The sequence below is a fragment of the Cryptomeria japonica genome, chromosome 4 (assembly GCF_030272615.1).
Source record: "Cryptomeria japonica chromosome 4, Sugi_1.0, whole genome shotgun sequence".
Lineage (NCBI taxonomy): Eukaryota > Viridiplantae > Streptophyta > Pinopsida > Cupressales > Cupressaceae > Cryptomeria > Cryptomeria japonica.
In genome coordinates this window covers 10,825,396-11,113,753 of record NC_081408.1, presented here as the reverse complement: position 1 = coordinate 11,113,753, position 288,358 = coordinate 10,825,396, and the positions used below count along the sequence as shown (strand labels likewise).

At 36.4% G+C, this 288,358-nt stretch overlaps 9 protein-coding genes and 1 long non-coding RNA gene across 16 annotated transcripts in view; 7 read left to right on the top strand and 3 right to left on the bottom strand.

Annotated features, from left to right (window-relative positions):
• The first annotated feature begins 74,810 nt into the window (after positions 1–74,810).
• Positions 74,811–94,673, top strand: LOC131875393 (uncharacterized). Its single transcript, XR_009372175.1, has 3 exons — positions 74,811–74,914; positions 76,252–76,469; positions 94,190–94,673. It is a non-coding gene; the product is annotated as an uncharacterized LOC131875393 (long non-coding RNA).
• A 7,515-nt stretch (positions 94,674–102,188) lies between these two features.
• LOC131040761 (disease resistance-like protein DSC1) lies at positions 102,189–125,207 on the bottom strand. Of its 4 annotated transcripts, XM_057973715.2 has the most exons (8): positions 124,869–125,207; positions 107,670–107,780; positions 104,982–105,295; positions 104,429–104,589; positions 104,063–104,335; positions 103,340–103,978; positions 102,969–103,247; positions 102,189–102,863 (listed from the first exon to the last, which is right to left on the bottom strand). In XM_057973715.2, the coding sequence occupies exons 3-6, from the start codon at positions 105,194–105,196 to the stop codon at positions 103,371–103,373; spliced, it is 1,257 nt and encodes a 418-aa protein (XP_057829698.1). In that variant the 5' UTR covers positions 105,197–105,295; positions 107,670–107,780; positions 124,869–125,207; the 3' UTR covers positions 102,189–102,863; positions 102,969–103,247; positions 103,340–103,370. The 4 variants fall into 4 exon arrangements, with proteins under 4 accessions (XP_057829698.1, XP_057829697.1, XP_059075503.1 ...); XM_057973714.2 differs by having other exon boundaries at positions 103,340–104,335; positions 124,869–125,205; XM_059219520.1 differs by lacking the exon at positions 124,869–125,207 and adding an exon at positions 108,512–108,603 and having other exon boundaries at positions 103,340–104,335.
• LOC131040775 (disease resistance protein TAO1-like) lies at positions 102,531–103,040 on the bottom strand. The gene is made up of 2 exons (XM_057973734.1): positions 102,969–103,040; positions 102,531–102,863 (listed from the first exon to the last, which is right to left on the bottom strand). The coding sequence occupies exons 1-2, from the start codon at positions 103,038–103,040 to the stop codon at positions 102,531–102,533; spliced, it is 405 nt and encodes a 134-aa protein (XP_057829717.1).
• An 8,001-nt stretch (positions 125,208–133,208) lies between the features above and the next one.
• On the bottom strand, positions 133,209–173,447 carry LOC131040776 (disease resistance protein RPV1-like). Of its 4 annotated transcripts, none has more exons than XM_059219518.1 (12): positions 173,219–173,447; positions 172,953–173,107; positions 164,118–164,228; positions 161,665–161,993; positions 161,112–161,272; positions 150,194–150,360; positions 139,024–139,134; positions 136,219–136,532; positions 135,666–135,826; positions 134,575–135,572; positions 134,204–134,482; positions 133,209–134,098 (listed from the first exon to the last, which is right to left on the bottom strand). In XM_059219518.1, the coding sequence occupies exons 2-12, from the start codon at positions 173,040–173,042 to the stop codon at positions 133,460–133,462; spliced, it is 3,360 nt and encodes a 1,119-aa protein (XP_059075501.1). In that variant the 5' UTR covers positions 173,043–173,107; positions 173,219–173,447; the 3' UTR covers positions 133,209–133,459. The 4 variants fall into 4 exon arrangements, with proteins under 4 accessions (XP_059075501.1, XP_059075502.1, XP_059075499.1 ...); XM_059219519.1 differs by lacking the exon at positions 173,219–173,447 and adding an exon at positions 164,892–164,975 and having other exon boundaries at positions 172,953–173,091; XM_059219516.1 differs by lacking the exon at positions 173,219–173,447 and having other exon boundaries at positions 172,953–173,208.
• A 4,951-nt stretch (positions 173,448–178,398) lies between these two features.
• LOC131040777 (disease resistance protein RPV1-like) lies at positions 178,399–180,616 on the top strand. The gene is made up of 4 exons (XM_059218772.1): positions 178,399–178,423; positions 178,510–179,501; positions 179,594–179,872; positions 179,978–180,616. Exons 1-4 carry the CDS (start codon positions 178,399–178,401, stop codon positions 180,614–180,616), a joined length of 1,935 nt encoding a protein of 644 aa, XP_059074755.1.
• A 46,273-nt stretch (positions 180,617–226,889) lies between these two features.
• On the top strand, positions 226,890–228,620 carry LOC131040763 (dehydrin COR47). Its single transcript, XM_057973717.2, has 2 exons — positions 226,890–227,254; positions 227,986–228,620. Exons 1-2 carry the CDS (start codon positions 226,994–226,996, stop codon positions 228,187–228,189), a joined length of 465 nt encoding a protein of 154 aa, XP_057829700.2. The 5' UTR covers positions 226,890–226,993; the 3' UTR covers positions 228,190–228,620.
• Positions 228,621–238,817: 10,197 nt separating this feature from the next.
• Positions 238,818–240,555, top strand: LOC131040779 (dehydrin COR47-like). The gene is made up of 2 exons (XM_059219515.1): positions 238,818–239,182; positions 239,962–240,555. Exons 1-2 carry the CDS (start codon positions 238,922–238,924, stop codon positions 240,160–240,162), a joined length of 462 nt encoding a protein of 153 aa, XP_059075498.1. The 5' UTR covers positions 238,818–238,921; the 3' UTR covers positions 240,163–240,555.
• Positions 240,556–250,417: 9,862 nt separating this feature from the next.
• LOC131855825 (dehydrin COR47-like) lies at positions 250,418–252,172 on the top strand. The gene is made up of 2 exons (XM_059219514.1): positions 250,418–250,780; positions 251,638–252,172. Exons 1-2 carry the CDS (start codon positions 250,520–250,522, stop codon positions 251,839–251,841), a joined length of 465 nt encoding a protein of 154 aa, XP_059075497.1. The 5' UTR covers positions 250,418–250,519; the 3' UTR covers positions 251,842–252,172.
• A 12,260-nt stretch (positions 252,173–264,432) lies between these two features.
• Positions 264,433–265,918, top strand: LOC131040759 (cold shock protein CS66). The gene is made up of 2 exons (XM_057973712.2): positions 264,433–265,067; positions 265,516–265,918. The coding sequence occupies exons 1-2, from the start codon at positions 264,546–264,548 to the stop codon at positions 265,756–265,758; spliced, it is 765 nt and encodes a 254-aa protein (XP_057829695.2). The 5' UTR covers positions 264,433–264,545; the 3' UTR covers positions 265,759–265,918.
• Positions 265,919–285,298: 19,380 nt separating this feature from the next.
• The window catches only part of LOC131054938 (cold shock protein CS66-like), a 19,219-nt gene continuing 16,159 nt past the window's right edge, over positions 285,299–288,358 (top strand). Inside the window, exons 1-2 of the mRNA XM_059218771.1 lie at positions 285,299–285,962; positions 287,051–287,257. Coding sequence (XP_059074754.1) covers positions 285,480–285,962; positions 287,051–287,257 — 690 coding nt within the window. The 5' untranslated portion in view covers positions 285,299–285,479. The remainder of the gene's footprint in view (positions 285,963–287,050; positions 287,258–288,358) is intronic.

Sequence of the window (288,358 nt, the reverse complement as noted above, 5' to 3'; positions counted from 1 at the left end):
GACACATAAGACAATGTAGAATCCACTTCCATCAATAGGTTAAGGGTATTGCCCCCAGTTTTTAGACCTGACTATGAAAAGGTGGCATGCTAGACGCATGGAGTACTTTCTTAATGACAGATGAATAGCAAGCCATGGCTTTGGATGGATGGATGTATGTATGAAGTAAATGTGATCACAACAAGTCTGAAAAGATAATGGAGCCATAGCCCTTTACGAGTGGCGCCTGTTTGCCAGGTTTTCACCATCGTACTTACCCAAGGTGCCACCGGAGTGGTTGTTCACCGTTTGGATGCATGATTTTTCTTTACTTTTTTTTGAATGTTTTTGTATTTTCTTTAGGACATTTTCTGAATGTTTTTTATATTTTCTAATATGTAGGGGAGCCTGATGCTCTATATACCTTAGGTATAAAACCGTTTGAGGTGCATGCTATTGATTGGATTTGCGAGCGGTTCTCCATTTGATGTAGCCAACTGATATGCCCCAGACCCGAATACAGCAATGACAACATATGGGCCTAGCCAGTTTGATTCAAACTTGCCTTGATGTTCTCTGTTTGGTTGGTTGCAAGGATTTTCTTGAAGAACAAGATCACCTACCTCAAATGTATGAGATCTAACTCGGTGATTGTAGCTTCTACTCATGTGTTGTTGATAGGCTTTGAGGTGATTGTATGCAGCTTGTCGCTTCTCATCTAGTAACTCTAAGTCCTGAAGACGGGATACTCTGTATGCTTCATCATCGATGAGATTGTGCAATGAAACTCGTAAGGATGGTATCTTGACCTCAATAGGTAAGATAGCTTTAGCACCATAGACCAATGAATAAGGAGTTGCACCTGTAGGGGTCTGAATGCTAGTTCAATATGCCCATAGCACTGGATTCAATTGAACATGCCAATCACAGTCGGCATCATTGACTGTCTTCTTTAGGATCCTCAATATGTTTTTATTGGATGCTTCAGCCTGACCATTCCCTTGTGGGTAATAGGGAGTGGAAAAGCGGTGTTGGATATGAAATTTCTCACAAAGTTGGCGGACATCCTGATTTTTGAAAGGAAGACCGTTATCTATGATGATGGACATGGGTACACCATACCGACAGATGATGTAGTTGAGGATGAATGAGGCGATCTGCTTGCCGGTGACTTGGGTAAGTGGAACAGCTTCGATCCACTTGGTGAAATATTCGGTGGCGGTAATAATAAATTTATGGTCGTTGGATGAAGATGGATGAATCTTACCCACAAGGTCAAGGCCCCATTGACAAAAAGGCCATGGTGTTGTGATTGGTTGTAGTTCCTGGGCTGGTGCATGTATCAAGTCACCATGAATTTGACATTTCTTGCACTTCTTGACAAAGTAGTAGGAATCCTTTTCCATAGATGGCCAATAGTATCCAGCTCGCATGATCTTCTTGGCTAGTGATGGACCACTTGAGTGAGTCCCGCAAATTCCTTCATATACCTCTTCCAAAACCTTTGTTATCTCACCTTGTTCCAGACATCGAAGGAGAGTACCATCAAGACTGCGTCAGTATAGGGTTTCGGCAATAATGGTATATCGAGTAGTTTGGCGAATGAAGGTTTTATGTTGGTTATCTGATTGCTTGGGAGGAAGGGTGTGATCGCGGAGATAGGTGTAGAACTCACCATACCATGGGGATTTGGAACCGACAAGGTGACATATCATCTCGGATTCAGGGATATCATAAGCGGGAATCCAAAGCTATTCTACCAAGAACTCGTAGCGTGTTGAATTTTGTGGAAGATCTAGGAGAGATGTGATGGTAGCCATAGCGTCAGCAGCTCGATTCTGATCTCTTGGTATCTGCTCAAAAGTGATAGTAGTAAATGATGTCTTTAGAGTGTCCACCATTTGCTTATATGGCATGAGTTTATCATCCTTGGTCTGATACTCATCTGTTGCTTGTCGAATGACCAGTTGTGAGTCGCCATATACTTGTAGTTCTTGTAATTTCCATTGCATGGCTAATCTGAGTCCCGTGATCAAGGCCTCACACTCTGCTATGTTGTTTGTGCATGGAAATGTGAGCCTGTAAGACTTCAGGATGCTGTCACCTTGAGGTGTAATAAATAGAATGCCTGCCCCCAAGCCGTGCCTAGTGTATGAACCATCAAAATATAATTTCCATGGTTGTGCTGCTGTGATCATGAATATCTCTTCATCTGGAAAATTGGAAATGAGAGGATGATCACCTATGAGTGGTACATCGGCCAACTGATCTGCAATAACTTGACCTTTGATAGCTTTACGGTCCACATAGTCAATGTCAAATTCACTTAGAATCATCACCCATTTGGCCAAGCGACCTGTCAATGCTGCTTTGCTAAGTAAGTACTTGAGTGGATCAATCTTTGCGATGAGTTGTACCTTGTGTGTTAATAGATAGTGCCTCAGTTTAGTGGTTGCTAAGATTACTGCTAGGCAAGCTCGCTCAATAGGTGTGCGAGAGATGTAGTATACAGCAACTCTTTGCCTTCTGCATTATCTTGTGCCAGTAGTACACCCAATGTTGTACTTGTTGCTGAGATATAAAGTAACAACATTCTACTTGAATCTGGTGGCATCAGCAATGGTGGATTCATGAGATAGTCTTTAAGCACCTGAAATGCTTGTTGGCATTTGTCATCCCACTGAAAGCGGATGTTCTTGTGTAGCAGGTGTGTGAATGGGTGACACTTATCAGCCAATTGTGCAATGAATCTGCGGATGGATTGAAGCCGTCCTTGTAGTGTTCTTAGCTGACTGATATTCCTTGGAGGTGGCATGTCCATGATTGCTTTAACCTTTGCTAGATCGACCTCAATGCCTTTGCTTGAGACAATGTATCCTAGAAGCTTCCCGGAGGTCACTCCGAAGACACATTTCTTTGGGTTGATTCGAACATGGTATTGTTCCAGTCTATCAAAGATTTGATCTAAGATGTGGAGATGCCCATCTCTAGTGAGTGATTTTTCTAGTAAGTCATCCACATAATCTTCCATCATAGTATGCATCATGTCATGGAAGATGGTGGTCATTGCTCTTTGATAGGTCGCTCCTGCATTCTTTAGACCAAAAGACATTACATTCCAGCAGTATGTGCCCCATGGACATGTGAAGGCTATCTTATGTTGGTCCTCTGGTGCGATCTTTATTTGATTGTATCTTGAAAAGCCATCCATGAGTGAAAGCATGGCATGTCCTGCTGTCAAATCCACTATGATGTCGATATTTGGTAGGGGGAAGTCATCCTTAGGACATGCCTTATTCAGATCTCTGAAGTCAGTACAAATGCGGATGCCCCCTTTTGGTTTGCCAACTGGCACAATGTTGGAGATCCATTCTGCATAATCAATTGGTCTAATGAAACCAACATCCAGGAGTTTCTTGAGTTCTGTTTTGACTAGCACTGTAATCTGAGGATGCATCTTACGAAGCTTCTGCTTGACAGGTTTGGCTCCTTCTGCTACTGTGAGATGATGCATAACTAAATCAGGATCAAGCCCAGGCATGTCTGCATATGACCATGCAAAGTTGATCTGACGCTGCTGGAAGAACTCTATAAATTTAGGTTGTTCCTCTGGAGTGAGAAGAGATGCCAGATGTATGAGATGAGGATTTTCAAGAGTCCCCACGTTGTATTCTTTGGTTTCCTCGATGAGAATCATTGATCGTTCCTGTTGTGTACTAGCAGGGAGGATGTCAAACCCTTCATCCTCAAGTGCCTCAGAGAGGTTTTCACCGTTGGATACGCTCTTTCTTTTTACTTTTGTCGGATCAAATAGTGCCACAGTGTGGTTTTCACTGGAAGATCCATGTTTTATTGTTATATTTTTGCAGCTGAAGGGTTTGGCATCCACCCCGAAGTATGATGCGCTATTAAGTTCAATGGCGAATCCAGCTTTGTGATCCCCGCTTGGTAGATTATCCCTTAATTCCAAAAAGTCAATGATAGCCTCATCATTTTGGAAGAGGTCAAGACATGGGGGATTTGATTGGGTCCATTCGATGAGTTCAGGGTGGATAATGGGCATTACTTCATCGATTAGGTTAAGTGCATTAGATGTATCAGTGAGGGTTAAGGTAGTGTGGTGAAGGTCATTGATGGTACTCTCCCTGTCAGAATCAGGCGTAGGATGAGATGTAGGGTCTGTGGAAGATGTTTCCAGCTCAGGAACCCAAGTGGTCTTTATCTGTGCTTCTCCGTAAATAGGGATGTCTTTGCGTGGTGGAGGTGGTGATGTGTCTTCCTCATCTAAAGTGTTAAGCTATATAGAATCAAATTCCCACTCATGTGAGTCGGTCTTTGAATCACTTTCCAGCATCCGATTGCTATACCATACTAGGATGTCTTTGGAGTTAAACACGACAGGTGTGATTGGTTTATGTATCTTTGTAGTAATTGGTGCTACAGGAACTGTGATGGGGTTTAAAGGATTTGTTACTGGAAGTATCGACAGTGTTGACTTAGTGGCTTCTGTTGGAACGGCTGGTGCCATAGATGCTGCTGCTGGTTTTGATACAGTTGTTGCTACAAATGGTGTTGCTAATGGGATTACTGGTTCATTTGATGGAATGAATGACATTGGTGATGGTTGTGGTGGGGTTGTGAGCCTTGATGGGGCAGTGGGGATAGTGCTTGATGGTGCTTTGATTATGAAAGGTGTCCTCTTTGCAGTAGGTGGGCAAAATGGTTTGCTGGGTTTTCCTTTGAATCTGAGTTTAGGAAGGATCTCTTTTTCAAAGCCTAGGCCTGTATTACCTTTGGGCTTGAATTCTGGTAGTAGAGGTTCATGTCGTCCTTGTTTGCAGTATCCCAAAGCACTCTGACCATCATATCCCATTCTTTGCATAATGAGGAGGCCTTTGCCATACTGTTCCGTAGGAAGTGTAACTTGCGGTTTATCAATGGTGATGGGATCTTTATAGATCCATTCTGCTAGGTCCTCATCTTGTGTCTCTTCCTCTTGACTCTTTCCAAGGATGAAAGGCGTCAAGGCACATGCTGGCATGATTAGTGGTTGCTGGAGTAACTGCTGTGGTTTACCATGTGTTCTAGGAGAAGAAGGCATTTCTCCCACACAAAAGAGTTTACTCAAGTTGTATTCTCCAGAACCTTCCTCTGCTACTTTCATCTTAAGCTTTTCTTGCTTGGGTATAAGGGTGTTCGAACTAGCAAGAGAGGCGGGACTTACATATGATGTGGAGGAAATGGCTTCCCTATTATTAGGAACAGTAATTTCTGGTTGATGGCTGATATTATGGCAAAATGCAAAGGGATTTGCATCACCTAGGATTGTGATCTCTGTACCGTTATGTGGGAACTTGATACATTGATGGTAGGTAGATGGAACAGCTTGCATGGCATGTATCCAAGGTCTCCCTAATAATAGATTATATGGCAGAGGAAGGTCTAGAACCTGACAGATGATGTGCTTTACCACAGGGCCCACTCGGATTGGTAGTACCACAGCTCCTTTGGATGAACGCTCTGCATCATCATAGGCCTTGATGGTGATCTTCTTGTGAGGATCCACTGATTCTATTGGATATCCCAATGTTGTGACCAACTATAGTGTACAAATGTTTAGGCCTGCTCCATTATCTATCAAGACTCGCTTGATCCTGTGTTGGTTGATAAAGCCTTCAATGTGTAGCGAAGCATTATGAGGTTGTTGGAAAGAAGAGTTGTCACTTTCAGAAAAAGTGAGACAAGGTGATGACTTTAGATTTCCAACCATGGCTTGAAATTGGTCTGTATTCAGATTTGCAGGGACTGACACTTCTTGGAGGGCTTGTTCCAAGATAGTTTTATGAGATGGTGATAGGCGCAAAAGCTCTAAAATGGATATAAGCGCAGGCATTTTGTCTAATTGTTCCACAAGGTTGTACTGCTTTGGGATGGAGGTGGTGCCTTGTGGAGCTACCTTTATGGTAACTTTGCCACGACGCGTAACAACATTGCAATTTGAGTTGGGATTTTTGAAGGTTATAGTTGCAACTTGTTCACTGGCATCATACAAATGATTTACAGTGTAATTATACACAACCTGTGTATAATCAGTGGTATCAGTGCCTCACCTGGAAGTGGAAGGACCCCTTTGATCTTGTGATGGAAGTGGATTCTTGAACATCAGATGATCATTATTGGTCGTTTTTGGGTCATGTCCTTCAATTTCAATTTCTCCTCGATCAATAAGATCCTGAATGAGATCTTTCAATCAGTGACAATTACTTGTCTTGTGTCCTCTTCCTTGATGGAACTCATAGTGTTCAGTATCTCTCCACCATGCCGGTTTGACCTGAGGCTCATAGTTTGATAGCTTAGGTAGAGTGACCAAATTCTGAGAAATGAGTTGTCGCAAGACAGTTTCAATGGGTTCCCCTAAGGGAGTGTATGTGCGTTTCTATTTTTGCTGACGAGGTCTTGGTTCATCATGAGATGTGATGCGACCTTGATTGGAAGGAAGATTTGTGTTGTTCTGAGGTGGAGGATTTTGTCCTGCAAACTGAACCACAGGTTGTGCATTTTGGATAGTTCGAGCATCCACAACCCCATCGTTGACGATATTCTTATTCTTGTTCCAGAAGTTTGGTTTATCACTATTGAAGCTCGGGTGAGGACCATCTTTTGGTTCATTAAAGATTTTGATGAGTCCTTTCTTGATGAGTGCCCTTTCACATTTTAAACCCTTGGTGATCATATCGTTAAAAGAGTCTGTGTCTTTGACATCCAGGTGAAATTCCATTTCTTCGTTTAAGTTGGAAATGAAAATTTCCACTAGTTCTCGTTCAAGTAACTGAAGAGAACGTCTGCTAGACATTTGGCGCCATCGTAGCAGGAATATTGAGAATAATTCACCTGGTTTTTGTTTGGTATTGCATAGATCAGCCATGGTGATGTCGCGTTCAATGTTATAAGAGTAATGAGATAGGAACTTCTGGATGAGTTCCTCAAATGTTCTAATGCCACCTGGTAGTTGGGAAAACCATGATGTGGTTGTTCCTCCCAAGCTTTGGGGAAAAAGGCACATTAGGTATGTGTCTTCATATGCCACTTCAAGACAAGTGGAATGAAATTCTCGGACATGATCATGGGGATCCCCCTTTCCTCTATATTTTTCAAATTTGGGTGTTTCAAATCCTCGTGGAAAGGGTGGCATATAAAGATTCCTATCAAACGGATAGGGACAGATGTCGTTAAGTGAGAATTGATTGGTCTTAACACCACTATGAAGTTGTTGGGCGAGATTCTCAACTTGTTGCCACAAGATCTCCATTTCATTTGGAGGAGGAGGTGGTGGGTTACCTCGAGGAATGTTATATCTGATGTGATTTCTACCTCTTTCCTCCTCATGGAGACTTTGTCTTTCTGATGCTTGTCTTAATTGGGCAAGATCAAAGTCAGAGGGGAGTTTGGCTCCTTCTTGAGCGAGTTTTAAGAAGTGAGCATCCGCATTGCTCCTGAGTATTTCATCAAACAATCTGTTAAAGTGAGGGTTATGCTGAGCCCTTTCGATTGTTGCAGGAGTGGGAGTACTTGGGTTTTCATCATTTATATTTCCTCCAAGTGCTTCTTGAAATTCATTGAGATTTTCATCTTCTTCTTCCTCAATTTCTATTTCTCGTTGCCTTGACCGTGATCGGGTTTGAGCCATTTTGCTTGCAAGTTTTTTGTTGAAGTTGATTGAAGATGATGATGAGTTGTTGATGAAATGAGAGATTGATGATTGGTGAATTGTGTGGTATGTAGATCTCTAGCACTTATAAGGTAGATGTAACTGAAATTCCTTCTTTGAATTGCTTGCTTGTTTGATAAGTTTTGATGTGATAAGGTGTAGAGAAATCTGAGATGTGTTACAGATTTAACTACCTAGTAATGAGAGGATTCACTCATGAACTAGTTTTAACCTGCGTAGATGTGTCTCTTAGGATGAGCTTATCCTAGATGTAGAAACAATCTAAAAAGTGATGTGATGTGTTTGATTTCAAGCAATATCTAAAAGAGAACTTGGGACAAGAACCTCTTAATGTTTTGAGAGTTGGGACGGATTGATGATGAAGTGATGATGTATGAGTGAGATGATGGATGAAAATGTTTTCAACTTCAATAAAAACTTTGTGTTACAAATGGAACAAACTCTATCTCTTCCCTTTCGGGTGTTGGTGGTATTTCTCGAGCTGTGTTGTATGTGATGCAAACGTTTGGGAAAAAGTTGGGATTAATCCTACCTCCTTGGTTTTTGTGATAACTCAGAGCTCTATATTGCATAAAAGCTCTATGGTTCAATGATTCTGAATCAAATTCGTTTGTTTTGCCTTGAAGGTAGAGACGCATGTGATGCAGAAAGACTCTATGTGAGACAAAGATTTGTCTATTTAGATAAAAGAATTTCTTCTTTTTGATCAAAGCCTTTGAGCTCAATGGTCTTCTTTTCAAATTGATATTCTGATGACGCTTCTTCTTTCGCAAGATGTGAAGAGTGGTTATAAAATTTGAATCTTTGTTGTTTGCACTTTGTTTTTGATGTGTTTGGTTGTTTTGAGAAATGTTTGGTTGGATGAATACTTTTCTTTTGGGAAGGGATTTTCTGATTTTTCTTTGACAAGAAAACAAAGCAAGCACACAAACACAAGAATGTTGCCTCAAAGGCACAAATGAGTATGGGTCTAGATCAACCCAATCCTTGGACTTGTTTTTGACCCTTCCTTTAGATGTATTTTAAGGTGTATTTCCAAAGCCTGAAGTCGGCTCAATTTGCACTTGGTCTTTAAAACGAACACACTTCAAACACTTTTTATCCCTAAGGTCAAATGGCCAGTTGTGATAAATTTATCCCACATCTTGATATTTCTTCGACTTTGGTACTACATACCTTATGAATCCCGCCGTGGCAGGTAAGGATGTGATATACTAAGTCTTGCATGAGCATAACAAATAGATGATCCCTATGATGGGGGAGTCACCACTTTTATCAAGCCACAAGTGACTTTTCAAAAAGCTATGTTTCTACTCAAGGAAATATGTATGGTGAGTATCTTGGGAGCAAAACCATCTATGCTCTTGCACTAAATTATATCTCAAATATCCTCAATCAATAGAACGGGTGGGCTACTACTTAAAGGTGTTTAGTCATGTTCGATGTTTTTGGACATAAGTTCATTCTGCAGTGACTCACTTAAGAGCCTTGTAACTGGTGGTGGGGCCCATTTGTCCTTTCGACCAGTTACACTGTAAGAAATGTCAAATTCATGGTGACCTGATACATGTACCATCCCAGGAACTGCAACCAATCACAACACCATGGCCTTTTTATCAATGGGGCCTTGACCTTGTGGGTAAGATTCATCCATCTTCATCCAACGGCCATAAATTTATTATTACCGCCACCGAATATTTCACCAAGTGGATCAAAGTTGTTCCACTTACCCAAGTCACCGGCAAGCAGATCACCTCATTCATCCTCAATTACATCATCTGCTGGTATGGTGTACCCATGTCCATCATCACAGATAACGGTCTTCCTTTCAAAAATCAGGATGTCCGTGCACTTTGTGAGAAATTTCATATCCAACACCGCTTTTCCACTCCCTATTACCCACAAGGCAATGGTCAGGCTGAAGCATCCAATAAAAACATATTGAGGATCCTAAAGAAGACAATCAATGATGCCGACCATGATTGGCATGTTCAATTGAATCCAGCGCTATGGGCATATTGAACTAGCATTCAGACCCCTACAGGTGCAACTCCTTATTCATTGGTCTATGGTGCTGAAGCTATCTTACCTATTGAGGTCAAAATACCATCCTTATGAGTTTCATTGCACAATCTCATCGATGATGAAGCATACAGAGTATCCCGTCTTCAGGACTTAGAGTTACTAGATGAGAAGCGACAAGTTGCATACAATCACCTCAAAGCCTATCAACAACGCATGAGTAGAAGCTACAATCACCGAGTTAGATCTCGTACATTTGATGTAGGTGATCTTGTTCTTCAAGAAAATCCTCGCAACCAACCAAACAGAGAACATCAAGGCAAGTTTGAATCAAACTGGCTAGGCCCATATGTTGTCACTGCTGTATTCGGGTCTGGGGCATATCAGTTGGCTACATCAAATGGAGAACCACTCGCAAATCCAATCAATAGCATGCACCTCAAACGGTTTTATACCTAAGGTATACAGAGCATCAGGCTCCCCTACATATCAGAAAATATCAAAAACATTCAGAAAATGTCCTAAAGAAAATACAAAAACATTCAAAAAAAAGTAAAGAAAAATCATGCATCCAAACGGTGAACAACCACTCCGGTGGCACCTTGGGTAAGTACAATGGTGAAAACCTGGCAAATAGGCGCCACTCGTAAAGGCTATGGCTCCATTGTCTTTCAAACTTGTTGCGATCGCATCTACTTCATACATACATCCATCCATCCAAAACCATGGCTTGTTATTCCTCTGCAATTATGATAGTACTCCATACATCTTGCATCCCGCTTTTTCATAGTCATGTCTAAAATTGGGGGCAATGCCTTTAACCTATTGATGGAAGTGGATTCTACATTGTCTTATGATTCATTAAGTTCTTCATTCAAAGCAATCGTCAAAAATCCAAAAACATTCAAAAAAAAAAAATATATCTCGCAAAAATCCAAAAACATTCAAAAATGTCTCAACAAAAATACCAAAAACATTCAAAACAATTCAAAATCCAAAAACATCGACACACCATTGAAAAATCCAACAAAAACATGGCAACACATTGTACATACTCGTCTATGCAGATACCAAACAAACATTGCGACATACTTAACAAAATGACCATTTATCAATCAAACCAAACAACATCAACACTCAAAACTGTCTTCAACAAGGATGCATCCTTCCTTACCAAAATAAAGACAAAAGTGACGTTTTCTTTGACAAGAAAATTATGATAAGCTATCAAATACTTGGTTGATTCATGAGTAATTCATTTGTTTATCTGTATCGAGATCTTTCAGCATTGTTTTGTATCATTTGCGCATTATTTCCGATGAAGTTCCGGGGCATGTACTAAAGGTGTCTACGTGGGAAGTTCACCAAGCTACATGATCTTATGCAAAATGCAGTCATAGATCATTACGGCTTGCTGACTACATCGTATACCTCGACCATATGGGCATGAACCATTACCAAGGATCCATATTCTTTATTCTTTATGTATATATTGTTTGTTTGCACGTACAATTCTCTTTCTTTGGTTCCTCCTACCTCCTCCAAACTGGATAAAGGTTTTATCTCTTATTACGGTATGCACTTGTCTCAGGATATGATCAGCCTAAGATCAAGGAGGACGATCCAAGTCATGCATGAAAGGAGATAATCCTTGTCTGTTCCGCAAGCAATACTCTGGTCAACTTGATCCATTATATCAAGTTGCTTGTATTAACTTGCTATATAAAATCCATGTAAGAAATACTCTGGTCATCTTGAATCTTTATATTTTCTTACAACATTTTAAAGCTCAATGATGAAAAATAAAGCACCATGGATCATCATCTCATCTCATCTGTATATATTACATTTCGTTGCATTCCACCCATCCATACATTCATAATAGCTGCATATTGTAGACACCTAAAATTGTCCAGTCTAATTAAATAAATATTTTATTTATTCAATTATCTAAACCTAATTCTTCTATTAATTAAATAAATATTTATTTATTTAATTAATTCATTTATCCTCTTCTAGCCTTATTTCTCATTTAAATAAATACATTTATTTATTTAAATTATCCTTTTCCTAAATTAAATAAATATCTTATTTATTTAATTATCCTACTTCTCCTATTAATTAAATAAATCTTTATTTATTTAATTAATTCATTAGCTTTTTCTACACGTGACACATGTCATTCATCTCTTAATTCCTACACTACCTACCTCTTTCATTATTTTACTATTTCTTTTACCTACCCTCTAATCCTAGCCGACCTCTCTTTTTACACCTCTCAATCTTATCCCTCCATTTCATATTGTGTCTTCTATTTAAGGAGATGCTTTCTTCATTATCTAACCCTAATGCCTAATCACTCATGCTAATGACTAATCTTGAAGACTTGGCTACACTACGATCCTACTTACAACCACATTCCGTTCTTTGTTGAGCTCTTGTGCATATAAAATCTGAGAGCAACTATATCAAGCAAGATCAATGGAGATATGAAGAATGGAGATCAAAACCCTATTGGACATGTGATGGTATAATCTTTGTGATTTCATGTGATTTGCATTGTCTTAGGTAATCTTCATATGTTATGGTGGATCTTTGTTGATTGTTAGGCTAGGGTTTTGTGGTTGAATTCATTTAGCCTTTCAATATTGTTATTATTGTATCCATTTTCACCATATACATTTTGGCACGCTCGGTGGGACTCTTGTCCTTTTGCATTTAACCTTTGTTGTAGATTTTGCATTTTTGAAGTTGCAGATTGGACATTTTTTGATGACATTTTAGGTTTTTCCGCGTCTGCGAACATTCGGATCGCCTCTCTGAGTTACAGGAGCATCTACGGAAACTGGAATCGCGTCTGCGTTTTTGACAAATTTTATTTTGCAGATCTCAGACAGGGGCGTCTATGTTTCATAATCGCGTCTGCATTACTTCTGATCGCGTCTGTGTCCGAGAGAGGCGTCTGTGTGTTTTTGTCGCATCTGTGCATCACAGAACCACGTCTGTGTCATAAAGACGCGTCTGTGTAGAAGGTAACAGCGTCTGTGTTTTACTGTTTCAAAAATTTCAAACTTTCATTGATTCGATTTTTGGATTTCACGCTTAGGGTTTCAGATCTGGTTTGTTTTTGACTAACCCTTTCAGATCTAGCTAACTAAGTTTGTGCATCTTGTCTTGGAAGCAAAACGTTTTTGTTGAAGGCCCCTATTTCACAAAGTCTTTTGGGTTTCTAAAATTTACCTAACTTGTGTGCTTGCAGGAAGGGGTGATCATTTGAAACAACCCAAACTACTAACAAATTTTGTTGCAGGTCCTTGGCTAGGGTTTTGAAAATTTGTTGTGTGCCTTGTTTTCATATATTAGCAAACACTTCCATTGGTGCACTAAAATTGAATCATTGTCTTTTGTGTCTTGAGCAATACGCTCTTTTTGTTTAATCTTTAGAGGGCCTATCTTCCCGTGTGGTCATTAGGACTACTAGTGAGAAGAGAACGACCCAAGTGGTAGCGAGGAAAACCCACCTCATCCGAACCACTATAATCAAATGTATTCATGGTGAAAACTATGAATAACGTGTGCTGATTAGTTCATACCGACACTATGTCTCCCCATAAACCCGTTTGATCAAATTTATTTGATCATTTGTAGGGCATAACCCCTACCGGCTGGGAGCCTTCTGTATTTACAAAGCTAAAAGTGCCGCATGTATGGCCACACGAGCGGATGCCCTTACTAGCACCTTTTTGTTTTAGAAGCCCAAATCCTTCTAGTTGTTGGGGCAGGAGGTCGGACCTCTGGTAGCGGCCCACACACATACGGTTCTTAGTAGAGATAAAAAGTTCGCCATGGGGAGTTTTCATGGGGAATGATGCTTGGCTGACCTGAGAAGTGAGTGCCGAAGGTGGAGCCAGTGAGGTCAAGCATCTAAGTATCTGCTCTGAATAGCGTAGCCTCGGGGGTAAAACCCTATGTGGGATCAACAACTATTGTCTTGGCCAGCCATAAGAATTGTGCTTGTCTTATGTTAAACATTCAAACATTCAAGACCAAACAGCAAAACATTGTGTCTTTTGTGTCTTCAAGTGTATGCAAAAAATTTTACATCAAATAACACACTTTTGGAGTCTAAACACTTGCAAACATTGAGTCCTCATCAACATTATGTCCTCTCGTCACGAAAAACAGTCAAACAGTCGGACTTGGTCACAACAAAACAACTTCACAGATAGGAAAAATTGCACGAAGTTTACAGAAACGCGTCTGTGTCTGTTTTAACCGCGTCTGAGTCATATAAGTGCGTTTGTGAAGGGCATAATAGCGTCTGTGTCTGTAACAGTGTCTGTGTCAAACAGAGACACGTCTGTGTCTTGGAATCGCGTCTGTGAAGTATACAGAGGCGTCTGTGTCCAGAATTGAAAATTTTTATAGTCCAGCAAACAAAAGAAATCAGTTTCGGAATACTTGAGCTTCCTAGGTTGTCTCTTCAGGTTTCATCTAGCATTCAACCTGTCCTTGGGTTTCATACAGTCCATCATTGCTTCACATCTCATTTTACATTCATACTTGTCTAAACTTCAGTCAAAAAGGTCACTTGCTTGTCCTCATCATACTTTTTCAACATACTACATACAACTACACTTTGCTAAGTGGTCCCTCATCAAGGTTTCTTACCTTTGGGTCTCATTTGGTCTTACTTAGAGTCAAGGTCAGCTTACCTCATCAAGAGAAACTATCATCTCTTTGGAAGTCACACCTACTCTACTACATACATACTTGGTCTTACACTTTGGACATTGCAAGTACACCTCAAGATTCATTTACACTCCATACAACTCTTGGTCTTCCATACTCTTTTCATTTTTCATCTAGTCTCTCACATCTTGGTCAAAACACCTAGTTCATGGTTGAAACCCGCCTTCAAAAATCTAGGAGAAAAGCTAAAGAAGCTCAAGAATCCGCAAACATGAGTTCTTATGAGTATGACAATGATTTATTTTTCAATCCTAAGCACACTACATTACCTGACATGGATGTTTATAGACACAATCCAAATGTGGAAAACACAGACACTACAAACAACAATGCTGCACACAATGACAATGTGGACAACTTTTCAATACTATCAGCAGATATAGAAGAATCCATAATGAATCCTCATTTCAATAGATTGGTTGAAGAGATAATGAAGAGGGATAGACAATACTTTTTACACATGATGGCACAAAGTGGAGCTAAAATACCTCATGACTTTGACATGTCTCAACTTATGGAAAACCGACCCTCGCAACAAACTCACTCCAATATGAAGCAAAGGAGACCCAATAGTGGAGGAAATAAAGGACCGCATATGGTACCAGAATCACCATCAGCTTTGCTTCAAAAACCAGAAATCCCACATACACAAGCTCAAACATATGATACTTACCTTCGAAGACCATTATGGAAGCCCTATGCAGATAGATATGCTCAATCACATGCTCAAGCTACGGATCAATCAAAACAAGTGGATAATCAAAGACATGCTCAAAATTTGGACATAAGGAAACCTCATGTCAAATTTGGGGGCAACACAATAGAACATGATGTGCCTATAGAATATGGTATATATGCACAAAATAGATATGGGGTACCTCAACATGAAGCTATACCAAGTGCTCCCTATGTGCCGCATCAATATAGACCTCCTCCATATGAACATGTCTATGATCAGTATCATCCATACATGCAACAAGCTCCTCCTCAAGTTGGTGTCTCAAACATGGGGTATGCTACAAGAAATCGATTGCCACCTAAGAATAATTTGGAGCAACAAATCAGAGATTTACAAAAGAAAATGGAGGACATGAGTACACCAAAACCAACATACACTATGAGAGACATATGTCCTTATCCATTTGATAAGAGCATCCCAATGCCTCCATTTCCTGCACACTTTGTGATGCCAAAATTTGACAAGTATAGAGGAAAAGGAGACCCCAAGGCACACATATGAAAAATTTTCACAGCCTGCATTGAGGTAGCGGCAGAAGAAACATATTTGATGAGGTTGTTCCCGCAAAGCTTAGGCGATCAAGATATGGAATGGATTTCTCAATTACCTCCTGGTATTAAGTCATGGGGTGACTTAGCAGAGGCATTTATCCAACATTTCTCCTACAATATAGAAACCGATATCTCAATTACTACTTTATGCAATACTAAGCAAAAGGAAGGAGAATCTTTTGCGTCATTTTTACAAAGATGGAGAAATCTAGCTAGCAGATGCTCTTGCGAAATCCCACAGAAACAAATGGTAGAAATGTTCACTCAAAACATTAACAAGGACATTGGCTTTGATCTAAGGAAAGCTTGTTTGTCCACCTTCAAGGATGTTATTGAAAAGGGCTTAGCAACAGAAAAGGTCTTAATTGAGCAAGGAGTCATTAAGATATTCAAGGAAAACAAAGATGACTTTAAAGGAAAAGACAAGCCAAGATTTTGGAATAAGAACAAGAACACAGTCAATGATGGTGTTGTTGATGCCAATACAGTGAGACCCAATTTCATCTTTTCGGGATCAAGTTCTACAAACAATCAAGTGAATACTCAAACAACTTCTAAACCACGAAGGAAGTACACCCCATTGGGAGAACCACTTGAATCAGTCTTCAAAAAGCTTGTGGCAAACAAAGTGATCACAGTTCCAGATTTTCCTCCATATGAACCAAAGGTCAAACCAAATTGGTGGAATGATGATGAGTATTGTGAATTTCATAAGAGCAAGGGTCACAAGACAGGTAATTGTCATCGACTGAAGAATATTGTGCAAGATCTCATTGATAGAGGTGACATTGAGATTGAGGGACACTCATCTAACCAAGAACATGAGATGTTTAAGGAACCATTCCCAAAGCATGACAAAGGAAAAGCCAAAGTCACAGATGATCAAGCCAACTATACTAGAGCACCTTACAACTATGACTCAACTATCAATCACATCTCAATGGACAATCATATCTCTACTATTACTATCAAGAACAAAAATCTGAAGAATCCTCCTCAGCGACCCAAGATTGTCCTAAAAGGTGTTGGATCTTCTTCCGAATCTACCTCTGAATGTCATGTTACAACTTGTCAAGGTAAGATCACATTGCCAGGTGCTTCTACTAAAAATACCACTTCTTCATCAACTAAACCTGAGTATGACCTTGTAGAACAGTTAGGGAAGACACCCGCGCTCATCTCCATCCTTGAACTTCTATGTATATCCCCCGCTCATAAAGCTATTCTTGACAAAATCTTGAGAGATACCGCCGTTCCTACTGATCTGAACGTGGACCAGTTTCAAGCCATGGTGGGATACCTTTCCATTCCACATTCCCTCACATTCACAGAAACTGATGACGCCTCCGTGAGTCAGCCTCATAATGCACCTTTACATGTTGAAGCCTTCATACACAAACACCGAATAAAGCAATTCCTGATAGATGGAGGAGCAGGTCTAAACATTTGTACATTGAGCACCATTAAACAATTGGGATATTCTGATAAAGCTATGAATTCAACAAATCAAATCACCATCAAGGCATATGACGATGAAGAGCTCTCATCCAAGGGCACAGTCACCTTACCTCTAAGAATTGGGCCAGTCACAAAGGATGTGGTTTGTCAGGTCCTAGATCTAGATCTCACATACAACATATTGCTAGGACGTTCTTGGATTCATGAAATGAGGGCAGTCCCATCGACATATCATCAATGCATTAAGTTTCCTCATAATGGAGTTGAGGTAACAGTTAATGGTGATCCCAATCCGTTCATATATTGCAATAACCTAAGATCACATACTGAGACCATCATTCCCAGTAATCGTGAGGTTGTTCCTTCTTCAGCATACATTGACCTTGAGTCATTGAAACCTTCGACATCAAAACAAGGTGAACTTAAAGGCAAATTTCAAGACAAAGGCATGGGAGAATACACTTTCAATCAGACAATGTATTTACGACAAGTCATGAGCTCTCCAAAAGAATATGGAAGGCCACATCCTAACAAGCAAATATCCATCATGATACTCAAATGGGATCCTACTACCTTTCAAAGATGGGGCGAACTAGAAGAGGAAGATTTATACAAAATGCTTTACAGAGACATTGAAGAGGACACACAAGATCAGATCAATATACCCTGTGAGAAATATGGCAAAGGCTTCAAGATTCTACAAAGATTTGGGTATGATGGAAAAAGCCCTCTTGGGTTACGCAAAGAAGGCGTTATGGAGCCCTTACAACCTGAATTGACTGTAAAAAGGGAACGCTCAAAGGGACTTGGTTTTTTGACTTCTAAGATCCACAGTAAAAGGACAGAAGGGGCATCACAACTCAAAGTTGCCACAATTCAACAAGAGGATTACTATTCCACAGATTCCAACGAATGGGAATGGGGTTCAGACAAATCCTCCAGCGACTATGAGCTCACCAAGACATTCAGAGAGCTAGATGAACCCACAGAAGAAGAGGAATTTTATAAAAAGTTTAGAGTTGGTCAAGAAACAACCGATAATGATTCTGCACGGTCTTCATCTCAAGGTCCTAGGTCGAAATCACATAGGATGAGGACACCTGTCCCAGAAAGCGCTACTAGTGACGACAATTTGGATTCTCTTGCGATCGAAACTGATGAGGAGAGTGCCATCAATGACCTTGACGATTGCCTTGATATACCTGAATATAACCACATCTTCACTCTTAGCCCTGCAAACTCCGAAAACAATAAAGGCCTTCCCCTTGTTCACCCCCAACTCATTGACTGGGATTATGAAGGACCAGCACAATTTGACACATTTTAGAATGACGAAGCTATTATTGACTATCTTGGCATACGAGATGGTCTTCCCCTTGGAGACCATAAAGCAGGATACACCATAGAACTCAACAACATGGCATATTTTGGTGAGGGTGTCGGACCTTCCAGTCGCAAAAATGTGAAAATAAGAACAAAACAAGGATCTTATGGCGAAAAACACACTGTGGCGCTATCTGATCCCAAAAAAGTAAAAAGAAAGGACGTATCTGAGGGCAAAAACCTCTCTGAGGCACCCGAAGATGGAAGGCTCGACATTCTCCCAGCATCATATGAGGAAAAATCATCCATGTTGGTAGAGGAGACTATCAAAACGAACATTGGTACAGAAGAGGTTCCACACAACATATTCCTGGCTCAATCATTGACAGAGTCCGAAAGGGGAAAATTCATAAGCTTCTTCAAAGAACGACAAATCAATTTTGCATGGTCATACGCTGATATGCCTGGACTAGATCTAGATTTGGTAATGCATCATTTGACAGTCAAACCGGGGGCAAAGCCAGTGAAACAGAAATTAAGGAAAATGCATCCACAAGTGGCATTACTAGTCAAAGCAGAGCTGGAGAAATTATTGGATGTTGGATTCATACGCCCAATTGATTATCCTGAATGGATCTCCAATTTAGTACCGGTCAGTAAACCAGATCGCAGCATCAGAATATGTATAGATTTCAGAGACATCAACAAAGCTTGTCCGAAAGATGACTTCCCATTACCAAATATCGACTTGATCGTTAATCTCATAGTAGGTCATGAAATGTTATCTTTAATGGACGGATTTTCTGGTTATAATCAAATCGGGATTGCACCCGAGGATCAACACAAAACATCATTCACTTGTCCGTGGGGAACTTTCTGTTGGAATGTCATGCCCTTTGGGCTGAAAAATGTAGGTGCTACATATCAAAGAGCAATGACCACTATCTTTCATGATCTCATGCACATAACCGTGGAAGATTATGTTGATGATCTCTTGGGTAAATCAATAGACAGAGATACACATTTGGACATACTTTCAGTCATCTTTGATCGGTTGGAAAAATACAAAGTAAGATTAAACCTCAAGAAATGTGTCTTTGGAGTAACCTCTGGGAAGCTCCTAGGATTCATTGTGTCTAAAAGAGGAATCGAAGCCGATCCAGCAAAAGTCAAGGCTATCTTGGACATGCCGCCACCCAAAAATATTAGTCAACTTCGATCCTTACATGGGAGACTCCAGTCTATACGAAGATTCATAGCACAACTTGCAGATAAGTGTAATCCTTTTCAGCACCTGCTACATAAAAATATCAAGTTCAAAGGGGATGATAACTATCAACAAGCTTTCTAGATGCTCAAAGATTATCTTTTGAATCCGCCAGTTCTGATGCCACCAATTCCAGATCAACCTTTGCTACTATACATATTAGCTACTCCGACAGCACTGGAGGCACTCCTAGCACAACAAATTGCTGACGGCAAGGAAAAAGCAGTATATTATATCGGTCGCACATTGGTGGGATATGAGCTAAACTACACACCAATCGAGCATGCATGCCTCGCTGTGGTCTTTGCTTCACAGAAGTTACAACATTATATGCTCACTCACAAGACTAAGTTGATTGCAAGAATTGATCCATTAAAATACCTTCTCAACAAAGCTACACTTACTTGGCGACTGGCCAAGTGGGTAATGATCCTGAGTGAATTCGACATCGAGTATGTGGACATAAAAGCAATAAAAGGACAAGCAATTGCAGATCAATTAGCAGATGCTCCCATGATAGATGATGTTCCTCTAAATTCAGAATTTCCAGATGAATCCATTTTAACAATATCACATGCAAAGCCATGGCAACTGTACTTTGACGGCTCATACACACAGCATGGGGCAGGAGCTGGTATTCTCTTTATAACTCCTCAAGGCGATTCTATACCAAAATCATACCACTTATCATTTCCTTGCACTAACAATATAGCGGAATATGAGGCATTAACAACTGGATTATGAATTGCAGTTCAATGGAAGATCCAGGAACTTCGTGTTTTTGGGGATTCTCAACTTGTTATCCGTCAAGCAACTAATGATTACCAAACAAAAGATGAAAAATTACTACCCTACAAGCAAATGGTGGATAACTTGAAACAGTACTTTACAAAGATAGATTTTGAGCAGATACCAAGAGAGCAGAATCGTGCTGCGGATGTTATGGCTACAATTGCTTCACTAATTGATCTGCCTCAAAATGAAACCTACTATGAGTTCCTGGTAGACAACCTGTTGGTTCCTTCATATGAGATCACTCCTACTGAAATGATATGCGTTGTTGGTCCCGAATCCCAGTTATATGGTTCCATATTCACATATCTTCGTGATAATATCTTACCTCCTGATCTATCAAACAACCAACGCCGCACTTTTATTCACCAATCCTCTCGATATGTCATTCTAGCTGATATCCTATACCGACGAGGTCTAGATGGCACTCTTCTTAGATGTTTAGAAAGCAATGAAGCTCAGATTGCATTACGTGAAGTGCATGAAGGGATATGTGGTCCGCATACTAGTGGTCCTACCTTGGCCAAGAAACTCATCAGGACTGGATATTACTGGCCCAATATGGAAAAGGACTCATATCAGTTTGTTAAGAAATGTAAGCAATGTCAAATTCATGGAGACCTCATACATGCACCAGCACAAGAACTACAACCACTTGCGTCTCCTTGGCCCTTTTGTCAGTGGGGACTCGATCTCATAGGCAAGATTCACCCTCCTTCTTCCAATGGTCATAAATTCATTATCACAGCCACAGAGTATTTCACAAAATGGATTGAAGCCATGCCTCTCACACAAGTCACTGGAAAATAAATTGCTACCTTCATCCTTAACTATATCATTTGCCGATATGGTATTTCTAATTCCATTATTACTGATAACGGGCGTCCCTTCAAAAATCAGGATGTTCGTGAACTCTATGACCGCTTCCATATTTCCCATCGCTTCTCCACACCATATTAGCCCCAAGGTAATGGCCAAGCTGAGGCGTCTAATAAAAAAATTCTTAAAATCCTCAAAAAGACAGTCGACGACGCTAGCCGTAACTGGCATATCCAACTCAACCCTGCACTTTGGGCCTACCGCACAAGTGTCTGCACACCTACCGGAGCTACACCCTACTCACTTGTCTACGGTGCTGAAGCCATCTTGCCTATTGAGGTCGAGTTACCTTCTTTACGGGTCTCTTTGCAAAACATCATCAACGATGAAGATTACAGGGTCTCTCGCTTACAAGAACTAGAACTGCTAGATGAACGAAGACACACTGCTTTTAATCATCTCAAGGCTTACCAACAACGAATGAGTCACAGCTACAATCACAAAGTCAAGCCTCGCACATTTGAAGTAGGTGACTTGATTCTCAGAGAAAACCCCAAGAATCAGCAAGACAAAGAGAAGAAGGGCAAGTTCGAACCAAACTGGCTTGGTCCTTACATCGTTACAGCGGCCTATGGATCCGGGGCATATCAGCTCTCAACTACAGAAGGTGAACCTTTGGAGGATCCTATCAACAGCATGCACCTTCGCAGGATCTACACATAGCTCTTCGGAATATCCTAATTCAAAAATACAAAAAATCAAAAAAATCAAAAATACAAAACAATTATAAAAACAAAAAAAATCGTTACTTGGTGAAAACCTGGCAAACAGGCACCTTGTGACAACAAAAAAAAATTGAAAAATCAAAAAAGTAAAGAGAAATAATTTCGTCCAACGGTGAAAACCACTTCGGTGGCACCCTGGGCAAGTACCATGGTGAAAACTGGGTCACTAGTGCCATGCGTAGAGACTTCGCTCCTCCCTCCTTCAGGATTCACTTTCATCACTTCACTTTGCACACACTCACAACCTATTCACTCATAATAAACTTACCCATTCCCATCATGGCTTGTTATTGATCTACCTAAGATTGGTTAGCCATTCATAATAAAACCTCCCTTTCCATCCATAATAAATCAGATCCTATCTGTGGCTAAGGCAATTCCTACGTCTAGTAATGGGTGTGGAACTAAGAACATCACATGTTTTGAGGAGTACAGTTTCTTCCAGCTTCCTTCAGTCTATCCACGCACAATCCACAATAAAGCAACATTTGCATCACAAATCTGTAATGAAGTTTCGTCTTCTCCACAATAAAGTATTAGTTTCATGGATTCAGTCAGTTTCAGATGAGACACAGCAGCAAAATGGGCTTCAACAAAATCAAAATCTTTCAACAGACTCAGACAACATATAGTTCAGTGCTATCTATCCTTTTTGTGAAAGTAAATATTGTGACCACAATCAAAATAAGACTTATACAAGTGACAAGAGACATTAAACTTGAGGACTACAGGGGATGTTGGTGTCGAGTCTTGGTTTTCTTTTGATTTCATCTTTTTGGTGACATGTCTTTTAGCTTTTCCACGATGTCTCTGACTAGAGATTCTATCTCCAGGATGTCTTTGACTAGAAAGGTGTAATGCCCATACCCTAGTCGGACTTTTAAAACCCATTTAACCTTGATTGACTTCCTATGTGGCATTCTTGAATGGTAGATTTACCGATATGCAATGTGTAGTTTAGATAATATAAATAAATTGTGCATACTTATTATTGTGCTTTTGCATCGATTCTCGTGTAAATGTAATTGTTTCCTAACCCTTGAGATAAATCTTGAGCTAACGCCTTCATTGAATATGTATATGTATACACATGCTTGTATGAATTCATGGGTGCAGGAGATTGCAGGTACAACACCGCTTAGGGCAAGGTTCATCTCCTTTGGAATTTGCAAGGTTGAGTATGCTCCTTCATCTTTTGAATTCGGATTTAGTGGTCATATAACTCTCGTCTTGCCTTAGCCATGGTTAGGTGAGCATCGTGTGTGGATTCGTGGGGCTTGCGTTTCATTGGGATGCATGTCGAGAGACTTGGAGGACTTCCTCGATTTGCGTGCCTTGCGCGAGGTAAGTGAGGTTTGTTGTCCTAAGTATTAAATTCAAAATTTATGAGTAGACGAGCACATTAGCAATTTAGAAATTTAAATGGGTAGCTTCCTTTGTATGATAAATCATTAATTTAAGAGATTGCTTTAAATTATTATTGTAGCAAGTTTAAAGTATTTAACTAGGGTTAGTGTGCTCATTTACGCATTTGTAACATTTACGCATATGTAGTTGAGAAATTTGAATAAGCAAGACTCTTGCATTAGATTAGTCATTTATTTAAAATGTCGCTTTATTGTGTTATAGCGAGTTAATTTAATAGCTAATTTTAAAATAACAAATTTATTGAGTTATGCATTTTAGAAAGGAAAAAATTTTAAAGTCATTGGAAAGATAGAATTAAATTACTCATTTTTGCATTTTGGAAGAAAAAGGGGTAAATTATTATTATTTAAATGAAATTATTTTCTCTTTACTTGTAAAGTCAATATAGTATAAAAGTTTGATTTTTAGAAAATTAAATTAATCAAAACGCCTTATCCGGTCAATAGTTCCAAAATATAATTGTAGAACTAAATCGATATTGAGAAATTAAAAATTTAAAAAGAAATAGAAGCATTATAATTTTAATAAGGAAAACAAATGAGATGTATTAAATAAGGTAAATGAATGACTTCTATTTCATTTTCATTCATTTTATTTCAAAAATAAATGCCTAATTTTGAAATTGAAAATTAGGGCAAAATTAGGGTTTCACTTTTTAACCTAGTTTTGGAGACATTTTTGGGGGTTCTTTGGCTTGGGAGCTTTTTGGGAAAAAAATGGGAGATTTGCATGGGAGTTGCAGGTGGAGTTCTTTGTCAAAGAAATCTCTTCCTGGAATGCATTTGGAGGTAGGATTCTAACTACCCGTTTGTTTTTTTTTCGTTTTGATCTCCATGAAATGTTGAAGAAAAGAAAAGAAAGAAATGTTTTTTTTACCATGAATGTTCTTGTAGATTAGTTTCAGTTTCATTTAAAAATTTGGTTGTTCTTGAAAAGAATTTTCTGGTTCTTAAAGAAATTAGTGGCTTCAAACCGGATGTGAGGATATTTGGCCAATAATAGAGTGTTTGGGCAAATCTGGAAATTTATTTCATGACTATAAAAATGGGGTATGGGAGATTTTGCACTGTTGTAGTCATTCCATTTGGATTTGTTCAAAATTTCTTTTAAAAAAACAAAGGGAGAAAAAAAAAAAGATAAGAAAACGAAACTGGACTGTTTGAAAGAGATTTATACAAAAAAATCGAATCATAAACAAAAAAAAATGGTTTTTTTGGAGGGATTGGGGTTTGGCGGGCGGAGGAGCCGAAGCTCGTCTCCCGCCGCCGCCGCCCCTCTCCCCCGTTTTCCCTTCCCCTTCCCCGCGCTACGTGGCTCGCAGGGTTTTCCCCTATGACCACGGTGGGCCGCAGGGAATCCCTGCGTCCACCGTGGGCCGTAGGGTAAAACCTGCATCCCCACGGTGTCCGCAGGGAGCCCTGCGACCACCGTGGGCTCGCAGGAAACCCTGCGCCTACGGAAGGCAGCAATTTTATGTTATTTTTTTTTTCGTTTTTTTTTTTAAAAAACGAGATGCTTCTTTTGAATCGAGTTTATTATTATGGGTAAAACTCGGCTCTAGGGTTTTCATGGGATTTAAAAAAAAAAAGAGTTGGGAATTATACTTTAGTGAATAATATTCATATACATACTTATGTATATATATATATATGTATATATATATATATGTATATATATATATATATATGTATATATATATATATATGTATATATATATATATGTATATATATATATATATATATGTATATATATATATGTGTGTGTGTGTGTGTGTGTGTATACATATATATGTATGTGTGTGTGTGTTAAGCACGAAGCTTGCAAATAATATGCAAAACTAAGAAAGAATTCAGGTTGCTAAGTGAATTTAAGATTTATATAGGAGAATTAAACTTATTTTCTTAATATTATTTATATCTAAATTCAATCTCTTTTATGTTAGTTAACCTTTGTTTGCTAAATAATATATTTGGTTTTTTTTTGGAATTTGACTTTTAGGTAAATCCATACTAAAATACAAGTTATGAATTTGATGTTGTTTACATCATACTCAGGTTAATACTATTGATTGACATGGGATAAATAGTGAAGGGGGGGTTTAATATGAGTTTTAAGTATAAGTTAATTTAGCTAGTATACCGAAGTATCGACATTATTAGTCAGAGCGATATGATGAGACGAATACCCCTACCGGTTAATGCCTATGTTGAATTAAACTTCTATTATTGAATTTGGTTATGTAATGGTAAGACTCGACATGATAGTGTTGGTTGCAAGTTGGTCAAGCCCCTAATTAGGAATCCGTCAAACAAGAGTATCCAGGATTGTTTGTTTCTTTTTTGTTTGTTATGACTCAATTTGACCCGCTTCTAAAAGGGATCTTTATGTAATTAACGTCCGAGGTATCTGTTGTATATTGATTTTATTCGCCTAAGTGGCAAGATGTAAAAGACTGATAAATCATGTATTTCTAACAACATAATACCAAAGGGGTCTTGCAGTTGAGCAGACCCGGAGATGTAGCCCATCCGGGGTGAACTCCGAGATCATATCTGTGTTATGCGATGTTTATAGCGTACTTTGTTTTATGTTTTAAATTATCTTGAATGGTTGTATTCTTGCAAAGTGTAAAGTGTAAATTAAATGAATTCAAATTTAAATGTATAACATTTTTCATATGGATAAACGTAGTTATTCAAGCTCATAAAACGTTGAGAATTATGAATATGGCATGGTATTTAAATATTGAAATTAAAGTGTGGAAAAAAGTAAATTGGTAATGTTAATTTAAAATGTGATAGTGGAAGAAATTTAATTAGAATTACTTTATTGGATTAACTTGATATTAAGTATATAAATGGAATGAATGTGAAAAGGAAACAAAGTTAAAATTTATGTCATAATTCCTAGATTTAAAACTAAAGAATGAACATCATATAAATATCTATCTGTTTACCTTAGTAAATGAATCACGCCATGTCAATTATGTTTCATTACATTGAATGAATTTGATAAGTTATTTCACGTTTAAATCTTAACAATAATCCTCATCAGATTAATTTGATAATTCGTGAGGACTCAACTAGGCATCCATGTTGTATATTGGATGGATATACTTAATAATCCATGTTGTAATTATAAATCAATAATCCTCACCAGATTACATTTATAATTGGGTGAACTCAATTGGATATCCATATTTTTAATCCCTTATAAAAGGAATCCCTCATGAAAGCTAAAATTAAACTAAAATGGAAAAGTAATTGATTTGTTGTTTATACATTAAATCCTAGTAAAAGTATCTCTCTCATTTTAAGATCATTTAACAAGAAGAGAACAAAACAAGAGATATGCAAAAAGATAATTGTATTTTAATCCGAATAGAAGAACGTCATTATGATCTTATTACTTTAATCTTGAAATGTTAAATATTATCTTCCTAACTATATCTTAAAGTTAAAGGATGAACTCTTGTGGCTCAAATACATTTTTCATGTAATGATTCTAGCCATCTAGTAGTATTATTTTTAAACTTCAAGTGAATTCCCATGGCTACTCACACTATACCTATCATAAGAATTTTCAACCCATCAGTTGGCTACGCATGGAACGAAATGAAGGGATCTCACTCTGATTGTTGTAGTTAATCCCTAAGGAACGAATTCTTCCTATGAACCATACTTTTTAATATTTAAGAAAGATATCAAATGTGGGTGAATATCTTAAAATCAAATGAAGGAAACCATGCTTTACTAATCGTAGTTTAACCTTAAATGTATGAATCTCATTAAGCCTATTATTAAACATTAAAGGATGAAATCATTTGTGAATGGATACCTCAAACCCAAAGAATGAACCTCGCTATATTAAAAGCATGAACCCTTTTGGGAGACCTCTTAATGAAATTATGAAAATTAAGTGCATTAATTAAATAACCTATCAAGGGCCTCCTATCCACCCGAAGTAAATGATCGATTCCTAAAATTAGAAGATGCCAAACCATTAATCCAGATCTATGCGTTATCTCGTAATTAAGATATCTAGTTTAATGGATCTAATGACGCAAGTTGAGTTAGGTGTAAGGTTATGTAATCGCGTTAGGAAACTCCTTAGGATTGGTTGAGCCTTCCGCTGTGATATCTAAGTTGACAGATAATCTCCAATGTATTTTAATGTCGTGCCTAATTATGAATTTGAGTTAACTTCAACTATCTTAATGTTGTAACTTTGTATCAACGCTCTTTATTATTATTATTATTAAAAAAAAAAATTTGCACTCTAATTGAGTGTTTTTAACTTAAGCCCTTTTAGGGGTTTCCTAGCGGGGCATTACACTTGGTATCAGAGCCCATGTTGCAACACTGGGATATCTGGTTTCACTTGTGCTCTTAGTTGGTGTGTGTGTGTCTATCTTATGTTGTATGCTTGTCCACCTTGATGTGAGAGTGTGATTTAACAAACCCTATTTGTGTGTAACATGTGTGATTCACACTTTGTTTTCACCTTATTGATGTGGGTGTTTTGGAAATAATTATGGGTGTTTTGTCTACCTATTGAGGTCTTGGTCTATGACTTCTCTTCTTTGAAAAGGATTCGTATGTACCTTCGTTCTTGCTTTGTTTTACTCTTTTGACTGATCCATCTGGGTGAGTTGTTAATATCTTGAACTTAAAAGTACGAAACGTGCTTGCTTATGGTTTTGATCTACCTTAATGATTGTCCACTTGAAAGACTAGTATGGCAAATGTTAATGCTTATCATGTAGTACACTGAGTGATTATGACTCATCTTCTTTTCTCTCTCTAATTAAATTAAAATGAATTGATATGTGTAGTTACCTCTTAGTTAAGTTTTCTAATTGCAAGAGAAAGGATGATATTTCTTGAGCCTTGTGTGAGCTTCATAATGTTTTTGTGCTTTAGATTGTAAAAAGGATTGATTTAGGAGTTAATTTTTGGTTAATGATAGAAAATTGTGTGGTTGCATTAAAGGGTGTTCCATGTGCTTGGTAGGAGTAATATAATTAAATTCCATCTTAAGTAAGGTGCAATAAAATGCGTATAGTTGATTTTGTGAAAATTGCTTGATGTGAAAGGAAAACCAAAAGAGGACATGTCGTAGTAGCTTCAAGAGTAAAATGATGTGCTCCTCAAAAGATTGCTTTATGTGCTTATTCAACTAGTGTGATTTAGGACCTATTAAGTGACGCACTTTTAACTTGTTTTGGATATAGATAACTGCCTGATTATGTTTCAAAAAGAGTAAATAAAGAGACTTGCTGATTTGTATGCATTAAATGTGTAAGATTTAGTAGATAGCTCTTTATTTACCTCCTTATCATATTATGAAGCTTCAATGTTAAATTTGAGGTATTATTGTATTGTAACGTATTACGAATAGTGATTGTGCTTTAGAAGACTTGTATTGCAAAAGAAAAAAAAAAAATTGGTTGTTTTGAATTCTTGTTCGGAAAACTAGAACATTATAGTGCAACAATAATGATTAGAAATGACATGTTAGGATGTTTTGGCACCTTCCTAAAAGATAGCAAAATGAAAACCGTGCAACTCAAATGATAAACTTATATCCGAGCATATGGTGTGATTTTGAAATCCTTGTGTATTCGTAGGAAATAGTTGATTTTTCAACTCTCTTCCTCCTCTTGTCTAAAATATATGAATTGTTGTCTTTGAAATACTATTTAGAATGCAGTGATTTAAAGAAATTCTTATAATGCATATGAAATTTTATGATGCTTTGGGCTTCTAATTGAAAGGGGAAAGTTTTTCATCTTGAAAAGGGAAATTGCATAGTTAATAATGTGAATGAAAATGCTTAGGGAAGATTGAGAAAGATATCAGAATGATGTTATTTCTTTGTGTAAATTTGAATTGTTGAGAAATTTCAGAATGTGGATCTAGAGTAAACTTCGTTTGGTGATTCATGTGTAAAGCATAATTGAAACTTCCCTTAAGTATATGTTAGCAGAATGTAAAGTACTCCCCGTAAATGTGACTAAACCAGTAATAGTGCTATTCTGTGTGTGTTGTGAGAAAACCCGTACATGTTTTGTGTGCCCATGGGGTGGTGAAGTAATCAACCATGGGGAATATGTTTGCTTATGAGTATGGGAAACCATACCTATCTATGTGGTGTTGCTTATTTGTTTCCTTACTGAGTGCCAACCCACGGGTTGTTGATAAGTCAGTATGTGAAGGGGTAGTAGTAGAAGTCACCATTCCTTGAATAGAATGAACAGCGTACGAGTAATGTCGACGTGAAGCGACTTCAGCTTCCCTATTTCGAGGAAAAGCATGGTTTTGTAACAAAACTATAACATAGGTGTACTCAATACTTCCCCTTGTGATGAACCGACTTATGAGGTTCATATGTGCCAGCCTATTCCTATCCTTTATCTTGAGCATATGGATGACAGTTTTTGAGCATATTGTTGGATTCCATTGGAGCATTTGTTGCCTTGTCTTCATGAGAGGCGTGGTACTTTCTTACATATTGGAGCATTTGTTGCCTTGTCTTCATGAGAGGCGTGGTACTTTCTTACATAAGTTGCCAACTAACTAGTGTTGGTAGACTTGTGGGTAGACCTTAGCCATGTATACCTCTGGCTTACGGCGAGTATCCTGAGAGGAACATCGCTATGCGGAGTGTGACTAGCGCGTGCCTTATCCGCGGGGTACACTGCCATGCGGGATACGTCCATTGCGTACTTTGTCCGCTTGGAGTATTGCCATGCCGTGCTGAGACACGATGCGGGATGTAGTAGACATTTCCATGCGGCCTACCAATAGGTATAGGGTAGAGCCATGCCACGTGACGACGTGATGCGGGGTGATGCCGAGGTACACACTGCCATGCCATGTGGATGTGTGACTTGGCCACACCACATGATGAGCTACTAGGATAGCTAGACGATTGTTCCTTCCTTCCTCGTTGGTGGCTAGTTATTAGTCACATAGTGATGTAATGTGCACTTATGAATTTATTTTATTTATTTATTTATTTATTTTCTTGTGGGCCAGCAATTTATTTTACTTTGACCTTAACAGTTTAGCCATGATCTTGCGATCTTGATTTTACTTGATTTGATGTTGCAAATCCAGAAATTATTTTCTTGTTTTATTGTTGGAATTGACAATTATTATCTTTAATCTTTTGTACTTTGGTGGCTAAACCGGTTTATCCTGGTTGTTTTCGTATGCTGGTCTTGTGTTGTAATGTGAATTCCTCTCCAAGAACGTAGGAGACGGGCTTGGATGAGTGTATACGAGGAAGTAGACACAAGGAACCTTGAGGATGGAGGTATGTGAGGCTGTGAAAACAGCTGGGATCCACTACCTACCTATGAGTGGTGACTATCTCTTGGAGGCTAAACACCTTACACAACAAGGGATATTCATGAGGGACTTGTATGGAAGGTGGCACCGCTATGGTGTACCCTAGCACCATCAAGCCCTTGAGTGAGATGTTGGATAATTGTTGATCATGTATTTATTCTGAGAGCAGACATAGAGATGTGGATCATATATGTTACCTTTGACCGAGCATTTGACATGCTCACATGTAGCCTATTGTGTTGTGCGAACCAGTCTTGTGGATGGATATTATGTGTGATCATGGATTAAATGGTATTAACTTGTCACTATGTTATGGGGCATAGTCATTGGAAAGGTTCTTGTATGTCTGAAAAGTGTAAACAATTGAGTTCTTATGTTGTTCTTATATGTTGAAAAGTTAACTTGGTTGTAAAACTGATATGTGAAGCTAGTTCTATGCGATAAAGTTTTGTGAAAGAGATGAATTGGTGAGAGAAATTGACCTTGAGAGCATATTTTCTTGTCTTGTTTGATAAATGAGTATGATAACTGTGCTTATATATTTTAATTGCTTTGAGTTTGGTGAAATAAAAAGGGAAAAGTCTCGTATCCTTGCTATGATTGAGTGTAAATTATAGAATGTTTGAAGGTGTGCGTGATGTTAGATGCATTTTTATTGGTGAGTAATGCTTTAAATTATTGACAAAATAGTTGTTTGTGCAAATCGATAATTGTTAATTGAGTTTAAGGACTAATAAGTGTTGCAGGACTTCCGTTTAACTTTGTGACTTCCAGGAGTAAGTCGGAACCTAGGGGGGGAGAATGTAATGCCCATACCCTAGTCGGACTTTTAAAACCCATTTAACCTTGATTGACTTCCTATGTGGCATTCTTGAATGGTAGATTTACCGATATGCAATGTGTAGTTTAGATAATATAAATAAATTGTGCATACTTATTATTGTGCTTTTGCATCGATTCTCGTGTAAATGTAATTGTTTCCTAACCCTTGAGATAAATCTTGAGCTAACACCTTCATTGAATATGTATATGTATACGCATGCTTGTATGAATTCATGGGTGCAGGAGATTGCAGGTACAACACCGCTTAGGGCAAGGTTCATCTCCTTTGGAATTTGCAAGGTTGAGTATGCTCCTTCATCTTTTGAATTCGGATTTAGTGGTCATATAACTCTCGTCTTGCCTTAGCCATGGTTAGGTGAGCATCGTGTGTGGATTCGTGGGGCTTGCGTTTCATTGGGATGCATGTCGAGAGACTTGGAGGACTTCCTCGATTTGCGTGCCTTGCGCGAGGTAAGTGAGGTTTGTTGTCCTAAGTATTAAATTCAAAATTTATGAGTAGACGAGCACATTAGCAATTTAGAAATTTAAATGGGTAGCTTCCTTTGTATGATAAATCATTAATTTAAGAGATTGCTTTAAATTATTATTGTAGCAAGTTTAAGGTATTTAACTAGGGTTAGTGTGCTCATTTACGCATTTGTAACATTTACGCATATGTAGTTGAGAAATTTGAATAAGCAAGACTCTTGCATTAGATTAGTCATTTATTTAAAATGTCGCTTTATTGTGTTATAGCGAGTTAATTTAATAGCTAATTTTAAAATAACAAATTTATTGAGTTATGCATTTTAGAAAGGAAAAAATTTTAAAGTCATTGGAAAGATAGAATTAAATTACTCATTTTCGCATTTTGGAAGAAAAAGGGGTAAATTATTATTATTTAAATGAAATTATTTTCTCTTTACTTGTAAAGTCGATATAGTATAAAAGTTTGATTTTTAGAAAATTAAATTAATCAAAACGCCTTATCCGGTCAATAGTTCCAAAATATAATTGTAGAACTAAAGCGATATTGAGAAATTAAAAATTTAAAAAGAAATAGAAGCATTATAATTTTAATAAGGAAAACAAATGAGATGTATTAAATAAGGTAAATGAATGACTTCTATTTCATTTTCATTCATTTTATTTCAAAAATAAATGCCTAATTTCAAAATTGAAAATTAGGGCAAAATTAGGGTTTCACTTTTTAACCTAGTTTTGGAGACATTTTTGGGGGTTCTTTGGCTTGGGAGCTTTTTGGGAAAAAAATGGGAGATTTGCATGGGAGTTGCAGGTGGAGTTCTTTGTCAAAGAAATCTCTTCCCGGAATGCATTTGGAGGTAGGATTCTAACTACCCGTTTGTTTTTTTTTTGTTTTGATCTCCATGAAATGTTGAAGAAAAGAAAAGAAAGAAATGTTTTTTTTTACCATGAATGTTCTTGTAGATTAGTTTCAGTTTCATTTAAAAATTTGGTTGTTCTTGAAAAGAATTTTCTGGTTCTTAAAGAAATTAGTGGCTTCAAACCGGATGTGAGGATATTTGGCCCATAATAGAGTGTTTGGGCAAATCTGGAAATTTATTTCATGACTGTAAAAATGGGGTATGGGAGATTTTGCACTGTTGTAGTCATTCCATTTGGTTTTGTTCAAAATTTATTTTAAAAAAAAAGGGAGAAAAAAAAAAGGATAAGAAAACGAAACTGGACTGTTTGAAAGAGATTTATACAAAAAAATCGAATCATAAACAAAAAAAAATGTTTTTTTTGGAGGGATTGGGGTTTGGCGGGCGGAGGAGCCGAAGCTCGGCTCCCGCCGCCGCCGCCCCTCTCCCCCGTTTTCCCTTCCCCTTCCCCGTGCTACGTGGCTCGCAGGGTTTTCCCCTACGACCACGGTGGGCCGCAGGGAATCCCTGCGTCCACCGTGGGCCGCAGGGTAAAACCTACATCCCCACGGTGTCCGCAAGGAGCCCTGCGACCACCGTGGGCTCGCAGGAAACCCTGCGCCTACGGAAGGCAGCGATTTTATGTTTTTTTTTTTTTCGTTTTTTTTTTAAAAAAACGAGATGCTTCTTTTGAATCGAGTTTATTATTATGGGTAAAACTCGGCTCTAGGGTTTTCATGGGATTTAAAAAAAAAAAGAGTTGGGAATTATACTTTAGTGAATAATATTCATATACATACTTATGTAGATATATATATATATATATATATATATATATATATATATATATATATATATATATATATATATATATGTATATATATATATATATATGTATATATATATATATATATATATGTATATATATATGTGTGTGTGTGTGTGTGTTAAGCACGAAGCTTGCAAATAATATGCAAAAGTAAGAAAGAATTCAGGTTGCTAAGTGAATTTAAGATTTATATAAGAGAATTAAACTTATTTTCTTAATATTATTTATATCTAAATTTAATCTCTTTTATGTTAGTTAACCTCTGTTTGCTAAATAATATATTTGGTTTTTTTTTGGAATTTGACTTTTAGGTAAATCCATACTAAAATACAAGTTATGAATTTCATGTTGTTTACATCATACTCAGGTTAATACTATTGATTGACATGGGATAAATAGTGAAGGGGGGGTTTAATATGAGTTTTAAGTATAAGTTAATTTAGCTAGTATACCGAAGTATCGACATTATTAGTCAGAGCGATATGATGAGACGAATACCCCTACCGGTTAATGCCTATGTTGAATTAAACTTCTATTATTGAATTTGGTTATGTAATGGTAAGACTCGACATGATAGTGTTGGTTGCAAGTTGGTCAAGCCCCTAATTAGGAATCCGTCAAACAAGAGTATCCAGGATTGTTTGTTTCTTTTTTGTTTGTTATGACTCAATTTGACCCGCTTCTAAAAGGGATCTTTATGTAATTAACGTCCGAGGTATCTGTTGTATATTGATTTTATTCGCCTAAGTGGCAAGATGTAAAAGACTGATAAATCATGTATTTCTAACAACATAATACCAAAGGGGTCTTGCAGTTGAGCAGACCCGGAGATGTAGCCCATCCGGGGTGAACTCCGAGATCATATCTGTGTTATGCGATGTTTATAGCGTACTTTGTTTTATGTTTTAAATTATCTTGAATGGTTGTATTCTTGCAAAGTGTAAAGTGTAAATTAAATGAATTCAAATTTAAATGTATAACATTTTTCATATGGATAAACGTAGTTATTCAAGTTCATAAAACGTTGTGAATTATGAATATGGCATGGTATTTAAATATTGAAATTAAAGTGTGGAAAAAAGTAAATTGGTAATGTTAATTTAAAATGTGATAGTGGAAGAAATTTAATTAGAATTACTTTATTGGATTAACTTGATATTAAGTATATAAATGGAATGAATGTGAAAAGGAAACAAAGTTAAAATTTATGTCATAATTCCTAGATTTAAAACTAAAGAATGAACATCATATAAAAATCTATCTGTTTACCTTAGTAAATGAATCACGCCATGTCAATTATGTTTCATTACATTGAATGAATTTGATAAGTTATTTCACGTTTAAATCTTAACAATAATCCTCATCAGATTAATTTGATAATTCGTGAGGACTCAACTAGGCATCCATGTTGTATATTGGATGGATATACTTAATAATCCATGTTGTAATTATAAATCAATAATCCTCACCAGATTACATTTATAATTGGGTGAACTCAATTGGATATCCATATTTTTAATCCCTTATAAAAGGAATCCCTCATGAAAGCTAAAATTAAACTAAAATGGAAAAGTAATTGATTTGTTGTTTATACATTAAATCCTAGTAAAAGTATCTCTCGCATTTTAAGATCATTTAACAAGAAGAGAACAAAACAAGAGATATGCAAAAAGATAATTGTATTTTAATCCGAATAGAAGAACGTCATTATGATCTTATTACTTTAATCTTGAAATGTTAAATATTATCTTCCTAACTATATCTTAAAGTTAAAGGATGAACTCTTGTGGCTCAAATACATTTTTCATGTAATGATTCTAGCCATCTAGTAGTATTATTTTTAAACTTCAAGTGAATTCCCATGGCTACTCACACTATACCTATCATAAGAATTTTCAGCCCATCAGTTGGCTATGCATGGAACCAAATGAAGGGATCTCACTCTGATTGTTGTAGTTAATCCCTAAGGAACGAATTCTTCCTATGAACCATACTTTTTAATATTTAAGAAAGATATCAAATGTGGGTGAATATCTTAAAATCAAATGAAGGAAACCATGCTTTACTAATCGTAGTTTAACCTTAAATGTATGAATCTCATTAAGTCTATTATTAAACATTAAAGGATGAAATCATTTGTGAATGGATACCTCAAACCCAAAGAATGAACCTCACTATATTAAAAGCATGAACCCTTTTGGGAGACCTCTTAATGAAATTATGAAAATTAAGTGCATTAATTAAATAACCTATCAAGGGCCTCCTATCCACCCGAAGTAAATGATCGATTCCTAAAATTAGAAGATGCCAAACCATTAATCCAGATCTATGCGTTATCTCGTAATTAAGATATCTAGTTTAATGGATCTAATGACGCAAGTTGAGTTAGGTGTAAGGTTATGTAATCGCGTTAGGAAACTCCTTAGGATTGGTTGAGCCTTCCATTGTGATATCTAAGTTGACAGATAATCTCCAATGTATTTTAATGTCGTGCCTAATTATGAATTTGAGTTAACTTCAACTATCTTAATGTTGTAACTTTGTATCAACGCTCTTTATTATTATTATTATTAAAAAAAAAAAATTGCACTCTAATTGAGTGTTTTTAACTTAAACCCTTTTAGGGGTTTCCTAGCGGGGCATTACAAAAGGCGAGGATGGGGTATCGTCACCTATTTGCATTTGCTGTCTGTGGATTGTCTTTTAGTAATGCTATGACTTGTCCAAGGATATGAGGACACTGTGAGTCTAGTATGAACTGGGGCATTCCTTGTTTGTGACTGTCTTATCTCCATGCAAACGGGTACAATGACTTTCTGGGTCGAACATATGCCTCGATTGTCATAACCTACTTGCCATAATAAGCTCAATGATGATAACGTACAAGAAGCTCTTTCACATTCATATCTTCTATCTTCCATCCCCATTTCTTGATTGACTTCCATCGTCCTTCTTGAGTCCGCGTAGCCCGCTATCACATGACTAAGTATAATGACACACCAAAAACATTTGCATTTCATGTAGTTTGCACCTGCATTACCACATATAAGCATTTCATACATACATATAGATATCACAATTGCATCACATCCTGCACACAACACATGTTAGCACATTTTACATTTTCATCATGTAAATAATTATTTGCATTATCATATTCATTTGCATTACATACATTCACATTTGCATCATGCATACACATATAAAACATAAAAGAACAAAAATATATGGCATCATATACATATTTGCATCCATATCATAAGCATCACACAAGAACATCTCATCACATAGGTACACATGCATATAGTTGCCGCAAAAATGAATCATCTCATATATATAATCAAATGTGTCATGATACAATGATGTCAAAAATCATATGGCTACAAAATCACCCGCAGGTGTCTACAATACAAAAATGGTACAAATACTGATACAAGGGAGCCCTCTATGGCTATGATGAACTGCCCGCCTCGGAGTTGCCTGGCCTCGACGGAGTCTGAGCTCTAGAAGGACCCACTCCAGGATCACCCTGCCTATCTGGTGGTGGTGGCGGACCCATGACCCCACCACTCGATGCCTGTCTCCTCCGGCTCCCTCCCGTAGCCATCGCTGTCCACGATGGTCTATGGAAGCTCCTCGCCCATTGATCTGCTGGCACGGCACCATAATACAGGTCCCTCCAATAGGCAATCTCCTCTCCGGCTCGCAGAACATATGCATAGCCTGCTCCTGCGTCCTCCGCCACCTGCCTCCCTGCTCTCACGCTGAATCGCCTGATCCCTCTCCCGCTCAGTATCCCTGAGCCTGGTCCTGAGTCGGTCCCTCTCCCTCTCCAACTCCTGGATCTCGTCTACCTGTCCCTGGCAGATCTCCCTCAGCTCTAGCAGCTCATCCTCCTCTGGATCCCCACCCTCTACCTCTGCCTGTGGCTCTCCCTCTGCGGGTGCCTGCCCCTGTGCCTGCCCCTGTACCTGCCCCTGTACTTGTACCAGTGCCTGAACAGGTACCTATCTCTGTGTAGGCCTAGGTACCTGTACCTGTCTCTGTCCCTGTGCCTGTACTGGCACCTGTCCCTGCACCTGTCCCTGTCTCTGTCCCTGTGCTCTAGGACCCTATGCTGCCGGTACCTACAGGGGCAATCCACCGCGACCCCTCACCACCTGGGCCTGTCCCTCCTGTCCACCCTCCCTCCGAGGTGCCACTCTCCTCTCCCCAACTACTCCTCTCCGCCTCTGTCAGCCTCGGCCCCCATCACCCCCACCATCATCATCATCATCTCCTCCCGCATCTCCCTCCAGTAGCTCTCCTGGATCTGTCAACCGTGGGAACGGATGCTCTGCCCAATATGCAGAGTACTCTGTATCCATGCCTGCATCCTCAATCTCTAGCCACATATCCCAGGGTAGGGGCACCATCTCTGCCAGCTGTGTAACTGCCTGATCATATGACAATAGAGGCCCAAACTACGCCTGATCCCTCACTGTACGAGCATACATACCCGAGCCTCGTGGCATCCTCTGGATCCTACCATACTGTCTACATACTCTATCCACCAGATGTCTCTCCAGTATATAGGGCGTCCGCCCAATCAAATATCTTCTCCGGAAGGTAAAAGGCAGCTCCACTGCGTCATCCTCCCACTCCTCACACCCCAGATACGGCCTCCAGATGACTACGTCAATGTCATCTATCACTCGCCTCCAATGCTCTAACCTGCCAATCTGAGGCTGCGAAGTGATAAATGAACAAAGCTCCATCCATGACCCCTACCTCTAAAATGTATCGGCCGTGTGATAGGCAGATGCTCATATGCCCAAACCTGCAGAAGTGTCACTCCATAGCCCAGTCCCACTGATCCATGGTAGACGAACTGGTGAAGCTCATAATATAGGTGGGCCAACACACTTGGACCCCACGCATATCTGGTGTGATGCATCACTAATGTCTCCAGTGCTCCTCCCCAGCCCACTGCCAACCCCCGTGTCGTCCTGTCCAGACATAGGAACCCACTGATGGCTCCTCCAATCACAGCTGGCAAAGCTAACCCTGTCGCGGTCATGGTGTCCCATGCCACATGTCCTGCTCTCATCTCTAGGCCGGATCCTGGAACACCCTTCTCAAAGCCTCCCTGTCTCTGTCGTGATCATATGGAATCAGCTCTCCATCGATCGGTATATGTAGAATCCTATAAACATCCTCAAGGGTGACTGTCATCTCACCCATCGGCAAATGAAATGTGCATGTCTCTGAATGCCATCTCTCAGCCAGCGCAGTCAGCAAACCCATGTTTGCCCAAAACTCAAGCACATATAATACGTGTCTCAATCCCATCTCCTCAATAGCATCTCTATCCTGAAAAGACAACTCCGGTCGCAATCTCTGTGTGGACGGGAATCTCTCCCGTGACTCCAACATAGGCAAATACTCCTGCAGTCAAGCAAATCAATCATGTCAGTCATTGTGGTATTCACTGTTCATCACAAAATGCTACTTGCTATCTAAATGCATATGGTTATTTACCCTAGTGGCACTCACTGTTCATCACAAAGTGTTGCTATCTATCCTAGTAGTGCTCCCTGTTCATCACAAAGTACTACGTGTGTGACATTCCCTGTTCATCACAAAGTGTTACTCACATCTCACACTCCCTGTTCATCACAAAGTGCTGCTCATACTTTAGGTACTCCCTGTTCATCACAAAGTACTCTATCTTGGTGCTCACTGTTCATCACAAAGTGCCTTGATCTATTCTAGTCTTCCTAGAGGACCTGCTTGAGTGTATCTTCTGAGCAGCTTATCCAATCGACAGCGTATGTTCATCACAGAACTGTCGATTTGACCTAGAAGATAAAACCTTGCATTTTTCAGACACAAACGCATTTCTACCTCACAAACGCGCCTCTTGACTGCACAAGCACGCTTAAACAACGTAAATGCGCCTGTTTGACATAAACGTGCCTAAACTATTCACAAACGCGACTTTGGCACACAAACGCCCCTACAGGATGTAGACGCGCCCGCATATAGCACAAACGCGGTTCTAGATGTATACGCGCCTGGCACCGACACAGACGCGCCTGGCAGACACAGACGTGCCTGGCATCGATGCAGACGCAGTTGCACATTTTTGCACTTTTTTTGTGCCCTATTCCTAAGTGCATTTATTGCTAACTAGCATGCATTAATGACAAAATTGAATGCGTCAAAGTACGAGGAGGTTTGGTGGTACTTACCGGCTCTCCTGCCTCTGCTGGCCTCTAGAATCGGTGAACACGGTCGAATCTGTGAACAAAAGTCATTGCTGCTAACTGTTGCTACTCTTTTCTCGCTCTGCACTGTGATCTCGTGAAGGTGTAGATGACAATGAGGATGTCTTTTGCCCTTGGTCTATCTTATAGCCTACCCTAGCCTTGACCTTCATTTTTCGAGTCAGTCTTCTTCATCCCGTGACTTTGTCACTTTATCCAGTCAGTCCATTCTATCCCGTCCTTCTTATCAAAAGATTGTCTGCAATCTTTTCAGACATTTCCATCCAATCTCTCGAGGGGGCATATCATTCCCATTCTGGGGCAACTCTGTATCAGTTCATCTTATCTTCTTTGAAACAACGCGACAAGCCGCATTGTCTCAAAGAGGGGCAAAATGTAAACACCTAAAATTGTCCAGTCTAATTAAATAAATATTTTATTTATTTAATTATCTAAGCCTAATTCTTCTATTAATTAAATAAATCTTTATTTATTTAATTAATTCATTTATCCTCTTCTAGCCTTATTTCTCATTTAAATAAATACATTTATTTATTTAAATTATCCTTTTCCTAAATTAAATAAATATCTTATTTATTTAATTATCCTACTTCTCCTATTAATTAAATAAATCTTTATTTATTTAATTAATTCATTAGCTTTTTCTACACATGACACATGTCATTCATCTCTTAATTCCTACACTACCTACCTCTTTCATTATTTTACTATTTCTTTTACCTACCCTCTAATCCTAGCCGACCTCTCTTTTTATACCTCTCAATCTTATCCCTCCATTTCATATTGTGTCTTCTATTTAAGGAGATGCTTTCTTCATTATCTAACCCTAATGCCTAATCACTCATGCTAATGACTAATCTTGAAGACTTGGCTACACTACGATCCTACTTACAACCACATTCCATTCTTTGTTGAGCTCTTATGCATATAAAATCTGAGAGCAACTATATCAAACAAGATCAATGGAGATAGGAAGAATGGAGATCAAAACCCTATTGGATATGTGATGGTATAATCTTTGTGATTTCATGTGATTTGCATTGTCTTAGGTAATCTTCATATGTTATGGTGGATCTTTGTTGATTGTTAGGCTAGGGTTTTGTGGTTGAATTCATTTAGCCTTTCAATATTGTTATTATTGTATCCATTTTCACCATATACACATATCATGCATACGTAGTCCTAATAATGCATACTCTATTTTACTCATCTTCTTCCATAGGACTCGGTCCTAGTCCTCCATATCTTCTATCTAACATCGAATCCCCCCTCACCCTCCCTATCTTGATCATCAACATCATCCTAATCCCTTCATCGCTTTCCATCCTCACTCATCCACAAAATTAAGCCAGTTACTCTGTCTACATAGATACATCGACTCCCACACACCTAGACTATCAACAGATACTCTGATCAAGTATCTTCGGTCTCAACAGGTAATCGATTATGGCAAACCTAGACTATATCAGGCATTTATCATAATGACCTAGTCTCAACGGGGCTGCCATGATTCCCCACAACCATCCATCACAGGCACACACTATCAATTGATCAACCAATCAAACACAATCACATCGGACAATTACATCAATTGTCTACGTCTCAACGAGTATTTTGCTTCATATACCTTGACTTCATCGGGCAATTACATCAATTGTCTAAGTCACCATCAGGTCACTTTGATTCACTTACTCAGACTTTATCATGTCCAAGCGACCAACTGACATCAACTGTCACGCTTTGACTTGATTAGGGTAATCAAACCGATTGCACCAGATTGTCCAACCAATTTTGATCAATTGTATAGCATCAATCCAAACCCCACACTACATCTGCTATGTATCTCTTGCATGACCTCAAGGTACTTGCTGGCTTGTTGTTTCTTCATATTCACTCCATTTTCTCCCATTCTTTCATCATTAGTTCTAATTTCTTCTATTCTACCTCCCCTCCACTTTTCATTCTTTTTCGAGAGATCGCCCGATTTTTCAAAAAAATTCGGCCCATCTCTCGAGGGGGCATACCACCCATTAAATTTATATTTTATGGGGCATTTCTTCACACATATTTTTCTTTCTTTGAAACGACGCGATAAACCGCACTGTCTCAAAGAGGGGCAAATGTAGTCACATAAATCTATCCACTTAATTAAATGAATATTTAGTATTTATTTGATTATTTAACCATCAATTAATAATTAATTAAATTAATATTTAATTAATTCATCTTAACCCTCTTCTCCTATTAATTAAATAAATTATTCAATTTATTTGATTTAATTCACTTAACCAAATTCAGACCATTAATTAAATAAATAAATCATATTTATTTAATTAAATATTCTCTCACATTTAAATAAATTAATATTTATTTAAATCCTCCAAAATCCCACCTCTCACATTTAAATAAATTAACATTTATTTAAATCACCTTTATCCTCTACCCACTTGCATTTTCCTACAAATGCAAGTTGCACAATTATTTTAAATAAATAATTTATTTAAAACACCTTTATCCTCCACCCACTTATATTTTCCTACAAAAGCAAGTTGCAAAACTATTTTAAATAAATTATTTATTTAAAATCCTATTTATCCTCACCCACTTGAAACCTTTAATGGTTTCCCTTAAAGTATTCAAACTTGATGGCTTTAAAGTCTTCAAACTTGATGGCTTCCTTCTATAGTCTTCTTAAGACTTTAATGGTTTTCCTTAAAGTCTTCAAGCCTTTAATGGTAAGTTGACCTTGACTTTAAGTAAGACCAAATGAGACCCAAAGGTGATAGACCTTGATGAGGGACCACTTAGCAAAATGTTGTTGTATGTAGTGTGTTGACAAAGTATGATGAGGACAAGCAAATGACCTTTTGACTCAAGTTTAGACAAATGTGGATGTAATGGAAGATGTAAAGCAATGATAGACTTTGTGAGACCCCAAAGATTGGTTGAATGCTAGATGAAAACCCAGAGAGATAACCTAGGAAGCTCAATAAGTTTGAAACTGATTGTTCTCGTTTGTTGAATTATGAAAGTTTTCAATCCTAAACACAGACGTTCTTGTATACTTCACAGACGCATTTGTATGACATAGACACCTTTCTGCCAGACACAGATGCGATTATGAGATGTTGAAAGTGCAAAGTTGCTCAAAAGACACAAACACGTTTCTGCCCTTCACAAACGTGTTTCGACAACATAGACACGGTTCTGTCAGACACAGACGCGTTTCTGTAAACTTTGTGCAATTTTTCCAATCTGTCAGGTTGTTGTTGTGACCAAATCTAAATGTTTGACTATTTTTTTGTGACAAGAGGACACAGTGTTGATGAAGACTCAATGTTTGCAAGTGTTTAGACTCAAAATGACTCCAAGAAAAGTGTGTTGTTTGATGTAAAATTGTTTTGCATACACTTGAAGACACAAAAGACACAATGTTTTAATGTTTGAGTCTTGAATGTTTGATTGTTCAAAATAAGTCAAGCACAATTCTTATGGCCAGCCATGACAATAGTTGTTGATCCCACATGGAGTTTCCCCCAAGGCTACGCTATTCAGAGTGGATACTTAGATGCTTGACCCCACTGGCTCCACCCTCAGCACTCACTTCTCGGGGTAGCCAAGCATCAGTTCCCACGAAAACTCCCTGTGGAAAACTTTGTATCTCTACTAAGAACCATATGTGTGTGGGCCGTTACCAGAGGTTCGACCTCCTACCCCAACAACTAGAAGAATTTTGGCTTCTAAAACAAAAAGGTACTAGTAAGGGCATCCGCTCATGTGGCCATACATGCAGTACTTTCAGCTCTGTAAATACAGAAGGCTCTCATCCGGTAGGGGTTACGCCCTACAAATGATCAAATAAATTTGATCAAACGGGTTTATGGGGAGACATAGTGTCGATATGAACTACTCAACACATGTTATTCATAGTTTTCACCATGAATATAGTTATTTATAGTGGTTTGGAAGAAGATGGCCTTTCTTTTGGTACCACTTGGGTCGTTCTCTCCTCACTAGTAGTCTTAATGACCACACGGGGAGACAGACCCTCTAAAGATGAAACAAAAGAGCCTATTGCTCAAGACACAAAAGACAATGATTCAATTTTAGTGCACCAATTGAAGTGTTTGCTAGTCTATGAAAATAAAGCACACAATAAATATTGAAAACCCTTGCCAAGGTCCTGCAACAAATATCTATTAGCCTTCTTGCAAGTACACAAGTTAGGTAAATTTTGAATCCCAAAAGACTTTGTGAAAATAGGGGCCTTCGACAAAATGATTTTTCTTTCAAGACAAGCTACACCAATTTTGTTAGCTAGATCTGAAGATGTTAGCTCAAAATAAACTAGATCTGAAACTTAAATGACCAAAAATCAAATCAAAGAGACCAAAACTGTCACAATCGAACACAGACACGGTTACCTAAGACACAAACGTTACAAGAACACACAGACGTTGCAAGAACACTCAGACGCACCTAGATTCTACACGAACGTGGCTCCATAACGCAGACGTGGTTCCCGAACACAGACGCGACTGAAGACCTCACAGACGCGCCTAGGGAACACATACTCATTTTCCAAAATCTAAAAAATAAAATATTGTTGTGGACGTAGACGCGGTTCTAGATGTCACAAACACGACAGAAAACCAAAAACGCGATTCAAAAGTGCACAGATGCGAAAATATCAAAATGTTGTCAAAAATGTCAGATCTACAACTTCAAAACAAAGTCTGCAACCAAAGATGTTAAATGCAAAAGGGACAAGAGTCACACTGGGTGTGCCAAAATGTATACGGTGAAAATGGATGACAATAATATTGAAAAACTAAATAGATTCAACCACAAAACCCTAGCCTAACAACAACAAAGATCCACCATAACATATGAAGATTACCTAAGACAATGCAAATCAAATGAAATCACAAAGATTATACCATCACATGTCCAATAGGGTTTGGATCTCCATTCTTCCTATCTCTATTGATCTTGCTTGATATATTTGCTCTCAAATTTTATATGTGCACAAGAGCTCAACAAAGAACAGAAATGTGGTTGCAAGTAGGATCGCATATGCAAGTGCAAAAGGCGTAGTGTAGTCGAATGCATGAATGAGTTAGTTATTCGGGGGTTTGATAATGAAGGAAGCATCTCCTTATATAGAAGACACTATAAGAAATGGAGGCATAAGATTGAGAGGTGTAAAAGAGGTCGACTATGATTAGAGGGTAGGTAAAAGAAATAAGAAAATAATGAAAGGGGTAGGTAGTGTAGGAATTAAGAGATGAATGACATGTGTCATAGGTAGAAAAGGATAATGAATTAATTAAATAAATAAAGATTTATTTAATTAATAGGAGAAGTGGGATCAATTAAATAAATAAGATATTTATTTAATTTAGGAAAAGGATAATTTAAATAAATAAATGTATTTATTTAAATGAGAAATAAGGCTAGAAGAGGATTAATGAATTAATTAAATAAATAAATATTTATTCAATTAATAGAAGAATTAGGCTAAAGATATATTTATTTAATTAGACATGACAATTTTAGGTGTCTACACTATGAAATGCATTATCCTAAGTAAACTTAAGTAAGGTGTAATAATATCCAACATGAATAATTAATTACACCAACAAGATCCACTACATTCTCTGAATATCCCAAAGTCTTTATTAAACATAATGCACAAATGTTCAAGCCAGCTCCACCATCTATGAGTACGCATTTTACACGGGTTGTATGAATGGTGACTTCGATATGTAGGGGAGCATTGTGAGGGTGTTGTAAGGATGCATCATCATTTTCAAAAAAGGATAAGAAATGAAGGGCTATGAGGTGTCCCACCATGTTTTGGAATTGATCTACATCCAGGTCTTTTGAGAGCATTGCTTCAGCTAGAGCTCTTTCCAAAATTTCCTTATGCATAGGTGAAACTTTTAGTAGCTTCAAAATTGATATTTGGGTAGGTATATTTTGTAATTGTTCCACTAAGTTGTATTGTCTTGAAGTGGATGTTGATCCATTTGTTGTACCCAGAAATGTAACCTTTGCTTTGCTTCTAGTAATGACGTTGATTGGTTCTAAAGGTGTTTTGTCTTTGACAGTGATAATATTTACCACATCATCATATTTGTAAGTGTAGTTTACCTTGGCTTTTCCCTTGTCATCCTTTGGTTTAGATTGTTCAGCTTTTTCATAGTTTGGGAGTGGAGTTTTGAATGCTAGATGTGATTCATTCATTTTATGACCATTCACTGTGATAGTTCCATTATCAATTAAGTCTTGAATGAGGTGCTTTAATCTTTGACAATCATTGGTTTGGTGTCCTTTTTTTCGATGATAGTTACAAAAATGATTGTCATTCCACCAATTCAGTTTGATTTAAGGCTCATAGTTTCTTGCTTCTAGTAGGGTAATCAATTTATTCGCAAGAAGAGTCTTCAAAGTTGATTCCAATGGTTCCCCAATGTTTGTGAATTTCCTGCGGGGATTGGAGAAGAAAGACTTGGATTTACTGTTCTCTTAATTGTTGTTGTTTGGCAGCATTGTTGTCATCATTTCCTCCATTGGTAACGTTCCTATTCTTTGACCAAAATTTAGGTTTGTCATTGTTATTGTTAACATTGTTGTTGTTGTTGTGATTGTTGTTATTGTTTTGATTGTTGTTATAGGAATTGTTGTAGAGTTTTAACTCTCCTTTTTTTACTGTTGCATCCTCTATCTTTAGTCCATTTTCAATCATTTTTGCAAAAGCAGGAGGACATTGCAATTTGAGACAATAACTCATTTCACTAGTAAGGTTATCAATGAATATGTCCATTTTCTCTTGATCTGGTACATCTCTTAGATATCTATTAAAAAATCGTCTCCATCACTCTAAAAAGACCATGAAAGGTTCACCATTCTTTTGTTTGATATTGCATAGGTATAGCACTGTTATCTCATTTCTTATGTTAAAGGATTATTATGAGATGAATCTGTTCACAAGTTCTTTGAAAGATTTAATCCTAGATGGCAATCTTGAGAACCATTCCATTGATTGTCCATTTAAACTTCTAGGAAATAGACGCATCAGGTAAGTTTCATTGTGTGCAAACTCCATACTCATAGTGTAAAATTCCCTAATATGATCTTGAGGATTAGATTCCCCATCATATTTATTGTATTTAGGGATTTTACAATGTTGTGGGAATGATGTCATGTTTAGATTCTTGTCAAAAGGATATGGACAGATGTCCTCCAATGAATATTTCTTGGAAATCATTCCATTCTGCATATCCTATATTTGTTGTTGCAAAGTTTGCATTTGTTGAGTGAGAGTCAATAGAGGATTATCAACATGGGTTCTCCTTGCATCCTCATAACTTCTCCTATCACTTCACTCTCGTCTTGTTTCATCTTGGTTCCTTGCATCATCATGGTCTCTTCTTGTTCTATCTCCTCTTGTTTCCTCATGATTTACTCGGTTTACGTCATCATCATTGGGATCATCAGTGTTTTGATTATGACTTGTTTCTGCATCTTGTTTCAAACTTTCCATGTGAAATCCTTGTGGCAATTTTGCTCCTAGATTTGCCAACATTAGCATATACTTTTGTTTTTGTTTTTCCAAGAGTTTTTCCATTAGTTTGTCAAACCTTGAATCTTGCTCAAGGTCTCTAATGGTGTTATTGACCACTTCTTCATCATCATCGGTGTATCCAAATGGTTGAAATATTGAATTTTCTTCTTCCATTTTTTTCTGTTGTCTTCTCAATTGCTCATGTTGAGCTCTAGTCCAAATTGGCATATGATTGATTTGAAAACTTCCCAAGATTTTATTTTCAAAATGCAACTTAGTAGGTAATCACTGGTTTAGGAAGATAAGCTAAGTTGATTTTACCACCCCTATTAGTGCATTGTGGTAAGGCGTCTCTTTGTTGAAAAGCACGTGCTTGCAAAGTTTCTTCGCCAAACTCTATTATGTAACCACGTAAATAGTTAAGAAAACTATGTAGGAATGTTCTATGTTTCAACAAAATTTTGTGATTGATGTATAAGAATATCCTCTTCTTCAAGATAGCCTTCCAACTTGGTTTTCTTTTCTTGAGGTGATATCTAAAAGTTATATAAGCATCTAATGATTTACAAGTTGTTTGATTCCAAATTGAGTGCAATCTTGTTTTTGATATAACCTAGGTCCAAATAGGAACAATATATCCAAGATAATGAACAAAGGTTGATATGATCTAGTTTCGTGATAAAGGATTTAATGTATCCTGATAAGAAACTGATGATGATAATGATTTTGCACTTGAGATGGTTGAATCACTAACTTGTTGAATGTTTATGCTTATGAAAACCTTTGAAAATAACCTATTTGATTGATAAACCTGATTATTTGACTAGTTTGAAGATCTATGACAAATGAAGATGAACCTCCTCAAAAAAGGGTATTTGTAACTGATGTTGAAATTTTGGTTTGATATGGGGAAGTGCTCACTATTGCAGATGTAGGAAAACAAATGTGCTAACCTGTTGAACAAATGTGTTGTTCTATTGGATGAAAGCACTGCACTGTAGCTATAAAAGTGTGATCATAATGTTTGAATGCGTTGTTTGGTTGCAAAAGTGTTGTCTTGTTAAGCAAATGTGTGATCCTAGGGTTAAAATGTGCTATATTGTTGAGCAAAAGCGTTGTCTTAAGGTGTAAAAGTGATGTTCTGAATTATAAAAGCATTGTTCTACATTGTAAAAGCATGATTCTTACTATGTGGATATAATTTCTCTATTTACTAGCAAGTTGTTGGATTTTTTACTCATTTTAGGATGATGATTTTTCAATTTTTTGACCATTTGGAGAACATTTTGCAGACACAAAAGACACAATGTTTGGAAAATCAAAGTGCACAAGCAAACACAAGTCCTATGGTAGGTTGAGATAATAATTGTTGAATCTCGCATGGGGTTTCCCTTGAGGCTACGCTATTCAAAACAGATATCTAGGTGCTTGACCCCACTAGCTCCACCCTCGGCACTCACTTCTCTGAGGTAGTCAAGCACCAGTTTCCATGAAAACTCCCCATGGAAAACTGCATATCTCTACTCAAAACCGTATGTGTATGAGCCTCTTCAGAGGTCCAACCTCCTGTGCCAACAATTAGAATGATTTCGGCAACTCGACAAAATGTTTTATAGTAAGGTGATGTAGAGTGAATTGTCTCTCACCAATTTGTGCTACCTTGTCGAGGTATCTCCTCCAAGATACACAAGAACCATCCAATGATTCTACACCTCATACCCTCCAAGGGTCTACAAGACTTACCCTCTCTAACCTTTCCAAGGTCCTTAGACAAGAATAAGCACTTGTTGTTTTGTGAGTTCCATTTTATTGGTTAGGAGACCTTGTTTTTCCCACTCCCTTTCACAGTCAACCTGAGAATTCAACCCCTCTACCATAGGATCTTCATTCCCCACACTACACACATAAGGATGTATCATTTTGGATGGATTCCCAACCATATCCCTTTCTCAAGAGCTTTGACCTTTACTAGTTCCAAGTTTCTTAAACAAACTACACTTTTAGGCCTAACCAGAGACCTAATTTCTAGTAGCCCTGACAGTGGGGTAATCTGCATTTATCTGCTAAACTTCATTAACAACCCTATGAAATCTTTTATATTCCAGATACTCTTTTAGGGTTTACATACAGTATCTCAAAACTAGAGGTGGGTTTTTTCATGAACATATCTAACCCTTACCGGTTAATTAGGCCTAATTGCCCCTTCCTAGGCCTAGAAAGTAGGGATTGGTCAAAACTCCTTCATCGATTCATTTTCCTAAGTGAATTGATGATATTTTAGGGTATTTTCTTCCATATGGAATTCCATTCCAATCATACTTCACCTCCATCCACCGGATTCACCCAATTAGGGCCTATTATCCATTATTCCTAATGCTTGCCAACTCAACGTGCCAAGCCTAGGGTATGGTGGCAAATATTTGATTTGATTTCCCCTGACTCAAAACTAAAAAGAAAACATAGAATACATAACAACCTAACATTCCACAATGTTTCAAAGAGGATATCCACCATGGAACATTAGGTTGGAGCCATTTTTCTCTCAAAACCCTTGTTTTTAGGACCTTTGAACCCGCCTATAACAAAATGAAAATTATTCACAAACTAAAACACTTCAAGACCGCAAATCAAAAATAAAATTAAAATTATTCACAAACTACAACACTTCAAGACCGCAAATCAAAAACAAAATAAAGGTAAGACACCAGTCCAACAATCCATGATCCTGTTTTGGGATTCCCAATCCGTACAAGTCGTACAAGCTTGCAAAGAACAAAAAAAAATCGGTAGAACACACCAAATGGGAAACCAAAACTTGTCTATTTTCTTAAGTTCTTCAACCACCTTCAACAACTGATAATCATCGGTCTTTCCGAGCCTTATACTGGCCTTGGAGTAGTTACATATGCTCACAACCGAATGTGTCAAGCAACTAGTCGTTGTTGTCTGAAAATGTTGCAAAGTTGCTATGAGCAACTTTTGCAACTTTTACAATGTTGCATAAGTGAGAAACTTTGCTCAAACCCAAACTTGGTCACCTCCAAGTGACTCATATGACCTTAACAACTTCAAAACAACATCAACCAACCTACATTAACCCAAAAACAACTTATCCTATTAAGTTCTCTACTTGGCACCCTTAAGAGCTCCCATGCCAACATTGGCAAAACATAGACTCTTAGGGCCCTTACAATAATTTGAGAACACACTCAATGGCCTCTTCGCCTTATTACAAAACTAAAAACATGATTCCAACATCCTAGAAACAAAGTCAACAAAAATTGCTAAGTGCCCTTTCACCATACTCCCGGGATAGGAAAGACTCAAGTCCCCTGAGTGGATAGGGCTTGAACAATGGTTCCATGCTTAAGTATATCTCCTTCTGATGTCCATGTAGATTCAAATTTAGTGAGACCTATCCATTTAACCAAGTATTCTTTATAGACTCCTTTCCTAGTCCTTTTGACAATCTTGGAATCTAGGATGCAATCCAATGTCACCAGTTGGTTTGGAGGGAGGTCTTGTAGCCAATCTAAATCTTCAGTAGTAGTAGACTCTTCTTGGTTTGCAGTTGACTGAGTTCCTTTATACTGGAAAAAATCACATACATTAAAGATTGGTGTTATGCCCAAGTTTGGTGTTAGTTCCACCTCATAGGCATTATTTCCATACTTATGCACAACCTTAAGAGGTCCAATCTTCTTCATACATAGTTTGCTAGGATACCCCTTAGGGAGTCTCTCCTTCCTCAAATAGGCCATAACCAGATCACTGAATTTGTAGTGTACTTCTCTTATTGTTTTGTTTGCTTGTGTCTTGTATTTCCCATTGTTCTTCTGCAATGTTTTCTTGACTTGTTCATGGATCTCCTTCATATTCTTTGCAAGTTTTCCCCTTGAGCACTCCTATTGTCCATGGAATTGAGATCTCTGAGTTCTAAAATACCCCTTGGATGATATCCATATACAATCTCAAATGGACTTCGGCCTGTGTTCCTATTGACAGAGTCATTGTAGGCATACTCTATGTGTCCCAATACTAGATCTCAAGCTTGACCATGTTGTTTGGTGAGACATCTCAGCAAATTACCCAAGGACCTATTAACTACTTCAGTTTGACCATCAAATTGTGGATGGTATGCAGATGAAAAAGAAAGGTTGGTACCAAGTTTCTTCCACAAGGTTTGCCAAAAGTGGCTCACAAATTTTGTATCTCTATCATTCACAATGTTAAGAGGTAAACCATGGATCCTTGCAATCTCTTTGAAGAACAACCCTATGATGTAGGAGGCATCATTAGTTCATTTGCAAGGCACAAAGTGTTCCATATTGCTGAATCTATCCACTATGACATAGACACTGTCATATCTTCTTGGAGTTTTAGGTAAACCAAGGACAAAGTCCATACTCACACACTCCCATGGCCTTGTTGGTATGGCTAGAGGCTGATATAAACCTACATTGTTGGAGGTACCCTTAGCCCTTTGAAAAATAGCACATTTCTCCACAAACTTCCTAACATCTGACTGTAGTTTAGGCCAATGGTAGAACCTACCAACCTACTCCAAGGTCTTGTCAAGACCAAAATGTCCACTTAGACTGCCTTGATGCTTCTCCTTGATGATATTGTCTCCCATAGAGCACTGTGGTATGCAAAGTAGGTATCCCTTAAACAATAAGCCTTCTCGCAACATAAAATCAAAATAGGCAACATGACAAGCATTAGAAAACTTTGAGAAAACATCATATGCTTCACCAAAATATTTGTCACCTTGGTATAGGTCTTTGAGATCATTTAACCCCACACTTTGTAGTTGCACTTCTTGGATGGTTAGAACCCTTCTAATTAAGGCATTTGCTACCTTAACGGTGACTCCTTTCTTGTGCTTGATGGAAAAGGTGTAGGCCTGTAAATACTCAACTCACTTGAGGTGTCTTTGATTCAATTTCTCCTAGCCATTCAAAAAACTAAGTGCATGATTATTAGTGTAGACTATGAACTCTTTAGGTAACAAATAATGCTGCCACTTCTTGAGTTCTTGCACCATGGCATATAAATCTAGATCATAGGTAGAATACTTTTGTTTTGCTTCATTGAGCTTCTTAGAGAAGAATGCAACCGAGTGACCTTCTTGGCTCAAAATGGCCCGTATAGATGACTTGCTAGCATCACACTCCACAATGAAGATATGATTGAAATCAGGGAGCCTAAGGTAAGGGAGTTATTCTACCTTTTGTTTTAACAACTCAACCCCCTTGTTTGTTGCATTGGTCCACTTAAATTGACACTTTATCCCACCTTTGATGGTGTTCAAGATAGGTGCACACACATGGCTGAAACCTCTAATGAATTTCCTATAAAAGGAAGATAAACCATGGAAAATTATTACATCTCCTATTGACTTAGGAGTAGGCCAATTCACTATTGCTTCCACTTTTGATGGATCTATTTTTAAACAGCCTTGAGAAACTACACAACCAAGATACACCAATTCATTTTTTAAAAACTCACATTTATCCAAGTTGATCATCAACTTTTCTTGATGTAGCTTTCTCAAAACTTGATTCAAATGTTTGATATGCTTCTCCTTTGACCTGCTAAAGATCAAAATGCCATCAAGATAAATAATGACAAACTTACCAATGAACTCTGCAAGAACCTCATTCATGATTCACATGAAGGTGCTAGGTCCATTTTTGAGCCCAAAGGGCATCACCAACCATTCATAGAGCCCTTCATTTGTTTTAAAGGTTGTCTTCCATTCATCACCAAGTCTGATCCTAATTTGATGATAACTTGATTTCAAATCCACCTTTCAAAAGTAGCAAGCTCCACCTAGGTATTCCATTAGATCTTCAATCCTTGGAATTGGGAATCGATACCTAATTATGATTTTTTTATGGCCCTTGAATCAGTGCACATCCTCCACTTGTCATCTTTCTTAGGGGCCAAAATAGTAAACACTACACATAGACTTAAACTCTTCTTTATCAACCCCTTATCTAGCAATTCCTGCACTTACTTTGTTATTTTCTCATTTTGAGTAGTTGTCATTTTGTAAGAAGATTTGTTTAGAAAAGTTGAACTAGGTATGAGGTCTATCTGATGGTTAACATCTCTCATAGGGGATAAGGCATCTGGTATCTCATTGACAACTATGGCTTTGTAGCGGTCTAGCAAGGTTTGCACTTCTTGAGATATCATCGGTTTAGTTTCAGTCTTTGTCTCTTCTTTGGGGCTCAATATGAGAGCACATCCTTGGTTCCCTTCATGCTTCAACAATTTAAGGAACTATTTCCCACTGAGAAACATAACACTTGATCCAACATGTCTTTCTTCACCCTATTCAATTAAGGGGTCCATTTGAAACTTTCTACCCTCCTTGGTGATAACATACGAATTCTTCACCCCATCATGTATGGCTTTGACATCATACTTCCAAGGGCGTCCCAACAGCAAGTGACATGCATCCATGGGTAATATGTTACATAGAAAACTATCCTTGTAATCTCCTATTTCAAAATCTACCCAAGTTTGTTCATCTACAAGCACATGTTGACCTTTACTTAACCAAGATACCTTATAGGGGGTGGTATGTGGCAACCTTTTCAATTTTAGTTTGTCTACCATCTCAACTACTATAATGTTCTCAGTAGACCCTAAATCCATTATAACTTTACAAATCTTACCATGAGATCTGCAAGTGGTTTTAAAAGGTGTCTTCCTTTGTATAGGTTCTTTAGACGGTTGTATCTTCAACAAGGTCCTTCTTAGCATTAGATTCTCTCCATCTAGGACTGATCCTGCCTTGTTGATTGGTGAGGTAACACTTTTACAGTCTTCTTCTTGCACCAAATGAGTTCTCATGTCTCCCATGTGAGAACTTGAAGTCTTTTTAGGACACTGGCTCATGGTATGCCCCACTTGATGACAATGGTAGCATTTTCTAGTGAAGACTGTGGTTCCTCTTCCCGAATTGCCAAATTTACCTCTATAGCTATTTCTCCCTCTAGAGTTTCCTCTAAAATTTCCTCCTTTGTTAGAGTTATCACCACTGCTCTCTGATTGATTTCCTTCTTCATTCTTGTTGGGATTATAGCCCCTTCCAAAGTTGCCTCTTCCTCTATAACCTCTGCCACCTCTACCCCTTTGATTATGTTCACCTTTCCTTTTGATCTTATGTTCTGCTCTCAAGGCTAACTGAAAGCATTTATGGATTGTGTTAGGTGCTATCATGTTGATCTAATCTTGAATGTTTTTCCTAAGGCTATTTAAGTACCTTGAAACCTTCTCCACTTCTTCCTCTTGCTTCCTATCTCTTAGGGTAAGTTTGTTGAACTCCTATGTATAGGTACTCACGTCCATTTCTCTTTGTTTCAAATTTTGTAACTTCTTGTGCATCTGCACCTCATAATCTATAGGTAGGAATTAAGTTTTAATCCTGATCTTCATTCTCTCCCAAGAGCTGATCTTCTTCCTCCCGGTTTTTTCTCTTTCTACTTGCACCATGTTCCACCACATTAGGGTCGATCCCTTCAATCTTGACTTGGCCAAATTGAACCTCTTTTCTTCTACAACTTCCTTATATTCAAAATGATTGTTCAAGGCTTCTATCCAATCCAATAACTCTTCTCCATTTAGGCTTCCATTGTAGATAGGTAAACCTTCTATGTTGTCTTTATTGAGTGACTTTAGGGCATCCAAGAAGATATGTTGATCTTTGTCCAAGTCCTCCTTTTCTATTATTACTCCTATCACATTTGCATCTTCATCATTAGTTTCATCACCCCATTCAGTGATTTTGCCCTTGCCTTTCTTGGTTTCTTGCTCTCAGGCTTCACTAAGCATGTCTTGGACCAACTTCCTGATGGCCTCTTGGCTCATTGCCTTTGGTAGCATGTTGTTGGCTTCTGACTCTAACTACATGTCTAACATACACTGCTTTTTTCAATCAATTGGCTCTGATACCAATCTGATGTAGAGTGAATTATCTTTCACCGGTTTATGCTACCTTGTCGAGGTATCTCCTCCAAGCTACACAAGAACCATACAATGATTATACACCTCATACCCTTTAAGGGTCTACAAGATTTACCCTCTCTGATCTTCCCAAGGTCCTTAGACTAGAATAAGCACTTGTTGCTTTGTGAGTTTCATTTTCTTGGTTAGGAGACCTTGTTTTTCCCACTCCCTTTCACACTCAACCTGAGAATTCAAACCCTCTATCACAGGATCTTCATTCCCCACACTACACACATAAGGATGGATTATTTTGGATGGATTCCCAACCCTATCCCTTTTTGAAGAGCTTTGACCTTTACCGGTTCCATTTTTTTCAAACAAACTACACTTTTAGGCCTAACCGGAGACCTAATTTCTAGTAGCCCTGTCAACGGGGTAATCTGCATTTATCTGCTAAACTTCATTAACAACCCTATGAACTCTTTTACATTCCAGACACCCTTTTGGGTTTTACATACAATATCTCAAAACCAGTGGTGGCTTTTTTCATGCACATATCTAACCCTTACTACTTAATTAGGCCTAATTGCCCCTTCCTAGGCCTAGAAAGTAGGGATTGGTCAAAAATCCTTCACTGGTCCATTTTATTGAGTGAATTGATGATATTTTAGGGTCTTTTCTTCCATTTTTAATTACATTCCAATCATACTTCACATCCATCCACCGGATTCATCCAATTAGGGCTCGTTATCCATGATTCCTCATGCTTGCCAACTCAACGTGCCAAGCCTAGGGTATGGTGGCAAATCTTTGATTTGATTTCCCCTAACTCAAAACCAAAAAAAAAGAATAGTATACATGATAACATAACATTCCACAAGGTTTCAGAGAGGATATCCACCATGGAATGTTAGGTTGGAGCCATTTTGCTCTCAAAACCTTGGTTTTTAGGACCTTTGAACCCGTCTGCAACAAAATGAAATTTATTCACAAACTACAACACTTCAAGACTCCAAATCAAAAAAAAATGAAGGTAAGACACCAATCTAACAATCCATGATCCTGTTTTGGGATTCCCAAACCATACAGGTCGTACAAGATTGCAAAGAACAAAAAAAACTCGGTAGAACACACCAAATGGGAAACCAAAACTTGTCTATTTGCTTCAGTTATTCAACCACCTTCAACAACTTATTATCATCAGTATTTACAATCCTTATACTGGCCTTGGAGTAGTTACATATTCTCACAACTGAATGTGTCAACCAACTAGTCGTTATTGTCTGAAAATGTTGCAAAGTTGCTATGAGCAACTTTTACAATTTGTTGCATAGGTGAGCAACTTTTCTCAAACCCACACTTGGTCACCTCCAAGTGACTCATATGACCTTAACAACTTCAAAACAACATCAACCAACCTACATTAACCCAAAAACAACTTATCCTATTAAGTGCTCTATTTGGCACCCTTAAGAGCTCCCATGCCAACATTAGCCAAACAAAGACTCTTAGGGCCCTTACAATCATTTGAGCACACACTCAATGGCCTCTTGGCCTTATTACAAAACTAAAAACATGATTCCAACATCCTGGAAATAAAGTCAACAAAAATTACTAAGTGCCCCTGCACCATAAGGGCTTCTGGTCATGTGGCCATACATGTGGCACTTTACACTCTGTAAATATAGAAGGTTCCCAGCCTATAGAGGTTACACTTTATAGGGTTTATAGGGAAACATAGTGTCGGTATGAACTAATCAACACATGTTGTCCATGACTTTCATCATAGAGACAATATATTTAGAGTGGATCAAAAGGAATTGGTATTAGCCTATTTCCAGTTGGATCATTCCTCTCTCACTGGCCCCCTCAAGGAAGCTCGGGAAGGTAGACCCTCTAAAGGTAAGACATAAAATAAAAGTAGGTCTAGTTTTCTGATCATCATATTAGGGTGAGGACATACTCACCTACTACTTTTAAGAAAACATGATAGACAATGATTATTTTAACCTTTAGATTACCTATGTGCAACTACCTTATTGAAAACACATGATGCACGTTGCATGTTGTTCATTAACCCCTTAGTTAAGCTAGGTGAAAGATATATGATTTTTTACTTTCCAAAAGAACTCCTAGTTAAACTAAGTGAGAAAATGCATCAAAATTGCTCAAAATAAAACCTACATGCACACAAGTCAGTAGTTTGCAAAAATTAGTCTTGGGCAGTTGAACCTACAAAGATCTATTAGCTGACAAATTGTAAAATTTCAAATTTTGTAGACAAATCGAATGAAAAAACTAAAATAACAAAAGCGCTATCCTGCCAAGCAAAAGTGCTACCTTGCAGAAAGAAAGCATTAACCTGTGTTACAAAAGCGCTAACTTGTGTTTTAAAAGCGTGATTTCACATGCATAAGTACTATCCTGAAAAATGAAAACGCTAACTAGTGAAACAAAAGCGCTAACTTGATTGATGAAAACGCTAACCTATGCAACAAAAGCAATAAAATGTGCAGTAAAAGCGCTAAACTATACAGAAAAAATGCTACCACATTTCACACAAGTGTGAAACAGGTTTACAAATGCATTAAATCATTATGTTATTACAAGAATTTAGACAAGATATTAGAAAAATGATGTGCAAGGCTTGAGCCCCACGGTGGGCGCCAAAAATATATCAACTTAGGTTTTCACCTCAAAAGTAACCTGCAACTTGTTAGCCCATCATGAAAATATAGGAAACTCAAGCTTCAACCAATGAAACAACATGAAATAAATGCAAATAAAATTATTATACCTTCATGGATTATGTCTCATTGTGTCCTAACCCCATTGTTCTTGGTGGCATATGATTTTCTCTCAAACAAGCACTGGTAGCTTCCAAGGCGACAAGTGTGGAATGGACTGATAGATGATATGATATGGAAAACTATGCTATGAAAATGATTTATGCTAATTTTCTCAAAAACTCTAAAAATGCTTAGACAAATGAACTCACAGATGCAAATATTAAGACTCCTAATTGACTATAAGATTAGATATAAGTTTCAAAAATGGCTTAGGAGACCTCTGTTTATAGATTTTTGAGTGCATAAGGTTAGGTGGCAGAGATAAGCGGTCATGATTAAATCTTGCAATTTGGATGGCTATGAGCAAGAGGTTGAGATGTGAGAGATAAAGGTGGAAGATGTTCCTCCTACACCTACAGGATGGAGGAAAAGGCGGAAGGAGAAGCCAAGTGTCAGAAGGCTCACCTTGACTAAGGATGAAGAATGATAGAATCTAGGATAGTTGGAGAATATTTAGGGATAAGAGGACAAGTGGACTGAACTCCCTCCAAAGATGTAGGAAGGTTGGAGAAAATATAGGAAGTTGAGAAATGCGTGTACGCACACATTATTTGAAGAATGATATGGAAGTTGAAGATAATGATGTATTAATATTTAAAAATATTAATGTCTTTAGCCACATGATGGATGATTTGGCAAAGGAGAAGATGATGTGGAGATGAGATGAGTTGTTAAAGGGAGATTAAATAATTAAGAAATTATTTAATTGATGAGACTATAGGATAGTAGATAGGAGATAACTAAATATTAGATATTTAATTAATTGGTTTAGAAGAAAGGGAGATAATGAATGAATTAATTAAATCTTTCAATTCAATTAATTAATAGAAGAATAAGAGTAATGAATTAAATAAATTAACCTTTTCAAATTAACTATTTAATAGAAGAATAATCATTAAATAAATATAAAATATTTATTTAATTGCTCATAGCCAATTTTATGTGTATACAAATAGATCATCTGATTGATAGGATAGATTGACTTAGACACACTTGTGTTAAAAAAACAGGAGGTTCCTGATGTGCTCCAGTGTAGAGAGCTATTTCCATCCATGAGACATTTGGTTCTAGAGTTAGATGTTGTAGCCATTAGTCATATTGATGCATGTGGGTTGAGACATCTCTTGTATATACTTGATATCAGGATAAATAGGGGATTGTTGACAACTCTTGCAGAGAGTGGCATAGTGACCACAACTCCTTTCACCTAGCCACTAGCGAGATCAATGTGACACTATCAAGATGGGAGGATATGATGATGTACTATGACACTCTTCCTTCCATTATGGTCAGACTAGTAGTAGGTTTCATCTTCCCAGACAGGAGATCTTGTGGGTTGTTAGTTGGATGGGGCAGGATTTTGTTGAGTATGATGCGACACAGGACCAAATACACATGGGGTGTCTATGTATTAGCTCATTTATATCATGATCTTCATCAGGTTGTATATGACGGTGCAACCAATCTATCCACGGGGGTGAATCTATTACAGGTTTGGTGTTGGAAGCATATAGTTGTCACAAGGCCTGTTCATGATAGGGTATGAGCATATGAGCAGCCATATATATATATATATAGTGGCACACTTACCCAGCACAAGGTGGGTAAGCTTGAGTATTGGTGATGGGTTCTCGGTACCATGGACTCAGTGATTTGGAGACCCTATGTAGACTGTGAGCCTTGGTATGATGATGCAAGATCTTTACCTTTCATTATGCAGACTAGATACTTGATTGGTGGGACTTCTTTTATTATAGAGAGAAGTTGATTTTTTGAGTCCTGAGATAGTTTGGTAGACCACAAGGGATGCCACGGGGTGCTTCCTTGTATGCTCAGACATACAAGGATAGGAGAGATCGAGGCCCTTCTCTTTCCTTTGATGTAGCTTACGCAGAGTTTATTCTATTACCCATGGTTCTGTTTGAGTTGCTGTCACATGTTTTGGATGCAAGTACCACATAGGAGTATGCCCAATTTTTAGTAGCACATCCTTTCCTGAGGATCATAGATCCAACAGATCCTCTACCTAGCTCTGGAGATGAGGATGATGATGAGGATGGTCCCTAACAGAGGAGGAGATGTCAACGACAGGGTGGCAAAGGAGGGGATGGAGAGGAGGGGAATGATGACAGAGGAGGTAGGAGGGGTGGGAGGAGAGTTGGTTATCCATGGGTATGAGGAGGACCATATGGTATTGAGGCAGAGGTGGACCACTACCATTGTTAGGAAGGGATGGTGGCAGGGATGGTGGCAAGGATGGAGGCCAGAGAGAAGGGGATAGAGGCCAATTGGGAGGCAGAGATGGAGGTAAGTTAACTGGGAGAGTTAGAGTTCACGATGGAGGGAGAGAGAGTAGGGGAAGAGGAGGTATTGATTTTGAGCACGTTCATCCTGATCTAGGTGTATTGGCTGCTCATGGGGGAGGTGATGGGGAGAGCTTAGAGGATGATGTGCCACTGATTCGGTAGAGAGTTACTCGGATCCCCCAAGTGGATGCCCCAACAAAGGGATAGGTAGTAGTCATGGCATAGGGTTTGACAAGAGGAGATGATATGACAGAGGTACATGCAGGAGGAGAGGATATAAAGATGCATGATGATGCTCCTAGGATCCCAAATGACACTGGTAGCTTGAGAGCATAGATTACACAAGTGCGGGCATAAGTACAGACTCTAACTCTAGAGAGAGACACAGTGCGACATGAGAGAGATATTTCTATTGAGAAATATGGATAGGTGGAGAGAACTCCAGAGCACTTACAGGAGCTTGGGACTAGAGGCCTTACTGCGGATACAGTGAGAGAGATCATTGAGGCTAGGAAGGAGATCACACATTGGCGTTGGTTATATAAGAGTGTGGTTCCTCCCAATCAGAGAGTAGGTAGTTATGTGTCCACTACTCAATGATTGGGGAGGCAGGGTCAGACAAAGAGTGGTGGTGTTATGGAACCACCTCGTAGGGATCTAGAACCAGGCATAGGACCATCTAGTAGTGCACATCCCTCTCGATAGAGACATAAAGATTATGGTGGTAGTGCTACATGATGCACTTTGAGACTTCATTTGTATTTTTTATTTATCATATGGGACTTGTACACTATTTTTTTTTTTTACATCATTGTATACTTGGAAATTTTATGCTTTATGATGATATGCAGACATTGATGGACTCTATATGATGCTATTTTGACAATTCATGCATATTATACGATGATGACTTCCTGATTATGATTTTTACATGATGATCTATATGATGATGAATTTATTGCTTTATCTTGATGATGATGATTATGTGATGATTATGATTATGATCTACATGTTGATGATTATGCAGTAATGATGATGACATGATCTATATATTACTTGTATGAAAGATGCTATGATGATGTATGCATTGATAATTATGATTTACATATCATGATGTTATGATGATTCTATGATGCACTTATGAAATGCCTATGATAATGATAATACTCATGTAATACCTATTTTTATGTACATGTGATGATATTTAAATGAAATAATAAATATGATTCTATTTGATGGATGAATAGATCTTTATGCTTATGATGAGACACTATATACAAATGGATGTAAATGCAACTAATGAACATGATAATGAACAAATGCTCTTAAATCTAAATGGTTAATAAATTTAATGAATGAATGCAACTTGTATATGGTGAAAATGGATAACAACAATAACAATATTGAAAGGCTAAATGAATTCAACCACAAAACCCAAGCCTAACAACAACAAAGATCCACCATAACATATGAAGATTACCTAAGACAATGCAAATCAAATGAAATCACAAAGATTATACCATCACATGTCCAATAGGGTTTGGATCTCCATTCTTCCTATCTCCATTGATCTTGCTTGATATATTTGCTCTCAGATTTTATATGCACAAGAGCTCAACAAAGAACGGAATGTGGTTGCAAGTAGGATCGTAGTGTAGTCAATTGCATAAAATTGATTCATTAGGGTTTGATAATGAAGGAAGCATCTCCTTATATAGAAGACACAATAAGAAATGGAGGGATAAGATTGAGAGGTGTAAAAGGAGGTCGGCTATGATTAGAGGGTAGGTAAAAGAAATAATAAAATAATGAAAGGGGTAGATAGTGTATGAATTAAGAGATGAATGACATGTGTCATGGGTAGAAAAGGTTAATGAATTAATTAAATAAATAAAGATTTATTTAATTAATAGAAGAAGTGGGATAATTAAATAAATAAGATATTTATTTAATTTAGGAAAAGGATAATTTAAATAAATAAATGTATTTATTTAAATGAGAAATAAGGCTAGAAGAGGATAAATGAATTAATTAAATAAATAAGGATTTATTTAATTAATAGAAGAATTAAGCTTAGATAATTAAATAAATAAAATATTTATTTAATTAGACATGACAATTTTGGGTGTCTACACAACTAATACAAAATGTGATAATGAAGTATGTAGTTAATGAAATCTAAATGATTAATGAAAATGAACCTAAGAAATCAATGCAAATATTTTTGTTTGTCCAAGTATACTCAATCGTTATTTTAAACCATTGATCATGATGAATGTTTTAAAATGAATGACCTAATGAATGAATAATAAATTATTATAAACGATGATGGATAATGAATGCTTATAATGCAACTACAAATGCAAAGACTAACCTAAATGATAGTTGTCATCTTTTCAACTTTTAGTACAATGCTTTAATTCATCATTGAGCTTTTAAAATGTTGTAAGAAAATACAAGCACCTGGGGTATATTACACCAAGATGACCTAAGTATCTCTTACATGGATTTTGATTTAGCAAGTTAATACAAGCATCTAGGTATAAGGAACCATGATGACCTGAGTATTTCTTGCATGAACAAACAAGGATTATTCCTCTTCAAATATGACTCAGTACGTCCTCCATGATCTTTTGCCGATCATATCCTTAGACGAGTACATACGTTACTAAGGAATAAACCACAAACAAAAGACAAAGAAAAATAACCATGCTCCATCATAGCTCCTCTAGTCTTAGACATCATTGAGTTACTTAAGAACACGATTAACAAAATCAAGATACAAACATTGGATTATACACATCATATTGATGTTCTCTTGGTTAAGACAGATAAAATCATCCCTATTAATGATTGTTGATGTTTTTTTGGTACTTATTGGTTTAATCTTCCAAGTTTAGGTTTATTTCGATCATGTGTTTTGTCTATATCCTGATCTTGTTTAACATTTGTTGTCTTGTTGCTTGTTGTCTGCTTTCAAAATCCAAATTGTTTTTGGTTTTTCTAAGTTTTCCGAATGTTTATTTTCAAGTTTTCAAATGTTGCCCCCAGCTAAGCTCAAGATTTTGCCCCCAGCTAGAAACAAACTTTATTATGGATTATAATGATGATGAAACCATGGTGAGATGACTATGCTTGATTATATACAAAAAGCCTATTATGGATATGCACAAATGCGATGGATGGATGCAGAAAGAAAAATCAAACTCATAGATAGAAGAGTTGACTTTCATATAGCACCTGTTTTCCAGGTTTTCACCATCTAATGTTATTGTATTTTTTCATATATTTGATTTTTTTTACTGGTTTCACTATTTTTTGTATTTTCTCTTTTCTGCTTTTTATGGATTTCTCTGCTTTTCACTTTTTTCCTTTTCTTTTCTACTTTTCTGATTTTTTTATAGATTTTATTTGATATTCACACTACTTTAGGCATAGAAATTTTTTAGGTGCATATAATTGATGGGTTTATCAAACCATTCTCCCTCCGGTGTAGATAACTTATAAGCTCTAGATCCATATCCATATATAGCTGCTATGGACCTAACTAGTTAAGTTCAAACTTCCCCTTTTTCTCTCTGTCTTGTTGGTTGCATGGATTCTCCTGAAGAACAAGATCTCTTAATTGAAATTGTCTAGGCTTAACTTTGTGATTATAATCCTCACCATTCTTTGTTGATATGCTTTTAAGTGATCTGAAGCATTGTGGCGATGCTCTTCTAACAATTCCAACTCTTGTAGCCTTGATACTCTTTGTTCCTCATCTAAAATGTGTCCCTTTAGTGAAATGCGTAGAGAAGGTACCTCTACTTCAATTGGTAAGATTGCTTCTGAACTATACACTAGACAATAGGGATTTTCTCCAGTTAGTGTATGAATGCTAGTGCGATAAGCCCATAGAGTAAGATTCAAATGAACATGTCAGTCCCTACCAGCTTCATTAACAGTCTTCTTCAAGATTTTGAGAATTGTTTTGTTAGATGCCTCTGCTTGTCCATTCCCTTGTGGATAGTATGGTGTTGAGAATCTATGTTGGATTTTGAATCGCTCCCATAGTTTTTTCACATCTTGATTTTTAAATGGTCTTTCATTATCAGTGATAATGGAGATGGGAATGTCATAGCGACAGATAATGTAGTTCGGGTTAAAAGATGCAATTTCCTTCCTTGTCACTTTTGTTAAAGGCACTGCTTCAACCCATTTAGTAAAATGTTCAGTTATAGTTAAACTGAACTTGTGTCCATTTGAAGATGAAGGGTTGATCTTCCCCACTAGGTCCACTCCCCATTGATCCTACCAAAGGATGCAATTCCTATGCTGGTGCATGAATAAGACTGTTGTGAATACGACATTGTTTTCACTTTTTCACATATGCAAAGGAATATTTCTCCATAGTGGGCCAGTAATACCCCAATCGAATGATTTTCTTGGCCAATGTAAGACCACTTGAGTGTGTGCTACAAATACCTTCATGGACTTCGTTTAGAGCTTTTTTGGATTCCTCATGTTTGAGACACCTTAGGAGAGTGTTATCCATACCTCATCTATAAAGGATATTGGCAACAATGGTATAGCGGGCTGATTAACAAATAAAGTTATGCCTCTGATTTCAGGATAGGTTTGGAGGAAGCATATTGTCTTTTAAGTATAGGTAGGTTTGGCCATATAAGGAGGCATTTGTTCCAGATATATTGCAGACGATTTGGACACTATGGGAATCAGGGGTATGATAAAAGACTTCTTCCACCAGGAAGTCATAATGCTCTTGATTCTCTTGAGTTTTTATAAGAGATGCTATTGTATCCATGGCATCTGCTACTTTATTTTCAGTCCTTGGAATCTTGAGTTTGTATAAGTATTTCTTTAAATCTTCAACCAGTTCTTGTAGGGCATCAGTTTATCATCCTTGGTTTGGTACTCATCATTTATCGAGTTGATAATCAGCTATGACTCTCCATATACATACATAATTCTTTGATGTTCCATTCAATATCCATCTTGATCCCAATGACTAGTGCCTCATACTCTGCAGTATTGTTTGTACATGGGAAGCACAACCTATATGACTTAGGAATAGTGTGACCCCAAGGTGTTATGAACAAAATTCCTGCACCTAATCCATGTTGTGTATAGGAGCCATCAAAATACAACTCCCAAGCCTTTGTACTGATAGTAAGAACATTTGCATGAGGAAACTCAATATATAATGGAGCATCATTGCGCAAGGGCGCTTCAGCTACTTGATCTGCAATTACTTGTCCTTTTATAGCTTTGCAATCAACATACTTGATGTCAAACTCACTTAGCACCATGGTCCATTTATCTAGTCGACCTGTCAATGTTGCCTTGTTGAGCAAATACTTTAGAGGGTCGATCTTTGCAATCAACTTAACAGAATGTGTGTGCATATAGTGTCACAACTTTTGGGTTGCAAATACCACTACTAAGCATGTTTTCTCCATTGTTGTATAATTTAACTCATATCCAACCAAGTTTATGCTGATATAATATATTTCTCTTTCTTTTCCTTCATCATCATGTTGTGCCAAAAGAGCTCCTAATGATACATTTGTAGCTAAGATGTAGAGAAATAATGGTCTTCCTTTAATTGGTGATGCTAACACTGGTGGATTTACCGGATATTCCTTGATCTATTGAAAAGCTTCCTCACATTTGTCATCCCATCTAAATGGAACATTTTTGTGTAACAAGTGAGTGAAAGGATGACATTGATCCGCTAACTAGGATATGAACCTTATTATTGATTGCAATCTCCCTTGTAGAGAATGCAATTAACTAATATTCTTTGGAGATTCCATTTCCATTATAGCTTGAACTTTTGCTAGATCAACTTCTATACCACGAGAAAATATTATGTATCCTAGGAGTTTATCTAGTGTAACTCCAAAAGCACACTTCTTTGGATTTAGTCTCAACTTATATTGCTCCAGACTATCAAAAATATTATCTAGGATTGCCAAATTCTCTTTTCCCATGTGTGACTTTGCTAGTATATCATCTACATAATCTTCCATGAAAGTATGCATCGTAGCATGAAAGATGGTTGTCATAGCTCTTTGATACGTGGCGCTAGCATTCTTGAGTCCAAATGGCGTGACATTCCAATAGAAAGTACCCCAAGGGCACGCAGAGGTTGTTTTCTCTTGATCCTCAAGGGCTATCTTAATTGGGTTATACCCTGAGAAACTATCCATAAAAGAGAACATTACATAACTTGTTGTGAGATCTACAATAATATCAATGCTTGGTAATGGAAAGTCATCCTTTGGGCATGCTTTATTTAAGTCCCTGAAATTTGTGCACATTGTGATACTTTTATCTAGTTTTGATACGAGCACAATAGTTAACACCCATTTTGGATATGCAACTGGTCTTATGAACCCTACATCCAATAATTTCTTCAACTCTTCTTTGACAAGAAGATAAATATGAGGGTGTATCTTTCTGATTTTCTGCTTAACTGGTTTTGCTCCTGGGGCAACATTGAGATGATGCATAATAAGATCTGGATCGAGTCCTGGCATATTAGCATATGACCAGGAAAAGTTAATTTGCCTCCTCTTGAACAACTCGCTATAGTCTTGTCTTTCTTGTTTTGATAAGGATGTTGTGGGATGAAGAATCTTGGGATTCTTCAAAGTGTCAATGTTTATTGCCTCTGTAGGTTCTATCAAAATAGTTGTTCTCTCTTTAAAATACTTCGCGAGAGTGTCAAATCTTCCTTCTTTTGGCACCTCAAGGAGGTTTTCACCATCAAATACACCCTTTATTTTATCTTTTGATTGATCTAATATTGTCATAAAATGGTTTTCAGCGTTAGATCTTTTTCCTTGTTTTATTATTTCACATTTGCAACTGGAAGATTTGGCACCCTCTTGTCTATGAGAAACATCATGTGATTCACTGGTGGAAGTTCTTTTTGGTGACACGGGTTCAATAGTGTTAAGGTATACAGATATAGAATGGTCATTTGGGAAGACGAGGATATCGAAATTGTTCCAATCAATAAGCTCTGGGTGAACTAAGGGTAAATCGTCTGCTTGATCAGTCTCAAAGGTTTCAATAGTCATGACACAATTGTCAAAGTTTCTGGGCATATTAGTCGAGTTATGGATAATATTCTCTTCAGGATATACTCTCTCAATCATTCTCCAATTAGCTCTTGTAAAGTTATGATGGATAGTTTGTGATTCACCTTCAAGTGGTTTATTTGTTGATGTTTGTCCCACAAACAAATCGACAGTATCAATATATACATCTTTTGTGTCACAAGTTTCTTCAGAATATATCTCAAAATTTGTATCAAACTCTCACTCACATGAGTTAGTTTCACTACTTGTTGGCATTGCATTGTCATTGATGTCAACTAGTATGGGATGACCACCGGTAGAAGAGATGTATGTGCAACACTATTAGGAAGGAGTACAGGATGTGATATCTTGGATATCACTTTGTGTTGCAGAACACCGGTAAAGGTAAGAAAGATCACAAGTTAGTGCCTGACTTCTGTAATGAGATGAAGAAGTGTTGTGAGCAGTTGTTTGTGATGAAGAGGCATAATGTTATCTGAATCACTTCAACACTGGAAGAGAATAATGAACCGGTATGTTGTGAGGTTGCAGAACAACAAGACTCTCATCGGATGAAGTTGCAATATTCTTGAGAAGAGTCAGAGGAAGTTTGAAGTGTTTGTCACCCTGACAAACCGATAGAAGAAGGAACATCCTTGATCAAGAAGAAAGGTTGAGTAGATGTAAATATAGGAATCTAAAACTCTCTGAAAGAAAATAGGAGCCTTGTGAAGATTGATGACATGATGTCATCAAGAGTGGTAATCGATATATGAGTCCATTGGTTATATAAGCAAGGTGTCATTGCAGAAAATTTCCCATTTGTGGGAGTGAGTATACTTTGGACTTACCAGTCTGGAGACTGGTTTGTGTGTTCCATCAACATGTCAAGATGAGAACAAATATGATAAGGTAACCGGTAGAATGGTTGAAACCGGAAGGGTTAGCAAACCAGAAAAAGTAAGGAACCGGTAGGATGGTTGGTCAATGATCCTACTTGGACCGACTTGAAGTGCCAAGATGGAAGATAGTCGACATGGATTCAACATGGAAAACCCGCGTTTGGATAAAGATAGAATGTACATAGACAAGGCTGTTGCAGGGTTGGTCAACCTTAATGAAAGGTCACCCAAATTAGGGGACATGTCGCAGAGTTATTGTAGGGGTTTGAGGCTCGAGGTCAAGAAGACAACCACAAGCCAGCTAAGAGAAATTGAGAAGATCGAGGCGATGAAGGAAACAACCTGATAGATCTTTAGTGATTGACCAAAGGATTATCTATGAGGGTAAAAAGAAAATCGCTAGAAAAGAAAGGCATGATCGAGGAGATGCAACTATGGCGGAGATATGCATTCAGATGTCAGAAAGATTAGATCATGCAAGATCTGATTGGATTTGATTTGCCTCAAAGATGGTGAGAAAACCCTAACCGCCTCGCTTTTGAATTGGCTTTTGGCAGGAAATCTAGGCTATAAGTAAAGAGGCCAAAGAGATTGTTTGATGTTGTTGAATAGAGAGAATATTGTGTTGTTGCAAAGTGGTAGACTTCCGCAAGTAAAGACAAGATCAGTCGAATTCTCAACGAGCATCGAAAAGAGAAGGAGAGTGAACTGGGTTGAAGCTTTCAACCGGTCGGAGAGAAGAACCGGTAGTTCTTATACCAGTAGAGTGTGAAACTGGTGATGTGCAGAGAGTGAGGTGCAGATTCAGCAGAGAAGAAGCAGGTGCAGAGCAGGAAGAAGAGTGAGTCGGTAAAGGAGAGAAGGTACTTCACCGATAGAGTAAGATATTTGATAAGGTTGCAAGATTCACTTGTAACATGATAACAAATTTTGTATTTGAAGTTTACATTGTGAACACTGAGTTGTAGCTCGGTGCCGGGGTTCGTGCTCCTTTGGGTTGTAGCCCATAAATCTGATAGGGGTTGTCGCTCCTTGGGTTGGTTCCCTAAAGTCAAGGGTTGGTGCTCCTTAGGTTGGTGCCCTAAACTTTGTAACTGTGTTTTACTGTGAGGTTGGATTGGAGCAGTAGACTCCAACAACATTGCTCACCGAGGTTTTTCCCATATTGGGTTTTTCTCGTATATGTTGGTGTTATGTGATATCTCCTTGTGTGTGTATGTGTATTTGAGTTAGTTTCATTACTAACCGGTAAATCTGCATTGAGTTAGATCTGTCAAGCGGTGTTGCTCTCAAAGGAGAGCTAAAAGGAAAAGTTTTGAGAACCACTGATTCACCCCCTCCCCCTCTCAGTGGTGCATTGTGTCTAACACTACTGACTTGCAATATACATATTTTTTCATATAGGTTTATGGTAGCTTCTATTGTTTTCTTTGTCATTTCTTTTCTTCTTTCATACTCTACTTCTTTTGGGCTGATTATTTCTTCTGTTTGGCTGGCTTCCAATTCTTCTTGACTTCTACCCTTTTTTGGCCCTTGTTTGTTGGGAATTGATTTGGATGTTATACCATTTGGTTTTGTTGTTGGTTGATTAGTGACTTCTTCTGTTACTTCTTGTTTTCTCTTGTTTTCTTCACTTGGCAAATGTTTGCTAACAACTTTATCAAGTTTTGTACTTGCTTGCACTCTTTGAATCTGTTTATAAGAAGCCTCTTCCCTTTGAATGGTGAGTTCTTCCCATTGTTGTTCATATTCTTCTTCCCTTTGTTTTCTGACTTCCTCTATAGTTGCTTGTCTTTGTACCCATTTTTGTGATGATTGTTCCCTTTTGGCTACTTTCATGTTGCATTGGTGATGTTGATCTTGACTCTGTGTAGGTTGAGCATGTTGGCCATACCCTAGTCTAGATTTATCATAGACATATTGAAAGTGAGGTCGGATGGGTTCTATAATGCCTTCTTGCCCCACGGTGGGCGCCAAAATGTGTAAACTGGAGAGTATACTTCAAAAGTAGACCTACAAGATTGATTAGTTTTCAATAAAATAACAAAAGAGATCCTATAGAATACTTCAAAGTTACCAATGAAACAAATAAAGGATTAAAACTCAGAAAGTTATACCTTCACTTACTGTCCCATTGTGTCATAACACCATTTCATCCTGATTGCAGATATTTGCTCTCAGACTGCATTGTGTTTGCTTCCAAGATGACAACTTGATGAATGAATTGATAACTGGTAGTTTGATTATGCAAGCTAAAATGATTTATGCAGAACCATATGAAAAATCATTAAGATAAAGCCAAAGGCACACTCCTAAATTGCTTAGAATGCTCAATTGCTAAAAATCACGGATGTAAAATGACTACTGCAAGATAACTATTAGTCTCAAAATGCTGGAGAATTGCTCTTTTTATAGATTTTTGGTGTGCAAAATCCCATGTGATAGAGATCAATGACTGAGATTGAATCATGCAAGATGAATGGCTATGAAGAGGAGGTTGAAAGGTGAGAGAGAAAGATGGAAGGAGAAGACAAATGTCAGAAGACTCACCTTGACCAAATTGAAGACTTGAGAGGATATAGGATGGTTGGAAGAAATCTAGGGATATGAGGACAAGTGAACTCAACTCCCTCCCAAGATTTAGGGATGGTGGAGGAAATATAGGATTAGTTGAGAAATGTGTGTACCTACACATTCTTTTATTTATGAATTGGAAGTTGAAGATAAGTGATCAATTAATATTTAAAAATATAAATATTTTTAGCCACATAATTGATGAGTTGGCAAAAGAGGAAGTGATGTGGAGATAAGATGGGTTGGATTTGGAGATTAAATAATTAAGAAATTATTTAATCGATGAGACTATAGAAGAATTAGATAGGGGACGATTAAATATTAGATATTTAATTGAATCGGTTTAGAAGAAAGGAGTAATGAATTAATTAATAAAATGTTTCAATTTAATTAATTAATAGAAGAATAAACATCAAAGTGAATTAAATAAATTGATCTTTTTAAATTAATTATTTAATAGAAGAATATACATCAAATAAATAATAAATATTTATTTAATTATTCATAGCCAATTTTATGTGTATACACCCACCTTCATCTTCAAGAATACATATGGATCAGAATTTTTTTACACGAAATGACATACCAGAAATTAAGCCAAAATCCCAAGAAATGTCATTTCTAAATAGTTGTTATTTCGACCCCCTTGAAAAAGAGGCAGGAATTAAAAGACAAAAACCCATCTTCTAGTAGAGGCAAGCATAGAAACCATCCTTGTTATTCTATTTCATATGCATGTTAACAAATAGCTAGCCGATATCACAACTCTTTCTTTCAAGTGGAATACATTCTGAGATACCCATGGAGATGCAGAATCCCAAAGTGGGATTTAGAATTCTTCACAACTTGGGACTCTAGATCTCCATGGGTATCTACAAACGTATAGCCAAAAACCCAATCAAACACTCAAAGAAAGTTGTCATCTTCTCAAATCAAGTCAACTTGGCTCTAATACCAAATGTTGAAAACAAGATAAAATTTTACATTGAAATTATGCTAATAATTTTATGCATCCAAATAAACATATAGCAATAAAATAAATGCAAACAAGTTCACTGCTTCAACAACATGTGAATAACATATTGATCTGAATTATTTTGCTAATTCGAGGGACAATACCAAAAGAAGAATTGGTGGTATTGTAAACACATAATAAACCATCTGAAAGCTTCATTTCATTCAATATATATGTAAAATCCATACAATTTTGGGCAAACTCGTGAAAGAGTTGTATGCCCTTGAATCTATCCAATTTGGGCATACTCGTGATGAAGTTGTATGCTTGAGTCCATACAAGTTAGGCGAGCTCGTGAAAGAGTTGTATGCCTGTGGACTTCATGAGAGCTGAATCAGCTAACTCGACAAACGAGATGTATGTCATAGCTTAACAAACTCGTCCTAAGAGTTGTATGCCTGTAACTATGTCTATTAGATTCAAATTGAGATTATTTATAAGCTTTCAAAGAAGATGAACAACCACTACATTTTTGTCCTCATCAGAAGTCGAAGAGACAATCCAATATTGAAAGGTTATTACATTTATATGAGAACAAAAGTTGATTAAAGATTAAGAATTTTCATTTAATTGAACACTCAACCTTATTTCTGATCATTCCTCCCCTCTTGAAAGGCAATGGGCCCCATTGCCCCATCATCTTCCACATAAAATTCTGTTGTACAACTTGAAAGTGCAAGCATGTCGAGATGAGAACCTATATGGTGATACCTTGCAATTGTGACAGAACAAATTCTACTAAGCTTGAAGAAAATAAATCAGAGCTCCTCATATCTCCTATCCTCATATTTCATACAAATGGAGTTGATTTTATTTCAGAGCTTTGTCTCAATAATCTTTGATTGTGGGTGTTAGCAATTTTATCCACATGTCGCTCAGGCTAGACATTGGTTTGAAGGGTGTTTTCACAAGAAACTTCACTCAGGTGGATGATATTTTACCGACATGCTTGAAGGGCGGTGTTTACAGCTACAATGGGCCAAATCTTTGATTCCCTTTGTTAGCCAGTTACCCCTCCTCGATGGTGAGGAGATGATCCATGCCCTCACCTTCCACAAAGATAGACCACAAATTACTCGCTCCAATCATTACATGCATACTCACAAACACTCAAAAGATGAGGCAATGGTGATAAGAAACCGAGGTAGAAATATTTGGCCGTTTTGGATGCCTTGTCTTCTATCTATTATGAAGAGTTGCTTCTCCCCTTTGTTGTGGTTCTTGCACTTTGGCTTCCAACAGGAGACTACCGCCCTGTCGCTACTGCTTCCACCGCACCTTGTGGTCACTTCCATCGATTATCTCCATACAAAAGATGAAGTTTCATTGAATGAAACGTCTCAGAAGAACTAGTAGATCCATCATCATTACAGTCACTCGTGCAAGCTCATGGAGAACCAAGAATGGCTACTCATTGTCATTATGGAGGTCTGTTTTGAATTCTACATTGATGAGATTGATGTTTATTTTCAAGGAGCTAGAACACCTTAAAGCACAAACTTCATTTAGGTGGGAAAATCTACTTGTAGATGCAACTGAAAAGATCGAACTAGGCTTTGATACCACTGATCTGAATTATTTTGTTAATTCAGGGGACAATACCAAAAGAAGAATTGGTAGTATTGTAAACACATAATAAACCATTTGAAAGCTTCATTTCATTCAATATATATGTAAAATCCATACAATTTTGAGCAAACTCATGAAAGAGTTGTATGCCCTTGAATCTATCCAATTTGGGCATACTCGTGATGAAGTTGTTGCCCGAGTCCATACAAGTTAGGCAAGCTCGTGAAGGAGTTGTATGCCTATGGACTTCATGAGAGCTGAATCGGCTAACTCGACAGACGAGATGTATGTCACAGCTTGACAAACTCGCTCTAAGAGTTGTATGCCTATAACTTTGTCTATTAGATTCAAATTGATCTTATTTATAAGCTTTCAAAGAAGATGAATAACCAGTACATTTATGTCTTCATCAGAAATCGAAGAGACAATCCAATATTGAAAGGTTATTACATTTATATGAGAACAAATATTGATTAAAGATTAAAATATTTCATTTAATTGAATACTCAGCCTTATTTCTGATCACATATGTTTCCTTCAACTCAAGCAAACCATAAATCACAAATCATCCCAAATCACAAAAAATTAAAAACAACTAAAAAATAATTACAAATTGCCAACTAATAAGTAACAATAATGGTCTCCAAGATGTTTTTTCTTGCTCACAGCTCATAGCAGGTGTGTCGGACTTGGTCATGCTTATTGGCTCCAACTGTTGATCAGCCTTTGGAAATTGTGAATGAAAATCTTTTGGGGTATAAGCAGAAACTTGTAGGTTTTCCTCGTTCGCGGAAACTGTATTTTTTGATGGATTTCAAAATTGTCAATCAAATGAAAACCACATAATTTGCAATTACTGTCTGGAGGACATGAAATGACTCTAACTCCCTCATCTTTAGAAGCTTTCCAGTAGCAAAACTATACCGATGCTCTGTTGTTCCTTGTTTATTAACCTGCATTTTTTAAGTAACTGGAAAAGACATCTGTGCAATCGGTTTCTTAAAAATTAAAACTAAGAAAATGTACAGAAGTGGTCAGCTCTAAAATTCTGGTGGCCTGAAGTGTAAATACACCAGTAAATTATTCATCTGTTTTACTCTCAAAATGATAGAATGGACTAGGGTTAGTAGGGTTTAAATTTAGGTTTTGAAACAAAATATAAATGGTAGAGAATTGTTGGTGAAGTTTGTTTTTAATGCGTTTATCAAGGAATCAAGTCTTGTTGAGTGTCAGGCTCCTACATCTTGAAACAGATTGAGATCAGGATTCTGTCGGAACGAATCTGACGGAATAGATTCTCCTTAAGCCTTGGCTCTTAAGGTGCTCCCTATTTCAACTGTGATGATTGTAGAATTTACAATTGGTTTGTTAAAGTTATACGATTTTAGCATCTATATTTATTAATAAATTTTAAAGTTTCTAGTTTCTGTTATTTTGGGCAGAAGAAATTACCAACATTCTTCTATATACGTGCCTTCAAAAGATAGAGGAAGGTGGAGTTTGTGTAGGCACTATAAAAAAGCAGAGTGAAGATAATCAATGTAAATGTAAAGAAGCAAGCGTTCTGTATTTGTCTTTAAATTTTGTTCTGATGCCCTTGATGCAATAGTAGACAGTCTCATTCGTGACATCTAACACCAATGAGGATTTGGGTATATCAGTACTAGAAAAGGCCAAAATGTTTGCAATAGTTTCTTTCGAAGTAGTTTGTACTTCACATACTTTCTGCTCATTTTATTTTTCTCTATTAGGTGTTGTTGGTTGTTTGAAGAGTTTTAATTTAATATGACAGACAATCGATAAAAGCATACCATACCTGAAACAGGTAATTTTGATATCTATGATCTTGCTTTGTAACTAAATTTACACTAATCCTCACATAGTTATTCAAAAATTGGTGTCTGGGCTATTGGAATCAAACACTATATAATACCAAAGATCCTGAAAACTAAACATCAAGTATATTGTTATTCTGAAGAAGATAATTTATAGGGAGCAATAATTAATTCTTCCATCATGGATATCTCTGTACTTTCCTCTGGTGGTTACACTTTCTTAAATGATAATACTAAACCCATTTGTTCATTTTCAATTTTGTGAAATTGCAGGTATTTGTATGCTGATCTCTCTGCAAATACAAACTAAATATCCCATTTTGAACTACATATTTTCATTTGGAGAGGACAACGGGAAGGATGTATATGTAGTAGCCAGCTGTGGGCTGTATAGAGTGGTACAACCTAGTGATTGTAATTATTTATGAAAGAAAGAGAGCGTCTCTACTGGACCCTCTAATGTCTCACAGCCAAGTCCATCCCCAAGTCAGGTACAATTTTCTTCTGGTTCATCTGCTGCCATGGCAAAGAGCATTAGTGTTTGGCTTGAAGCCTTTCTTGTCGTATTAATTATTGTAATTTAGAATATTGGAAACATTTTTTAAATCATAAAAAAATTAAACTTATAGTTTATTTTCACAAAAATGATTCAAAGTGCCAGTGTTTTAAAAACTTTTTAGCATCTCAACTAATAATGTTCTATTGTAGTTTGAATTAGGCATTTTGTGACTTTTTTTTTTCAGAAATTATGAATAGATGTTGTTCAAGAAACAAAAGGTCTGATATGAATAGGTGAAAGAAGTTATACATAGATCATCGAAGGATTTTCATATTTCACAACAGCATTTCAGTCATCTGTCCTCAGTCATCATTTCACCAGCTTATCAATAGAAGATATTTTTATTCATACCAGCACAATACTTTGCCATTTGAAGAGATTTTTTCTATAAAACTTCATTGATTTAGCCAATCTATATCATTATTTCTGATTTAGTTCAACAAAGAGGATTTTGTAGTTACAAATTTGTATGATTTCAAAACCACTATTCAAGGCTTCAATGGAAAGAATAGCAGCACCATAAATAGCTATTTATTAAATGGTCAATAGTATCATGCCTAACACCAGTTTTACCGAGACCATTGCTACTCTTAATTTATCTACAATTCAAAAACAAAATTGTCCTTCCACCATTTGGCAGAAACTTTGCAGCTATACGGCCTTCTTTGACATGTAAATGGTTAAAAACTTGAAGTTTTCACAATCTATATTAAGTATGATAAAAATTGCAGAGTCAATTTCAAAAACATTTTATGAAGTGTAAATAATTGTCAAATTTTAGATTAAAAAAAATTGTTACTCAAGTCATTACACTCCATTCTTTGCTGCTATTATAAAATACCTCTTTTTATTAATAAAAAATAATTTATCTAATTTTGAAAAATAAAAAACTATCTGAAAATTACAAACTTTACATTTGAACATAAGAAATTGTATAACACATTGCAAAGCACTCTCAAAACACAATTGAGTGATTCATTGAAGAAAATATTTAATCAACCACAATAGAACAACTTTCTTTAATATTATGGGGCAATGATCCTTTCAATTTCAAAGAACAACCTACCAAAACCATCTTCTTCAATACTTTCAGATTAATATAAACTCAAAAATCAGAATTTATTTTCTAACTTAGATTAATTAGCTGAAAGATTTACTGATTTCTAGATTTAGGCATAACATAGAAATGAACAAAAAAATAAGAACAAGACACGGTTACCCTGGGAAAACCTCCTAGGAGGAAAAACCCAGCCATAAAAGATCCTCAAATCTGATTATGGATTATAGTCATATAATGATTACAACACTTATCTCAAGTACTTGAAGATGTATGCATTTAGGGCCGATAAGGTCTTCCACAAGTCTGCACTTTTATAAGCATCAAGTCTTCAAGTCTGCCCCCTTTAACACATCAAACAGCAACCAGGTCCACACCCTAGGTCTGCATTTTATTGCATTTTAAGTCTACTCCTTTGCTTGAGACTGGACTGCAACTTTAGCACCTTGAACCTAGATCAGTTCGCCCTCCTTATGATGATATTTGTACTTGAAATTCGCACCTTTAGTGACAGATATAATTCGCTAATATGCATTTAGCAGATGTATATCTTGCATGGAGAGATCTTATGAGTGAATAATGATGTGAAGTTGACATTTATTTATACGTGGAGCAAGATCTTAGTTAGGTCAGCTTTTGTTTTAATTAACTTTTATTTATTTATTTCCTTTGAGCGAATTGACTTGTAGAAATAGGGTCGGCCCTATTTAGGAACACGTTGAGTGTGGCGTGAAGTTTAAGGAGTGTCATGAGGTATAGGGCCCAGCCATACACGTTGAAGAAGGGGTTGGCCCCTTGAGCGGATTCCAATGTTGCCCAAGACAATTGGAATCCACCTTTTCCTAATTACAATCAACACTCCCTCTTAATTAGGGAGGAGAAACATAACCATAATCTTCCATCTTGCACACAAGCAAAGAATGGATTACATAATCAGAATATTGTAGTCTTCCATCTTGCACACAAGCATATAATGGAACTACATAATATAATCTTCCAGCTCGTACACAAGCATAGACTGGATCCACCTTACATTGCCCACAGAGGGTGGAGAGGATCTTTTCTACCATCTTACATTACCTACAGAGGATGGTTAACAATTACTCTTCTCCCTAAGAAGATTACAATACCACCTTACATTGCCTACAGAGGGTGGTTTGATACAACACAATGTATCACTGAGGTTGGGACTCCCTCTCAATCAAGGTTTCATTTTCCACAACACCGAGTCTGTCCCTGAAGTACACAAACTTCACTTTGGTCAGAGGCTTGGTAAGAATATCTGCAACCTTCTCGTCAGTGCTGACATACTTCAGTTGAATGACGCCTCTTTGCACCATATCTCAAATGAAGTGATAATGAGTTTCCACATGTTTTGACCTGTCATGAAACACTGGATTGATAGACATTTTGATACAACTCTGATCATCACAATGAATAACTGTAGGATCCCAAAGCTGACCAAACAGCCCAGCCAAAAGCTTACAAAGCAACACTGCTTCTCTAGAAGCTACGCTTGCTAAGCAGTACTTAGTGCAACTAAGGATTGTTTTCTGCAAGCCCAAGAAATCACTGCAGATCCTAAGCTGAAACAAATGTCGGAAGTGCTTTTCCTGTCTTTGACGCTTCCGGCCCAATCTGCATCTGAATAACCTTCCAAGGTTATTGAAGTGTTAAGTGGATACTTCAGCCCATAACCAACTGTGCCTCACAAGTATCTTAGGATGTGCTTGGCTACAACAAGATGAACATGTTTGGGCATGCTCATGAACTGGCTGAGAGCATTCACTGCAAAGCATATGTCTAGTCTAGTGTTAACTAGATACATCAGTGATCCAATCAACTGCTTGTACTCCGATGGATCTGCAAAATCACAATTAGCTACAAAAACACTTAACTTCTTTAAGTTAGATTCCATAGGAGTAGACATAGGTTTACAGTCCATCATTCTAAATATTTTCAAAATATCAATAGTATACTTTCCTTGACTTAGAAAAATTTTGTTAGATCTTTGCCATACTTCTAGACCTAGAAAATAATGCATTAGACCTAAGTCTTCCATTTCAAATTCTGAAGCTAGTTCTTTCTTACATCTAATGATAAGTTCATCTTTACCAGTAAGAAATAAATCATCCACATATAGAACTAAAATTAGCATTTCATCATTGGATAACTTAAAATAGATGTTAGAGTCAACATCATTTTTATAGAATCCTAAACTTAACAAGTATTTATCAATTCTTTCATACCAAGCACGAGGGCCCTGTTTGAGGCCATACAGGGCTTTCTTCAATCTGCATACATGAGTTACTCTATCCTGAATCTCATAACCCTCAAGTTGTTCAATGTAGACTTCTTCCTCAATGACACCATTAAGGAAGGCAGTCTTAACATCCATTTGATGTAGCTTCCAACCTCTAGCAGCAACAATAGCTATTATAGTTCTAATAGAGGTATATCTAGCAACAGGAGCAAATGTTTCTTCATAATCTATGCCTTCCTTTTGAGAAAAATCACAAGCTACAAATCTAGCCTTATATTTTTCAATACTACCATCAGCATTATGTTTAATTTTAAATAACCATTTAGAGGAAACAACAGATTTACCTTTGGGTCTGGGCACAATGTCCCAAACATCATTCTTGATGATTGATTGATACTCTTCATCCATAGCAAGCTTCAAAGCATGATAGTTCAAGGCTTCTTCAAAATTGCAAGGTTCAGATTCAATGAGATTGCACATCAATGCAACGTAGTTGGAGAATACTTAAGGTCTCTTGGTTTCTCGGAAGGTGCCACTGAGAGTAGCAAATCTTTCGACTTCTTGAATGGTGTTTCTTACCCAAAGTGGCCTCTTTTTGGTAACAACAATGTCACTAGGTATGTCAGTAGGATTCATAGGCTCTGGTGGATCATTATGTTCTTCTTGAGGAGGAGGTTCAATAGGCTCCCTCTAAATCTCAAGGTTAGTAGCAACATTCATCTCTTGATTGTCATTAGCTTCATCAATAATAGAAGAACCTTTTGATTTCTTAAAAGCAATATCTTCTTCAAAAATAACATCCCTACTTACCTCAACATACCTTTGACCAGGAATATAGATCCTGAAGGCCTTGGAAGATTCACTGTACCCAACTAGCATGCCTTTCTTCCCGAAGGGCTCCAACTTGGTTCGCTTTTCCTTGGGCCCATGAACATAAACAGGACTTCCAAAAATTTTGAGGTGACTAATGTCCGGTTTGGATCCTGTGAAGGCTTCTTCAGGAGTCATGTTCTTTAGAACACGATGAGGACATCTATTTTCAATATATAACGTTGTTCTAGAAGCCTCAGCCCATAGGAAGGTCTGCAAATCTTGATCATGAATCATAGCCTTTGCAGCTTCAACAATAGTTCTATTCTTCCTTTCAGCAACTCCGTTTTGTTGAGGATTGTATGGAACACAAAACTCCCTCTTAATTCCTGACTCAACACAAAAATCATAAAAGCTACCGGAGGTGTACTCACATCCATTGTCAGATCTTAAACATTTAATTCTTTTACCAGAGGAGTTTTCAATCAATGCCTTAAACTCTTTAAATTTACTTAAGACTACATTAGATTCTTTAGATTTCAAAAAGTAGATCCAAGTTTTCCTAGAGAAATCATCTATGAAGATTACATAATAAAAGAATCCACTAGGAGATGCTATAGACATAGGACCACATAAATCGGAGTGAACAAGTTCTAGTTTATCTTTAGCTCTATTTTCACTTTTATGAAAAGGGCTTTTAACATTTTTACCTATAGCACAACCTTTGCAAGTATTATCATGAATTTGACTGAGTTTAGGCATACCTTTGACTAACTTTTCAAGAGAGGGAAGTGCTTGATAGTGTAAGTGTCCAAGTCTGCTATGCCATAGCTCACAGGATTCAGGAGCCTCATTAATGAAGACTTGAGCAGGGTTAGTAGAGAGCTTATATAAACTATCATATCTATTACCAATTACACGAGCAGATTTAAAACTAGATTTATTAGGCCAAGCAAGTACTTTTCCCTCAGAAAATGCAATTTGATAACCTTTATCTTCTAGAGCAGAAATGGAAATTAAGTTCCTTTTAATTCCAGGAACAAACAAGATGTCACTAAGGTGAAGTGAAATACCTGAGTCTAAATTTAAAATAGTGCCAGAACCTCTTACCGAATATCGAGCATCATCACCAATTACCACGTGAAGACTAGTATCCTTCTCTACTAAGTCTGAAAGATGATCACGATAGCCTGTGATGTGTCTGGAAGCACCACTGTCAATCAACCATGTATTACTGTCTATAGGTATGCTGCTTGACAGGGCAAAGATGAATAAGAAGTCATCATTTTGTTATGAGACTTCATTTAGGTTGGCTTCTATTTGAGTAGGATCATTCTGACATTCTTTAACATAGTGGCCAAATTTGTCACATCTGAAACATTGAACATGAGAGATATCTCTTGGTTTCTTCCAAGAGTGTTGAGAACTAGATGGTCTGAATTCTCTATTTTTCTTTGGATAATGCTTCTTCCAATTTCCACCTTTCTTGCATTGGGCTGCAAGCATGTGTTGGTCATCTCCATGAGGACTTTTAGTTTGCTTTCTTGTGATAAGGCGAGACTCTTCTTGAATGCAATCATTCTTAAGGCAATCAAGGGTAGGTAACTCAGTTCTACCACTTATGATTTGAATAAAAGACTCCCATGAGTGTGGTAAACCATTTAGGGCAATCATGACAAGGTCCTTGTCTTCCATGTTATGTCCAATTGAACCTAGCTGATTCTTTAGTTCTGAAATTCTCATAAAATAGGAAATAACAGAATCTTCTTTTGACATTCTGATATTAAGTAGTTGTTGTCTTAAAGTAATTGCCCTACTGAGATTGTTAATTTCATAGGTACCTTGTAGATGATTGAACATTTCCCTTGCAGTAGTGAATGAGGCAATGGAGGTGACTAGGTGGTCTTTAACTAAATCAATGAGAAACTTTCTGGCCTTGACAACATCCTTTTTGAATTGTTTTAGCTCAGCTGCATCCGTAGGTTCAGTTAGCTCTTTCGCTTCTATGAAGTGAAGAAGATCTTATTCCTCTAGAGCCAACATGATTTGAACCTTCCATGCAGCAAAATTGAGATTTCCATCAAGCCTATCTTCAACTTTCAGCCCCATTGACCTGACCTGTAAATGACACAACAATCTAGAAATAAAGGAGTACTAAATTCTAAAATCTAGAAGTTGATCTAGCCTATAGCTCTGATACCATGTTGATTTTAATACTTTCTGATTAATATAAACTCAGAAATCAGAATTTAGTTTCTAACTTAGATTAATTAGCTGAAAGATTTACTAATTTCTAGATTTAGACATAACATAGAAATGAACAAAAAATAAGAACAAGACACAGTTACCCTGGGAAAACCTCCTAGGAGGAAAAACCCAGCCAGAAAAGATCCTCGGATCTGATTATGGATTATAGTCATATAATGATTACAACACTTATCTCAAGTACTTGAAGATGTATGCACTTAGGGCTGATAAGGTCTTCCACAAGTCTGCACTTTTATAAGCATCAAGTCTTCAAGTCTGCCCCCTTTAACACATCAAACAGCAACCAGGTCGACATCCTAGGTTTGCATTTCATTGCATCTTAAGTCTGTTCCTTTGCTTGAGACTGGACTGCAACTTTAGCACCTTGAACCTAGATCAGTTCGCCCTCCTTATGATGATATTTGTACTTGAAATTCGCACCTTTAATGATAGATATAATTTGCTAATATTACTTCTTCAATTTCGCATTTAGCAGATGTATATTTCGCATGGAGGGATCTTGTGAGTGAATAATGATGTGGAGTTGACATTTATTTATACGTGGAGAAAGATCTTAGTTAGGTCGGCTTTTGTTTTAATTAACTTTTATTTATTTATTTCCTTTGAGCGAATTGACTTGTAGAAATAGGGTCGGCCCTATTTAGGAACACGTTGAGTGTGGCGTGAGGTTTAAGGAGTGCCATGAGGTATAGGGCCCAACCCTACACATTGAAGAAGGGGCTAGCCCCTTGGGCGGATTCGAATGTTGCCCAAGGCAATTGGAATCCGCCATTCCCTAATTACAATCAACAATCGCCATTCTTCTGAGCCAGAACAATGACTCAAATCTAATTCTTCCAAATTTTTGAGTTGCCCAAAACTTGAAGGCAACTTTTTCAAACTTGAACAATAACTCAGTTGCAAATTTTTCAGTGATATGAGATGCCCAAAGCTGGAAGGTAATACACTTAATGCAGAGCAATCATATAAATGCAGTGATGTCAAATTGCTAAGTTGTCCAATATCTGGAGGCAACTCTTTCAATTCATGACACTCACTTAGACCCAACTCTTTTAGATTGTTGAGTTGCCCAAATTTGGAAGGTAATTCCCTCAACTGATGGCAACCTCTTAAATATAATTGCTCTATCTTCGTTAGCTTTTCCATTCCATCTGGCAACCTTTCCATATTTTTCAAACCATATAACCTTAATTTTACAAGGGAAGAATCTGGAGTGACTTTGGCAGGAATTTTAGAATATGCAACTCTGCTCTTTGAAGAAGCTTGTATCTTTGTGAGGTTTAGTGAGGTCATTACATGCAGGCTGGGAGGAAACTACAGTTGCAAAACAATTATGAAAAAGGTTGTCAAGTGTCATTTTACAATTTAATAAAAGCTAATTGTAATGATAGATATGGTCTAAAGAGGGTAGATCTTACCTCACTAAAAGTCATGTCTGGCATGAATGGGCCCCTGTATATGGAGAGATGCTCAAGTTTCTCAAACTCCATTGGTAAATCAGGAATGCTACTTGCAATTTGGAGGTATCTGAGTTGTCTGAATGGTTTATGACATTTCCCCTTGAATGTTATCTGTGATCCTTCATAAGATAGAACTCTTAATGAATTGCTCATCTTGTTCAAATGATCATCATTAATTTCGATTGAAGGGTGCTCAAATATTTCATTAAGAAATATGCCTCTTAAATTTTTGAGTTTCTGCATGAAAATAAACCATGTATCCCATTATGATTGTGAATAATGAATGTATTTTGTTGATATTGATAACAGACATTGTAAGTATGACATACCTCTTCATCTTTCAAACATTTCGATAAAGTCTCGGGGTCTGTGACTCTGTTTTGCTCTGACATCTTTTTCCTCCTTGCTTGAACAATGTCATGGACAATCACACGACCATCTTCAGATCTCTTGACGAATGCTGCATCTTCAAGAGCTCTGAATTCCTCCTCTCCAACAATGTACGCCACTTCTTCACATGGCCAATAAGTAATAACAAAACAAGGATGTGATGTCTAGAAAAGCCTCTTTAACAAGGGGTAACAATCTGTGTTATACAAAATCAACTATACGGTCACTAATATCTTCCTCTTCCACCATCTCCCCTTCTCTAAGCAACTCTAATACTATATTACTATTTGTTTTTCTGCTACTGGTGGCCAGTTGCGAACTAGCTATTTCCAACAGAAGCGGAACGCCACCACACAGTTTGAGGAGGATGTCGATGTTCTTTTCACCATTGTAATCATAGGCTTTCCTCAACAAAATCTTTCTGGCTTCTGCCCTTGGAAGAGGATTTACACAATATTCATGGCGTGTAATATTACTTCTTAAAAATATGTCCATCTCGTGGAGGTTTCTAGTAGTGACAAGTATTCTGCTCTTGGGTGGAAGGCAACTGCCCAAATCTGTAGGCAAACGTTGTTTCAGATCTGCTATTTTAAGAGCATTGTCAATGTATAGAAATAAGGGCTGGTTAGGATTTTTCTTGGAGAGTGACCAGATCATTCCCTGACCTTGGTCACAATCTGTCAATTTCACATTCTGGTGGAACAATCCATTCAAAATTTGTTCTTGGAGAACTTTAATATCATTTTTGTTGCAGTTTTGTTCCATATGAATCCTGCAATGCCTATAATTTTGGAGGTCAATGTGGGAATACACTTTATCAGCGAGTGTCATTTTACCTATCCCTCCAAAACCATAGACAACCACAACTTGCACTGACGAATGTTGTACATTCAAATCTAACAGTTGGATTACTGTTTCTAGCCCACTCTCAATTCCAACTGTATTAAAAAGAATACAAAAATTGAGTTAGAATTGGTGGCAAAACTCAAAACATAACAAAAAAACAGACTATTAAAATTGAAAAACATCCCACCTGCTGGTTGGTATGCATAGAGTTCTTGTGACTGCGAAGCAATCTTTGTGATTCTTTTCTCCATGTCAGTTATACCCCACAATATAAGGTCATCATACAAGCGGTCTATTTTGAGTTGAAAAATCTTTAGACTATCGGCATTGACTGCAGCAGTAAGAAACCTTCAAACAATTAAAAAATAGAATTTACATTAAATATAGACTAGAAATAAAGTGATTACAGATAATGAGAGACTTAAGCTTTGCTTTTATTTATATTTAAAAATAATAATTCAGACTGGTTTGTTGTCATATAAATCTTTTTCAAACTTAAATCCTGAAACTTTTGGTACAACAAAACATTTTGACCATTGAAATTTCTTATTTAATTTTTCCATTTTCATTATATTACACAGTTCTCTGGCACTAGGCTACTCCTTACCATTTCAACTCAATAGAATTGACATTTTGAATTTTCTTAATTACACATTAGCCTTTCAAATAAAACCACTCGGATAGTTGAACTGACCTGAAAATTCTAGCCGTTGCAAGTTGGGAAGCACACATGGTGTATCCTACAACAATGCACTGGACTTCTTCGTTGACTTTCTGCTTCTGAACTGGCATTTGGTCATTCAACTGCAGAATTTGCTTACCAAGATGAAGTATCCTTTTCAAAATTTCGAGGCACTCATTCTTGTTGTTAGACATCTGACTAAATCTCGCCAATACAAATCCAACCACAGAAAGTGCTGCCCCCACCCAATGAATTTTCCCAGCACCTTCTAGCAAATCTATAACAATTCTTTCTATCTCTGCACTTGCACCAGCCATGGAATCTTTCTATATGGGAAAGTTATATGAATATGTAAGTAAGATATGACAATCAACATCGATTTGATATATAATTTGTTTCCCAAATGTTTAGAGCTACAGCCATCCAATAATTTGTAACTGGATACAATGAAATCATACAGGAATGTTATTAGTTATTACTAGATGATTTTATATTTCTCAAATAGAAACTTTACCGTTTTATGAAATCTGTCAATGTTTTCCTCAATTATCTCCAGGAATCTTTGGCCTTCCTGGATATAAGAGTTTACCGCTGAACTAGATCCTTCTGTACTTTTCTCTCCCGACTACATTGAAAAACAGATATTTACCCTCAATATTGTTAGAATAAATTAATTTTGGATGAGGTGACAGACCATTTGCTGACATATGTTTTCAATCAACTGTAAACTATAAAAAAGTAATCATATATTTTTCCTATAAATATGAATAGAATGAGGAAAAAATAATATAGATCCAATTAACAAGCATGCAATCTGTCTGGTGTAGTTTTTTCTTTTCATGCTATCAGAGCCCTATAAAAATATTGGGCTGTGTAAGCTTATTGTCAACTGTTATCTGTGTAGAGAGTTCTTGGATGGAATTGATGCAAGTTTTGTTGTCTTATGTTAAGTTTCAGTTGTTTTTGGAGCAATTTTCATAAGGTAGATATGTTATTGGAGCACTGTGGTGTGAGTGCAGGCTGCACAATAGAAGAACAAGACAACGTTTTGTTATTTATAGACATGGTTGTATGAGGAAGCCATTTTAAAATCTTTGGATGGGTTTGAAAGTCAAAAATTTTATGAAGTTCAAAGAAAAGATTAAATGTTTTTTAGATCGCAGGAATCAGGTAGGTCCCGTATAAACTGCAGTGTCCAATGTGTTATAATTAAAATCAGAAAGCTATGAACTCAGATAATAGAATCTAAGACAGCAAAAGAGAACAAGAAGACATCAAATTATCGTGGGAAAACCCTCCACCTGAGGGTGAAAAATCCAACCACACCAAAAGATAATTTTATTGAAGTCTCAAAATAAGTACATATCTTTCTCACTTAGAAGGCAATCATTTTAACAATGATTGATAATGCTCAGATAGAAGATGACTATCAGAGAATCTGCATACAAAATAATGTAGAAGAAGATGCAATAGAACAAATCTGAGCACTCAAATGTTCACCGTTGAATATAAATGATCAACTCAGGAAATAATTGCAGATCCAAAGTCACAGCAAAAAGACACTTCAAAGAATGTCAAACCTCACTTAAATAACCCACGGCACATGAAAAATAACCTCCTTCAATAACCAATAGCCTCCTCAAGAAGAAAACGGAAGATAAGACAAAAGGACGATATCAATTACACACCGACAGGCATTATGATCCAATAAAGTCCAACGAAGGGAAAGAAACGGATTGCCAGCTGAGTCAAAGTCGGTGACAGCATACAAGGTCTCCAATACATGAAGTATAAACAGCGACATATGTAAAATGAAACCGAAGCATTTCCAGCTATAGAGTAAGCAAGCTGAATATAAATAAGAGCCCGAGAATATCATAAATATGGCAGGTATGATATCTGCTGAAGTTACCATCTTCAACACTCCCTCTTAGCAAAGAAGATATCATTAACAGATATTCAAGTCATGGCGTCTCTCAACATGACAAACAACAAAAAAAAAAATCACGGATTTTCTCAACATGATAAACAAAGAACATAAAATAACGAAATTTAATCACAGATTCTCTCAATGTGATAGGCATCATGGATTCACTCACCATGATGTTCACCATGGCTACTCCCATAGGTGAAATAACACAAGCTCTCATCACGGAGTCACTCAACGCGATGTTGTCATGGAGTCTCTCAACATGACATCCATCATGGCTATCCCCATAAGTGGAAAGAGCTTCAAGGGCTTTCACCTCAAATCTCTCCATCACAGAGAAAAATGCATTACAAGGGATTTCACCTCGAACTTCTCTCTCATATAGAAGAACTCATTAGCATATATATATATATATATATATATAAGAAATCATTGAAGCTGAGATTCTCTCTCAGCAAGAGTAACATTCTCTACAATACCAAGGTTATCTCGAAAATAACAAAACTTCACTCTAGGAAGTGGCTTGGTAAGAATGTTTGTTGTTTGCTCTTCTGTGCAAATGTATTTGAGTTCCATTGCTTTCCTTTGAACCATATCTCTCAAGTAATGATATTATATTCCCACATGCTTGGTTCTATCATGAAAAACGGGATTAATCGAAAGCTTCACACATCTTTGGTTATCACAATGAATCACTATAGGTTCCAAAGACTGTCCAAACAATCTTGCAAGCAATTTACGAAGCCACACGGCTTCTCTAGCTGCAACATATTCAGTTTCAGTTGTACTTTGGGCCACACATGATTGCTTCTTGCTGCACCAAGAAATCATAGTTGAACCTAAGCTAAAACAACAACCGGAAGTCCTCTTCCTGTTAGGTACACATCCTGCCCAATCTAAATCAGAAAAACCTCGCAATTTCAAACCTTCACAAGAAGAATATTTCAAACCATATCCCACTGTACCATGCACATATCTCAGTATATGTTTACTTGCAACAAAATGAATCTGTCTAGGTTCACTCATAAATTGACTGAGAGTGTTAATAGCATAACATATGTCAGGCCTTGTATTGACTAAAAATACATCAAAGATCCAATCAATTGCCTATATATAGTAGGATCAACTAAATCTGAGCTAGATGCAAACTCATGTAACTTTTTCAGATTTGCTTCCATGGGAGTTGCCATAGATTTGTAATCCAACATACCAAATCTTTTAAAAATATCAATATCATATTTCCCTCAACTCAAAATGATTTCATTTGATCTTTGCCACACTACTAAACCAAGAAAATAATGCATCGAACCAAGATCTTTCATCTCAAATTCAGAAGTTAATTATTTCTTACATCTAGCAATAAGATCATCCTCTCCAGTAAGAAATAAATCATCAACATATAGAACTAAAATTAAGGCATTATCATCAATTACATTGAAATAGATATTTGGATCTGCATCATTTTGAGAAAACCCAAGCTCAACAAATATCGATCAATTCTTTCACACCAAGCACGAGGAGCTTGCTTAAGGCCATACAAGGCATTTTTCAATCTGCATACATGTGATTCTTTCTTATAAATTACAAATCCGTCTGGCTGCTCAATAAAAACTTCTTCTTCAATTACGTCATTTAAGAATGATGTCTTTACATCCATCTGATGCAATTTCCACCGTTTAACATCTGCAATAGCAATAATAGTTCTGATAGAAGTATAATGTGCTACAGGTGCAAAAGTCTCTTCATAGTCTATACCTTCCTTTTGAGAAAAAACCTCTAGCTACAAATCTAGCTTTATATTTTTCTATACTCCTATCAGCTTCATGTTTAATTTTAAACAGCCACTTAGAGGAAACAACAGATTTACCTTTGGGCTTAGGAACAATATCTCACACATCATTTTTGATAATAGATTGATACTCCTCCATCATGGCATCCTTCCACACTTGATGATTAAAGGCTTCTTCAAAATTAGAAGGTTGGGATGCTAAAAAGTGACTCATCAAGGCTACATATCCTGCAATCTTATGAGGCCTTTTACTCTCTCTGAAGGTGCCATAAGGGGCTGCATATTTTTCAGCCTCTTCCATATTGTTACAAGCCCACAAAGGTCTTCTCTTATAACTTGGAATATTACTGGGACCTTCAGGAGTATCTAAGGAAACAATTGGATCAACAGAGTCTTCTAAATCTGTATTCTCCCTCTGAATCTCTGAAGGTGAATCTGGATCAGCCATATCTATATCATGAGGAGGCTCAAAGTCTTCTCTATCAGATTCTATGAAAGATTCTCTGGGTTTCTTGCAAGCTACTTCTTCATCAAAAGACACATCCCTGCTAATTTCAATTTGCTTTTGACCTGAAATGTAGATTCTATATGCTTTTGAAGATTCACTGCAACCAATAAAGATGCCTTTCTTTCTTGAATGTTCTAACTTAGATCTTTTCTCTTTTGGAACATGAAAATAGACAGGACATCCAAAAAATTTGAGATGACTAATGTCAAGTTTAATACCTGAAAAAGCTTCTTCTGGAGTTATGTTGTCTAGAATTTGATGAGGACTACGGTTCTGAATGTATATAGTTGTCCCGCGAGCCTCTGCCCATAAAAAGCTTTGAAGACTTTGATCATGGATCATAGCCTTCACCGCCTTAACAATTGTCATGTTCTTTCTTTCAACTACATCATTTTGTTGAGGATTATAAGGGACACAAAACTCCCTCTTAATCTCAGCTTCAACACAAAAGTTATAAAACAAACTAGAAACATATTCTCCTCCATTATCAGATCTTAGAATCTTTATCTTCTTGTTAGATAAATTTTCAACAAGTGCTTTAAACTCTTTAAATCTGGACAACACTTCATCAGATTCTTTAGACTTAAGAAAATAAATCCAACACTTACGAGAAAAGTCATCAATGAAGGTAACATAATACCAAAAACCACTGAGGGAAACAACTGACATGGGGCCACACAAATTAGAGTGAATTAATTCTAGAATATCCTTTGCTCTATTTTCACTATTATGAAAAGTGCTCTTAACATTCTTACCTAGAGCGCATTCCTTGCAGACACCTTCATGGTTTTGATTCAGCTTTGGAAGACCAACAACTACCTTCTCCAATGAAAATAAAGTTCTGAAATTTAGATGACCAAATCTTTTATGCCACAACTCACTTGAGCTTATAGAATCATGAGCTAAAGCTTGAATAGGACGAGTTGAAAGCTTGTAAAGACTATCATGATGAACACCAATCTCATGTGCAGACTGAATACTAATTTTCTTCTTCCATACAAGAACTTTTTCATCAACAAAAGCAACATGATAACCCTTGTCTTCTAATGCTGAAATAGAAATCAGATTCCTCTTAATACCAGGAACAAAGAGAATATCACTCAGAAGAAGAGGAATACCAGAATCCAACTAAAAAGAAGTAGAACAAGCACCCTTCATAGAATAACAAGCATCATCACCAATGATAACTTGAAGATGTGAATCTTTTTCCTTCAAGTTGGAGAGGTGTTCACGATAACCAGTGATATAGCGGGAGGCTCCACTATCAATAAGCCATGTATCACTGTCAGTAGGAATGTTACTAGAGAGAGCATAAATAAATAAGAACCCTTCTAAATTTTCACTACTTTCTATGAGGAGAAATATTTTCAACATTTGTTGTAGCGGCTTGAGACTTGGGTCTCGTAGGACATTCTCTACCAAAGTGACCAAATTTGTCACATCTGAAGCATTGAACCCTAGAGAGATCCTTTCTTTTCTTAGATTCAAGAGCTGAACTATCTATTTGAAGTTTCCTTTCCTTCCTCTTCTTTTAGACGTATGGGCAGCAAGAACATGATCTTCTTCATGATGAGACTTACGTCCAAATCCTCTTACCTCCAATCTGTATTCCTCTTGAATACAATCAGCCCCCAATCAATTAAACTTAGGTAACTCATTTCTTCCACTAATACCTTGAATGAAAGATTCACAAGAATGAGGAAGACCATTCATGGCCAGCATAACAAGATCTTTATCCTCAATAGAATCACCACTAGCATTGAGTTGATCTTTTAATTCAATAATCTTCATAAAGAAAGAAACAACAGATTCACCTCTAGCCATTTTGATATGAAGGAGTTGACGTCTCAATGGTAGAGCTCTACTAGTATTATTGAATTCATACAAACTTTGAAGACACTAGAACATCTCTTTGGTTGAATTCAACTTGGATATAACAAGTACTAGATGATCCTTAATAGAATCAATTAGAATTTTCTTAGCCATGAGATTATTCTTACTCCATTGAGATTTCTTTGTGTCATATGAAGGTTCATCTACAACAGACTTTACATAATTAAGAAGATCATTATCTTCTAGCACAATAAGAATCTTGAACTTCCATGAAGTGTAATTCGTTGCACCATCCAGTCTGCCTTCAACTTTGAGTCCATTCACCATGATGAAAAACTTGAAATAAACAGACTACAACTCCAAAAAAAAAAATTCAAAACTAAGCAATCTGATTTAGGATCTTATTTTTATACTCGCTCTGATACTATGTTAAAATTAAAATGAGAAAGCTATAAACTCATATAATAGAATCTAAGATAGAAAAAGAGAACAAGACATCAAATTATCCTGGGAAAACCCTCCACTTGAGGGTGAAAAATCCAGCCACACCAAAAGATAATTTTATTGAAGTCTCAAAATAAGTACATATCTTTCTCACTTAGAAGGCAATCATTTTAACAATGATTGATAATGCTCAGATAGAAGATGACTATCAGAGAATCTGCATACAAAATAATGTAGAAGAAGATGCAATAGAACAAATCTGAGCACTCCAATGTTCACCATTGAATATAAATGATCAACTCGGGAAATAATTGCAGATCCAAAGTCACAGCAAAAAGACACTTCAAAGAATGTCAAACCTCACTTAAATAACCCACGACACGTGAAAAATAACCTCCTTCAATAACCGATAGCCTCCGCCCATGCCTAGAGGAGAGAATTAATCAGATAGGTTTCCAGTTGGTCTTTTCCTTTTTGTGGCCGTTACAAAGCTCAGCGTTGGCTCCTTTTGATTTCTCTGTTAATTTTAAACTTTCATAGATACTTTTGCGTAGCTTTAGACTTTTAAATTTTGAAAGCTTTAAGACATTTTATGAAAAGGATAAATGAAGTGTAATCAACACTCAAATCCCACTATGAGTCCAGAGAATTTTAGGGCTTTGGATGTCATTTTCTCTTTTTGTGCATACTCATGGACATAGTTTCATTTTCACAGTTTTTAGGCCCACTGGGCCATTTTGGAAATCTGTGGTTTCATGGTGTAAATTTTCTATATTATTTTGGATATGCCTTTTATCGACCAAAAAAAAAGTCCAATAGCCTCCTCAAGAAGAAAACGGAAGATAAGACAAAAGGACGGTGTTAGTTACACACCGACATGCATTGTGATTCGATGAAGTCCAACGAAGGGAAAGAAACAGATTGCTAGCTGAGTCAAATTTGGTGACAACGTACAAGGTCTCCGATACATGAAGTATAAACAACGACATATGTAAAATGAAACCGAAACATTTCCACCTATAGAGTAAGCAAGCTGAATATAAATAAGAGCCTGAAAATATCATAAATATGGCAGGCATGATATCTGCTGAAGTTACCATCTTCAACAAAATGAACTTTTTAACATGACAACAAAACCAGTGATGCTGGTACGACATACCAGTAAGAACAGAAAAGAAAAGCAAACAATAAACTAAAATTATTGAGAAGCAAAACATATTCAAAATGTAAAGTAGAAAAACTTCTGATTATAGAAAACATGTGTAGATAACTTACCACGATCTTCAATAGCTCTTCGATAAACTGAATCAGTTCATGAAGCTGGCTTATATCATTGAATCTTTGTATAAAACTCTTCAAATGAATCTTGTAGGTCATGGAAGGTCCAGCATGAACAAGATGAGAAGGTGAAGAGGGTGAGAAGCAATTGCAGGAACCACAGCCTGAAAGTAGAGAAAACTTGCCCATTTCTAAAACAAAATAAATCAGAGAGGAAAGAAAAATAAAAGATGTTGAGTGTTGCTTCTTTCGTCAGGGAATATATAAACACTCACTGTGATCATCTGGGTTTTATCTTTGTAATTTGTGTATAGTGAATGTTTATTTTCCATCCAATGTCAAAGGATCATTGTTAAAGAGTTTGAAATAGACGAATGTTTTTGGTTTATTGGAGAAATTGAGTAGTTTTGAATATACTTAGAGAGATTCAGTCTTCTTGAGTGCAAGGTCCTAACGTAATAAGGGATGAGGCCGAGATCTGCTTCGATGTTTCTGGTGAAATGAATATCCCTTAGTTCTTGGCTCTTGGTATACAAGATTTCAGCTTAAGCGTTCTTTATGGAATGGGTATTCCTTTGTCCTTGCCTCTTAGTCTATAAGATTTTACCTTAATCTTTTTTTTTTTGGTGGAATGGATATCCCTTTCTTAAAAAAACTCATCATTTTCTTTATAGATGATATAAAAAAATTCTATTTAAAAAAATATAATTTCACAATCAAATGATTTAATGTTAAATTAACTACATCTAAATTTTGTGCAGAGGCGTGGCTTTGCAAATAATTCACATTTATTTATGTATAGTTTAGTTTTGCATGGAGTAAATTTGATTTTATGAGTGTACCCTGCAAGGCATTTATTATTGTTGAAATATCTGAGATGAATATACCTCACAGCATATCAATTTTTGGCCTGACCAACTTGAAAGAGAGAGAGGAGAAAAAATGTTAATGTTGAAATTGTGAAAGAGATACAAGTGAAAGGAAGTTAATAATGTTGAAATTGTGTATATAAGTCATTTCTTAGTGTTAAAATGTCAAGAATGTTGAAATTGTATATCTATTACGATAAAAGCAGTTGATGGTTAATTGATTGAGTTGATATTTGATAGAGGTGGTGTTTGAAACATACAAGATGTGGTCTAAATTTATGTCAATTTTCATTTATATATTTATCATGATTTTGATTCTTCGTTCACGATATTGATTACAACGCATTATTTACTAAACAAATAAAAAAGATAGAAAAGAAAAAATAAAACTTCTAATACTAAATATCAAATATAAAATACTAATATTATTTTCCAAAAATAAAAATATAACTAATGTAATTGAATTTTATGTTAAAATTATATATGCTATATACGTAGATGATCTTAACCATCATTACTTTGAAACATTTTATCAAAAAGGTTTTATGTTCGAAATTAGAAAATACCCATTTTGGAGTTCATAATGATTTGTCCTTCCCTTCATAATTCTTCTTTAAAAAGACACTCAATTTTATTAAACTAGTTGAATTATATACTTATATGTATATAAAAGTGCATATTTATATCATGTATTAATTATATTATATATTTCAATCAATGATAATTAATAATAGAAATTAAATCTTAAATCAATTATATGCTTTAATTGTTTTTATTTTTTGTTTTCTTTCTATTGAATGTGTTTTTACTAATGTGACATAATTTAATTTTCATACCAATATAATTAGATAATAAAAACAAACTAATTCATTGAAATCAAGAATGTTGAAATCAAATTGTGTTGATCCTTGATAGATAAACTTTTTTAAACATATAAATTGATGCCTCATACTACAAAATACAAAATTGTGTTTGTGTGATACATGATTCTAAATCTTATATAAACAAAATAGTATATTGACTAGAATGCACTAGAATTTAAACCAAAACAATAAATGGGTTGCATGTTTGAAATCATAAAATTCAAAACAAAATTAAATATCTTTGGGATAAATCAAAATTGTTTGCCTTGGTATGGGACGAGATTCAATTTTATAAAACTACTTGAATTATATATTTATATGTATATATAAATACATATTTATAGATATTAATTAAATTATATATTTTAATCAATGAAATTAATAATAAAAAATATATCTTAAATTAATCAATTAGTTTGAGATTGATCAAATTAAATGAAATGGATGAGGTTTTCTTAATTCTTTCAATTATTATTGATTTTGTATTTATTTTGTTGAATATGTTGTCAATAATGTGATAATATCTAATTTTAATATTGATATGAAAACTAGATAATAGAAAAAAACTAATATTAATTTACTTAAGTCGATAATGTAAATATTGTTTATCTTCTAAACTGGAGGTGTTAGCCTCTTAATACCAAAAGTCAAGAATGTTGAAATTATATATCTGCAAAAATACAAAGTGGTAGATTATTGATTGATTGTGTTGACCTATAATAGATAAATTATTTGAAACATACAAGATGAGGTCTAAATTTGTGTCATAATACTAAATACATATGTTTAAATGTGAGGGATGCTCTTCTATGTAAATAACTAGTATGTTGAATATAATGCACCAATTATTTAAATCTTGATCTATTTATAACCTTAGTAACTACAGCCAACAAAATATAAAAGTGAAAACATAATTGATAGACTTTTAATATTAAAAATAAAATTTAGTGGTTTTATGCAATGTCCTAATTTCCACAAATGGGTGTTTCTAGGTCACTTTCTAGCCTTAAATGGTGTTTCAATTTCTTTTATGCTAGATCATATATTTGCATCATCCCCTAATTCCCCATTTTCCCATTCCCCTTCTCTAAGTTCCTAAATGTTCTCTTCCATTAGTAACTGATGCTCTCCAAAAAGGATTAGAAAATCTGTTTGATGGCAACACACACAAGAGCACAAGAAACAAACATTAGTGTTAGCAACAAAAGATTATCCTAAAGAGGCATATCAAGAGAGATATTAAGCATGAAATAGAAAGCATATAAACATAGAATAAAATAGCTAATCAAGATGCTCATAGTTGCTCCTCCCTTGTTCCTCTCCTCTCCAAGTCCCAAATGAGTGTAGCGCTCAGCTTTTAGCACTAGCCATGGATGCCATATGGAGATTCAAGATGGTTGAATATGATAAGCAAATGCTATGCAAGTGTAGATAGTGATGCTATGAGAAAGCTCTATGCTAATGCCAGTATAACAACAATACTCTAATGGTTCCTTCTTTGCTTGAGGAGAAGGGTTCTATTTATAGAAGAAATGGGGAAATGAAGGGTTAAGATTGAGTAATCTTAACAAGGGTTAGGATTGAAAGATATTCAATCCATGTGAGACTTTCAACCCAATCCCATGTTGACAAGTGTCACCATGAGGAGGCTTGAGAGGAGAGATAAGGAGCATTAAATGCTTGAGGGGACATGATGGTTACCCTAGTCAAAGAAATAAATACTTTGAAGAGACACATGGGTTACATGAGGGTTAAGTTAGGGGTCAAAGTCCTTAACCATGGGTGCAAGTGGAATTAACCATTAATGGTCATGTAAGAGCCATAAGTGGTTTGGAAGACTTTAGAGGTTAATTTGTTGAACACACAAAGCATTAATTGCTTTTCAAAGACTTTGGAGTATTTGAGAAGTGACTCCAATTTGCTTAGGAATGTGACAATATTCAGGGGATGGATTAGGTTAATTAGAAAGGGTTTAGAAGAATCTAGAAGGGGTTTAGGCATGCAAGTGGATTTTGTAGGAAAATGCAAGTGGAAGGAATTTTGGTATTTTCAATTAAAATAAAATCATTTATTTCAATTAAATGGTGTAATTTGCATTTGGATAAATATTCAAATAAATATTAATTTATTTAAATGAGAAAAAGGAAGATAAAGCATTAAAATGCTTGAAGACTTTGAGGGAAACCATTAAAGTCTTAAGAAGACTTTAAGGGAAGCCATCAAGTTTGAAGACTTTAAATCCTTCAAGTTTGAAGACTTTAAGGGAAACCATTAAAGGTTTCAAGTGGGAGAGGATAAATAGGATTTTAAATAAATAATTTATTTAAAATAGTTGTGCAACTTGCATTTGTAGGTAGGAAAATGCAAGTGGGTGGAGGATAAAGGTGATTTAAATAAATGATTTATTTAAAATAGTTGTGCAACTTGCATTTGTAGGAAAATGCAAGTGGGTAGAGAATAAAGGTGATTTAAATAAATGTTAACTTATTTAAATGTGAGAGGTGGGATTTAAATAAATATTAATTTATTTAAATGTGAGAGAATATTTAATTAAATAAATATGATTTATTTATTTAATTAATGGTCTGAATTTGGTTAAGTGAATTAAATCAAATAAATTGAATAATTTATTTAATTAATAGGAGAAGAGGGTTAAGATGAATTAATTAAATATATTAATTTAATTAATTATTGATTGATAGTTAAATAATCAAATAAATACTAAGCATTCATTTAATTAAGTGGACAAATTTATGTGACTACAGTAACCTTTCCTTGGTCCTTGATTCCTTGAACCTATTGGGAATATTCCATCATTCGCATAGGTTGATAATGTGTCATAGTATAATTATTTTTTATTTTGTTATAGTTCGTTATACGGTTTATTGTATTAGTAGTACTAGTACAAATGTGTTGAGTTGTTAAAACGATTAAATATATTTGGGAAAGTTGTTTTAGGGGTTTCCAATAATGTAGGAGATTAAACTTCTTGTTGATGGTGTTTTGATGCACGATCGAACACAGAACAAAGTATTGAATACTCTATCCTCTCTTGAGTAAAGACTATCAAATGTTGAAGATTCACATAAGGATCACTTGAGATGACTTCAAGGTTCTTTTATGTCAGGTATTGACTTGTCGAATAGCTTCAATGGTATTGATGTGATTTATTGTACTTGCGAGGGGACTTATGTTGAACACCTGAATGCTTGAATGATGTCAAAACGTCGAATTTCACTTGACTTGAAAAAAAGAAAAAAGAAAAGGGTTAAAATAAATCTAGTCTAACTCTAGGAATGTAAGAGCAATGGATGATCTTTGATGAAACTCTAACTAAGTCTTGCTTCAACATGCAACGGACATCTCCACAAGGCTAGTGTGATCTTATAACAATAACTTTATGATTTTCAAATCATCACCACATGCATAGACACCATCAAGTTGATGCATATCAATGATGGAATGATAATTGAAGTTAAGCTTTGTTGAATGATTTCAGTTGACTACGCAAGGCACTTTACCATCAGCAAGGTGTTAGTAGTATGGATTTCACCATTGACCACACAAATGTTCTTCCATTCATCTAAATAATATGAAATCTATTAGAGTTATCATTTTTTGGCTAATATTTATGTATTTAATTATTAGTTTATTATCCTCTACACTTAAGCTAAACTTAGGCATTTAATAATATTGTAAGTATTTAATAATTATTCTAATTATTAAATATACATTATCCATTTAGGGTTTCTTTAGGGTTGCGTATTCTCCTTTTATAAGGATTGTATTGTACTTTTTATTTCATTCCCTTTCTAAATAATAGTATTTTTCTTCAGAGCCATTATTTTGTTTTTGTCTCCAATCTTCTCTTGTGACGGGTATTTTGCTTGTAGGTGCTCTTGGGATCTCAGAAGTTGTATTTTCTCAACTTCTTCATGGTATCAGAGCCTACATTTGTTGCTGCTTGTTCCTAATTTTTTCAGAATATTTTTCTGGAGGCCAGGGTTTCAAGTTTTTTTCAGAGTTTTTGTTTTGGATCTGGGGAGCTTCTTTGTTTCTGGGAATTTTGGGCTCAAACGGACCTCACTGTTGACCTCAGAACACCCAAAAACACCCGTTTTCATATAAAATTTGTCCAATTTGGACAACTTTGTCTCTGGGATTTTTTTTATTATTTTGGCCCTTCTAAGATATGTAATTCGACAAAAAAAATAAAAAAATAAAAATCCTTTTTTTTTCTTTTTCGAGCCTTTTAATGGCGTGCCCAGGCCACTCAACCTACCGCTAGCCGCTGGCGGTTTATTAACTGTCGCAGCCAGCTCTACGATCGGCGATTACCGTAGGCGTTTACTTCAACCGCCCCACCGCAGCCTTCGCCCGACGGCTGCCCAGACAGCCCCGCCGCCTCCACCGCTCGGTTGTCCCCTCCACCCGGCCGCCTCTCCGTTGCATGTCTGCCCAGGCACCACCTCCGCTGTCACTCCGCCCAAGCACCACCTCCCTGCTAGTGGGGTTTTGTTCAACTTAGTGTAATTTTTTGAAGGAAACTCTTTCAACTCATGACAATTACATAATTATGACACTTTTAGATTATCGAGTTGCCCAAAATTAGAAGAATCTCCCCTCAATTGATGTTCATCCATAAAATATAATTTCTCAAAGTTTATTAGCTTTTGCATTCCATCTAGTAATATTTGTGTATTTTCTAAATTAGAAAATACTAATTTTATAAGTGATGAAGTTGTGACCTTTGTTGGTATTTTAGAATATGAAACTCCATTGTTAGAGGAACTTGTATCATATGTAGTAAGCAAGCTTGGAGGAAAATAGACATAACTACACAAAAGCTATCAACCTGGATGTCAATGTTATTATTCAATCTAATTAAATTAAATTGAAATTACACGCCCATGTTAATTCACATTTAATTTTGGCCCCATTTTTCTTAGGAACATCTCAATACAAATATATAAAAAAGTGTGGTACACTTTTGTGATAAGTTTGGCTTGTTTTCTTCTACCTATTTGTCATCACTTACATCAACTTCCATACATTCAATTGTATTCCCACCCTATCGACACCTATTCATAGACATTTTCTTCATTATTAGCACACTTCAATGAATATAATCCTCACATTTGGATTTTGCATTCCCTATCTTAGGTCAACCTTATGAGATATAGGTTTTTTCTTGCATAAAATGAATATGACCACAAAAATTCTAAAAAACTAAATCATTAGCTCTCATCTCTTTCCACTGATTATTGCGAGTCAACTTGAACTATGTTTGTGTGACAATTCATTATGCCTTGTTATTTAAATACAATTAATTTTTGTATTACAACATGTATATATAAATCATTCTAGACTATTCAAACATACTAAACAATTACAAGGAGCATTATTGAGAAAATATAGATTTCGAATAATAATTGCATCAAAATTTACATTTAGACCATTGTATAGTAACTTGTTATACGCAAACACTTTCCCAAGGTTGTCATTTTAGGGTTGACAGTAGAGAAGGCAACCCTTTTTAACTTATCAATTTTCCTATTTTCTTTTTAAATATTGCTAGTCCTTAAACATCAATGAAGAGAAGGAATCACATTGACACAAATCACAACTACCAACATTGGGCCAAGTTAAAACCAAACCCAGAGATCATATTTGTGTTACACAATATTGATCCCAATTTGTGAGATTGGTCCAAAGAATTTTTAAGGACAATTCACACTACAAAGTCATTAACTTTTTAGAATCTAATAAATTGATTTGAGAAGTCATTGATATTGGTATTTCATCTTAATCAAGAACTAATTACATCTAAATCATTTACCTTTTATTTTAAAAAATAACGTTGATTATACATTTATTCTTCCCAACTACTTTAAATTAATATAATACAAATTGACTTATACTTTATTTGTATGCATTTATGACCATCCGAAAATTAAAAATCTTTGCATGTGTAAAACAATGCAAACTCCTTGGGAAGCCCAAATGGTGGGCCTTAACAAATTCCATGTGCAGAGCTCCGCGCTCACCCTCTCTCTTCTGAGGGAATGCTATGCAGACACTGAGGAGGACAAGCAGGAGGCTAGAGACCTCTACAAGTTCCTGTCAAACGAATGGAACAGTGGTATGGATGCCACTGGGTGCACAAGGCACCCCTGTAATTTGTTTTTGTTTTCTGCTATTGTTTAAGATTTCTAAAGACTTGGTCCTTTTTTGTTGATAGTTGCTGTTAATTGTTGTTATAGTGTTGTTTCTGCACTATGATTTTTAATAGTTTTGCTATGTAAAGGGTCAGTGCCCTTATTCTCACTGCTTTATTAATAAAAAACAATGCAAAATCCTCTCAAAATAACAATTGAATGATTTTTGAGGCAATTATTTAATCAAATACAATAGAACAACTTTCTTTGATATGAAGAGGTAATGATTCTTTCAGTTTCAAAGAACAACCCACCAAAACCACCATCTTCATCTCTGTTAGATCTCCCAAGTTCAATGGCCATTCTTCTAACCCGTAACAGTGTCTCAAATCCAACTCTTCCAACTTTTTGAGTTGCCCAAAATTAGAAGGCAACATTTTCAAACCTGAACAATAACTCAATTGCAAAGTTTTTAGGGAAATGAGATCCCCAAAACTGGAAGGCAATAAACTTAATGCAGAGCAGTCATATAAATACAGTGATGTCTAATTGCTCAGTTGCCCAATGTTTGAAGGCAACTCTTTCAATTCTTGGCACTGACTTAGACGCAGCTCTTTTAGATTGTTCAGTTGCCCAAATTTGGAAGGCAATTCCCTCAACTGAAGGCAACCTCTTAAATATAATTGCTCTAACTTTGTTAGATTTTCCATTCCATCTGGTGGCCTTTCCATATTTTTCAATCCATATAACCTTAATTTTACGAGTGAAGAACCTGAAGTGACTTTGGCGGGAATTTGAGAATATGCAACTCTGTTCTGTGAAGAAGCATGCATCTTTGTGAGGTTTAGTGAGGTCATTACGCGCAAGCTGGGAGGAAACTACACATTTGCACAACAATTATGAAAGAGGTTGTCAAGTGTCATTTTACAATCTAATGAAAGCTAATTCAAATGATGATATGAACAAAACAAGGCAGATCTTACCTCATTAAAACTCATGCCTGGCAGGAATGGGCCCCTGTATATGAAGAGATGCTCAAGTTTCTCACACTCCATTGGTAAATCTGGAATGTCACTTGCAATTTGGAGGTATCTCAGTTGTCCTAATGGTTTATGACATTTTCCCCTGAATGTTATCTGTGATCCTTGATAAGATAGCACTCTTAATGAGTTGCTCATCCACTTCAGATGTTCATCATTAATTTCGATTGAAGGGTGCTCATATTTTTCATTAAGAAAGATGCCTCTTAAATTTTTGAGTTTCTGCACAAAAATAAACAAACATGTTACTATGATTGTGAATAACAAATATATTCTGTTAATATTAACAAAGAGTAATTCTAAGTATGACATACCTCTTCGTCTTTGAGACATTTCAATAAAGTCTCAGGGTCTGTGACTGTTTTGTTCTGACATCTTTTTCCCTCTTGCTTGAACAATGTCATGAACAATCACACGACCATCTTCTGCTGTCTTCACAAATGTTGCATCTTCAAGAGCTCTGAACTCCTCTTCTCCAACTATGTATGCCACTTCTTCCCTTGGCCAATAACAGAACCAGGATGTGATGTCTAGAAAGGCTTCTTTAACAGGGGTTAACAATCTGTGGTATACAAAATGAACCATTCTGTCACTTATATCTTCCTCTTCCACCATCTCCCCTTCTCTAAGCAACTCTAATACTATTTTATTGTTATCATTTGTATTTCTACTACTAATACCAAGTTGCGAGCCAATTATTTCCAGAAGAAGTGGGACGCCTCCACAAAGCTTGAGCAACGCGTCTACGTTGTTTTCATCATTGTGCTCTGAAGCTTTCCTCAACAAAATCTTTCTGGCCTCTCTCGGTGGTAGAAAACTCACCGCATATTCTCGGCGTTGGATATTCCTGTAGACAAAGATGTCCGTCTCCTGAAGATTTCGGGTAGTGACAAGAATTCTGCTCTTGGGTGGAAGGCAACTGCCCAATTCTGCAGGTAGAAGTTGTTTCAAATCTGCTTTGCTCAGAGCATTGTCAATGTATAGAAATACTGGCTGATTGGGATTCTTTTTGAAGAAAGACCAGATCATTCCCTCACCTTGGTGACAGTCAGTCAATTTCACATTCTGGTGGAACAATCCATTCAGAATCTGTTCTTGAAGGACTTTAAGATCATTCTTGGTGCAACTTTGTTCCATGTGAATTCTGCAATGCTTATAATTTTGGAGGTCGATGTTTGCATAAACGGCATCAGCAAGTGTCGTTTTGCCCATCCCTCCTAATCCATAGACAACCACTACCTGTACTGATGAATGTTGTGCTTCCAAATCTAGCAGTCGGATTACTGTTTCTCGTCCACTCTCAATTCCGACTGTATTAGGGTTAGTGGAAAAAATGAATCAGAATTTCAGGCAAAACTCAAAACATAACAGGAAAAGATTATTTAAATTGGAAAACATACTACCTGCTGTTTGGTATGCATAGAGTTCCTGTGACTGCGGAGCAATCTTTGTCAATCTTTTCTCCATGTCAGTTATACCCCACAGTACAAGGTCATCATACAAGCGGTCTATTTTGACTCGGAAACTCTGTATACTATCGGTATTCACTGAAGCAGTAAGAAACCTTCACACAATTCAAATATGGGAGTTACATTAATATCTTTTTCTTACTATATGTTATATTAAATTTATGAAGGTTTCACAGTCTATAATAATTTACTTGATATTCTTCTAGATTTAATCATATAAATTTTGTTGTTGTCAATGTTTCGGATCAAATATCATCATCTATCATTAGAATAAGCGAACAGAAATAGATCATAATATTTGATCCCTAACATTAACAACAACAAAATCTACATGATCAAATTCAAAAGAAAACAAAAAAATGTATATTATATATTTCTCTGCCACCAGACTCCTCCTTACCATTTCAACTCACACAGTATTGACCTTTGAATTTTCTGAATTAGACATCCAGCCTTTAAAAGAAACTACTGAAATAATTGTACTGACCTAAAAACCCTTGTTGTTGTAAGTTGGGAAGCGCACATTGTGCATCCTACAACAATGCATTGGACTGCTTCATTGAGTTTTTGCTTCTGGTCTGGCATTTGGTCATTCAACTGCAGAATTTGCTTTCCAAGATTAACCATCCTTCTCAGAATTTCAAGGCACTCACTCTTGTTGTGAGAAGTCTGAATACATCTCTCCAATACAAATCCCACCATAGAAAGTGCTGCTCCCACCCAATGAATTTTCCCAGCACCTTCGAGCAATTATATAACAATTCTTTCTATCTCTGCACTTGTGCCAGCCATGGAATCTTTCTGTAAAAGAAAATTCTATGAATATGAAGTGTGTTGGATGGTTGGCCCTCCTTGCTTTGTATCTCTTTTTGTGACTGAATAAATTTTTATCCCTCTTTTAATTCAGATGTGTAATTTTCCAAACCAATATTTTTAAATAAATATATTTAAATGTTTCAAAATATAAAGTTTTATGACTCAATTTAAATATAACAATGTAACTGGAAATTTGACAATTTTGCGTTAGAAAAGGAAAGACCACGAAGGATGATTTATCTGCATGGAATTGAATTAAGAACACAAAAACTCGTTGAATTTTTTTGAAAAAATTGTAACCTTCAATTGAACATAAAATATGAAAAAATGAACCCTCCAACAACAACAGTTAACAGAGTAAATCTGAAATATACTCTGAAATCTATATGCTCCAACACATCAAAATTGACAATGTTTTGCACCAGATTTCAGAATGACTTTCCCATTTGTTATAAATGATCTAAATGGACAAATTGTATAGAAAATTATTAATACACAACAACAAATCTGATATCAAAACATTACTTTACTTTCACCAAAATCTACAAAATACATCCACTGAAGACGGTCTGAAAATCTACAACTCTTTGAAACCCAAACACAAGTTTTAAATGAAATTTCCCTGTTAAAACAAAAGCTTTTTGTCCTCTAATTCTTTGTTTGTTTTTTTCCAACAGATCTCCACAGCCCACAGTTTTCATCCTTAATGTTTGGATGAATTGAGAAGTACAAATAATTTCATAAAAATAATTAAAAATATAAAAAATATGAAATCTTCACATATTAATAGTTATTTGTAGCAAAATCCCAACCCTTCATAATATTGAATGTTACTTTCGTTATTCTCATAACTGTGGATGAAAAATAGGATGGACCTCCACAATTATATTATGTCATACAATAACTTCTTAGTTATCATAGAATCAACTAAATTTATTAGCTTAATTTCTTGCTTTAATCTGGATCAATCAAAATTCGTTAGAAAGAAAACATTACAAATGGTAACAATCAACATCCATTTAATTATAACAGTGCAAATCTGATTTAAATAAGAAGTGCAGATCTGATTTTGAAAGGTTGTGTCCCTTTCAAAAGACAGAAATAATGAAGAGTTACACTCTTTCAAAGGGTGCTAATGGTGAAAGGGTGTTTCTTTTGTCAAAAAGTATACATGATGAAGAGGTTTGACCTCTCCCTCACATTGAGAAATATAAAGGAAGCAAATCAAAAGCCTCCAGTGACATCACCATGGATCAGATCAGATCAGAACTCTTATTAAGTTACAAGCAGTAGCATCCTGTTTCTTGGTGGTATGCATGGGATGTGCTTAATATATGAAACTTGATAATGTTTTTATGCAGAATTTAATAGTAATATTGATATAGACTGCAATATATATGACAATCATACTTAATTTCATATACATTTATAATACATTAGAAGTTAGTACACTCCTAGTCCATTCCTTAATCACTCCCTATTGCCCCTTAAGAGGATAGATTAGTTTTTTTAGGGAGAGGCAGAGTAATTCCTCACAAGGTAGGTGAATCCCAAGATGTGAGGTGGATGGGCTCTTGATGCCTTAAGGCAGCCTACTTGTAGATTGGTTTCCAAGTGTCCTATGACAAGTAATTCCCCATCCTCCTTAGGGTTGATGATTATGAGAGAAGGAATTGGGGCTTAAGTATGTTAACTATCGAATGTATTATGAATCATTAATTGATTCTTAATTTAATCTGATTTAAATGCACAGTGATGTATGTTAATCATGGGAATTGGCAGCCTCCTGGTTGGGGACATTACAAAGAATCAATTACTGCCCATGTTCCCATTATTGTTCACTCACCCAAACCCCAATTACTAACTTTCAAGAAACCAAAAAAGTGATAACTTAAAGTCCATTAATAAATTTTACATGAACCAATAGCTGCCCACTTTACCACAAGTAGTTAAAATTTTTGGATTTTAGTTGGAGGAGTTGTGCAACTTTATTGGTACCCATAAGTATTGGCAATTTTTTAGGTGGTTCTAGTATCTGGTTATTAAGGAATCTTTAAGTAGGTATGAGACAATACTGTAAAATGACCACTTTTGACATTTGCGTACATAAAAGATTTCAAAGTGTGCATCATCACTATCTAGAAGCCAGAACAATAGCTATAAGAAGTTAAGATGCATACGAAGACAGTCAAGAAAAATTATCAAAATCTAATGTATTGTTTAAAATTAGCTATAACGACTATTAGTACACTTCCTGATATATACTATTTCCCACAGCCAACCAATTACAGTGGTACATCTAAATCATATAAGAATGTTAGTTCTAGTTGATTTTATATTTCTCAAATCAAAACTTTACCATTTTGTGAAATCTATCAATGTTTTCCTCTACTATCTGCAGTAATGTCTGGCCATCCTGGATATAAGAGCTTACTGCTGAGCTACATCCTTCTCTACTCTTCTTTCCTGACTGCATCGGAAAACAGATCAATTATATTCAATAAAGCCTGACAACAATAGATTAGGGAAGCAAAAGATATTATCAAATGGAGAACTGCAAAACATATTATCAAATGTAGAACTGCAAAAGAACCCCAAGAATGCCTTTCAACCGGAGAGATATAGGCTCTGGAACCAAAAACATATTAAATATTGTCTTTTAAAAAACATCTTAACAATCCAACCGGAACAGTGAGTATACGGCAGATGGGCATTATTATTAATTTTAAAAAGTTTGTCCACTTAACATGGATTTTCATATTGCTAATAGGGAGATGTGCTTAAATTTGAGGGTGAAAGCATATTTTTTTTAATGATTAGTTGACTTATAAACAAATATATTTTGTTTGTTAAAATATATGTAGATGTTATTTGAAGATTTATTAAAAAATTATCATGAATTTTTTTAATGATTATGTGTAAATCTTTTTTCTATTTTGGTAGGAAAGATAGGATTGTCTAAAGTAAAGGGTAATTGCATAATATTTTATTTTATTTTTTTTGTAAAATTTGATACATAGTGTAGCATCCTAAATTGTACTCCCTACAATTATGTCCTTACTTAAGCTTGATTTTGGCCTTTTGTCTTCCAAAGCCTAATTGCAATGTTGATTATGCTCGCACCACTTATCTATTCTGCAATTTCATCAATTTCTGAGTTTTATCTTATTTCAAAATCTTGATTTTAGGATCAGGACTTACCATGGTCTGGTCACATTGCTCAACCTCTAAATATTCCATTTCTTGTCACGTTGTTGTTGCCGTTGCGTTTCTCATTTCTCATTTCTCGTTTCTAATAACATAGCACCACAATGCTCCAATAACATATCTACCTTATGAAAATTACTTCAAAAACAATTGAAAAAACAAAAATTACATCAATTCCATCCAAAACTCTCCAGACAGATAACAGTTGTCAATATGCCCACACAACCCAATATTTTTATAGGGAAGAATAAACTACACCAAACAGAGATTGCATAGTTGTTAATTGGATCAATATTATTTTTTGCTCATTCTATAAATATTTATAGGAAGAATATATGAGTATTTTTTTTTATAATTTATAGTTGATTGAAAACATATGTCAGCAGATGGTTTGTGTCACCTCATCCAGAATTAATTTATTCTAACAATTATATTGAGTGTAAATATATGTTTTCCAATGCAGTTGGGAGAGAAGAGTATAGAAGGATCTAGTTCAGCAGTAAGCTCTTATATCCAGCAAGGCTAAAAATTCCTTGAGATAATTGAGGAAAACATTGATAGATTTTATAAAACGGTAAAGTTTCTATTTGAGAAATATAAAATCAACTAGTAATTGTTAATGCATGGTAGCTTATGCAAGATAAGATCTTCCTAACCTTCCTTGTTCTGTTATTTATCTACATGCTTCATGTCTGATTTATATTGCATATGATTATCAGATTGTACAAACATTGGCATTAATATGCTATCGGGGTGTTAACCCAATAGCATATTAAATGCTATAAGTTATCGGGTTAAAATCGCCAATACATACTTGCCATCTGGTGCAGAAACATTGGCACCGATTCACATCTGTTATCGGGCTTAATTACATCGAGCATATTTGTTATCGGGTTTAATGAATACACCGTTTCATTTGGCATTAACATTGGTTAAATGCACCGGTTGGATTATATTCATCGTGCACTTTGAATATCGGTGTTTATATGAACCGATTCATTATATTGATTAGTCATTATATTATGATATGCTATCGGGGGTTTTTGAACCGATAATCAGCATTGTGTTAATGGTATAATTGTAAAGGCACCAATCAATGGGTGCATTGATCGGTCATGCCTAAAAGGCATGACCGGTCAATACACCAATTGACCGGTTGCCTAAATGATATATATGCCAATTGAATTCATTTGGAGAAGACATAGAAAATATTAAATGATCTCTCTCCTTCAGACCTGCAGATAAAAATCAGAATTATTAGACATTGACATAATTCCTCATATCCATATATAGCATTCATAGTTCATAACTTGTTCTTTAATTAAAATTGATATAACTTTACATGGTATCAGAGCCAAGGTAATCGAACCTAAGGCTATTCAATTTTGATAAAAATTTTAAGGACTAAGTTACAAACTACATCACATTTTCATAATGGCCAACACTATCAGATTCGAAGATAGACTCGGAGGTAGCGAAGATTTTTCAGCTTGGAAGTTTAGAATCAAAATGATTTTAAGAGAAAACAAAGTTGATTCATATATCCAAACTGAAAGTGCACAACCAGAAGATGAAACCGAGAAATCCACAAGGATCGAGGGAAATGATAAGGCTATTAAAATAATAGTGGATGGAGTAAGAAATAATATAATGCCCATCATTAGAAAGCAGGAGACAGCTTATAAAATGTTCAAGGCACTTGAAAAGACATTTGAGATATCAAATGCAAGTCGTACTCTAGTACTAAAACGAGAAATAAATCATATCACCATGAACAAAGGGGAGACTATCAACGCCTACTTCATGCGGATATCAGTTCTAAAAGATGAACTTGCAACTCTAGACTACGAGATCCGAGGCAAAGAACTAACACTCATTGCTTTAGATGGGTTGCCTAGTGGATGGAGCACATTCGTCCAAGGCATCAGTGCAAGGTCCAAATATCCTAAGTTTGAAAGACTAAGAGATGACTGTCTACAAGAAGAATCCCGATTGAACAAGGTAGGAATAAAACAGAAGAATATAGATGAAGACTTGCAAGTCCTAAATACAAACATCAATAAGTACAAAAAGAAGCAATTCAGGAAAAGAAAAGCTAAACAAGGCAAGAACACTTCTAAGAAAGACCTATCACATGTTCAATGTTATAGGTGTGACAAATTCGGACACTATGTTGCAAACTGTCCGGAGAAAGGGAAGCAAGCCACATTTGCAAAAGTGAGGAAATCTAGAAAAGAAAATGACTCCAAGAACTATGTCCTCTACTCAGCACTTACAAGCCATACTTCAAACAAATCTAACTCATGGGTGATCGACAGTGGTTCATCCAGACACATCACCAGCTTTAGAGAAATACTAGACTCCATGATAGAGAAAGATGATGAGGAAGTAACCATCAGAGACGATTCTTCACATCCAGTCAGAGGAATTGGAACCTGCACCATCAAACTGAAGACAGGCATGTCACTACGACTTGAAGAAGTACTATATGTTCCAAGCATCAAAAGAAATCTAATCTCCATATCAGCACTAGAAGATCAAGGATACAGAGTGACCTTCATGGAAAACAAGGTGTTGGCTTGGCCAAAGAGATCCTCCATCAAAGACGCTAAGGTCATTGGTCGAAGACAAGGCTATTTGTATGAGCTATGTACAAAGCCCAATCTAGCATTGATCCATGAAGCAACTAATGCAAATGAAGTATGGCACAGGAGATTAGGCCATCTGAATTATAGAGCTTTGTCAACCATGGGAAACCTTGTCACAGGTCTACCTAAGTTGAAGCAATATCATTCAGAGGCATGCAAAGGGTGTGCCTTAGGTAAAAATACCAAAAATGCATTTCAGAATAGTACTAGGAAAACTAGCAAAGTTTTGGAGTTAATTCATTCTGATGTATGTGGACCTATGTCCGTACCCTCGCTAGGGGGATTTTTGTACTATGTAATTTTTGTTGATGACTACTATAGGAAGACGTGGATCTACTTTCTGAAATGTAAAGAATCAGAAGAGATCCTAAGTAGGTTCAAGGGGTTTAAAACATTAACAAAAAATCTCTCTGAAAACAAAATTAAAATCTTAAGAACTGACAATGGGGGGGAATACACATCAGGACTATTTAAAGACTTTTGCAGAAATTTTGGGATTAAGAGGGAGTTGACAATACCTTATAATCCACAACAAAATGGAGTAGCTGAAAGGAAAAATAGGACCATAGTAGAAGCTGCCAAAGCCATGATACTAGATCAAAATCTAAACTTGAACCTTTGGGCAGAAGCAACTAACACTGCTGTGTACATACAAAATAGATGTCCTCATTCACACCTTGAAGATAAAACTCCTGAGGAAGTCTTTACCAAGACAAAACCAGATATCAGCCATCTTAAGATATTTGGGTGTCCGATCTATATTCATGTACCTAAAGAAAAAAGACTAAAACTAGAACCCTCTGGAAAAAGGGGAATTCTTGTAGGATACAGCGAAACTTCTAAAGCCTATAGAATCTATGTACAAGGGTAGAGAAATATTGAACTCAATAGGGATGTAATCTTCGAAGAAGATTTAGCCTTCAAAAGGGCCCAAAATACAATAGAACCTGAAATTCATAATCCTACTCCTAACCTAGAAGAAGAACCTACTCCTGAGCTTCAGAGGGAGCATCTTGAGGAAACTATAAGTGAAACACAAGACCCACCTATAGATAATCGCAAGAAAAGACCACTATGGGCCACCAAAACTATAGCAGAAGCTCAGAAGTTCGCTACTCCTTCAGGAACCTTCAGGGAAAGCAAGAGGCCTAATAAATTCATCAACTATGTTGCACTTATGAATGATCTCCCTAAAGCTGAACCTAACAATGTTTCAGATGCACTCAAACATCAAGTATGGATAGATGCCATGACTGAAGAATATCAGTCCATTATGAAGAATGATGTCTGGGAGATTGTTCCTAGGCCAACCAAGAAGTCTGTCGTGTCTTCTAAATGGTTATTTAAAATCAAGCATGCTGCAGATGGCAGTATTGAAAAACACAAGGGCAGATTTGTAGCTAGAGGGTTCTCACAGAAGGAAGGAATAGATTACGAAGAAACATTGCACCTGTTGCCAGGTACTCATCAGTAAGAGCTGTCCTAGCCATTGCAGCAGCAAAGGGGTGGAAGGTACATCAGATGGATGTTAAGATAGCATTCCTAAATGGCGAGATCGTGGAAGAAGTCTACTTAGAGCAACCTGAAGGGTTTGAAATTCATGATGCAAAGTCTCATGTGTGTAGACTCAAGAAAGCTCTTTATGGGCTCAAACAGGCTCTCAGAGTTTGGTATGAAAGAATTGACACCTATCTCTCAAAGCTGGGTTTCTCTAAGAATGATGCAGATCTTAATCTCTACTTCAAAAGAAATAAAGGTGATATGTTAATATTAATTTTATATGTTGATGACTTATTAATTACAGGAGATGATCACCTAATAGATCGATGCAAGAAAGATCTATCCACAGAATTTGATATGAAAGACTTGGGGCTTCTTCATTACTTCCTAGGATTGGAAGTATGGCAGAATTCTGATAATATTGTACTGAACCAAGGGAAGTACACCTTGGACATATTGACAAGATTTGGAATGCTAAACTGCAGACCCATGACCTCTCCTATGGAAACCAACTTCCACAAACTTAAAGAAGCAGCAACAGAATCAAGACCTACTGACCCCACTCAATACAGGCAGATGATAGGGTCCCTAATGTATCTAGTATATACAAGGCCAGATATCTGCTATGCTGTTAATGCCTTAAGTCAGTTCATGTGTGAACCTAAGGAGACACACCTGGTTGTAGTAAAGCATATAATGAGATATCTACAAGGTACCCTAAAGCTTGGTCTTAAATATGAAAAGGTTGACATAGATCTACATGGATTTACAGATTCAGATTGGGCTGGCAATGTGACTGACAGAAAGAGCACTTCAGGGTGCTGCTTCAATTTAGGGTCAGCCATGATATCCTGGATCAGCAGAAAACAATCTTCAGTAGCTCAGAGTTCCACAGAGGCTGAATATATTGCAGCTTCAATGGCTGCCCGAGAAGCAGTATGGCTAAAGAAATTGCTCGTGGGATTATTTGGAGAACCTATGAAACCTACAGTCATTCAGTGTGATAATCAAAGCTGTATAAAACTCTCTGGAAATCCAGTATTTCATGACAGGTCCAAACATATTGAGATTCCATATCACTATGTACGAGATATGGTTGACAGGAATGTGATAAAGTTAGAATATGTGTGTACAGGAGATCAGACTGTAGATATTCTGACCAAACCACTTTCCAGAGTGAAGGTTGATCACTTCAGAAAGGGTTTAGGTATGATAGAAAGGTAATCTGCTTTGTAATCTATGCTTACATATATTTAAGATGTTTAAGGTGTAAACTTCTTTGTCATGTTTGGACTATCTCTTGGCTTCTTGCCACCTGTGTTCATATCTAAGAGGTGACGATCTCTCAGATACTGAACACTTGTATGTAGACATCATAAGGTGACGATCTTATGATAGTCAAACCAGTAATCATGTTGGATCACTGGTAAGTCATGGATGTGCCATGACTATGTTGTGATACAACATTTGTACAAATGTTATTGCATTATCACAACTTGGATATGATGAGAACTTAAGCACTTCTCATATGGTTATCCTTGTATTGCGTGTTAGGCAATACTGATATCACATGTAGGTGATATCTCAACCATTGATCATGTTGGATCTCTGGTAAGTCATGGATGTGCCATGACTATGTTGTGATAAACATTTATAAATGTTATTGCACTTATCACAACTTGGATATGATGAGAAACTAACCTTTCTCATAGACTTATCCTTAAGTATTGCATGTTAGGCAATACTGATATCATGTGTTAGGTGATATCTTGATGAATCTTACAGATCACATGTTTTGGTGATTTCTCACATGATCAGGTGATGATTCTCTTACTTTTATCACATGTTAAAATAATACTTTATGTCACATGCTCAGGTGATGTTCTTCTATTTTGTATCATATGTCTTGATGGTACTTCTCATGTATAAATGATTTTTGCTGATTGACATTATCTTAGTTATGAAAAGGAAATGTGATGCAGGTTGCCTTATCTATCTTCCAAAGCTAAGAGGGAGTGTTAATGCATGGTAGCTTATGCAAGATAAGATCTTCCTAACCTTCCTTGTTCTGTTATTTATATACATGCTTCATGTCTGATTTATATTGCATATGATTATCAGATTGTACAAACATTGGCATTAATATGCTATCGGGGTGTTAACCCAATAGCATATTAAATGCTATAAGTTATCGGGTTAAAATCGCCGATACATACTTGCCATCTGGTGCAGAAACATTGGCACCGATTCACATCTGTTATCGGGCTTAATTACATCGAGCATATTTGTTATCGGGTTTAATGAATACACCGTTTCATTTGACATTAACATTGGTTAAATGCACCGGTTGGATTATATTCATCGTGCACTTTGAATATCGGTGTTTATATGAACCGATTCATTATATTGATCAGTCATTATATTATGATATGCTATCGGGGGTTTTTGAACCGATAATCAGCATTGTGTTAATGGTATAATTGTAAAGGCACCGATCAATGGGTGCATTGATCGGTCATGCCTAAAAGGCATGACCGGTCAATACACCAATTGACCGGTTGCCTAAATGATATATATGCCAATTGAATTCATTTGGAGAAGACATAGAAAATATTAAATGATCTCTCTCCTTCAGACCTGCAGATAAAAATCAAAATTATTAGACATTGACAAAATTCCTCATATCCATATATAGCATTCATAGTTCATAACTTGTTCTTTAATTAAAATTGATATAGCTTTACAGAAATAACTAATATCATTCCTATATGATTTCATTGTATCCAGTTTCAAATTATTGGATGGTTGTAAATCTAAAAATTTGGGAAATACATTATAGATTGTTTATATATACTTGAATAAAGCTTATTGTAGTGGAAGAAATTTGTTACCTCAAGGATGATAAATCCAAGAGAAAAAATCGACCCTCTAATACCTTAGTTATACTCACACTAAGAGTGAGCCAAGGGATGAAAATGACAAATTAAGCTAATAGACTGCAAACTAAGACTCTTCGGCGATCCTGCTAAGCCTATGTTCCCAGGGCGAACGTGTGGGTCTGGGACACCAGCGCGGGGCACTGTCATATTGTATGGACAAGGTACAGAGACCGTATGAAAAGTCTTAGAAAATGACTAAACTATTAAATAAGCAATATGGAAAATGAAATAAGTGGAATATTGCAAAATACAAAGTGATAAAATAAGATGAATGAGAATAAAAGGAAACTTATAGTTGGTCTACGACTGAAGCCTCCTACAAGAAGGTAATTCTTTCACACTGCCAACCTACACAAAAGCAAGAAGGGAAAATGTTGGGGTTGTGTTTTGGAGTCTGCCTAAGTCAGACCCTTGTTTTGGTGTCTCCACCACCATGGACAACCCAAAGAATAGCCACGGGAAAGATAAAATGATAAAGACAATATAGATATGATAATAAATTTGAAGTGAAGAAATGCAAATGTGTAAATAAATCGAGTAAAGGTGAGTAAACTCCCCTTATATGATTCGTGAAGATGGCACTATGAATTGTTCGAAGGACTACAACAATGGTGGACTGTAGAGTGTTGGAAAATCTATGAATATTACTCAAGAAGATCACCAAGGGCTCCCACCTCCAAAAAAACAACCAAGAATCCCAAGAATGCCTTCCAACCGGAGAGACATAGGCTCTGGACCAAAAACCGATGTCAGTGGGCAAATGTAGGGGCGTTATGATTCCTTTCGGGCGTATGCGTAACACTCAAATGACCACCAATGGACTGTTAGATTTGCGGGACGCTAGTGCGTCACACAGACATCTCCCTGCTGTACTATTGTCCCAAGGATGACTGGTCGACAAAGTTGGTGGGATTATGGTCTAGAGTTGATGAAGCGATCTAGGTGGACAAAAAAATAACAGCGGCGCTACACAACCTCTGATGATGTGGGGGAAGGTGCCATTTGTTGTGATGAATTGTACAAGGTGTAATTTTTGATATTACATTTTGCCCCCACTTTAGCGAGCATGCATTGCTAAAAGATGCGAAGCTAAAGTAGAGGAAGATAAAGAAAAGAGTCATGAGAGGGAGGCAAAATTTCGTTGATTAGACGAGGTTGCCCCCAGCAAGAAGTTTGAAATAGATATTGCTAACTGATACATTGCAAACATGCTAGCTACAGACTAACATGCTGGACGATAAGATAAAGGATAGATTAAGATGGATGATAGATAAGATAGCGTAACAAAAGTGAACCTCGCCTTGAAGAAAGCCCCTTATTATGAAAAGATACAAGATAAGCGGTTGTTGCGCTCTGGGATACACCAGTATGGATAGCAAGGTGCATTATGCTAGATAGCCATATGATAGGGTGATGATGAGTTCTAGTATGGATAACCATACGATAATGAAATATTTTGCCAGCATGGGTAGCGATACGCTAGATAGCCATGCGATTGGGTGATCAAAGAGAGATTTGATAAACAGTAGATTGGCCCATATAAAGACAAACATAAAAAAGAAAAAGATCAAATGGTTTGGCCCCTATCTGGGCAAAAAGATCAAGTGGCTTGGCCCCCAATTAGGCAAACATGAAAAAGAACAAGATTAAGTGGTTTGGCCCCCACCTATGTTGGTGTAAATAATTATTCATCATGGATATTATTAAACTTTACTTAAGTTTACTTAGGTACATGCATTTAATAGTAGTTTGGGTATGAGACACTTGGGAGTTTGTGCCACATTGGCATAGTGTGTGTAGGAGAATTTCCACCTTTTATGGTGTGATCTTGTTACTACTCTATCATATCCTCTTATTGTGAAGTGATAATTCCACCTTCGGGGTGATCCACCTCATGTGGAATATTATATTGTTTCTCCTACCTACCCTTGTTTCTTATTGAGCCACATGTCATGTTTGTGTGCTGAGATATCCATATAGCCTTGCCTATATAAGCAGGCTCATATTCATTGTATGTAACGCTTGATGACCCAGTCGATCAGTATTTTCATCTTGATAGAATACAGTTTATTCCTATCATATATTTTGTCTCTCTATTTTGTGCTTTCCATTGCCTCTAGATCTTGGCAAAATCTCACAACCTAGGGAAGCATGAAAAACAAAAAAGATCAAGTGGTTGGGCGCCCACCTAGGGAAGCATGAAAAAAATAATCAACAAGAATCATGCAGAAATGTAGATATGATGGCCCCCCCTTAGAATGATAGGCATGAAAGGCATGTCATTCTAAGGAGAAGAGTGGTTGTGGCACATTAGCAAGATGTTTCTGTGGAATGCCACCATTAGCTAGTGACACAAATATGTCCACAACATCAATGATGAATGCAAGAGGACAGGGGGAACCGAAAGATTTGGCATCAGAACCCATAGCAGTGAGAAAAGATATGTAATATAACTGCGAGATGGGTATATTGTCATAGCACCAAAGTTCTCAGATCTGAAGAAGAGCACATGAAGACAAAGATAAAATAAAAATTCGGGTCAACATGGAAGAAAGCAAAAGATTCCCCCAACACTTTGCATCATCCCCGAATGTCGAAAAGGTAAGATATGACAAATAGAAGAAGTAGATAACATATAGAAGAAGTTGTACAACGAAAAATCCCCTATATTCGAGCACCTACAAAGTAACTCGGGTACTCCAGGAGAGCGAAACAGATAAAAACAGTAACCTCCTGTATCCAAGCACGGGAGAACGTAATCAAGCACACATACTATACTATGCTACAAGATAAAGAGAGTTAGGGCCCTAGAGGCCTTCAACAACCAGGTCATCGTCTTCCAAATCTATATCATATGGGGAAGGAAGACAAGATCGAAGTGGGACAACAACAAGAGTGGCACCAGGCATCTCACCAGTAGTGAGGGGAAGGGACACAACAGCATCAATGTCTACGTTCACAGGCTCAAAGGAGGTAAGGGTCAATGATCATGTGAAGATCGTACACAAGGTCGGGATGTCCTCCAAGGAGTTGAACAAGCAAGCCTTTGTAGAGGAAGCAGGTGACTCATTCGGAGAAGATGAAATGATAATAGGACTACCGACTTCTAGAAGAGGGGTAGTGACAAACTCAAGAGAAGGTGGAGCCTTCTCAATAACACATATAGAGACAGGCAAAGCAGCAAGCACTGAAATAGGTAGAGAAAAGGATGAGGAACATACTTGCGAGGGTTTCCGCCATTGAAACTATGGAAGAGGACCCTTCTCAAGCTTGTGTTTGGGTCAAATAGGAGAAGCGAATCAATTATCAACCGTAGCAGGCTGAAGGACTCCAGGAAAGCTCTCATGTTGGAATGTCTATGAAACAGGGGGAGCGGATAAAGTTGCGCTAGACACCACTTGCATATTCAGCATATCAATGGGCTGAGACAACAGAGGTACATTCGACAAAGAGCTGATGAGGGGTGGCTCCAATGAAGGAGCAATGAAAACCCGCACCCGCTTCGGGGGAGGTTCATTAATAGGCCCCACAATAGCGAGAAGCAAAAACAAAGATGAAGGATGCTAGACAACAAGATAATCAACATCAAAATGAGCTTTGGAAGCTCTATTTTGATGGGTCAAGAAGTGAGAATGGTGTTGGTGGTGGTTGCACATTGATTTCCCCTATTGATGATAAGTATTATGAAACTTTCAAGTTTTCTTTTAGCTGCACCAATAATACAACTGAGTATGAGGCCTTAATTCATGGTCTACAATGGGCAAAGAAGAGAGGAATAAATTGTTTGCAGGTTTATGGTGATAGTGAACTAGTTGTCAACCAAGTAAGAGGTCTCCATACCACTAAGAATGATCTTTTAAAGTCTTATAAACATAGGGTTAATAATTGTTAATCTATATGAGCACTTAGAGGAATAGAGAGCGTCAACATGGGCTACAAAATAGGAGCAAGTGGTGACGAATCAACACAAGAGTAACACGTCCCTTTCTCATAGAGAGAGGGCTAAGGGATATTGACCATGATTTGGAGCTCAAAGGGAGGGCAAGCTATAGACTTTGACAGCGCGAGTGCCTTTCCTTTATTTGCATTGGGTGTAGTCATAGGAATAGAAGACACCAACAGAGCTTGTGCAGTCCCAGGCTAATGGGATGGTCTATTCAAAGGAACGGGCTTAGTATTCATCCCCGACAATGAGGGGACATTAGGCACCACCTGCTCCAAAATAGGAATAGATGGAGCAGAAGTTAATACGGGAAGAGGCAATGAATAACTAGGTTGATTTGACTTAGGGGAAAACTCCCCCATCTTATATTGATAATATGTGCGATACATCAAGTCACCACAAGGAAGCATAAGCCCTATCGGAGCAGGCCAAAAATGATCAAGCAAAATGTCCCTACAAGCTACCAGGGGTCAATATGTAGTATCCTAGATAACATGCACCAAAACCTCATGAGGAAACTTAAGAAATTTATGAATCACTAAAGTGATTGCATCCATAGCAATCAACCATGGAATACCTAGTTTAACCTGAAATATGTTTGATTCAGGGGTGATCACAAATGTGGAAGACACAACCTTGGGTCCCACGAGGACCATCAAGGTGATGCTACCTAAAGGAGAGATAGAAAAGCCATCATGTGTTCTTAGAGTTTCCTAACATTCATCATATATAGGCCTATGCCAACCGTTCACGAATAGTCTCCTATATGATAACAACGACTCTGCAGAATGGTTCAACCATCACACCTATGATAGTTTGATCCTTTAGCTTAGTAGGGATGTAAAAAGGAGTAGGCACTCCACAGTATGGGGCATCCAGAGGGGTGAATGATAATGATATGTTAGAAACCTTCGCCTTTTGGCTAGGAGGCAAACAAATAGGAGTGACGGTGATTGTGTTCACAAATGGGCCATCATCCGAAGGAGGATCTGATGCAGAAATGAAATTTGTTGAATGTGGGGAAAACAAATCAGTGTAGATTTGCAGAGCCCTATTAGTATTATCAATATACTTATCTGACTTATGTTTTTGCACATCAACTTTAATCACCCCACTATTGATGTGGTCTTGGAAAATATTCTGAAGATGATAACATCGCTCAGTGTCATGACCAGGCATAGTGAACAAATTTCGATCCATCATACCAAAGTGGGTAGGGTCTATTATCGAGCAGTGGTCAAAGCTGAGAAAGGGTAAATAGATTATCTTTTATTAATCCATGCATTATGCTCAGGTAGAAGTCATTTAACTTAGTGCAGACTCTATTTTGTTGTGATCCCTGAAGGACAACCACAACATTAGCAACAACCTTGTTCTTTTTAGACCCTTCCGTGGACATGCCTGCAAAGAACACATCGCGAGGGTTCAGAGTAGAATCTCCGAACTACGACATGGTGTGTTGGTAGTTTGTGAGTGCAGAACACATGTTAGAAAAGATTTGGTATTGATTAAGGGATATATTCTCCCTCAATGTCGGCTACAGATTGCCAGTGAACATCCTTTGCAGGACACTATCTAGCAGGGTAAACGGGATCCTAGTGGAGATTGAATGATACCTTGAAATAAAATCTGTGATCTTTTTTGTTGGACTTCTTACAATGAACAAGGTCAGCAATAGTGACCATACTACCAATGTTAGCCTGAAACCGTCTAAGAAACAGATCCATGAGTTGATCAAAAGTACAAATAGAATGATTCGACAAGGATTTATACCACTCTAATGTCATTCCATTAAGGGACTGTGAGAATAGTTTAAGCAACACAAATTCTAGGCTATGGTAATCACTACACATGATCATAAAAGAATCAATGTGCACATTAGGGTCCCCATCACCATTGAACCTATCAAACTTCAATGATTCAGCCACAGGTGGAAGGATGGTGTTCAAGATAGTGATATCAAGGGAACTCTTCCTATAATATGTAGGCATAGATGATTGACTAGAAGCGGACGCTAGGTTTGTGAGCTATAATTGTAACTGCCCCATGTTCTGTAAGATAGTGTTCAAGACATGATTAGTAAGAGAAGGAGGTGGAAGTGGGCCAGATGCGCCACCACCTCCACCAGCACCTCCAAGAGAACCAATGGCACCACCTCCACCGACACCCACAAGAGAACCAATGCCACCGGCAGAGGTAGTACTAGCACTAACCGTCGAGATATGAGCTGCAACAAAGGCAAAGGTCGAGCTACTAGACATACCCGTATATCCCAATGGGGTGGACAACGCATTGATGCTAGAAATGGTAAGAATGGGGTCAACCATGTGTACTATCAAACCAAGTATGTCAACACCCAATTGAGAACCACTAATGTTAGAATGGACATCTTGCGAGGGTGCATCTACCAAGGGTACATGGTTTTTGACAATCATAGATAATTCCCTTAGCATCTCTAAACCTTTCTTGTCCGAGATAAGCATGTCTCTCAAAGTATTAACTACATTCCCAACTTGAGGGAGGACATTCTCTTGATTAAGGAACCCTTCAAAATCTCTCACGTTCTCCTCTAGAGACTAAATCCAATCAAAGACAATAGTGACAGTGGAATCGTGGTCAACAACAGGAGGAGAAGGTGGCAGAGAGTTTGTCGGGGTGTTTTTCTGAGAACTAGCAGCTGATGAGCCTCCCATAAAAGGTATGTAGAGAGTATAAGAGGGGAAATCCTCACCAGAGTCAAGGAGAGGGTTTTTTATCATTGGATCGAATAGAGGACGATTGTAATGATCAGGAGGGAAACATCGTCTAGATGTCCTTTTGACTACAACTCTTATGGCAGTCGGGGTCGTAAAGATCATAGACAAGCCTTGCGACGCTAAAACCACACTACAGGGACACGAAGGGTTTTGTCTTCTACTAAATCGTGCCAATTACAAAGACGAAGAAGCTAATCCAAATGCTAAAACAAAGATGCAAACTATGTTCCCCCTTGTTTTCTAATCAAATTTTAGATCTTAAATATACGTAATGAACTAAATGATACAAAAAGAAAACGAGCCTTCACGTCAAGTTCGCCAAAATGTAGTGGAGGAAATTTTTTACCTCAAGGATGATAAACCCAAGAGAATAAATTGACCCTCGAATAAAACCACTCGGACAGTTGAACTGACCTGAAAATTCTGGCCATTGCAAGTTGGGAAGCACACATGGTGCATCCTACAAAAATGCACTGGACTGCATCGTTGAGTTTCTGCTTCTGAACTGGCATTTGGTCATTCAACTGCAGAATTCGCTTAACAAGATGAAGTATCCTTTTCAAAATTTCGAGGCACTCATTCTTGTTGTTAGACATCTCACTAAATATCGCGAATACAAATCCTATTGAGCCATGGACCAGCTAGGAATCGAACCTAGGACCTTCCATATGCTGCTGGAGTGCTCTACCACTAAGCTACTGGCCCCTCTTGGACCAGTCCATCGTTGGTCCGGGTGTGGCTTATTTCCAACACCAACAACCCCCCTTAAGCCACACCTCTCGTGTGCTTGGGGCTCCTAGCCTGGACCTGGCTCTGATACCATGTTGAGACATGGACCAGCTAAGACTTGAACCTAGGACCTTCCATACGCTGCTGGAGTGCTCTACCACTGAGCTACTAGCCCCTCTTGGACCAGTCCATCATCGGTCCAGGTGTGGCTTATTTCCAACACCAACAAATCCAACCACAGAAAGTGCTGCCCACACCCAATGAATTTTCCCAGCACCTTCAAGCAAATCTATAAGAATTCTTTCTATCTCCGCACTTGCACCAGCCATGGAATCTTTCTATATGGGAAAATTATATGAATATGTAAGTAAGATATGACAATCAACATCCATTTGATATATAATCTATTTCCCAAATGTTTAGAGCTACAGCCATCCAATAATTTGTAACTGGATACAATGAAATCATATAGGAATGTTATTAGCTATTAATAGTTGATTTTATATTTCTCAAATAGAAACTTTACCGTTTTATGAAATCTGTCAATGTTTTCCTCAATTATCTCCAGGAATCTTTGGCCTTCCTGGATATAAGAGCTTACTGCTGAACTAGATCCTTCTGTACTTTTCTCTCCCGACTACATTGAAAAACAGATATTTACCCTCAATATTGTTAGAATAAATTAATTTGGATGAGGTGACACAGACCATCTGCCGACATATGTTTTCAATCAACTGTAAACTATAAAAAAATAATCATATATTTTTCCTACAAATATGAATAGAATGAGGAAAAAATAATATAGATCCAATTAACAGCCATGCAATCTCTGTCCGGTGTAGTTTTTTCTTTTCATGAGCATCAGAGCCCTATAAAAATATTGGACTGTGTGGATGCCCCGAGCATTCTCTCCCTGCCATTAGCCCTTATATATCGCATCCGGGGCACGGAAGGCACTCTGGCTCAATCTCCACCTTACTTACGCGGGTGGCCCCTACTATTCTAAGGGACCTATTGGGGATGCCAATATTGTTTGATACTTACTTTCCCTCCATTCTGGGGATTTCTTTCCTTCCCAGACAGACTATGGAGGGAGGAATGAAATTATCAGGTCAGGGCCGCTCACGCCTTCTATTTATGAAAATATTTCTCTCGCCCTGTCTTCCGCCTCATAGGTAAGGAATAAAATACCCAGATTATCTTCCCTAAATTCGTAGGTAAGGATTTCGTTTAGCAAAAATATTATGAGAACCGGCTATTTAGAAAAATCATTGATGTAGTATCCATTTCAATTCAATAATGACTATTGTCCATCCCTATCTAGCCATTGAGTTTTTGGATGGAATTGATGAAAGTTTGTTGTCTTATGTTAAGTTTCAATTGTTTTTGGAGCAATTTTCATAAGGTAGATATGTTATTGGAGCACTGCGGTGTGAGTGCAGGCTGCACAATAGAAGAACAAGACAACGTTTTGTTATTTATAGACATGGTTGTATGAGGAAGCCATTTATCTTTGTAAGGGTTTGAAAGTCAAAAATTGTATGAAGTTCAAAGAAAAGATTAAATATTTTTTATATTGCAGGAATCAGGTAGGTCCCGTATAAACTGCAGTGTCAAATGAACTTTTTAACATTTTTTATATTGCAGGAATCAGTTAGGTTCCGTATAAACTGCAGTGTCAAATGAACTTTTAAACCAGTGATGCTGGTACGACATACCGGTAAGAATAGAATAGAAATGCAAACAATAAACTAAAATTATTGAGAAGCAAAACATATTTAATATGTAAAGTAGAAAACCTTCTGATTATAGAAAACATATGTGTAGATAACATACCGCGATCTTCAATAGCTCTTCGATAAACTGAATCAGTTCATCAAGCTGGCCATGGAAGGTCCAGCATGAACAGGATGAGAAGGTGAAGAGGGTGAGAAGCAATTGCAGGAATCACAGCCTGAAAGTAGAGAAAACTTGCCCATTACTAACACAAAATAAAACAGAGAGGAAAGAAAAATAAAAGATGCTAAGTGCTGCTTCTTTCTTCAGGGACAATATAACCACTCAGTGGGATCATCTGGGTTTTATCTTTGTAATTTGTCTATAGTCGATGTTTATTTTCCATCCAATGTCAAAGGGTCATTGTTAAAGAGTTGGAAATAGACTAACGTTTTAAGAGATATCTTTGTAATTTGTCTATAGTCAATGTTTATTTTCCATCCAATGCCAAAGGGTCATTGTTAAAGAGTTGGAAACAGACGAATGTTTTAAGAAATGTCTGAGATGAATATACCTCACCAACTTGAAAGAGAGAGGAGAAAAAATGTTAATGTTGAAATTGTGAACGAGATACAAATGAAAGGAAGTTAATAATGTTACAATAAAAGTAGTTGATGATTATTTGATTGAGTTGATATTTGATAGAGGTGTTTCAAACATACAAGATGTCGTCTAAATTTATGTCAATCTTCATTTATATGTTTATCACGATTTTGATTCTTAATTCACTATATTGATTACAATGCATTCTTTACTAAATAAATAAAAAAGATAGAAAAGAAAAAATAAGACTTCTAATATTAAATATCAAATATAAAATACTACTATTATTTTTCAAAAATAAAAATCTAGCTAATGTAATTGATATATACTATATACTTAGATGATCTTAACCATCATTACTTTGAAACATTTTATCAAAAAGGTTTTAGGTTTGAAATTAGAAAATACCCATTTTGGAGTTCATAATGAATTGTCCTTCCCTTCATAATTCTTCTTTAAAAACACACTCAATTTTATTAAACTAGTTGAATTATATACTTATATGTATATAAAAGTGCATATTTATATCATGTATTAATTATATTATATATTTCAATCAATGATAATTAATAATAGAAATTAAATCTTAAATCAATTATGTGTTTTAATTGTTGTTGTTTATTTGTTTTCTTTCTATTGAAGGTGTTTTTTACTAATGTGACATAATTTAATTTTCATACCAATATGATTAGTTAACAAAAACAAACTAATTTATTGAAATCAAGAATGTTGAAATTAAATTGTGTTGATCCTTGATAGATAAACTATTTCAAACATATAAAATGATGTTTTCATACTACAAAATACAAAATTGTGTTTGTGTGATACATGATTCTAAATCTTATATAAACAAAATAGTATATTGACTAGAATGCACTAGAATCTAAACCAAAACAATAAATGGGTTGCATGTTTGAAATCATAAAATTCAAAACAACATTAAATATATTTGGAATAAATCAAAAATTGTTTGCCCTGGTCATTACATGGGACGAGATTCAATTTTATAAAACTGCTTGAATTATATATTTATATGTATGTATAAATACATATTTATAGATATTAATTAAATTGTATATTTTAATCAATGAAATTAATAATAAAAAATAAATCTTAAATTAATTAATTAGTTTGAGATTCATCAAATTAAATGAAATGGATGAGGTTTTCTTAATTCTTTCAATTATTATTGATTTTGTATTTATTTTGTTGAATATGTTGTCAATAATGTGATAATATCTAATTTAAATATTGATATGAAAACTAGATAATAGAAAATAACTAATATTAAATTACTTAAGTCAATAATGTCAATATTGTTTATCTTCTAAACTAGAGGTGTTAGCCTTTTAATATCAAACGTCAAGAATGTTGAAATTATATATCTGCAAAATGACAAAGTGGTAGATTATCGATTGATTGTGTTGACGTATAATAGATAAATTATTTGAAACATACAAGATGAGGTCTAAATTTGTGTCATAATACTAAATATATATGTTTAAATGTGAGTGATAGGGAGATTGCTAGGAAAGTGTTCAAAAGACTAATTTGCTCCAAAGGTTCAATTTGTTACCCAAAGACTCGTTGAGTCTGTTGTATGTGTTAATTAAGTCCTTCTTGTGGTTATGGTACTAAGCACCTCATGTATCACTTACCTAACAAACTCTCCCTTTGGTGAAAACCCACTCCCATGCTCAAATCTACTCAAGTTTCTTACTCCACCCATCTACACACCCTCAATCTTTGTCCTTAGGCATTCAACCCTCTGTTTCAGAGAGCTTTAGGAATCATTTGCAACGACAAGTAAGGGCAGCAAAAGTTTTCTTCAAAGTTTGATGCTCACAATTTGGTTTTAGACTCATAGCCCTTAGTTACTCAACCTCCAACAAAAGGTCAAAAACCTCCAAAAGAGGTTGCACACTGCCCAAGGCTCCAAATATCACTTGTTGACTTTTTGTTAATGTTCTTACAAAGTTTCACAAGCCCCCAACTCCTCCTTACAATCGGGTTTGAGCATTCTTTCAAAACCTGTCATTTGTGTGTTATGCAACAAAGGGCTACTAGCCCGTGGAGGCCTAATTGGCCAAATTTTACTTGTTCTACTCAACGATGGTCTCTACCACCTTGGGAATCAGTTTGGATGTCCACACAAATGACAAAGCTACAGGATTTTTGTGGTTTAGGTCCTTCACAGGGTTATTTTGCTATTGTCCACCATCATAGGCATAAATGTAGGGTTTGGCAGGGTTTAGACCAAAGAACATAGAAAAGACTGCCCAACTCCACAAACCAAGCCTTCAAACTGCCTTAGGACTTCTACCACATCAAACAATGCCTTCCTCTATTACTGTCCTGCAAGCATTAAACCAAACAAGTGGCATACCACTGAAAAAAACAAGAATTAGGACTGTCATATACCCTGTCACAGTCAATTCACTATTAGGACAGCATTTTTGAAACATCAATACCTCTCACCAAATACTTCATGAGTGAGACAACATCAAGCATTCATAGAAGACTATGTAGCCATGCTTTTGAAGAGTTTCCAAAACTTGAAGGGTGCTTGAAAGACTTGGTACATTCAACACCAAAACAATTCATAACAATCAGTGAACTCACTATTTTGTTTGCAAACTGAAAATGTCTGATAAGTACAAGCTGCTCAAATACACCAAGGCGACTCTCAACTCCCTTGGGAACATAACCATACCCCTATCACACTCGTTGTGCTCATTCCCATTGTTTTTGGGTGCAAATCTTGAGTCTTGATCATGAACTAGCCAAGTTGCTCCAACTTGCCTAGTTCTCACTCAAATGCATCTTCAAAACACTTCTCTGGCACAAAATGAAATATATGTACACTATATACACATGAATCAACTTGGCAAAATCCATTGGAGGGATCCCAGACCTGGATCAACCAAGTTGATGCATTTTAAAACCCCAAGTCCTTCTCAGGACAACAACTACACAGAAAACAAACAATTTTACATAACCACCTTACAAATGAAAAACCAATGAAACAATTACATGGGAAGCTTTATAATATCAACATTTCCACTTCCAAGAAGGTACAATACGGATTTGCAAAGCTACAGTATGGACTATTATTCAAAAGGAAGGAAAAACAAGGTAAAAACCAGATTTTTGTCCTTTTCTCATTAGCAAATCTTTGTCATTACAATTTCCAACCTTGTCCAAGGCAAAGGAAGGTATTTTTATAGTGTGACAAGTTAGTTATCAAGCCCAATATGGACAGGAGGGTTTCCCAACTACATTTTGCAAGAAAACCCCAAAAAATGACAACTTTGACAACTTTTCAAGCCAAATGACAACTTTTCTTGCTCAACGAGGCATTTTTGACAATCTAGCCTTATCAACTTGTCTAAACAACTTAGACATGCTTAAAAACACTTAACAAACATGTTTCAATGCTTTGGAAAGCATTAGAAGACCTTTTTGGCAATTTTGCACATTTTTGCCAAAAAATGTCAACTCAAGGCCTAAAAGGCAAAACTTGATTTCTAGAGCCCAAAATGAGATCAAAACCACTAAACATGACACTAAACAACCTAAAACAGCATAATCAACCTAACACAATACTTTACAAACATAAAAGCATTGAATACTAAAAAATGGGAGTTTTACTCAATTAGGTGCTCCTGCACCATACTCCCCCAAAACCAAAGAAGTCATGTGACTCCTTGAGGCAACAAAGAAGAAGGTATACCAACTTTCTGAAAGTCAGCTTCAGGTATCCATGTGGCCTCTGAGATAGGCTAATCCTTCCATTTGATTAGATGCTCCATGTAGGTGTGATGCTGTGTCTTTTTGAGAATCCTGGAGTCTAGAACCTCTGCTTGGGGAAAAGAAAGAGAAGGGAGAGATAGATCAGAAAGGGATTTGGAAACATCTAAAACTCTTTGAATCTCCACAGGTGGCTGCCCTTTGAAAGCAATCAAATCTGCAATATTAAAAATGGGGGACAAAGAAACATTAGTAGGCAAATCAACTTTGTAAGCATTAAACCCATACTTAGCCAAGATCTTGCAAGGGCCTATCCTCCTCATCTGAAGTTTGCTTGGAACTCCCTTTTGTAGCCTTGCCTTATTCAAATGAACCATCACATAATCACCTATGGAAAACTGAACATCTCTCTTTGTAGCATCCACTCTTGCCTTGACTTTTTGAGAGGTTTCTTGGAGAGCTTTTATCACTTGCTCATGAACCTCCTTCATGGATTGAGCCATGTCATATGTTGTTCAGCTCTTATGCTGCAAGCTAGTAATATCCCTCAACTCCTTTATACCCCTTGGATGCATACCATAAACAATTTCAAATGGACTTTTACCTGTAAACCGGTTAACACTGTCATTGTAGGCATATTCTGCTTGATGAATGAACTAATCCCAACTCTGCCCATATTCCTTTGTCAAGCAGCTAAGCATGTTTCCAAGAGACCTGTTCACAACTTCAGTTTGGCCATCAGTTTGTGGATGATAAGTTGAACCAAAAGAGAGATTAGTACCCAATCTCTGCCATAATGTTTTCCAGAAATATCCAAGAAACTTAACATCTCTATCTGAAACAATGCTAGTAGGCAATCCATGTATTCTAACAACTTCCTTGAAAAATAAATAAGCAATATGACTTGCATCATGTGTTGTTTTACAAGGAATAAAATGAGCCATTTTGCTAAATCTGTCAACCACTACAAAAATGCTATCAAATCCTGCTTGAGTTCTAGGTAATCCTACCACAAAATTCATACTAATGCAATCCCAAGACCTATGTGGAATGGGAAGAGCCTGATATAAACCAGCATTAGAGGAATTACCTTTGGCTTTCTGACATACCAAGCACTGCTCAACATACCTCCTGATGTCTCTCTGCATCTTAGGCCAATAATAGAACCTTTGAACCAGCTCTAAGGTCTTATTAAGACCGAAATGTCCACTTAAGCACCCATTGTGCTTCTCTTGAATGAGGTTCTCTCTCATAGAACCCTTTGGAAAACACAATTGTCCACCCCTGAATAACAAACCATCCTGGAAAGTGAAATCAACATATGCACCATGGAAATTATTCTCAAAATCTTGACAAACTTTATAAGCTTCAGCAAAATCATCATCAGTAGGATACATGTCTTTGAAACTATCAATACCAATGCTCTGGACTTGAATCTCATGAATAGTTAACAACCTTCTACTCAAAGCATCTGCTAATTTATTCAACTTTCCCTTCTTATGCTTAATAGTAAAAGTGTAAGCTTGTAAATATTCTACCCATTTAACATGCCTATGATTCATTTTATCCTATGAGTTCAAGAAACTGAGTGCCTAATTATCTGTGTAAACAACAAACTCCTTAGGAAGGAGATAGTGTCTCCATTTCCTAAGTGCTTGTACTAATGCATAAAGTTCTAAATCATAGGAAGAGTACTTTTTCTTTGCATCATTCAACTTCTCACTAAATAATGAAACTGGTCTATTTTCTTGACTTAAAACAACTCCTACAACAATATTACTAGCATCACATTCAATAGTAAAAAGCTTATCAAAACTTGGTAAAATGAGCACTGATTGAGTAGCTAATTTAGTTTTCAATAATTCAAACCCCTTATTGGCTGCACTTGTCCATTGAAATTTTACCTTTACACCCCCTTTGATGGTGTCTAACATTGGAGCACAAATCTCACTGAATCCCCTGATGAACTTTCTGTAAAACTGTGCCAAACCATGGAAACTTCTGACATCACTGGCTATCTTAGGAGTTGGCCAACTGGTTATTGTTGCAACTTTATATTGATTCATAGTATTAAAGCCTACATCTGTTGTTGCTTGTTCCTGATTTTTTCAGAAGATTTTTCTGGAGGCTAGGGTTTCAAGTTTTTTTCAAAGTTTTTGTTTTGGATATGGGGAGCTTCTTTGTTTTTGGGAATTTTAGGCTCAAACGGACCTCATCGTTGAACTCAAAACATCCAAAAACATCCATTTTCATATAAAATTTGTCCAATTTGGACAACTTTGGCTCTGGGAAAAAAAAAATTATTTTGGCCCTTCTAAGGCACGTAATTCGAGAAAAAAAAAATTTTAAATCTTTTTTTTTCCGAGCCTTTTAACGGCATGCCTAGGCCACTCAACCTAATTCTAGCCGTTGGTGGTTTATTAACTATCGCAACCAGCTCTGCGATCGATGATTACCGCAGGCGGTTACTTCAACTGCCCCGCCGCCCCCTTCACCTGGCTGCTGCCCAACTGCCTAGACAACCCTGCCACCTCCACTGCTCGGTTGTCCCCTCCGCTCGGCCGCCGCTCTGCTGCACGTCTGCCTAGGCACCACCTCCGCCGCCACTCCGCCCAAGCACCACCTCCCCGCCACCAACAGGGAGGGCTTTTGTTCAACCTAGTATGATTTTTTGAAGGAAACTCTTTCAACTCATGACAATCACAGAATGATGACACTTTTAGATTATCGAGTTGCCCAAAATTAGAAGAATCTCCCCTCAATTGATGTTCATCCATAAAATGTAATTTCTCAAAGTTTATTAGCTTTTGCATTCCATGTGGTAATATTTGTGTATTTTCAAAATTAGAAAATACTAATTTTATAAGTGATGAAGTTGTGACCTTTGGAGGAATTTTAGAATATGAAACTCCATTGTTAGAGGAACCTGTATCATATGTAGTAAGCAAGCTTGGAGGAAAATAGACATAATTGCACAAAAGCTACCAAGGTGGATGTCAATGTTATTATTCAATCTAATTAAATTAAATTGAAATTACACGCCCATGTTAATTCACATTTAATTTTGGCACCATTTTAATTAGGAACATCTCAATGCAAATCTATAAAAATGTGTGCTACACTTTTGTGATAAGTTTGGCTTGTTTTCTTCTACCTATTTGTCATCACTTACATCAACTTCCATACATTCAATTGTATTCCCACCCTATCGACACCTATTCATACGCATTTTCTTCATTATTAGCACACTTCCATGAATATAATCCTCACATTTGGATTTTGCATTCCCTATCTTAGGTCAACCTTATGAGATATAGGTTACCTCTTGCACAAAATGGATATGACCACCAAAATTCTAAAAAACTAAATCATTACTTCTAATCTCTTTCCACTGATTATTGGGAGTCAACTCGAACTATGTTTGTGTGACAATTCATTATGCCTTGTTATTTAAATACAATTAATTTTTGTATTACAACATGTATATATAAATCATCCTAGACTATTCAAACATACTAAACAATTACAAGGAGCATTGTTGAGAAAATATAGATTTGGAATACTAATTGCATCAAAATTTACATTTAGACGATTGTATAGCAACTTGTTATATGCAAACACTTTCCCAAGGTTGTCATTTTAGGGTTGACAATAGAGAAGGCAACCCTTTTTAACTTATCAATTTTCCTACGTTCTTTTTAAATATTGCCAGTCCTTAAACATCAATGGAGAGAAGAAATCACATTGACACAAATCACAACTACCAACATTGGGCCAAGTTAAAACCAAACCCAGAGATCATATTTGTGTTACACAATTTTGATCCCAATTTGTGAGATTGGTCCAAAGAATTTTTAAGGACAATTCACACTACAAAGTCATTAATTTTTTAGAATCTAATAAATTGATTTGAGAAGTCATTGATATTGGTATTTCATCTTAATCAAGAACTAATTACATCTAAATCCTTTACCTTTTATTTAAAAAAAAATGTTGATTATACATTTATTCTTCCCAACTGCTTTAAATTAATATAATACAAATTGACTTATACTTTATTTATATGCATTTATTTCATTATGTGAGAACATCATATTATGACCATCCTAAAATTAAAAAACTTTACATGTGTAAAACAATGCAAAGTCCTTGGGAAGCCCAAGATGGTGGGCCTTAACAAGATGGAGACTTGGGGAGCTCAAATGGTGAGCCTTAACAAATTTCATGTGCAGAGCTCCGCGCTCACCCTCTTTCTTCTCAGGGAATGCTATGCAGACACTGAGGAAGACAAGCAGGAGGCTAGAGACCTCTACAAAATCCTCTCAAAATAACAATTGAATGATTTTTGAGGGAATTATTTAATCAAATACAATAAAACAACTTTCTTTGATATGAAGAGGTAATGATTCTTTCAGTTTCAAAGAACAACCCACCAAAACCATCTTCTTCATCTCTGTTAGATCTCTCAAGTTCGATGGCCATTCTTCTAACCCGTAACAGTGTCTCAAATCCAACTCTTCCAACTTTTTGAGTTGCCCAAAATTAGAAGGCAACATTTTCAAACTTGAACAATAACTCAATTGCAAAGTTTTTAGGGAAATGAGATCCCCAAAACTGGAAGGCAATAAACTTAATGCAGAGCAGTCATATAAATACAGTGATTTCAAATTGCTCAGTTGCCCAATGTTTGAAGGCAACTCTTTCAATTCTTGGCACTGACTTAGACGCAGCTCTTTTAGATTGTTCAGTTGCCCAAGTCCGGAAGGCAATTCCCTCAACTGATGGCAACCTCTTAAATATAATTGCTCTAACTTTGTTAGATTTTCCATTCCATCTGGTGGCCTTTCCATATTTTTCAAACCATATAAGCTTAATTTTACAAGTGAAGAATCTGGAGTGACTTTGGTGGGAATTTGAGAATATGCAACTCTGTTCTGTGAAGAAGCATGCATCTTTGTGAGGTTTAGTGAGGTCATTACGCGCAAGCTGGGAGGAAACTACAGATTTGCACAACAATTATGAAAGAGGTTGTCAAGTGTCATTTTACAATCTAATGAAAGCTTATTCAAATGATAATATGAACAAAACAAGGCAGATCTTACCTCATTAAAACTCATGCCTGGCAGGAATGGGCCCCTGTATATGGAGAGATGCTCAAGTTTCTCAAACTCCATTGGTAAATCTGGAATGTCACTTGCAATTTGGAGGTATCTAAGTTGTCTTAATGGTTTATGACATTTCCCCCTGAATGTTATCTGTGATCCTTCATAAGATAGCACTCTTAATGAGTTGCTCATCCACTTCAGATGTTCATCATTAAGTACGATTGAAGGGTGGTCATATTTTTTATTAAGAAAGATGCCTCTTAAAGTTTTGAGTTTCTGCACAAAAATAAACAAACATATTACTATGATTGTGAATAACAAATATATTATGTTATTATTGACAAAGAGTAATTCTAAATATGACATACCTCTTCGTCTTTGAGACATTTCAATAAAGTCTCAGGGTCCGTGACTCTGTTTTGTTCTGACATCTTTTTCCCTCTTGCTCGAACAATGTCATGAACAATCACACGACCATCTTCTGATGTCTTGACAAATGTTGCATCTTCAAGAGCTCTGAACTCCTCTTCTCCAACTATGTATGCCACTTCTTCCCTTGGCCAATAACAGAGCAAGGATGTGATGTCTAGAAAGGCTTCTTTAACAGGGGGTAACAATCTGTGGTATACATAATCAACTATTCTGTCACTTATATCTTCCTCTTCCACCATCTCCCCTTCTCTAATCAACTCTAATACTATTTTATTGTTATTATTTGTATTTCTACAACTGATGCCCAGTTGCGAGCCAATTATTTCCAGTAGAAGTGGGACGCCTCCACAAAGCTTGAGCAGAGCGTCTATGTTGTTTTCATCATTGTGCTCTGAAGCTTTCCTCAACAAAATCTTTCTGGCCTCTCTCGGAGGGAGAAAACTCACCGCATATTCTCGGCGTTGGATATTCCTGTAGACAAAGATGTCCGTCTCCTGAAGATTTCGGGTAGTGACAAGAATTCTGCTCTTAGGTGGAAGGCAACTGCCCAATTCTGTAGGTAGAAGTTGTTTCAAATCTGCTTTGTTCAGAGCATTGTCAATGTATAGAAATACTGGCTGATTGGGATTCTTTTTTAAGAAAGACCAGATCATTCCCTGACCTTGGTGACAGTCAGTCAATTTCACATTCTGGTGGAACAATGCATTCAAAATCTGTTCTTGAAGGACTTTAAGATCATTCTTGGTACAGTTTTGTTCCATGTGAATTCTGCAATGCTTATAATTTTGGAGGTCGATGTTTGCATAAACGGCATCAGCAAGTGTCGTTTTGCCCATCCCTCCTAATCCATAGACAACCACTACCTGTACTGATGAATGTTGTGCTTCCAAATCTAGCAGTCGGATTACTGTTTCTCGTCCACTCTCAATTCCGACTGTATTAGGGTTAGTGGAAAAAATGAATCAGAATTTCCGGCAACACTGAAAACATAACAGGAAAAGATTATTTAAATTGGAAAACATACTACCTGCTGTTTGGTATGCATAGAGTCCCTGTGACTGCGGAGCAACCTTTGTCAATCTTTTCTCCATGTCAGTTATACCCCACAGTACAAGGTCATCATACAAGCGGTCTATTTTGACTTGGAAACTCTGTATACTATGGGCACTCACTGAAGCAGTAAGAAACCTTCACACAATTCAAATATGGGAGTTACATTAACATCTTTTTCTTACTATATATCATATTAAATTTATGAAGTTTTCACAGTCTATAATAATTTACTTGATATTCTTCTAGATTTAATCATGTAAATTTTGTTGTTGTCAATGTTTCGGATCAAACATCATGATCTATCATTAGAATAAGCGAACAGAAATAGATCATAATATTTGATCCCTAACATTGACAACAAAAAAATCTACATGATCAAATTCAAAAGAAAACAAAAAAAAATATATTATATATTTCTCTGCCACCAGACTCCTCCTTACCATTTCAACTCACACAGTATTGACCTTTGAATTTTCTGAATTAGACATCCAGCCTTTAAAAGAAACTACTGAAATAATTGTACTGACCTAAAAACCCTTGTTGTTGAAAGTTGGGAAGCGCACATTGTGCATCCTACAACAATGCATTGGACTGCTTCATTGAGTTTTTGCTTCTCGTCTGGCAATTGGTCATTCAACTGCAGAATTTGCTTTCCAAGATTAACCATCCTTCTCAGAATTTCAAGGCACTCACTCTTGTTGTGAGAAGTCTGAATACATCTCTCCAATACAAATCCCACCATAGAAAGTGCTGCTCCCACCCAATGAATTTTGCCAGCACCTTCGAGCAATTCTATAACAATTTTTTCTATCTCTGCACTTGTGCCAGCCATGGAATCTTTCTGTAAAAGAAAATTAAGTGTGTTGGATGGTTGGCCCTCCTTGCTTTGTATCTCTTTTTGTGACTGAATAAATTTTTATCTCTCTTTTAATTCAGATGTGTAATTTTCCAAACCAATATTTTTAAATAAATATATTTAAATGTTTCAAAATATAAAGTTTTATGACTCAATTTAAATATAACAATGTAACTGGAAATTTGACAATTTTGCGTTAGAAAAGGAAAGACCACGAAGGATGATTTATCTGCATGGAATTGACATTAAGAACACAAAAACTCGTTGAATTTTTTTGATAAAATTGTAACCTTCAATTGAACATAAAATATTAAAAAATGAACCCTCCAACAACAACAGTTAACAGAGTAAATCTGAAATATACTCTGAAATCTATATGCTCCAATACATCAAAATTGACAATGTTTTGCACCAGATTTCAGAATGACTTTCCCATTTGTTGTAAATGATCTAAATGGACAAATTGTAGAGAAAATTATTAATACACAACAACAAATCTGATATCAAAACATTACTTTACTTTCACCAAAATCTACAAAATACATCAACTGAAGACAGTCTGAAAATCTACAACTCTTTGAAACCCAAACACTTAAATGAAATTTCCCTGTTAAAACAAAAGCTTTTTGTCCTGTAATTCTTTTTTTTTAATTTGCCGACAGATCTACACAGCCCACAGTTTTCATCCTTAATGTTTGAATGAATCGAGAAGTACAAATAATTTCATAAAAATAATTAAAAATATAAAAAATATGAAAGCTTCACATATTAATAGTTATTTGTAGCAAAATCCCAACCCGTTTTCATCCTTAATGTTTGAATGAATTGAGAAGTACAAATAATTTCATAAAAATAATTAAAAATATAAAAAATATGAAAGCTTCACATATTAATAGTTATTTGTAGTAAAATCCCAACCCTTCATAATATTGAATGTTATTTACGTTATTCTCATAACTGTGGATTAAAAATAGGATGGACCTCCACAATTATATTATGTCATACAATAACTTCTTAGTTGTCATAGAATCAACTAAATTTATTAGCTTAATTTCTTGCTTTAATTTGGATCAATCAAAATTCGTTAGAAAGAAAACATTACAAATGTTAACAATCAACATCCATTTAATTATAACAGTGCAAATCTGATTTAAATAAGAAGTGCAGATCTGATTGTGAAAGGTTGTGTCCCTTTCAAAAGACAGAAATAATGAAGAGTTACACTCTTTTAAAGGGTGCTAATGGTAAAAGGGTGTTTCTTTTGTCAAAAGGTATACATGATGAAGAGGTTTGACCTCTCCCTCACATTGAGAAATATAAAGGAAACAAATCAAAAGCCTCCGATCAAAAGCCTCCGGTGACATCACCATGGATCAGATCAGAACTGTTATTAAGTTACAAGCAGTAGCATCCTGTTTCTTGGTGGTATGCATGGGGATGTGCTTAATATATGAAACTTGATAATGTTTTTATGCAGAATTTAATAGTAATATTGATATAGACTGCAATATATATGACAATAATACTTAATTTAATATACATTCATAATACATTAGAAGTTAGTACACTTCTAGTCCATTTCTTAATCACTCGCTATTGCCCCTTAAGAGGATAGATTAGTTTTGTTAGGGAAAGGCAGAGTAATTCCTCACAAGGTAGGTGAATCCCAAGATGTGATGTGCATGGGGTCTTGACGCCTTAAGGCAGCCTACTTGTAGATTGGTTTCCAAGTGTTCTATGACAAGTAATTCCCCATCCTCCTTAGGGTTGATGATTAGGAGAGAAGGAATTGGGGCTTAAGTATGTTAACTATCAAATGTATTATGAATCATTAATTGATTCTTAATTTAATCTGATTTAAATGCACAGTGATGTATGTTAATCATGAGAATTGGCAGCCTCCTAGTTGGGGACATTAAAAAGAATCAATTACTGCCCATGTTCCCATTATTGTTCACTCACCCAAACCCCAATTACTAACTTTCAAGAAACCAAAAAAGTGATAACTTAAAGTCCATTAATAAATTTTACATGTACCAATAGCTGCCCACTTTACCACAAGTAGTTAAAATTTTTGGATTTTAGTTGGAGGAGTTGTGCAACTTTATTGGTACCCATAAGTATTGGCAATTTTTTAGGTGGTTCTAGTATCTGGTTATTAAGGAGTCTTTAAGTAGGTATGAGACAATACTGTAAAATGACCACTTTTGACATTTGCGTACATAAAAGATTTCAAAGTGTGCATCATCACTATCTAGAAGCCAGAACAATAGCTATAAGAAGTTAAGATGCATAGGAAGACAATCAAGAAAAATTATCAAAATCTAATGTATTGTTTAAAATTAGCTATAATGACTATTAGTACACTTCCCTGATATATACTATTTCCCACAGCCAACCAATTACAGTGGTACATCTAAATCATATAAGAATGTTATTTCTAGTTGATTTTATATTTCTCAAATAAAAACTTTACCGTTTTATGAAATCTATCAATGTTTTCCTCTACTATCTGCAGTAATGTCTGGCCATCCTGGATATAAGAGCTTACTGCTGAGTTAAATCCTTCTCTACTCTTCTTTCCTGACTGCATAGGAAAACAGATCAATTATATTCAATAAAGCCTGACAACAATATATTAGGGAAGCAAAAGATATTATCAAATGCAGAACTGCAAAACATATTATCAACTGTAGAACTGCAAAAGAATCCCAGGAATGCCTTTCAACCGGAGAGATATAGGCTCTGGAACCAAGAACATATTAAATATTGTCTTTTAAAAAACATCTTAATAATCCAACCGAAACAGTGAGTATACTGCAGATGGGCGTTCTTATTAATTTTAAAAAGTTTGTCCACTTAACATGGATTTTCATATTGTTAATAGGGAGATGTGCTTAAATTTGAGGGTGAAAGCATATTTTTTTTTATGATTAGTTGACTTATAAACAAATATATTTTGTTTGTTAAAATATATGTAGATATTATTTGAAGATTTATTAAAAAATTATCATGAATTTTTTTAATGATTATGTGTAAATCTTTTTTCTATTTTGGTAGGAAAGATAGGATTGTCTAAAGTAAAGGGTAATTGCATAATATTTTATTTTATTTTTTTTGTAAAATTTGAAACGTAGTGTAGCGTCCTAAATTGTACTCCCTACAATTATATCCTTACTTAGGCTTGATTTTGGCCTTTTGTCTTCCAAAGCCTAATTGCAATGTTGATTATGCTCGCACCACTTATCTATTCAGCAATTTCATCAATTTCCGAGTTTTATCTTATTTCAAAATCTTGATTTTTAGGATCAGGACTCACCATGGTCTGGTCACATTGCTCAACCTCTAAATATTCCATTTCTTGTCACGTTGTTGTTGCCGTTGCGTTTCTCATTTCTCATTTCTTGTTTCTAATAACATAGCACCACAATGCTCCAATAACATATCTACCTTATGAAAATTGCTTCAAAAACAATTGAAAAAACAAAAATTACATCAATTCCATCCAAAACTCTCCACACAGATAACAGTTGTCAATATGCCCACACAACCCAATATTTTTATAGGGAAGAATAAACTGCACCAAACAGAGATTGCATAGCTGTTAATTGGATCAATATTATTTTTTGCTCATTCTATAAATATTTATAGGAAGAATATATGAGTTTTTTTTTATAATTTATAGTTGATTGAAAACATATGTCAGCAGATGGTTTGTTTCACCTCATCCAGAATTAATTTATTCTAACAATTATATTGAGTGTAAATATATGTTTTCCAATGCAGTTGGGAGAGAAGAGTATAGAAGGATCTAGTTCAGCAATAAGCTCTTATATCCAGAAGGCCACAAATTCCTTGAGATAATTGAGGAAAACATTGATAGATTTTATAAAACGGTAAAGTTTCTATTTGAGAAATATAAAATAGACTAGTAACTAATATCATTCCTATATGATTTCATTGTATCCAGTTTCAAATTATTGGATGGTTGTAACTGTAAAAATTTGGTAAATAGATTATGGACTGTTTATATATACTTGAATAAAGCTTATTGTAGTGGAAGAAATTTGTTACCTCAAGGACGATAAATCCAAGAGAAAAAATCGACCCTCTAATACCTTAGTTATACTCGCACTAAGGGTGAGCCAAGGGATGAAAATGACAAATTAAGCTAATAGACTGCAAACTAAGACTCTTGGGCGATCTTGCTAAGCCTATGTTCCCAGGGCGAGCGTCCGGGTCTGGGACACCAGCGCGGCGCACTGTCGTATTGTATGGACAAGGTACAGAGACCATATGAAAAGTCTTAGAAAATGACGAAACTATTAAATAAGCAATATGGAAAATGAAATAAGTAGAATATTAGAGAATACAAAGTGATAAAATAAGATGAATGAGAATAAAAAGAAACTTATAGTTGGTCCATGATTGAAGCCTCCTACAAGAAGGTAATTCTTTCACACTGCCAACCTACACACAAGCAAGAAGGGAAAATGTTGGGGTTGTGTTTTGGAGTCTGCCTAAGTCAGACCCTTGTTTTGGTGTCTCCACCACCATGGATGTAATGTCCCCACTTCAGCAGTTGACCAAGTGTGTGTGCGTTAGCTTTGTTCTACATGGTCCCGAGGGCTAACGAAGGGTTTAAGGGGATCCTGGAGTGTTTTGGCCTAGTCATTTCCAGTTTGGGCCAAAACGAAGTTGATTTACTCAGTTTCAGGCATACTTACTATTTTTAGTAAGTCAACAGGACATAGTGGAGGCCAGTTTCGGTGTTTGGATTTGATACTCCTTGGTGAGAGCTTTCCGACGAGCTATCACTCGCATTATTCGGAGTCCAATTGCTAATACATTTTAATGCCTGAAGTTTTATTAAAGTAACATTTAATTTAATTGTAAAATATTAAAGTGTTACTCTAATATTTATTTTATGGGGATCTATACCCAAGGGAGACATAAGTGAATATTTTAATATATGTTTTATATTGCTCATCTTTTATCCCACATTGCCGATGAGAGTTGAGTCGACCCTTGGAAAAAGAATAAAAGAAAGCGTTTGTGGCTTCATTAGATATGTTGAATATGAGAAGAAATTGATGCATGAGTTGCAGCCCCGTTCTTGGCATCAGAGGACGTCTATCCTCTCTTGTGACATTCTAGACGTCATTCCCCTGGGGCTTGGCCTTTGGAATCCATTGCTACCAGCTTCATTATCAGGTAGTTTGGGCACGTTTCTAGCTACAGGCAGATTGGATGTCTTGCTCATAACTTCTTCTCCATTTGTCCGATGCTTATGCCACTTTGAGGGGATGATATATGAAGATATTGGACTGACTGAAGATAAAATATTACTGTAGCAGCCGCGTCACTGTAGCAACCGTGTACTGTAGCAACCGCGTCAATGTAGCAAACGCGTCACTGTAGCAACCGCATACTGTAGCAACGTCACTGTAGCAGCTGCGTACTGTAGCATCTTGTTAGCAGCAGCCTAATGCTATGGCCCAGGCCATCACTCTTTGAAAACAATATTCATGCCATTCTATTGCTGGAGTATTTAGTGAGTTGTTTCATTGCCAATATTGCACTTAATCTGAAAATCATTATAAATACAGTGTGCTGGTTATTTCAGCTGTGTGTTTATGCTTTCATTTTCATATTCATGTTACATGCATAGATCCTTGTTAAAAGGGCACCAAAAAAAAACAATACAACAAACCATTCCGGAGTCATAAGGGTTGTAACACAAAAACAGAGAAATTAGGGACTGCAAGCAAAGTGTTTGACGGAATTACTTTATAGCTGTGATTTCATTTAGAAGTGGATTTTGGGGTAACCATTACAATGGACAACCCAAAGAATAGCCACAGGAAAGATAAAATGATAAAGACAATATAGATATGATAATAAATTTGAAGTGAAGAAATGCGAATGTGTAAATAAATCGAGTAAAGGTGACTAAACTCCCCTTATATGATTCGTGAAGATGGCACTATGAATTGTTCGAAGGACTGCAACAATGGTGGACTGTAGAGTGTTGAAAAATCTATGAATATTATTCAAGACGATCACCAAGGGCTCCCACCTCCAAAAAAACAACCAAGAATCCCAAGAATGCCTTCCAACCGGAGAGATATAGGCTCTGGACCAAAAACCGATGCCAGTGGGCAAATGTAGGGGCGTTATGATTCCTTTCGGGCGTATGCGTAACGCTCAAATGACCACCAATGGACTGTTAGATTTGCGGGACGGTAGTGCGTCACACAGACATCTCCCTGCTGTACTATTGTCCCAAGGATGACTGGTCGACAAAGTTGGTGGGATTATGGTCTAGAGTTGATGAAGCGATCTAGGTGGACAAAAAGATAAGAGCGGCGCTACACAACCTTTGATGATGTGGGGGAAGGTGCCATTTGTTGTGATGAATTGTACAAGGTGTAATTTTTGATATTACATTTTGCCCCCGCTTTAGCGAGCATGCATTGCTAAAAGATGTGAAGCTAAAGTAGAGGAAGATAAAGAAAAGAGTCATGAGAGGGAGGCAAAATTTCGTTGATTAGACGAGGTTGCCCCCAACAAGAAATTTGAAATAGATATTGCTAATTGATACATTGCAAACATGCTAGCTACAGACTAACATGCTGGATGATAAGATAAAGGATAGATTAAGATGGATGATAGATAAGATAGCGTAACAAAAGTGAACCTCGCCTTGAGGAAAGCCCCTTATTATGAAAAGATACAAGATAAGCGGTTGTTGCGATATGGGATACACCAGTATGGATAGCAAGGTGCATTATGCTAGATAGCCATATGATAGGGTGATGATGAGTTCTAGTATGGATAACCATACAATAATGAAATATTTTGCCAGCATGGGTAGCGATACGCTAGATAGCCATGCGATTGGGTGATCAAAGAGAGATTTGATAAACAGTAGATTGGCCCCTATAAAGACAAACATAAAAAAGAAAAAGATCAAATGGTTTGGCCCCTATCTGGGCAAAAAGATCAAGTGGCTTGGCCCCCAGTTAGGCAAACATGAAAAAGAACAAGATCAAGTGGTTTGGCCCCCACCTATGTTGGCGTAAATAATTATTCATCATGGATATTATTACACTTTACTTAAGTTTACTTAGGTACATGCATTTAATAGTAGTTTGGGTATGAGACACTTGGGTGTTTGTGCCACATTGGCATAGTGTGTGTAGGAGAATTTCCACCTTTTATGGTGTGATCTTGTTACTACTCTATCATATCCTCTTATTGTGGAGTGATAATTCCACCTTCGGGGTGATCCACCTCATGTGGAATATTATATTGTTTCTCCTACCTACCCTTGTTTCTTATTGAGCCACATGTCATGTTTGTGTGCTCAAATATCCATATAGCCTTGCCTATATAAGCAGGCTCATATTCATTGTATGTAACGCTTGATGATCCTGTTGATCAGTATTTTCATCTTGATAGAATACAGTTTATTCCTATCATATATTTTGTCTCTCTATTTTATGCTTTCCATTGCCTCTAGATCTTGGCAAAATCTCACAACCTAGGGAAGCATGAAAAAGAAAAATATCAAGTGGTTTGGCCCCCACCTAGGGAAGCATGAAAAAAAAAATCAACAAGAATCATGCAGATATGATGGCCCCCCCTTAGAATGATAGGCATGAAAGGCATATCATTCTACGAAGAAGAGTGGTTGTGGCACATTAGCAAGATGTTTCTGTGGAATGCCACCATTAGCTGGTGACACAAATATGTCCACAACATCAATGATGAATGCAAGAGGACAGGGGGAACCGATAGATTTGGCATCAAAACCCATAGCAGTGAGAAAAGACATGTAATATAACTGCGAGATGGGTATATTGTCATAGCACCAAAGTTCTCAGATCTGAAGAAGAGCACATGAAGACAAAGATAAAATAAAAATTTGGGTCAACATGGAAGAAAGCAAAAGATTCCCCCAACACTTTGCATCATCCCCGAATGTCGAAAAGGTAAGATATGACAAATAGAAGAAGTACATAACATATAGAAGAAGTTGTACAACAAAATCCCCTATATTCGAGCACCTACAGAGTAACTCGGGTACTCCAGGAGAGCAAAACAGATAAAGACAATAACCTCCTGTATCCAAGCACGAGAGAACGTAATCAAGCACACATACTATACTATGCTACAAGATAAAGCGAGTTAGGGCCCTAGAGGCCTTCAACAACCAAGTCATCGTCTTCCGAATCTATATCATATGGGGAAGGAAGACAAGATCGAAGTGGGACAACAGCAAGAGTGGCACTAGGCACCTCACCAGTAGTGAGGGGAAGGGACACAGCAGCATCAATGTCTGCGTTCACGGGCTCAGAGGAGGTAAGGGTCAATGATCACGTGAAGATCGTAGACAAGGTCGGGATGTCCTCCAAGGAGTTGAACAAGCAAGCCTCTGTAGAGGAAGCAAGTGACTCATTCAGAGAAGATGAAATGATAATAGGACTACCGACCTCTAGAAGAGGGGTAGTGACAAACTCAAGAGAAGGTGGAGCCTTCTCAATAACACATATAGAGACAGGCAAAGCAACAAGCACTGAAACAGGTAGAGAAAAGGATGAGGAACATACCTGCGAGGGTTTCCGCCATTGAAACTATGGAAGAGGGCCCTTCTCAAGCTTGTGTTTGGGTCAGATAGGAGAAGCGAATCAATTATCAACCGTAGCAGGCTGAAGGACTCCAGGAAAGCTCTCATGTTGGAATGTCTACGAAACAGGGGGAGCAGATAAAGTTGCGCTAGACACCACTTGCATATTCAGCATATCAATGGGCTGAGACAACAGAGGTACATTCGACAAAGAGCTGATGAGGGGTGGCTCCAACGAAGGAGCAATGAAAACCCGCACCCGCTTCGGGGGAGGCTCATTAATAGGCCCCACAATAGCGAGAAGCAAAAACAAAGATGATGTAGAAATAGGAGCATCTGATGAAACAGGAGCTGATGCAACAAAACTGGGTGTTGTAGATGCAACAACATATTTCAGAGGAGCATCATGCTCTTGAGCCATGGCCCGCCGATAGCGCTTATGCTCATGCGCATGCTAATTAGGACAAAGATGAGGGAAAACAACAGAATCTCGGGAGGACTTAGGAGCATCATGCTCCATAGGAGAGGTCTCTGAAACCATTTTGGGGATAAGAGAAGGCCCAACTGATGGAACAGGAGATGCATCTGAGATAAGTACTACGTTCACAACAAACCTTCGCCTTTTGGCTAGGAGGCAAACAAATAGGAGTGATGGTGATTGCGTTCACAAATGGGCCATCATCCAAAGGAGGATCTGATGCAGAAATGAAATTTGTTGAATGTGGGGGAAACAAATCAGTGTAGATTTGCAGATCCCTATTACTATTATCAATAAACTTATTTGACTTATGTTTTTGCACATCAACTTTAATCACCCCATTATTGATGTGGTCTTGGAAAATATTTTGAAGATGATAACATCGCTCAGTGTCATGACCAGGCACATGCGGATAGTGAACAAATTTCGATCCATCATACCAAAGTGGGTAGGGTCTATTATCGAGCAGTGGTCGAAGCTGAGGAAGGGTAAATAGATTATCTTTTATTAATCCCTGCATTATGCTCAGGTAGAAGTCATTTAACTTAGTGAAGACTCTATTTTGTTGTGATCCCTGAAGGACAACCACAACATTAGCAACAACCTTGTTCTTTTTAGACCCTTCCGTGGACATGCCTGCGAAGAACACATCGCGAGGGTTCGGAGTAGAATCTCCGAACTACGACATGGTGTGTTGGTAGTTTGTGATTGCAGAACACATGTTAGAAAAGTTTTGGTACTGATTAAGGAATATATTCTCCCTCAATGTCGGTTGCAGATTGCCAATGAACATCCTTTGCAAGACACTATCTAGCAGGGTAAACGGGATCCTAGTGGAGATTGAATGATACCTTGAAATAAAATCTGTGATCTTTTTTGTTGGACTTCTTACAATGAACAAGGTCAGCAATAGTGACCATACTACCAATGTTAGCCTGAAACCGTCTAAGAAAGAGATCCATGAGTTGATCAAAAGTACAAATAGAATGATTCGACAAGGATTTATACCACTCTAATGTGGTTCCATTAAGGGACTATGAGAATAGTTTAAGCAACACAAATTCTATGCTATGGTAGTCACTACACAAGGTCATAAAAGAATCAATGTGCACATTAGGGTCCCCGTCACCATAGAACCTATCGAACTTCAATGATTCAGCCACAGGAGGAAGGATGGTGTTCAAGATAGTGATATCAAGGGAACTCTTCCTATAATATGTAGGCATAGATGATTGACTAGAAGCGGAGGCTAGGTTTGTGAGCTATAATTGTAACTGCCCCATGTTCTATAAGATAGTGTTCAAGACATGATTAGTAAGAGAAGGAGGTGGAAGTGGTCCAAATGTGCCACCACCTCCACCAGCACCTCCAAGAGAACCAATGGCACCACCACCACCGACACCCATAAGAGAACCAGTGCCACCGGTAGAGGTAGTACTAGCACTAACCGTAGAGATATGAGCTGCAACAGAGGCAAAGGTCGAGCTACTAGACATACCTGTATAACCCAAAGGGGTGGACGACGCATTGATGCTAGAAATGGTAGGCATGGGGTCGTCCATGTGTACTATCAAACCAGGTATGTCAACACCCAATTGAGAACCACTAATGTTAGAATGGACATCTTGCGAGGGTGCATCTGCCAAGGGTACATGGTTTTTGACAATCATAGATAATTCCCTTAGCATCTCTAAACCTTTCTTGTCCGAGATAAGCATGTCTCTCAAAGTATTAACTACATTCCCAACTTGAGGGAGGACATTCTCTTGATTAAGGAACCCTTCAAAATCTCTCAAAATCTCAAAATCTCTCACGTTCTCCTCTAGAGACTAAATCCAATCAAACACAATAGTGACAGTGGAATCGTGGTCAACAATAGGAGGAGAAGGTGGCAGAGAGTTCGTCGGGGTGTTTTTCTAGAGAGTATAAGATGGGAAATCCTCACCAGAGTCAAGGAGAGGGTTTTTTATCATTGGATCGAATAGAGGAGGATTGTAATGATCAGGAGGGAAACATCGTCTAGATGTCCTTTTGACTATAACTCTTATGGCAGTTGGGGTCGTAAAGATCATAGACAAGCCTTGCGACGCTAAAACCACACTACAGGGACACGAAGGGTTTTGTCTTCTACTAAATCGTGCTAATTACAAAGATGAAGAAGCTAATCCAAATGCTAAAACAAAGATGCAAACTATGTTCCCCCTTTTTTTCTAATCAAATTTTAGATCTTAAATATACGTAATGAACTAAATGATACAAGAAGAAAACAGGCCTTCACGTCAAGTTCACCAAAATGTAGTGGAGGAAATTTTTTACCTCAAGGATGATAAACCCAAGAGAATAAATTGACCCTCGAATAAAACCACTCGGATAGTTGAACTGACCTGAAAATTCTGGCCATTCCAAGTTGGGAAGCACACATGGTGCATCCTACAAAAATGCACTGGACTGCTTCGTTGAGTTTCTGCTTCTGAACAGGCATTTGGTCATTCAACTGCAGAATTCGCTTACCAAGATGAAGTATCCTTTTCAAAATTTCGAGGCACTCATTCTTGTTGTTAGACATCTCACTAAATATCGCGAATACAAATCCTATTGAGCCATGGACCAGCTAGGACTCGAACATAGGACCTTCCATACGCTGCTGGAGTGCTCTACCACTAAGCTACTGGCCCCTCTTGGACCAGTCCATCGTCGGTCCAGGTGTGGCTTATTTCCAACACCAACACACCCCCTGAAGCCACACCTCTCGTGTGCTTGGGGCTCCTAGCCTGGACCTGGCTCTGATACCATGTTGAGACATGGACCAGCTAGGACTCGAACCTAGGACCTTCCATACGCTGCTGGAGTGCTCTACCACTGAGCTACTGGCCCCTCTTGGACCAGTCCATCATCGGTCCGGGTGTGGCTTATTTCCAACACCAACAAATCCAACCACAGAAAGTGCTGCCCACACCCAATGAATTTTCCCAGCACCTTCAAGCAAATCTATAAGAATTCTTTCTATCTCTGCACTTGCACCAGGCATGGAATCTTTCTATATGGGAAAATTATATGAATATGTAAGTAAGATATGACAATCAACATCCATTTGATATATAATCTATTTCGCAAATGTTTAGAGCTACAGCCATCCAATAATTTGTAACTGGATACAATGAAATCATATAGGAATGTTACTAGTTATTACTAGTTGATTTTATATTTCTCAAATAGAAACTTTACCGTTTTATGAAATCTGTCAATGTTTTCCTCAATTATCTCCAGGAATCTTTGGCCTTCCTGGATATAAGAGCTTACTGCTGAACTAGATCCTTCTGTACTTTTCTCTCCCGACTACATTGAAAAACAGATATTTACCCTCAATATTGTTAGAATAAATTAATTTGGATGAGGTGACACAGACCATCTGCCGACATATGTTTTCAATCAACTGTAAACTATAAAAAAATAATCATATATTTTTCCTATAAATATGAATAGAATGAGGAAAAAATAATATAGATCCAATTAACAGCCATGCAATCTCTGTCTGGTGTAGTTTTTTCTTTTCATGAGCATCAGAGCCCTATAAAAATATTGGACTGTGTGAATGCCCCGAGCATTCTCTCCCTGCCATTAGCCCTTATATATCGCATCCGGGGCACGGAAGGCACTCTGGCTCAATCTCCACCTTACTTAGGCGGGTGGCCCCTACTATTCTTAGGGACCTATGGGGGATGCCAATATTGATTGATACTTACTTTCCCTCCATTCTGGGGATTTCTTTCCTTCCCAGACAGACTATGGAGGGAGGAATGAACTTATCAGGTCAGGGCCGCTCACGCCTTCTATTTATGAAAATATTTCTCTCACCCTGTCTTCCGCCTCATAGGTAAGGAATAAAATACCCAGATTATCTTCCCTAAATTCGTAGGTAAGGATTTCGTTTAGCAAAAATATTATGACAACCGGCTATTTAGAAAGATCATTGATGTAGCATCCATTTCAATTCAATAATGACCATTGTCCATCCCTATCTAGCCATTGAGTTTTTGGATGGAATTGATGAAAGTTTTGTTGTCTTATGTTAAGTTTCAATTGTTTTTGGAACAATTTTCATAAGGTAGATATGTTATTGGAGCACTGTGGTGTCAGTGCAGGCTGCACAATAGAAGAACAAGACAACGTTTTGGTATTTATAGAAATGGTTGTATGAGGAAGCCATTTATCTTTGTAAGGGTTTGAAAGTCAAAAATTGTATGAAGTTCAAAGAAAAGATTAAATATTTTTTATATTGCAGGAATCAGGTAGGTCTCGTATAAACTGCAGTGTCAAATGAACTTTTTAACATTTTTTATATTGCAGGAATCAGTTAGGTTCCGTATAAAGTGCACTGTCAAATGAACTTTTAAACCAGTGATGCTGGTACGACATACCGGTAAGAATAGAATAGAAAAGCAAACAATAAACTAAAATTATTGAGAAGCAAAACATATTTAAAATGTAAAGTAGAAAACCTTCTGATTATAGAAAACATATGTGTAGATAACATACCGCGATCTTCAATAGCTCTTCGATAAACTGAATCAGTTCATCAAGCTGGCTTATATCATTGAATCTCAGTATAAGTCTCTTCGAATGAATCTTGTTGGCCATGGAAGGTCCAGCATGAACAGGATGAGAAGGTGAAGAGGGTGAGAAGCAATTGCAGGAATCACAGCCTGAAAGTAGAGAAAACTTGCCCATTACTCACACAAAATAAAACAGAGAGGAAAGAAAAATAAAAGATGCTAAGTGCTGCTTCTTTCTTCAGGGACAATATAACCACTCAGTGGGATCATCTGGGTTTTATCATTGTAATTTGTCTATAGTCGATGTTTATTTTCCATCCAATGTCAAAGGGTCATTGTTAAACAGTTGGAAATAGACTAATGTTTTAAGAGATATCTTTGTAATTTGTCTATAGTCAATGTTTATTTTCCATCCAATGCCAAAGGGTCATTGTTAAACAGTTGGAAATAGACTAATGTTTTAAGAGATATCTTTGTAATTTGTCTATAGTCAATGTTTATTTTCCATCCAATGCCAAAGGGTCATTGTTAAAGAGTTGGTAATAGACGAATGTTTTAAGAAATGTCAGAGATGAATATACCTCACCAACTTTTGACCTGATCAATTTGAAAGAGAGAGAGGAGAAAAAATTTTAATGTTGAAATTGTGAAAGAGATACCATGGAAGGTCCAGCATGAACAGGATGAGAAGGTGAAGAGGGTGAGAAGCAATTCCAGGAATCACAACCTGAAAGTAGAGAAAACTTGCCCATTACTCACACAAAATAAAACAGAGAGGAAAGAAAAATAAAAGATGCTAAGTGCTGCTTCTTTCTTCAGGGACAATATAACCACTCAGTGGGATCATCTGGGTTTTATCATTGTAATTTGTCTATAGTCGATGTTTATTTTCCATCCAATGTCAAAGGGTCATTGTTAAACAGTTGGAAATAGACTAATGTTTTAAGAGATATCTTTGTAATTTGTCTATAGTCAATGTTTATTTTCCATCCAATGCCAAAGGGTCATTGTTAAAGAGTTGGTAATAGACAAATGTTTTAAGAAATGTCAGAGATGAATATACCTCACCAACTTTTGACCTGATCAATTTGAAAGAGAGAGAGGAGAAAAAATTTTAATGTTGAAATTGTGAAAGAGATACAAATGAAAGGAAGTTAATAATGTTACAATAAAAGTAGTTTATGATTAATTGATTGAGTTGATATTTGATAGAGGTGTTTGAAACATACAAGATGTGGTCTAAATTTATGTCAATCTTCATTTATATGTTTATCACGATTTTGATTCTTAATTCACTATATTGATTACAATGCATTCTTTACTAAATAAATTAAAAAGATAGAAAAGAAAAAATAAAACTTCTAATACTAAATATCAAATATAAAATACTACTATTATTTTTCAAAAATAAAAATCTAGCTAATGTAATTGATATATACTATATACTTAGATGATCTTAACCATCATTACTTTGAAATTAGAAAATACCCATTTTGGAGTTCATAACGAATTGTCCTTCCCTTCATAATTCTTTTTTAAAAAGACACTCAATTTTATTAAACTAGTTGAATTATATACTTATATGTATATAAAAGTGCATATTTATATCATGTATTAATTATATTATATATTTCAATCAATGATAATTAATAATAGAAACTAAATCTTAAATCAATTATGTGTTTTAGTTGTTGTTGTTTTTTTGTTTTCTTTCTATTGAAGGTGTTTTTTACTAATGTGACATAATTTAATTTTCATACCAATATGATTAGTTAACAAAAACAAACTAATTTATTGAAATCAAGAATGTTGAAATTAAATTGTGTTGATCCTTGATAGATAAACTGTTTTAAACATATAAAATGATGTTTTCATACTACAAAATACAAAATTGTGTTTGTGTGATACATGATTCTAAATCTTATATAAACAAAATAGTATATTGACTAGAATGCACTAGAATCTAAACCAAAACAATAAATGGGTTGCATGTTTGAGATCATAAAATTCAAAACAACATTAAATATATTTGGGATAAATCAAAAATTGTTTGCCCTGGTCATTACATGGGACGAGATTCAATTTTATAAAACTGCTCGAATTATATATTTATATGTATGTATAAATACATATTTATAGATATTAATTAAATTATATATTTTAATCAACGAAATTAATAATAAAAAGTAAATCTTAAATTAATTAATTAGTTTGAGATTCATCAAATTAAATGAAATGGATGAGGTTTTCTTAATTCTTTCAATTATTATTGATTTTGTATTTATTTTGTTGAATATGTTGTCAATAATGTGATAATATCTAATTTTAATATTGATATGAAAACTAGATAATAGAAAATAACTAATATTAAATTACTTAAGTCAATAATGTCAATATTGTTTATCTTCTAAACTAGAGGTGTTAGCCTTTTAATACCAAACGTCAAGAATGTTGAAATTATATATCTGCAAAATTACAAAGTGGTAGATTATTGATTGATTGTGTTGGCGTATAATAGATAAATTATTTGAAACATACAAGATGAGGTCTAAATTTGTGTCATAATACTAAATATATATGTTTAAATGTGAGTGATAGGGAGATTGCTAGGAAAGTGTTCAAAAGACTAATTTGTTCCAAAGGTTCAATTTGTTACCCAAAGACTCGTTGAGTCTATTGTATGTGTTAATTAAGTCCTTCTTGTGGTTATGGTACTAAGCACCTCATGTATCACTTACCTAACAAACTCTCCCTTTGGTGAAAACCCACTCCCATGCTCAAATCTACTCAAGTTTCTTACTCCACCCATCTACACACCCTCAATCTTTGTTCTTAGGCATTCAACCCTCTGTTTCAGAGAGCTTTAGGAATCATTTGCAAGGACAAGTAAGGGCAGCAAAGTTTTCTTCAAAGTTTGATGCTCACAATTTGGTTTTAGGCTCATAGCCCTTAGTTACACAACCTCCAACCAAAGGTCAAAAACCTCCAAAAGAGGTTGCACACTGCCCAAGGCTCCAAATATCACTTGTTGACTGTTTGTTAATTTTCTTGCAAAGTTTCACAAGCCCCCAACTCCTCCTTACAATTGGATTTGAGCATTCTTTCAAAAACTGTCATTTGTGTGTTATGCAACAAAGGGCTACTAGCCCGTGGAGGCCTAATTGGCCAAATTTTACTTGTTCTACTCAACAATGGTCTCTACCACCTTGGGAATTGGTTTGGATGTCCACACAAATGCCAAAGCTAAAGGATTTTTGTGGTTTAGGTCCTTGACAGGGTTATTTTGTTGATGTCCACCATCATAGGCATAAATGTAGGTTTTGGCAGGGTTTAGACCAAAGAACATAGAAAAGACTACCCAACTCCACAAACCAAGCCTTCAAACTGCCTTAGGACTTCTACCACATCAAACAATGCCTTCCTCTGTTACTGCCCTGCAAGCATTAAACCAAACAAGTGGCATACCACTGAAAAAAACAAGAATTAGGACTGTCATATACCCTGTCACAGTCAATTCACTGTTAGGACAACATTTTTGAAACATCAATACCTCTCACCAAATACTTCATGAGTGAGACAACATCAAGCACTCATAGAAGACTATGTAGCCATGCTTTTGAAGAGTTTCCAAAACTTGAAGGGTGCTTGAAAGACTTGGTACATTCAACACCAAAACAATTCATAACAATCAGTGAACTCACTGTTTTGTTTGCAAACTGAAAATGTCTAATAAGTAAAAGCTTCTCAAATACACCAAGGCGACTCTCAACTCCCTTGGGAACATAACCATACCCCTGTCACACTCATTTTTCTCATTCCCATTGTTTTTGGGTGCAAATCTTGAGTCTTGACCATGAACTAGCCGAGTTGCTCCAACTTGCCTAGTTCTCACTCAAATGCAGCTTCAAAACACTTCTCTAGCACAAAATGAAATATATGTACACTATATACACATGAATCAAATTGGCAAAATCCATTGGAGGGATCCCAGACCTGGATCAACCAAGTTGATGCATTTTAAAACCCCAAGTCCTTGTCAGGACAACAACTACACAGAAAACAAACAATTTTACACAACCACCTTACAAATGAAAAACCAATGAAACAATTACATGGGAAGCTTTATAATATCAACATTTCCACTTCCAAGAAGGTACAGTATGGATTTGCATAGCTACAGTACGGACTGTTATTCAAAAGGAAGGAAAAACAAGGTAAAAACCAGATTTTTGTCCTTTTCTCATTAGCAAATCTTTGTCATTACAATTTCCAACCTTGTCCAAGGCAAAGGAAGGTATTTTTATAGTGTGACAAGGTAGTTATCAAGCCCAGTACGGACAGGAGGGTTTCCCAACTACATTTTGCAAGAAAAACCCAAAAAATGACAACTTTGACAACTTTTCAAGCCAAATGACAACTTTTCTTGCTCAACGAGGCATTTTTAACAATCTAGCCTTATCAACTTGTCTAAAAAACTTAGACATGCTTAAAAACACTTAACAAACATGTTTCAATGCTTTGGAAAGCATTAGAAGACCTTTTTAGCAATTTTGCACATTTTTGCCAAAAAATGTCAACTCAAGGCCTAAAAGGCAAAACTTGATCTCTAGAGCCCAAAATGAGATCAAAACCACTAAATAGCCTAAAACAGCATAATCAACCTAACACAATACTTTACAAACATAAAAGCATTGAATACTCAAAAATGGGAGTTTTACTCAACTAGGTGCTCCTGCACCATACTCCCCCAAAAACAAAGAAGTCGTGTGACTCCTTGAGGCAGCAAAGAAGAAGGTATGCCAACTTTCTGAAAGTCAGCTTCAGGTATCCATGTGGCCTCTGAGATAGGCTAACCCTTCCATTTGATTAGATGCTCCATGTAGGTGTGATGTCGTGTCTTTTTGAGAATCCTAGAGTCTAGAACCTGTTCTGCTTGGGGAAAAGAAAGAGAAGGGAGAGATAAACCAGAAAGGGATTTGGAAACATCTAAAACTCTTTGAATCTCCTCAGGTGGCTGCCCTTTGAAAGCAATCAGATCTGCAATATTAAAAATGGGGGACAAAGAAACATTAGTAGGCAAATCAACTTTGTAAGCATTAGACCCATACTTAGCCAAGATCTTGCAAGGGCCTATCCTCCTCATCTAAAGTTTTCTTGGAACTCCCTTTTGTAGCCTTGCCTTATTCAAATGAACCATCACATAATCACCTATGGAAAACTGAACATCTCTCTTTGTAGCATCCACTCTTGCCTTGACTTTTTGAGAGGTTTCTTGGACACCTTTTGTCACTTGCTCATGAACCTCCTTCATGGATTAAGCCATGTCATATGTTGTTCCGCTCTTATGCTGCAAGTTAGTGATATCCCTCAACTCCATTATACCCCTTGGATGCATACCATAAACAACTTCAAATGGACTTGTACCTGTAGACCGGTTAACACTGTCATTGTAGGCATATTCTGCTTGATGAATGAGCTAATCCCAACTCTGCCCATATTCCTTTGTCAAGCACCTAAGCATGTTTCCAAGAGACCTGTTCACAACTTCGGTTTGGCCATCAGTTTGTGGATGATAAGCTGAACCAAAAGAGAGATTAGTACCCAATCTCTGCCACAATGTTTTCCAGAAATATCCAAGAAACTTAACATCCCTATCTGAAACAATGCTAGTAGGCAATCCATGTATTCTAACAACTTCCTTGAAAAATAAATAAGCAATATGACTTGCATCATGTGTTGTTTTACAAGGAATAAAATGAGCCATTTTGCTAAATCTGTCAACCACTACAAAAATGCTATCAAATCCTGCTTGAGTTCTAGGTAATCCTACCACAAAATCCATACTAATGCAATCCCAAGACCTATGTGGAATGGGAAGAGCCTGATATAAACCAGCATTAGAGGAATTGCCTTTGGCTTTCTGACATACCAAGCACTGCTCAACATACCTCCTGATGTCTCTCTGCATCTTAGGCCAATAATAGAACCTTTGAACCAGCTCTAAGGTCTTATTGAGACTGAAATGTCCACTTAAGCACCCATTGTGCTTCTCTTGAATGAGGTTCTCTCTCATAGAACCCTTTGGAACACACAATTGTCCACCCCTGAATAACAAACCATCCTACAAAGTGAAATCAGCATATGCACCATGGAAATTATTCTCAAAATCTTGACAAACTTTATAAGCTTCAACAAAATCATCATCAGTAGGATACATGTCTTTGAAACTATCAATACCAATGCTCTGGACTTGAATCTCATGAATAGTTAACAACCTTCTACTCAAAGCATCCGCTACTTTATTCAACTGACCCTTCTTATGCTTAAGAGTAAAAGTGTAAGCTTGTAAATATTCTACCCATTTAACATGCCTATGATTCAGTTTATCCTGTGAGTTCAAGAAACTGAGTGCTTGATTATCTATGTAAACAACAAACTCCTTAGGAAGGAGATAGTGTCTCCATTTCCTAAGTGCTTGTACTAATGCATAAAGTTCTAAATCATAGGATGAGTACTTTTTCTTTGCATCATTCAACTTCTCACTAAAGAATGCAACTGGTCTATTTTCTTGACTTAAAACAACTCCTACAACAATATTACTAGCATCACATTCAATAGTAAAAAGCTTATCAAAACTAGGTAAAATGAGCACTGGTTGAGTAGCTACTTTAGTTTTCAGTAATCCAAACCCCTTATTGGCTGCACTTGTCCACTGAACTTTTACCTTTACACCCCCTTTGATGGTGTCTAACATTGGAGGACAAATCTCACTGAATCCCCTGATGAACTTTCTGTAAAATTGTGCCAAACCATGAAAGCTTCTGACATCACTGGCTGTCTTAGGTGTTGCCCAACTGGTTATTGTTGCAACTTTAGATTGATTCATAGTATCAGAGCCTACATCTGTTGTTGCTTGTTCTTGATTTTTTCAGAAGATTTTTATGGAAGCTAGGGTTTCAGGTTTTTTTTAAAGTTTTTGTTTTGGATATGGGGAGCTTCTTTGTTTCTGGGAATTTTGGGCTCAAACGGACCTCACCGTTGAGCTCAAAACACCCAAAAACACCCATTTTCATATAAAATTTGTCCAATTTGGACAACTTTGGCTCTGGGAAAAAAATATATATTTTAGCCCTTCTAAGGCACTTAATTTGAGAAAAAAAATTTTAAAATCTTTTTTTTTCCGAGCCTTTTAACGGCATGCCTAGGCCACTCAACCTAATGCTAGCCGCTGGCGGTTTATTAACTGTCACAACCAGCTCTGCGATCGATGATTACCACAGGCAGTTACTTCAACTGCCCCGCCGCCCCCTTCGCCTGGCCGCTGCCCAGACAACCCTGGCACCTCCACTGCTCCATGAATATAATCCTCACATTTGGATTTTGCATTCCCTATCTTAGGTCAACCTTATGAGATATAGGTTTCCTCTTGCACAAAATGGATATGACCACCAAAATTCTAAAAAACTAAATCATTAGCTCTAATCTCTTTCCACTGATTATTGGGAGTCAACTCGAACTATGTTTGTGTGACAATTCATTATGCCTTGTTATTTAAATAGAATTAATTTTTGTATTACAACATGCATATATAAATCATCCTAGGCTATTCAAACATACTAAACAATTACAAGGAGCATTGTTGAGAAAATATAGATTTGGAATACTAATTGCATCAAAATTTACATTTAGACCATTGTATAGTAACTTGTTATACGCAAACACTTTCCCAAGGTTGTCATTTTAGGGTTGACAATAGAAAAGGCAACCCTTTTTAACTTATAAATTTTCCTACATTCTTTTTAAATATTGCTAGTCCTTAAACATCAATGGAGAGAAGAAATCACATTGACACAAATCACAACTACCAACATTGGGCCATTAAAACCAAACCCAGAGATCATATTTGTGTTACACAATATTGATCCCAATTTGTGAGATTGGTCCAAAGAATTTTTAAGGATAATTCACACTACAAAGTCATTAATTTTTTAGAATCTAATAAATTGATTTGAGAAGTCATTGATATTGGTATTTCATCTTAATCAAGAACTAATTACATCTAAATCCTTTACCTTTTATTTTAAAAAATAAAGTTGATTATACATTTACTCTTCCCAACTGCTTTAAATTAATATAATACAAATTGACTTATACTTTATTTGTATGCATTTATTTCATTATGTGAGAACATCATATTATGACCATCCTAAAATTAAAAAACTTTACATGTGTAAAACAATGCAAAGTCTTTGGGAAGCCCAAGATGGTGGGCCTTAACAAGATGGAGGCTTGGAAGCCCAAATGGTGGGCCTTAACAAATTCCATGTGCAGAGCTCCGCGCTCAACCTCTCTCTTCTCAGGGAATGCTATGCAGACACTGAGGAGGACAAGCAAGAGGCTAGAGACCTCTACAAGTTCCTGTCAAACGAATGGAACAGTGGTATGGATGCCACTGGGTGCACAAGGCACCCCTGTAATTTGTTTTTGTTTTCTGCTGTTGTTTAAGATTTCTAAAGACTTGGTTCTTTTTTGTTGATAGTTGCTGTTAATTGTTGTTATAGTGTTGTTTCTGCACTATGACCTTTAATAGTTTTGCTATGTAAAGGATCAGTGCCCTTGTTCTCACTGCTTTATTAATCAAAAACAATACAAAATCCTCTCAAAATAACAATTGAATGATTTTTGAGGAAATTATTTAATCAAATACAATAGAACAACTTTCTTTGATATGAAGAGGTAATGATTCTTTCAGTTTCAAAGAACAACCCACCAAAACCATCTTCTTCATCTCTGTTAGATCTCCCAAGTTCAATGGCCATTCTTCTAACCCGTAACAGTGTCTCAAATCCAACTCTTCCAACTTTTTGAGTTGCCCAAAATTAGAAGGCAACATTTTCAAACCTGAACAATAACTCAATTGCAAAGTTTTTAGGGAAATGAGATCCCCAAAACTGGAAGGCAATAAACTTAATGCAGAGTAGTCATATAAATACAGTGATGTCAAATTGCTCAGTTGCCCAATGTTTGAAGGCAACTCTTTCAATTCTTGGCACTGACTTAGACGCAGCTCTTTTAGATTGTTCAGTTGCCCAAATTTGGAAGGCAATTCCCTCAACTGATGGCAACCTCTTAAATATAATTGCTCTAACTTTGTTAGATTTTCCATTCCATCTGGTGGCCTTTCCATATTTTTCAAACCATATAACCTTAATTTTACGAGTGAAGAATCTGGAGTGACTTTGGCGGGAATTTGAGAATATGCAACTCTGTTCTGTGAAGAAGCATGCATCTTTGTGAGGTTTAGTGAGGTCATTACGCGCAAGCTGGGAGGAAACTACAGATTTGCACAACAATTATGAAAGAGGTTGTTAAGTGTCATTTTACAATCTAATGAAAGCTTATTCAAATGATAATATGAACAAAACAAGGCAGATCTTACCTCATTAAAACTCATGCCTGGCATGAATGGGCCCCTGTATATGGAGAGATGCTCAAGTTTCTCAAACTTAATTGGTAAATCTGGAATGTCACTTGCAATTTGGAGGTATCTAAGTTGTCTTAATGGTTTATGACATTTCCCCCTGAATGTTATCTGTGATCCTTCATAAGATAGCACTCTTAATGAGTTGCTCATCCACTTCAGATGTTCATCATTAATTTCGATTGAAGGGTGGTCATATTTTTTATTAAGAAAGATGCCTCTTAAAGTTTTGAGTTTCTGCACAAAAATAAACATACATATTACTATGATTGTGAATAACAAATATATTCTGTTATTATTGACAAAGAGTAATTCTAAGTATGACATACATCTTCGTCTTTGAGACATTTCAATAAAGTCTCAGGGTCTGTGACTCTGTTTTGTTCTGACATCTTTTTCCCTCTTGCTCGAACAATGTCATGAACAATCACACGACCATCTTCTGATGTCTTGACAAATGTTGCATCTTCAAGAGCTCTGAACTCCTTTTCTCCAACTATGTATGCCACTTCTTCCCTTGCCCAATAACAGAACAAGGATGTGATGTCTAGAAAGGCTTCTTTAACAGGGGGTAACAATCTGTGGTATACATAATCAACTATTCTGTCACTTACATCTTCCACTTCCACCATCTCCCCTTCTCTAATCAACTCTAATACTATTTTATTGTTATTATTTGTATTTCTACTACTGATGCCAAGTTGCGAGCCAATTATTTCCAGAAGAAGTGGGACGCCTCCACAAAGCTTGAGCAGAGCGTCTATGTTGTTTTCATCATTGTGCTCTGAAGCTTTCCTCAACAAAATCTTTCTGGGCTCTCTCGGTGGGAGAAAACTCACCGCATACTCTCGGCGTTGGATATTCCTGTAGACAAAGATGTCCATCTCCTGAAGATTTCGAGTAGTGACAAGAATTCTGCTCTTGGGTGGAAGGCAACTGCCCAATTCTGCAGGTCGAAGTTGTTTCAAATCTGCTTTGTTCAGAGCATTGTCAATGTATAGAAATACTGGCTGATTGGGATTCTTTTTTAAGAAAGACCAGATCATTCCCTGACCTTGGTGACAGTCAGTCAATTTCACATTCTGGTGGAACAATCCGTTCAAAATCTGTTCTTGAAGGACTTTAAGATCATTCTTGGTACAATTTTGTTCCATGTGAATTCTGCAATGCTTATAATTTTGGAGGTCGATGTTTGCATAAACGGCATCAGCGAGTGTCGTTTTGCCCATCCCTCCTAATCCATAGACAACCACTACCTGTACTGATGAATGTTGTGCTTCCAAATCTAGCAGTCGGATTACTGTTTCTCGTCCACTCTCAATTCCGACTGTATTAGGGTTAGTGGAAAAAATGAATCAGAATTTCCGGCAACACTCAAAACATAACAGGAAAAGATTATTTTAATTGGAAAACATACTACCTGCTGTTTGGTATGCATAGAGTCCCTGTGACTGCGGAGCAACCTTTGTCAATCTTTTCTCCATGTCAGTTATACCCCACAGTACAAGATCATCATACAAGCGGTCTATTTTGACTTGGAAGCTCTGTATACTATCGGCATTCACTGAAGCAGTAAGAAACCTTCACACAATTCAAATATGGGAGTTACATTAATATCTTTTTCTTATTATATGCCATGTTAAATTTATGAAGTTTTCACAGTCTATAATAATTTACTTGATATTCTTCTAGATTTAATCATGTAAATTTTGTTGTTGTCAATGTTTCGGATCAAACATCATGATCTATCATTAGAATAAGCAAACAGAGATAGATCATAATATTTGATCCCTAACATTGACAACAACAAAATCTACATGATCAAATTCAAAAGAACACAAAAACAAATATATTATATATTTCTCTGCCACCAGACTCCTCCTTACCATTTCAACTCACACCGTATTGACCTTTAAATTTTCTGAATTAGACATCCAGCCTTTAAAAGAAACTACTGAAATAATTGTACTGACCTAAAAACCCTTGCTGTTGTAAGTTGGGAAGCGCACATTGTGCATCCTACAACAATGCATTGGACTGCTTCATTGAGTTTTTGCTTCTCGTCTGGCATTTGGTCATTCAGCTGCAGAATTTGCTTTCCAAGATTAACCATCCTTCTCAGAATTTCAAGGCACTCACTCTTGTTGTGAGAAGTCTGAATACATCTCTCCAATACAAATCCCACCATAGAAAGTGCTGCTCCGACCCAACGAATTTTCCCAGCACCTTCGAGCAATTCTATAACAATTCTTTCTATCTCTGCACTTGTGCCAGCCATGGAATGTTTCTGTAAAAGAATATTCTATGAATATGAAGTGTGTTAGACGGTTGGCCCTCTTCGCTTTGTATCTCTTTTTGTGACCGAATAAATTTTTATCCCTCTTTTAATTCAGATGTGTAATTTTTCAAACCAATATTTTTAAATAAATATATTTAAATGTTTCAAAATATAAAGTTTTCTGACTCAATTTAAATATAACAATGTAACTAGAAATTTGGCAATTTTGCGTTAGAAAAGGAAAGACCACGAAGGATGATTTATCTGCATGGAATTGACATTAAGAACACAAAAACTTGTTGAATTGTTTTGAAAAAATTGTAACCTTCAATTGAACATAAAATATGAAAATAAATCTGAAATATACCCTGAAATTTCCCTGTTAAAACAAAAGCGTTTTGTCCTCTAATTCTTTCTTTTTTTTTGCCGACAGATCTTCACAGCCAACAGTTTTCATCCTTAATGTTTGAATGAATAGAGAAGTACAAATAATTTTATAAAAATAATTAAAATTATAAAAAATATGAAATCTTCACATATAAATAGTTATTCGTAACAAAATCCCAACCCTTCATAATATTGAATGTTACTTATGTTATTTTCATAACTGTGGATTAAAAATAGGATGGACCTCCACAATTATATTATGTCATACAATAACTTCTTAGTTGTCATATAATCAACTAAATTTATTACCTTAATTTCTTGCTTTAATCTGCATCAATCAAAATTCGTTAGAAAGAAAACATTACAAATGGTAACAATCAACATCCATTTAATTATAACAGTGCAAATCTGATTTAAATAAGAAGTGCAGATCTGATTGTGAAAGGTTATGTCCCTTTCAAAAGACAGAAATAATGAAGAGTTACACTCTTTCAAAGGGTGCTAATGGTGAAAGGGTGTTTCTTTTGTCAAAAGGTATACATGATGAAGAGGTTTGACCTCTCCCTCACATTGAGAAATATAAAAGAAACAAATCAAAAGCCTCCAGTGACATCACCATGGATCAGATCAGATCAGAACTGTTATTAAGTTACAAGCAGTAGCATCCTGTTTCTTGGTGGTATGCATGGGGATGTGCTTAATATATGAAACTTGATAATGTTTTTATGCAGAATTTAATAGTAATATTGATATAGACTGCAATATATATGACACATACTTAATTTCATATACATTCATAATACATTAAAAGTTAGTACACATACTTAAACATTCATAATACATTAGAAGTTAGTACACTCCTAGTCCATTCCTTAATCACTCGCTATTGCCCCTTAAGAAGATAGATTAGTTTTGTTAGGGAGAGGCAGAGTAATTCCTCACAAGGTAGGTGAATCCCAAGATGTGATGTGGATGGGGTCTTGAAGCCTTAAGGCAGCCTACTTGTAGATTGGTTTCCAAGTGTCCTATGACAAGTAATTCCCCATCCTCCTTAGGGTTGATGATTAGGAGAGAAGGAATTGGGGCTTAAGTATGTTAACTATCAAATGTATTATGAATCATTAATTGATTCTTAATTTAATCTGATTTGAATGCACAGTGGTGTATGTTAATCATGGGAATTGGCAGCCTCCTAGTTGGGGACATTACAAAGAATAAATTACTGCCCATGTTCCCATTATTGTTCACTCACCCAAACCCCAATTACTAACTTTCAAGAAACCAAAAAAGTGATAACTTTCCATTAAAAAATTTTACATGTACCAATAGCTGCCCACTTTACCACAAGTAGTTAAAATTTTTGGATTTTAGTTGGAGGAGTTGTGCAACTTTATTGGTACCCATAAGTATTGGCAATTTTTTAGGTGGTTCTCGTATCTGGTTATTAAGGAATCTTTAAGTAGGTATGAGACAATACTGTAAAATGACCACTTTTGACATTTGCGTACATAAAAGATTTCAAAGTGTGCATCATCACTATGTAGAAGCCAGAACAATAGCTATAAGAAGTTAAGATGCATACGAAGAAAGTCAAGAAAAATTATCAAAATCTAATGTATTGTTTAAAATTAGCTATAACGACTATTAGTACACTTCCTGATATATACTATTTCCCACAGCCAACCAATTACAGTGGTACATCTAAATCATATAGGAATGTTAGTTCTAGTTGATTTTATATTTTTCAAATCAAAACTTTACCGTTTTATGAAATCTATCAATGTTTTCCTCTACTAGCTGCAGTAATGTCTGCCCATCCTGGATATAAGAGCTTACTGCTGAGCTACATCCTTCTCTACTCTTCTTTCCTGACTGCATAGGAAAACAGATCAATTATATTCAATAAAGCCTGACAACAATAGATTAGGGAAGCAAAAGATATTATCAAATGTAGAACTGCGAAACATATTATCAAATGTAGAACTGCTAAAGAATCCCAAGAATGCCTTTCAACCCGAGAGATATAGGCTCTGGACCCAAAAACATATTAAATATTGTCTTTTAAAAAACATGTTAACAATCCAACCAAAATAGTGAGTATACTACAGATGGGCGTTATTATTAATTTTAAAAAGTTTGTCCACTTAACATGGATTTTCATATTGTTAATATATTTTTTAACAAAAAAAATATGTAGATATTCTTTGAAGATTTATTAAAAAATTATCATGAATTTTTTTAATGATTGTGTGTAAATCTTTTTTCTATTTTGGTAGGAAAGATAGGATTGTCTAAAGTAAAAGGTAATTGCATGATATTTTATTTTATTGTTTTTGTAAAATTTGATATATAGTGTAGCGTCTTAAATTGTACTCCCTACAATTTTGTCCTTACTTAGGCTTGATTTTGGCCTTTCGTCTTCCAAAGCCTAATTGCAATGTTGATTATGCTCGCACCACTTATCTATTCTGCAATTTCATCAATTTCCCAGTTTTATCGTATTTCAAAATCTTGATTTTTAGGATCAGGACTTACCATGGTCTGGTCACATTGCTCAACCTCTACATATTCCATTTCTTGTCACGTTGTTGTTGCCGTTGCGTTTCTCGTTTCTCGTTTCTAATAACATACCACCACAATGCTCCAATAATATATCTACCTTATGAAAATTGTTTCAAAAAACAATTGAAAAAACAAAAATTACATCAATCCATCCAAAACTCTCCACACAGATAACAGTTGTCAATATGCCCACACAACCCAATATTTTTATGGGGAAGAATAAACTACACCAAACAAAGATTGCATAGCTGTTAATTGGATCAATATTATTTTTTGCTCATTCTATAAATATTTATAGGAAAAATATGAGTATTTTTTTTATAATTTATAGTTGATTGAAAACATGTCAGCAGATGGTTTGTGTCACCTCATCCAGAATTAATTAATTCTAACAATTATATTGAGTGTAAATATATGTTTTCCAATGCAGTTGGGAGAGAAGAGTATAGAAGGATCTAGTTCAGCAGTAAGCTCTTATATCCAGGAAGGCAAAAAATTCCTTGAGATAATTGAGGAAAACATTGATAGATTTCATAAAATGGTAAAGTTTCTATTTGAGAAATATACAATCAACAAGTAATAACTAATATCATTCCTATATGATTTCATTGTATCCAGTTTCAAATTATTGGATGGTTGTAACTCTAAAAATTTGGGAAATAGATTATAGATTGTTTATATATACTTAAATAAAGCTTATTGTTGTGGAGGAAATTTGTTACCTCAAAGATGATAAACCCAAGAGAAAAAATCGACCCTCTAATACTTTAGTTATACTCGTACTAAGGGCGAGCCAAGGGATGAAAATGACAAATTAAGCTAATAGACTGCAAACTAAGACTCTAGGGCAATCCTGCTAAGCCTATATTCCCAGGGAGAGCGTGCAAGTCTGGGATACCAATGCGGCGCACTATCTTATTGTATGGACAAGGTACAAAGACCGTATGAAAAGTCTTAGAAAATGACTAAACTATTAAATAAGCAATGCGGAAAATGAAATAAGTGGAATATTGCAGAATACAAAGAGATAAAATAAGATGAATGAGAATAAAAGGGAACTTATAGTTGGTCCACGATTGAAGCCTCCTATAAGAAGGTAATTCTTTCACACTACCAACCTACACACAAGCAAGAAGGGAAATTAATGGGATTGTGTTTTGGAGTCTGCCTAAGTAAGACCCCCGTTTTGGTGTCTCCACCACCATGGACAACCCAAAGAATAGCCACGGGAAAGATAAAATGATAAAGACAATATAGATATGATAATAAATTCGAAGTGAAGAAATGTGAATGTGTAAATAAATCGAGTAAAGGTGAGTAAACTCCCCTTCTATGATTCGTGAAGATGGCACTATGAATTGTTCGAAGGATTGCAACAATGGTGGACTATAGAGTGTTGGAAAATCTGTGAATATTACTCAAGAAGATCACCAAGGGCTCCCACCTCCAAGAAAACATCCAAGAATCCCAAGAATGGCTTCCAACCGGAGAGATATAGGCTCTGGACCAAAAACCGATGTCAGTGGGCACATGTAGGGGCATTACGATTTCTTTTGGGCGTATGCATAACGCTCAAATAACCACCTTTGGACTGTCAGATTTGCGGGACGCTAGTGCATCACACAGACATCTCCCTACTGTACTATTGTCCCAAGGATGACTGGTCGACAAAGTTGGTGGGATTATGGTCTAGAGTTGATGAAGCGATCTAGGTGGACAAAAAGATAAGAGCGGCGCTACACAATCTCTGATGATGTGGGGGAAGGTGCCATTTGTTGTGATGAATTGTACAAGGTGTAATTTTTTATATTACATTTTGCCCCCACTTTAGCGAGCATGCTTTGCTAAGAGATGCGAAGCTAAAGTAGAGGAAGATAAAGAAAAGAGTCATGAGAGGGAGGCAAAATTTCGTTGATTAGACGAAGTTGCCCCCAGCAAGAAGTTTGAAATAGATATTGCTAACTAATACATTGCAAACATGCTAGCTACAGACTAACATGTTGGATGATAAGATAAAGGATAGATTAAGATGGATGATAGATAAGATAGCGTAACAAAAGTGAACCTCGCCTTGAGGAAAGCCCCTTATTATGAAAAGATACAAGATAAGCGGTTGTTACGATATGGGATACACCAGTATGGATAGCAAGGTGCATTATGCTAGATAGCCATATGATAGGGTGATGATGAGTTCTAGTATGGATAACCATACAATGAGCAAATATTTTGCCAGCATGGGTAGTGATACGCTAGATAGCCATGCGATTGGGCAATCAAAGAGAGATTTGATGAACAGTAGATTGGCCCCTATAAAGACAAACATAAAAAAGAAAAAGATGAAATGGTTTGGCCCCCATCTGGGCAAAAAGATCAAGTGGCTTGGGCCCCAGTTAGGCAAACATGAAAAAGAACAAGATCAAGTGGTTTGGCCCCCACCTATGTTGGCGTAAATAATTATTCATCATGGATATTATTACACTTTACTTAAGTTTACTTAGGTACATGCATTTAACAGTAGTTTGGGTATGAGACACTTGGGTGTTTGTGCCACATTGGGATAGTGTGTGTAGGAGAATTTCCACCTTTTATGCTGTGATCTTGTTACTACTCTATCATATCCACTTATTGTGGAGTGATAATTCCACCTTCGGGGTGATCCACCTCATGTGGAATATTATATGTTTCTCCTACCTACCACACCTATTTCCTACCTACCCTTGTTTCTTATTGAGCCACATGTCATGTTTGTGTGTTCACATATCCATATAGCCTTGCCTATATAAGCAGGCTCATATTCATTGTATGTAACGCTTGATGATCCAGTTGATCAGTATTTTCATCTTGATAGAATACAGTTTATTCCTATCATATATTTTGTCTCTCTTTTTTGAGCTTTCCATTGCCTCTAGATCTTGGCAAAATCTCACAACCTAGGGAAGCATGAAAAAGAAAAAGATCAAGTGGTTTGGCCCCCACCTAGGGAAGCATGAAAAAAATAATCAACAAGAATCATGCAGAAATGCAGATATGATGGCCCCCCCTTAGAATGATAGGCATGAAAGGCATGTCATTCTAAAGAGAAGAGTGGTTGTGGCACATTAGCAAGATGTTTCTGTGGAATGCCACCATTAGCTGGTGACACAAATATGTCCACAACATCAATGATGAATGCAAGAGGACAGGGGGAACCGATAGATTTGGCATCAGAACCCATAGCAGTGAGAAAAGATATGTAATATAACTGCGAGATGGGTATATTGTCATAGCACCAAAGTTCTCAGATCTGAAGAAGAGCACATGAAGACAAAGATAAAATAAAAATTCGGGTCAACATGGAAGAAAGCAAAAGATTCCCCCAACACTTTGCATCATCCCCGAATGTCGAAGAGGTAAGATATGACAAATAGAAGAAGTAGATAACATATAGAAGAAGTTGTACAATGAAAAATCCCCTATATTCGAGCACCTTCAAAGTAACTCGAGTACTCCAAGAGAGCAAAATAGATAAAGACGGTAACCTTCTATATCCAAGCACGGGAGAACGTAATCAAGGAGTAGGCTCTCCACAATATGGGGCATCCAGAGGGGTGAATAATAATGATATGTTAGAAACATTCTCCTTTTGGCTAGGAGGTAAACAAATAGGAGTGATGGTGATTGTGTTCACAAATGGGCCATCATCCGAAGGAGGATCTAATGTAGAAATGAAATTTGTTGAATGTGGGGGAAAAAAATCAGTGTAGATTTGCAGATCCCTATTAGTATTATCAATAAACTTATCTGACTTATATTTTTGCACATCAACTTTAATCACCCCACTATTGATGTGGTCTTGGAAAATATTCTGAAGATGATAACATCGCTCAATGTCATGACCAGGCACATGACGATAGTGAACAAATTTCGATCCATCATACCAAAGTGGGTAGGGTCTATTATCGAGCAGTGGTCGAAGTTGAGGAAGGTTAATTAGATTATCTTTTATTAATCCCTACATTATGCTCAGGCAGGAGTCTTTTAACTTAGGGAAGACTCTATTTTGTTGTGATCCCTGAAGGACAACCACAACATTAGAGACAACCTTGTTCTTTTTAGACCCTTCCGTGGACATGCCTACGAAGGACCCATCGCGAGGGTTCGGAGTAGAATCTTCGAACTGCGACATGGTGTGTTGGTAGTTTGTGAGTGCAGAACACATGTTAGAAAAGTTTTGGTACTGATTAAGGGATAGATTCTCCCTCAATGTCGGCTGCAGATTGCCAATGAACATCCTTTGCAGGTCACTATCTAGCAGGGTAAACGGGATCCTAGTGGAGATTCACTGATACCTTGAAATAAAATCTGTGATCTTTTTTGTTGGACTTCTTCTTACAGTGAACAAGGTCAGCAATAGTGACCATACTACCAATGTTAGCCTGAAACCGTCTAAGAAACAGATCCATGAGTTGATCAAAAGTACAAATAGAATGACTCGACAAAGATTTATACCGCTCTAATGTGGTTCCATTAAGGGACTATGAGAATAGTTTAAGCAACACAAATTCTAGGCTATGGTAGTCACTACACATGGTCATAAAAGAATCAATGTGCACATTAGGGTCCCCGTCACCATTGAACCTATCGAACTTCAATGATTCAGCCACAGGAGGAAGGATGGTGTTCAAGATAGTGATATCAAGGGAACTCTTCCTATGATATGTAGGCATAGATGATTGACTAGAAGCAGAGGCTAGGTTTGTGAGCTATAATTGTAACTGCCCCATGTTCTGTAAGATAGTGTTCAAGACATGATTAGTAAGAGAAGGAGGTGGAAGTGGGCCAGATGTGCCACCACCTCCACCAGCACCTCCAAGAGAACCAATTGCACCACCTCCACCGGCACCCACAAGAGAACCAGTGCCACCGGCAGAGGTAGTACTAGCACTAACCGTAGAGATATGAGCTACAACAGAGGCAAAGGTCGATCTACTAGACATACCCATATAACCCAATGGGGTGGATGACGCATTGATGCTAGAAATGGTAGGCATGGGGTCAACCATGTGTACTATCAAACCAGGTATGTCAACACCCAATTGAGAACCACTAATGTTAGAATGGACATCTTGCGAGGGTGCATCTGCCAAGGGTACATGGTTTTTGACAATCATAGATAATTCCCTTAGCATCTCTAAACCTTTCTTGTCCGAGATAAGCATGTCTCTCAAAGTATTAACTACATTCCCAACTTGAGGGAGGACATTCTCTTGATTAAGGAAACCTTCAAAATCTCTCATGTTCACCTCTAGAGACTAAATCCAATCAAAGACAATAGTGATAGTGGAATCGTGGTCAACAACAGGAGGAGAAGGTAGCAGAGAGTTCGTTGGGGGGTTTTTCTGAGAACTAGCAGCTGACGAGCCTCCCTTTAAAGGTATCTAGAGAGTATAAGAGGGGAAATCCTCACCAAAGTCAAGGAGGGGATTTTTTATCATTGGATCGAATAGAGGAGGATTGTAATGATCAGGAGGGAAACATCGTCTAGATGTCCTTTTGACTACAACTCTTATGGTAGTTGAGGTCGTAAAGATCATAGACAAGCCTTGCGACGCTAAAACCACACTACAAGGACACAAAGGGTTTTGTCTTCTACTAAATCGTGGTAATTACAAAGATGAAGAAGCTAATCCAAATGCTAAAGCAAAGATGTAAACTATGTTCCCCCTTTTTTTCTAATCAAATTTTAGATCTTAAATATACGTAATGAACTAAATGATACAAAAAGAAAACGGGCCTTCACATCAGGTTCACGAAAAATGTAGTGGAGGAAATTTTTTACTTCAAGGATGATAAACCCAAGAGAATAAATTGACCCTCAAATAAAACCACTCGGATAGTTGAACTGACCTGAAAATTCTGGCCGTTGCAAGTTGGGAAGCACACATGGTGCATCCTACAACAATGCACTGGACTGCTTTGTTGAGTTTCTACTTCTGAACTGGCATTTGGTCATTCAACTGCAGAATTTGCTTACCAAGATGAAGTATGCTTTTCAAAATTTCGAGGCACTCATTCTTGTTGTTAGACATCTGACTAAATCTCACCAATACAAATCCTGTTGAGACATGGACCAGCTAGGACTCGAACCTAGGACTTTCCATACGCTGCTGGAGTGCTCTACCACTGAGCTACTGGCCCCTCTTGGACCAGCCCATCGTCGGTCCGGGTGTGGCTTATTTCCAACACCAACACCCCCCTTAAGCCACACCTCTCGTGTGCTTGGGGCTCCTCGCTTGGACTTGGCTCTGATACCATGTTGAGACATGGACCAGCTAGGACTCGAACCTAGGACCTTCCATACGCTGCTGGAGTACTCTACCACTGAGCTACTGGCTCCTCTTGGACTAGTCCATCGTCGGTCCGGGTGTGGCTTATTTCCAACACCAACAAATCCAACCACAGAAAGTGCTGCACCCACCCAATGAATTTTCTCAGCACCTTCAAGCAAATCTATAACAATTATTTCTATCTCTGCACTTGCACCAGCCATGGAATCTTTCTATATGGGAAAATTATATGAATATGTAAGTAAGATATGACAATCAACATCCATTTGATATATAATCTATTTCCTAAATGTTTAGAGCCATCCAATAATTTGTAATTGGATACAATGAAATCATATAGGAATGTTATTAGTTATTACTGGTTGATTTTATATTTCTCAAATAGAAACTTTACCGTTTTATGAAATCTGTCAATGTTTTCCTCAATTATCTCCAGGAATCTTTGGCCTTCCTGGATATAAGAGCTTACTGCTGAACTAGATCCTCCTGTACTTTTCTCTCCCGACTACATTGAAAAACAGATATTTACCCTCAATATTGTTAAAATAAATTAATTTTGGATGAGGTGACACAGACCATCTGATGACATATGTTTTCGATCAACTGTAAACTATAAAAAAATAATCATATATTTTTCGTATAAATATGAATAGAATGAGGAAAAAATAATATAGATCCAATTAACAGCCATGCAATCTCTGTCTGGTGTAGTTTTTTCTTTTCATGAGCATCAGAGCCCTATAAAAATATTGGGCTGTGTGGATGCCCCGAGCATTCTCTCCCTGCCATTAGCCCTTATATATCGCATCCGGGGCACGGAAGGCACTCTGGCTCAATCTCCACCTTACTTACGCGGGTGGCCCCTACTATTCTAAGGGACCTATTGGGGATGCCAATATTGATTGATACTTACTTTCCCTCCATTCTGGGGATTTCTTTCCTTCCCAGACAGACTATGGAGGGAGGAATGAACTTATCAGGTCAGGGCCGCTCACGCCTTCTATTTATAAAAATATTTCTCACCCTATCTTCCGCCTCATAGGTAAGGAATAAAATACCCAGATTATCTTCCCTAAATTCGTAGGTAAGGATTTCGTTGTTGTAGCAAAAATATTATGACAACCGGCTATTTAGAAAGATCATTGATGTAGCATCCATTTCAATTCAATAATGACCATTGTCCATCCCTATCTAGCCATTGAGTTTTTGGATGGAATTGATGAAAGTTTTGTTGTCTTATATTAAGTTTCAATTGTTTTTGGAGCAATTTTCGTAAGGTAGATATGTTATTGGAGCACTGCGGTGTGAGTGCAGGCTGCACAATAGAAGAACGAGACAACGTTTTGTTATTTATAGACATGGTTGTATGAGGAAGCCATTTATCTTTGGAAGGGTTTGAAAGTCAAAAATTGTATGGAGTTCAAAGAAAAGATTAAATATTTTTTATATTGCAGGAATCAGGTAGGTCCCGTATAAACTGCAGTGTCAAATGAACTTTTTAACATTTTTTATATTGCAGGAATCAGTTAGGTCCCGTATAAACTGCAGTGTCAAATGAACTTTTTAACCAGTGATGCTGGTACGACATACCGGTAAGAATAGAATAGAAAAGCAAACAATAAACTAAAATTATTGAGAAGCAAAACATATTTAAAATGTAAAGTAGAAAACCTTGTGATTATAGAAAACATATGTGTAGATAACATACCGCGATCTTCAATAGCTCTTCGATAAACTGAATCAGTTCATGAAGCTGGCTTATATCATTGAATCTCTTCGAATGAATCTTGTTGGTCATGGAAGGTCCAGCATGAACAGGATGAGAAGGTGAAGAGGGTGAAGAGCAATTGCAGGAGCCACAGCCTGAAAGTAGAGAAAACTTGCCCATTACTAACACAAAATAAAACACACAGGAAAGAAAAATAAAACATGCTGAGTGCTGCTTCTTTCTTCAGGTACAATATAACCACTCACTGGGATCATCTGGGTTTTATCTTTGTAATTTGTCTATAGTGAATGTTTATTTTCCATCCAATGTCAAAGGGTCATTGTTAAAGAGTTGAAAATAGACGAATGTTTTTGGTTTATTGGAGAAATTGAATAGTTCTGAATATACTTGGAGAGTTTGACTCTTGTTGAGTGTAAGGTCCTAACGTCATAAGCGATGAGGTCAAGATCTGCTTCAGTGTTTTTGGTGAAATGAGTATCCTTTAGTTCTTCGATCTTGGTATACAAGATTTCAGCTTAAGCATTCTTTACGGAATGGGTATTCCTTTGTCCTTGCCTCTTAGTCTACAAGATTTTACCTTAATCTTTTTTTTTTGGTGGAATGGATATCCCTTTCTTAAAAAACTCATCCTTTTCTTCATAGATGATATAAAAAAAATTTATTTAAAAAAATATAATTTCATAATCAAATGATTTAATGTTAAATTAACTACATCTAAATTTTGTGGAGAGGCGTGGCTTTCTATCTTTCCTACCAAAACAGAAAAAAAGATTTATGATATTTTTAAAAATTAATTTAAACCCACATAATCATTAAAAAAAATTCATGATAATTTTTTAATAAATCTTCAAATAATATCTACATATATTTTAACAAACAAAATATATATGTTTATAAGTCAACTAATCATTAAAAAAATATGCTTTCACCCTCAAATTTAAGCACATCTCCCTATTAACAATATGAAAATCCATGTTAAGTGGACAAACTTTTTAAAATTAATAACAACTTCCATATGTAGTATACTCACTCTTTCGGTTTGATTGTTAACATTTTTTTAGAAGAATAAGATTAATTCAAGAATAAGATAATAGAAGACTAAGATTAATTCAAGAATAAGATGAATAAATGAATTAAAGGAAAAAAAAATTGGAGTACGTGGAGGGACAAGATCTATTGATAAGATGATTTATTTATCCACAATCTGAATGCACCTTTGACTTTATTTATCAATTAATTATAAATACAAAATAACATATTCTTATTGTTAAAATATTTAATAAATAAATGACTGATTAAATATACCTTTGACTTTATTTATCAATTAATTAAAAATAAAAAATAATATTATTTTAATTTTTCAAATTATTTAATTAATACGACGACTCATCAAATGATATTACACGTGCATGATCATGAGATCATAAACAGTGGTGTATTTCAGTGGAAAACAAGCATTGGCTGTATACAAATTATAAAGATAAAAAGTTGGATCAGTTAGTCATCACAAGATTGTTTAATGTCAATGTTTTGTATTTCTTTTGTGTTTGAATAAATTTTTACCCCTTTTAAATATGTGATCATCCTGCAATTACTGTGATCATCCTGCAATTACTGTCTTTTTATTTTTCTTTCCTCTTCTGTTATTTTTTTATTTAGTAATGGGCAATTTTCCATGCTTTTGCTTCTCGCACAGTTCACCTGGTGAGAAAGGAACCATTGCAAAAGCTTGTCAACAACCAACCAATGATGGGGTTTCAGAATCTTCTCCAGAAGCACCCACTACCAGTACCACTACGAATAATATTGATTTGGAGAGATTTCTACACAAATTCAATCATCTAACTCAGCTTCACGATCTCATTCACTTTGTTGAAGAGCTATTGAAGATCGCTGTAAAAAAAAATTTGCAGTTCTACATTTTGATAATATCTTTTGCTTCCCTAATCTATTGTTGTCAGGCTTTATTGAATATAATTGATCTGTTTTCCTATGCAGTCAGGAAAGGAGAGTAGAGAAGGATGTAGTTCAGCAGTAAGCTCTTATATCCAGGATGGCCAGACACTACTGCAGATAGTAGAGGAAAACATTGACAGATTTCATAAAACGGTAAGATTTCTATTTGTGAAATATAAAATCAACCTGAAATAACATTCCTATATGATTTAAATGTATCACTGTAAGTTATTGGTTGCTGTGGGAAATAGTATATATCAGGGAAGTGTATTAACAATCATTATAGCTAATTTTAAACGATACATTAGATTTTGATATTTTTTCTTGATTGCTTCGTATGGATCTTAATTTCTTATAGCTATTGTTCTGGCTTCTGGATAGTGATGATGCATACTTTGAAATCTTTTATGTATGCAAATGTCAAAAAGTGGCCATTTTACAGTATTGTCTCATGCCTACTTAAAGATTTTTTAATAACCAGATACTAGAGCCACCTCAAAAATCGCCAATACTTATGGGTACCAATAAAGTTGCACAACTCATCCAACTAAAATCCAAAAAATTTAACTACTTGTGGCAAAGTGGACAGCTATTGGTACATGCAAAATTTATTAATGAACTTTTAAGTTATCACTTTTTTGGTTTCTTTAAAGTTAGTAATTGGGGTTTGGGTGAGTGAACAATAATGGGAACATGGGCAGTAATTGATTCTTTGTAATGTCCCCAACTAGAAGGCTGCCAATTCCCATGATTAACATACATCGCTATGCATTTAAATCAGATTAAATTAAGAATCAATAAATGATTCATAATACATTTGATAGTTAACATACTTAAGCCCCAATTCCTTACTTCTCTCCTAATCATCAACCTTAAGGAGGATGGGGAATTACTTGTCATAGGGCACTTGGAAACCAATCTACAAGTAGGCTGCCTCAAGGCGTCAAGACCCCATCCACATCACATCTTGGGATTCACCTACCTTACGAGGAATTACTCCGCCTCTCCCTAACAAAACTAATCTATCCTCTTTAAGGGGCAATAGCAAGTGATTAAGGAATGGACTAGGAGTGTACTAGCTTCTAATGTATTATGAATGTATATGAAATTAAGTATGACTGTCATACGTATTGCAGTCTATATCAATATTACTATTAAATTCTGCATAAAAACATTATCAAGTTTCATATATTAAGCATAAATATTAAGCACATCCCCATGCATACCACCAAGAAACAGGATGCTACTACCTATAACTTAATAACAGTTCTGATCTGATCTGATCCATGGTGATGTCACTAGAGGCTTTTGATTCGTTTCTTTTATATTTCTCAATGTGAGGGAGAGGTCAAACCTCTTCATCATGTATGCCCTTTGACAAAAGAAACACCCTTTGAAAGAGTGTAACTCTTCATTATTTCTGCCTTCTGAAAAAATTATGCAAAATATATTGATAGAATTTATGTTATAGACCTGTTATCATTGTAGAACACCTATCAACGTTATAATTAAATGGATGTTGATTGTTACCATTTGTAATGTTTTCTTTCTAACGAATTTTGATTGATCCAATTAAAGCAAGAAATTAAGATAATAAATTTAGTTGATTCTATGACAACTAAGAAGTTATTGTATGATATAATATAATTGTGGAGGGGCTTCACCCGCTAGCTCAAACGGTTGGGATGGTCGTGCTAAGGCTTTGGGTGTGTCCCATGTAGATCCAAGATTCGATTCACTCCGACCGAGTGCAGCAAGTAACATTCAATATTATGAAAGGTTGGGATTTTGCTACAAATAACTATTAATATGTGATATTTTTTATATTTTTAATTATTTTTATGAAATTACTTGTACTTCTCTATTCATTCATACATTAAGGATGAAAACTGTTGGCTGTGGAGATCTGTCGGCAAAAAAAAAATCATTGATTTCAAGAATTAGAGGAAAAAAAGCTTTTGTTTTAGCAGAGAAAATTCATTAAAAACTTGTGTTTGGGTTTCAAAGAGTTGTAGATTTTCAGACTGTCTTCAGTTGATGAATTTTGTAGATTTTGGTGAAAGTAAAGTAATGTTTTGATTTCAGATTTGTTGTTGTGTATTAATAAGTTTTTATACAATTTGTCCATTTAGATCATTTACAACAAATGGGAAAGTCATTCCGAAATCTGGTGCAAAACATTGTCAATTTTGATGTATTGGAGCATATAGATTTCAGAGTATATTTCAGATTTACTCTTTTAACTGTTGTTGTTGGAGGGTTCATTTTTCCATATTTTATGTTCAATTCAAGGTTACAATTTTTTCAAAAAATTTGAACCAATTGGGTTCTTAATGTCAATTTCATGCAGATAAATCATTCTTAGTGGTCTTTCCTTTTCTAACGCAAAATTGTCAAATTTCCAGTTACATTGTTATATTTAAATTGAGCCAGAAAACTTTATATTTTGAAACATTTAAATATATTTATTTAAAAATATTGGTTTGGAAAATTACACATCTGAATTAAAAGAGGGAAAAAAATTTATTCAATCACTAAAAAAGATACAAAGCAAGAAGGACCAACCATCCAACAGAAAAGAACATTACACACTTCATATTCATAGAATTTTCTTTTACAAAAAGATTCCATGGCTGGAGCAAGTGCAGAGATAGAAAGAATTGTTATAGAATTGCTTAAAGGTGCTGGGAAAATTCATTGGGTTGGAGCAGCACTCTCTATGGTGGGATTTGTATTGGAGAGATGTATTCAGACTTCTCACAACATAAGTGAGTGCCTTGAAATTCTGAGAAGGATGGTTAATCTTGGAAAGCAAATTCTGCAGTTGAATGACCAAATGCCAGACCAGAAGCAAAAACTCAATGAAGCAGTCCAATGCATTGTTGTAGGATGCACAATGTGCGCTTCCCAACTTACAACAACAAAGGTTTTTAGGTCAGTACAATTATTTTAGTAGTTTCTTTTAAAGGCTGGATGTCTAATTCAGAAAATTCAAAGGTCAATACTGTGTGAGTTGAAATGGTAAGGAGGAGTCTGGTGGCAGAGAAATATATAATATATTTGTTTGTTTGTTTTTTTGGATTTGATCATTGTCGATTTTGTTGTTGTCAATGTTAGGGATCAAATATTATGATCTATTTTTGTTTTCTTATTCTGATGATAGATCATGATATTTGATCCGAAACATTAATAACAACAAAATTTACATGATTAAATCCAAAAGAATATCAAGTAAATCATTATAGACTCTGGAAATTTCATAAATTTAATATAACATATAGTAGGAAAAAGTATTTATGTAACTCGGATATTTGAATTTTGTGAAGGTTTCTTACTGCTTCAGTGAATGCCGATAGTATACAGAGTTTCCAAGTCAAAATAGACCGCTTGTATGATGACCTTGTACTGTGGGGTATAACTGACATGGAGGAAAGATTGACAAAGATTGCTCCGTAGTCACAGGAACTCTATGCATAGCAAACAGCAGGTAGCATGTTTTCCAATTTAAATAATCTTTTCCTGTTATGTTTTGAGTTTTGCCGGAAATTCTGATTCATTGTTTCCACAAACCTTAATACAGTCGGAATTGAGAGTGGACGAGAAACAGTAATCCGACTGCTAGATTTGGAAGCACAACATTCATCAGTACAGGTAGTGGTTGTCTATGGATTAGGAGGGATGGGCAAAACGACACTTGCTGATGCCATTTATGCAAACATCGACCTCCAAAATTATAAGCATTGCAGAATTCACATGGAACAAAATTGTACCAAGAATGATCTTAAAGTCCTTCAAGAACAGATTTTGAATGGATTGTTCCACCAGAATGTGAAATTGACTGACTCTCACCAAGGTCAGGGAATGATCTGGTCTTTCTTCAAAAAGAATCCCAATCAACCTGTATTTCTATACATTGACAATGCTCTGAATAAAGCAGATTTGAAACAACTTCTACCTGCAGAATTGGGCAGTTGCCTTCCACCCAAGAGCAGAATTCTTGTCACTACGCGAAATCTTCAGGAGACGGACATCTTTATCGACAGGAATATCCAACGCCGAGAATATGCGGTGAGTTTTCTCCCACGGACAGAGGCCAGAAAGATTTTGTTGAGGAAAGCTTCAGAGTACAATGATGAAAACAACATAGACGCTCTGCTCAAGCTTTGTGGAGGCGTCCCACTTCTGCTAGAAATAATTGGCTCGCAACTGGCCATCAGTAGCAGAAACACAAATAATAATATAGTATTAGAGTTGCTTAGAGAAGGGGAGGTGGTGGAAGAGGAAGATATAAGTGACAGAATGGTTGATTTTGTATACCACAGATTGTTACCCCCTGTTAAAGAAGCCTTTCTAGACATCACATCCTTTTTCTGTTATTGGCCAAGGGAAGAAGTGGCATACATAGTTGGAGAAGAGGAGTTCAGAGCTCTTGAAGATGCAACATTTGTCAAGACATCAGAAGATGGTCGTGTGATTGTTCATGACATTGTTCAAGCAAGAGGGAAAAAGATGTCAGAACAAAACAGAGTCACAGACCCTGAGACTTTATTGAAATGTCTCAAAGACGAAGAGGTATGTCATACTTAGAATTACTCTTTGTCAATATTAACAGAATATATTTGTTATTCACAATCATAGTAATATGTTTGTTTATTTTTGTGCAGAAACTCAAAAATTTAAGAGGCATCTTTCTTAATGAAAAATATGAGCACCCTTCAATCGAAATTAATGATGAACATCTGAAGTGGATGAGCAATTCATTAAGAGTGCTATCTTATCAAGGATCACAGATAACATTCAGGGGGAAATGTCACAAACCATTACGACAACTGAGATACCTCCAAATTGCAAGTGACATTCCAGATTTACCAATGGAGTTTGAGAAACTTGAGCATCTCTCCATATACAGGGGCCCATTCATGCCAGGCATGAGTTTTAATGAGGTAAGATCTGCCTTGTTTTGTTCATATTATCATTTAAATTAGCTTTCATTAGATTGTAAAATGACACTTGACAACCTCTTTCATAATTGTTGTGCAAATCTGTAGTTTCCTCCCAGCTTGCGCGTAATGACCTCACTAAACCTCACAAAGATGCATGCTTCTTCACAGAACAGAGTTGCATATTCTCAAATTCCCGCCAAAGTCGCTCCAGATTCTTCACTCGTAAAATTAAGCTTATATGGTTTGAAAAATATGGAAAGGCCACCAGATGGAATGGAAAATCCAACAAAGTTAGAGCAATTATATTTAAGAGGTTGCCTTCAGTTGAGGGAATTGCCTCCCAGATTTGGGCAACTGAACAATCTAAAAGAGCTGCGTCTAAGTCAGTGCCAAGAATTGAAAGAGTTGCCTTCAAACATTGGGCAACTGAGCAATTTGACATCACTGTATTTATATGACTGCCCTGCATTAAGTATATTGCCTTCCAGTTTTGGGGATCTCATTTCCCTAAAAACTTTGCAATTGAGTTATTGTTCAGGTTTGAAAATGTTGCCTTCTAATTTTGGGCAACTCAGAAATTTGGAAGAGTTGGATATGAGACATTGTTCTGGGTTAGAAGAATGGCCATTGAACTTGAGAGATCTAACAGAGATGAAGAAGATGGTTTTGGTGGGTTGTTCTTTGAAACTGAAAGAATCATTACGTCATCATATCAAAGAAAGTTGTTCTATTGTATTTGATTAAATAATTCCCTCAAAAATCATTCAATTGTTATTTTGAGAGGACTTTGCATTTTTTTACACATGTAAAGTTTTTAATTTTCGGATGATCATAATATGATGTTTTCACATAATGAAATAAATGCATACAAATAAAGTATAAGTCAATATGTATTATATTAATTTAAAGCAGTTGGGAAGAATAAATGTATAATCAACGTTTTTTTTAAAATAAAAGGCAAAGGATTTAGATGTAATTAGTTCTTGATCAAGATCAAATACCAATGTCAATGATTTCTCAAATCAATTTATTAGAATCTAAAAACTTAATGATTTTTTTTTTTGTATTGATAATAGAGAGTAAACTGAGATACAAAATAGTTAAAGCTTTATCAGCAGATCATGGCAGCCTTCTAAATAGTTAGTCACATCAGAGAGTATGTAAAGGTTAGAATATTGACATATGGGTTTAAACAAAATACCCGTCAACATATACACAAAGTCTATATATCCCTAAACCAAGATATATGAAAAACATATACAGGCCTATACAACTAAAGAGGCATATAAAAAATCTGTCCAACTATATATATCAATCATGAGACAATTCTGAGCTAGATCCAAGCGATCCATCCTGAGTAGCCTTCCATCCAGACCAACCTCCAATCATCCAACTTTCTAGAAGAATGTACCATTTGTTGGCGAACCAGTTGTCCATTTCCTCTGATTTCCTCCATGAGAGCATCTAGGGCGTTGACAAAGGGTGTTCTTTCAGCATTCAAAATAGGAAAAAAAAATTATTTTGTATTGGCGATTTTTTTCTAGGGTACGAAAATTTCATAAATTTATGACAAATGATACCTTGTTCTATGGGGAAAATATATATTGTAGGAGGTGAATATTTTTCGTTTAAGGGAACAAATATATAATTGTATGCGCAAAAAGTTTTACTCTAAAGGAAAAATTATTTAAGTGTATTGGCAATTTTATCCACCGCTTGAAAATTATTTAATTTGTTTGGCTAATATTTTGTTATTTATGAAAAAATATATATTTTATTGGCGATTTCATGAATTCATTGCCATTAATAGACAAGGCACATCACATCACATTGAGTCCAGACTCTGCACGATGTATCGATAAGCGCAGCCTCTTTGACACGTGAAGGGTGACACGTATCTAAAATCCATCAATAATTTTAAACTGTTCGATGATCGTAGATCAATGGCTGAAGTTTTATTTCGGCCCAATTTTCTGAAGAGAACATAGTTCACCAGAAAGTGCCCGGAATGGAATTGGATTCAATAGACACATATCAAATATCACGATCGATAATGTTGGTCATTTAATATATGTCTAGTCACTAACTGCAATCCACTTTGTCCCCATGATTTCCAATGTGGTACTTGCCAACTTCGTACTGGTTTATAATTGTTTCCAATTTCGCACACTAGTGCATTTTTTGGAAAAATTTGTAGAGATATATGAAAGATTTAAAAAAAATTAAAGGAATTAATACGGTTAGAGAAGAAATTATTACAATCAAGAGCTTCAGCTATTTATATGCGATCTCTGCTTCTTTCATCTTCAATTAGCCTTTGCCATTTGGTAGATAAATCGTTGGAGCTCATGGTCTTTAAATTTTACCTCTGGTTTAGGTCTATAGGCTTAGGTTCTTTAATTTGGTAATCTGATTTGTTAAGATGGACACTCCTATCCACTTGAGAAGCATTTTTGCGGAGGACCAGAGGGCCTTTTTGGGCTCCGTTAAAGATCCAACCCTCCAATCAGTTTGGAAGGAGGTTGGGATATTCACCAATGAGGCTATGAGGATGGTGCTGGGCAGAGACTTCCTGCGTAACGAAAATAGATACCGTGTTAAAACAGACATTACATCTTGATTCTTGGTGTCTCTTCTGGACCTCAGAGGAGACAAGGTGGATATGTTGATGTTGTTAAGGAAGGTGTTTAAAGAAGACTTCCTTGGAGATGATGTTACTATTGTTGTCCTTGCAGAAGTAGGGGTGGGGGTCCCTTAGGCGAGTGAATTAACCAAGCTTCTCCTACTTGACCAAACAGTGCTAGTGGCCAGGCAACCATTTCTTTTGAACTTGAATGCGGAGCAGTTGACGCATCATAGGAAATGGGCGCGGATTGGCAGGGACTTTCTCCGGAAATGGTTACTCCTGGATGAATTTCCAAACTACAGTTAGCTTGAATAATTCTCTCAACTTATAATGTCTGAAGAATTCTACACGGAGGGAGGGCCAAATTCTTAGAGTAAACCATCCACTACCTATGCCCTAGCCCCGACCCCCTTGTAGTTTTTTTTTTTGGCTATGTCCTCGTAACCTCACAAGCTCAGTGGCTCACTCATTTTGGCTTCAAATTTTTTGAGAGACTCAAGTCTTAGACATGTAAAAATTATAAATTTCCGAAACATAAATATTAATGATAATTTTGCAAATTCCATTATTCTTGTTCGTTTCAGTTTGCCTCTTATGTATATAAAAATGCTTTCTATTTCATTTTATTAATGATAGTTTTGTGAATTCTTTTTGTCTATGAGCTACGTTATTTCAATATTTTGTTAAACAATGGAAATAAATTTAATATTGTGATCTTTTTTATGTAATGCTTCTTCCTCTATATTTAATATATATATAAAAAAAATAGTTCGTTCCATTAATTATTTGTACATTGATTATCGTTGATTATAATTTTATAAATATAAAAAAACAGATGTTTATCTTGTGAAAAACAAGTGAATTAAAAGTCCAACTTACTTGGTGTTGAAGTTTTGAACTAGTGCATGCGTGGGTTGGTACATGCTATCATTTAAAGTTAAGATTTTGTCATTATGAAGAAATTTGAGACATTTATGAATGGTAGATGGAATCGCTTTTATGGAAGAGAACCAAGGATGTCCCAACTCCCAACTTCACACAAAATTGATCTGTTGTAGGAGTGATAGCAAAAATGACATCTAAGCACTTAGTACCAACCTTAACGGGAAGAGTAATAGAACCTATAGCATCAAAGATCTTAACCACTAAATCAAATTTATCATATGTTACTTCATGCAATTGTAAAGTATAAAGATATTCTTAAGTTATTACATTCACCATACATGTTGGATCAATGAGAACCTCTCGTGAGTGTATGTCTTTGATCTTTGTAGTGATATATAGTGGGCCATTAGGTGTTTCAATAGTCTCACTAGGATCAAATGTAATGCATATTGCATGGGTCCTTAGGAGGTGCAGGTTTATCAATATGACTCACCACATTACTAGACTCAAGGCCAAGGTCATTAGAAGAAAATTCAAGATTCTTAGACTCAATTAGAGAATAGGATTAGACTCAATTAAATCAACGCCTTAGGGTGGATTTCGACCCGAATGTGGGAAGTAAACACATTTGTGAGAACTTCGTCCGGAATTGAACGTTTTACATTTAATTAAGTATAATTAAGTCTATAAAGCTCTATTTCGGGCAGAAGTTGAAAAGGATTAAAAAGCCTTCAAAAATAGTCCGGAAAAGTGACTCGAGTCTAGTGATATATCTGAAAAATGGCAAAAGTCATGGGACCCACGACAACTGACAACAGATACCATTGTCCATTGGATGAGCACAAATCAACTACTTAGGGTGGATTTCAGCCCGAATGTGGGAAGTAAACACATTTGTGAGAACTTCACCCAGAATTGAACGTTTTACATTTACTTAAATATAATTAAGTCTATAAATCTCTATTTCAAACGGAAGTTGAAAATGATTAAATGGACTTAAAAAACAATCCGAAAAAGTGACTCGAGTGTGGTGATGTGCCCGAAAAATGGCAAAAGTCATGGGACCCACAACAACTAGCAACAGATACCATCATCCGTTGGATGAGCACAGATCAATAACTTAGGGTGGATTTTGGCCCAAATGTGGGAAGTAAACACATTTGTGAGAACTTCACCCAGAATTGAACGTTTTACATTTAAACAAATATAATTAAGTCTCTAAAGCTCTATTTCAAGCAGAAGTTGAAGGATTAAAAAGACTTTAAAAATAGTCCAAAAAAGTGACTCAAGTGTGGTGACGTGCTCGAAAAATGGTAAAAGTCATGGGACCCACGACAACTAACAACAGATACCATCATCCATTGGATGAGCATAGATCAAAGACTTAGGGTGAATTTTGGCCCGAATGTGAGAAGTGAACACATTTGTGAGAACTTCACTCGGAATTGAACGTTTTACATTTAATTAAATATAATTAAGTCGATAAAGCTCTATTTCAGGTGAAAGTTGAAGGATTAAAAAGACTTAAAAAACAGTCTGAAAAAGTGACTCGAGTGTGGTGACGTGCCCGAAAAATGGCAAAAGTCATGGGACCCACGACAACTGACAACATATACCATCGTCCGTTGGATGAGCACAAATCAATGGTTTTGGGTGGGTTTCGGCCCGAATGTGGGAAGTGAACACATTTGTGAGAACTTTGCTCGGAATTGAATGTTTTACATTTAATTAAATATAATTAAGTCGATAAAGTTGTATTTTGGGCAAAAGTTGAAGGATTCAAAAGACTTAAAAAACAGTCTAGAAAAGTGACTCGAGTGTGGTGACGTGCCCGAAAAATGGTGAAATTCATGGGACCCATGACAACTGACAACAGATACCATCGTCTGTTGGATGAGCACAGATCAATGACTTAGGGTGGATGTCAGCCCGAATGTGGGAAGTGAACACATTTGTGAGAACTTCACCCAGAATTGAACGTTTTACATTTAATATCCTTAGAATTTAGACTAAAGGAATGAATGTGTTGTCCTTCAGCAGTGAATAGATATTAATAATAATTAATAAAATTACAATAGGCTTCTAGATATTTTGCCCTTTAGGTATTACTTTTGTACTTTTCAATGTTTTCAAAATAAGTGACTCATAAATCAAAATTGTATTTTATTTCATGGGCAAACTAGGAAATCGAGGGAGATTCAGAAATGACTACTGGATTGAGGAATGCAAGTTGCAACAGAGATTGTTTGTGCCAATCTAGTGAAATAGAAATTTTGGGTAAAATCTAGAACACCTACGTCTCGCCTTTTTTACTTTTTTTAATCTCATGGTTCAATATGAGGGTTAGCATTTTCAGGCTTGTATCTAGCATTATTTTGAATTATTAACAATAACAACAATGGAGAAAACAGGAAGCAGTAGTTCAACAGGAAGCCAAGTGAAAAAAAAATGTACCTAACCAAATTGGTTAAAACACCAGGTTTCACTGATGAATACCATGATATTTATGACCCTACTATCCATGGTGAAAAGTGTATCATAGATATTAGATATGCATTTTCTAATAAGGCAGCAGATCCAAGCAGGGCAAAATTTACTGTTTTCATCACAATGTTAAAACAAAGAACAAATAAAATCAATCGTGGGATACTGGATTGGGAAGCATGGTGTTACCTTAAGTATTTCCTTGCCCTGATTTTGTCATGGTCTGCACTGAAAATTATGATGAAGATAAAAAATTAATTGTCAATAAAAATACAAAAGAGTAAATTCTATCCATAAATGTGGGAGAATTTTCTCGTTTGTTGAACCTAGGATTTGAAGCACAAAAATTAAACGTCCACATTGACCTAGGAAAGCTGGCAGAGAATTATGAGAGTCTTAATCAAGGTCATAGAGATTCATTTATCAGAGCTCTAATAATGCATAGTAATCCATTGGATTAGAATCATAAGGAGGCTTATGATTCTAACATTTTTGTTCCATGGGTTCGGGATACTATTTCCTTGCTGACATTTTGCCTAGGACTGGAAAATGATAGGGAAGTGGGTGCTGGCCTTCTTGAAATGATTTTTAATATCCATTGTGTAACTCAGCCAGTAAGATATAATTTTGTTGAGCACATTGTTCAATCCATGCAAAACCAATTACTAATGATTAAAAAAAGGTTCTTGTAAGACATTTAGGTTCTCATCCTACTTGTGCTATCTCCTTCTATCCAAATATTGTGCAATATTCGAGACCAACAATCTTCACATTGTGAGCTATAAGATTGATGAGAAGACTTGAAATAGAAGAGAGTGTCCAATATATGAATGGACACCAAAGATAAGGATGCATGATAACAGAAAGAACTACAACCATTTTGTAGACTTATTTTTGGCACCAATGTATAATGAAATTACAAGCACTCCAATGCCTATATTGCTTGTGTCTTGTAGAGATTGCATTCAACTCAAAAGTCAAATACAATTGGCTGTCTGGTTATTCATGGGAGAATACACTATGTTAAGGTTTTACAGATTAGCAGTAAAACCATACAGACTTCTAATACATGTGACAGAGAGGGTATTTGCATTGGAATACGTATGGCAGTTGGAGAGCATAGATAGGCACTTCCATGATCAGCAAAGGAAGAGCATATTTGCTTCCTTTCCTTTCTCATGAGGAAGGTTCACATTTGAGAGAAAAGCATTCAATGTGGCACATGTTATTTTGACAGTTTTTAGCTTTGGTGATGAGGGCCTCTGGTAGTATGATCCAATCGATGTAGTTCAAGAAATGCTTAAGAAAAATGGGAACTCTTCAGCATTATGTCAACATGAAAGTAAACCATTGCTAGAAAAGATTAGAAACATGGACTCCTGGGATGAGGTAAAAAAAGAGATGGAGAAAATTGCCTCTGACAATAACATTTCGACATAAGAAATGTAATCACAAATTATGGCATTGCACACACAGAGAAAAACAGAGGAGGGTCAGGGCATCCAAAATAGGAGGTCCTATAATTTCTACCAAAAGTCTACTAATCCATATAACAAATCTATTCCCAAATCAATTCTGCAAGAATGTAAAGAGAGTTATTGGACTCAAACTAAAATAAATGATTTTTGAACTATGAGGAAGAATCTCGATGAACCAAAGACCAGTGCAGAATTTGATTCCATCGACGAGGATGAAGAGTTTAGCAAATTGTGGAATATGGAGCATCCCACAACAATATATGACAGGGGTGAAGATGATGATGGGTATGAGGTTGAGCCCACTCCAACAACTACTATAGTCCCTAAAATATTAGGTGGAGTCAATGAGTCCATGAAAGAAAAATATAGCAAAGGGGCAAACATTGTGGAAAAAATGTGTTTTGAAGGTGGTGGTCTAGGTCCCAGAGGAGAAGGCATTTGGTATCCACTTGAGGTACAACTTCCATCAGATTCAAAATCAAAAGCTCTTGTTAAACTAGTCATTGGACTTGATTCTTCAGATTCATCATGGAAAGGTACTACTCATTACCCTTAGGGTCCACCTGCATTTGTTTCAGGTTCAAATCCATAACCACCACCACATCATGGTATTCCCATTGGTGGTGAATCCAGTGCCACTGCCACTGGTGGGGAATCTGGGGATAGTATTCCTATTAGTGTTCAGTCAAGTGCCATTGCGATTGGTGGGGTTGGCATGGGTACTACTACTGATACTAGTTGTCTTGGTGTTGGAAAAGGGCAACAACAAAATATCTATCGCAAGAGGCCACTAGTGGTAGATACTCATACTATTAAGAATCCTATATCAAGTGCCACTGACACTACAAATCTATCATTTGTAGCTTCAGATCAGACTATAAAAACTACACATGAAAGTGACAGTGGGACAGGATCAGGAATGGTTGTTGGTAATCCTCGTAATACATTAGTTAAAACCACAAGCATAGGTGAAACTAGAGCCTCTACTATTCATATTTCACCTTTCAAACATTCAATTGCTTCAGCAAGCCCAGATTTTCAATTTCGTGATTACTATGAAAAAATTGAACACACAACAAATGCAAATAAAGAAAAAAAAGAGAGAATTTCATAGGGTTGCCCTGATTGAAGTTTTAAATGAACAACCTACAAGGAACATGGTATTTCCAACATATGACCCACACAAAGATATGATGGAGTTCATGGTTGTTATGCCCCCAACTAAAGATAAAAATCCACCAAACAGTCAGATAGATCCCTCTGAATTTCAAGTTAGCACCCTCCAAATGGATTTTTCCGAAGTACATAATGTGGACAAAATTAGTGTGTCAAAAAGGACTAACGAAGTGGTCTACACTTCATTGCTAAAGGTGGAGAGAAAAAAATAAACTGGAGAAACAAATAGAAAAGTTACAGGCAGACCTGGCAAATGAAAAATCAAAGAGGAAAGCAATAGATAACAAGTGCAATGATTTATAGAAAAGGATAAAAAATTCAGGCTCTATAGTAGAAAAAGATAGATGCAGAATTGAAGGACCTGAGAGAAAAACTAGCTAAAAGCAGTCAAAAAATTGATGAGGAAATAGCCAGTTTTCAAAAATTATACAAAAGTTATGAGTCTGTGTTGCTGAAATAAGAAAAATATAGGACCTATTAGATCATGAGAAGGAAAAATCAAAACGTTTGGAAGAGGAAGTAGAAGGAGAAAGAAAAAAATGTGCACAAATGAAAGAAGACCTGCACAATGCAAATGATAAAATTAAAACTTTGGAGGATAGATTGAAAGATAATATAAAAAATATAATGAAGTATATACAAGAAAACATTTGGGGGCAAATAATGCAAAGGAGTGACAAGTTGTGTGAATGGTTTGAATTGAATGAAAGTCTAAAATTAATTTATAGGAAAATCAAAATGCACATTTAGAAGAGAATACATGTTTATTCAAAAGAGGATATCGCAAAACAGATTTTGCAAGTAGTCTATAGTACCAGTGATAACTATTTGGCATCCAAGGGAATTAAGAGCCGTATTGATGCCACGGTTAAGACATCATCTATACTTCAAAAATTCCAGAAACTAAGGTAAACATAAAAAGTTATGGATAAATGTGGCAAAAAGATATTGAAGCTGCAAGAAAAGACAACTACTTTGATTAAACTTGGTTTGCCTAAGATTGTTGACCCATCAAATAAATTCATTGGAAAAGAAGCTTACAAAAAAAACATGGAGATAAAAATGAAGTCTGATTTAGACTTGCTTCCTAAGAACACAACTCCCCAAAGCTTTCTGGAATTCATCCAACCATTTACAACTCTGAATGCGGTATTGGGTGAAACAGTGATGTCAAGTCACTCTTCTAAATATGGATTGTTGACGAAGTTGCAGTTGACTTTCCATAGTTTAAAGAATATTGACCTTCCATCAGACGAAGAGTGGAGCACCCTACATAAACTGACACAAAAATATTAAGAATCATAGTATGTATTGCACAATTTTTTGCTTTTACTCTTAATTTCAAGGTTTTATGTTTTTTTTGTTTGGAATTTGGCATCACTTGAAATAACTCTATTTTATGAACAAGAAAAAACCAGCACTCTCTATTGCTAATCCAGCCTATGAATCTATGATGTGCGCACAATGCAAATATCCAGCCTATAAATTTGTATTCTCAAATTCTCCCAAGTTTTAACATTTCTGCATTTCTCTATTTCTGATTACTAGGTTTTGGACACTGCTATTATCTACATTTAATTTGTCATGGCTTGAAATAATATTTAGTTTTGAACTCTATTTTTTGAACATGAGACATCAAACATGTAGTAGTTGTTAAATTTCTAATTTGGCCTGTGATGGCCATGTAAATTTATGTTGAGTTTATGATTTTGATGTTGAGTCTTCACATGTTGCAAATCGACCTGAAGCTGTTGTTGCTCCCTTGTTTCTATAAAACAGAATTTAGGGTCATTTGCAAAGGGTTTTGGAACTTTGTATTGACTTTTGCATGGAGAATTACACAAAGTGGTGTATTGAATGAATTGTATCATATGGCTATATTTTGAAATATTCAATGAAAATATAAGTTCTCAAACATGTCTAAATAAACATCTTTGTATCAATAAACACATTATGGTCTTTTATTATGCTATTTTAAATCTGGAAATAGAAAGTTGAAAAATACAATTACAAATCAATATTAAATTCTAATTGCAAAAAGTTGATAGACTCATAAAATATCATCAAGTTATCAACCATAATAATATACTTTTGTAATATGAATGATGAGATATAGTAATGAGATTAATAAATACCAATCTCTTACAGTTGCCATTCATCCTCATCAAATTCAGAAATTTCTTGATTCTTGTCTGTGTTTTCTTCACTTTGAGTCTGCATACCTTCATTGAACTGCATCTCAATGGTACCAGTAGGTCCAGTACACAAGTTAATATTCCCACTGACACTTTGATTTGAAGTATTGCCCAAACCTCTTCTTTCACATTTGGACCTCCAAATTTGCAGTGCCCTATCGTAAGGAAAAGTGTGGACATCATACCTAGATATATAGAGCCTCAAGCAATTTTCCAAATTTTTGTCTAATTTGTTTCTTAGCTTTGATTTTAGGAACCCCAAAGCACTGAAAAATCTCTCATCTTCCACCAAAACCAATATCATGGTAAGACAAAAATCAACAAGCTTCAAATATTCTAACATTGAATCACACAACAATGCATTCTCAACTATATATTTCCAAAGCCTTGTTACTGATCCCTCTTCGTGGGGGTTCTCCATTGTGCCATATTGTTCCCTCATAGTGTATGCAAAATGAGATGATTTCTCTCTAAGATGATTTTCATCTAATATTCCATTTATAGTTACTCCATGCAATTCTTTGGATATGCAAAAATGTTTTATCAAAGTCAGTAGCTTACTTCGAAAATCAGTTGCACTATTGAGGCTTGAATATTGAGGAAATACAATAGACATGGCTTCGAGTAGGTTGTCAGGAGGGAATTTGCTTCTAATTTGTGAGGAAAGATCATAGGCAATTTTCTTCACAAAAGTAATTACAGACTCAACAATATTGTCGAAATATTCCCTTGTAACTCTTGCTAGTTGCTTCTTGGGGCACTTTCTTGGTTCCTCGGGGTTGACCATGGCATAGAAGTGCATTGGTATCTCAACTCCCCGTACATTGGCACATACCTCCCCATTTGCACTTATTTGTAAAAAGTTATCAGGATTGTTCAAATCTGTGAGTGTCCGCCACTTAACAAAATTTTCATCAGATAATGTTGGTTGATTTCGATAGAGATTGTTGAGGGTTATTCATGTCATCTTATGCAGCATAGCATATTCTACAATAAACATCGCTCTTTTTTGGGCAACCTTCATAATATTACTCATTTCCTCTAGCATGGGTAGAAGAGCTGCTAAAGTTAAGAGTGTCTCTAGATTAATTATCCTCCGAAGAAGGTCTGGAAATTTTGGTTGATCCGATTCATCACGAGTTGTGTGAAATAGTCCAATCAAGGATGGATATTCTGAAAAAACTCGATGCGTTGGACCATCCAAAGAGATCCATCTAGTATCATTATCCTTGAGAAGCTTGTTCCCATCAGTTATTCCATCAACAAAGTGTTGAAATTCCATAAATCGCTTGGGGCTTCGACAGAAGTGTGAGTAGAGCTCTCTGATTAAAATTTCAATTTTTTTTATCAAAGCATACTTGCTCACAATTCCAAAAGCTAGATTCATTATGTGATCCATGCAGTGAATTGCAATAATGTATAGTGCAAATGAAGTTTCAATCTTTGTACAAAGACCATTCTGGTGACCTTGCATTACTGAAGCTCCATCTGCTCCAACGCACACCATTTTTTTGGCAACCGTCATGTCATCCATACCTCCATATTCAATTAAACTTCTCTTTACTAATTGAGATAAAAATTTTGTTGTCACACTCTCCTTCATTTTAGCAACATATAGTAGATGAGGTTGGCGGGCATGATTATGTACAGTATAAACATGCATGCATACCCATGAAGTATTGTCTATTGCTGTAACTTCGTCTAAAGAAAATGCAATAAAGTTTGACTCTCTTATTTTTTCCTTTACATCTTCTTTTTCAACCTCAGCAAGACAACTTGCCCATTCCCATCCACTGTTTACTGACCAATGTCTATTAGGATAGTTAGGAACTTTAAAAAAGTGTAATAAACCACTAATTGATGAGAAATCTATCATAGCACGCCCTCTACTCAAAATTTAAAAAATGGCACTTAACTGAACAACTTTTCCTAGTTGTTTTATTTGCATTGCTTTTCCAAAACTAGCTTCAATAGAACATTTAACTTCAGCAGGCTTCGTCTGTATTTTCTCATGAAAATAATACTCTTTGACATTCCTCACATGCTTACATTCTTCCAATGTTTTCCATCTTATCATTGATTTTTCAACTCCGTCTATCATTTGTTTTCATAAACTTTACCCATATGCTTTTCTATGGTGTCAAATTTTAGCTGCAACCTAATTTCCTTGTTATGTTTCCAAGTGCAAATCTTACACCTGCATTCTATTGGAGGCTCCCCTTCAATTGGATTCTCCACTAGTTCAATGAATGGATACTTTGATGCCCAATTAATTTGAAAATTTCTCATTGGCATATCCCACTCCCGATCCTTTTTTAATCATGGTTGATCCTTTTTTGATTTGGTTTTTCTTTTCCCCTTCCATGCATTATCATCAATGGCATTATCACCCAAGTCAATTATATCATTCCAGCTAACTTGGGCATCTACTAGATAATCTTCTTCAAGATCATCCTTATATGAGATATCAAGTTCGTCATCGTCTTCAACATGCAGTGTAGGTTGCAAATTTCGTACTTGTACTTGTGATGATGTACCTTCTTGATTTTCACCACAATCTTTTCCAAAGCCAAAGTACAAAGACAATGTTCTGCTTTTTGTTGGCCTCTCATGGACTTCCCCACATTCAAGTTTCCTACCCTTCTTCCTATTCAACATCTCTAATGAAATAAAGGATGCCAAAAAAATATCAATTTATTGAAGAAGCAATAATAGACTATAAATTATAAGATATGTTTCATTGGCCCTACGACCAACAATCTAGATGTCCGAGGTCTGAATCACCCAGCTGACCACTTGGCACTGACAGGTCCCTACTGAATAAGAATGAACTCAACAGTGCAAACAAATATAGATAAATTTAGAATAATATTATAACACATCAAAAATATGATCAATCACCTTTAGGTCACTAGCAGTCGCCAATGCAATCAACAACAATGATTTTCCTTGGTCTGAAACTTCGCTATTGATTAGAATCTAGAGCCTAGAACCCACCAGATTGTGTAGAGATAGATATGATCTTTGAATTTATTTATACCAATCCTTATATGGCAAATTCCGTAGGAATTATATATGGTATACAAATATTTTGTGAATCCCACGTAACTATAACATGACTTATGTAATTTTCAAGGTGATTATGGGTTGTCCAAATAATTGGCAAATACAATATAGTTGGTGAAAGTTGAGGTGAATGGAGACACGCGTTGGCAAAATGTCGGGCGAATTGGGTCCTCCTGGCTAACAAATCTTCATATGCCTATAAGCGAATTATGGTCGTCTATTAAGGCAACCTCATAGAGTGTAGGCAAAAAAATTAAATTTACCGTGTGTCCACCGTATATTATATTGGTGAAATCCTTGCATAGAAACATTTAATTACATAAAATATATGGCGATTGGGTCATGAATTTGACAGAAATTGATAATGTTATGGCAACATGGCCACCCCCAGTCGGTACAAAATATTCGCCATTGGTGAATATTCGCCACTAAAGTAATCTTTGTCCTTAAGTCCTAGACCTCCAATAGACTTGTCCATACAACACCACTCCCATTTGACTGAGTGTTATTTTTTGTTACCTCTACCATCTGACCAAAAAAAAATCTCTGATGATCTTCTGCAACTCATTGATTTGATAATTACTAAACATCCATACAGAGGCATAGTAGATACTGTAGGATGACAGAATCTTCTGACACACTTGCACTCTCCCTGCTAGTGAGAGGTAGTGTTTGTTCCATTTGGTAAGCTTGGTGTCAATCTTACCCTTAATCCATACCCACATATCTTTGAGGCAAGGAGAGATTGCAAAAGGAATCCCAGGTATCTGACAATTGTGTTAGGTCCTCCCCACTAAAACCCATAGGTGGAAAGCCAATCTGGTAGTCGCTCAACCCAACTAAGCATAGTAGATTTGGTTTGAGAAATATTTTCCCCTGAAGCGTCACAAAACAAGGTGAGTTTGGTAGATAAAGCACTCATGTTCTCCTTGGACAGTTCAAAGAAAAGTGCAGTGTCGTCTACAAACTGAATGTTAAGCAGATCAGATTTATCTGGTAGGGAAATTCCTCTAACCTTAGGGGAGAGAGAGTTATCCCTGAGCAGGTAAAACATAGTGTCAGAGGCTATTACAAAGAGGGCAGTGGATAGAGGGCACCCCTATCAAATGGATATACTAAGCTTGAAGGGTTGTGAGATCAACCCATTAACTTCCACCTGGGAATGAGCATCCCTAAGAAGAACCTGAACATAATGACAAAAGACCTCAGGGAAACCAAAAGCTTTAAGCATAATGGAGATAAAGTTCCATTCAATCCTATTGTAGGCCTTTTGAAAGTCTAGCAAAAACATGCCCACATTTTGATTTGAGAGTCTAGCCCACTCCATAGCTTCCCCACTGGTAATAAGGTTCTCCAGGATGTATCTCCCTTTAATAAATCTGGTCTAAGTGGTACAGATAAATTTGGGCAGGATATTCTCAAGTCTAATAGCAAGCATCTTCGTAAGGATCTTATAGGATACATTACGTAGTGTAATAGGATGACAGTTTTTTATAAGAGCCTTGTCCCCTTCTTTAGGATTAAGTTTGATGAGGCCTCTATTAATGTCAGCACCCAGAGACCCCGTCTTAGCAGTTTCCTTATAGACCTCAAGTAAGTCATCTGCAATCCAGCTAATATTATCCTTATAGAATTCAATGGTAAGTCCATCCAGCCCGGGAGCTTTATCATTGTGCATGGAGTTGATGGCTCCTTTGATCTCCTCAGTCGAGAAGGGTCTACTAAGAGTCCTACCTTCTTCAGGAGATAGAATCTTGGTTATAAGAGACTGACATTTGTCTCTAGCAAGCATGGATGTAGGAGAATCCTCTGAGAAGAACATCATCTTGTAAAAATTAAGGAATTCATCCATGATCTCCTCATCTATAGAGACTTCCCTGTCGTCCACCCATAGCTTGTCTATTTTCTCCTTGCACTGCTTCTGCTTCAGAAGCTTAAATAAGAATTTAGACCCTATATCTCCTTGAGACAACCACAACATCCTAGCTCTAGTCTTGGCTCCCATGGCTCTACCATGTTGAAGCCTCCTGAGCTTATCTCTAGCCATCGCCACCAAGTGGGTAAGGTGTGAGATGTTAGGGTCATTTTGAATGTCTTGATCTGCCTTATGCAGGTTAGAAGATAGGATAAGCTCTACCTGTCTAGCATCCTAGGCCTTTTTCTTGCCAATGGTACATAGAATCTTCTACTAGATAGACACTGAGGTATTCCACCTAGTAATATTAGAGATAACCTGAGAATCCCACTTATTGAATAGTCTCACAATATGGATAGTAGCCAAGACATCATGATCTTGCAATAGTTTATTGTTAAGGATGAATTTGCCACCACTTTTGTTAACGTTCTTGCTAGAACTTCTAGAGACAATATTTGCAAAAATGGGATGATGGTCAGAAATGGAGGAAGGCCTCACAATCACCGGGAAACCTTGTTGATCCAGAATAAAGGAGAAGGCATCCTTGTTGGTGTAGAATCTATCCAGTCTAGAGAAGATCATATTTCCAGCTTTCTAATAGCTGCACCAGGTAAACCATATGCCCTTATAGGCTTGTTTTAAACCTTCCAAGGAGTCAAAGATTCTCTTAATGTTTTTCAGTCTTTCCCAATGTAGCTTCTCTCCCCCTTTCCAATCAATGTTGGCTCCCCCTAACTTATCTTCCTTATGATCAACCATGTTGAAATCACCCCCCCAAGATCCATGGGATATCTAAAAGGGATGCAAGCCATTGCCAGAGGTCAGATCTATCCCTATAGTCATTGGAAGCATAAATAGTGTAGAGCCCAAAGGAAGAGTCACCATGTTCAAAGGTGATCCATAAAACCCTATTACAGGGGATACTTCTGAGCAAAGGATAGAGTTTCTCCATTTAGGGTTAATAAGAATAGCATCCCTCCCTTTGCCTTTCTCATGTTTAGTGTAGAATTTGAGGGAATCCCTCCACACAAAATTAAGATTGACTTCCAATGAAAAACTAATGGCTTTAACTTCCTGAAGCAGGGCAAAGTCCAAGTCCTTATGCTGATTAAACATTCTTCTCACCACATATTTCCTGTCGGGGGATTCTAGCCCCTGGATATTCCAAGATAGCCACTTCATAGTAACCAAATTATTAATTATCATTCTTGTCAGCTTTAAAGCTTCTAAAACACTTGGGGAAGATAGCCTTCTAGTTAGATTTTTTGTGCAAGGGAGAGAGCTTATTTTTAGAGCCTAGTGGCTTGCCTCTTTTCCTCCTAGTGAGTGCTTCAGACTCAGAAATCTCCTCATTGAAATTATCATTGTCCTTAATCCCTTCGCAACTAAAAACCAAAAATTTGGATCTCAACTCAGTCTCAAACTCAGACTCATGAATGTCAAGTGAGGAGGCTTCCTTAGGGATAGATCACCCTCAGATAGACCTACCTCAGACGGTAAAATAGGTTTAGGATTGTCAACCATTGGAGCAGTCGGGATAACCTCATAGAAGACATTGTCATCATCAACTAGGGAGTTAGATTTCATAGGGGCAGAGTCCGAGGAGGCAATGACATGAGATGGAGGGGGACAGTCTCCATCCCCCCGAGGATCCTTAGTGCTAGTCTGTAATATGGTTGAATTGGATAAGTTACCCAAGGCCTGTAAATGATTAGAGTTAGAAGTAGAATGAGGATCACAGGGGGCAGGGGAGGTTGCATCCCTTCTTTTATTATCATAGCTTCCTCGATCAATCCCTTCAAAATTCTTAATAATAGATTTAACATGAGAGTCTTTGTCAGAATCATTCATTGATAAAGTCTCAAGCGGGGGCTTACTAGCACCATCTTCCATGCGTTTCTCAATAGAGCATGGCTTTTGTTGTCCTCTACCCTTATTATTTCTAGTGCCAATTGTTGGGTATTTTTCCATTTTCCCCTCTTATTCTTTCTAGAGACCACCTGGAAGCCAGAGCCCTCGACTCCCTCCATTTGGGAGGTGGCAACAGATACAACTGAGTGCGGGGGGGGGGGGGGGGGGGGTCGGCACTAAAGGAGCCAAATTTGACATATTTTTCAATAACAGGGGGGTTAACAAGTTGTTCTCTCAGGAAACTAGCCACCGCATTATTAATGGCCTTTCTGAGAGAGTCCAACTTATCCAAGATAGGCGGAGATCCTTCAGTCTTAGTGGTTGAGTTGGGGGGAGCAACAACACCCGTTTTAGCAGCAGCTCCAGGAGGGTTACCACCATTTTTTTCTTGGCTACAAGGATAGGGCATGACCTTCTGATGTGTCCTTCCCATTTACATAGAAAACAAGAATTTGGCCCCCCTAGGGTTTCTACAATACATGTGAAAGTGTCATCTTGGAGTTTAATTTCAAGAAATCTAGGAATATCAATGTCATGCTTAATGGATACAAAGACTCTGGCATCCAGGTGGGGGACAAGATTCAAGGAGTGATCAACCCTAGTCACTCTATCGACAGATTCTAGAATTTGAGGGATGAAATCCCAGAAGATGGGAGGTAAATTCTTAATTAGGAGCCAGCGAGGGCAAGAGAGAGCCAAAATCTCTTCATTGATCACATCAAAGGACCATTTGAGGGCTTTAAAGGTGATTTGACCAACCGCCTAAAAATGTTTTTGGAGGACCTCTACCTGGGACTTATTATCTTTGAAGAAAATAACAAATAAACCTTTCTGAATCATTCTACAGAAAGAGAAATTAAGCCCTAGCTTTTTAATCCATACATTTTTCATCCAGTCATCTAGAAATTTTCTAGCTGGACATCTATCTAAATTAGTAACAACAAAGAAGATGGCAATATCTCTAAGCCTATGATTTTCCAATTCAAGAGCTTTGGACATAGAATCATTAGGTGAAATAGAAAAGGTACAAAGAGTCGAGGAAGGGCCCTTACCTCGTCCTCCATCTCCGCCATCGCACCCAAAGGATGAAGCACTTACCAGGTCAAACTTGACTTCATGGGGCACCTACATAGTGTCTCCAATAATGGTGTCTCGAAAGGACTTGTCGATAAGTCCTTCTTCCACCGCTTTCGAGGATATTAGTTGGGTCGAGTTAATACCCAGCCCACTTGATTCCTCTTCTGTCGGGCATTGATTGTGGCTACCTCCTTCATACGCCTGTAATAAATTCTTTTATCGAATGGAGAGAGCCAAGCAGAGTATGAAGTGAAAATAAAGGGTTAGAAAAGAAAATAAGAGAGAAAGAATTACTACCATGGAGGAGGCCTTACCACCTCCTCCACATGCAGGAGCGAGAAGCCCAATGCTAGGTGCAACTAGAGGGTCCACGTAAAACCCTAGGTTGCAGAGCGCCCCTGAACATTCTATATTCGTTGTCAATCACTTAAAAAGTTTTGAAAAAATTAATGACTTTGCAGTGTGAATTGTCCTTGAAAATTCTTTGGATTAATCTCACAAATTGGGATCAATATTGTGTAACACAAATATGATCTTTGGGTTTGGTTTTAACTTGGCCCAATGTTGCTAGTTGTGATTTGTGTCAATGTGATTCCTTCTCTCCATTGATGTTTAAGGACTAGCAATATTTAAAAAGAACGTAGGAAAATTGATAAGTTAAAAAGGGTTGCCTTCTCTATTGTCAACCCTAAAATGACAACCTTGGGAAAGTGTTTGTGTATAACAAGTAACTATACAATGGCCTAAATGTAAATTTTGATGCAATTAGTATTCCAAATCTGGGTTTTCTCAATAATGCTCCTTGTAATTGTTTAGTATGTTTGAATAGTCTAGGATGATTTATATACATGTTGTAATACAAAAATTAATTATATTTAAATAACAAGGTACAATGAATTGTCACACAAACATAGTCCGAGTTGACTCCCAATAATCAATGGAAAGAGATGAGAGTTAGTGATTTAGTTTTTTAGAATTTTGGTGGTCATATCCATTTTGTGCAAGAGAAAACCTATATCTCATAAGGTTGACCTAGGATAGGGAATGCAAAATCTAAATGTGAGGATTATATTCATGGAAGTGTGTTAATAATGAAGAAAACGTGTGTGAATAGGTGTCAATAGGGTGGGAATACAATTGAATGTATGGAAGTTGATGTAAGTTATGACAAATACATATAAGAAAAAAACCAAACTTATCACAAAAGTGTACCACACTTTTTTATATATTTGCATTGAGATGTTCCTAAGAAAAATGGAGCCAAAATTAAATGTCAACATGAATTAACATGGGCATATAATTTCAATTTCATTAAATTAGATTGAATAATAACATTTACATCCACCTTGATAGATTTTGTACAATTATGTCTATTTTTCTCCAAGATTGCTTACTACATATGATACAAGTTCCTCTAACAATGGAGTTTCATATTCTAAAATTCCTCCAAAGGTCACAGCTTCATCACTTATAAAATTAGTATTTTCTTACTTGGAAAATACACAAATATTACTAGATGGAATGCAAAAGCTAATAAACTTTGAGAAATTCTATTTTATGGATGAACATCAATTGAGGGAAGATTCTTCTAAGTTTGGGCAACCCGATAATCTAAAAGTGTCATCATTATGTGATTGTCATGAGTTGAAAGAGTTTCCTTCAAAAAATTACACTAAGTTGAAAGAGGTAACTTAGACTTTAGGCAGCTTAGCAATCTGGAATTAATGTACATAACAAGTTGCTCTATGTTAAGTGTATTTACTTATAGATTTGAGCATCTCATTTCCTTGTGAAGTGTCCTTATAAAATCTAGTTAAAGTTAATTGAAATTGCATACCCCATGTGCTAATTCACAAATAATTTTGGGTCCATTTTTCTTGAGAATGTCTTAATGTTATTAAATAGCAATATGTGGCACACTTCTACCAAGTTTGGCTCCTTTTCTTGTGATAAGTTTAATAATCTAACCATTAGAATTCATTATCCAACAATAATGTACTTGAAGTCCAATCATTGCTACAAAGGAAGTCATTTAAAGATGTTCCCCCAAATTTTAAGGCTTATTGTCATATCTTGGCAATGCCACAAAAAGCCCTACAAAACTCAAGCTTCTCCCTTGAAACTATCTTTGTCAATGCATTAGCTAGATTCACCTTTGTATGCATATTTTTGGCTTTTAGTTTGCCCTCTTCAAGATCATTCCTAATGAAATGATACCCCAACTCGATATGATTTGTTGGATTGTGAAATGCTACATTCTTGGTAAAATGAATGACATTGTTGCTATCGTAAAAGAGAGTTTAATAACATTTAGTTTTCATCCCAATTCACCCAATAAACACTACAACCATATCATTTCCTTAGCACCTTCAATGAGATCAATGTATTTGGACTCAGCTCAACTGATAGTGCAACCACTTGTTGCAATCTAGAAACCCAACTGATCATTACCCTAGCAAACGTAAAAACATAACCAATAGTTGATCTTTGTTTTTCCAAATCACCAACCATATAATAATTAATGAAACCTTACAATTGTGCATATTCCCCTCCAAAGCACAAAACATGGTCAAAAGTGCCCTTCAAATATCGCAAAATCAACATAACAACTTGCCAACAAGTTTTACTTGAAATGTTCATGTGTGTGCTAGCTACTCCCACTACATGAGCGCCAATGTTGGGTCTAGTGCATACCATTGTGTACATGAGGCTACCAATAGTGAATGAGTAAGGAATTTTATAGACATAAAAAAATAGATTTCCTCTATTTGTCATTTTCTCATCATCCCTTCTTCACAAATAATTAAACAATTTTTAATTATTTAATTACTATACTAATTATCCCTTCTTCTAATACTAATTAAATACTTTTTATTATTATTTAATTAATGCATCCTTCTTTATTCTTTTTATCATTCATAATTAAATAGTTTTTACAATTATTTAATTATCTAGCATTCTTCTATAGTCAAATAAATTATTTAATTTATTTGATTATTCATATTTTCCTATCCTTCCAAAAAAAAGATACATATTTTATTTATTTCCCTCTTGCATATGAAATTAAATAATTTTAATTATTTAATTTTAATAGGTTTCCATCACCAACCACTTGTCCATTCCATTCTTCCAACCACTTCTCCACTCCCTTTTCTATCTTTAACTACTTTCCCCCAACACATTCTAAGCCATTGATCGCTTCTCGAAAAAATTCAAAATGGAATGTTGATCAATCACCCTCCAATTCTATATATTCAAATTTCTTTCACTATCATTTATTTAACTACAACTCATGAGATTTTCTTTTATCCTTCGAATATAGTCCATGCATTTTTTACAGCAATATTATACCATTTTTGAAGAAAACTCATGAACAATGGAGATTTTCATAATGGATATTTCCTAATATGTTTGTTTGTTTTATGTTTTCTCTTATTTCTTGCATTCTCTTTATCATATTTTTCATTGGGTGACTAGTTAAGTTTGCATATGTTTGAGGGTTTATAGTTTCCTTAGAACAATATATGCTTGTTATTTTTTGGTCACACATTTTGGCATGCCTAGTGTGACCCACATCCTAAAAATTTGATCCTTTTGTGAGTTTTTTGTGTTTTTGGAGGTTTAGCTCTTGGGTTGGCACATCTGATTTGCAATTTGGAGCATCTCTTCACTAGTCCAATGCATCTATTGATGAAATTAGAACTTTTTGTTTTTCATTTATGCACTTATGTTCATTTTACTTGTTCTTTTATTTTTTGGGTTTGCTAACATTTTCCAAGTTTTATTTTCAACACTTCTATCTTTGATCGATGTATCTATGTGTTATTCTAGTCCATTTGATTCATAAAATTATGCATTTATTTCACATCGTGGTGTATCTGTCAAGTATAAGTGTGCTTCTATTTTATTTTTCTATGCTTTTATTTTTTAAGACTTAGAACTATTGTTTCGTATTCTTTGCTAACAAAATCTAGTTTTCTATGGCTTACAAACTTGTGCAACTTGTTTTACTTGATTGTAGAATACAAAACTAAAAACTACTACGTTCCAATATTTACATGGTTTTGATTGTAAGGAGAAGATTATTTGGAAACTATTGACACATGGTTTTGCAAGGTTCCTTTTTTGTTTGTAATTTCTTGATTAACTCACATTTCAATTTTCTTAAAATGAAATGAACCTTGTTTGTTGTGCTTTATTGGTGCAGGGCACCTAATACTCCAAGTATGAAATCTTAAATCTTTGTTTTCTTTTAAGTTTGTGTGTTATCTTTGTGATGTAATAATGGACCAACAATTGAGGACTCAGTAGAGCCGTGGTTGAGTTATCCAAGTTTTGGTTTGAGTCAATTGTGTTCAGGATGCTGACAGCCTGAGAAGTGAGATGCTTAGGTAGTTCACAGGTAAAATACTCCAGATGAATGCATTCATGTATTAGGGGTCAATTAAGTTGTGTTTAGGTCTTCTATGGTGTTTGAGGACCTTAAAGAGTCTTAAAATACATTAGAATGCAAAATTGCAGCTTGGAGCAAAAAGTTGTAAAAAGTTGTTGAGCAACATGTTGCAATTTCTTGCAAAAGTTGCATTTTTGGTTATAGGTGTTAAAATTTGGTTGAACCGACTGAAACAAGAGAATATAAGCCAAAATTCACTTCATTGTGTGGTTTGGAGGATTGGAAATGCAAGAGCAAGTTTTTAGTTTGTGAAGCAACCTTGTTTCCACTGGTTTTAGAGAGTTTTACTCTTATTTTCATTGTTTGTACGAACTAGATGGTGTAAATTCATTGCAATTATGAGTATTCATTGTATTTGTCTTATTTAAGGTTGATTTTAAGGTTTTATTGTCCTAAGTTGTAGAGATTTCTTCCATTCTTTGCAACTAGGAGCAAAACCCTTGCAAGTAGGGTTTAAGAGCAAGAAAATGGTTCTAACCTAGGCATTCTTTGATGGCACCTGTTGAAATCACTAAGAATTATAGTTTAGGGTCTTTACATATCTTTAGAATATTATGTGTGGTGTTGTAGGTCCAAGAGGAGGAGAAACAATGAAGCCCTAGGCTCACCGTTGGGAGTAGGTGAGTTAGGACAACAAGAAAGGTGTGATTTATGAGCACATGGGGATTGGTGCAGGACCAACTAACACATGAATGGAAAGCCCTTTGAGTTCCCTTGAATATTCCTAAATTTTTTGGAGCAGGAGATTTGATTGGTGAAGAGTTTTAGACCCATCTTGCCAAGTCACCGGTGAGGCCTAAACCCTTCAAAATAGTGCAGCATTGGAAACCTCACTTGTACGAATAACCCAGATGCACTTTTCCATTATTGTTTGTAACTTCCAAAAGGGTACTCAAATCCATGATTTATTTCTAGGCTTGTTTAGCACTTCTGAAAATTAAAACCCTAAAACCGCCTAGGGAGGGCTAATGCAATTAGGCCTAATTTGGTGCCAATAGAGACCTAGAAGGGTTAGGAAGCCAAGGCGATGGATTTGGTGAACCTTAAACCTCAAAATAAATTGAACACACCTTGTATATGCATTGGGAAACCATAGAAAGTGGTTGTGTGTTAAGATTCTTGTAGGAGTGGTTGGAGCCCCAAAGAAGAGTGTGTGAGTAACTGAGGTGGCAACCTCAAGTTGTGGAGTTGATTGTCTAGAAACCATTGGCTATACCTAGGAGGAAAGTCAAGAAGGTTTAGACCTTGGAGGACTCATTATCATAACCCCTGCCAAGTGCCATAGGAAGGACTTGAGTAGTTGAAGGGTTGAGGAGGACAAATCACTCAAGAAGGTGTATCAAACCAAGCTCCAAGACTCTCTACATCAAAGTGGTATAAGAGACATTATTTGAAAGATTTGGTGTATGTCAGATTGTGAAGAATTCGAAGCAATTTAAATGCCTCCAAAGGCAATGACTCCAGAAGCCATCTGACAGTTGGTGGCAAAGATGATAGAAGGATTGAAGGATGCAAAAGGAAGCAGAGGAACCAAAGAGGTTAAGAAGGAGAAGGGGAAGGTTAAGATAGAATGGGGTGATGAGACTGATGAAGAAGTGGAAGATGTAGAGGAACCAACAACAGTAGCCATGCCTCAAGACTAAAATCTATTCTTGGATGTAGTCAAATCCATTTCTAAAGACAACTTGGATGGATTACCCACATATGGAGGAAACCTCACTGGAGAAGAGTTGCTAGATTGGATAGAGGCTCTCAAAAATCACTTTGATTACAAAGAGGTAGAAAAAGAGAAAAGAGTCAATGTGGCCAAATCAAGAATGAGAGGAGCCACATTAGTTTGGTGGAATATGATGCAAGAGGAAAGCATACAAGAAGGCAAGAAGAAGATAACTTCATGGGAGCATATGAAGATCAGACTTAAGGCACAATTCCTTCCAGGAGATTATGAAGTTCAAATCCATAAGAGACTGTAAAATCTGAAAGAAAGGGAGTTAGATGTCAATGCATACACTGAAGAATTCCACAAACTCAGTTTGAGGGCTAGGAAGCATGAGAATGAAGTGGAGAAGTTGGCCAGGTACATGAATGGCCTTAGACAAAATATACAAGATGAGATAAATATCCTCAAACCAGACACTGTCCATAAGTGTTTTCAGTTGGCCCTAAGGGTAGAAGAGAACATCAAAAGGAGGAGTGAACAAAATTAGAAACATAGGGGAGGTAAGAATTTCAGAGGTAGAGGAAACTCTGGTAGAGGGCATCAATCACCAAGAAATGAAGAGCAGCAAGGCCAAGAAGGCAGTGGGGACTCTCAGAGAGGAGCATTTAGAGGATCCTATAGAGGAAGGAGTAATTTTAGGGTCAGGTTTGGAAACTCGGGAAGAGGAAATACAATATTCACTGGTAGGTGTTATCATTGCAATCAAGTTGGGCACACCATGAGTAAGTGCCCAGGGAAAGCCTCAAGCTCATACATGGGGGAAAGAAGAACTCAATTGTTGCAAGAAGAGGATGCTCAGAGTGTAACTTCTTCAATTAGAAAGGCAGGGCCAATGACAGATGGAGAAAACTTGATGATGAGGAGAACAATGCTCAAGATACCCCAAGCTCAAGAGCCACCACAAAGGAAAAGCTTGTTTAGGACCACTTGTAGGTCACATGGGAATATTTGTAAAGTGATCGTAGATTCAAGTTCCACGGAGAATATTGTCTTAGTTGAAATGGTGGAGAAACTCAAACTGAAAAGATTGCCTCACCTCACTCCTTACAAGGTATCATGGCTCAACCGGGATCAACATGTATTGGTTGATGAACAAGCATGGGTGGATTTTGAAATTGGTGAGTACAAGGACAGATTGCTATGTGACATATTGTCTATGGATGCTTGTCATTTATTGTTGGGTCGTCCATGGCAATATGATGTGAGAGCTACTCATGATGGGGAGAAGAACAACTATCTTATCACCAAGAATGGGAAGAAGTATCAAATGGATCCACTGCTTGAACCAAAAGAAGAAAACAAAATAGGCTCAAGTGTGATGTTGATGAGAGGAAAAGAGTTTCTCAAAGTGTTGAAACAAGAAGGTCATCAAGGTCATGCTATAGTGTTGAAGCCTAGAGATGAAGCTAAGGCAAATCCAATGAGTGAAGTGCCTCAAGAGGTGCAAGGTCTACTCAAACAATATGAAAAAGTGATAGGATTATTTGCTTCCAATGAGATATGTGAATCATCAAATAGACTTAATACTAGGAGCCAAACTGCCAAACAAAGTTGCCTGCAAAATGACACCTAGTCAAAATAAAGAGACTGCCAAACAAGTGCAAGAAATCTTGGACAAAGGTTTTATCAAGAAGAGTTTGAGTCCATGTGTTGTTCCTACCGTGTTAGTGCCTAAAAAGGGAGGAAAATGGAGAATGTGCATGGACTCTAGAGCAATCAACAAGATTACTATAAGGTACTGGTTTCCCATGCCAAGGATTGAGGACCTATTAGACAATCTAGGAGGTGTAAGCTACTTCACAAAGGTGGACTTGAAGTCTGGTTATCATCAAATCAGAATCAGACCTGGAGATGAATGGAAGATAGCCTTTAGAACCAATGCAGGCCTATATGAGTGGTTGGTGATGCCATTTGGCCTCACCAATGCACCTAGTACCTTCCAAAGGCTCATGAATGAAGTCTTAGTTGAATTTATTTTTAGATTTGTTATTGTGTATCTTGATGACATTTTGATCTACAACAGGTTCAAGGAGGAACACCTCAAGCATATGGAGATGCTTTTGAAGAAGTTGAAGGAGGCTCAACTCAAGATTAACCTTGAAAAATGTGAGTTTTTGAAAACAGAGCTAGTATACCTTAGTTTTGTTATTTCTCATGGATGTTTAAAAATGGATCCAAGTAAGGTAGAATCAATACTTAATTGTTCTATCCCTAGGGGCATAAGTAAAGTTAGAAGCTTTCATGGAATGGCATCTTTTTATAGGAAATTTGTGAGAAAATTTAGCCATGTTTGTGCTCCTATTATCAATACCATTAAAGGAGGGATTAAATGTCACTTTAAGTGGATAGAGGAAGTCAATAAGGGGTTTGAAATGTTGAAAACCAAGATAGAAGAGCTACCAACCCTTAGATTGCCTGACTTCAATCAGTTGTTTACAGTAGAATGTGATGCAAGTCAAAGGGAAATAGGGGCAGTTTTAAGCCAAGAGGGACATCCTATAGCTTTCTTCTCATAAATGAAGCTTGTAGACACCTGAAATTGTCCTGTCTAAATAAATAAATATTTTTATTTATTTAATTATTTAAGCCTAATTCTTCTATTAATTAAATAAATCTTTATTTATTTAATTAATTAATTAAATCTTTATTTATTTAATTAATTAAATAAATCTTTATTTAATTAATTCATTAGCCTTTCCTACCCATGACACATGTCATTCATCTCTTAATTCCTACACTACCTACCCTATTATTATTTTCTTATTTTCTCTACCTACCCTCTAATCCTAGCCGACCATTTATCTTTTACACCTCTCAATCTTATCCCTCCATTTCCTATAGTGTCTTCTATATAAGGAGATGCTTCCTTCATTATCAATCCTACCCAAGCATTCTAGCATTCGAACTTGCATATGCAATCAAGCCTACTTGCAACCACATTTTTTGTTTTTTGTTGAGCTCTTGTGCACACATAAAATCTGAGAGCAAATATATCAAGCAAGATCAATGGAGATAGGAAGAATGGAGAATCAAACCCTATTGGACATGTGATGGTATAATCTTTGTGATTTTGTTGATTTGCTTTGTCTTAGGTAATCTTCATATGCTATGGTGGATCTTTGTTGTTGTTAGGCTAGGGTTTTGTGGTTGAATCTATTTAGTCTTTCAATATTGTTATTCCATTTTTACCATAAACAAAGCTAAGAAAAGGTACTCCATATATGACTTGGAGTTGTATGCAATGGTTCAAGCACTGAAAAAGTGGCATCATTACTTGTTGCCCAAAGAATTTGTAGTCTTCACTGACAACCATGCCCTTAGTTTCCTCAATGGGCAAGAGAAGTTGAACCAAAGACACATAAAGTGGGTTGAGTACCTACAATCATATACATTCACTATCAAACACAAGAAAGGGATAGCCAACAAAGTAGTTGATGCACTAAGTAGGATAATCGTGACCATGCAAGAGATACAATTGCAAAGTGTGGGTTTGAGTGAGTTAAAAGACCTCTACAAGGATGATAAGGATTTTGCAGAGATATAATGTTTGTACTGTTTTTTCTAACACCTCACATGTCTCTTATTTAGAATACATGATACAAGAGGTTTTGATGTTCAAAGGACATCTTCTTTGCATACCTCAATGTTCTATGAGGCAAAATATTATTCAAGAGAAGCATCAAGGAGGTCTTGGAGGTCATTTTGCCATTGATAAGACTTTGGAGCAGGTTGGTAGGTTTTATTATTGGCCCAGGTTGCAATCAGAAGTGAGAAGGTTTGTAGAGTAATGCACCATCTGCCAAAGAGAAAAAGGAACCTCAAGTAACGCAGGTTTATATCAACCCTTGGTCATACCTCAGAGGCCTTGGGAATGTTTGAGCATGGATTTTGTGTAAGGCTTTCCTAGGACACCAAGAAGTTTTGATAATGTGTACGTGGTGGTAGATAGGTTTAGAAAAATGGCATATTTCATACCTTGCAAGAGCACTAATGATTCCACCTATATTGCAGGCCTCTTCTTCAACGAGATAGTCATAATTCATGGTCTTCCAATCAGCATTGTTAGTGATAGAGATGTGAAGTTTTTGAGCCACTTTTGGAGGACACTTTGGAGGAAGTTGGGGACCAAGTTATCTTTCTCATCTACCTATCATCCTCAATCAGATGGTTAGACAGAGGTAGTCAACTGTTCATTGGGTAACTTGCTAAGATGTCTTACCAAACAACATGGGTAGACTTGGGATCTAGTACTTGGACAGGCAGAATATGTATATAATGACTCGACGAACCGTAGCACAGGTAAAAGTCCTTTTGAAATACTATATAGATTCCATCCTAGGGGCATATTAGAGCTCAGAGATCTCAGTTCAATGGCACCCAAAAGTGCACAAGGGAAGAACTTTGCAGAAGGTATTAAAGAGGTGCATGATAAGGTAAGGTAGTCCTTACAACAAAGATCTGAGCAGTATAAGGTTCAATCAGATAAAACAAGGAGGAAGGAACAATTTAAAGTAGGATACTTAGTGTTGGCATACCTTAGGAAGGAGAGACTTCCAAAAGGGCAGCCTATCAAGCTCATGATGAAGAAAATTGGGCCTCTCAAGGTGGTGCACAAGTATGAGCAGAATGCATATGAGGTTGAACTTCCTCCTACCTTGGGGATATTTCCTATTTTTAATGTATGTGATCTCTATCCATACAAGGGAGAGACACCAACAAATCAGATAGACATGCCATCACCAGTTCATGAAGATTGGATAAAGGATTTGCCACCTAGTCAACTGGTTGAGTTAGAGAGTATCTTGGATACCAAAATAGTAAAAAAGACAAGGAAAGGAGTCTACAAGAACTATATTATAAAATGGAAAGGGTTACCAAATTTAGATGCCATGTGGATGTTAGAGGCAGATATACTTCGGCATGGAGTGAAGATTTTAGACCTTATAACTCAAGGGACTTGAGTTCTTCGTCCCAAGGGAGTATGGTGCAAGGCACCTAACACTCGAAGTATGAAATATTAAATATTTATTTTATTTTAATTTTGTTTTTTATCTTTGTGATGTAATAATGGAACAACCATTTAGGACTCAGTAGAGCAATGGTTGAGTTGTCCAAGTTATGGTTTGAGTCAATTGTGTTCAGGATGTTGACAGCCTGAGAAGTGAGATGCTTAGGTAGTTCACAGGTAAAATACTCCTGATGAATGATTTCATGTATTAGGGGTCAATTGAGTTGTTTTTAGGTCTTCTAGGGTGTTTGAGGACCTTCAGGAGTCTTAAAATGCATTAGAATGCAAAATTGCATCCTGGAGCAAAAAGTTGTAAAAAGTTGTTGAGCAACATTTTGCAATTTCTTGCAAAAGTTGTATTCTTTGTTATACGCATTAAAAGTTCGTTGAACCAAATGAAACAAGAGAATATAAGACAAAATTAACTTCATTGTATGTGTTGGAGGATTGGAAATGCAAGAGCAAGTTTTTTAGTTTGTGAAGCAACCTTGTTTCCATCGATTTTAGATAGTTTTACTCTTATTTTCATTGTTTGTACGGTCCAGTATGGACTAGATGGTGTAAATTCATTTCAATTATGAGTATTAATTGTATTTTTCTTCTTTAAGGTTGATTTTCATGTTTGATTGTCCTAAGTTGTAGAGATTTCTTCCATTCTTTGCAACTAGGAGCAAAACCCTTGCAAGTAGGGTTTAAGAGCAAGAAAATGGCTCTAACCTAGGCATTCTTTGATGGCACCTGTTTAAATCACTAAGAATTATATGTTAGGGTCTATACATAGATTTATAATAGCGTGTGTGGTGTTTCAGGTCTAGGAGGAGGAGAAACAGTGAAGCTCTAGGCTCACCGCTGGGAGTTGGTGAGTTAGGACAACAAGAAAGGTGTGATTTATGCGCACATGGGGATTGGTGAAAGACCAACTGACACATGAATGGAAAGAGCTCTAAGTTCCCTTTAAGATTCCAAAAATTTTTAGAGCATGATATTTGACTGGTGAAGAGTTTTAGACCCATCTCGCCAAGTCACCGATGAGGCCTAAACCCTTCAAAATAGTGCAGCATTGGAAACCCCACTTTTACGGATAACCCATATGCACTTTTCCAGTATTGTCTGTAACTTCCAAAAGGGTACTCAAATCCATGATCTATTGCTAGGCTTGTTTAGGAATTTTTCAAATTAAGACCCTAAAACCGCTTAAGGAGGGCTAATGCAATTAGACCTAATTTGGTGCTAGTAGAGACCTAGAAGGTTTAGGAAGCCAAGGCGATGGATTTGGTGAGCCTTAAACCTAAAAATACATTTAAGACACCTTGTAGATGCATTGGGAAACCATAGGAAGTGGTTGTGTGTTAAGATCCTTGCAAGAGTGGTTGGAACCTAGGAGAAGAGTGTGTGAGTAACTAAGGTGGCAACCTCAAGTGGTGGAGTTGATTGTCCAGAAACCATTGGCTATACCTAGGAGGCAAGTCAATAAGGTTTAGACCTTGGAGGACTCATTATCATAACCCCTACCAAGTGCCATAGGAAGGACTTGAGTAGTTGAAGGGTTGAGGAGGACAAATCACTCAAGAAGGTGTATCAAACCAAGCTCCAAGACTCTCTACATCACTTATGCACTTTCACATTTTGTGTTACCCCAAAGTGTGTGTGTATCGTCTCCCCTTGCATGCCCATGCAAACTTGGGTGCAAGAGGAACACACACTTTCCTTTTTTTTATTTTCAATAGGAGGCTTGCCTAGGGATTTCATCACCCCAAGGTTTGACATCAACCATATTTCTCGATGGGGTATATAAAGGGGGGAGAGTGAAATTTTTACCTTAAGGAGTGGCTAACATAATTCAAATATGATCCACAAGACCCTTGGTTTGTCTAGAATTGTTTGGTGAGGATAATGGAGGAGACCCCCCCAATCTGAAATTATTACAGAAAAGCTCTTGGTTTACAGTAATCCCTCACTAAGAACCTTTATTTTTAGAATCCTAGGATCCATTAATTGTTTCCATAGTGTGGTGCAAGGTACAATATCATACCTAAAGTTACATGACATGTACTATGCCAAGAAGGGTTAAAATCCATTAGTTAAAAGGTTTTCAAACCTTCAAGTTAAGAGAATAGGTGAGCCCTTGTGCCACTAGACCTTTAGCCATCGAGTCTTGAGAGTGGAGCATACTTGCACAATCCTATGATAGTTTATTTCTTGGGAATCTACTATTGAAAACACACCTACCTAAATAATTAGGTTGTTCTTATCCTACGAGTGTATTCTCTTGTGCAAAACTAGTGATACCATTTGGCCTTATTACCCTAAAAATGTCAATTAGCCATTATGTCTTTGTTTGTTAAGTGTTTTATTGCCACTTTATCTTACAAAAACTAATTAAACAATTCAAAATTTGGCCAAAACCTGTCCAAAACACAATCTGCCTATCAATCCACATATTTGTCTGAAAATATTATTCTATTGTCACTTCTACCTATGTTTTTATCACTTCTAGATACCTATGTTATTGTCACTTCTACAGGTTACTGTTCTTGACAAAGGTTCCTTTTATCTCTATCTTTATGTCTTTGTTAAAATAGTATGTATTATTGCATACTATACTTGCACTATTGGCCTTTGTACATGCACCCTTGTTGTTTGTCACTATGCATTTGTCTAGACTTTCTACACTTATGACTACTAAAATCTGAGTCTTAAAAATTAGAAACATAAACTTGTAATTGAAACCATTTGATCTAAAACCTAAACTTATCAACCTGGACTAAGAAATCCCTGTGCCAGAAATCTAAAATTATATTTTGACCTATGTAAAAAATAAATATCGAGTTAGTCCAAAAGAAATAAAAATTGGAATTGAAACTTTTCCAATCTTTGAACATTAGAAATTATTGTCAAATAATCCTAGCAAGCTTGTTAAAATTTTTCATCTCTTTGAAACTAGGTCATTGCCTTCGTACCAAGATGAGAAACTAAAACTAAACAATCAACATAGAGAACCACTCGCTTTGCAGCCATTGTTCATGAAACTACACTTTTGTTCTATATTATTGGGCATTTTTCTCAACTTACAAGGTCTTTGTTTAGAGCTTCTATGCATATGAATGATATTTACTGACTAATGTCTTTAAGTCTTGCACCTTTACATAAATTTGTTGCATTATTGGCCTATCATATTATGCTTTTGACACATACTATTGTGCTTCCGTTGCTAAATCTTGTGCATTTATACTGACCTATTGTGAATTTGTTTGTTTTTGTTGTGCCCATGTCTAAAATAGAGACTATTCTTTTTTAAATTAATTCGACACACACAAAAACTTGAGAATACAATTGAGACCTATTAGATTGCACTTTTATTTTCCTTTACATTATCCTTACATATTTAGAGCTCAAATATTTTACAATAGATCAAACTACTTTAGGTCAACCCAAGGTTGTTTATCAATTTTTTGGAGCTTGCATCTTACACATGACTAGTTTGGCCTCAATCTAAGGTTAGAATAGTTTATCAACGTTTTTTTTCTATAAGGCTTGTACTCATCAGTCTATTGAAATTTTGACACATCAACTTCATAACCCTAATAATTATTATTCCATGTCTAGGCATAATTTTTTATAATCTTTGATATATCTTTAGATTGCATCTTAGTCCTCATTTGAACATTCCCAAAAATCCTGAAACATTAGCATTAGAATGATCTCTAGGTCTCTTTTTATGCTTAATGTAACCAAATCCCAAAGTAAGAAAACATAGATGGACCCATCACAACTAGAAGCTATGATTAACCCCAGTAGCATGTACTAATAGAGAGGATCTTCACATTTGATATGGAAACCTTTGACATATACACCACAGTCTCCTCCTTTGGATTTTTTTATGTCTAGCATCCAACAAAATTTGACACAATATGAAATTGATGAAGCGTTACAAGATGCTAGAGTCTAAGAAGATTATGCATACACTTTTTTCTTCAAACCCAAATTGATATTTGTTGTTGCTAGCACAAAATGGACCCAAATTACCACCATACTTTAACCTTTCAAAATTTAAGGAAAATCCAAAATGGAACTCATCATCAAGCATAGGTCCTTTCAATTTGACACCCCCGCCAAACAATTCAATCCCACAATAAAACAATACCCAATCTAATGTATCCTCGATCACTATCATTTGACCTACAAGTCAATAATCCCCTTTTTAACCTACTATTGACACATGAAAAAACATAATATCTTCCAACTAAAACTCTATATCTTACTTGATCAAAATGCAACACGTCCTAATCAAAACACACAGACATTGAATCAAAATATACCCCTACTAAACAAAAATGTGACACCACTAAACCAAACCCAAACAAACCAAATGCCTCCACCCCAAAAAAACCAAACAAATTCAAGATCTTTTAATCAAAACTAAAATAGCACCATACCACTACCAAACAATCCAACCAACACACCAAACAATCCCTTAAACAACATGACACACAACTCAAAAACAAACACCAATTCCCTAAACCAAGTACCTATTATTCAACCCATGACCCACATTCCCAAAACTTTGAATTTTAATCAACACAATTTACCTCCGCTTCAATATCAAAACACACTTTTGGCTAGGAGAACCTAAAACTTGAATCCCTTAAACACCTTCCAAAACACAATTCCTGAAAATAATATTTTACCAAATCCAAAACCCACACATCAAAACATGAACCCAATAACACATCAATAAACCTTAGGATACAACCAAAACCAAACATACATACCCCTTCCAAATCAAACCATGACACATAACCAATAACAAATCCCTTTGACACAAAACTAAAATCCCCCATAATCAAATCAACAACACATCTACCAAAGAATCAATCCATTTGTTGACCCACTCCTAGCAACATCATGCAACAACACTTACCTACCCCAAATCCAAAACGTCAACATTCAAGTCCAACACATGGGTAAAAGCACAATGTTGTGTCACACTTTTATAAAGGAAGTGGCCAATACAACTAAAACTGTTTAACTTCGACTGCATAAAAGTGGCATTTGTCAATTGAATTTCAAAATGATGTAAACTGATCAAATATAGAAATATTAATGAAATTTATGTCTGTTATTTAAAAAAATTAAAATTAAAAAATTGACATTTTTTTAATATATTCAAAGACAAATTTTTTATTGCTGAAAAATGTTGAAAATCAGGGGCTCTGGTCAGTGTCACCAAACAAAATGAAAACAAACTTTTTTTATTTATTTCAATTTTCCAAATAGAGGACATATATATGCAGTGTTAAAAATAAATAAAATAAAATATTGATGTATATTTTTCTCATAATAATATTTTTAAGTCCAACATAGGTGAATTTGGTAGTTTTCATTCAACGTCACCTTTTGTCTACTAAATTTATCATTATCAAAAAAAAAATATACCCTTTTGGAGAAGATTCTCTCATCTAGTGAAAATTTAAATTTTTTAATATCATTTAATATTTTTTTTAATTTCTAATCAGCTTCTTTTTTAACTTAAAAAACCTACTCGCAATGTTTAATTAATAAAAAATATCAAAATTAATCAAAATACTAAAAAAATTATAGGTCCAAATTCGTGACTTCGAGCTCTACAAAAGGGTATTTTTTTCATGTGTAAAAAAATATTCTGCTTGAAGAAAAATTAAGCAGAAGTGAAAAGTTCTAGGAATACAAACAAAATAGGTGATTTGGCTGCCACATCACCCGCCACATAGGTGAGTTCAGCCAAACTCAGTTTGGTCGAACTATTTTGAATTATTTTTAACTATTCTAAGTTCAGGCACTCACAAAAATCAGGATAGTGTAACCAATAGATTGATCGAACTCTTGGCGCCACGCACGTGCTACTAGGTGCCACATGGTAGGTAAATAGTCTGACCGGACTTAGTTCGGCCAAACTTAGTCCAACCAAACTAAGTTCAGCTGAAATGTGCCCAATTAGCCCCAAGTGTGACACAAGTTTGTGCTTTTGCCCACATAGATATATTGGCTCAATAATTATAAAACCTACAACAAGAGATCACAAACATGCAAATAGGTGGAACGTAGAATACTTACACATTTGAAGAAATTTGTCCTTATCTATTTGATAGAACCATACCCATGCCACCCTTTCCTCATAATTTTGAGATTCTCAAATTAGAAAAATACAGAGGAAAATGGGATCCAAGAGAGCATATTAGAGAGTTTTACATAGCATGCTTAGAGGTTTCTTATAATGACACATACCTAATGCACCTCTTTCCACATAGCCTAGGTGGACAAGCTATTGATTGGTTCTCACTTATTCCACATGACATCAAAATATTCTGAGAGCTAGCTAAGAAATTCATTGCACACTTTTCCTACAGTATTGAATATGAGATATCCATGAGTGGCCATTGCAACACAAAAAAAATAATGGTAAATCCTTTTCCTCTTTCTTACAAAGATGGAGGAATCTTGCTAGAAAATGCCCATGTCATGTACCTAACAAAAATTGGTCCAAATATTTAGGCAAAAACTAAACCAAGAAATGATGTTTCACATGTAAGTCCAATGTTCCAACACATTTGATGAGGTGATTGAAAATGGTGTTTCCATTTAAAAATCCCTTATTGCTAAAGTAATTGTCAAAATATTCAAGGAAAGTAAAGACAATACCAACACATCCAATGAAAAATCCAAAGTTTGGTCTAAGAACAATAACATAGTTAATGATGGTATGGCAGATGCAAAGGTGGTTAACAATGCACAACCTATGGTTAGCCTTCGAGGAACTTCCACATCTCATGTACAAACATCAAACAACATCCAAACATTAGACAAGTCAAACATTTTCAAAATAGTTTACAAAGGGATCTTGGTAAAACAAACACAAATATGAGATGCAAGTACACACCCCTAGGAGAACCTATTGAATAATCTTAATTGGAATTGGTACAATCAAACATCATCACACTTTCTAAGATCAAACAAGATGAACCTCAAGTCAAGCTTACATGGTGGAAAGATATTGATTTATGTGAATACCATAGAATAAAAGGACACAAGACCTGTAGTCGCTTTGAACTGAAAAACATTATCTAGGATCTCATAGACTAGGGAGGCGTAACAGTTGGAAATCCATCAAGAACATCAAAAAATGACCACATAATTTTCAAGGATCATTTACACAATCATGAAAATGGAGGTGCCTCTAGTCAAGGAAGAAAAAATAATGCCAATTATAGAAGCATAGGCTATAAGTAATTGCATTAAGAGATTATTGAGAAAATAGACCTTGCATTACAAGATTATTGATAAGTTAGACCTAAAACTCCATGATTATTAAGAGGTTTTCAACTTTGGATACATCTTTTATATGTATGTCCTTAATAATCATGGAGTTTTAATCTCTTTCTCTTCCAATATATGTCTATCTCTACCTGTATCTCCCCCTATGGGCCTATTCTCTCACCCTCTCTTCATATACCTCTCTCTTTATGTCTCTTATCTCTCTAACATTATCTCACCACTCACACACACACATGCGTGCGCGCGCGTACGCATACACGTACGCACACACACATCTCTCTTCCTTTATAGATCTCTCAATCTCTTCCTCTCTGCCTCTTCTTCTCTTGCTAGATATCTTCATCTCTAGCTCTATCTTCCTCTCTCCCCTTATATCTCTAGACATGCCTCCCTCTATCCATTCAACTCTCTCCCTCTCTTTTTCCTCCTTTTCTAGACCTCTATACCTATATCTTTGTTCCTTTCTATATCTATATCTCCCTATCACTTTTTTCATCTATCTTCTATCTCTATTTATTTATCTCTCTTTCTACCACTATATCTCTCACCCTCTCTCTATATCACTTCCTTTGTCTTTATCCTTATATATATATATCTCTCTCTCTCCCACTATTTATTTTTTTCTTCCATATCTATCTATTCCTCTCCCTTCTCTCTCTTTATCTCTCTATATCTATCTCCTTCTCTCCATCTTCCTCTCCTCATTCTCCATCTCTATCTTCAACTTTATTTATATCTATATCTTCTTGTCTATCTCTTTACTCACCTCTCTCACTCTTCCCCCTCTACATATCCCTCTTTCTAGCTCTATCTCAACCTCTTTCTCGCTCTCTCCCTATTTTAAACATAACATGAGCTTGTTGATAATGAAACTTGATTATTTTCTCGATTCAAAGGTTTTGTTTCAGTTATGATTGGATGCATAGTTGATTTTAAGCTATCAGCTCTCTATTGAGTCTCTATTGAGACTTTTGTTACATAAACATCATGGCCTACCAATCGACATCATGCACTACATAAATTTATGCAAAAATAAGACCAAAATTTTTCCTAATTGATCGTCCACACCTTTTCAACATATCCATTACACACCAAGTTACAATTATCAATAATATTATAAATTAAATATTAATTATATTTATTTATAATACATTTTTAAGATTTATTAATAACTTACAATGAAAGAATGGCCATATAGACCATCAAATTCCAAGCCTAATTACAATCCATATGAGGTGGTGCTTGTTTTTCGCAGCCTCTTAACTGTGTAAGTGAAGGCTAGAAGCTGCCTCCCCTCTACTTATATGTATCAACACAAATTCACAAGCTTCAAGTCATCCAGGAAAAATGAGAATTGAACTCTACTTTTCAAAGTAAACCAAAGTCGCTCAAAGATTCGAAACTTCCGAGCTCTTTCCAACGTTGTATCAAACAAGCCTGCATGTTAATCTAATAAATCTTTAAGTTGTGTGTATTGACATTCCGTGGAAAACAAGCATCTGTTGTACACAAATTACAAATATTAAAAACCCACATGAGCCCAGTGGTTGATCATCTTGTTTATAGATAAAGAAGAAGTACTCAGCATCTTTTATTTTTCTAAGTTCTTTCCTCTCTGTAATATTATTTCCTCACTGTTAGAAATGGCCAAGTTTTCTTTTTCTTGCCCTTTTGCTTCTCATCCTCTTCAGCTTCCACACAACCTTCTGAACAAGCTAGGCCTTCATCATCTTCACACACTTGTCAGGAACCTTCCACTGGAACTAATGCTGATTTTGAGAGCTTTCTAAAGAAATTCAATCATGTAAGCCAGCTTCACGAACTCATTCAGTTTATCGAAGATAAGCTATTGAAAGTCGTGGTAAGTTTTGTATAATCAGAATTTCTGCTTGTCTAAAATCTACAGTTTGCTTCTCTAATCTATTCATGAGTGTGAATATATTGCAGTCGGAAGAGAAGAGTACAGAAGGATCTAGTTCACGATTAAGCTCTTATTTCCATGATGGCCATGCATTGCTGCAGATGGTAGAGGAAAAGCTTGGCATGCTTGATAAAACTGTAAAAATTGCTATATGATTTAACTGTATCCATTCTAGATTATTGGTTGTCTGTGGGAAATATATTATATGAAATAAGTATTGATTGTTGTAGTTTTTAATGTCTTCTTTCTAATTGATTCCAATTTGAATTAACCCATTTCAATATTTTTTGATGGATTAAGACAAGAAAATAAGATAATAATTTATTTAATATTTAATTTATGTTTTTTATTTTTTTATGGAAGCCTGCGAGCATGGCCTGCGAGCACACCAGTCTAGTGAAGGCTTTCAGAAAGTAGTTTTTGCCATAAGGGCATAAGCCTATAAGCTGAAATCTCTTTGACTAAGAGCTAAGGAGCACACCAGCTCAACAAGGGTCAGTTTTTGCTACCTGATATAGAGGCATGAGCCTATAGGCTAACAAAGTAGTTTTTGCCACTTGATATAGGGGCACGAGCCTATAGGCTAAAACCTCTTCGGCTAAGAGCCAAGGAACACACCTGCCCAACAAGGGCCTTCATAAAGTAGTTTTTGCCACCTGATACGTAAGTACAAGCCTATAGCCAAGGAGCACACCAACCCAACAAGGGCCTTCACAAAGTAGTTTTTGCCACTCGATATGAGGGTACAAGCTTATAAGCTAAAAGCTCTTCAGCTAAGAGCCAAGGAGCACACCAGCTTAGTAAGGGCCTTCACAAGGTAGTTTTCGCCACCCGATATATGGGCATGAGCCTATAGGCTAACAAAGTAGTTTTTGCCACCCGATATGGGAGCACGAGCCTATAGGCTAAAACTTCTTCGGCTAAGAGCCAAGGAGCACACCAGCCCAACAAGGGTCTTCATAAAGTAGTTTTTGCCACCTGATAAGGAGGCACAAGCCTATAGCCAAGGAGCACATCAACCCAACAAAGGTCTTCACAAAGTAGTTTTTGCCCCCTGATATGAGGGCATGAGCCTATAGTTGAAACCTCTTCGACTAAGAGCCAAAGACTGAGGGGTATCCATTTCACCAAATTCACCTAGGGCATGATCCCAACCTCGTCCCTTATGATGTCGTCTTGCATCAGCAAGACTTGATCCCTAGTAGGCTCATTTGGAGTCATTCAACTTCACCAATAGACCAAAAGTCCATTGACAATTTATATTTTTAAGATATTATGAATCAATTAATATTTAGGATCTCCAAAGTCAAACTGAAGTGTGGAATTCCATAAGAAGTCTTTTGTAAGTCCCAAGGCCTAAATTTAATGATAGAAAAGGAGTCCTTGTATGACATGATATAATTGTGCAGGTCCAAACTATTTTTAATAGAGAGTTATGGAAATATATAAGTGGCATTCAATATAATGTGGGGTTGAGATTTTGAGATTTTTAATCATTTTCATGAAATTATGTGACTTTTTTAATTTATACAAGTATTGAGGATGAAAACTCTTGGGTACAGAGATCTTTCATAAATATTCGTTTATTTCGAGACTTAGAAGACAAAACTCTTTGTTTAAGAGGGCAATCTCAAAGAGGTTGTGTTTGGGCTTCAAAGAGTTCTAGATTTTCAAATTATATTTGCACACTGTGTTTTGTCTATTTTAATGGAAATTAAGCATCGTTTTAATTTCAAATTTGTTGTTGTATATTAGAAATTTGTCCATCTAGATCAACTACAACGAATTGGAAAGTCATTTTAAGATCTGGTGTAAAGATTCCAGAGTTTATTTCAGATTTGTTCCAACTGTTGTTGTAGGGCTATTTTTCCATATTTTTGTGTGGGTTTAATGTAAATTTCAAAAGAATACATCATTCTTTGATCATCTGAAGTGGATGAGCAATGCATTAAGAGTGCTATCTTATGAAGGATCACAAATAGCATTCAGGGGGAAATGTCATCAACCATTCAAACAACTGAGATACCTCCAAATTGCAAGTGACATTCCAGATTTACCAATGGAGTTTGAGAAACTTGAGCATCTCTCCATATACAGGGGTCCATTCATGCCAGGCATGAGCTTTAATGAGGTAATTTCTGCCCCGTTCTGTTCATAATCATTTCAGTAAGCTATCATCAGATTGTATACAACCTCTTTCATAATTGTTGTGCAAATCTGTAGTTTCCTCCCAGTCTTCGCGTAATGACCTCACTAGACCTCCCGAAGATGTATGCTTCTACAAAGAACAGAGTTGTATATTCTCAAATTCCTGCCAAAGTCACTCCAGATTCTCCACTTGTAAAATTAAGGTTATATGGATTGAAAAATATGGAAAGGCTACTAGATGGAATGGAAAATCTAACAAAGTTAGAGCAATTATATTTAAGAGGTTGGAAAATCTAACAAAGTTGGAGCAATTATATTTAAGAGGTTGCCATCAGTTGAGGGAATTACCTTCCAAATTTGGGCAACTGAACAATCTAAAAGAGCTGCGTCTAAGTCAGTGCCATGAATTGAAAGAGTTGCCTCAAGCATTGGGCCACTCAGCAATTTGACATCACTGCATTTATATGACTGCTCTGCATTAAGTTTGTTGCCTTTCAGTTTTGGGGATCTCATTTCCCTAAAAACTTTGCAATTGAGTTATTGTTCAGGTTTGAAAATGTTGCCTTCTAATTTTGGGCAACTCCAAAATTTGGAAGAGTTGGATTTGAGACACTGTTCTGGGTTAGAAGAATGGCCATTGAGCTTGGGAGATCTAACAGAGATGAAGAAGCTGGTTTTGGTGGGTTGTTCTTCGAAACTGAAAGAATCATTACCCCATCACATTAAAGAAATTTTTCTATTTTATTTGACTAAATAATTTCTCCAATTTAGAAGAATTATTTAATCTAGGAGGTATATTCATATTTCCTTTAGTTTCTTTATGTTAATAAAACAGTTTTTTTTAAGGGGGTTGCATAAGTTTTGTTTTTTTTCTTATAAAACAGTTCACCATATTCCATTTTGTTAATAAAAATAAAAGCTATTATGTGCTCCCACTGAATAATATGTTGTTTATCATCAATACATGTAATTCTGGCAAACAAAATAAATTCAGGCAAATTTGGACAATGTTACTTTTCGACTGAATTGATATTTCACAAATATTTTAATAAAAAAGGGCTGGAATCATGCATTTGACAAAGACACGGGACAATAAGGATTTTCCTCTGTATTATCTACATATTTTGTCTCGGAAGTTTCATTTAAGTTTCACTTGGTAGAAGTTACTGCAGCTGGAATATGTTTTGTTCCTGTTTTTTTCTTTCTACAAATATCATGTGAGGAGAAATTGACATAGTAAGGCCCAGAGTACAGTATGACACCTATGTGGGGATTATAGTCGTAGACATGTATGGAAAATGTGGAAGCAGAGAGAATGCACGCGAATTGTTTGACAAAATGTGGAAGTAGACAGAACGCAGGCGAATTGTTTGACAAAATGTAATGGTATGATTGCACGGTATGTTCAGAATGGATTTGCGGAAGGCAATAGAGATTTTTGATAGAATGATTTTTGAGGTACACGAGTATACAAATCAGCATAAACATTTAAATTAGTTGCATTTTGTAAGGCTGAAATTAAATATAGTTAAAAGCAATTTTAGTATATTGTTATTTTAATTTTTCAAGGTACAGATGTGTTATTAGTTCAATTTTTTAATTAGTTGAATCAATTAGCATTAAGAAGTAGAATTTTTGAAAAAAAAAATCTATAGTTTATATTTATTTTATATTTTACATATCTATAAAAATATCATTTTTCTTTATTTCTATTGGTTCATATTGTAGAAAAATCTATTTTCTTTGGTGTAAAATAATATATTTATTGCTCATTAATAATAATAAGAGACTTTTTATTTTGATTTTTTTTTTTAAATTGTAAAATCATTTTTTCAAAATTATTTTTTTCAAAAAAAACTAAAATAATGAGTTTTAATTGTTTGGAAAATATTAATAAATTTCTTCCACTTATTCTTAATATTTAAATATTTATATTTTTTTAATATTTCATAGCAAATTGTTTTTTAATGGTTTTTTGTATTTGTTCATTTTTTATAATTGTTTGGTGTATATATAATCATTAAATTCATGTTTTATGTTTGGTTTTGAATTTAAATTTATTTGCATCTCCTTCTTGAAGTTTTGGAAGTAACCCCATAGATTCTTGTTCCTGGCTTTGGAGTCACTGGGGTTGTATAGGTGTTCCCAGATTTGAACTCCTACAGGTCTATCAAATGCCCATTGTACCAGACCAACACCCGAAACCTCATTTATGAAATAGAAGAATATGCATAGAATCAAGGTTTTGAACTTGAAAGGATCCTTCTTCTTTTCTTTGATCTTCTTTATGTTCTTAATAGGCTCAATCCGAAGCAACTCACAAAGATCATACTTCTTATTCTCCCTCATCATTTCATATGCAACGTATATGACGATACCAGAGTAAGAGTTCATTCAGATAGAATAGTAAACACCAGATTTGAACTCCTACAGGTCTATCAAATGCCCATTGCACCAGACCAACACCTGAAACCTCATTTATGAAATAGAAGAATATGCATAGAATCAAGGTTCTGAACTTGAAAGGATCCTTCTTCTTTTCTTTGATCTTCTTTATGTTCTTAATAAGCTCAATCCAAAGCAACTCACAAAGATCATACTTCTTATTCTCCCTCATCATTTCATATGCAACGTATATGACAGTACCAGAGTAAGAGTTCATTCAGATAGAATAGTAAATTTTGTAACCAATCACCATGGATGCAAACTAGATGTCATCCTCCAGGATGTCATCAATAGCCATCGCCCTCTTATCAAATTTTGACTCGGTTGTGTTGGTCACAATATCATTCTTTTCAGCTTTCAGTGAGGTTAGCTCTCTGGTTGCACATAATCCTGTCATGGCCTAAATCACACCTTTTGTGATTTTGTGTGGCTTATCTAACCATATAAATTTGTCATGTACACAGCTTAGTATATATCAGGTCCATTCCTATTCATAGTTCATTGGAAATTTAACGAACTATGCGAAACCCTTACTTTCCAAATCTTGAAATTCAGGTTTCAGCCTTGAGCTTCCATCAGATAGTCGGCTATTGTAAAGACTCGGCATCTAAGAGCTTCCCAATTCTTCATCAAACAATGAGTATAAACCCTTATGTCTCCATTGTGCAAAACTGCACAAGACACCAACGAAAATGCACTTTTAGGGTCATTCTCCGTGGAAATGAAGGGATGATTCTTGAAATTAGATAATTCACTCTCAGTGATGTTCACAACAAGAGGGGTAGCGATACCAGATGGAGTCATTCTTGCAAATTCATAAATTTCAAACTAAGAAAGTTCTACTGATAAGTACCTCGCGTCAAATTAGGGTTTCTCGCCAAATTGCTTCAAAAATCTGTAGCACTTGATCTTGCCTAATAGACTTCTTCATAGAGCTCTTCAAACTTCTTCTCTCCAATCGCAAAGTGAGAAATGAAGAGATAAAATCACTTTTTATTCACCGCAAACCTAACTTTTCACTATAATAAATGTGCTTTGCCCTAATACTTCTGGATACTCTGCATTTCGCAAAGATCTCGTACAGACCCTCAAATCTGCCCAAACTCTTTCGAAAATCTATCATAAACATCTCCAATCATCATATATATACCTCTGTAACCTGCCGAAATCAGGTACAGATCTCCAACAAGGGGTTTGAAAGATTTTCATGAAAACCTCCCCCTAAGGTCAGATTCTCCACATGATACTGTTGATAACCATTGTTTTAGCCAAAAACTTGACTACCGAATCTTCCAACTCACACAAGACTCAACACTAGAGCACACAAACCTGGAATAAGACATATTACATGACCGCAATGCTTCTCTGAGATCCACAAAGAAAAATACGCAACACAAATGATCCACTAACCAACAAACTATACACTTTGTTGGATACACTGTTCTTCTCACTAGACATTACAAATACTCAATCAATCTTTCAGTATGAATTAGTTATGACTTGCAGATAGAATATTTGACATTAGTTTCCATCAATGACAACATTAGTACATACATGCAGTGTCTCTTGCCAACACACAATGCCTTCCTTTGCCAAACCTACATATATAGAAGAACAAAGATGAAATTGTTGGGTTTATGATTAGAGGTTTTCCACAATCAAACCCCCATTTTGATGTTTCCACCTCCATGAATAGCTATGATTGATTGATTGATTGATAGATGATAACAAAGATACAATAAAAGAAATGATATGAATGATAAAATATTATCAAAGAGATGATCAAATAAGAAATGTAATAATCTAGAAGGACGAACTCCCCTTCAACACCAGGAAGCCGAGAGCTTGCCGAAGTGAGAAAAAAGTATAAAACCTCTAGATTGATAAAGCTTTTCTATGTGTGCTAATGGCAATTGAATGATTGATGCAAGAGATCAAGAGTGAATTACCAAAGCCTAAAGTTGTAGAAAATGTCAAGAGAGCAAGAAAGAGTTCACTAGATAGATTAGATGTAAGTGAAAGCTAGAATGAATGCAAAAATGCAAGATAAAGGGGGTTGGAAGGCATCCTGATGTCGGTGGTCATAGAAGAAGGCATTACACTACAAAAATTAGCAGGTGTAACATCTCAATGGCCACCTTCGATCTAAATATTCATGCGACAAGTGCGCGATGTGCATACATCTCTATGATGCACAGGTGTCTGTGAACATATAAGTCTAAATAGTTTGAAAGTCAATTAGAAAAGGTGACAAGGTGGGTTAAGAAATCAAGTGAGGTGGAGGATTGATCATAATCTCTAATTAGGTTTAAAGAAGAGGCGCCATTTAACGTCGAATTGCGTGGTGTGCAATTTATGACATTACATTATCAAGTATTTTATATTTTATATGTTTGCTTTTAAGCCCTTAATACAATTATGATTTAAAAGTTATCTTTTTTGTATCTTTATCTTTGATTCTTTGTGGAGGTTAAAAGACCAAAACAAGGGTTTGAATGAGCCAAACCCCTAAACAACCCCTAACATTTTTTTTTGTATGTGTGTACGAGCTAGAACACCTTCAACATTTAAGATGAACATTTTGAAAAATTTAAGCTATTCATATATTTATTTAACACTCCCAATGAAATAAAAATAGATCTTGACAAAATACCTATTTAAGAATATTACCTTAATTGAAATATAGACCTTCTACACAAAGTTGATGACCCTTGAAAAATACCTGCCATTATCTTTAACAACAGCAGGTTTTTTTCTCTCGTTAGGGTCACTGTTACTCGAAAATCAAAATATCAAAGTGGGGTTACCGTAGTACGTACTCTCGAAGTTTCCATATCACTTTTCTTATCTATACGCCATACTTCTATTAGTTGCGCAAATTCACATACGTGTAAGTCATAGATTTCATCCAAACACCTCGGAATAGGCTCCATAGAGCTCGGAGTAGATGTAAACCGTCCCCTATGATATTTTTCTGAAGAAATTCCCGGCAATATTTCCTTTCAAGCATTTTAAGGGCCACGTATTGCCGACAAAGCTTTAAGTTGGTGGGCCCACACACGTCTTATCCGCTGGGACTTTCATCACCGACCAACTGAGGCCACGTGTCAGTCGAAGATGAATCTAACGGCTCCAGTAAGCCGGTCGAAAGCGCGTCGTTTGCTAAGCTGCTATAAATTCGCATTCTCCTGCAACTACTTTCACATCCAAACTTTCTCGGCTTCACAAAAAAATTCCGTCTGTTGATATTCCTGTTTTTGTCTTGGTTGTTGTATTTGTTGAGAAGTCTCTTTTTTCTTGCAATGGCGGAGGGTAATGCACCAGAACATCAGGATCGCGGGCTCTTCGGTATGTTTGGGAAGAAGAAAGAGGAGGAGACACATCAGCAGCATGGCACTGCCGTGGATCCTCACGGGCATGGATACGTAGGCGAGGCTCACCCTGTGCCTGTGTCTCACGGCCACGTGGAAGGGGGCAAGCTCCATGGCAAAGGTGAGGAAAAGAAACACGAAGGGGGCCACACGGGGAAGCCGCATAGCTCTAAAAGCTCTTCTTCCAGTTCTGTAAGTTTAGGCTGGCTATGACCTATAATTTACTTAGCTAGATCTGACGAAATAACTGTGTATCCATTTCCTCAAATTTCTCTCAGGCATTATGGTCTTATCTTTAAAGGTGTAGGGTTTCAGTGTTCAAGAAGCCTTGATCTTTGATCTTCAGTTGGTTCTTTTGAGCGCCTTTAAATCGCATCAACAGATTATCTTTACTATTAAACTAAATTTTAAATCCTTTAGATGATCATACATTTCACCAACAGATCAGGACACTCCGCTTTCATCTGTATTTAATTTTTATATTTAGATTTAAATTTGGTTTTTTTAGATGATCTTCATGTTTACATTCTTTCAAGTCTTTATCCTTTGTCCTTTGGTATAACAGATTTAATTCTTCAACAGACTAAGGGTTTACCTTAATTTTTCAAAATTGTATTTTCTGGGTGCATTCTGTGTTAGCTTTTGAATTCATTTATTAAATCTGGTTATATTTTGAACCTGGAGGCCAAGTTATGTATAAATCAAGCCTTGACACTGAATCAAACCAGTGTTTACTCTGTAAATTCCACTTGTTTTTTAAAGCCACTGTTAATGTTTTTAAACCATTCAGTTTCATGTACAGAACAAGAGAACCTATTTTCTCAATGATTTTCAAAATTACGCAATCCATTTTATCTTGATGAAATGAATGTTCAGTTTTTCACTGGAATGTATCTGATCTGATGAAATCAATATATTTGCAGTCTAGCGACGAGGAAGAAGATGAAAAGGGGGAGAAGAAGAAGAAGAAGAAGGGTGGATTGAAGGACAAGAAAAAGCTTCCCGGACACCATGACAAGAAAGAGGAAGAATACGGTCATGGCGAACATGGCGAAAAGAAGGGTTTGATGGGTAAGATCAAAGAAAAGCTTCCTGGACACAACAAAGAGGAAGAAAAGGGCCATTGAGAGTTGTGTGTCGGGGCCGCATGTATGACGTTTATCTTCTAATTATAATAAAAATGTAATGGTTGGGGTTTTCTTGCAACTGCAATGTTTTGTTCGGGCCCTCTGTTTCTCTCAGAGTATTTACTTGAGGGGAGTTCAACCACCAGGGAAGTTGAAACTTCTGAGTAGTTTGGGCCCTCTGTTTTTCTCTGAGAGTATTTACTTGAGGGGAGTTCAACCACCAGGGAAGTTGAAACTTCTGAGTAGTTTTAATAAGGAAGATATCTGGGAGGTGCCTTTTATACTTGCAGTTTTTATTGTATTATAAAGCTTTGGGCTTGCAGTCTATACTTTATTGTATTTGCAGGGTTTGCAACCATTGTAAATTGATAAAAAAGTCGAAACTAATTATAATAAAAGATTCGCAAATCTGATGGAAATCATTTGCCAAATCTTGCCGTTTTGGAGCAGACAGGGGAATACTTTATCTTAAGCTTGGTGTACACATTATTGTGAGATATACAATTATTCATTCTTATATTTTCAGAATCATAAGTAAATTATATTAAGTTAATTTTAAAAATATTTTCTACTTCCTAAATACATACATATTTAGTTAAATTTAATACTGTTTTGGACTATCAAAATTTTTAAAAAGGAGCAAGACAAAATACTGGCATTCAAGATAAAAAAACTAGCATTTACACCAAATCGAGGTGAAATGGTTAGGACAATTGTAAAATATATTTGGTGTGTGTTTTGTGTCATTTTCTATTTGGTCTTCATTAAACAGCTTAATCCATAAACACTCAACTTTACAATCCCTTTGGATACTTTGGGTATGTAATCCAACTATTTGATGTGAAAATCAGTGAAATAAAAAAGGATTGAAATCGTCAATGCCAGAAATTTCTGCACAGCTTAAACACTCCTAAACACTCCAAACTTGACAATCCCTTTGGATACTAGGTTATGTAACCTTTGGATACTTTGGGTATATAATCCAACTAATTTGTATGAAGCCTAATTCTTCTACCTTTTTCCATTATACTTTGATGAATGTCCATTTCCAGAATTTGCATGGTAACAGGAGGATCACATTAGGTAATTATGAAATTTTCTTTGATGTTATTATTGAATTGTACAGTGTGTTTTCGCAGTTTCAGTTAATTTCACGATATTTTTCACCAGGCCGTTTACCTAGTTTAGAGCGTGTGGAAAATAATGATGATCTGAGGGGTTCCATTGATTCCTCCCAGCTACCGAGGCACATGCTTGCTTTCAGAAACCTTGAGGTTGGGACGGACGAGGAATCGAGATGATCTGAAAGTGAATTTTTCCCCTCTTATCGCTAGGCCTGAGAAACAGATCTCATGGAAGAACAGCGTAAAAAAACATTACAAATGAGGACCATAAAAACACCGTCTTCTGGTTTTTTGGGGATAAAATCTAAATAATTTATATGATGGGTTTTACATAATTCCCCCAAGCCAACCGTAAAAGAGACACCCTAGCTGCAAAAATCACGAGGAATCTTGGAAACGAGGGTTTTAGTATTTCCAACTCAAGTCGCCTTCCTCATCTTTGATATTTGCATCTAATCCTTTGGTGAAATGTACTCCTGGGATTACAAATGATAGCAAATAAAGCCCCCATTAATGAATCCTGGGTCTAAAAAACAGGGAGACTGACTGAAGCAGCGATTACTGCAACAAAAATTTCAGAAGCAAGGGTTTGGAAAGGCCTTATATCTTGAAGTAGAAGATAATCATGAGGCTCGCATGCTTGTTGTCCATGTTACTGCAAAGCCGGAGATTGCACGCGGCTCTCTTTCTCAACATTTTAAATCATATACTGCAAAGAACTTGGTTGAGCAAGGGGCGATGAAGACCATTAGGAAACTAAACAAGGGGGTAGTTGCGGTGGAATGAAATGAACAGTAACAACAATAACAACGGACAAGCGCAGACCAGCATGACAAGACGCAGAGAAAAACATGACTGCGAATATTTTTCATTTTCAAGTCTTTCATCTGGTTCTCTCCAGCTCTCCATTTCCCATGCACGCACGTATTGTTCATCTTCAAAATATAAATATAATTAATTTAAATAGGAATTTGTAAATATCAATTCTAATATAATTACTAATAAATTTATAGTTTAAATAGAAATTTATAAATATTAATTCTAATATAATTACTAATAAATTTATAATGTTATAATAGGAATTTGTAAATATTAATTCTAATATAATTACTAATAAATTTATAATTTAAATAGGAGTTTGTAAATATTAATTCTAATATAACTACTAATAAATTTATAATATTATCATGCAGTCTAAAAGGAAAAATCTATATTAGAATGTTATAAGATATAAAATGTTGTTGGCTGTAGATTTATGCAGCCACGTGTAGAAGGAAGAGTTGATTTTAAAGACAAATGTCATAGTAAATTTTCAAACATATGTAGAAAATGTTTAATAAAAATGCATATACAAAGGGTATCTTATAGAAGGCTGGTCAACCATATGTAGAAAATGTTTAATAAAAATGCATATACAAAGGGTATCTTATAGAAGGCTGGTCAACCAAACCAGTAATTGGCAGGTGACGCTCCATGTGGTTTAAAATGATGTGCTGGCAGTTAAGAAGTGACGCCTTCAATCTCTTCCTTAATGCTTAAGTCAAGGGAGTTTAATAATCCTCTACAATTTCAAGATAATGCAAATAATGAATTATGACTTTTTAAGTCCAAGTTTTATTCATATTATTTTTACATGACTATTTTCTTTTTTTTGGGTTATTTATTTTATTTTTTAAAATTAAAAAATTTATATATTTATAAATATTTTTATGAATAATAATGAATTTCAATAGTATAATTTGAGTTAGGAATTCTTTTTATAAAAATCTTTTTTAAACATGGATCTTCATTAAGATATTTCATCAAGACCATTTTAGGATATATTATGTATTTTTTTAAAAATGAAACATTTTATTGTTTAGAATACACATAATACATTTATTATTTTTATAACAATTGTATTAATTAGAGAAATGAGACAATAAACTATTAAAATAAAATACAATATTTTTAAAAGCTCTTTTAAAATATAGGAATTGATGAGACATTCATATTCTATATTAAATGAATGATTATAATTTTTAACAATTTTTATTATATCACATATAAAAGTGGTATTGAGTGTTATTATACTTACTTTTAACAATATTGATAATAATAAAATTTACTTATAATTAAGATAATTGATTTTGTGTTCAATATTATGTCAATTAACTTGTTATTTCTCCTATTAACTTGTTATTTCTCCTATTGATGTGAAGCCTAATGAAAAAGAAACAATTACTCATTAACAATAGACTCATTGCCTTGTGTTTAGCTTAATGAAAAAGAAACAATTGCTCTTTTGACATTGCCTAGTGTTTAATGAACATAACAATCAAACACAACCCATGTGGCACCACCCCACAACCTATGTTATATCACAAAATAGTTTTATAAAAACTGAAATAATTTTTAAATATAGGAATTGATGAGACATTCATCATATATATTATAAAAACTTAATGCATAACATTAGAGTTCAATTAAGATTTCATTTCACATGAGAGTTTATACACAAATTAACAAAATTCAATTGATTTCATTGTCAATGTCTATATATTATAAAAGATTACAACAAAATCTTCGTATATTGTAAATTTCAACTCAAAATACAATATATCCAAAAGAAGTTAAAAGTATAACAACTTAGAAATACAATAACAAGAATATAACAAATTATTCATTTAATTTTCTTATAACCAGCATATATTCTAAAACTCAAAAAAAAAATACAACCTTATTCATTTGATACCAATAAATGAACAAAATTTTCAACCTCTAAAAGATTAAAACACAAATTGAGGAGAATCTATCAATAAAATGATTACATTGTGGAACGTAAGACTTTTGTTTGTATACATATCAAAGAGAGAGATTGACATAATAAATCTAAAAAAGCCTTGATAAACAGCAACAGGCCATTTAGAAAACTTTTTTGTTACCAAGTATATAATATACAAAACTTCTAGAAAAATATAATTAGAATTAGAACATACCAATAGAGAAGTTCTAAGAGATTTCCACAATCCATCATATAATCAAGAGAGCATTTCTGGATTTGATTGTATGAAAGATTTTAGCATCAACGTTTTCAATCACACTTCGTGATTCATCATCAGGATGAAGAGAGTCAAATAAGATGAAAAGTTGCAGACTTGGAATAAATAGGAAGGATTGGAGAAGGGTGCACGAAGAACAAGAAACCAAGATGGTCAAACCTCAACAGAAGGACAAAAGAGGAAATAAAATAAAAACAAAAGAGAGAGAATAGAGATTTAGAGAAAATAAAAACCAAATTAATATATATATATATATATATATATATATATATATATATATATATATATATATATATATATATATATATATGTGTGTATGTATGTATGTATGTATGTATGTATGTATGTATGTATGCATACACATATATTATATAAATGTGTATGTGTATACAAATATATATATTTTAAATATATACATGTATACAAAAATATTAAAATAAATGAGCAAACAAAAATATTAAAAATATATATAAAAAGAAAACTCCCACACACACAAACAAAGGAAAGACAAGATCTCGGTTAATAAACAAATGGAAAGATATAAATATTTAAAAAATAAACAAATAAACCAACATACATAAAACAAACAAACAAATAACAATAAATAAATATTAAAAACATAAAATAAATAAAAAATTAAAAAATATAAATAAGTAACACAAAAAAGCCAAGGACAACAACACACGAGGGAAGGGGACCCAAAGGAAAACGAGAAGGGGACCCAAAGGAAAAAAAGAAGAAAAACCAAAGAGAAAGAAGGCAAAAAGGTGGGGGAGGAGAAACTAGAAGAAGGAAGAGAAGAGAAGGAGAGGAGGAAACAAAGAGAGGGGGAAAAATTAAAAAGGCTAAGGGGCTAAGAGAGGAAGAAGGGAAAGGATGAGGACTATCTGAGCTTGGACAACAAGGGGTGCCACAAACCGCTAAGATTCCAACCATCATCCCGATTGAGGTTGGTGAGATGATTGTAGATTTGAATAGCTTCCATGAGTTTTCTTTTGAAAAAGTTGTCTTCTTTGAACAAGATTTGGGTGCTCTCTAAACAAGAGTTCCATACCCACCTTAACAACATAGCTCTCTAAACAAGAGTTTTCTTTTGAAAGAGTTGTCTTCTTTGTTGGCCACATGGTCTTGAAAAGTTAGAAGAGTTCCATACCCACCTTAACAACATATCTCCGTGTATCTCCATCACCAAGGAGGTCGAATCTAGTAACCAACTCTCCTTCCTTGACACCCTTCTCATAAAAAAGCCTAATGGGTCTCTAGGTCGACGAGTTTATCGCAAAGCGACCCACACAGATCGCTACCTTCATTCTTCTTCTCATCACCACCCTAGCAAAAAAATTGACATTCTTAAAACCCTTGCTTTGAGATAACCTAAACCAAGAGTTGGACCATCTTCGTCGAGTTTTCAATTTGAATGGTTACTCTTCCAAGCAAATCACCAGGGCCTTCAACCAAGCCCATTATCGCTCTCACTCCTTGATCAAGCCCTCCCAACCCCTAACCCATTGCTTTGCCTCCATCCCTTACATTGAAGGCATTTCCCACAAAATTGCCAAGATCCTTCATAGAAAAGGCATATGATGTTCTTTCAAACCTTTCTCTATGGTGAAGAAGCACATCCCACCTCTCAAAGACCATAGAGATTCTCACCTTGACTCTGGCGTCTACAAGATTATGTGCTCTTGTGGCTCGCCTTATATTGGGGAAACTGGTCGTTCGTTTAGCACTAGAATTAAAGAGCACAGTGCTGACATCAAGCATGAGCGTACTCTTAAGTCAGCCCTTGCGGATCACTCTCTCAACAAAGCACCATATTTGTTTAGTGAGCACCAAAATCTTGTTCAAAGAAGACAACTTTTTCAAAAGAAAACTCATGGAAGCTATTCAAATCTACAATCATCCCACCAACCTCAATCGGGATGATGGTTGGAATCTTAGCGGTTCGTGGCACCCCTTGTTGTCCAAGCTCAGATAGTCCTCATCCTTTCCCTTCTTCCTCTCTTAGCCCCTTAGCCTTTTGAATTCCCCCCCGCCCCTCTTTTTGCCTTCTTTCACTTTGGTTTTTCTTCTTTTTTTCCTTTGGGTCCCCTTCTCATTTTCCTTATTTCCTTCCCTCGTGTGTTGTTGTCCTTGATTTTTTTGTGTTACTTATTATATATATTTTTATGTTTTTTATATTTATTTATTGTTATTTGTTTGTTTGTTTCATAGTTTAGTTTTTCTATTTTTTGTGTTTGTTTTATAGTTGAGGTCTTGCCTTTTCTTTGTTTGTGTGTGGGGGTATTTATATGTGTGTGTGTGTGTGTGTTGGTTTATTTGTTTATTTTTTAAATATTTATATCTTTCCATTTGTTTATTAACCGAGATCTTGTCTTTCCTTTGTTTGTGTGTTTGAGTTTTCTTTTTGTATATATTTTTAACATTTTTGTTTGCTCATTTATTTTAATATTATTGTATACATATATATTTAAAATATATATTTGTATACACTCATACACATTTATATAATATATGTATATATATAATATATGTGTATGTATATATATGTATATGCACACACACACACACACATAGATATATATTAATTTGGTTTTTATTTTTTCTCTTTCTTTATTCTCTCTCTTTTGTTTTTATTTTATTTCCTCTTTTGTCCTTCTGTTGAGGTTTGACCATCTTGGTTTCTCGTTCTTCGCGCACCCTTCTCCAATCCTTCCTATTTATTTCAAGTCTGCAACTTTTCATCTTATTTGACTCTCTTCATCCTGATGATGGATCACGGAGTGTGATCCGAAACGTTGATGCTAAAATCTTTCATACAATCAAATCTAGAAATACTCTCTTGATTATACCAATAGAGTTCAAATCTCACAATGTTATTATCCACAATATATAGCTATACTATAATATTGGCTAATAAATATTTAATACCCCTGCTGTGATAAATACCAATAATATTTCTAATCTCAGACATGTACGTGTCTAGAGGAGGGGACACTTTTTATGCTTTTTAAAAGTCAAAATAGTTATCTAACTTGCACTCAATAGATGTTTTTGTTTTGGGTTGAGGATTTAACCAAATATTTGACATTTCAGTTCTACAAATCCTACATATATTTGTTTGCAATAAACTTTTACAGAAAGAATGAGGAGGTTTTTTTTTTTTTTAAGCCTACATTCCCATTTACACTCACTGATTTCTTCAAGGCGAAAGAATAAACATAATAGTGGACAAATGAGCATGTGAGCAAAACGTATGTTGTATTTCTTACTGCCTACATTCCCGTATCCACTCAACTATTTCTTGAGAGCGAATGGATAAACATAAATGTATCAGACGTCTAAGACTATTTCGATATTGAAGGAGCTAACATATTGAAAATTTCATTTGCATTCAAAACTATTTCATGCACTCAAATCAATTGCAACATTTCTCTACTACACATGTAACCAAGTCTTCTACTTGTGTTTGTATAATCGTTTGTCAATGAACAGAACAAAAGATGTCAACTAGCTTGGTTGTAACTGTGAAACACAATCACAGGTGGCCAAAAGAAAGTATTCACTATCTCAATTAGTGCATGCCTCGGTCTTAGTACTCAATTCTCTTTCCTTTTTCCACAACTTATATTCCTAGGGCTTCCCAAATATCTTACTATTTTTCCTATTTCTCTGCACAATCACTAGCTTCTTTTATATTACATTGAAATTTTCACATCTGAATCTTCCCCTTTGCTAACTACTATGTATCTCATCTTTGTGCTCCCTTAATGTGTAGCACATCAACTTCTATCTTTTTTGGTCTAACTAGCGACAATTATGCTTCTAATTCATTGACTTCACTCTAAAATTATTACCAAACTTAGGCCTATTGCAAAAACTACAATTTAGTACCTCTTTACTCATTTTTCTATTTTCTCTCTCAATCTTCCCCTGTTTCCTGCATAGCTTCAACTTCTCCCCCTTGCACACTTCTACATTGAATCTCTTTTATTTCTCAAACTGCAACTTTATTTACAAACAAAAAAATATCTCTCACATCATGTCCAATCAAAAAATTCTTTATTTTCTATGCCTCTATGTTTACTCTCTCCTTTACTTCTTTGTTTTTGGTGATCCCTTGTCTACTTTCCCATTTCTCATTTCAACACTTCCATATTTATTTTAAACAATTGTGCCCTCATTCATTTTTTATGCACAATCACTTCCTCTCCAGCCATTTTATCTTTGTTTTTAATTTTATAGCTCTCTTTCTTGCACATGTATTAATTACTAGCTCATATACATAAGATTTATTACAACTATGAATTATATGAAATGTTTGTTTAATATAAGATTTATCACAATGTATGGAGATGATTAATTCATATAATATTGCAAGTCATAAAACCACATTATTTTTTAGGAATATGGCCATGTTTGAAATGTAGCATCAAACCTGTTTAAGATGCGTCTATATTACAGGCCAGAAGACAAAGATGTGAATAAGGAAAGACTTTTGAAGGAGGCACAACTAGAGGCAAAAGGAAATCTTGAAGTCAAGAAGTCCAATTTATTTTATATGTCTACAAGATCAATTTTATTTTTTGGAAATTAAGTGGTGTAGCTTATTATTAAGTATATCAATCAATTTCAATGCCTTTGGTCATGAAAACAATAATTTGGTTTCTTTTGAGTAAATTTCAATTGGTTGTAATTGCAGTTGATGTTGATCCCATAGAGCTTTATGGTTACGATATAAATATGTAGATTTAACATAATCTGTCATGAAAAAAGAAGGGAAATTTAAAATACATAGGTCAATAAATTTGATTAGATCCATCAATAAATTTATGATAAAGAAATTTTGTCTAACTATTGACTATAAATTATTTTTTTCTAACTATTCACTATAATTTTTTTCTGTCTAACTTAGTGTGATTATTTAGAATAGAGTTTACCCTCCACTATATTATAGTATATTACTCAAAGTATATTTTACTATCAGTGCAACCCTTGAACCTTCATTTTGGTGCAAGTGCTAGTTATATTAAAAGTTGAGTGACAAAGGCTTACAATTGTCAAATAAACAAGCATTTATGTGGTCAAAATCATACCAATTTTGTTTTCAAAATACTATAGCATAATTGTAATTTAATCTTTGATGTAGCTTGAATTTTGTACGAAAAGGAACTCCTAATCATATAGCCATCTTTGGTTGAGTAACTGTACACTAAGTAAAATGAATTTGTTTTAAATGTTATTAATTGCCCTTTATATCCAACAATATTATCCAATCAACAATATAAACTTTCCTCGAAGTTAGTGATGCAACTAGCATGTTGTTGGTTAAAAGATTTATTTTATTAGTATAAACTCTAAAAAAATATCACATAAACTTATATTTATAATGAGAAGTTTTGAGATTTACAAAAAAAATAAAGGGTAAGGAACGTGGAGGGAAGCTTCTTAAAAAATGTCAACAGGTGCTATTGAATTTTTTAGTGGTTTTTAGAAATATTTTAAACAAAAATGGTGCTTGACGAAATGCTTATTCAAGAATATAGCCTTAATTGAAATGTGAAGCCTTTTAGATAAAGTTGATGACCTTTGGAAAAGTCTTGCCATCATCTTTAAGAATAGTAGGTATTTTTCTTTGTTAGGGTCAGTGCCACTCATGAGTCGAACAATCAAAGTAGGGTTACTTATGTTCTTGAAATTTCTTGATTGAAAGTAACTCTCTTTAATTGTAACAAATTCTCTATATTACAAAAATTAATGAATTGTTTACCCTTAAATTAACATGAATAGAACTCTAATTGAAATGTGTAGACTTTAAGATCCACCAATACCTAACATGACAACATATTCAACAAAAAAAAAAAAAAAGGTCCTAACTAAAATGAATGGTTCCTTTCAACCACCAAAATCTGTCCATATATTTAATTAGCACTCCCAATGAAATAAAAATAGATGTTGACAAAATACTTATTTAAGAATATTGTCTTAATTGAAATATAAAACGTCCTAGGTAAAGTTTGATTTGAAAAAGACGTGCCATTATCTTTAAGAAAAGCAGGGCTTTTTTCTCTCGTGCTCTCTAACTTTCCTATTAAAATTTCTTATCCATATGCCATACTACTATTAGTTGCACAAAAATTCACATACGTGTAAGTTGTAGATTCTATCCAAAGACCTTGGAGTACGTTCCATAGAGCTCGGAGTAGATGTAAACCGTCCCCTAGGATATTTTCTGATAAGAAATCCCGGCAATATATCCGGTAAGGCATTTTAACGGCTACGTATTGTAGACAAATCTTTAAGTTGGTGGGCCCACACACGTCTTATCCGCTAATATTGGGACTTGCATCACCGACCAATTGAGGCCACGTGTCAGTCGAAGATGAATCTAACGGCTCCAGTAAGCCGCGTCGAAAGCGCGTCGTTTGCTGAGTTGCTATAAATTCTCATTCTCCTTTCCCTACTTTCACATCCAAACTTTCTCGGCTTCACAAAAATATTTGTCTGTTGATATTCCTGTATTTGTCTTTGTTGTTGTATTTGTTGAGTAGTCTCTTTTTTCTTGCTATGGCGGAGGGAAATGCACCAGAGCATCAGGATCGCGGTCTCTTCGGTATGTTTGGGAAGAAGAAAGAGGAGGAGACACATCAGCAGCATGGCGCTGCCGTGGATCCTCACGGGCATGGACACGTAGGCGAAGCTCACCCTGTTCCTGTGTCTCACGGCCACGTGGAGGGGGGCAAGCTCCATGGTGAAAGTGAGAAGAAGAAACACGAAGGGGGCCACACGGGGAAGATGCATCGCTCTAACAGCTCTTCTTCCAGCTCTGTAAGTTTTGGCTGGCCATGACTTCTAATTTACTTAAATAGATCTGACGAAATAACTGTGTATCCATTCCCTCAAATTTTTCTGAGGTGTTATGGTCCTTTTTTTTAAAGGTGTAGGGTTTTTGTGTTCAAGAAGCATTGATCTTTGATCTTCAGTTTTGTTTTATTAAGCGCCATTAAATCGCATCAAAAGATCAGGACTTTCTGCTTTCTTCTTATATTATCTTTACTTTTTGAACTAAATTTTTTATCTTTGAGATGATCTTCAATCTCACCAACAGATCAGGACGCTCTGCTTTCGGCTGTATTTTATTTTATTTTTTTAAATTAAATTTTGTTTTATATTGTTCTATCATTTAGATGATCTTCCTGTTTATGTACTTTCAAGTCTTGATCCTTTGTCCTGTGGTATAACAGATTTACTTCTTCAACAAAGCAAGGGTTTACCTTGCTTAAATTTTCAAAATAAATTGTATTTTCTAGGTGCATTGTGTTATCTTTGCTTTCATTTATCAAATCTTGTTTAATTTTTCTTCATTTAAAGCAGAGAACCTAGAGGCCGATTTATGCATACATCAAGATTTGATTTTGAATCAAACTAGGGTTCACTCTGTACATTCCACTTTATTCTAGCTTTAATAATAATTTTTAAAGCCGCGGCGATTGTATTTCAAACCATTCAATTTTATGTACAGAACAAGAGTATTTTTGATGAGATGAAATGAATGTTCAGTTTTCCCCTGGAATGTATCTGATCTGCTGAAATGAATGTATTTGCAGTCTAGCGAAGAGGAAGATGAAAAGGGGGAGAAGAAGAAGAAGAAGAAGGGTGGATTGAAGGACAAGATAAAGCTTCCCGGACACCATGACAAGAAAGAGGAGCAACACGGTTATGGCGAGCACGGCGAAAAGAAGGGTTTGATGGATAAGATCAAAGAAAAGCTTCCTGGACACCACAAAGAGGAAGAAAAAGGGCATTGAGAGTTGTGTGTTTCTACAAATGCTTAACGTATTTTAGCTTGAAGCATAATGTGGGTGTGTATGGTTGGGTTTTCCTCGTAATTGCAATTTTTGTTCAGGCCCTCTGTTGGGTTTTCCTCGTAATTGCAATGTTTTGTTCAGGCCCTCTGTTTTTCTGAGTATTTACTTCGACCGCTTGGGAAGTTGAAACTTCTAAGTAGTTTTAGTAAGGAAGAAAGTTGGGAGATGCTTTTTATATCTGCAGTTTTTGTATAAAAGCTTTGGGCTTGCAGTCTACTCTACGCCCACTGTATTTGCAGGGTTTGAACATATTCATTGTAAATTGATAAAAATAATCAAACCAGTAATTATAATAAAAGATTCTCATATCTGATGGAAATCATTTTAATTTTAGAGCAACTAAAATAAAACATTTGTCAAAACATGCCGTTTGAGTAGACAGGGGAATGCATTTTCTTAAGCTCTGGCAAACACATTATTGTGAGATACACAATTAGTCATTCTTATATTTCTATAATCATAAGTAAATTATATTCAGTTACTTCTAAAAATATTTTTTGCTTCCTAAATACATACATATTCAGTTAAATTTATAACTGTTTTCCACCACCACAGAAAAAAAAAGACAGAACACTTGCATTCACAAATAAAAGAATATTGAACCAGGCCTGGAATTTGACGGTCACCCCTACCTATCATATGAATTTTTTATGAATATTAATTGTCAAAAAATATAAAAGTAGAAGATTGAAGCCACACCAAAATGCAATGCACACCTTTCTTGGGAAGAAATGAAAATCATTCTCTTAATGAGAAAATAATGATAAATTAGTAAAATATGCTAAATTAATACACTGATATATATTATATATTAACATTAAATGATATTCAATTAATAATTACTAATTTAGTAATAATAAACATTAAAAATTTTAAATTATATATATTCATTAATCAAAAACATTAAAATTTTAAAATTATGTATATTATGACAAGTTTCTATAACAATCTTATAATATATTTAAAAAATTAAATTAACTAAGTTTCTAATTTCATGTATAAAAAAATAGAATATGTTACAAAAATTCATATTAAAATATTTTATCAATTATATATAGATGGGTTTAAATATGTTTCTTATTTTGGAATTCTAATTTTAGAAACCAATTTCTTCTTAAAATATTTTCTTAATCTGAAACAAGTTAGGCAATTCAAAGTATTTTTTAATATACTTATGGGGGCAAATTTGTTTTCAAAATAATCTTGCATAATTGTAAATATTGTTAATTTTCCTTTTTGTTAATGTAACGGAACATTATATCACAAAGGATTTGGCCCTTTTTTTCTATCACAAACTTGATATGTTGGATGTGTTGTCTATCTAAAGGAGTAATGTTCAAAGAGAAACAATTAACAATTACATTGGCAATTATATAATGTCCCCAACTTGTGATTACTTGAATTTTGTCTATATTAGTAATTTGACAATATAGTTTAAATCATTTTTCAATATATAAGAGTAACTTCATCTAGTATAGAATAATAAACATGTCTTTCTACCCATAACCAATCATAGTTTAGTTTGGTAGAAAAGCCTCATAAGGGTGTCCGACTAGGCATCCCCTAACTTAATTCCTTCATTCATTCCTTTGGTTGATTAGGAGATAAGACATGTATATGCATAAATAATCTAAGAAAATATAATCGGAGTAATTTATTCATAATATCCACAATAATATATATTTATAATTTTTTTTTTAATAAATATATAAATAATCTTTTTGATATTATTTCAAGTATATATGTATGTATAACAAGCCAATATAAATTTTGCTAACATCATTATCATATATAAATATATTATCCTTTTTTTATTTGAATATACATAAATAAATTAATGAAATAAATTATATTATCAATTATTTATGTATTTGTTAATTACCTATTATATAAATTATTAATACCACCACTGAATTAGCCTTTGATTGACTGAAGAAAATCAAAGGCTAAGAGAGCATTTGACCACAAGGACTCCATTTCTCCCCCCCCCCCCCCCCCCTCCACAACCTATTGTTTCATTTGAAAACTATTAAAGTTAAAGCACAAGCTAGTAGTGGAAAAGGTAACCCGATTTGAAAGGGAAATTTAAGGTAATAAAAAAGAAAAAGAAGAATTGCAAAAGAAAAATGAAAAATAATATGGTTAGAGGGAAGAAGTTGGCATCTCATTTGATCAACTCTCTACTAGGTAAGAGGTTGGATTCACTCCAAGACATAATGATGAAGTATGTGAAGGATATAATTCAATTAGCTAAACTAAATCAAAGACCATTTTAGGAGGGATTTGTAGTGAATGTGCGGAGAAGCTTTTTAAGAGAAGGGTTGACATCCTCCATGTTTTGATAAGTCAAATGCAAATGGATAAAGATGTGTATCAAGTATTTATGATGTATACATATGATATATAATCATGTTTCTCACTTAAATTTGAGTCACACAAGTTGTATACACAAATTATTAAGAGGAATTGACAACATTAGAAGGAAATTCAATCATTCATATGGCCTCATTGTATAAAGAAAATGTTGATCAAAAAGATGTACTAGAATGGAGGATTGATTATTTACCTACCATATATCTATTTGGAAACATATTCAACACAACGAAACCCTAATTAAAATGAATTGTTCATTTCAAGCACCAAAACCTGTCTACATGTTTATTTCTCTTTTCCACTCAAACAAAAATGGAGCTAGCCTTAATTGAAATGTAAGGCCTTTTAGATAAGTCATCTCATGTTATCTTTAAGAATAGCAGGTATTTTTCATTGTTAGGGTTAGAGTCACTCATGAATCAAACAATCAAATTGCGTGGGGTTACTCATACTCTTGAAATTTCTTGATTTAAAGAAATTATCTTTAATTGTAGCAAATTCTCTATATTACAAAAAACAATAAGTTATTTAACTTTAAATCAACACTGAACACTAATTAAAATGTGAAGACTCTTAGACCCACCACCACTTATGATATATCTATTTGACAAAATATTCAACAAAATGAAACTCTTAACTAAAATGAATGATTCCCTTCAACCACCAAAACCTGTCCATATATTTATTTAGCACTTCCAATGAAACAAAAAGAGAACTTGTGCTTTGAACAAGTTAGCCTTTAAGAGATTCAATTCTTCAACGCTTAGCTATTGGTTTGCATTGGTTGAAAGAGGGCGATAAGAGTACTAAGTTTTTCTTCTAATACTTGCAAAATAAGCATAAAAAGGAATATATTTATGCTATCAAATCTAATGATGATTTGTTGCAGACTAGCCAAGATAATATCATGAAAACATTTTTTGAACACTATAAACAAGTGTTTACTGATGATTCTACCAATGATCCCTTACTCTCCATTCTAGAGGATAATTTATCAAATTGTATTCCTTGTAGAATCCAGAATGATTACAAAAAATTTCTTGATTGTTACCTTTCCTTGGAAGAGACTGTTGAAGCTTTGTATAGTTTGGCCCTAGAGAAGAGCCCTGGTATGGATGACCTTCTAGTCGAGTTCTATCGTTCTTTATGGTCTCACATAAGAGATGATTTTTATAATGTCTACCTAGAGGGTATTGAACCTGGATCCTTAGGAGCGCTAATTAACCACTTGGCGTTATCAAACTTATTCCCAAGGGGAAACAAGAAGACAAGGTAAATGGGTGGTGACCTATTACATTACTTAATACCTCATATAAGATCATAGCTAAAGACTTAGCCAAAAGAATCAAGTTAATCACACATGAAATTGTTAGACCAGAGCAAATTGGTTTTCTAGGAGGTAGATTTATTCTTGACAACTTGATCCTTGTTTGGGAAGTAATGAAATGGGTTCAACAAACTTCTCAATATGCGTTAATAATCAAACTTGATTTTGATAAAGCATATGATCGTATGAGATGGTCATTCATCCTCAATATGCTTCAATGGTTGGGGTTTGGTTCTAACTTTTGTGCCCATGTCAAAATGTTAATCAAGGATGCTAATGCTAGATTGGCCATTAATGGAGCCCTCTCCCCATAGTTCCCCCTCCAAAAAACCATCCGCCAAGGCTGTCCCATAGCTCTTTTTCTCTATGTTCTCACAACTGATGCTCTTGGTTATTTATTTCAACATGCCCATGCTAATTCCTTAATTCATGCCATGTCCCTTCCTTATAATAGTATGGCTCTTAATTCTCACTTTGCTGATGACAACATGATATTCTTACGAAACACTAATGAAGATGTCAATAATTTGTTGGATATACTTGAATTCTAGTGTGATGTCTCGGGTTCCAAGTTAGCTATGCATAAAACAAAATTTTGGATGACAAGTCCCAACTCTCTTCCGTCATGGATTTCAAAAGAGAGGAAGGAGATCAAACATGGAACTGTATCCAAATATCTTGGAATTCCCTTTGGAATAGGAGTTTCTTTCAAGGAAATATGGAAGTCATTTCTTAATAAATTCAAATCCAAATTATTAGCTTCGACAAATCGATTTCTCTCCATGGCTAGGCGTATCCACCTCATCTTGTTGGTTGCCCTCCAAATGCTTCTATAATCAACCCACTCGACTTATTCGTAACTTTATTTGGTCTAAATGGGGAAACAAAAGAGGATTGGCTACCACTTCATGGTCTCATTGTATCCTCCCTAAGGAGAGGGGCGACTTGGGCATAGTTGATCAAATCTTACAAGGAATCTGCCTTTCTGCCAAATGGATTGTTAAATTTTGGAAGGCAATGCCCCTTGGAAGCTTTTGATTAGATATCACATACAAACAATCACTACTAGTAAAGCTTGGTATCATGTTCATTGGTATGGCAAGCTTCTTTTAGCTCAATATTTTAAGCATCATAGGTTAGCCCCTCTCTGTTGTATATGGAAAGCTTGGCAATTGGTCTCACAAAAGTTGTCTTGGTCTGATCAATCGTTCAACCATGGGCTTAGTTTTGCTTCACCCTCAATTTGGTGGAATTGTTTGATTCAAGAAAATAATTTACCATTGGCGAACATTCCTCAAGTTAAAGCTAAACGTCTTTTCAAGAAATGAATCCAAGTGTTCAGGGATTTATGGGGTTCTACTAGTTTCACTTAGAAATCATGGCAACATCTTAGGCTGTGCTTTGACTTAAATCACAAAGACAAGACAACAATGCTAGGAATTCAAAAAATAGTGCAACCTAATCTCAATATTCTCATCTCATCTATTTGCCATTCGAGTTTTCTCAAAGATTGGAGGTGGTCCAATGGTCAGAGCATTAGATGTTTTCCTCTTAAGGCCATTTATAAACAATTGGTACCTTTCTTAGACTATTCAAGCCAACCAAACTTTGTTTGGAAATGTAACCTCAACAGATCCAAGTGGAACAAACTCAACTTGTTAATTTGGAAATCCAAAGTCGACTCACAATCCCAACTTACTGCCTGGAAGCTTCTACATGCTAAACTCCCGGTGGGAACCCGTCTTAAATTCCTTTGTTCGCCTCCTTTGTGTCCTTTTTGTGAAAAGGTGGAATCACTTAAACATTGTTTTTGGCTAGCCACTATTACCCACACTTTTTCATTTTCCTTGGTCATGGAGATCTGGTCTTCTCGGACTCTCTGTTGTCCATAATCTAATTTCTAGCTCATGTTGGCTTATAGATTGATTGAAAACATATGGAAAATTTGATGCCAAGTTGCATTGTCTCACTCCATTTCTCCCCTTGAGATTGACATTTTAACTATTTTCTCTAATCTGCATATCTAGGTGTTAAGCATAGCCTCTTTTCTGAATGCCAGGACTACTACTGATGATGATCTTGATCAAGAAGGAAAAAGGATTCTTTCACAACTTCAAGCCAGAATTATGCCCAGTTCCCCTCAATTTAGGCCAACAGTTACACAAGGAGTTTTTTCAGCTACAAGCATTACCTAACATCATGTCATGGAATGAAGTTTGTCAAGATAGAATGGCTCTTTGTGTAGATTTCAACAACTTTAGTTTTCAGTCTTCAACATCAGCAAAACTTCATGACTATCTACTGATGTACTTGTATATGGTGAAAATGGATAACAATAATGTTCTTGATTGGAGGAATGTCCTTCAATCTCAATGTCACCTCTATCAATGAGATCTTGTATGATGTTCTTCAGTCGATGACAATTTCCTATCTTATGACCCTTGCTCTTATGAAATTCACAATATTCATCATCATTCCACTAATTTGGTTTAACCTTTGGTTCATATGGAGGAAAATCTGGAATAGTGATTACTTTGTTTACCACTAGTTTCTTGAAAACTGACTCAAGTGGTTCTCCCAATGGAGTGTACTTCCTTCGTGACTTTGAAGTTGTTTGAGTATTCACTTGGTTGTTTGTAGAGCTTGATCCCGAAAATTTTGGGTCGCACTGTATTGGCATCAACAACACCATCATTGACTGTGTTCTTGTTTTTGTTCCAAAATCTTGGCTTGTCTTTTCCTTTAAAGTCATCTTTGTTTTCTTTGAATATTTTGACGATGCCTTGTTCAATTAGGACCTTCTCTGTTGCTAAGCCTTTTTTAATGACGTCTTTGAAGGTGGATAAACAAGCTTTTCTCAAGTCATAACCAATGTCTTTGTTAACATTCTGGGTGAACATCTCTACCATTTGTTTTTGTGGAATTTCACTAGAGCATCTACTAGCTAGATTCCTCCATCTTTGTAAAAATGATGAAAAAGACTCTCCATCTTTTTGCTTAGTGTTGCACAAAGTAGTGACCGATATGTCTATCTCTATGTTGTATGAGAAATGTTGAATAAATACCTCTGCTAAGTCACCCCATGACTTAATTCCAGGTGGAAGTTGGGAGAGCCATTCCATAGCTTGATCACCTAGGCTTTGTGGGAATGATCTCATCAAATATGTCTCTTCTGAAGTTACCTCAATGCAAGCTGTGAAAAACTGTCTTATGTGTGCCTTAGGATCCCCTTTTCCTCTATACTTATCAAACTTAGGTGTCACAAAGTGTGTAGGAAAAGGAGGCATTGGAATGCTCTTGTCAAATGGATAAGGACATATGTCTCTCATTGTGTATGTTGGCTTTAGTGTATTTAAGTCCTCCATTTTCTTTTGTAAGTCCCTGATTTGTTGCTCCAAATTGTTCTTAGGTAGAGATCGACTTCTTGGACCATACCCCATGCTTGAGGCACCAATTGGAGGAGGAGCATGTTGCATATATGGATGATATTGATCATACACATGTTCATATGGAGGAGGTCTATAATGATGTTGCGTATATGGACCACTTGGTATAGAGTCATGTTGAGGAACGAAATATCTGCTTTGTCCATGTATACCATACTCTACAGGCATGTCATGAGTTTGTTCTAGTGTGTTGCCCCCAAATTTGACAAGGGGTTTCCTTGTGTCCAAATTTTGAGCATGCCTCTGGATATCCAATTGCTTTGGTGGTAGGTCTTTAGCATTAGCATGTTCTTGAGTGTATTTTTCTGCATAAGACTTCCATAATGGTTTGTGAAGTTGAGTAGCATATGCTTGACCATGTGTATGTGGGACCTCTGGTTTTTGAAACAAAGATGATGGTGATTCAGGCACCATATGTGGTCCTCTATTGCCTCCACTATGAGGTCTCCTTTGATCCATGTTGGAGTGAGATTGTTGCAACGGTCGATTTTCCATTATTTGAGACATGTCAAAATCATGAAGGATCTTGGCTCCACTTTGTGTCTTCACTTGTAGAAAGTATTGTCTATCTCTCCTCATTATTTCCTCAACCAATCGATTGAAATGAGGATTCATAATGGTGTCTTCCACTTCTGTTGAATGTACGGAGACGTTGTCCATATTATCATTGTGTGTATCATTGTTGTTTGTAGTGTCCATGTTCTCAACATTTGGAATATTTTGTGAGATATGAGTAAAATAATGCAAAACCCTAATTTTCAAAGATCCGATTTTTTAGGAATGATTTTGCATCAAATTTAAAATCACAAAGAACAGATCCTATGTATAATTCTGAGAGATTTCCAAAAATGTAAGAAAATCCGAAAAATGCGTTAATTTGCTCTCAAAATTAATTTTTTATGAAAAATCATAAAAAATTCTTATAAAATGAAGCTTTGATCCAAAAAATCTGAAAGTTTTACTGAATCCTTCTGATACTTTTCCTGCCCTGCATAAAAAATTTGATGGCAAAATTCGAAGCCGTTTGTGAAATCTGATCAAAATAAGGAAAAACCCTAATTTTTAAAGATCTAATTTTTAGGGAAATATTTTGCATCAAAATTAAAATCACAAAGAGTAGACCTCTGTATAATTATGAGAGATTTCAAAAAATGTAAGAAAATCTAAAAAATTTGCTCATTTGCTCTCAAAATTAATTTTTTATGAAAATTCATAAAAAAATTCATAGAAAATTTAAAATATGCTCCAATAGATCTAATTTTTTTTTTTGAGAGCTCCTGATACTGTCTTCAACCTGCAAAAAAAATTTGGAGCAAAATTTCCAAGCCGTTTGTGAGATATGATCAAATCTCTCCAAGATCTTGATTTTGTGTCCAAAACCCTAACTGCACAAGGTTATTTTCCAGATTGTTTTACAAAACAGCAATATAGGGTTAGAAAAATTTGTAAAAAACACAGATCTAACAAAATCCCATGTCCCACGGGGCGTGCCAAAATGTATATAGTGAAAATGAATAACAATAATGTTGATAGACTAAATAGATTCAACCACAAAACCCTAGCCTAACAACAACAAATATCCACCATAACATATGAAGATTACCTAAGACAATGCAAATCAAATGAAATCACAAAGATTATACCATCACATGTCCATTAGAGTTTGAATCTCCATTCTTCCTATCTCCATTGATCTTGCTTGATATATTTGCTCTCAGATTTTATATGCACAAGAGCTCAACAAAGAACGAAAATGTGGTTGCAAGTAGGCTTGATTGCATATGCAAGTTCGAAAGCGTAGTGTAGTCAAATGCATTCGTGAGTGTAATCAATTGATTAGGATGCATAGATTGATTAGAATAATTGATTAGGGTTGATAATGAAGGAAACATCTCCTTATATAGAAGACACTATATGAAATGGAGGAATAAGATTGAGAGGTGTAAAAGATAAATGGTTTGCTACGATTAAAGGGTAGGTAGAGAAAATAATAAAATAATAAGAGGGGTAGGTAGTGTATGAATTAAGAGATGAATGACATGTGTCATGGGTAGAAAAGGCTAATGAATTAATTAAATAAATAAAGATTTATTTAATTAATAGTAGAAGTGGGATCAATTAAATAAATATTTAGGAAAAGGATAATTTAAATAAATAAATGTATTTATTTAAATGAGAAATAAGGCTAGAAGAAGATAAATGAATTAATTAAATAAATAAAGATTTATTTATTTAATAGAAGAATTAGGCTTAGATAATTAAATAAAACATGACAATTTTAGGTGTCTACAGTACTAACATTCAGAGTAGTTTTATGGAAGTTCAACTTTCAGTATATGATGTGATTGCTTTCACTTCTGACCATGGCTCCATGCTATTATTGTTGTAGCTTCATTTTTGTTTGTATGACTGATTTATTCCTATAGTAGAAGTGTTTTGTCACTGTACTTCCTTGTTATAAGAACCGTTTTGTTGTTGTTTTCTTTCAAATAGTATTACAAGCCGCTGTTGTTCAATTTGTGTATTTCCTCTTGTAATCTGAAAAAGTGCTTATTCCAATTTTAAAAAAATAGAACCGGTCAAAATACTTATTTAAGGGCCTTACTTGAAACATAAGACCTTCTAGATAAAGTTGATCCTAATAGTAGGGTTTTTTCCTCTCGTTAAGATTAAGGTCACTCGCGAATTGAAGTATCAAAGTGGGGTTTTACCCGTATTCTCGAACTTTTTTATCATTTTTCTGATTCATACGTGTAAGTTGGAGATTCCATCCAAAAAGCTTGGAGTACGTTCCATAGAGCTCGGAGTACATGTAAACCGTCCCCTTTGATATTTTCTGATAAGAAATTTGCTTAACATAATGCAATGTTGCCGACAAAGCTTTAAGCTGGTGGGCCCACCCACGTCTTATCCGCTAATATTGAGACTTATATCACCGACCAAAAGGGGCCACGTGTCAGTCGAAGATGAATCTAACGGCTCCAGTAAGCCGCGTCCTAAGCGCGTCGTTTTCTAAGTTGCTATACATTCGCATCCTCCTCCGACTATTTTCATATCAAAACTTTCTCGGCTTTACAAAAATATCTGTCTGTTGATATTCCTGTAAATTTCTTTGTTGTGCTGTATATCTTGAGAAGTTTCTTATCTTGTAATGGCGGAGGAAAATGCACCAGAGCATCAGGATCGCGGTCTCTTCGGTATGTTTGGGAAGAAGAAAGAGGAGGAGACACATCAGCAGCATGGCGTTGACGTGGATCCTCACGGGCATGGACACGTAGGCGAAGCTCACCCTGCTCCTGTGTCTTACGGCGACGTGGAGGGGGGCAAGCTCCATGGCGAAGGTGAGGAGAAGAAACACGAAGGGGGCCACATGGGGAAGCTGCATCGCTCTAACAGCTCTTCTTCCAGCTCTGTAAGTTTTGGCTGGCTATGACTTATAATTTACTTGAATAAATCTGATGAAATAACTGTGTATCAATTTACTCAAATTTCTCAGAGGCGTTATGGTCTTATTTTTAAAGGTGTAGGGTTTCTCTGTTCAAGAAGACTTGATCTTTGATCTTCAGTTAATTCTTTTGAGCGCCTTTTAATCGCATCAACATATCAGGACTTTCTGCTTTCTTCTGTATATTATCTTTACTTTTAAACTAAATTTCGTATCCTTGAGATGATCTTCAGTCTCACCAACAATTCAGGACACTCTGCTTTCGTCTGTATTTTATTTTTATTTTTTAAATTAAATTTGGTCTTATTTTGTTCTATCCTTTAGATGATCTTCAAATCTTGATCCTTTGTCCTGTGGTATAACAGAATTACTTCTTCAACAGACTAAGGGTTTACCTTAATTTTTCAAAATTGTATTTTCTGGGTGTATTCTGTGTTATCTTTACTTTCATTTATTAAATCTAGTTTTATTTTGCTTCATTTCAAGGAGAGAACCTGGAGTCCGATTTATGCATATATCAAGTCTTGACTTTGAATCAAACCAGGGTTTACTCTGTAAATTCCATTTTATTGTAGCTTTAATAATTATTTTTTAAAGTCGAGGATAAAGTTTTTTAAACCATTCAATTTCATGTACAGAACAAGAGTCTAATTTTCTATGTAATTTTCAAAATTACACATGCCGCGGATAATTTTTTTTAAACCATTCAATTTCATGTACAGAACAAGAGTACTTATTTTCTATATAATTTTCAAAATTACACATTTCGAATCAATGTTCAGTTTGTAACTGAAATGTATCTGATGAAATGAATATATTTGCAGTCTAGCGAAGAGGAAGAAGATCAAAAGGGGGAGAAGAAGAAGAAGAAAAAGGGTGGATTGAAGGACAAGATTAAGCTTCCCGAACACCATGACAAGAAAGAGGAAGAACACGATCATGGCGAACAAGGCGAAAAGAAGGGTTTGATGGATAAGATCAAAGAAAAGCTCCCTGGACACAACAAAGAGGAAGAAAAAGAGTATTGAGAGTTGTGTGTTTCTACAAATATTTAACGTATAATAAAATGTAATTGTTGGGGTTTTCTTATAATTGTAATGTTTTTTTCAGGCCCTCTGTTTTTTTGTGAAATTATTTACTTGAGGGCAGCTCAACCACTTGGGAAGTTGAAACTTTGAGTAGCATTAATAAGTTAAAAAAATGGGAGGTGCCTTCTATACCTGCAGTTTTTGTATAAAATCTTTGGGCTTGCAGTCTACGTTATGCCCACTGTATTTGCAGGGTTTGAGCACAAGCATTGTAAATTAATAAAAAAGTCAAAATAGTGATTATAATAAAAGATTCTCATATCTGCTTTAAGCCTGGAAGTCATTTTAATTTTAGGGCAACTAAAATAAAAACATTTGTCAAATCATGCCGGTTTGGAGCAGACAGGGGAATACATTTTCTTAAGCTTTGTCCAACACATTTTTGTGAGATATACAATTTGTCATTCTTATATTTGTAGAATCATATAAGAATTATATTCAGTTAATTTTAAAAGTACTTTCTTCTTCCCTAATACATACATATTCAGTTCAACTTAAAAGAGTAATATTGCTAATTTTAGATATGTACGTGTCTAGAAGAGGGGACACTTTCAATTTGTATTCCAAAATAGTTTTGAATACAAATAAGCATGTTTGAGTTGGAGTAGTACTGGAATGGGTGACCTCCTGGGAAGTCCCAATGCTTCACCCTTGTGAACATCACCTAGATGCAATGAGTGCTAAGTGGACCATTAATTCTCATGAGAGATGGGTTCTTGTGAACCACTACTCATGAAACATGGGTCAATGAGTCTGACTCAAAAACTACATAGTTGAACCCTGATAGCAATATCATAGTTTGACTTGCTGTGAAAAATACCTCCTACTTATCAATTGATGAGCTAAAGGGGCTCTATAATGAATGGTTCATAAGGCACAACACTTGCTGAAGGTTTTGCAAATGGGGTTGCAATCTAAGTGGGTTTAACCTTGGAGGGAACTTCATGGTGAAGCACGCTTGAGTTGGAGTAGTACTAGGATGGGTGACCTCCTGGGAAGTTCCAATGTTTCACCCTTGTGAGCATCACCTAGATGCAATGAGTGCTAAGTGGACCATTCATTCTCATAAGAGATGGGTTCTTGTGAGCCTCTACTCATGGAACATGGGTTAATGAGTTTGACTCAAAAACTACACAGTTGAACCTTGATAGCAATATCATAGTTTGACTTGTTGTGAAAAATACTTCATACTTATCAACAAGGGAGTCATTAAAGTGTCACCCACATCAAAGATTTATGATTTCTTTTTAGGAAGGATATTTTAACTAATTAATAATCAATAAATTGAATTAAAATTTAAACAACAATTTTTTATAATTAAATTTCTTATCTAATAATTTCAAGAAAAAAGAATAAATATAAAATTATTTTTTTATTTTTTTTATATTAAAAATTGAATGACAAAGATCTACAAATGGTCACATATGCAAATATTTATGGGTCAAAATCATTTTTTTTATTAGATATCATAAAAACATTACATATCATCGGGAATGTCTGAGTTTAGCAGTATCAACGCACCATAGGAAGGTGCATACACAAAAAAATATACAGTTGACGAGCACCTCCACTTATGGGAAGATTATTACATTAGATACATCTTAATTATAACGGCAAAAAAAAACAAAATAGACAGTTCTAGAGGACTAGGAAAATGAGATTTCAGATTCTGGTGCAAAGTTGGCTCCCAATGGAGGGATCCATGCCACCCAACCCAGGTTTCCATCCTGCCATACTTCCACTCGGCCATCAAGTATGTCCTGTTTGTGGGGGTGTGAGGTGTGCTCATGGAACAGGTTAGCTTCCTCCCGAGAGATCTCCATGTGTAGGTGTCTACGGTCCATCTGTCTCATGAAGGCCATGAGTGCTTGTTCAAATGCGGCCTTTCCCGGTTCATCTCTCTCCCACGTGAAGCCGTGAGATAGCTCTCAGATGTATACAATGGTGGCACCTTCCTTTATCCATCTATCAAACTTGTCTGAATCCAGCTTTATTACCACAGTGACCTGCATCGAAACAGTATAAAAAATGAGTCTACTAAGAGACTCAGTGAGGTGCCTGGTGCTGTTATTAAAGACATCATCATTACGATACTTCCAAATGAGCTAAAGAACTTCTACAGAAAAACAAGACCAGATGATATTTGCAGTTTTCCTACAACCCTTAATGTAGCCTAAAACAACATTTATGCTTTCAACAATTAGATTCCAGATTAAGGCCGAACAAACTCCATACTTCTTTTGCAAAGTGACATTAAAAAAAAAAATGTTTCACAGTCTCAGGTACTCTACATATTTTGCAGTTTAAGTAGTTACCCTCCTTATCCTTTATGGGGAGTTTATTTAACAACAGGCGTCAACCAAAGAATTATTTTTTTTGGTTCATTTTGAGCCACCCAGAACTTACCCAACCTATCTTTCCATTCCTTTGGTTCCCATTTTAGATCCCAACATCTGTTCAGGTGAAGAAAAATGGTATCAGCCTCGGTAAGTGAAGCATATATGTGTTTGTCTTTAAGGGAGGGGAGAGGTGTGCCATCAACCCAGCAGAGTGCAGAGATGGGGGAGAGGGGGAGAGGAGGGTGAGAGGGGGGAAAAATAGAAACTAAGGCCATTTTAAGGATGTTATAGGTCCTGCTCTGGGAAATCGAGATAGAGAAGGTAAGTTTCAGGTCCTCCCATGTTCTCATTTGGCCATTCTCTAATATTTGATCAAAACATTTAATTCCCATATTGTGCCATTTTAGTGCAAATCAGCCTTCAAGAGCTGCTAATGGCTTCCCATTATGAAATAGATTCCACCATATTGATCTGTTACTAGCAATCTGCCCCTGTATACCTCCATCTACTTTGAAGTGTACCAAGTGTTTCACCTACTCCCAAGCTTTCCATAGGGACTTAAAGACCCCAGACCTAGCTGGGGACACCTCTATCTATCCAAGAAGAAAGTCAATCATGGGGAGATCCTTCCATTTCTTGGCTTTCTTAGGGATTGAGGATGAAATATTGTTTTTTATTAGAATTTTCCAAGGCTCATCCCCATCCATGGCCTTGAGAATCCATTTGGAGGCGAGGGCAATGCCCTGTAGTTTGAGATCTTTTAGGCCCATCCCACCATAAAGCTTATGCATAGTGCACCACTCCCATTTCACTGCATGTTGCTTCCTAGTGCCTTTTCCATATGACCATAGGAATTCCCTAATTTATTTTTGGATATGATTGAATTGGTAGTTTTTGAAGAGCCAGACAGAGGAGAAATAGATGTTATATGATGCCAAAATCTTTTGACAGACCTGAAATCTTCTAGCCAAAGATAGATAGTTCTTGTTCCATTTAGAAAGCTTCTTCTCTATCTTATTTCTTACCCATTCCCACATTTCTTTTAAATTTGGAAGGACAGAGAAAGGGATGCCTAGACATTTTATAATATGAGTAGGACCCAACCAGTTGAGGGAAAATTTTGAAAGCCAGTTTGGGGGGTTGTCATCCCAACCAAGTAGATTGGATTTGTGCATAGCTATCTTACTGCCAGAGGCTAGGCAAAATATATCTATATTTTTCAGCAAAGCAGCAAGGTTTTCTTCCTTGAGTTTAATTAAAATTGCAGTGTCACCATCAAATTGGACATTACAGATTTCCTTTCTGTTAGGTAAGGATATGCCCCTGATAGGAGGAGTGATAGAGGAGTCTTTAAGTAAGTAGAACATTGCATCAACAACTAGAACAAATAGGGCTGGGGCTAAGGGACATCCTTGCCTGATAGATCTGGTCAGTGTAAAATTGGGGGATCTTATCCCATTCACTTCAACGGAGGCATTGGCATCACATAATAGTGTTTTGACCAATTTGCAAAACCTAGGGGGGAAACCTAGTGATTGAAGCATCTGAATGATATATTCCCATTCTATTCTATCATAAGCTTTCTCGAAGTCTATGAGTAACATAGCTCCATTTTGCCCTGATTCCTTTGCCTAATGGAGTGATTCCCAACATGTGATTAGGTTTTCTAGTATATACCATCCTTTGACAAACCCTGTTTGAGTAGTACTGATAATCTTAGGTAAGATTTTTTCCAATTTGCTTGTTGTCAATTTCGCTAAGATATTATATGACACGTTTAACAATGTAATGGGTCTCCAATTTTTAATTAGGGTTATGTCACCCTCTTTAGGGATGAGCTTGATCAGACCTTGGTTAATGTTTTCTCCCAGGGATCCAATGTGAATAGCCTCAGTATATAGAGCGTGAAGATCATCCACAACACACTCAATATTTTCTTTGCAAAATTCTATCGGAAATCCATCAGGGCCAAGGGATTTGTCATTATTGAGGGCCAATATAGCTTCCTTGATTTCTTCTTTATAAATATTTCTTTCAAGCATCTTGCTATCTTCCTCATCAAGAAGTTTGGGGACCAATGACATGACTATCTTTCTTGCATTATCCTACTCCTCCCTAACTGGTTCTGCAGAGAACAATTGCTTGTAGAATTGAGCAAAGCACTCTAGAATCTCATTAGGCTCAGAGAGGTTTTTATTCTCTTCCCATATGGTGTCTATTTTCTCTCTTGCTTGTTTCATTTTAAGAATCTGGAAGAAGAATTTAGATCCTCGATCCCCAGTATCTAACTAGTTTAACTTAACCCTAGTTCTCCATCCTTTGATTTTTTGATGTTGCAGTCTTCTAAGGTCATTTTTGGCCTTAATTAGTTGATTGGTGAGTGTTACATTCTCCGGATCCCCTTGAAGATCAAGCTCAGCCATTTGTAGGGCACTGTGCAATTGCATCTCAGATGCTCTAGCATCTTTAGCTTTCTTTTTACCCACCACCTGACAAAGTGAGGTCCAGGTTATAACATTTTGATTCCATCTATCAATGTTTGACAACTGGTTGTTGCCATATTTATTATACATTCTAACCAGGCACAGTGCACATTTTAGGTCATCATCCTTTAGAAGACTAGTGTTCATTCTAAAGTTCGAGCTAGGGCTTGGTGGGGCCACTCTACTATTAGTTACCTTTAGCCCAATCATAATAGGGCGATGATCATATAGTGTATATGGTATGACAACATATTGAACACCCTCATTTTTAACAATTTCAAAAAAGTCTTTATTGAAGTAAAATCTATCTAGTCTGCAATATACTCTCTTATTGTACTATTGGTGGTTACACCAGGTGTACCATATTGATTTATGCTCTCCCTTGTTTCCTACTATTGGGTTAGTCAATCTCATCTTGTTAACCATCCTTTCCCAGTGTATTCTCTCAACACCTTTCCATTCCACCTTGTTCCCTCCCTGTTTATCTTGTGCATTGATTACCATGTTAAAGTCCCCTCCAAGAGCTAGGGGATGTCTTCCAATTTTGAAATTCATTTCAACATCGCCCCCCTTTCTCGGTAATCATTAGATGCATAGATTGAGCAGAGACCAAATGTAGCATTTTCATTCTGTATGATAGCCCATACTGCCCTATCACAAAGGGGATTGTCCCCATTTGACAACTTTATTCGCTCATTTAGGGTTTAACAATATTGCAGCTCCACCCTTTCCTTTAGGGTGATTGGTGAAGAAGGGGGTGGCCTCCCTCCAAATGGATTTTAGATTAATTTCTAGAGAAAACCCCGCTGATTTTAGTTCTTGGAGCATAAGGCAATCAATTTCTTTGTGCATATTTAGAAATCTTTTGACCACATATTTTCTGTCAGGGGCCTCTAATCCCCTGATGTTTCATGAGATGGTTTTCAACATTAGGAGGTTACTTCAGGAGTGTCCACTAGGGATTTAAACCCTTCAAAACACTTGGGTCATTCCTCGGGTTTAGAGAGATGGCTGGCATCAAAGGCCGATGTTGAGAGTGGTCTACCTCTCTTCTTCCCGAGTTCAGAGAGCTTCTTAGGTCCCAATGATTCTTTCCTAGTTGTATTGTCTTTATTGATCTTAGGAGACCTTTTTCTCCTTTTTTTTGTTTTATTACTAGCTAGGTCTTCTCCCCCATTATTAGCTCCAACCTCAAAGGTTCTAGGATCAGGGGAATATGAAGTATCCCCCTCATTATTGCTAGTCACAATTTCATCAAACTGCAACCCTGGTTCAGTACCATGCCCTTTCTCTAGGGGTTGGTCAGAAGGAGAAGTGGTAGGCCCCATCTCCCCATCAGTGTTATCAGAGGTCTTTTCAGGAGGTTTGTTGGAGTGTGGTGTTGTATCCCCTCCATCCTTAGTCTCTAATGGGGTATTTTCAATTTGAGGAATGCTCATATCCCCGGAAGGGTCATTTTTATTACCTTTAGGCCCTTGAGGGGAGTGACTAACCACATCGGTAGCACTGGTGGTAACATGAGCACCACCATCTTCCCCTTCGATCAACTCTTGGAGGAAGGGTATGGTACATGATTCAATCTCCTTTTTTTGGTTACTTAATGTTATTTCAAGTCGTTTTCTATGTTCTACAACCACCTTCAACTTTTCCATGACAATTTGTTGAGCATTTTGAGTTCTGGGTCCACCTTTATTAGTGGAAATTTTAACTACATTTGGTTCCATTGATTTAGGTTCACTGGCAGCCAAATTAGCTTCTTTCAGGGCCAACTGATACTTGAGTAAGGATTCGACAATTAAGGGAGGAGCACTGGCAGGACAAGGGTTAGCTTGTGGTTGAGAAGTTGGGGGGCTAGGTTCAGATGGGGGTAGCGATTCAGTGGAAATAGGCTGGGAAGATGGGTTGAGAAGTGGAGGTGCAGACTGCACTGGGTGATGGGTAGGATCATTCTGCTTAGAATCTTCCAAGTCCGAGTGTAGGTGGTTTCGAACAAAGGTCTTCTTGGAGGAGGTACCATTTTTCTTTACCATCGGAGGGCAGTTTTTAAGGAAGTGCCCACTTCTTCTACATTTATGGCATGCATTAATCCCTCCCAAATATTCTAAGGGACATGAGAATAACTAGTTTTCAATACATATATCTATTCTAGAGGGGAAAGTTGATCCAGGGTTGAAAGCAATGAGAACCCTCACATCCATATGGGGTAGTAATGCAGCCGAGGAATCAATTTTAATTACTTTGCCTAGAGGTTCAGTGATTTTAGTAATATAGTTCCATAAAAATGGGGGGACATTTTTAATAACTACCCATTTAGGGTTGGAGAGTGCCATTATTTCCTCGTTACATGCAAGAGGGGTCCAGGGAACGACCCTAAAACAGGTGTTACCTATATTCCAAAATTGTTTCTTGACAACCTTCCTCTGCATTTCTTTATCATTAGAAAAAATAAGAAATAGCCCTTTTTGCAACATTCTACAGAATGAAAATTGAATTCCAAATTTTATACACCAAGTATCTTGAAACCATTTATTCAAATATTGTCTAGATGGTATTTTATCTACATCAAGGGCTACTAAAAAATTTGCAGAATCTCTAAGCCTAGAAATCTCTTTAGAAATGCATTCTGTCATAGAGGAATTAGGTTTAATGATGACTCTTGGGGCCGAGGCAACCTCACCTTCTTCGCGGTTTTGATTTGTTGCTGCATCTTGGGTCGCCTCTGGTTCGAACCTCGCCTCATCTAGGAAGGCTGTGCAGAGCCCTTAGATGGCTTGGCTAAATGTTTTTTCCCATTGTTGGTGATTTTGTGGGTATTAATTCCAGTGCCATCGGGTTCCTTCTCCATTAATGGAGGCAAGAGCAGGAATAAATGCGGGGGGGGGGCTTCCCACTAGGTCTGGGAGCCCCCAGGTGGAGAGCCGACCTACCGCCAAGGACCGTTCGTGTTCATCCTTGGTTGCAGAGCTCCGCCAAAAAACCTCACTTCTAAATTCAATTAAAAATTATTTAATTAATAAAGAGCAATATTAGTCAGTCAAAATCGTTTTCAAAATAGTATTTCATAATTATAGAAGTTATTTTCTATATACTATTGCATATAATTGTAAAATAATTGATTGGAACTTTGGTAGAAATATTGATTACAAAAGTTTCCTAAAACAATATCCAACAATATTATCCAATCAACAATATAAATTTTCATTAGAAGTTAGCATGCAACCAAAATCCAACATTATGTCCTTGGTTAGAAGATTTAGTATAGAGCCCAACAAAATATCATAAAAATCATATTTATAATGAGAAGTTTTGAAATTTACATAAAAATAAACTAGAGAATCTCAATCCATTTAAGCTATGTTTATAAGGTTTATTACAACTCCTACACGATAAATTAATTATGGAAGTATATTAATATGTCTAATTTTTGTTAAGTTAAAGATTTTTTAGTGGTTGATTTTCAATTTAATTTTATTGGAGTATTTCTTCATTTCATTTAGATTGACATTTTTTAAATTAAAACTAAAATAAAATAAATATTACTAGCAATCGCACCTTGGTGTGCAATGGGTACGCCAAAAATGTATAAAAGGTCAATTAGAAATTATATGTTTTTTTGGCATACAAATGATGTTGTATGTGCAATGAAGGTCTCAATGGAAATGTTTTAGCTTAAAATCAATGATCCATCCATTTATAGGGATCCAACAATGACTGAAATTAAATATTTGAATCAAATGAGGAGGGATATGAAATTAGTATAAAAAGAGATAAAGTGAGATAGTAGAGATGGAAGAGATAAATATGTGGAGAGGGAGAGTGTGGAAGACATGTATGGATAGAGAAAGAGAGACATGTCTAGAGGTAGAGGTTGAGATAAGAAGATAGAGTGAGAGATGAATAGGAAAAAGTAGATAAAGAGATAGAGAGAGGTAGAAGAAGAGATAAAGATAGAAATAGGTAGGAAGAGATAGAGAGAGATGTTGATGAGATCTTTTGATTGTGTGTGTGTGTGTGTGTGTGTGTGTGAGAGAGAGAGAGAGAGAGAGAGAGAGAGAGAGAGAGAGAGAGAGAGAGAGAGGGAAAGATAGAGATATATGAGAAGAGTAAGGGAGAGGTGGTAGAGTTAGAGAGATAAACAAGGAAATAATGAGGGAGTGAGGTTGGGAGAGATGGGGAGATAGAGAGAGGATGGGAGAGAGATATGTAGAGGGGGAAGAGAGTGGGGGAGATATAGGTAAATTGATAGAGGGAAGAGGGGGGACAAAGGCAAAGAGATAGGTGGAGGGAGAGGGAGAAGAAAAGGGGGAGAGGGGGAGAGAGGGAGATATAGCTTAACATATAGAGAGGGATAGGGAGTGGGAAAGGGATAGATATAGATAGAGGGCAATGTAGAGAGAGAGAGATAAAGGGGTAGGGAAAGAGATAGAGAGGTAGATAAATATATGGATAGAAAAAGCTAGAGAGATGAGTGAGAGGGAAAGATAGAGATGCACATGTATTAAGTAGGAGATGTGAGAGAGAGAGAGAGAGAGAGAGAGAGAGAGAGAGAGAGAGAGAGAGAGAGAGAGAGAGAGAGAGAGAGAGAGAGAGAGAGAGATAATTTGTTAATTATATTAACTAATTAACTTAAATAATTTATTTTTAAAAAATATTTTCATCTATAAATACTATCATATTACTTGACACTAATTGAAATTTCAAAACATATCTTCTATTACCATAGCCCTTTTATAAAACATAACATAACCATTATTCATCAAAATACCAAAATCCTAGAGGACTTAAAATGATTTAACAAAAAGGGAAACTACGAAAAACCTTTAACCCATGTAAATGACTATCGTGATTATTCTCCATCCCAATGCAAATTCCTACAGAGCATCATAGCGTGAAAATCTGATGGATAGAAAGTTGGAAAGTGATTGCTTGTGGCCTATGTATTCAATGTGAAAAGCTCCCAGGAAATGCTAGGGGAGCAGGAAATCTAATGGCTAGTGAGAATCCCATCGTCTTGCATTGTTGTGGAATGTTTTGAACCATGGATCCTTAAAGTTAACTCATCTTTTTCATATAGGGTATGCTTTTGGCGTAAAAATAAAGAGTGTTGTTTGTTCTGAAATAAAATAAAAAATTATATTATCGAAACATAATTTTTCAAAATATATATGAATTAAAATACTATGAATTAAAATAAAATTTAAAATTTAGAGTCTATAGATAATAATAATAAAAATTATAATATTTTATTTAATTATATCTTTCAACCTTTTTAGCTAAAAGATGGGTAAAAACTTATTCAACACAAGGAGAATTACAAAGCAAAAAGAGCCAAACAGAACATTAAACAACTCTAGCTCTAACTTCTGAGGCAACTCCAAAGATAATTGTTCCTTATCCACGATACTCCACCCATCCCTTCAATCAGAAGTCCATTTAGCTAGGCAGATCGCGACTCCATTCTGCTCCCTAGGAATGTGAGTAAAAGTAATAGATTCCAAAGAACAAGACAACCATCAAATTTGATATGTGTTGCTTTTGGATTTTGATTGTGTGAGTGTTTTTGCATCAATGTTTCAGATCACACTTTGTGACCCATCATAAAGATGAGAAACATCACATCCAAAAGAAGCAAATATTTTCACACAAAAACACACACAATCAAATCCAGAAGCAAGATATATCAATCTCATGGATTGTGGAAATATAGAAGCATTAACCATAAAATCCATTGAACAACCAGGTCTAAGTGTTAATTAACATCATCAAATCGCTGCTCATTCAGTAGAGTCACCACCACTTGTGAGTTAGATTCACAAATAATCCTCATCCAACCAAGAACACAACCTCTCTCCATAGCATACAAAATGGTGAGAGCCTCCATTTAATTTTTCTATAAAAACCTTTATAAATTGAAAAAATGAATTGGACAAGACTAGAGCTATCATGCCCTACACCACCAATATCAACATGATCAAGGTTTCCCCCAGAATAGCCATTAGTATTTATCTTCAAGGTTTCCCGATACTGCCAAACAACTGCCTATCAAGCCCCAAGTATCCTGCAATAATAGAGTACTTACCGGTCAAATTCCCCAAGACAAAGTACCATCTTGATAGAAAATCTCTTCTTGAGCGCATCATATTTTTTAATAAAAGTTGATATTCTTTCTTGATATTTTGGTATTGATAATATATTTTTATTTAATATGAAAAATAAATAATAATAATTAAACTATTTAAAAGTTATATTTTTAAAAACTACACTTATAAATCTACATGACATTTTTAGATTATTTTAAAATGTTATCTATTTAAGTAGGAATTATTAGAACATTAAGTGTTTTTATTTTTTTTAGTAAATTAGTCTTAAAGTAATGCTATTTATGTATTTAGTGGACACTCCCATTTGAAAAAAATGTAGCTCTAATTTAGCTAGACCATATGTTTGAACAAAATTGATTTTTGGTTGGAAATACTTAAATTTGTTCATACTATTAAGTTGACTTGAACTATGAAATAGTTTTGATCCTTCACATAGTGATAATAGAGAAACAATTGAAATGTGTGGACTCTTTAGGCCACCAACATATAGCATATATCTATTTTCAATCACATTATAAGAATGGATTCTTAATTAAAATGAGTGAGTTGTTTTATTTACCAATGCCTAATGATGTGTTTCTTTTGCTTCTTGTATTGAAAAAGAATGGAGCTTGAATAACATTCAACAAGAATGTATTTCCAATTGAAATGAGAAAATTATTTTGGCCAATGAAGTCTTACCACGTGTCCATTTTCCTCTATGGATTGACTACAAATGTGACACATTAAAATAAGTAAACTTCTTAAGTGACTAAACCTAGCCATATTTGTAGTTGCCTCTATATTTAACAAGAATAGAGCCCTAATTAATGAGTGCATTGAGTTAGAATAAGGCTTGATCGTGCATTTATTTACCTTTAAATTCAACAAGAGTGTATCTCCAATTGAATGAGTGGGTTGTTTGGGCTAATCAAGTCTAACCATGTGTTTGTTTGGACCAATAAATTCTAACGAAATTCTAACCATGCTTGTTTGTAAATTCTTCTTTACATTCAACAACAATAGATACTCAAAATTAAACAAGTGCATTTTTTTTTATAAAAGCCTAACTATGTGTCTATTTGCCTTTACATTTTTTTGTATTGGAAGAAGCTTAAAAAAGATTACAAAATAATAACTGATTACAAAAAATTTAACAATATATCCACTTTAGGTAGGAAAAAACATCTGTACAAAAATGTTAAGGCCTTTAGATAAAGTTGATAAAGAGATAGACGTCAAGTATTTTCATTGTCACAGAAGGCCCACAAGTATTATTAGTATTATTAATAAAATATCAAAGTGGAGTTATCATCAATAGTTGAATATTTTTCTAGTAGCTTCGCAAATTTCATAACGGATATTTTTGGGACACCACCTGTCCCGTTATGATATTTTTAACAGGATATTTGCGCAACTTAAAAGGCAACCTATTCGATTTTAACGGCCACGTACTGCCGACAATGCTTTATTCCGGTGGGCCCACCCACGTCTTATCGGCGTGACGTTGACATTTATTTAACCGACTTATGATTGCCACGCGTCAGTCGGAAATGGTTCCGGCGGCACCGGAAAGCCGCGTCCTAAGCGCGTCGTTTGCCAAATCTTATAAATTCGCGTTCACTCCTCTCTATTTTCACATCTAACTTTCTCACCTACTGAAAACCATTTCTGTCTCTTGAAATTCCTGTGTTTTCTTTTGGTGGTTTTGTATTTCTTGACAAGTCTCTCTTTTTTTGGCAATGGCGGAAGAAAATGCACCAGAGCATCAGGATCGTGGGCTGTTCGGCTTGTTTGGGAAGAAGAAAGAAGAGGAGACACATCAACAGCATGACAGTGCTGTGGATCCACATGGGCATGGACACGTGGCAGGTGTACGGCCACATGATCAAGGACACGTAGGTGAAATTAGTCCTACCCCTGTGTCTCATGGCTATGTAGACGAGGTTCATTCTACACCTGCGTCTCATGGTCATGTGGGCGTAGGTGAACCTCATCCTATGTTTGGCCATGTATCTGAACCTCACCTTACGCCTGTATCTCATGGTCATGTAGGCGTAGGTGAGCCTCACCCTGTGTATGGCCAGGTGGGCGAGGTTCACCCTGTACCTGTGTCTCATGGCCATGTAGGCGAGGCTCACCCTGTGCCTGTGTCTCATGGCCATGTAGAGGAGGGCAAGCCCTATGGCGAAGGTGACAAGAAGAAACATGAAGGGGGCCGCATGGGAAAGCTGCATCGCAACAACAGCTCTTCTGCTAGCTCTGTAAGTTTTGGTTGCCCATCACTTCTTTAATATACTTAGTTTCTAAGTTTACTTACATAGATCTGATGAAATAACAATGTATCCTCTTTATCATTTATGTTTTATTTGAATGTAGTTTTCAAGCTTTCTTAACAACCTCTATAAGCCTATAGGTGAATGAATTATGGAGCCACCTCTAATTTGTTTGAGGTTTTATGGTTTCAATTTTTTTATTTTCTTTTGGCAAGATTTTGTATTCAGCAGTCTTGATTATTGATTTTTGATTGATTTTTGAAAGCTGTCATTAAATTTGATGATCTCATGATCAACAAGGGTTTGCCTGACTAAAATTTTCAAAACTGTTCATTCTATGTGCATTCTGTTTTACTGATTTAATCTGGTTTTATTATCTGGTTCAATGGAATATATCTGGAATACATCTCATCTGATGAAATGGATGTGTTTACAGTCTAGCGACGAGGAAGAAGATGAAAATGGAGAGAAGAAGAAAAAGAAGGGTGGATTGAAAGACAAGTTAAGGGTTCATGGACGCCAAGAGAAGAAAGAGGAAGATTACGGTCATGGAAAGACTGAAGAAGAGGAAAATTACGGTCATGGAAAAACTGAAGAAGAGGGTGAGAAGAAGGGCCTGATGGGAAAGATCAAAGAGAAGCTTCCTGGACACCACAAAGTGGAAGAAACAGAGTATTGAAAAGAAACTGGTTTTTTGGGTGGTTTCATCTTATATTAAGTTGTGGTTAGCTATGACTGTTTACCATATCCTGTTAATTTGAAGCATACTGTGGATTGTATGCGTGGTGTGTTTATCTTCTATTATATAATAAGAATGTAATGGTGGTGCCTTTTTGTAATTGGAATCTTTTGTTGAGGCCTCCTGTTTCTTTTTTCTCATACCACTCGGGAAGTTTTAGTGTACTTCTGAGGAATTGGGAAGATGCATTGGGTTTTTTACACCTGCAGTTTTATCATATAAACTGTGGACTGGAAGTTTATTTTATGCCTATTGAATTTGTTGAATTTGTAGGATTTAAGCTCATAATTGATATAAAAGTTAAATCAATAATATAGTAAAAGAATTTTATATTTAATGATCAAATCAACTTAATTTTGGGCAACTGAAATAATTTTTTTTAATAAACTCATGGTTCAAGGAGACAAGGGAATGTAATTTCTTAGGTATTGAATAAACTTATCTCACTTACATTCACAGGTCAGATAATTTAAATACTCTCTTATCTACAAATCAGATAATGAATTAGAAGTTAGAGTGAATATAATTAAAAAAGACAACACTTACATTCAGAATGTAATCAAATATTTACTATATTTGTTATCGAGTATGTCATGTCAGATATACAAGTCAAAACCCTAACTTATTTTTTCCCTTAAAAGTTTATTTCCATCATGGTGTCGGTACCTTTCCTTTGGTTGTTTTTATTTTGCCCCGAGGATAAACATTTTGAAAATTTGGCCAGGGCATGATGAGAAAGAAAATATTTTGAACTTGGTGAATAGTCAAAAGTGATATATATATATATAAATAAATAAATAAAATTCTAATTATAGTTTAAAATATTGGAAGTTGATTTTTGGTTTTAGGAAAGAGTGCGAAAATAAAATTTTAAAGTTTTTAATTAAAAAAAAATGTTTATTTGATTTCTTAGATCAAATTGTCATATCAAAGTGTTTATTGGAAGTTGATTTTTGGTTTATTCGAAATTGATTTTTGGTTTTAGAAATGATCTTTTGACATATAATAGAATAAACTTTAAAGATAGTTTGATTTTAAAAAAAGCATTAGTTATACAAATTATTTTGGTTTGATTTTATAGATAATAACGAATTTAACATGTATTGTACTACATTATTGTAGTTTATCATTTGAAATTTATATTATAAAATTATGAATTGTTTGATATTAAATTAAATAATAATAAAATCAATTAAATAAACATCAAATTTATATATTTATTAATATTATAGATAGTATTTTTTAATTAATTTGTGCGAGAATGACATGTAGTGATGTAATAAAGCGTACTCATTTCTAAGTAATGTGACACTTGCTTTCGCTTCACGTACCTCTAACATGTGAATTGTGTTTGGTGGAAAACAATGAACGGATAAGATGTTCTCAATCATCTTGCACGTTTCTTATGCATTTTCAATCATTGATTTTGAAAATCGGGTCATCCACATCAAATAAGAAAAACACCTTTTAGTGTAAAAATAGAGTCAATCTATTGGAATATTAAATGTGGATTTTGGTTTAGAAAAAAATAATGCTAACGTAGATCTCTTTGAAATTTTCAAATAAAAATGGGGTATATTTGTGTATTTAATTATTAGTCTATTATACTCTACTCTTAAGCTAAACTTAGGCATTTAATATAGGAGTTGAGAAATACAACCCCACATTTGCTTGAAGATCTTCTGCAAGCCGAATAACCTGTTACAAGGAGAAACAATGAAGCAAAATTTGAAGAACAAGAAAAACACAGGAAAAAATATTCTCCAAACAAGAAAGCTTCAATTCACGAGAAAAAATGTATTGTGAAAAGATAATACAATGAAAAGGAAAATTAACCTCTAATAGGTCAAGAAACCCTAAAAAGGGAAAACCTTATGTTTGCACATAATAATTAATTAAAATAATTAATTATATGCACTTAATGTTAGCTTAAGTGTAAAAAGATAATTGAAAACTTTACGAATTAAACAAATAATGTTTAATTAATCAAGTAAAAACTCAATTACTCTAACACCCCCCTTAAGCTAGACTTAGGGAGAAGCTAAAACCTAGAACAACTACTGAAAGCATGAAAGATGGGTCCTGTCAACAAGGCCTGATCAGGTACCCAAATACAATGAAATCTCTATGAAACGGAGACAAAGGAGAAAACCCAGTGGGAAAAAACTTCTCCCCAAAAAGAGATAAAAGAACATGCTGAAAGAAGAAGGAAGGAAGGTAGGCCTCATAAAGACCCCCCAAGGACAACTTCCTTCACCCCAAGCATAGAGCGCAACTGAAGATAACGTGGCGATGCAAAAGGTTTCGTGAAGATGTCTGCAACCTGCTTAGAAGTGGGAATGTACCCCAGAATGAGAACACCATCCTGAATCAATTGACGGATGAAATGCATGTGAAGCTCAATGTGCTTCGTCCGATGATGCTCTACCGGGTTGTGGGAAATATGAATAGCACTCTGATTGTCACACCAAAGAATAGTGGGACTATCAGGAGGAAAACCAAACTCAGTCATCAACTGTCGAAGCCATAAGATCTCCTAACTAGCGAGCATAGCAGAGCGGTACTCAGCCTCGATAGATGATAATGCATGAGCAGTCTGCTTCTTGCAAGACCATGTGATAGGACCAGAGCCAAGACAGAAAATAAAGCTGGAAGTAGACTTTTGATTAGTGACATCACCAGCCCAATTTGAGTCAGTGTAGCCAACAATGTGAGGGTCCCCTGATGTATAATGAATGCCATGAGAACGAGTGCCCTGAATGTACCTCAAAATATGTTTGGCAGCTTCCCAATGACTCTCATGAGGATCATGGGAGAATCGAGAGACAAGACCAACCGCAAAGGAAATATCAGGATGGGTGTGAGTCAAGCACAACAAACTGCCTACCAATTGCCTGTAAAGTGTAGAATCAACTGAAGGAGTGGGACAAGCTGTGGTCAAAACAACCCCTGACTGAAATGGTGTGGGAGCAGGCTTGCAATCAAGCATGCCGAAGCATTGAAGCATGTCAAGAGCATACTTCTGCTGGTAGAGAGAGATCCCATCAAAAGACTGAATCACCTGAAGACCAAGGAAATAGTGCAAGAGACTGAGATCTGTCATCTCAAACTGATCCATCAAGGCACGCTGATGTAAAGCGAAAAAATATCGAACCCTAGGTGTTCTCCCCCACTCCAAGGAGAAAGGAGGTCACCAGGATTGACGGTTTTCACTTAGGAGAGACTTTACATTCAAAAGAGGGGTTGAAACCCACAAGATCCAATCCCACACAATGCAAGATCGGATTCTAAATGAGTTTCAAGGGTTAAGACAGCATGGCTACCCTCTTTTGTAAAGAATGCGAATAGAAGGATTGAACTAGGAGTGCATGTAAAGTAAGAAAGATTTGCTTATAAACAGAGATAGGAATACGGGATGAAGCTGCGGACTTGGAATTAGCAGTAAAATGTTGAGACAACGCAGTCCTGTAAATTTGAGCGAAAGTTGACGAGACGATGGCGCCCGACGTGCACACGGTCCTCTGAAAAATCCGCGAAACGAAGGGGGATCTGTTCGTCTCTACACAAAGATTTCAGTTCTTCAATTACAGCTGCGTACCTGCAACCTACACACAGAAAAGAGAGGACGATTGGGGGGTTAGGGATTAGGGGTTCGCCTTTAGGTCAAACCCCAGTTTTGGAATTAACCAAGAAATGAGAATGTTGTAAATGTAAATGTTTGTAATGTAAACAAGTACTGATACCTTGTTGTAAGAATGTTTGTATTCTTACATGCGAAGGTGTAATGAATGTTGTATTTTGTATGTTGTAAGTGATCTCCTCTTCAATGGTTGAATCCTTGCTTTGAATGCAACACTTAGCCTTGAATGGAAACTTAGAATGCTCAATTGCTTGAAGGAATGCTTGAATGCTTGAATGCTTGAATGTTTGAATGTTTGAATATCGCTTCCGCCTCTTGCTTTTGCTTATTTCCTTCCTCCCTTTCTAGGAGAGGAAAAGTAGTTTATATACTTGTCAATTAGGGTTGATAGACTGATTTTTCCGACCTTAGGCCGACCTAGGAAGATTATTTTCCGAATAGAAAACTTAAAGACCCGATGCCCAAAAGAGACCGGGCCCAAAATAGGGCCAGGGACCAGGGCGCTGGGCGCCATGGTCCCACCTCCCGGGACAACAGGGTGCAAGGAGGATCAGGCCAGGGTGCTGAAAAATGCAGTTTTTGGTGTCATAAACAGGTTTCGGGGTCTCCATTCAGGTTCAGTGTTGCGCCGCCATCGTGAAGACCCAAATGCAGTCAAAATTGCAAGTGTCGCAATTTTAGGACGCTACAGCTGAATAGAGGATGAGCTACCTGTGATGAGAAGATCATCAACATATAGCACAAGAATCAAAATGTCACCCTCAAGAAGCTGAATGTAGACAGTGTGATCAGAATGACTGCGGGAGAACCCAATGGAGAGCAAGAAAGAGTCCATCTTCTCATACCAAGCCCAAGGGGCCTGTTTGAGACCATACAATGAACGTCGAAGTCTGCAAACCAAAGAACTATCTTGCACAAATCCCTGAGGTCGTTCCATGTATATTTCCTCCTATAGATCCCCATGCAAGAAGGCACTCTTCACATCCATCTGAAAAACAGGCCAATGCCGAGAAGCTGCAAGAGAAAGTACAAAGCGAATGGAATTCATCTTGGCTATAGGGGCAAATGTCTTGGAGTAATCAATACCCTCAACCTGTGAAAAACCCTTCGCAACAAGACGTGCCTTGTACTTATCAATGGAACCATCAACAGCATATTTAGTGCGATACAACCAGCGACACCTAACCATCTTTCTGCCCTTAGGAAGAGGACAGAGATCCCATGTATGATTCCTCATCAAAGAAGAATACTCCTCCTCCATAGCACAATCCCACTCAGGGTGACCTGTCGCCTTTGAAAACTTCTTAGGGTCATCTGAAATAACATGACTCAAAAGACTAGAACCCACTGTGTGAAAACGAGTGCGACGAGTATGTGAAGGATCACCAGCTAGAGGACCGACCGCTGCAACAGTAAGGTGGGCCCACTTGGGCATCTGAGGTGGAGCAGGTGGAGGTGGGGATGGTGGGGGTGGGGATGGTGGATCATCAGCACCATCATCATAATCATCCTCAAAAAGATCCTGAAGTGGTGAAATGGCCGGAGTAGGCAGAGGAGTAGACACTGGAGTCGGGGTATCCACTGTGGGAAGACGCTCATCAAACTGAACATCCCGTCGAAACAGGACCTCTTTGGAATCAGGATCAAACAACCTGTACGCTTTAACATCCTCACAGTAGCCAACAAAAATGAGTGGTTGGCTCTTCCGCTCCATGGCTTTCCTCTGAGCATCAGGAATAAAGGCCCATGCCTCACTACTAAATACCCGAAAAAAGGAAACATCAGGCTTGTCATGAGACCAAGCCTCCTCAAGAGTCATATATCGAATAGCCTTCTGAGGCATCTGATTCTGAATATAGTTGGCACAATTGATTGTCTTAGCCCAAAAAGATGAATCCATGGACCTGGACTGAATCATACAATTCGCCATCTCCCGTAAAGTTTTGTTCTTGCGTTCAGTGACACCATTCTGCTGAGGGGTGTAGGGAACAGTAAACTGATGCTGCAAACCATGCTCAGTGCAAAAATCTCTGAAAGCCTGATTCACATACTCACCCCCATTATCTGTACGTATCCGCCAAATAGAATAGCCAGACTGCTTCTCGACAAATGTCTTGAAGATTCGAAATGAATCAAAGACATCAGACTTGTACTTAAGAAAGTACACCCATGTGCGTCTGGAGAAGTCATCAATAAACGTAAGTACATACTTGGCCTCTGAAAAAGGAGGAGTGGGAAATGACATAAGATCACTGTGAATCAACTCCAAGGGTGCCAAAGCACGAGAGGCTCTCCCCTTCGGAAAGGGATCTCTATGATGCTTGCCAAGAACACAACCATGACAAACACCATCAGTGCAGGAAATCTGTGGGAGCCCAAGAACAAGTGCTTGTGTACTCATCTGCTGAAGATATCTGTAATTGACATGGCCCAATCGCTCATGCCAAAGCTTACTCACTGAATCTGCATGTGCTATGAGAGATGAACCTGTACCCAAAGAGGGCTCAAATTCATCAAATCTGTAGAGACGAGATGCAGAATCCACACTACCAGAAGCCACAACCAAATCAGGGTCATGGAGGTCCCGAATAACCACATCATGTGGTGAGAACTCAACTGTCTTACCAGAGCCAAAGTGGCAAATCTGATAAATGGACAGGAGGTTCGTCGAGATGTCAGGGACAACCAGAACATTCTGTAGAGTACCCCCATCCAAAGAAACAGATCCTGAACCCAAGACGGAAAGCTGAACTGAGTCATCCACTGCAATCTGTGAAATACCACAAGAGGCAAGAGAAGTAACCAACTGCTGAGTGTGTGTCATATGGTGAGAAGCACCAGAATTTAGTATCCAAGTGGACCCAGAGGTCGAAGCTCTAGCAGTGAGAGCATGACCTTTCCCTGTGGAAGGAGAAGACGCCTGAGGTGAGGAAATGTGATGCTGCTACATGGCTTCTTCTAAAGCCTCTAATCCTTTCCAACACCTAGAAACTGAATGTTCGTCCTTTCCACAAAAACTGCAAGTGTCTGATGATTTCTTCTTAGTCTTGGAGGAAAACTCATCGAACTGTGAAGATTTCCCTTGTTTGGGAGGAACTGGTTTCGAATCAGACTTAGGAGCAGGCTTGGAGGAATTCTCACTACTTGCAGAAGGCTTTTTCGGCTTCGGTTTCTGCTTTTGTTTGTCCTTCTCCTTAGAGGACTGAGCAACCAATGCTTTGTTCTTGGCGCCTGAGAGCGTATCCAACTAAGATAGATGAGATTGCTCACGAGACAAGCGCTCACAAAAGACATCAAAGCTAGACATAGTGAAATTAGTACCCAAACCATCCATGGTGGAGTAGAGAGCAGAGGCAAAAAACTGAAAGGGACCCTGAAGCTTCGAAAGAATCAAATGAATGCACTCTGTATCGGTCTTGTTCTTTCCACATCCCTGAAGAACAGATCTGGTAGTCTTAAATTTGTTCAAAAAATCCTCAATAGTGGGAAAGGTATCAGGTAACAATGAAGTCAACTCTGCCTCAATCTGTAATGCCCGAATCTCATTGACCCTCCCGAAGAGAGAATCAAACTTCAACCACATATCCTGAGGAGTAAGCAACTCATCAAGGTGAAACAGAAGACTGTCGGAGACATGCAAAGCAATCAAACCCATGGCCTCATCCAGCTTGTTCCGGTACATAAGAACCTCATAAGGACGGTGAAGGTCTGGCTGAACGTCATCCAAAGTAGCCCACAACCCTCGTGACTTGAGAAGCCTTGTGATGCGGGGCTTCCAGGTGTGATAGTTGTGTGAAGTCAACAACTCAACTGAAGGATCTGCCATGAGAACAAAGAAAAAACTTTGCACCTGCACCTGCTTGTTGGTTGTTTTTTATTATGTGATCTTTCAGAATAGACAGAAGATGCAAAAGGGTTTGTTTGTTTTGAGAGTTTAGGTGTTCCTAATTTTTGATATAAGTGACAGAAAGCGAGAAAACCCCCCCCCCCCCACAATGGAGAAACCCAAACCCTAGTACATAGTACTGAGAAGGAAGTAGTGCATAAGCAAAAAAAAATTCAAACTGATATCTCATGTACTTGGTGAAAATTCTGAGAATAAAGATCACAAATCTGAATAGAGCATGCTGAGAGCTTTCCAACGCCTATTCATTTTCGAAAAACGGTGTCTGTTTGCCCATTCTATGGCCCCAGAAGTGCAAAAAAGAAGCCTGACTTTGACTGATAAAAAACATAGTCAAATAGTAGATCCAGGAAAAAAATCCACCACCACAAGGTTTGGCTCGGAATCACCTTTCCAACACCTATTCGTTTGCCAAAATCCGACTCCGGATGCATGATCTAGGCCCAAAAAACCAACCCCCTCTCAAAAAGACTAGAGAGGAGGGGCTGGTGGTGCTCTAGGTGGAGGTGGGGCTCAGGTCGGGCGGAGGTGGCGCTCGGGCCGGGCGCAGGTGGTGCAGAGGCGGAGCGGCACTCGGGCCGGGCAGAGGTGGCACGGCCCGGTGGAGGTGGCGCAGCCCGGTGGTGGTGGCTCGCCGGTGGTGGCCGGAGCGGCGGGGTTGTGGTGGAGCAGCGTGAAACCGGGAGGTCGGTTGCCGGAGGGAGTTTCCGTCGACGGGAGGTGTCACGGAGCGGCTAGCGGCGAGGATGTCACGGATGGTGATGCGAGTGGGGCCGGCCTGATAGGTCCATACGGCGCCGGACTGTCAGGTCCGGTACCCTAAATGTTGGGTTAAAAAAACCTTTTTTTTTTAATGCGTTTTTTTTTATTTGATTGATTTTTTTTTTGTAAAATTTTTTTTTTTTGAAAAATCAAAACAATTCGGCCTGCATTCCGTAACAAGGCAATTTTTTTTTTGCAATTTTTTTTCTTGATTTGCGTGCCAGGGTCGTACGGTCTGGCCTGGAGAGGAAAAAATCACCCAGATGCTCAGGGGTCAGAATAGGTCGAATTTTATATGACCATAGGGGTTTTCAGGCCTTCTGAGAATGATGGCGAGGTCCGTTTAGGCCCAAAGTGCTCAGAAAAAAAGATCAAACCCTAGGTACACAAAAAAATTCATAAAACCCCAGATCTGCTTCCAAAGCCAAAAATCTAAAAAACAAGAACAGGTAGCTGCAGATCTATGCTCTGATACCATATAGGAGTTGAGAAATACAACCCCATAGTAGCTTGAAGATCTTCTGCAAGCTGAATAACCTGTTACAAGGAGAAGCAATGAAACAAAATCTGAAGAACAAGAAAAACACAGGAAAAAATATTCTCTAAACAAGAGAGCTCCAATTCACCAGAAAAAATGTATTGTGAAAAGATAATACAATGAAAAGAAAAAGTAACCTATAATAGGTCAAGAAACCCTAAAAAGGGAAAACCCTAGGTTTGCACATAATAATTAATTATATGCACCTAATGTTAGCTTAAGTGTAAAAAGATAATTGGAAACTTAAAGAATTAAACAAATAATGTTTAATTAATCAAGTAAAGACCCAATTACTCTAACATTTAATACTATTGTAGATATTTAATAATTATTCTAATTATTAAATACACATCATCCCTTTAGATTTTCTTTAGGGTTGCACACTTTCAGGGTCGCTAATATCCTTTTATAAGGATTGTATTGTACTTTTTTATTAGATTCCCTCTCTGAATGATAATCTTTTTCTTTAGAGTCATTATTGTTTTTTTGCCTCCATTCTTCTCGTGACGGGTATTTTGCTTGCAGGTGTTCTTGGGATCTTTGAAGTTGTATTTCTCAACTTCTTCATGGTATTAGAGCCTACATTTGTTGTTGCTTGTTCCTAATTTTTCAAAAGATTTTTTGGAGGGGGGTTTTAAACTTTTTCAAAGTTTTTTTATTTGCATCTTGGGAGTTTTTTTGTTTTTAGGCATTTTGGGCTCAAACAGACCTCGTCGTTGAGATTAGAACACCCAAAAACCTCTATTTTTCATATTAAATTTGTCCAATTTGGCCAACTTTGGCTCTAGCAATTTTTATTTTTTTGCCCTTATTCGACACGATTTTTGAAAAAAATATTATAAAAAAATATATTTTCGGGCATTTTTACTGCGTGCCTAGGTTGCTAATAGCACCGTCGACAATTTCTTAACCACTGGGGCCAGCCTTGGCAGTTACCACTGGCCTTCCCAGCGGTTACCGTCGGCCTCCTCACCGCCCGCTGCCCCCGCTCAGAGCACAGTCCCTGCCTCCGCCAGCCATAGCCGCTTGTTGTTGCTTCCGGCCGCCCTCACGACCGCTTCTTGTCGCCCGCTTACCGCCCTCCCGACCGCCTGCAGCTTCGCCCGCCCTGCTAGCTCCGATCGCCCGACCAGCTCTATCTGCTCGGCCAGCTCCACTCCGCCCGACCGTCGCTCTGCCCAAGCACCACCAGATTGGAGATTGTTTTCCATAAGGCCTATTTGACCTAGAGATGGTATTTTTTGTCATAACTTGGGCAAACAAAGTCGGATTTTCGAAAATGAATAGGCGTCGGAAAACTCTTTTTGAGCTCTCTTCAGATCTGGAGGTTTGATCTTCTATTTTTGTTGTTTTGATGTCTCTTTTTTTTACGTCAAAGCTAGAAGTTATTTTTGCACTTCGGGAGGCATATCTTGAGTATTCAGACTCTGTTTTTGAAACATGAGATATCGTTGGAAAGATGGTTCTGTGCACTTTCCAGTTGTATGGGTCTTCTTTCCAAATTCTGCTCTAGATACATTTTATTTAGTGTTTTGCATTTATGCACTTTGGTGAATATCTTGGATGTTTTTAGCTCCTAGGATCCTTTTCTTTGTGTGGGATGACTCATCTTTGGCTATTATTTATGAATTTCTAGCCTTTTGTCTTCTTTTTTTAGCATTGTATACACCATTTTGTAAGCATTTCTTTTTTTGCAAACGCATTGAGATAAAGTGCCACTATGCCATGCATGCTTGGGATCTTGCACATCTTGTGCCTTACTGTACTCGCACTACATTATAAAGTGCCATGGGGGGGTTTGATGTTTGCCTTTGTTTGCCATCTACCTTTGTCACGTGAGTGTTCCTTCCATGACATTAGCCTCATGGGTAAGTGCACAAAGATGGTGGACCAAAAAGGGCACTTAAGATGCCACTTTTTTTTTTGAAATCAACAAAGTGTGAACTTCGACAAGAAAATGAAGATAGTTACACTCAAAATATGAGGATGCGGTAAGAACAATAGTTGTAGTGCTCTGAGTCTACTTTCTAAACCACTATTTTTTTAAAAAAATGGTTGAGATTAAGGGTTTAAAAAAGGGGGAGCACACAAGGTGGTGCTATTTTTTTAGAAAAAAATAACATAGCACCTGGTGTGCTCCCCCTAAAATGTCAACTTTTTTTTAGGAATTTTTAAAATCGCTCCAGTGAGAAATTAGCTAACACCATGTAGTTTATGCCATATTTTTCGACTACATTTTTAACGAATATATGATTTTTTATCAATTTTCGAAGTGGACACTAATGTTTTAATGAAATTTGAGTGTGCTTCCCCTAAAAATTTATGAAAACTAATTAAAAAGTTGTGTAGAATGGAGTCTAGTTTCTAAAAATGTAATTTTTTTTTCAAAATTGGATAAACGAGTAAAAATCTATGGCTGAAATACGACATGTTGGTTTTTGACAAAAAATAGACACACTAACAATATAAATTATGGATGAAGACCTTAACATTATCAAAATTTTTTTAAAAATTATATGGTTGGATAGATAAGAGAGAGCTTGAAGATTGTGCAGTATTTTTTTTATTTCATTGAAATGTCTACGAACTTGACGGAGAGCACAAACAAAAAAGTAAGAAAATTTTCAATACTTGTTGGAAAACACGTTTCAAGCCTGAGAAAGGCGTCCAAGCCTTTGGGCTGGATGCCCAAGGCAAATCCAAGCCTTTGGCTTGGTGTTTACCTGTGCCTTATTTGGCGTGCACCATATTTGGCGCACGTCAAATGAATTTCATAGAAATTTTTAATGCTAGGTAGAATAAAGTGTTCTCTCTCTTGGAATATTACATAAAATGTAACATTTAAGTATAAGAGTTTGAAAGTGGTTTAAGTATAAGAAATTGTTCTTTCTTATACTTTAAGTTATATTTTATGTATATATTGTCAGGATGTTTGAGAGTGATTCCAGATCTCTAGGAGTTATAATGTAGATTCTAGTTTTTTGAGTATTCATATAAATTTTAGACTTAGTCAAATTTCAATAATCAACATGCTCGTATTAGCATTATCTCTCTGGTCTCTTCCCTGCATTCCCCCCCCCTCTCTCTCTCTTAGGTCTCTCCCCCTCTACTTCCAAGTCCCTCTCTCCGGTCTCTCTCCCTCTCTTTCCCATCTCCCTCACCCTCTCTCTCTCTTTCGTCTAAATTTCAGACAGTCAAATTTCAATAATCAACATGCTCGTATCAACATTATCTCTAGTCTCTTCCCTACATTCCCCCTCTCTTTCTTAATCCCTACCTCTCTCTCTCTTTCTTAGGTCTCTCCCTCTCTACTTCCTTCCCTCTCTCAGGTATCTCTCCCTCTCTTTCCCATCTCCCTCATCCTCTCTCTCTTTCATCTATCCCTCTCTTTCCCTCTTTCACTTGTGCTCTCTCTTTCTCTCCCTCTCAAGTATCTCTATCTCTTACTCTCACATTCTCTCCCTCTTCCTCCCCTCCCTTTCTCTTCCTCTCCCTCTCCCTCTTCCTCCCCTCCCTTTCTCTTCCTCTCCCTCTCCCTCCACCTCCCTTTCTCTTCTTCTCTCAATTCTTTCTTTCCCTCTATCTCTCTTTCTCTTTCTCTCAAGTCTCTCTCCTCTCTATCAAGTCTCTTGCTCTCAACCTTTGTCTATCTATATCTCTCTCCTCCTCTCTCAAGTGTCTGTCTCTCCCATTCTTTCTCTCTCTTTCCCATAAATCTTTTTCCCTCTCTTTGTCTCGTTCTCTCTCCCCCTCTCTCTCTCTCTATCTCTCTCTAACTCTTTCCCTCTCTTTCTCTCCCATTATTCCTCTCTTAAGTCTCTCTCCCTCTCTACCTCTATCTCTCTATCTCACTCTCCTCCTCTCTAAGTGTATCTCTTTCCCATTCTCTCCCCCTCCCCCCCCCTCTCTCTCTATCCCATTCTTATCTCTTAAGTCTCCCTCTATCTCACTCTCCTCCTCTCTCAAGTGTATCTCTCTCCCATTATCTCCCTTTCTCCCTTTCTCATCATATCAATTTCTCCCTCTCTCCCTCTCTTCACCACTCTCTCTCTCTCTCGTCTCTTGTAATATCCTTCAATTCCTTCCTCTAACTCAGGCTTTCCTTATCTCTCACTCTCTCTTTCTCTCTCTCTCACCATCCCTCCCTCTACCTCTTAGGTATCTATCTCACCTTCTCTCTCACCTTCCCTCCCTCCACCTCTTAGGTCTCTCTCTCACACAATCCCTCCATCAACCTCTCAAGTCTTTCTATATCTCCCCCACTTCCTATCTCTTTCTCTCTCTCCCCCCCCCCTCTCTCTCTCTCTTGCATTCTCCCTGTTCCCCTCTATCTTCACTCTCTTTTCATCTTTCCCTCTCTCTGTCTTTGTCTCTCTCAAGTCTCTCAAGTCTCTCTCTCTCTCTCTCTCTCTCTCTCACTCTCTCTCTCTCTCTCTCTCTCTCTCTCTCTCTCTCTCTCTCTCTCTCTCTCTCTCTCTCTCTCTCTCTCTCTCTCTTCCCTCTCCCTCTTTCTCTCTCACTCTCCCTCCCCCATCCTATCTCTTCCCTCTCCCTCTCTCCCTCCCATTGTCTCCCTCACCCCTCTCCATTTCTCCCTCCTCCATCCTATCTCTTACCTCTCTCTGTCTCACCCTCTCTTTTTCTCTCTCTCCCTCCCCCATCCTATCTCTTCCCTCTCCCTCTCTCCCTCCCATTGTTTCCCTCCTCCCTATTTGTTTCTCCCTCCCCCATCCTATCTCTTCCCTCTCCCTCTCTCCTTCCCATTGTTTCCCTCCTCCCTCTCTCTTTCTCCCTCCCATATCCTATCTCTTCCCTCTCCGTCTCTCTTGCCCTCTCTCACTCTCTCTCCCTCCCCCATCCTATCTCTTCGCTCTCCCTCTCTTTCTCTTTCTCCATCTCTTTCTTTCCCACTCTCCCTTCTAGTCTCTCTCTCTCTCTCAAGTCTCTCTCCCTTTCTCTTTCTCTCTCCCTCTCACCCTCCCCCATCCTATCTCTTGCCTATTCCTCTCTCCCTCCCATTGTTTCCTTCCCCCCGCTCTCTCCCTCCTCCATCCTATCTCTTCCCTCTCCCTTGCGTTCTTTCTGTCCCCCCCCTCTCTATCAGATCTCTCCCTCTTTTCATCAACCCCTACCTCCCTCCCTCCATCTCTCTTATTTGGTTTCTCTCTTTTCCACAACCCCTCCCTCCCTCTTTCACTTAATCTCTCCCTCCCTTTGATCTCTCCCTCTTTTTTCATCCCTTCCTCCCTATCACCCTAATATAATCTTCTCTTTCCATCAACCCCTCCCTTCCTCCATCTTTTTTCCCCTCCCTCTCTTTCCCTCTCTCTCTCTCTCCGATGTCTTTGTCCCATTCTATCCATTCTCTCCCTCTCTCTCTCTCATAATCCCCCATCCACCTCTCAAGTCTCTCTTTATATCTCCCCCACTCCCTCTATCTTTCTCTCTCCCTCACTTAGATGTCTTTATCCCATTATTTCCCTCTCTCCCTTCCCCTCCCTTTCTTTCTTAGGTCTCTCTCTCTTTCCCTTCCTATTTTTCTCTCCCTCTCTTTCCCTCTTTCCCTCTCCCCTTTCTCCTCACCCTCCCTTTGCCCCCCCCCTCTCTCTCTCTCTCTCAGGTGTATCTCTCTCTTTCCCTCTAACTCTTTTTCCCTCACTTTCTCCCTATCTCAAGTGTTTCTGTCCAATTTTGTCCATTCTCTCCCTCTCCCTCTATTTCTCTCCATCTCTCAAGTCTCTCTCACTCACACACAATCCCTCCATCCACCTCTCAAGTCTCTCTAGATATCTCCCCCACTCCCCCTGTCTCAAGTGTCTTTATCCCATTATTTCCCTCTCTCCCTCCCCATCCCTTTCTCTCTCTCTCAAGTCTCTCTCTCTCTCTTTCCCTCTAACTCTCATTCCCTCTCTCCCTCCTACTCTCTCTATCTCTCTCTCAGGTGTCTCTGTCCAATTTTGTCCATTTTCTCCCTCCCCTTCCTTTCTCTTTCTTTCTCAAGTTTATCTCTCTTTCCCTCTCTCTCTCTCTCTCTCTCTCTCTCTCCTTGCACCATCCTCTTTCTTCCCTCTCCATCTCTCCCTCCCATTCTTTCCCTCCCCCCTCTCCCTCTCTCACTGTATCAAGTGTCTCTCTCACATTCTCTCCCTCTCTCCCTTTCTTCTTCTCTCTCAAGTCTCTTTTTCTCTGTCTCTCTTTCCCTCTAACACTCTTTCTTTCTCTCTCAAGCATCTCTCCCTCTCACCCTCTCTTTCTCTCTCAAGTATCTCTCCATCTCTTGCCCTCTCTCCTTCCCCCACCCTCTCTCTCTCCCAAGCTTAACCTAAGAGAGAGAGAGAGATAGAGCCCGAGTGAGAGGGAGGAAGGGATGAAAAATGAGTAAGATACCAAAGAGAGCCCAAGTGAGAGAGAGGGAGGAGGGGAAGGGTTGAGAGAGAGGGAGGAAGGGAGATATTGAGAGAGAGATGGAAGAAGGGAGAGGTTGAAGGAGGGAGAGAGAGGGAGGGAGGAAGGGAGGGCTATCTCTCTCTCAAGTCTCTCCTTCTCTTTTTCTCAACCCCTACCTCTTTGTATCTCTCTCTTCCCCTCTCTCACTTAGGCTCTCTCTCCAGGCTCTTCCTAGTATATTCCTCTCTTTCCATCAACCCCTCCCCTCCTCCCTCCATCTCTCTCAATTGATCTCCCTCCCTCTCTTTCCATCAACCCCTCCCCTTCTCCCTCCATCTCTCTCAATTGATCTCCCTCCCTCTTTTTCCATCACCCCAATCTCTCCCTCAACCCATTCCTGTCTCTATCTCCCTCTCTCCCTCTCCCTCAAACCCTACCTTCCTCCCTCTCTCTCTTAGTTGGGCTCTCTCTTTGGTCTCTCCCTCTATTTTCATCAAACCCCCTTCCTTCACTCTCTCTTAGGTCTCTCCCTCTATTTTCATCAACCCCTACCTCCCTCACACCATCTCTCTCACTTGGGTTCTCTCTCTCTCTCTCTCTCTCTCTCTCTCTCTCTCTCTCCCTCCCCCTTGGATCTTTCCCTATCTATCCATCCCTTCCTCCCTCTCTCCCTTATATATCCCTCTCTTTCCATCAACCCCTCTCTTCATCTCTCCCACTTGATCTCTCTCTCAGGTCTCTCCCTCTACACAGTCCTTCCTCCCTCCCTTTCTCTTTCACTGATTGTCTCTCTCTCTATCCTTGGTATTTTCCTTTCTGAGAGAGAGAGAGAGAGAGAGAGAGGGATGGATGGATGGAGAGTGAGAAAGAGAAAGAGGAAGGTGGGTGTTAAGGGAGAAACTACAGGGAGAGAAAACCCAAGTGCGAGAGAGAGAGAGAGAGAGAGAGAGAGAGAGAGGAATGCAAGGAAAGAGAAAAGACTAGACAGAGGAATGCAAGGAAAGAGGAGAGACCAGAGAGAGAGAATGTTGATACGAGCATGTTGAACTGAAATTTAACTAAGTCTGAAATTTATGTGAATTCTCTAAAAACTAGAATCTACATTATAACTCCTAGAGATTTGAAACCACTCTCAAACATCCTGACAATATATACACAAAATATAACTTAAATTATAAGAAAGGAAAAAGACAAATAGAAATGTGACTTATACTTAAATATATATTCGGAGAGAGAGGAAGTGAAAGAGAATGATAATTTGCAATTTTAAAATTGAAAATGCACTTGCCAAAATCTAAATTCATTTGGTGCATACCAAATTTGGCACGCACCATATTTAGTGTGCGCCAAATACATTAGGTGTTCCCAACCCTTAGGTTCGACTCGCCAAGCCTATTTGGCGTGCACCAAATAGGGCGCACACCTTATTTGGCATGCGCAAAAGGGCTTGCTGGGGGCCAAAATAAAAATTTGGCATCGTTTTGGTCCCCCATCTTGGTGCACTTGCCTTCATGATGTGTGTCAAGTGAGTGTTCCTTCCGTCATGCAGTTTACCTTGGCATTCAGTTTTAGTGTACCTGTCACCTCTCCCTTGTTAGCATTATGGGGGGGGGTTTCTTCTGTTGGTTGTTGGCTCTAATGCTTCCTTAGTTCATTGGAGTACACTCTTTCTTTCCTATTTTTGGAGGCAACCTTCCATCTTCGATTGATCAGCTCTTCAAACCTTGGTATTTTTGCCATCTGTATCTTCGAGTTCAATTGTTTGCCTTTGTTGGCCATCTAATTCAAGTAGTGTTATTTGAGGGAACTCATGCAGATTACAGTCTTCTCTACCTGATTATTTTCTATTTTAGTGGAGGTTCTTCAGATCGACAATTATTCTTCGACAATGTTTGCAGGTTCTTCATGATTCAGTGATTCTTCTCCTCTTCTTTTGTTCCTATCTTTTGGAACATTCTTCTTTGGAGGCTTCTTCAGTCCTTCACTTGTATTTCATTTCTTTTGGAGTAGAATTTTTTTCCATGAGGTTTTCTCTATTTCTCCACTTTACAAAGATCTTTTGTACTTGGGTGCCTCATTAGGCTTTGTTGCCGAGACCCAAATTTGCCTTCATCATGTAGTTGCATTTTTTGCTTCATGCATTTAGTTTTTTAGCTATTCCCTAAGTTCATCTTAAGGGGGGGTGTTAGAGTTATCATGTATTAGCTAATAATTATTTATTTAATTATTAGTCTATTATACTATATGCTTAAGCTAAACTTAGACATTTAATAATATTGTAGGTATTTAATAATTATTCTAATTATTAAATAAACATTATCACTTTAGGGTTTCTTTAGGGTTGCACACCTTTAGGGTCGCTAATATCTTTTTATAAGGATTGTATTGTACTTTTTTATTAGATTCCCTCTCTAAATGATAATCTTTTTCTTCAGAGCCATTATGGCTTTTTTGCTTCCATTCTTCTCTTGTGACATGTATTTTGCTTGCAGGTGTTCTTGGGATCTCTGAAGTTGTATTTCTCAACTTCTTCAATTTGGTTTCTAAAAGATGGGTCTTCCACATCATAACGCATCTTTAAATGGAAATAGTGTATCAAATAGTTAATGGTCTCTAAAAGATGGGACCTCCACATTATAAAGCATCTTTGAATGGAAATAATGTATAGGTAAAATAGATTGATTGAAGATTTAGATGACTTTTTTTTTGGTTTTTACCTCAGAGTTTCACAATTATTATTTCATAATTTTATGTATTACTTTTCAGATTTTTTGGGTGGTTGAGATGGGCATTTCATAGTAAATTTTGTTTGCATGACTATCTTGTCAAAATTATTTGTCCCTTGTTGGTGATACTCTTGTAAAAGCTAATCCTTTTCAAATGTATTGAAACCATTTGATTATTGAATAACACATTGAGTTGTTTTGGAGTGGGATTTTTCTCTTTAAATAGATTTCTCCACATAAGCCATTAAGATGTAGTTTCTGAATTTTGTGTTTATTTCCTTGTAAGTATAATGTTTACACATAGATTCTCATTAATTAGTGTAAGAAGTTCATTTTGCATCTCTACTTCCTTTCATTTGATTGAGAGCTAGATAAGCTCAAATCTTAGGTGCTAGGAACAAAATTTTCTTGTTTTAACTTTGGTTTGAGCAACAACTAGTGTAAAAGGAGATTTAATAGAAAGCACATCAAACATACAAATGGAGAGGTTCATCAACATGAAATTTGAGATTTTGAAGTTCAAAATGGAGAATATATTTGTGTGTTGCCATATTTGGGACCAAAACCACCATAATGTCACAAGCTAACTAAAATTTATTAGAGAAAAGGAAAAGGGCCTCATTAGGCTCTACTTGGTAGATTTTGTTTTGTTGACTATACACTAAGAATGGGTGATAGTGGTTTTGTGGTTAATCATTTGAATGAGACCAAGCTGCACTTTATTGGAGTGAAGAATGGAGGAGATCATATTTACTTGTTTATTTACTCTTCACATTCAACATAAATAAAGTTGATCACATAGATTGCAAAATCATATTTACGTGTTTATTTGCTCTCACATTCAACATAAATAAAACTCTAATTAAATGAATGCATTGTATACAGTTGTAAAATCATAACTATGTGTCTATTTGCTCTCACATTCAACATAAATAAAGTTCCAATTAAATGATTACGTTGTGAAAGATGAAACACACTTAATTTTCCTTTGCATAGATAAAGAATGGAGTTCCAATTAAATAAGTACATCATGGAGGCTATACAAAAGACTAATTACTCATTATATATATCTAGTTTGAACTTCGAAAAGATAAAAGATCCAATCAAAAGAAAGATATTTAAGAAACCTAACAATATATCCACTCTACGTAGGAAAAAACATCTGTACAAAATGTCAAGGCCTTTAGATAAAGTTGATAGCCCTTGAAAAAAGACCTTCCATTGTCTTTAAGGATAGATTCAAGTGTTTTCATTGTTGCAGCAGGGCCACTTATTAATCAAATATCTAAGTGGGGGGTCATCGGTTTCCCAAATTTCATAACGTCTATGTTTCGGATTACACCTGTCCCGTTACGATTTTTTTAACAGGCTATTTGCACAACTTAAAAGGCAATCTATTCGCTACAATATTTTAACGGCTACATACTACCGACAATGCTTTATTCCGGTTGGCCAACCCACGTCTTATCCGTGTGACGTTGACATTTATTTCACCGACTTATGAGTGCCACGCGTCAGTCGGAAATGCTTCCGGCAGCACCAGAAAGCCGCGTCCTAAGCGCGTCGTTCGCCAAATCTTATAAATTCGCCTTCACTCCCCACCATTTTCACTTCCAACTTTCTCACTTACTGAAAACTATTTCCGTCTCTTGAGATTACTGTGTTCTCTTTTGGTGGTGTTGTATATTTCTTTTTTTTCTTGCAATGGCGGAAGAAATTGCACCAGAGCATCAGGATCGAGGACTGTTTGGTTTGTTTGGGAAGAAGAAAGAAGAAGAGACACATCAGCAGCATGACAGTGCTGTGGACCCACATGGACAAGGACATGTGGCAGGTGTAGCTCCACATGAGCAAGGACATGTAGGCGAGATTCATCCTACCCCTGCATCTCATGGTCATGCAGACGAGGTTCACCCTACCCCTGCGTCTCATGGTCATGTGGGTGTAGGTGAACCTCACCCTGTATTTGGCCATGTGACTGAGGCTCATCTTACGCCTGTATCACATGATCATGTAGGCGTAGGTGAGCCTCATCCTGTGTATGGCCACGTGGTCGAGGCTCACCCTGTGCCTGTGTCTCATGGCCATGTGGAAGAGGGCCAGCTCCATGGTGAAGGTGAGGAAAAGAAACATGAAGGGGGCCTCATGGCAAAGCTGCATCGATCTAACAGCTCCTCTTCCAGCTCTGTGAGTTTTGGTTGCCCATCATTTCCTTAATATTACTTCAGTTTCTAAGTTTGCTTACATAGATCTGATGAAATAACAATGTATCTTCTCTAAGTTTGCTTACATAGATCTGATTAAATAACAATGTATCCTCTCTCCTTGATGATCTATTTGAATGTATTTTTCAAGCTTTCTGAACTACCTCTATCAACCTATAGGTGAATGAATTATTGAGCTCCTGTGGTTGAGGGTATCCATTCCCTCAAACTTTTTATGGTCTTGATCTTTACATTTGACCCAACAGATCAAGATCACTGGGATTTTTAACAGATCAGGGTCACTTGAATCTTTTATGGTCTTGATCTTTACATTTGACCCAACAGATTCAAGATCACTTAGATTTTTAACAGATTAGGATCACTTGAATTTTTATTAATTTTACCTTTAATATTTAAAATAAAGTTGATTGGATTTTGTTCGATTGGATTTTGTTCTACTTTGTGGTCTTCCATGTATATGTACTTAGCAAGTCATGATCCATTGTTATAACACATAAACTTCTTCAACATACAAGGGTTTGCCTGACAAAAATTTTCAAAACTTCACATCCTATGTGCATTCTGTTTTACCTTTACTTTCATTGATTAAATCTGGTTTTATTTTAATTCATTTGAGGCTGGGAACCTGGAAGCTGCTTTATGCACTTATCAAGACTAGATTTGGAGTCATTCATTTCACCGTCAAACCAAGGGTTACTCTGTACATTCTCCTTTTTTTTCAAAATAACTTTCCTTTTTTCAAGTTATAGAATTTTTTTTTGGGTAAACCATTCAATTTCATGGTCACATCATATATATATTTTTCCTTTCATAAAATCTATATATTGTACATGTCTACTGTTCAAAATTACTGTACATCCTACATTTGCATCCCATTTTCTGTTACTGAACATAGATTTCCTTCATTGTTTTTCATGAAAAGATTGTACATTCCATTTAATCTTCCCGTTTCTATAATGGCAGTAGTTTGTTCATTTGGATATGATGAAATGAATGTAAAGTTTAGGTCACTGGAACATATCTGATCTGATGAAATGAATGTGTTTACAGTCTAGCGATGAAGAAGAAGAAGGAAAAGGAGAGAAGAAGAAAAAGAAGGGTGGATTGAAAGACAAGTTAAGGGTTCACGGACGCCATGAGAAGAAAGAGGAAGATTATGGTCATGACAAGGCTGAAGAAGAGGGAGAAAAGAAGGGCCTGATGGAAAAGATCAAAGAGAAGCTTCCTGGACACCACAAAGAGGAAGAAAAAGAGCATTAAAAAGCAACTGGTTTTTTGGGTGCTTTCATCTTATATTGTGTGTGGCTATGAGTGTTTACCCATTTTCTGGTTTGAAGCATACTCTGTATTGTATGCATGCTGTGTTTGACTTCTATATATTATAAGAATGTAATGGTGGTTGTTCCTTTTTGTAATTGCAATGTTTTGTTGATGCCTTCTCTGTTTCGTTTACTTATCTACTTCAGAGCAGTTGGAAAGTGCATTGGGTTTTTATACCAGCAGTTTTCTCATTAAAACTTTGGGCTGGTAGTGTACTTTATGCCTATGGTATTTGCAGGGTTTGTAAAATCATGGTGGTTTTGGAGGAGACAGGGGAATGCATGTGTAGAATAGGGGACACCAATTTTTCCTTGTCCAAAATAAATATCCAATTTGTATTTGAATATGCAGGTAAATGTGATTTTTTATATTCTATCGTCAGTTGAAAATGTTTAAAATATTTGCATATTTATTGGAGCATTTGTATGAGGATAAACATTTTGAAAATTTGGCTAGGGTATGATTTTGTGTCTCATGGTTTATATATATTTTGTATGTTACATAAGTTATGTGATTAAATGATGAGTATAAGATATTTAAGATTTGGTAAATAATTGGAAGTTTTTTTATTTATATTTTGATTTAAAAAAATTATAATTTTAAATATTTGAAATTGATTTTAGTTTTGAAAAAATATTGCGGCAATATATTCTTTTTAGAGTTTTAATATAAGAAAGAGATTTATTTGGTAATTTAGATCAAAAACTAATTGCTGTTAGAAGTAATGTCTCCTACATCATAAAGTAGTTTTCAAAAAAAAAAAAAAGGATAGACGTTGATTTTGACTTTTTTATAGAAGTTATGGCAACATATGTTTTGAAAAATTTGAAAACAAAAAAATAGGGTTTATTTCTCTTCTCAGATAAAAAAAGGTAATGATATCTAGAAGTTGGGTCTCCAACAACATAGAGCATCTTTGAATGAAAATAGTATAGCTAAAATGTATAGATTGATTGAAGATTTAGCTAAATATAGATTGATTGAAGATTAAGATTACACATTTTGTTTGGTTTTAGCTCATGGTTTAATTTTACTTTT

What these genes read in the sequence shown, in the direction of transcription:
- LOC131040775 (XM_057973734.1), bottom strand. Translation starts at nt 103,040, where the DNA reads ATGGAGTGTGAGAAACTTGAGCATCTCTTCATATACAGGGGCCCATTC. An exon ending in CAGGCATGAGTTTTAATGAG is followed by an intron (nt 102,864 to 102,968) that starts GTAAGATCTGCC and finishes GCAAATGTGTAG; the next exon opens with TTTCCTCCCAGCTTGCGCGT.
- LOC131040759 (XM_057973712.2), top strand. Translation starts at nt 264,546, where the DNA reads ATGGCGGAAGAAAATGCACCAGAGCATCAGGATCGTGGGCTGTTCGGC. An exon ending in ACAGCTCTTCTGCTAGCTCT is followed by an intron (nt 265,068 to 265,515) that starts GTAAGTTTTGGT and finishes ATGTGTTTACAG; the next exon opens with TCTAGCGACGAGGAAGAAGA.
- LOC131040776 (XM_059219516.1), bottom strand. Translation starts at nt 173,132, where the DNA reads ATGGGCAAGTTTTCTCTACTTTCAGGCTGTGGCTCCTGCAATTGCTCT. An exon ending in CTATGCATACCAAACAGCAG is followed by an intron (nt 135,573 to 135,665) that starts GTAGTATGTTTT and finishes ACCCTAATACAG; the next exon opens with TCGGAATTGAGAGTGGACGA. An exon ending in CAGGCATGAGTTTTAATGAG is followed by an intron (nt 134,099 to 134,203) that starts GTAAGATCTGCC and finishes GCAAATCTGTAG; the next exon opens with TTTCCTCCCAGCTTGCGCGT.
- LOC131040761 (XM_057973714.2), bottom strand. Translation starts at nt 105,196, where the DNA reads ATGGTGGGATTTGTATTGGAGAGATGTATTCAGACTTCTCACAACAAG. An exon ending in ACAACAACAAGGGTTTTTAG is followed by an intron (nt 104,590 to 104,981) that starts GTCAGTACAATT and finishes AATTGTGTGAAG; the next exon opens with GTTTCTTACTGCTTCAGTGA. An exon ending in CTATGCATACCAAACAGCAG is followed by an intron (nt 104,336 to 104,428) that starts GTAGTATGTTTT and finishes ACCCTAATACAG; the next exon opens with TCGGAATTGAGAGTGGACGA.
- LOC131040777 (XM_059218772.1), top strand. Translation starts at nt 178,399, where the DNA reads ATGCATAGCAAACAGCAGGTAGCAT. An exon ending in TAGCAAACAGCAGGTAGCAT is followed by an intron (nt 178,424 to 178,509) that starts GTTTTCCAATTT and finishes ACCTTAATACAG; the next exon opens with TCGGAATTGAGAGTGGACGA. An exon ending in AATGTCTCAAAGACGAAGAG is followed by an intron (nt 179,502 to 179,593) that starts GTATGTCATACT and finishes ATTTTTGTGCAG; the next exon opens with AAACTCAAAAATTTAAGAGG.
- LOC131040779 (XM_059219515.1), top strand. Translation starts at nt 238,922, where the DNA reads ATGGCGGAGGGAAATGCACCAGAGCATCAGGATCGCGGTCTCTTCGGT. An exon ending in ACAGCTCTTCTTCCAGCTCT is followed by an intron (nt 239,183 to 239,961) that starts GTAAGTTTTGGC and finishes ATGTATTTGCAG; the next exon opens with TCTAGCGAAGAGGAAGATGA.
- LOC131855825 (XM_059219514.1), top strand. Translation starts at nt 250,520, where the DNA reads ATGGCGGAGGAAAATGCACCAGAGCATCAGGATCGCGGTCTCTTCGGT. An exon ending in ACAGCTCTTCTTCCAGCTCT is followed by an intron (nt 250,781 to 251,637) that starts GTAAGTTTTGGC and finishes ATATATTTGCAG; the next exon opens with TCTAGCGAAGAGGAAGAAGA.
- LOC131040763 (XM_057973717.2), top strand. Translation starts at nt 226,994, where the DNA reads ATGGCGGAGGGTAATGCACCAGAACATCAGGATCGCGGGCTCTTCGGT. An exon ending in AAAGCTCTTCTTCCAGTTCT is followed by an intron (nt 227,255 to 227,985) that starts GTAAGTTTAGGC and finishes ATATATTTGCAG; the next exon opens with TCTAGCGACGAGGAAGAAGA.